At 61.1% G+C, this 203,385-nt stretch overlaps 26 protein-coding genes and 3 long non-coding RNA genes across 36 annotated transcripts; 12 read left to right on the top strand and 17 right to left on the bottom strand.

Annotated features, from left to right (window-relative positions):
• Positions 1–5,220: 5,220 nt before the first annotated feature.
• Positions 5,221–18,810, top strand: CDHR5 (cadherin related family member 5). The gene is made up of 14 exons (XM_063158390.1): positions 5,221–5,941; positions 6,124–6,299; positions 7,254–7,304; positions 7,625–7,717; positions 7,845–7,943; positions 9,079–9,189; positions 9,551–9,733; positions 10,060–10,150; positions 11,333–11,430; positions 11,763–11,969; positions 12,483–12,599; positions 13,111–13,183; positions 15,115–15,275; positions 16,130–18,810. The coding sequence occupies exons 1-14, from the start codon at positions 5,863–5,865 to the stop codon at positions 16,709–16,711; spliced, it is 2,121 nt and encodes a 706-aa protein (XP_063014460.1). The 5' UTR covers positions 5,221–5,862; the 3' UTR covers positions 16,712–18,810.
• A 2,057-nt stretch (positions 18,811–20,867) lies between these two features.
• LOC134419318 (uncharacterized) lies at positions 20,868–29,535 on the bottom strand. Of its 3 annotated transcripts, XR_010028009.1 has the most exons (5): positions 29,434–29,535; positions 25,968–26,080; positions 25,305–25,383; positions 22,800–24,424; positions 21,589–22,194 (listed from the first exon to the last, which is right to left on the bottom strand). It is a non-coding gene; the product is annotated as an uncharacterized LOC134419318 (long non-coding RNA). The 3 variants fall into 3 exon arrangements; XR_010028008.1 differs by lacking the exon at positions 29,434–29,535 and having other exon boundaries at positions 25,968–26,429; XR_010028010.1 differs by lacking the exons at positions 21,589–22,194; positions 22,800–24,424; positions 29,434–29,535 and adding an exon at positions 20,868–21,056 and having other exon boundaries at positions 25,968–26,429.
• Positions 22,058–24,760, top strand: LOC134419319 (uncharacterized). Its single transcript, XR_010028012.1, has 3 exons — positions 22,058–22,159; positions 23,769–23,885; positions 24,652–24,760. It is a non-coding gene; the product is annotated as an uncharacterized LOC134419319 (long non-coding RNA).
• Positions 29,536–33,549: 4,014 nt separating the features above from the next.
• On the bottom strand, positions 33,550–37,142 carry LOC134419317 (uncharacterized). The gene is made up of 6 exons (XR_010028007.1): positions 37,109–37,142; positions 36,049–36,141; positions 35,617–35,777; positions 35,076–35,290; positions 34,851–34,938; positions 33,550–34,442 (listed from the first exon to the last, which is right to left on the bottom strand). It is a non-coding gene; the product is annotated as an uncharacterized LOC134419317 (long non-coding RNA).
• A 3,263-nt stretch (positions 37,143–40,405) lies between these two features.
• Positions 40,406–42,840, top strand: MPEG1 (macrophage expressed 1). Its single transcript, XM_063158388.1, has one exon. The coding sequence runs from the start codon at positions 40,569–40,571 to the stop codon at positions 42,726–42,728; it is 2,160 nt and encodes a 719-aa protein (XP_063014458.1). The 5' UTR covers positions 40,406–40,568; the 3' UTR covers positions 42,729–42,840.
• A 40-nt stretch (positions 42,841–42,880) lies between these two features.
• DTX4 (deltex E3 ubiquitin ligase 4) lies at positions 42,881–51,359 on the bottom strand. Its single transcript, XM_063158389.1, has 9 exons — positions 51,149–51,359; positions 48,118–48,844; positions 47,235–47,296; positions 46,941–47,102; positions 46,772–46,833; positions 46,420–46,572; positions 45,565–45,726; positions 45,199–45,288; positions 42,881–44,950 (listed from the first exon to the last, which is right to left on the bottom strand). Exons 1-9 carry the CDS (start codon positions 51,357–51,359, stop codon positions 44,717–44,719), a joined length of 1,863 nt encoding a protein of 620 aa, XP_063014459.1. The 3' UTR covers positions 42,881–44,716.
• A 3,942-nt stretch (positions 51,360–55,301) lies between these two features.
• On the bottom strand, positions 55,302–56,666 carry CNTF (ciliary neurotrophic factor). The gene is made up of 2 exons (XM_063158387.1): positions 56,552–56,666; positions 55,302–56,304 (listed from the first exon to the last, which is right to left on the bottom strand). The coding sequence occupies exons 1-2, from the start codon at positions 56,663–56,665 to the stop codon at positions 55,816–55,818; spliced, it is 603 nt and encodes a 200-aa protein (XP_063014457.1). The 5' UTR covers position 56,666; the 3' UTR covers positions 55,302–55,815.
• A 1,007-nt stretch (positions 56,667–57,673) lies between these two features.
• ZFP91 (ZFP91 zinc finger protein, atypical E3 ubiquitin ligase) lies at positions 57,674–72,303 on the bottom strand. Its single transcript, XM_063158386.1, has 11 exons — positions 71,957–72,303; positions 71,275–71,300; positions 65,714–65,929; positions 65,475–65,511; positions 64,946–65,035; positions 64,493–64,615; positions 62,908–62,958; positions 62,297–62,375; positions 61,909–62,023; positions 61,309–61,408; positions 57,674–60,988 (listed from the first exon to the last, which is right to left on the bottom strand). Exons 1-11 carry the CDS (start codon positions 72,301–72,303, stop codon positions 60,478–60,480), a joined length of 1,695 nt encoding a protein of 564 aa, XP_063014456.1. The 3' UTR covers positions 57,674–60,477.
• A 2,859-nt stretch (positions 72,304–75,162) lies between these two features.
• LPXN (leupaxin) lies at positions 75,163–78,805 on the top strand. Its single transcript, XM_063158385.1, has 9 exons — positions 75,163–75,263; positions 75,999–76,102; positions 76,216–76,271; positions 76,478–76,583; positions 76,658–76,807; positions 76,887–77,060; positions 77,797–77,878; positions 78,066–78,214; positions 78,294–78,805. The coding sequence occupies exons 1-9, from the start codon at positions 75,251–75,253 to the stop codon at positions 78,558–78,560; spliced, it is 1,101 nt and encodes a 366-aa protein (XP_063014455.1). The 5' UTR covers positions 75,163–75,250; the 3' UTR covers positions 78,561–78,805.
• A 178-nt stretch (positions 78,806–78,983) lies between these two features.
• CTNND1 (catenin delta 1) lies at positions 78,984–105,775 on the bottom strand. Of its 6 annotated transcripts, XM_063158379.1 has the most exons (21): positions 105,696–105,775; positions 92,346–92,464; positions 91,298–91,611; positions 90,242–90,313; positions 89,834–89,992; positions 89,112–89,644; positions 85,734–86,197; positions 85,447–85,630; positions 85,075–85,192; positions 84,620–84,773; positions 84,219–84,236; positions 83,922–83,990; positions 83,162–83,289; positions 82,895–83,045; positions 82,489–82,681; positions 82,284–82,398; positions 81,659–81,746; positions 81,276–81,323; positions 81,059–81,156; positions 80,828–80,908; positions 78,984–80,642 (listed from the first exon to the last, which is right to left on the bottom strand). In XM_063158379.1, exons 3-21 carry the CDS (start codon positions 91,490–91,492, stop codon positions 80,634–80,636), a joined length of 2,877 nt encoding a protein of 958 aa, XP_063014449.1. In that variant the 5' UTR covers positions 91,493–91,611; positions 92,346–92,464; positions 105,696–105,775; the 3' UTR covers positions 78,984–80,633. The 6 variants fall into 6 exon arrangements, with proteins under 6 accessions (XP_063014449.1, XP_063014451.1, XP_063014452.1 ...); XM_063158381.1 differs by lacking the exon at positions 80,828–80,908 and having other exon boundaries at positions 78,984–80,645; XM_063158382.1 differs by lacking the exon at positions 80,828–80,908.
• A 6,183-nt stretch (positions 105,776–111,958) lies between these two features.
• Positions 111,959–113,203, bottom strand: SELENOH (selenoprotein H). The gene is made up of 5 exons (XM_063158377.1): positions 113,131–113,203; positions 112,608–112,822; positions 112,387–112,532; positions 112,201–112,314; positions 111,959–112,132 (listed from the first exon to the last, which is right to left on the bottom strand). The coding sequence occupies exons 2-4, from the start codon at positions 112,757–112,759 to the stop codon at positions 112,214–112,216; spliced, it is 399 nt and encodes a 132-aa protein (XP_063014447.1). The 5' UTR covers positions 112,760–112,822; positions 113,131–113,203; the 3' UTR covers positions 111,959–112,132; positions 112,201–112,213.
• Positions 113,204–113,318: 115 nt separating this feature from the next.
• On the bottom strand, positions 113,319–115,492 carry TMX2 (thioredoxin related transmembrane protein 2). Its single transcript, XM_063158376.1, has 8 exons — positions 115,283–115,492; positions 114,836–114,896; positions 114,562–114,675; positions 114,357–114,433; positions 114,176–114,282; positions 114,023–114,088; positions 113,784–113,913; positions 113,319–113,686 (listed from the first exon to the last, which is right to left on the bottom strand). Exons 1-8 carry the CDS (start codon positions 115,469–115,471, stop codon positions 113,555–113,557), a joined length of 876 nt encoding a protein of 291 aa, XP_063014446.1. The 5' UTR covers positions 115,472–115,492; the 3' UTR covers positions 113,319–113,554.
• A 205-nt stretch (positions 115,493–115,697) lies between these two features.
• MED19 (mediator complex subunit 19) lies at positions 115,698–117,811 on the top strand. The gene is made up of 5 exons (XM_063158375.1): positions 115,698–115,896; positions 116,182–116,438; positions 116,516–116,612; positions 116,693–116,787; positions 116,913–117,811. The coding sequence occupies exons 1-5, from the start codon at positions 115,698–115,700 to the stop codon at positions 116,973–116,975; spliced, it is 711 nt and encodes a 236-aa protein (XP_063014445.1). The 3' UTR covers positions 116,976–117,811.
• Positions 117,550–134,537, bottom strand: ZDHHC5 (zinc finger DHHC-type palmitoyltransferase 5). Its single transcript, XM_063158374.1, has 12 exons — positions 134,477–134,537; positions 128,391–129,647; positions 123,070–123,191; positions 122,567–122,724; positions 122,311–122,483; positions 122,109–122,211; positions 121,659–121,750; positions 121,448–121,580; positions 120,913–121,036; positions 120,099–120,211; positions 119,084–119,964; positions 117,550–118,780 (listed from the first exon to the last, which is right to left on the bottom strand). The coding sequence occupies exons 2-12, from the start codon at positions 128,492–128,494 to the stop codon at positions 118,615–118,617; spliced, it is 2,169 nt and encodes a 722-aa protein (XP_063014444.1). The 5' UTR covers positions 128,495–129,647; positions 134,477–134,537; the 3' UTR covers positions 117,550–118,614.
• A 312-nt stretch (positions 134,538–134,849) lies between these two features.
• Positions 134,850–137,164, bottom strand: CLP1 (cleavage factor polyribonucleotide kinase subunit 1). The gene is given in 6 exon segments (XM_063158373.1): positions 134,850–135,662; positions 136,366–136,425; positions 136,427–136,795; positions 136,797–137,009; positions 137,011–137,044; positions 137,046–137,164. Coding segments are annotated over 6 exon segments (1,467 nt in total). The 3' UTR covers positions 134,850–134,990.
• Positions 137,165–137,599: 435 nt separating this feature from the next.
• On the top strand, positions 137,600–140,060 carry YPEL4 (yippee like 4). The gene is made up of 5 exons (XM_063159525.1): positions 137,600–137,691; positions 138,260–138,548; positions 139,073–139,107; positions 139,196–139,304; positions 139,843–140,060. Exons 1-5 carry the CDS (start codon positions 137,600–137,602, stop codon positions 139,930–139,932), a joined length of 615 nt encoding a protein of 204 aa, XP_063015595.1. The 3' UTR covers positions 139,933–140,060.
• A 483-nt stretch (positions 140,061–140,543) lies between these two features.
• Positions 140,544–144,823, bottom strand: SERPING1 (serpin family G member 1). Its single transcript, XM_063159524.1, is given in 14 exon segments — positions 140,544–140,763; positions 140,765–140,866; positions 140,868–140,935; positions 141,423–141,504; positions 141,506–141,648; positions 141,928–142,000; positions 142,002–142,066; positions 142,369–142,572; positions 142,637–142,789; positions 142,875–143,159; positions 143,390–143,531; positions 143,636–143,705; positions 143,878–143,950; positions 144,679–144,823. Coding segments are annotated over 14 exon segments (1,683 nt in total). The 3' UTR covers positions 140,544–140,685.
• Positions 144,824–144,883: 60 nt separating this feature from the next.
• On the top strand, positions 144,884–145,993 carry LOC134419923 (ubiquitin-conjugating enzyme E2-18 kDa-like). Its single transcript, XM_063159522.1, has 3 exons — positions 144,884–145,030; positions 145,389–145,773; positions 145,845–145,993. The coding sequence occupies exons 1-3, from the start codon at positions 144,884–144,886 to the stop codon at positions 145,991–145,993; spliced, it is 681 nt and encodes a 226-aa protein (XP_063015592.1).
• A 171-nt stretch (positions 145,994–146,164) lies between these two features.
• Positions 146,165–149,740, bottom strand: SMTNL1 (smoothelin like 1). The gene is made up of 8 exons (XM_063159521.1): positions 149,301–149,740; positions 148,043–148,670; positions 147,651–147,846; positions 147,515–147,548; positions 147,280–147,420; positions 146,699–146,804; positions 146,476–146,627; positions 146,165–146,395 (listed from the first exon to the last, which is right to left on the bottom strand). The coding sequence occupies exons 1-8, from the start codon at positions 149,600–149,602 to the stop codon at positions 146,251–146,253; spliced, it is 1,704 nt and encodes a 567-aa protein (XP_063015591.1). The 5' UTR covers positions 149,603–149,740; the 3' UTR covers positions 146,165–146,250.
• A 235-nt stretch (positions 149,741–149,975) lies between these two features.
• On the top strand, positions 149,976–150,900 carry TIMM10 (translocase of inner mitochondrial membrane 10). The gene is made up of 2 exons (XM_063158371.1): positions 149,976–150,192; positions 150,642–150,900. Exons 1-2 carry the CDS (start codon positions 150,122–150,124, stop codon positions 150,841–150,843), a joined length of 273 nt encoding a protein of 90 aa, XP_063014441.1. The 5' UTR covers positions 149,976–150,121; the 3' UTR covers positions 150,844–150,900.
• A 990-nt stretch (positions 150,901–151,890) lies between these two features.
• Positions 151,891–155,949, bottom strand: RTN4RL2 (reticulon 4 receptor like 2). Its single transcript, XM_063158370.1, has 3 exons — positions 155,852–155,949; positions 153,214–153,701; positions 151,891–152,838 (listed from the first exon to the last, which is right to left on the bottom strand). Exons 1-3 carry the CDS (start codon positions 155,883–155,885, stop codon positions 152,095–152,097), a joined length of 1,266 nt encoding a protein of 421 aa, XP_063014440.1. The 5' UTR covers positions 155,886–155,949; the 3' UTR covers positions 151,891–152,094.
• Positions 155,950–157,650: 1,701 nt separating this feature from the next.
• SLC43A3 (solute carrier family 43 member 3) lies at positions 157,651–164,450 on the top strand. The gene is made up of 13 exons (XM_063158369.1): positions 157,651–157,784; positions 160,424–160,666; positions 161,011–161,140; positions 161,259–161,305; positions 161,406–161,482; positions 161,594–161,686; positions 161,872–162,011; positions 162,166–162,272; positions 162,700–162,858; positions 162,933–163,046; positions 163,263–163,449; positions 163,713–163,836; positions 164,210–164,450. Exons 1-13 carry the CDS (start codon positions 157,682–157,684, stop codon positions 164,363–164,365), a joined length of 1,680 nt encoding a protein of 559 aa, XP_063014439.1. The 5' UTR covers positions 157,651–157,681; the 3' UTR covers positions 164,366–164,450.
• Positions 164,451–164,572: 122 nt separating this feature from the next.
• Positions 164,573–165,815, bottom strand: LOC134419921 (bone marrow proteoglycan-like). The gene is made up of 5 exons (XM_063159520.1): positions 165,697–165,815; positions 165,437–165,540; positions 165,120–165,311; positions 164,852–164,966; positions 164,573–164,631 (listed from the first exon to the last, which is right to left on the bottom strand). The coding sequence occupies exons 1-5, from the start codon at positions 165,755–165,757 to the stop codon at positions 164,573–164,575; spliced, it is 531 nt and encodes a 176-aa protein (XP_063015590.1). The 5' UTR covers positions 165,758–165,815.
• Positions 165,816–167,622: 1,807 nt separating this feature from the next.
• LOC134419838 (bone marrow proteoglycan-like) lies at positions 167,623–169,018 on the top strand. Its single transcript, XM_063159445.1, has 5 exons — positions 167,623–167,818; positions 167,904–168,082; positions 168,162–168,296; positions 168,596–168,707; positions 168,866–169,018. The coding sequence occupies exons 1-5, from the start codon at positions 167,758–167,760 to the stop codon at positions 168,922–168,924; spliced, it is 546 nt and encodes a 181-aa protein (XP_063015515.1). The 5' UTR covers positions 167,623–167,757; the 3' UTR covers positions 168,925–169,018.
• Positions 169,019–169,198: 180 nt separating this feature from the next.
• Positions 169,199–177,632, bottom strand: TNKS1BP1 (tankyrase 1 binding protein 1). The gene is given in 13 exon segments (XM_063158368.1): positions 169,199–169,503; positions 169,680–169,745; positions 169,867–170,033; positions 170,185–170,321; positions 170,405–170,534; positions 170,744–170,820; positions 170,823–171,058; positions 171,181–173,039; positions 173,408–174,643; positions 175,422–175,494; positions 176,162–176,786; positions 176,912–177,046; positions 177,526–177,632. Coding segments are annotated over 11 exon segments (4,695 nt in total). The 5' UTR covers positions 177,006–177,046; positions 177,526–177,632; the 3' UTR covers positions 169,199–169,503; positions 169,680–169,684.
• A 1,287-nt stretch (positions 177,633–178,919) lies between these two features.
• Positions 178,920–185,312, bottom strand: SSRP1 (structure specific recognition protein 1). The gene is made up of 17 exons (XM_063158366.1): positions 185,264–185,312; positions 184,611–184,769; positions 184,218–184,403; positions 183,944–184,049; positions 183,286–183,476; positions 182,988–183,218; positions 182,795–182,898; positions 182,568–182,696; positions 182,183–182,404; positions 182,028–182,100; positions 181,489–181,627; positions 181,351–181,396; positions 180,743–180,866; positions 180,188–180,358; positions 179,854–179,945; positions 179,561–179,741; positions 178,920–179,306 (listed from the first exon to the last, which is right to left on the bottom strand). The coding sequence occupies exons 2-17, from the start codon at positions 184,662–184,664 to the stop codon at positions 179,238–179,240; spliced, it is 2,118 nt and encodes a 705-aa protein (XP_063014436.1). The 5' UTR covers positions 184,665–184,769; positions 185,264–185,312; the 3' UTR covers positions 178,920–179,237.
• An 844-nt stretch (positions 185,313–186,156) lies between these two features.
• P2RX3 (purinergic receptor P2X 3) lies at positions 186,157–190,463 on the top strand. Its single transcript, XM_063158367.1, has 12 exons — positions 186,157–186,317; positions 187,096–187,231; positions 187,324–187,395; positions 187,468–187,534; positions 188,113–188,206; positions 188,288–188,365; positions 188,560–188,701; positions 189,266–189,396; positions 189,484–189,577; positions 189,653–189,718; positions 189,899–189,976; positions 190,086–190,463. Exons 1-12 carry the CDS (start codon positions 186,178–186,180, stop codon positions 190,197–190,199), a joined length of 1,212 nt encoding a protein of 403 aa, XP_063014437.1. The 5' UTR covers positions 186,157–186,177; the 3' UTR covers positions 190,200–190,463.
• A 2,552-nt stretch (positions 190,464–193,015) lies between these two features.
• Positions 193,016–194,430, top strand: APLNR (apelin receptor). Its single transcript, XM_063159444.1, has one exon. It carries the CDS (start codon positions 193,064–193,066, stop codon positions 194,183–194,185), a length of 1,122 nt encoding a protein of 373 aa, XP_063015514.1. The 5' UTR covers positions 193,016–193,063; the 3' UTR covers positions 194,186–194,430.
• Positions 194,431–200,176: 5,746 nt separating this feature from the next.
• On the bottom strand, positions 200,177–201,129 carry LRRC55 (leucine rich repeat containing 55). The gene is made up of 2 exons (XM_063159443.1): positions 200,520–201,129; positions 200,177–200,434 (listed from the first exon to the last, which is right to left on the bottom strand). The coding sequence occupies exons 1-2, from the start codon at positions 201,127–201,129 to the stop codon at positions 200,199–200,201; spliced, it is 846 nt and encodes a 281-aa protein (XP_063015513.1). The 3' UTR covers positions 200,177–200,198.
• Between the last annotated feature and the right edge of the window lie 2,256 nt (positions 201,130–203,385).

Here is a 203,385-nt window from a genome sequence, read left to right as displayed (position 1 = left end):
GAGCAGGCAGTGGAGCATCAGCTGTGAGCCCAAAGCAACCCAGGTCGGTGAGTCCTGCTGGGGTGAGTGTGCTGCACGGGCTGCCTTCCCTTCTCTCTCACTTTTGGGTGCATTTCAGACCTTTGTGGTGCCTCACTGAGCCATTGCCATGAGGCCATCCATGTCCTGAGCAGCAGTGCTGGAATATGGGGGTTTCCCTCCTCAGGGCTCCCAGCCTGGCTCAGGGTGTATGTAGTTCTTTCAGCTAAAGGTCCCAGCTGGCCAAAAAGTTTGCAGTCATTTAAAACCAGCATCAGTGGGGAGGAAATTAAAAGCTTGGAAGTGTCCTACTAAGGTTAAACAGCCCTTCAGTGATGACACTGGAGATCTACCTGCTTCTTGGGATGTGACTAATTTTAAAAATCATTATTGATAGGAAGGAAAAGTTCCCCAACAGCTATCACTGTTCTTGGGAACTTCAGCAAGCAAATGGTCTACCCAGGGGACACAAAATTACATCCAGAAAGAGAAAGAGAAGTTGATCACCAGATTAGCAGCTAGAAAGGTTATGAAGAGAGGGGAGACTCTGGAGCCAGGAATGGGGTTTTAAATGGTCTCTTAAATATGGTGTCCCAGAGAAATGCAAGCCCATGAGAGGCCAAATGCTGAGGTGAAATCTTGGGGTCAAGGGATTGTGTGACAGCTGTTGGGCAGATAGAAGGACAGGCTCAGGATTCAGGTGCCCCTTGCCCAAGGATGCTGTGGTTTTGGTGGCTGTTTTCACCTCCTCCTGCATCCCAGGACTGTGGAGTTTGCCTTGTTTGGATTCCAGTAAGATGCTGATCTTTGAAATGTCCCTCCTGCTTTACTATTCCACCCTCTCACAGCTGGATCAGGCAGGAAAACACAACACTAAAGCTCAAAGTGTGTGTGAGATTAAGCTTATGGTTCCTTCATCCTCTCATATGTTTGCTTTGCAGCCCCCATGAAATATTTGCCCTGTGGTTTACAGTGAATAAATTTCTGTACAAATCCCTCACTCTTGTCCTTTCTCCTTGTGCCTCTTCTCATCTTGCAGCACCTCCAGAGCAGCAAACAGTCCCAGAAGGGAGGGCTAGAAAATATTCTGAATTCTTGGACATTCTCTTTCATGTTCTTTGTACTGTAGCTTCAGAATAAAGTAAAAACCAAGTGGGAGGATTTGATTTGGAGTTAGCAAGCACCATCTTGAGAGACTGCAGGACGGTGATGAAGGTTTGTTTCTTTGCAGGAAGAAGGTAAAAGAGAGAGGAGTGTATTATAAATTACAGGTAGAGCTGCTGCGTGATCCTTGAGGAAGGATGAGCACCTGGGAATAAAAGGGGAAACAATCTGGGCATAAAGGGGAGAAACATGCCATAGCTTGTGATGAACAAAATGTACTTTTCTTTTTATTTCAGTGAGAAAACAAAACAGGAGGTCCTGCTGTGACTGCAAATCTGTGTTATTTCATTTTACCTTCTTGAAATGTTAGAGGATAGGTGGATATGGGCACACATGAGCCCTTCCTCTATATGTGAACAAATTTTATTTATCATATGTAATTTTTTTTGTCTGAAAACCCTTTGCAGATGTCTCCAGGTGTTTATCTCTGCTGGCAGGAACTCCTGCTTTATTTAGTTACAGTGGTGGTGCTTCCACAGCCCTGTCTCTGTAGGGAATGTGAACTGCACCAGACACACACCAAGGCCACTTGTCCTGCTGCTCACAAAACTTCATGCTTTATTTCAGGAGAGAACATGGTTTCCATGATGACAACTCTGTGGCAAGTAATTATTCCCATGATTGTCCTGTCCCACTTCTCAGCATCTCTGCCATCCTGGGAGAGGTAAGCCTTTCTTGGGACTCTGCTTTCTTTTTCTCATGGTTTTTGTTCAAAGAGCCTGCTAGCTGAAAACCCAGCCTTTTAGCTGCCTTCTTGAACTTGCTTCTGCTTGCTTGTGGATCTTCTCCCCTAAACAGATTTAGTTAAATGAGTGCAAATACTGTAAATGTTTTTCTTGCTTAAGGATGGGAAAGTTAATTTTATTTAATTCAGAAGAAAATTTGTGACCCCAAAACAAAACACAGTTACAAGGACACTTTTGAGTCTGTTTTTCTCCTGTGCACTTACATAGCCTGATAAAGGTGAGATTTTCTGTTTCCAACAGCCTGGTCCCATGAAAACATAACCAGAAATAGCCAACCCTGTAAATTCACCAAGTTCACCAAGGGAGTCGCCTGCAAGGGCTGGTCTTTGCTGCTCTTTCCTAAGTGCTCTTGAGCTTTGTGTCTCTGGGTATTTGTTTATTACTTCTTCAGCCTCTTGTCCCACTCTTTTGTGCTGAATCATCAATAACACCACATTCCCACATCCTTGTGGCAAGGTGATTACATCAGTAAAAGCAAGAACAGGTTGTTTTCCTGTGTGATGTTTAACAAAGGTATTTTTAAAACTCCCCTTTTTTCCCCTTTTTTTGTGAAACTTTGCCAAAGTGGTACGAATTCTTGCCCATCTGTGTTTGGGACTCTCATGCCTTGAGGCAGCAGTGTTTAATGCCTGCTCTTGCCTGTTCTTGTGTGTTTTTAAACCATTTTAAACCTTTTGACCCCCCTTTTCCCTGTTCCAACACACAGGGTGGAGCGCCACGCAGACGGGCTCTTCCACAGCGAGCTCAGCAAGATGAACGGCAACGCCTACGTGCAGCAGCTGGTCAAGCACCTGGTGGGCCTCAAGGACAGGTGAGCACCAGCCACACCCACCGTCCTGGGGCAGGGAAGTCTCCAGGAGGATGTGGGATCCCTGCCCTGAGGGGCTGCCCATGGAGCTGAGCTGTCCAGCTGCAGAGCCAGCCCTGGCTGCCCAGGATGAAGAGGGGAAGGGGAGGAGTACAGGGCCCTGTAGTGGTGGGAGGAGGGCTGTGCCTCATGGGGAGTCCCGCGTGGCTGGGAGGTGCAGCTGCTCTCCCATGTTGTCCCCACACAGGTCCCTGAGGCACTCGGATGGGCTGTTCACCAGTGAGTACAGCAAGATGAGAGGCAACGCCCAGGTTCAGAAATTCATCCAAAACCTCATGGGCCGCAAGCGCAGGTGAGAGGGAACCTCTGGTGTCCCAGTCCCCACCCAGGCTCTCACTGCCACACTGGGCCAGCAGCCCCCACTGAGGCCATGTCTGTGAGCACAGCAGCAGACACAACACAAGCTGCAAGTGCTGCTCTGCAGTGGTGGTGTTACATAATTGGTGGTTTGGGGTTTTTAATTATTACTAATTTTCTTTATCTAAACCAGCTCTCCTGGCCCAGTCAACACAGACATGCAGGGGAGAGAGGGAGTAAACAAACCTGAGGAACTTTGCTTTCTCTGGTTGTACCAGAGCTTTCTGAACACCAGGTAGGTGGGAGGGATTGGTCACCTCTGTGACTTCGAGCCCCACAATACTGAAGCCAAAAGGCTTTTATGAACAGCCATAGAAAAGTCAGTTGTTAAAATAGTAAAACCCAGGGAAGCAAAATAATATCTTTTCTTAATAATTTCCTAAGAGTTGTCATTCTGGATTGAAGCAATTATTCATCTCATTAGGAAATGTGATATAATGGTTAAAATTGAAAGAAAGCCTTTGCTGCACGGTCTGGTTTCAGCTGCTGATTGGAACACACACCTCAGGATGGGTTGTCCCAGCACCTGGACATTGTCTTTTCCTAATGCCCAACAGCTTTCCCTTAGACATCTCACTCTTAAATCACTGTAATTAGGAGGAATAAACTGGCCCTTAGTACCTCTTGTGCCATAATGGAGGAAAAACACCACTGTGCATTTATAGAGGGCCTGGCAGCAGGCAGCCATGATTCCTCTATGGGGACCATGACCTGCTCTTTGGAGTCATCCTGGAATGTCACAAGGTGGCCTTGTCACACTTCCTGCAGTTCATGCTTCCAGAAATAATTTTTTTTTCTTTTTTTTTTTCTTTTTTTTTTCCTTTTTCTTTTTTTGTCCCTGATTTTTCCCTTTCCACAGCCACTCGGACAGAGATGCCAGGGAGGCTGCTGCCATTACCAGCCAGTACATTTGTCCCTTCTCTAAGCAGCTGGTTGCAGACATGAAGGAAGATACAGATGATTCTGAATGAAGGTTAAAAGAAAGAAACAGCCAAGGAGACAGCTTTGCACATGTATGGCCTTGAAAATAAACAGGGAAGCTCTTGCTTAGGAACGATTCTTGAGATAGGCAAATAAATAAAAATAATCCTGTAAAGCAGTCAAAAACCAATGAAATCTTTGAGATTATCCAAAGTGAAATGCATGTGGGTGTGTACTGCTGTCAGTAGATGGAGCCTGGGTGAAGCACATCCCTTCCACTCTGTGTTGGCATCTGGCTGCCTGCTGCTGTTCCCAAATAAAAACGGTTAGCTGTGCCTGTGCCTTGGCTGCTCTTTGGGAAACTGGAATAAGGATGGTTCCATTACAAGGTCTTGGATTATTAGGAATGCAGGGGAGGACCATTTTGCCAGGATTCCCCACATGAAGCATGATGGGACACATGGCTGGGACTGGGGAGTGCCTACAGTGCAGCTGTGCACAGAGGTCAGAATCAGGGCTCCATGTAGCAGGAACAAAGCCAGATGTTAGGCCTTATGGCAAAGAAATGTTCTGAGAGCTACACAACAGAGATACTCACTGTAAAGGTTATTTCCTCTCCATTCTGCCCCTGGAGTTGATGGCCCAGTTTTGTCACAGCCACTGAAGACAAAGCTCCACGAGGAGTAATTTGTTCCCACCACTTAATGAAGTTCATGTACTGTCCCTCTGCCACACAGGCAGATTGCTCCCCTTTGATGGAACAGCCACACCATCTTTCCTGTAAAACCAATGGGTTTTGGAGAGCAGCTCTAAAATAAGGATCTTCAGCTGCAATCCTGTGCTGTGCAGGCATGCCCAACCCATCCTGCTCCAGCACTTTTCAGAATCTGTGATGGACCTGACACCTGCAAAAGGAGCTGTTCTGACTCAAATGCACACCTAAGCACCATTCCCTTACTGAGGAGCTGAACAAGCCTTGGCAGTTGTTCATTTTAGTCCATAGGAAGTCTCTGCTAGGAAATATTCCCTTTGGAATACTTTTAGAAGGTGTTGACAGCCTGGATTTCAGTAAGCTGCTAATAACCACCTGGCTGAGGCACAGCATCTGAGAACTTCCTGAAATCAGAATGAATTTTAAAAGATCAGTGAGAGCAGAGGTTCCCTGAAAACTTCAGGAAGCTGCTGAGATTCAAATAGTTGAAGATCTCCTGGTGTGGAATGTCCTGGAAGGAGATTCTGGGAAGCATCTCTACAAGGAGCAGCCATCAGTAAAAGGAGATCTGTTTTCCCTACAAAGTTGCTGGGCATTCCCTGGACTGCAGGTGAGCCTTTGTCACTGCTGGGATCCACTTGCTCACCTTGTGGGATACAGATCCCACCTCTGGCACATCAGAAACCAAATGTTCCCCCTTTTCTGTGGGAGAGACTGGAGTAAAGAGGCAGTTTCCCAAGTACCAGCCCTTGTCCTGCATGCTCAGCTGGGCAAGGGCTTGGCTCTGTGTTCTGAACTGCTTCAAATATATCCTTGTTGCCACACAGAGTTTAGGATAGGAAAGATCCAGAGAAAAAAGAAGCAGCAAGGATTTATGTATCATCATGTTCCATGACTGGTAAATCCTTCAATAAGTCATCCAATGGGGCAAAAAGGCAAAGGTTGAACCACAGCAATCCACAGCCAGCTGGTGTTTCTTGGTGCCATAAAGTGGTGAACACAAACAAGGGCACAGGGCAGAACAGGGAGATCAGCTTAGCTGGAAAAAGGGATTTTTCAGCAACTGGCAGCTCACCATGGCTGTTCCTCAGTGGCTTCTCATGTCTGCACTCTTCCTGCTGCCCCTCTTGGCGCAGATTCCGGCACAGGAGCCAGGTAAGCTCTTTCACATTTCTTTGAGGAATGTCTCCCATGGGAGGGGGTGGCCCTGTTACAGGTGGGAGGTTGCTACGCTGCAAGACCCCTTTGCTCTACAGCTTGTGACCACAGCTCTCACCCAGCTCCTTCACAATGTGAATCCTTGGGCAATTTTGCATCTTATTTGTGTGTTTTTCCAGGATGTTCTATCAGTAACAGCAACCCAAGTGTTCCTGAAAATAAGTGTCCTCTTGTGGTGGCTACCATCCACGTGCAGCCAGGTTTCACCCTAACAATTGATCCCAGTTACCCCGATGGCCAATTCTTCACCATTGAGGGTTCCGAGCTGCAGCTGACAAAGTGTGTGGACTATGAGGTAAGCCTTCAGCTGGCAGGCTGTAAGGGTGGGATAGATAATGCTGGGATGCAATGAGTTTCAGTCTGGAGTCTTGGGCTTCCAGGGATTCTTAACCTGCTTCTAGAGGAAATAAGTTATTTCAGTTGTGTGAATTTGGGAGCCTACAAAAAAGATGGAGAGAGACCATTTTAAAGGGCCTAGAATGACAGGATAAAGGGGACTGACTTCAAACTGCCAGAGGGCAGGGTTAGATGGAATACTGGGAAGAAATTCTTCCCTGTAAGGGGGCTGAGGACCTGGCACAGGTTTCCCAGAGAAGCTGTGGCTGTTCCATCCCTGGAAGTGTCCGAGGCCAGGCTAGATGGGGCTTGGAGAAGCCTGGGCTAGTGAAAGCTGTCCCTGCCCATGGCAGGGGTTGGAATGAGATGAGCTTTAAGTTCCTTTCCAACCCAAATCATTCTGGGATTCTGTCATCTTGTGTGAAGAAGAAAGGCAGTATAAAAGGTCATTGTGTACACTTAGGTGGCTGCTACATTATTTTAGCTCCCTGGAGTGCTCTGTATACAGCCACAGGCATCCTTAAGTTCCCTTTCAATATAAAAACCCACTTTTACTTGAGTGAAGAGCAACAACCTGAGTTAACACCCTGCAGGTGCCACTGTACTTGCCGCATAGAATGTTTCTGATTTATTAAATTTTAAAAGAAATCTGTTTGAATTCACCTGAGGTGAGAGAGAATGGTAGATTAGCTCTGCCAACATCTTACAGGAATTGAAGGGAGTGTGCCTGGCAGATGGGGCTGCTTTGATATCATCATAAACAAGATCCCAGCATTAAGGAAAGAAAGGAGAAAATAAGATAAAGCACAGCAGCGTTTCTGATTCAGCAAAGGATAAATTTGGCTCATTTGCTTTAGCCAGAGGTTGTACTCTTGGGCTGTTTCTACAGTGAGGGGATTTGTTTTTCATGCAGGAAGACCCCCTGCTGCTGCTGTCCCTGACCTGCCAGGACCCTGCTGGCCAGGTGAGTGCTCTCCCATGGCTGAGTCCTGCAGGCACTGCAGGCAGCACCTGCTTCCCTCTGCTCTTCCTAATCCTCACACTGGGATGGGCAGATGTCCTTCTCTTTGTGGGCAGACACACTGTTCTCAGAGCCACAGAGGGCACCAAGGCTGTGCCAGTGGGGAGGAGGTGGCAGCAAGCCCACAATCCTGCCCAAGGATGTGGGCTGGCTGCAAACCCCAGCCCCATCTGGCCCCATCCTTACACCATCCCCTCTGGTCACTCTGCAAAGCAGGATCAGCCCCAACATGTCTTTGATTCTTTGATTTGCCCATTCTGCAGAGCGATTCCTTGCAAATCCTAGTCACCATTCTGAACGAGAACGACAACTCCCCCGTGTTTCCACAGCCAAATGTCACCAGGCAAATCCCAGAGGTAAGGGGTTTTGGGAAGGGAAGAGAGCACTGCTCATTGAGTGCTGTGGGACTGAGGAAGGGTCAGCAGGGAGAGGACTTCAATCCATTTCACACAGACAATAACTACAACAATGTGTTTTTTTCAGGATACAGAAGTGGACACAGTCATTGTAGCCCGTGAAGAAGTAACTGCTGCTGATGCTGACCTGGACACCATCTACTATGAACTCACCACTACAGCGCAGGTGAGCAGCTCTGGGGACAAACAGTAGCTCTGAAGAAAAGCCCCAGCTTTGAGGAGAAGGTCACTACATTTAACTCACTCAACCTTTACAAAACTCAAACATTGATTTGGTTAGCAGAACAGAGCCATCAATGTTGCAGGTATTGAATTCTCTTATGGCTCACACTTTTAATGCACTGTACAGATTAAACTTTCATCTAGGATGTTCAGAGCTGTAATGATTCAGGGAAGTCTTGTTGGCATGATCTGTAAACATATCAAGAGACCTTTGTACCTCAGGGAGCTCAGAATTGCACTGAGTCTGATGGGGAAAGCAGTCCTTGCCCCAGCTGCTAACAGCAGCACAGGAAATGCATTGTGCACACAGTTAAACCAATGCCAGCCTGGAGAGCAAGGGCTGGCTGTAAACTAAAATCAAGAGAAAATTCAAGAGAAAAACCAAATGTATGTTTGCATTTTTGAAAAGTGTTGTGGAGAGAGCAGACCATTCCTCTGTTACCTCTATATCCCCTATCCCCAGGCAATTTAAGTTTCTGTGAACAGAAACCGCCAGTTTTTCAGCTCAGGGATCAGACTTTGCATTCACATTGGTGTAAATTCAGAGGGATTTAGAAATTCAGAGGCGTAAGATTAAAGGAGAACCAAAGCAAGTGCAGAAGGTTATAGAGTAAAATGCAACGCATGACACTTCAACTCAGCTTTACAGTTTCTTTCAGTCCAGCTCTATTAGGCTAAGGCAGGTGATCCTGCCAGCTCTCAAAGAGCCATCTTTGACCTTTTTTGTGCATGGAAGTGAGATTGTTGGCTATTAGGGACCTAAAACCAAGGATTGTTGGCAACTTGCTAAATATAGGAAATAAATGAGGTGATAGATTTAATCCAGAAGCTGCTGAGCAGGTGGGCAGTCAAAGCAGGTGTTCTGTGAGAGGAAATTCACAAGAACAAACCTTTCTGACAATCCAGGCAACTCCAGAGTGCAGTGCCAAAAATTAAGTGGATCAGACATTCCTACAGTGCCCCTCATCCAGGTCCCCAGGATTAAAGGTCCAGTTGGGATGACAAAGACAGCAATGAGCAGGATTTGGAACATGTCTGTAATTGAGTCTGCTATAGGATTTTTCCTTTTCCCTTGCCAGAACACAGACGGTTATTTTGCCATAAGAGGAGTTAATAACCCGGAAATTTATTTACAAACAGCATTGGACTATGACAAATTTAATTCGACAACGTTGCTCTTGTATGCAAGGGTAAGTGGCTTGGGAAGAACAGAATGCCTTGTTTGCATGGTCCCTCTTACCTGAAGGAGGAGTCTGGATGGGACATCTCTGGGATAACAGCAGGGAGGGTGGAGACTGGAGGGGGTGCATTTGGAGCAGTCTTTCCCTCTCCATAGTTCCAGTGACAGACCTGCAGTCAGCAGAACAACATAACCCACTTTTGTCAGCAGAACAAGATAACCTACTCCTTTAGTTACTCTCACATAAATTTCTAATTAAACAGAATGGAGTGACAAAGGCTAAAGGGCCCCAGTCCACTGCTTTTGGCAGATGGGCCCTTGTTGTGGCAGTGAAACTTGTGTCTCACGAGTGTGCTTTGCCTTGGGGGCAGGACAAGCCTGTGACCAGCCCTGAGCCCAACGGAACCAACACGGCCACTGCAACAATAACCATCACCATCAAGCAGAGTGACACCCGGGCACCCTGGTTCCTGCCCTGCACCCAGCTCCACAACGACAGCAGCGTCTGCATCAGCAGCCCCTACTCCGGCAGAGTGAACATCTCCGAGATGTCGGTGAGCAGAAGGGCTCAGACAGTGCCCCTGAACCATTTCCATGAACCTGTGCTGGTCTCCAGTATAATGCAGATGATTCAGCAGGACAGGGAGCCTTCATCATCCCCCACCCCAAGCAGCACTGCTTGTCTCTGCTCCTACAGCAGAGGAGAGGCAAGAGCTGGAACACCAGCTCAAGGCTGTCTCACCTCCACCCTGTCACAGACACCTCCCAGCAATAAATCCCATTCTGTCCAGGCAGAGCCATGGGATCTGCTCTGGGCTGGGAGAGCTCCAGTTGCTGATCTGGTCCTTGTGGTGTGTGATTGTTTGCCTTGCTGTTGCAGACAGACCCGCTCCTCCTGGAGCCAGGACCCATCTATGCTGTCGACCCTGACTACACCATCAGCGACAGGATCGTGTACAGGATTGTTGGGGGTGAGTAGACCTTGTCACCTTCCACAAGGAACATTGCTCATGTCTCCTTGGTACCTGCCAAGAGAGAGGGCCTGGGATTTGCCCCTCTGTTTCTGCCACAGAAATACAACTAGAGCCACAGAACGCTGTTGATAAATAGAAGAAACAGACTCTACAGAGAGGAAGGAAAAAAAGAATTACAGTCCCACAAATCAATCTCAATGAAATCTGTTTCAAAAAGATTTTGGTTTTTTGTGAGATGAGACGTGTTTTATGTTTAAGCTTTTAGCTGTCATTTTGTCAATCTGGTCATGCTACTCTCATGCTACTTTTATTACAGTCTTTGAGCTGTACCTAAAATTCCCACATTATGAGCCTAATTTCTATTCATTGCCCAGAATTATGTTTTTATTCCCCAGCACATTGTCACATTCTCATCTGCCCTGTTTTAGTCTTGATTCCAAAAGAATCAAGGCAAAGGTCATATTGGTCAAATGAAGTTCCTCTCCCTTTTACCTATTATGCCTTATGGCAGCACAGTTGTGAATATCCTCCTGGTGCCAAATGTATTAAAGAACATTAAATTCCACTGGCTTTTGGATGGAGTGTGGCCTCCCTCCCCACAGTCAGTGAATCAGATCCCTGTCAACAGAGAGCCCACAGTGTCCCAGGGTGAGGAAGAGAACTAAAAATTCTGCTTATCTTACAACATGTATCTAACATAGGTACTTTTATGATTCCCACACAGATGTAGGAATCTGCTTTCTACCTGTACATAAATCCAAGGTTTGTGTCTAGACTCCCTTTGTAACCAGTAGAGAGAAATAAGCATTCCCAGAGCAGACTGGGAACTGGATGGAGATTTTCAGTCCTCAAATTGCACCAGAGGCTCTGGGCATTTATCATACTTTAGACAGACAGTCTGTGGGCCTAGCTACTGGAAAAGCAAAGCTTTGTTGTTCTGCCTCATTTAATTGGGTTCACACATATCTAATGTGTCCCTCTGCATGCCTGGCCATCACTCCCAGTCTTTGGAGCAGCCAGGCAGGCAAGGAAAACAGCATTTTAACTTGGGTAAATGGTATTTATCCAAGGAAAATTCCTTGAGGGTGTTTTTACTAAGATGTGGAAGAATGAGTCTGTGAGCTCCAGGTCACTTTATGAAGGAATCTGATGGTTGAATTGTCTTTGCATTTTCTCTAGGGAATACAAATGAAGTGTTCTTAGTGGATGCAGACACAGGGAATCTAACCATGAACAAAATAGTGACTTCCCCAGATTCCTTTCTGTTGCAAGTTATGGTAAGTGATGACATTACAGCCACCCACCCAGCACAGCTAGATTTCCAGGAAGCAGCAGCCTGGCTGTGACAGGAGTCAGTGACCTCAAAAATAACTCAGTTACTCCCTTTCTTTTGAAGGGCCCAGTGTTTGACCTGTTGGTTGGTCCTGCACCAACCCACAAGCAAGTCTCCTGCAGCAGTTGAGAGTTTCCCCTCAGGTGTGGGTGGTGACAGCAAAGGAAATTCACCCTGGGCACATTCTGCTGAGTTGATGAAGGCTTCAGATTGAGCCTGTCCTTTCATGTTTCATCGGGGCAGAAGTCTGGCATATCTCTCTCTCTCTCTTTCCAGGCCACCCAGGTCAGCAATGTAAGGAAATACTCTGTAGCCACTGTGGAGATCAAGGTCATCACTAAAAGCAACTTTCCACCCTACTTTGAGAAAGGGGTCTACAGTGGGACGGTGTTTGTTGGGCTGCCCCAGAGAAGCTTCGTCTACCAAGATGGAGATCCTTCCACCCCCCTGGTGATAACAGCAATGGATCAGGATTTCCCTGATGTAAGAAACTGCTCTGTGTTCTGTCTCGCTGCTTCAGGCTTAAAGCAGAATCAGAAAACACGAGGGAGGGGAGGAGTGGAGAGGCAAACACATGTTGTCCTCTAGTGTTCCATGTTATATTCCCTTGGAAATTGCACAGATACCAGAACCACTTATGGTGTGATGTCATGGGAAGAAGCTGCTGGACTCCCCTCTTCCAAAGCCAGTCCCACACACATCACTTGCATAGGCGTGTTCTGCTTGGGCAAGTACTAAAATTGCCAACATAAATGGGATTAAGACTTGGGATTTTTACTTTTTTTAATGTTTTTGTGATTTGTTCTTGGCCTCTGAGCAACACAGTGAATGCAGTTGAGTTCAGCCTTTCTCACCTGCTCAGCCCAGGTTTATTTGTTACTCTCCAGACCTGCGCGTACCTCAGGTGTTTTGGACAGATCCTGCCAAGGGGTTGTTGGGAAGATGCATGTGAGGCACAGCTTGGTTTGATCACCCACTCTCTCTCTGGCCTTTCAGAAAGTCAACCCCAACATCGAGTACTACCTCAAAAACAGCACCGATTTCATCGCAACCAGGGATGGGCTCATCCTGACCAACAAGGTGCTGGAGTCCCCAGGAACTGTGACCATCCAGGTAGGGCACCTTTCTTGGGTATTTTGTCAGGAGTGTGGAAAGGAGGAATCCAAATCCTCTTTTTGCTTGGGTCAAAGAAGCAGTCAATAACTTTAGACTTGTAAGAAGCTGGATGTTTCCTTTGTCCACGTGGCTGCCTAAGGCTTGCCTGGCACTGTGCCATGTCCTGTGGGGCTGTCTGAACCAGCCTGGCCCCAGCATTGCTAGGTTTCACAGGCAGGCACAGAGAGGTGCCAGTACCTACTGCTCCTGCCGCACACTGCCTCAGAACCTGTGCTCTGCACTGTGCTGGAGCTGAACACAGAGCAGGGACATGGTTCAGCTCATCCACTCCCAGGGCAGGGAATCTTCAGAGCTCTTGTTCCCCTGTGACCAGGCTGTCCAGCCACAGTGAACAGCTGTGGTGGCAACAGGGACAATGTACTTTTCCCTTAAAGGACCCCCTACAGACCTTGAGAGTGAGCTGGAGATCTGGAAGTCCCTAAGCCATCTCTTTCCCATGTTCCCATAGGCTGTTGGAAAAGATGTGTTGAGCCTGCAGGAGGCAAGCACCATAATTGTGGTGGAGGTCATCCTTGCCACAGGTAGGCTGAGGGGAGGGTCTCTGGTTTTTACTCTGTGGAGTCTTCTATTTCTGTGGCAAATTGGCCATGGTGGGTCACCTTCTGAGGTCTGTGGGCCAGGGCTAGGCCAACACCAACCCTATGGGAGGTTCTGTGGTGTCTTTAAGAGGGAAAACACCCCAACAACATTCTCACAGCATAGTCACCACATGCCTTGAAAAGCCTCCTGAGACTTTAGTGGTGCTGTATATTGGAGTGTCTTTTCTTGTTGTTCCAAATCTAAAACTGGGATTGGTTCATGCTGGGAAATAACCCAGGATGTCTTTTTAACCACACAGAGAAAACTGCAATGTTCTTGCCTGTCTGAGGCAGAACAGAAGGCAGCTGGCACACCCCAAAGCCAGGCTTGCCCATGAGCCAAGGCTTTTCTACTCAGGTCAGGGTCTTTTATACCAGAATTTTATGGTCTTACAGGAGAAACAGCCTATGAGTAATAAGAGAGACATGAGGGTTCATAGATAACCCTCTGGCTACTGTTTAACCTTGTCAATGTGAAAACAGCTCACACTTCCATACTGCTGAGAAATGACTATTACATTGGTCTTATAAATAAATTAGGATTGCAGTTCATGAAACTTCTTATGCTCTGAGTTAAGCTGAACCAATTGCAATGAATTTTTTATCTCAGAATAGGCAGACAATGCCCAGACTCCACTGGATTCTTCACACTGATGTGTGAGTGAAGTTCTATCACTTCACCCTCTGATCACCACCATTGTGGGGTGGGAAAAACAAGTGGGTTCCTGGGTGTAAGTTTGGATTCCCTAAAGGCAGTGCTGTGTCACAGCTAAAAACCACTGAGTCCCCATTTAAGGGCACAGCCCAGCATAAAACTAATCCATGTGTGAGCTCACAGAGTTACAAATGCTCCAAGCATGCACCAACACTTCAGAGCAACTTTGAAATTTTGCCCTTGCTGCTTATGCCACACCAAGCAATAGTGCTGTTGAATATGCAGAATTACACAGCTCTGAGACTCTCTGTGGGCTGCATCTCCCCAGGAGACAGGACTAAGCAGCAAAAATTCCCTGAAGTCCTAAATCCTAAGGTGTTAATGATAAACTGAGGGTGGAATCACATGCAGAAGGAATACTCCAGTTCCATTATAATAAACAGGTCAGCAGGAGAACAAAACCTTGTTTCATTAATCATTAATGAGAGTCCTTTACACTACAAAATGAAACTGGAAAATTTAAAGAATCCCACCACCAGCAAGCAAAGCTGAGAATGGTACTGTCTTTCCACTCTGGTGTCAATCTCTGTACAAACATCTGACACTGACCAGTGGCTGGAAGCAGAAGCTGCTCCTGAGCAGACTGGGCAATATTGCTACAGCTACAAAAGGGCAAGAAAGGTTTTATTGTCCTGGGGACATTCTAATGCTTTTACTGTTTTTTGTTTCTTATTTTGATGTGCTCATCTGTATTGGAGAGGATGTTCCAGATGAAAGGAGGCTTTGCATTTTCACACACAGACATACAGTCAAACCTCATTTTTGCATTCTGGTGTAAAAGGGCGAAGTGGGAAAGTCAAAGAACTAAATAACTACTCCATGTAGCATCAGCTTGCCTGATGCAGTCAGGTATTTATTAACTTAGTTAAATCACAGGGTAAAAGTCACTGTCTTGTAAATGGCTGCTATTTCCACTTCATGGAATTTATTGGAAATGACAATATTCTGTGTAATTAAGAAAGAAGCCCCCTGCTGTTAGGACAACAAAAAAAGATTTTCTGTGGTCAGAAATCAGATATATGATTGTCACATTCTGAAGCACAGGATGCTTCCTTGCCTTTCAAAAATTGATTGGAGCTTCTCCCACAGTGAAGGGTTTTGTTGGAAAATGCTGCCTGCTAGTTTTAGGCTTTGTAACACTGCTTTGTTTTCCTCGCAGCTGTAACCCCCTCTGACAAGATGTACTCTGCTCAGGACATGGCTATCTTGGGGGGCACATTAGCAGCACTGCTGTTAATTGCCTTGGTCTTCCTTGGAGTGCTGATATGGAAATCCAGTAGATGGCACAGAAAACCTTTCAAATACCTGGTGAAGGAAAAGGTAAGTGCCTTGTTTGTACCTGAACTTCTGAGAGTTAGGAAGTGGGATCTGAGGAAGCTTTGAAGTATGGATGGGCTGCCCAAGTACCACACATTTGTGTGAAGGTGGTGAATCACTCCCAAGACAGTCTGCAGAGGTAGCACCACTTTGGTGGTGTTTGCTGCTATTCCTTCTGCCTCTGAGGCAGGAGCTGTGTGGGGGATGATTAGCAGACATGGTAAGGAGAGCACCACAGCTCCATGGAGCACAAAATCTAGAGTAAAAGTGGCACACATCAGGGGTGGTCTCTGAAAAACCCCTGTCTGAGGTATAAACCACAGTTCATCCTCCATAGTCAAAGGAGAGGAGAGTCCCTTCATATCTGATCTCAAAGCCTGAGCTCAGACACTTGTCTGCCCCTGAGGTATTTAATTTTGGACCTCTCAGGTCTCTGGCAGGTTGGTCACTGCAAGTTTAGAGTGTAGTTTGTCTGACCAGCTGTTGGTCTGTGCCATAGGCTGGGCCTGCCAGGAGCCTAGGCCTGAGTGCAGAACACATAGCTCAAGTGGGTAACAAAAGTCCTTCACCCTGAGTGAGGGAAATCCCACTGCAGAATGGGCTGGGTACAAACCACCACGTGTGTGGTGCTGGTGCTCAGCCCTCCTGGAGAGCTTATCTGAGAAAACTCCAGAAATGGAGCCAATAAAAAATGTCTCTTCCAGGGATCTGCAGCTTTCCCTGGCTTCAAATAGGTCTAACTACAAACCAAGATGAACTTTCTTGAGCAGGAGCTCAGTCACTGCAATCACCCCTTCCCTCCTGCCTCCCATTTCTTTTCCTGTCCCTACAGTCACAATTTGTCTCTCCTCCTGTAGCTTTCCAAGGAAATCTCTGAGGGTCACCAGAACAACTATTACCAGGAAGATGAACAGCCATATGTGAACACTAAGCAGCGTGAGACATCAGAAAGCAGCAGTGTCCAGACAGAGAGTCCTGTGCCAGAGCTGCCAGCACTTGCCTCACACTTCTCCAGTGCAGAGGAAACAGAGAGTCTCCCAAAGGGCTCCATAGCTTCCACTGTCATCTTGGAAGAGGAAGAGGAAGAGGAAGAAAAGGAAGAAGAGGCTGGACAGGAGAAAGAAGTGAAGTCAATCCTCAAAACAGACAGGCACGTGCCAGATGATGGCTACAAAGCTGTGTGGTTTAAGACTGATGTGGACCCTGAGGCTGGAGAGAGGGTTGAAGTGATTGAGGACAATGCAGCAGATGATGATAATGATGATGATGACAGTGACCAAGGTGTGCAGAAGAATAAAGAGGAAGAAGGTACTGGCACAGATGGTCACCACCAAGGGCTAGGAGTGTCCTTTTCCTCAGAGAACTCGTCACTCCCAGCAGTAGAGGGGACAGTCAGCATGTCTCACACAGGTGCAGGGACAGATGACACTGAGATGTAAAGGAAATAGGGTACACACCCCCAAAAATGGGACAATTTCAGCTCCTTTGCTGACATAAAGCCCATCTTTCTGCTCAGGCGGAAAACTGGAATGCAGAGGGGTGAGGTTATCTGTCCTGCTTGTCTGAATGCAGCAAATAAGGCCAGAAGAGATTACAGTTAATTTAACCCTTTAGTGAGAGCTTGGAATATCACTTAGGATTTTCAGGGGAAGCAATTCATCTTTCCACCTTCCTGCCTGTTCCCCCTGGGTCCCTTGGCACAGCCTTCCCTAAACTGGCTGCAGGTTCAGCAGAGCTGAGCTGACCTGGCTTGGCAGCAGCCAGCCCAGCTCACAGGAGCAGTCAAGTTGCACAGTCCAGTGTTGTTTGGCTCTTCTCTTTAGGGTGGTGCAGCAGGGTGTCAGCAAGTCCCTCCAAGCCTGCAGGTGCTCCTGTTACTATGCAGGAGCTGACTTCAGGGCTTGGCTCTGCTCTGTTCTCCCAGCACAAACATCTGGAATGTGCCACCAGGCCCTTGTCCTGCCAGCAGGAGGTTCCACGCCCAGGACCTGCTGTTTCCTTTGTCACTGGTAAACATGGACTGATCACATGAAGGACTTTGTCATCAATTTTCTATGTCATAAACCCACTAATTGTGCAGTACTTTAGCTGTCTATCTGTTATCTGTCAGCCAAAGAGCTCCTGAGATATTGTCTTCAAGTGCCAAGTCAGCACTCTGCTTCCAGCTATCAGAAGGAAGGAAATATTTGATGCTCTTGTCTAGGTTTGCATCTCCCATCAAACAATCTCTTCCCCAGCTGGCAGCCAAAAGCTGGACTGGTTTCCACCAGCTCATAGCATGGCTGTGTGCATTTGCATCTTCTGATCATCAGCACAAGATTTATGCTGCTCCTGGAGAAAGAAACAAAAGAGTGACTGCTGGGATCTGCAGGAACATCAGAGCACATGTGATCCCAAGGGAGGCTTTTATCCTCTTGGGCCAAACATGTCCCTGTCCCAGTGTTTCCATGCTCACTCCTGCTCTCCTCTCTCTGAGGAATGCTGCCCTGGCCTCCTGGACACTGTGTTTGTGCTGCAGATCAAGCCCAGGACCTGGGAAGCTTTCCTTCTTCCTGCAGCAAAGCTGTTTGCCCAGGAATTGCTATGTGGTAATTGAGGGTGGGGAGTGCAGCCAGTGTTTGCCATATGAAGAATCCCTCCAGCAGCTTTGGGATATCTCCAGGAAGCATTTTCCACAGGATTATGAGAACTCTCTGGCAGCTGCTCACTGCTAACCCAACACCTCTGGCCACCAGCAAGGCTGAGGAGGAGCCTGCCCCCCTGTGGGAGGGTTGTTGATGTGAGGAGAAGCTGTAGTGCTTCTCCCCTGCTCCGTTTCCTTGGTGGCTTTGCTGTGTGTGGTCCATTCCTGTCAGTGCTCTACTGTCTGTCTGCATTCCCTCTGCTGTTGTGTACTCTGTATTTCTGCTGGCACACTGATTTATGAGCTCCCTACGACTGCAATCTGTGTTCAGCTCTTGGTGCTTTCCTTCCCCTCACCAGTGTGCTTCCCATGCTGTTGGAATGGGACTGGTCCCATCAAAACAGTCTTTGTTTTCTCTCAGGGCTCATCAGTGCATACAGCCACAGGTTTTAGTGTTTTTCAGGGTTATGGGTCCTTAATTTCAAAGGAGATGATGTTTGGTAAATATTGTGTCTGTGGAAGTGGTGGTTGTTGTGAGGAGAAGCACAAAACACAATAATAAAACTTGGCAGCAGGCAGAGCTCAGCTGCTTCCAGCCATTGCCTGTCAAAGCCTCCAGATCCTATGTTCTTGACTCCTGTCTTTTTGGAAAGAAATTAAGAAAACTGTGTAAGGAACAAGAACAAAATTTAACCTTTTAAGTTCAAGTCCATGTGAGCTTGAACTCCATCTGTATGGGTTGGTTTGTCTGCTGAGGCTGGGAAGGGTGACAGAGTTTTTGCATCCTTGTAAAGCGATCATGTTCATTTATAAACATCTGCTTAAGAAAGGAAAATGTACTGATAGAAATGTTTTTAGAAAATTGGATCAGCTTAAGTGGTTTTTGATGGCAAATAAATATCTACATACCTTGAAGGTCTCATCCTTGCACTCCAAAGATATTCAAGTGCTTTTGGAAGTTTAACTCTACAGGCAGATACAAGAAATCTCTTTCATCCCGTCCTCAGTCAAGCTCTGTTTTTATTTCTGTACCAGCTTAGAATGATACTTTTTTAATACTTGTGATGAAGAGCTATAAAAAAACTGGTGAGCAAATCTGCATGGGGAGAAAGAGCAGTTTTAGTGTGGCTGTTGTAAGTGTGGATTTGAGGTTTTACACCTGGGAGTGGCACAGATGCCAAGGGAGAGGATCCTCACAATTGCCAGCTTTGAGCACCCTCTCCTGATGTAACACAGACCTGGCATGTGCCTGTTTCACCTTCATTTTAGCCTCTGGAAGGAAAATAAGCCTCTCAGCTGCCAGGGAAACTCTAAAACCAAATTGAAATCAGCAGGTGCAAGCAGGGAATTGGAAAAATCGAGTAAATACAGGCATTTTACCTGCAGGGAGTAACAGAAACAGACTGAAAAATTCCCAGGTGTCTGAAAATTAATTTCTGCTCAAATTCTGTCTCCATTTACAACTGAATAACCTTACAGATTTCATCAAGTGTCATTGGTATGACTGACAGCAAATGTATCCTTTTGCTTTTTTTGCTTCTGAGAGAAAAATACTTCTGGCACATGGCTTGCCAGTGTAGGGAGGACACTTTGTTTAGTTTTGAGGGGATGGACGAGAACTGGAGACCCTTCTCTTTGTATGTAGGATAGCAGAATGATCTAGCATCTATAAACTTCCAAATGACAAATAGTCAGAGATAAAAGACCTGTTTTAACTTGATTCCCCTTAAATATTAAGCAGCCTTAGCTCCAAAAGGGGTTCCTTTTCCTTCAAAAAAGAAAGTAAATTAGATTTTATTCCAGTTTGTGTGATATATTTTTTCATGAGTTGGTTGCTGAGTCCTCATGGAAATAAAGCTGACATAAGCAGTAAATGGAATTTTAAAGAAAGAGGATCAACTCCATCAAACAAGTTTTAAGCAAATTATGGCCTTTCCTTTTTATAAATACATATTTTATCCAATTAACAATATCAGCAGTTCACCATCAAATTCCAAGGAACAAATTTTGAGTTATAACAACAACTGAGGCTGCAGAAATGACCCAGTAGCAGTACTGGGGCAGAAATTGTATTCCTTTTTGCACAGAGAGGTTGCCGTAATGAAGGACAGAGATGGGAGTGCCGGGTTTCCCCTTGGTTTGTGTACGTTGAGATAAACACTTATATGATAAGCCTTAATGAAATAGCTGAAAGATGTAAGACACCACATTATACTTGTGTTCTGCTTGGATTTATACATCTTTATGGAGGTGTTAAGGGTTTTACAGTACGAGAAGTACCCTAACTGTTCAGGTGTAAAAGTAACAGATTTCTTAGGGAGATACAAGGCCATGTATCCATCCCTTCTAGGTCCCGCCTGAGTTTCTTGCCCATGTGATGGAGAAACAACCACGCATCAACACCGCGGTCCCGGGCGGTACCGAGCGGGTCCGGCTCAGGTGCGCGGGGCGGGCCCGCTCAGGTGCGGGGTCCCAGCAGCGCTGCGCGGGGCGGGGCCGAGGTGATTTAATCCCTGGAAATCGCCTCCAGCGCCATTTGCCCACCCGGAGGGCAGGGAGGCTGCTGCTGGCTTGGGCTCTCCCGGCGGGGCCCGGGTGAGGCCCCCCCACGTCCTGTACCCCTCTCCTTTTCCCCCCTCTTTCTCCTGCCCTTATCCTCCTCCTTCGATTACCCCTTATCTCTGCTTTCCCACCCCCTCCAGTTTCTTTCTCCCTCCCACCCTGCCCTTCCTCTCCCCCTTCGCCAGCCTTCTGCACCCTCTCTCCCTGCTCCCCTGCACATCCCCGACCCTCCCCACCCCACTCCCCAACCCGACTCCCCTCTCTTGCCCCTCTACCGCTTTTACCGTCCATCATCCCGCTCCCTCACCCATCCCTATCCCCTCCTCCCCCCATCCTCCGTCCCTCTCCCTCCTTCCCCGTAGCCGGGGCTCGGGCACCGGAGAATAAAGCCCAGAGAGCCGGAGCCGGCGCCCCCCGCTGGCCCTGGAGCCCCGCACGGCGCCGGACCCGCTCATACCATGGGCTCGTGGGGTGACTTGCGAGGGACGACGAAAACTCTCTGGACTCGGTTGTCCCATCTCACGGCAAAGAACACGTCCAAAACTGCCTCCTCAGCCTCATGGAATGGCAGTGGCTGTGTGGAGCTCTGGCAGGAGTGCCTGGAGACCAGGTAAGAACAGAAATGAGATTGTTTTGGCTGCTGCTGGATGTGGTTTTCTCTTTTCAAGGTATTTCTCTGATTGATGTTTTCACAGTTGTTTTCTAGGTGTCATGTGAGGGTAATTCCAAAAGTTTGGAAGTGGTTGGGAAACAGTGGGGCAAAATATGAACCTGATTTATTTCTAGTAATTCCAAACTTCTCCCACAACACCATTCTGGGGGAAAGCTGGTTATAGGATAAAGATACAGAGGAACAAGGGTTGTGAACCCCCCTTGCTATCTGACAGAGCAAACCTTCCAGTAATCCCAGTACATCTCTCTGAGGGACTCTGGGATCATAAGGACTTCCAGGAAAGCAAAACAAGCACAGAGACGAGGGAATAGTCTACTGGTTGTTAATGATTTGATGGGTGTAGGAATGATTCTTGTATGTTTCACACTCCTCTTTTAACTCCTGGAATATTTTTAAAGTTATTCCTTTAACAAAATGAATTTGAAAGGAAATGGTGCACAATAAATGCATGGAGAGATCATGGAGTCCTCAAATGGTTTGAGTGGGAAGGGACCTTAAGGATCATTTAATTCCATCCCCTGCCATTCCATCCACAGCCCAGGGTGCTCCAAGCCCCATCCAGCCCGGCCTTGGACACTTCCAGGGATGGAGCAGCCAGGATTTCCCTGGGTTTATGGGCACAGGAGGGAGTTTCCAGCAGGAGCTGAGGCGTTTCCTTTGCTGTGCCAGCCCCAGCAGGGCTGTGGGAGGCAGAGGATGTGGGAGCAGGAGCTTTGCCCCCTGCCCCGGGGGAGTCTCTGCTGTGCCAGCCCCAGCAGAGCAAACGTTTGTGGTTTCACATCCCGTTCCAAGGAGCTGCCGGGGCAGGAACGGGGATGGGCACGGAGCAGGGACGGTGCCAGGCACAGGGTGACATCCAGAGGGTGCCACCAGCCTGTCCCTGCTGCCCAGGCCGGGCTGAGCAGGCTGGTGACCGTCCCTGTGTTTGCTCTGCAGGGTGAGGAAGCCAGCCCTGGCGAGGAGGAGGATGAGGAGGTGTGGGAGGATGGAGACAGCGGCCACCAAAGGCTGGGGAAGGCCCAGCTCCAGGTAGGAGATGCTGCCTTCCAAGGAGAGGGACTTGTCTGTCCCTATTGGAAAAAAAGGCTCCCAATATTACCAGTTAGATTGTGCCTGGGCCAGTCTGACCCTCGCTGCCGGGCCAAAGGCAGCAACTGCGGTGTGTCACCCCAGAGATACCTTGGCTTGCTGTTGGTTGCAGCCGGGCACTGAACAAGTCCAGGCTTGTAAGGAACCCCGTTACCCAGGAGGAGAGCTTCAGGCGATGGTGAAGAGAAAAAGGAGAGGATTCCGCTGGAGGGTTTAATGTCCAGAGGTTTATTCCATGGTTACAGAGGTCTGAACGTGAGGAACTGCTCCAACAGAACTCCGGCCGCATGGCTCGATTCACCTTTTAAGCTCAGGGACAGGGGGAGGGGAGGTACAGGTGAGCCACCAACCAGGTGAGAGGGGCAGGGTCTCAGGGGAAGATGACACCCAGAAAGGCCAATGACCTCTGGGCATAGGGGCATCCTTTGAACTTGACCAACCACACGAAGCCTTGCTGGAATGTTAAGCCTGATTGACAGGACTCACTCAGCATGGGGGCAAGGGGGAAGGGAGAGACGTATAGGCACACCTGGGAAAGTGACCTGGAAGGCCAAAATGGGACATTACAGCACACCACAACATGTCCCACTGGAATTCGGGGTGTGAGGCCAATGGAACAAAGGGTTGATTCCATTTTCTTACATGGGTCAGGCTGTGTTTGAAACAGCCCAAGGTAGCAGAGAGCTGGGGTCATTTCCTAGCAGGGAGCTTGACTTGGAAGCTGCATTCCAAACTCTTGTCCACATTTATTTTATCTCCCACGTGGAGATGCCTGAGGAAGGTGGGGTGTTCCTAACAAAAGAACATCCCAATTCATCTGTGGTAGTGGGCTAAAAATTAAAGTGTGAGTGGAGGTGCCTTTAGGACTCTTCCAATCCCTTAGTATATGAATGGAATTGAAATTAAATATCCAGATCCTGACAAGCTTGTGTGAACTCCAAAGCCTCTGCAAGTGTTTTACAGCCAGGGAGGGAGACAAGAGTCTGGAGTCTCTCCCCAAAAACTGGCTGCTGTTTGTTTGAGCAGGCATAGGAATGACTGTGGATTCCCTGGGGCTGTCCGTATGGAGAAAGGTTTATTTATGTGCCCTGGGTTTATTCAGGGTCTCTTCACAATGATGGAAACTGATTTCATTGAAATGCCAGAGGTGCCCAATGCTTTCCCCAGGCAGAGCTCAGAGCCAGCCCTGTGGGAAGGGGTTTAATGCCCATTTTCCCCATCCCTCCAGGCAGCAGCACTGGAGCACTTGAGCCAGACATGGCCAAGGTGCCCAGTGCTGGCAGGAGGCAAATCCAGGGATTGGCCAGTGGGAGTTTGCACTGCTCCTGGAATCCCAGGCCTGGAGCTGTGCTTCAGAGAGACCAGGAGACGCTGCCTCACTCAAACCTTGTTTAAAGCTCAGCATCCTCCCTGCTCCCTTGGCATTATTGTTGCTCCCTTTGCTGCTCTTCCTTATTATTATTATTATTAATTATTCATGTCATTGTTACTATTGTTACTGTTATTACTATTACTGTTATTGTAAACTCCCACTCCATGTCTTGCACAGCCCTTTCCTTCCCAGAGGTGCTGCTTCAGGAAAGCCCCTCCAGCCTGGGAAGGAGCTCCTGGCTCCAGACACGTTCCCAGTGCCCAGGAGCAGCAGGACCTGTGCTGTTCCCAGCAGGTGAGGCAGAGGTGCCTTTCCTTCCTTCCCTGCTGCACTTTGGCTTTTTGAGGGGTCTCTGGGGGTCTGAGGGAGAAGTTCTTTGTCACTCCAGGGCAGAATTAGCCCTGGTCCCACTGAAAGCAGGAGGAATCATTTTATCGCTGTTTTTGGATACACATTTTGTGTTTTCTCTCTGTTGCTGACACCGTGTGGTGAAGCAGCAGCTCCCAAATTTTCAGTGCTGCTCCCTGGAAGTTTTCATTTGTAGAACCATGAATTCCCTGCTGGAATCCAGTCACAGCCCCCAGATCAATGTGCACTTTAAGGTCTTAAACCCTGACCAGGACAAGTTCCTGTTTCTAGACATGGAAAATGGGGGAAAACTCAGACTGGAGTGGAGCCAGGATGCAGAATGGGGCAGTGAGGCAGCGTGCTCAGCCCAGGCTGGGGCTGGCACAGGGGCTGTTCCCTGCTGGATGACACCTGTGTGGAACAGATCCTTCTCTTCCTTTGTCCAAAGTCCAATGGCAAAAGATTCAGGAACTCACAAGTGGGGCCTGGAATGAAAATGTTCTGTTAAAATTAGGCAAAGAATGTGATAAGAAAAAATAGGCATCTTTTTTTATGTATTAGAACAGTAGGGAATAAAATGTTGACAAGGGGCACTTTTATTCAGTGTCACCTTTCATTTTTTTATGGAGTGAGCAGTCAGAACAGAATTAGGAAAGCCAGGAGCCTTTGATTTCCAGAGTGGACCTAATTTCCATTTTCTCCTCTCTTTCAGGACAGGAAAAACCACTTAACTCATCCCATTTTTGCCCAGAGCTTTGGAGTTTGAGCAGCCAAACCCAACGGGCTCCAGCTGCACTGGAGGGTCCCTGGCTCTGCCGTGGTGTGGGGTGAGTCCCCAGCTGTCCCCAGAGTGTCACAAACCCAGAGGGATCTGCCCTGGTTTCAGGCTGTCCCTGCAGTCCCCAACACCCGAGACCCAGAGAGAGCCCTGTCCAAAGGGGCTCTGTCACCTTTGTCCCCTTGCCAGGCATGGTGGCAGCCCCGGGAGCAGCTGGGAGCTGGGGCAGTGTCTGGGGCTGATCCAGGGCAGGGCAGGGCTGACCCTGGGGGGTTGGCCCCCCACGCTGAGCTCAGGCAGGATCAGGGGCACAGGTGCTGCATTTTGTGCACCCTGAGAGTTTCTGTTCCCCCTGGGCATTTCCTGCGGGGCTGGGGCAGCGCAGGGAGCAGAATTAACCCTGCAGCTGCCGTGGCCATTGCTGGCCTTGGTCTCTCTGCTGTGCCATCCCACCGTGGCCATTTGCTGCTGTCACTGCCACTGCCACCCCTGGGGCTGTGTCCTCCTGGCAGCCCTTCCCAGCCCCTACAGGAGCTCCGGTGGTGCCTCTGGGCCTGTTGGGAGGGTTTGCTGGGAATGGGCCTCACCCCTGGGAGGATCCTTTTGTTCCAGAGCAGACTCAGAGCTTTCGGGCTGCTCAGCTTCAGGGTTGGATTGCAGAAGTGCCTGAAAGGAAGAAGAACAATGAGGTTTGTGCAAGCGGTGCATTCAGACCCCACCTGGCAGTCTGTGCTTTGTGTGGGAGGTTGTTGTGCACTGGCACTGCAGGGAATGAATGTCCCCTTCCCAGTTCAGCCCAGCAGATCCCAAAGGCTCTTACAGGAATATTTACCCTTTCCTTCCCTGGGTGATAATTTCATCTCCACCTGCTGTGAGCCATTCCTTGAGTTCTCCTGGAGAAAACCTCACAGCAGAGGAGTTTGCAAAGAGCCCAGAGCTGTGTTTGGAGCAGAGAGGGCTGAGAGCTGCATCTCCCTGTGCTGCCCCAGCCTGGCAACATCCCCATGGAACAGCCTGGGCAGAGGGGATTGGATGGAGCCAAATCCCTTCATGCAAGAGGGTTTCTCCTGTGCAGATCAGGCATGGGGCAGGCAGTGAACTTTGGAAATCAGCTGATTTCCCCAGAAAGCATCACTCCCATCAGCATGAGTGACAGGACCTGTGCCCACTGCTCAGGAGTCACCAGAATCAAGGGCAAAGGTTGGTTTGGGTCTGAGAACTTGAAATAACTTTGAAAGAGAAGAAATCACCTTTTTCTTCTTGCTTTTTCTTTCAGATGCTGGAATTGCCTCTGTGGATGTGCACTGAGGTCTCATTCAGGGAACTGCCAGGCCTTAATGGTGGTGAATTCATGTTCTTCTCACTGGGAATTGGAAATGATTATTAATTAGTAATTGCAGAAATGTTTTCTGAAACCTTTCCCCTTTGCTGGTAGATGTTCTCTCTCTGGCTTTGAATTTACAGAATTCCCTGCTGTCCTTTGCCCTGCCCGAATTCCTTGCAGCTCCTAACAGGGAAAACCTGGGGTAACTCAGAGGGGACAGAAGTGACATTTTTAGCTGAAAACCTGGGACAGTTGAGAGGGGACACAAGAACTGTTTGTGTAGGAAAACGTGAGGATGTCAAGGGGAGCAAGGTGACATTTCTGAGGGAAAAGCTGAGGTGATGTTTAGGGGAGAGAATGCAAATTTTTGGAGCAGAAAAGAGCTAATCAATATTGTACAGGAAGGAAAATTTTGGGGGTAAAACTCAATGCAGTCTGTAGGGGACAGAATGAATGTATTGGAGTAAAAATTAGGTACTCAGTAGTAGACAAGGAAAATTTTGGAGGCAAAACTTGACAAAATATCAGGGGTAGAGAATTAACACACTGAGGGAAAAATAAGGTGATGAGTACTGAGCATGTAGGGACAATTTGGGGGCTAAATCTGAGATAATTTCTAGGGGAGAGCATGAACATGCTGAGGTAATGTGAGGGAATGAGTTGTGGGCAGATAGGGAAATTTTGAGGGGCAAAAATAATATTAAATAATCTGTAGGGCAGAGAAAGAACATTTTAAGGTAAAAATTAGATCATCAGTAATAGATGGAGAATTTGGGGGGTAAATCTTGAGAGAAGTTACATAATCGAAAATAAATATATTGAAGGAAAATGAGGGAATCACTAGTGGATGAGAATTTTAGGGGGTAAAACTTGAAATAATCTTAAGGTTGATAATTACTATTTTCAGGTAAAAATGAGGTAATAAGTTATGGACAGGTAAGGAAAATTTTGGAAGTAAAACTGGAGTCATCTCAAGGGAGAGAGTGAACACTGACATAAACTGAGGCAGTCACTGGGGGCAGGCAAGGAAATTTTGGGGGTAAAACTTGGGAAGATCTGTAGGGCAGAGAATGAACATCTTGAGGTAGAAATGATCAGTGATCAACATTAGGTAGAATTTGGGGGGCAAACCCTGCGGTAATTATGTAGGAACAATAAGTGGTTTTGGGAAAAAATCTGACATAATTTGCAGGGGACAGAATGAACATTTTGGGGATAAGAGACATAACCTGTGTGGTTTTGGTTGTAAAATCTAGTTGGTAAATAGGGGACAAAATGGATATTTTGTAATAAAATCTGAGTTAATCTGTAGAGGAAACAATGGATATTTTGAGGTGAAAAGGAGGTTATCAGTACTGGGCAGGTAGGGAAAACTGGGGGCTAAAATGTGAGATTATCTCTAGGAGAGAGCAGGAATATCCTGAGGGAATTGCTGTGGACAGGTGGGTGAATCTGGGGATAAAACTTGAGGGACTTGCCATGGCAGAAAATGAGCATTTTGAGGTAAAAATGAGGTACTCACTCAGTGGTGGAGAGGTAGGGGAAATTTCAGGGGTAAAATCTGGGGTGATCTGTAGCAGAGAGGATGCACTTGATGGGGTAAACTGAGGTAACCAGTTATGGACAGGTAAGGAAATTACTGGGGGGTAAAAACTGTAGGGTAAAGAAAAAAAATAGGGGAGTGCACAGGTAGAGAAGATTTTTAGGGTAAGTCTTGCAGTAATCTCCAGAGTAGAAAAAGAATGCTTTCTTGCAAAAATAAAAATTGGCTGCTGAAATTTCCCAGCCCAGGGGCTTTGGCTGACAGGGCACAGAGATTGTTCCCTGTGTGGTGCCTAATTTGGGGTTCAGTATCAGCTTTGCTAGTTTAGAGGAACTATATCTGTGGCCCCCCCATTCCCTGCTGAATTGCTACTGGAATAACCTCCCAGTGCCTCCTGCAGCATGGATATCCATGGATATCCTCATGCAGCATGGATATTCCCACACAGAGCTGCCTATTGAACACCAGCTGTGCCAGGAGCCAGCAGAGGCTCCAAGGAAGCTCAGTGGGATCAGGACAAGAACAGGTTGATATTCCATAGCATTTGCTATTTATCACCCTTTGCTATTTATTCATCCCCCAGCCCCACCCATGTCCCCGGAGGCATTGACAGAGTTCCCTGGAATTCCATGGGCTCCACCCCTGGGCTCGGGCTCCCGCTGATGTTTTACAGCAGCCCAGGGCAGGAGTGGCCTCTGGGAGTTCTTTTCCCTGAGGAAAGGATGCACATCCCTGCCTTCAGGGCACCTGCAGCGTGACCCACCTGTGCAAGCTTCCCAGCAGTTCTGCAGTTCCAGCTGGCTCCCTAAAAACTCCAAACTTCGTCCAAACAAAACTTCATCTAACTCTAACCTTTTATTTTAGGGCACCTCCGAGGGCCTTGCTTGGGACTGAATTTCTGTGAGGGGAATTCCCTTGGCTTTAAGGCTGCTGCTGGAGGATGTCCCCAGGCTGGAAGGGAAGGGACTGGAGTGGCTGGGACACCCCTGGTGGCTGTGTGGGAGCTCCAGGAGGTGGCACCGGGAATTGCTGTCTGGGCTCTCTGCAGACCCAGCGTGCAGCACTCCCGGGCAATGGCAGCTGTTCCTGGGGTGTTTTTGGGGTGTCAGGGGGCTCTGTCCGGGCTGCAGCAGCTCCGGGGCCCGTTCAGAGCAGCCCCTGGCCCAGGAGCCGCGGGCAGCCCTTGGTCCGTGCCCATCCCAGCGCTGCCCGGGCATCCCAGTGCCCGCCCCGGGTGTGCCTGGCACGCTGCCCGCACGGGCAGGACACTGAGGCGCAGCTCCTGCCCTGCCCGCACCGAGGACAGGAGGGGCCGGTTCCCTCCCAGGGCTCGGCCTCCTCCCGCCCCGCGTTCCCGGCCGGCCGGGACACACGGAGGGAGCGCCGAGGGACATTCCTGGCAGGGAGCAGCAGGGCCCGAGGGCTCCGGGCAGCGCCGGGCCTGAGAAGCAGCGCCGGGCTCAGCCCCGCCGCGATTCGGGGCTGTGAGCGCTCACCTGCAGGAAACGCCCCTCGGCAGGCGGGACCAGCCCTGACACTGCAGGAGAGCTTCGGCCTGGGACCAAGGGAGCCCTCAGGACTGGCCTTGCTCGTTTCTCCCTGGAAAGGAACACGGCATCAGCACCTTTACAGCTATTTAGGAAATGCTGGGAAGGGCAGGAAATCAGGATTACACAGCAGAGTTTTGTGCTGTCACACAACAGTTCACCTATGTTGTTCCATGGTCAGGTGCTGTCTATGAAGCTGTGCCCTACGGACGCTCCAAGGGCTGGTGTGTAAAGCAGCATTGGCAAAGCAATTCCCCTGCTGGCATTTGGCATTCCTGTCCCAGGCAGGACGTTGCCATTACCTGAGATTGGCTTGGTTGGAGCAGGGTACTGAAAATGCCCAGATGGTGGGTTCAATCCCCAGCTGAACCCTTCACATAAGGGTTCAACCTGGTGCTCCTGGTGTGTCCCTTCCCACTCAGGATATCTGATGACATGAAAATAAAGAATAAACAGTTTTCACTGGCTTTTTAAACCCAGAGGCTTTTTTTGCTTTGGAGAGTGTGACCCACAGTGAAAGTGGGGGAAAGGAGGGAGAGCATCAGGTCTCACCTGGCAGGTGTCGGGTGAGCGGCCCGAGCGGAACCGAGCCCGGGCAGGGCCCCGTCCCGCACCGGGCACAGTCGGAGCACGAGCAGCAGCGCCCGGCCCGGAGCGGCTCCTCCGGCCCGCTGTGATGCGGCCCCGCTCGTTCCGCGGGGACGCGGCGGGCGAGAGCCCCGGGGGTGCGGGCACGGGGGTCCGGGTCCCGCTCTGCGCACGGTGGCCTTGGGGGTACCGGGGCTGAGGGGGCTCCGCATCCCCGCGGGGACCGGGCCGGGAGCGCCCCGGGGGCCGCCGCGCTCGCAGCGCCGCTCCGGGCCCGCCAGGGGGCGCCGCGCGGGGCGGCGGCGCTGAGGGAGCGGCGGGGCCGGAGGGGTCCCGGGGCCGGCTCGGGCGGGCCCCGCGCCCCGCCCGATTCCAGCCGCGATCCAGCGCCTGCTCCGGGAATGCGCCGCCCTCCTGCCGGGCCCGGCACCGGCACAGCCCCGGCTCCCCACGGCAGCAGCGGGACCTGCCCGGAGCCGCAGCGGGACCGCAGCCCCGCAGCAGCCGCGGTGCAAGCGGGAACGACAGCACCGGGCTCGGTCCGGGCCCGTCCCGGAGCGGCTCTTCCTTCCCGCGGCGATCCTGATCCCGGTCCCGGTCCCAGCACCAATCCCGCCTCGGTTCTGCGGCCCCGCGACGGAGAAGCGGTTCAACCCAGGACCCCCAGCAGACACCGGCAGGACCCGGAGCCGAATCCCCAGGCCTGGGTCCCGTTCCCGGCCCCACCTCAGCGTCTCGAGCCCCGCGCAGCACCGGGAGCAGCCCCCGGTCCAGGGCTCCGCACAGCGCTCCAGCGACGGCCTCGCCGCATCCCGGGATGAGCATCCCGCGCACAAAGCAGAGCGGGCGCGGATCCGCCGGGATTTACGGGCGCGGGCGGGACGGGGCCGGCTCAGGTGTGAGGGGCGGGGCCGGCTCAGGTGCGCGGGGCCCCAGCGCGGCTGCGCGGGGCGGGGCCGAGAGGATTTAAACCCCGGGAATGACCGGCGCCGCCATTTGCCCCCTCGACGCTCGGAGGGGAAGGTTGCGTCTGCGCGGACTCCATATCGTTTTATTTGTTTGTTTTCTTTTACGCTTATCTTTACCTCTTTTTCTCAATACCTACTCTCTCTCACTCCCTTCCTCTCCTCCCCTACCCCCCCCTCCCTCTTCCCCCTAACCCTCCCCTCCCTCCCCCCCAAACCGCTCCCTCCCGGGCCGGTCCCCCCTACCCTTCCTATCCCCCTGCACACCCCAACCCTGCCCTACCCCTCCTTCCTCCACGCTTCCTTCCCTTCCTAGCCCGGCTCCCACCTGCCCCTTCATCCTCCTTCCCTTCCCCCCAGTTCCTCCTTCCTCTCCTTCCTTTACCCATCCTCCTCCTCCACCTCCCCCTGTTTTCCTTCTTCACCTTGACCCCCCCCACCTGTGCTCCATCCTCATCCTCCATCCTGCGCCCGTCCTACCCCCGCCACCCCTCTGCCCCCCTCCCTGCTCCCCTGCACACCCCGAGCCCCCCACCTGCCCTCCATCCTTGACCCACCCCGACCAGCCCCTCTGTCCCCCTGTTCCCGTCCTCTGTCCCCTCTCCTTCTTTCCCCCGCAGCCGCGGGGCTCGGGGCGCCGCACAATAAAGCCCAGAGGGCCGGAGCGGCGCCCCCGCTGTCCCTGGAGCCCCCACACGGGGCCGGACCCGCTCGGCGGGACCCCCCATTGCAGTGCAAAGCACGGCCCGACAGCGCCGGGGTTCCGGCTGTTCCTACATCACACGGGTGGGGCGGGGGGGGGCAGAATGGGAGGGGCCGTTTGTCTGTCCGGTGATCTCTATGTGTGTTCACGCTGCAGAGTGACGGGACCCCCCACTGCTTCCCCCCCACCACACCCGCCCCCCTCCCTCCCCCCGGGCCCCGGTCCGCAGGAGGGGGTCCCGGGGAGGGGGCCGGGCCTGGTGGGGGGAGTGCCCCCTCCGCCCCGCCTCTTTCCCCGGACTCCCCCCTCCGGAGGGGGCCCTACCCCCCCCACCCCAACCCCCCCTCCCCCCCGGGACCCCCTCCTGAGGAGGGGGCCCTGCCTAACACCCACCACCCCCCCAACCTCCCCCCCGGGGCCCCCCAGTGTGATGTAGGGACAGCCGGAGCCCCGGCGCTGTCGGGCCGTGCTTTGCACTGCAATGGGGGGTCCCGCCGAGCGGGTCCGGCCCCGTGTGGGGGCTCCAGGGACAGCGGGGGCGCCGCTCCGGCCCTCTGGGCTTTATTGTGCGGCGCCCCGAGCCCCGCGGCTGCGGGGGAAAGAGGGAGAGGGGACAGAGGACGGGAACACGGGGACAGAGGAGGGGAATAAGAGAAAAGAGGACGGGAATAGGGAGGGATGAGGTGGGGAACGGAGAGGGGCTGGGGAGAAGTGGGGGGAAGAGAAAGGCCGGGTCCGGGGAGAAATGATGGACAGAGGAGCGGTACAGGGGGAAGAGAGGGGGGTCGGGCTGGGCAGAGAGTAGGGAGAGGGGTGAAAGGAACGGGGGGTCGGGGATGTGCAAGGGAACAGCGAGAGAGGGCAGGGGAGGCTGGGGAGCGGGGAGAGGACAGGGGGAGCTGGGAGGGAGAGGGGATGGCGGGGGAAGGAGAAAGAAGCTGGAGAGGTAGAAAAGAGGAGATAAGGGGGAGGAAGAAGGAGGAGGATAAGGGCAGGAAAAAGAGGGGGAAGAAAGAGAGGAATCGCGGCCGGGAGAGCCCAGCGCGGCCGCAGCCTCACCGAGCTCCGAGTGAGCAAATGGCGCCGGCGGCGATTTCCGGGCATTAAATCACCTCGGCCCCGCCCCGCGCAGCCGCACTGAGGCCCCGCACACCTGAGCCGGGCTCGTCCCGCACACCTGAGCCGGGCCCGGCCCCGCCCGGCACCGCCCCCGAGCCCGGGACCGCCCCTGAGCCCCGGGGCCCCGCCCTGCCCGCGATGGCGGCGGGACCGTCGCTGCCCGGCCCCGCCCCTCTCACCTGGGCCGGGCCGGGGCTGCGAGCGGCACCGGGACCGGGGTCTCGGCTCCGGGTCCCGCCGGTGTCTCTGGGGCTCCGGGCGGTGCCGCCTCTCCCCCGCCGGGCGGGCTGCGGGTCCCGGCCCCGCAGCACTGAGGGCGCTTGGGGCCGGCACCGGCACCGGCAGGAGCCGCTCCGGGACGGGCGCTGGGGCCGGGCCCGGGCGGTCCCGGGATGCCGCGCTCAGCCCGACGCGCCGGCTCCGTTCGCAGCCCCGAACCCCTCCCGGCCGCCCGCGCCGAGCCCCGAACGCGGCCCCGGGGCTCCGCCGCCTGCCCCGCCCGCGGCGCTCGGCCCCTGCCCCGGAGCTCCGCTGCGGCCCAGGCAGCCCGGCTTTGGGCCGTGCCCGGGGCTCGGAGCCCGGAGGCACGGACTGGCCCTGGCCGAAAGAGCCGCCCGGAGCAGGAAAACGCGGCCTTTGGCCTTTCACTCGAGCCCCCGAGGTGCAGCATTAAATCTCTCTTGGTGAAGCCCAAACACTGAGTGACCCCGGTTTCAGGACCTCCCACACACGGGCCACGGTCTCTGCTCCACGGCTCTAAAATGCAGAACTTGTTCTCTCTGAGATCCCAAATGCTGTCTGAGGCACCTTGGTTTCAAGCCCCCCCAAACCAGTCCTGGGTGTCTCTTTCTGTACCTGGCCAAATGAGCCCAGTTTTGAGCCCCCAAATCGCAGCACTGGGTGTCTCTCTGTGAGCCCCAAAACTGCCCCAGTCCTTCTGTTCGGAACCCCCAGAAGTGCCCCGGGCCAGGGGCAGACCCAGCTGGGCCCCAGCAGCAGCTCCCTCACCCCCAGTGCGATGGAGAAGAGACCAGAGACAAAAATCCAGCTCAGAACACTTTAATAATGGAAACCAAGACAAATATAATAATTTAATAGTCATGACAGCACATAACAGTGATAGCAACAAGAGCAGTGAGAACAATAGCAATAAAAAGGAGAGAAGCCATTCCACAGCCCCCCTTTAACATTATAAATCCAAAAGTCATTCAGAGCACCACAAAATCCCAGTGTGGGGCATTTCTATATTCCTGTTATTTTCTCTGTGGTCCATCCTGGGGATATGAGGCACTTGCTGCTCCTCTGGGGCAAGGGAAAGGCTCCTGTGCTATTCCCAAAAACAGAATCCCTGGAATTAGTGCCATGGGAGCCCAATCCAGTCTTTCCAGTGACTGGGGGTCACCCAGAGGGTCTTTACCAGCATCAAATGAAATGACATCCCGGTCCAGGGCATTTCCAGCAGGATTGGACACTCCTGGCCGTGGTGACCAGTTCATGAAAATTGGACCAGTGACAATCCAAAGAGGACTTTAAGGTTGGAGACTTAAAATCAGAAACTCCAATTCTTTTCAGCACCTCTTGCTTAAATGTTTCCCTGCTGGAAGAGCTCAATTAGTATTTTTGCTGACCAGATTGCCAAAGGGAGGGAAAAACAATCAGCATTCCCTGGATGCCTCCATCACTTCCACAGCCATCTGCAGCCAGTGGCCGATGGGCAGGAGCTCAAGGGGTGGTATTAACTACATTACTCCCAAGGTTTGAATGATTCTGGCATTATCCCATGTGCCTGAGTGTGCCAGAAACCCCAGAGCTCCAGGAGCTGCAGCCAGCTGCAGGCAGGCATTCTTCTTTCTCATCTTTTTGGGAGTGTGGGTGAAGGTCCCCTTCCAAGTGATCTTGGGCCCTGCTGGAGTCAATTCATGTCACAGCCCATATCCTACAGGAAAACAGGAAAGTGCCCTGTTGGCCCCAGTTCCAGTCAGGAATGTCTCAAACAACATTGTGGGGTGTTCTTCCAGCTCTGGAAGGAAAGTTAGGGTGAGCCCAATGCCCAGGCTCCCTGTAGAACAGCACTTCAGGTTTTTAGGTCAGGGGCTTTTCCTGGTGCCCTGAGGTACAGGATGATCCATAGATTTGTCCCTCCCTTATTTCTCACACACTCACAGACTGAGGTCCTGCTCCTTTTGCCCTCCCTCAAGGGCTGCAATTGCCAGTGGGGTTTTCCCACTTTTCAGCAGACCAGGGATCATTCTCCAGTGTCTCCAGGAAATTTCCAGAGCTGACCCATTCCCAGGTACAGAGGCCAAGTACAGAGGTCAGGATGAACAAAGGTTTTAGCACTTACCATCTTTAATCTTCCTTCCCCACAACAACTTGCTCTGGCTCGTTCCATCTCAGAAGGTTCCTTGTCTTTGTTTCAGCCTCAGAGGATTCTGTGAGGAGATTTCACAGCCACAAATCAAGATCCCAGACCCTCAGGGTTGCCCATGAAGGCGGAGCAGTGTTGGCTGCCTCAGTGAATTTCCTCCATGTACACAACTTAAAAACCATTACACCACTTCATAATTACCTGGAGCTGGTGCTGTAACAATGAAAAACTGATTTTCCATGTCCAGAGGCAGGAGATTGTCCTGGTCAGGCTGTGAGACCTTAAAGTGCACATTGATCTGGGGGCTGTGACTGGATTCCAGCAGGGATGGAGCCTCCTGTGTGTGCAAACCCAGCATGGGACTGGGAAGGTTTTCACCAAGGAAAGCTCTTCCTTTCTTCCTTGGCAGCTTTTCTCTGGAATATTAAACAAAGAGGGAAGCCTTGTCCTTAATTCAATCACCACAGGGCAGCAAAATACTGTTTCTTGTTTACCAGCTATGAACAAAACTGGGAGCAGCACTGAAAATTTGGGAGCTGCTGCTTCACCACACGGTGTCAGCAACAGAGAGAAAACACAAAATGTGTATCCAAAAACAGCGATAAAATGATTCCTCCTGCTTTCAGTGGGACCAGGGCTAATTCTGCCCTGGAGTGACAAAGAACTTCTCCCTCAGATCCCCAGAGACCCCTCAAAAAACCAAAGTGCAGCAGGGAAGGAAGGAAAGGCACCTCTGCCTCACCTGCTGGGAACAGCACAGGTCCTGCTGCTCCTGGGCACTGGGAACGTGTCTGGAGCCAGGAGCTCCTTCCCAGGCTGGAGGGGCTTTCCTGAAGCAGCACCTCTGGTTCACATCCTGCTGGCTTTCCCCTCCCTTGGGAAAGGAAGGATTTCATCCAGAGCCTGGAGAAGGAGGAAACAAGGAGGCCCAGCCCATGGACTGTTCAGACGAGCCATGGCAGGACACAGAAGCTGTGCAGGGATTTCTGCTCCAGGGGTCACATTCTCTCAAACCCAGTACAAACTCACTAAAATGACCTTCCCACAAATACCTCCTAAGGCACATGAGAACCTGAATAAGTAAATGGAATCAACCCCTTTGTTCCATTGGCCTCACACCCCAAATTCCAGTGGGACAGACAAGTCCCTCTCCTTGGAAGGCAGCATCTCCTACCTGGAGCTGGGCCTTCCCCAGCCTTTGGTGGCCGCTGTCTCCATCCTCTCACACCTCCTCATCCTCCTCCTCGCCAGGGCTGGCTTCCTCACCCTGCAGAGCAAACACAGGGACGGTCACCAGCCTGCTCAGCCCAGCCTGGGCAGCAGGGACGGGCTGGTGGCACCCTCTGGATGTCACCCTGTGCCTGGCACCGTCCCTGCTCCGTGCCCATCCCCGTTCCTGCCCCGGCAGCTCCTTGGAACGGGATGTGAAACCACAAACGTTTGCTCTGCTGGGGCTGGCACAGCAGAGACTCCCCCGGGGCAGGGGCAAAGCTCCTGCTCCCACATCCTCTGCCTCCCACAGCCCTGCTGGGGCTGGCACAGCAAAGGAAACGCCTCAGCTCCTGCTGGAAACTCCCTCCTGTGCCCATAAACCCAGGGAAATCCTGGCTGCTCCATCCCTGGAAGTGTCCAAGGCCGGGCTGGATGGGGCTTGGAGCACCCTGGGCTGTGGATGGAATGGCAGGGGATGGAATGAGGCGATCCTTCCCACTCAAACCATTTGGGGATTCCATAATCTCTCCATGCATTTACTATGCACCATTTCCTCTCAGATTTAAATTCTCAAATTCATTTTGTTAAAGGAATAACTTTAAAAATATTCCAGGAGTTAAAAGAGGAGTGTGAAACATACAAGAATCATTCCTACACGCATCAAATCATTAACAACCAGTAGACTATTCCCTCGTCTCTGAGCTTGTTTTGCTTTCCTGGAAGTCCTTATGATCCCAGAGTCCCTCAGAGAGATGTACTGGGATTACTGGAAGGTTTGCTCTGTCAGATAGCAAGGGGGGTTCACAACACTTGTTCCTCTGTATCTTTGCCCTTTAACCAGCTTTCCCTCCCCTGACACACCGAGCCCTCCCCGGCAACTCGGATCCAATCATCGGGACACCGACTCCCCCATTTGCCCCGGTCGCTCCGGCCCGTCCCCGTTCCCCGCCCGGGGCTGTTCCCGTTCCCCGCTCAGGGCTGTCCCCGTTCCCCGCCCGGGGCTGTCCCCGTTCCCCGCTCACCTCCGAGCCCGCCGCAGCCGCCCCCGGTGCCCCCGGCCCGGCCCCGCCGCTCCCCGGGCTCCGCCATTGCCGCTCCCGGCTCCGCGCCTGCGCTCCTGGCACAACAACTGCGGTTCCTGCCGGGAGCGGCCCTGGCCAAGGGCCCCGCGGCATCTCACTGCCTTCCCCATCGTTGTCCCGGTCTCGGTCCCGGCCCAGCTCCATGTCCCGGTCCCGGCCCAGCTCCATGTCCCGGTCCCGGTGCCGGCGGAGCCGCGGGAAGGGCCCGGCGCACTCGGAGCTGCAGTACCGAGTGTGTCCACAAGACGGCAGCACTGAGGCTGTAGCTGCCACCGCGCATGCGCAGCTGTTTTAGGGGTGCCCATAAATCCCAGTTTCAGTCAATCCCAGATCCCGGATTTCGCCTTTCCAGCGGGAGCAGGGAGAAAGAGCTCCGCGTACACAGAGCTGTTTGTAGTTCCTTCATACAGATAATCTTCTCTAACTTTTTCAAGCCCTTTATTGTTTCATTTATATACCTAAAACATTGTATTTTTATTTTCAAGCCCTATGGATCCATAGTCAGAATTCTTTACAGTCTTGAGAGGAATGGCAGATTTATCTTTAAAAACAAGCTGTGGGTCTGCTGGTAGATAAAACTAGCTCTGGAAGATAAAAGAAACAATGGGAAGGATTATACTGATTGATGAATGGAAAAAGATATTTTCTTTTACAAATAAGCCTTAGGTTTGCTGATAAACGAAATTAGACATTGAGAGATGAAAGAAAGAATGGGGAAGAAAAGCCCCTAAATTCCCTAAGAATTAAAAATTAAAAGGGAGGGTTATACATTAGAGGGAAGTCTTTGGTATCAGGTGTATTGGGAAGTCTGTACCTCCCAAGTACCTCAGCCAATGGGGAAAGAGAGAAGGGAAATGCAGCCGGGAAATTAGGATAAAAAGGGAGGCTCTGTCCTCCAAAAATTTGAGAGATCCCAGGGGAATGCCCCATGGCCTCACCCTTTATTCAAATAAAGCCAGAAAGGACTCCTCTGTCTCCTTTTGGACATAAACCTCTGATGTTTGTGGATTTTCTTAACAGTCTGAAATCCAATCTATAACACAGCAGATTTATCTTGAAATAAATAGTGGTTTTTTCTATATATAAAAAAGACTCTATATTTTCTACTGTTCTACACACAAATGAATTTTCAGGCATTTTGGGGCTATAACCTCCCTTTTTGGGGATATCCCACCTGTTTCCCCCTCATCCCCACTCACCAGCTCCCCCACCACAGACATTGAGGTGCCCCAAATGACACCATCACCCCACAGACTCACACACTTCTCTTTTTCCTCACCCCCAGAGACGGCACAAAACCAGTGCAAGTGCCCTGGCCAGCAGCTCAGTGCTTCCATAAGAAGCACACGGACATTACCCAAAAAAGGGGGGGAATCGAGGGCAGGGCAGCCCCCCAAAGTGTTGGAAGCCCCCCAGATCCTGTCCCACAGGCTGGCAGCCGCCCCCTGGCACAGGAAGTGTCCCCAAGGGTGGTGTCTCCTCTTCCCCCTCAGCCCCCACCACGTTCCCCCTCCACTCCAGGCAGAGGATTCCTCATTCCAGGAGACGTCTGATCCCTTCCCTAGGCCTTCCCAGACACGGCTGGGCCGTGATGGAATCTGTGCTCCCAGAGCCACCCGGCAGCTCCAGCCCCTGCACTGCTTCTGCACATCAGTTCTCACTTCTCCTTTCCCTTTCATGAATTCCCCCAGCCAGGGAAGCAGAAATAAAACCTAGAAATTTAAAAAGTAAAGTGGGAACACAGCCCCACACCTCACTTACTTGATGGTTAAAAGGTGTCTCTGTTTACACATACCCAGGAAAACCAGTCCCTCTAGAGAAGTCTTGGGTTTCCTTTTGCATCAATTGAGTGGCACAGCTGCCAGCTGATGCCATTAAACTCTCCATCCCCAAAACCCCTGGTCACCCTGGGCTGTGGGGTTTTTGGTGTCACACTGCTAGCAGGGCCCTCTGCCAGCTGCCCTGCCCAGGAGAGAATCCATGGGACTGATGGGAACCTCACCACTGGAAGCCAGGCAGGAATTGGTTAACCCAGAGCAGCACCTCAGAGTGTTGGGGGGAAGCTGTGACATTCCCCTGCCTCCATGGCACCGTGGGCAGGGTTTAGGTGAGGTGCCCACACAGGCTGCACATCCTCGTGCAGATGAGAATCCCTGCACAAGGGTTCTCCAGCTACTCCAGGGGCTGGAGACAGCAAGAACATCCCTGGAGGAGCGTCAGGGGAGTAGGACAGACAGTCAGGATGGACGGACATGAGAGATCTCTGCAGCCAGGGCGTGGAATTTGGGGTTTATTGCAAAGGGCCAAGTGCAGGGCCCTGCTGGGAGCTGCCAGCCACAGCTCGGAGCAGGCCCGAGAGAAGAGAGGGGGAGAGAGGATGAGAGAGAGAGAGAGCGAGGTGCCTGTTACAATACAATAAATCTTCTTCTGTGTTGAATATTCTAATTCTCACTAACCAATCTAGTACAATATACAAATCCTACAGCATTTACATCCAGCCTATAAGAATCAATACATTACCATACTGTGTTACATTTAAAACCCTAAAAACTACTCTTTTAAACCCTAAAAACTCCCCTTTGGGCCCCTTCTGCCAAGCTGCAGGGTCTGCTCTGACCCTTGGAGCTGTCTGCAAGCAGAGGGTATTGTTTCATCAAAAGGGGATTAGCTTCAGATGGCCATACCATTGTTTTCCAGTTGTTTAGTAACTAAGGTACCTCAAAGCTTGCTTTCATTTCAATCTCACCTGAAGTTTCTATATTCTCAAAATCTTTTGCCAGGCAATCATATTAATAAAGCTTTCCTGTTTGATCTTCCCCAACACAATGGCATTCCTGTTATCTCTTCACCCCCCAGTCCTGGCATTATCCTGCCAAAAAAACACAGGCACTTACAGGCCCTGTGCCTCCATCATGCAGAAGTGTCCTGCAAAGAGGAACTCAGGAGCAAAACCAAGGGAAGTGAATCTGTCTGTATGGAAAGAGTCACCGTTTCCACAGCAGAAACTTTACTGTTTATTCCCCAAAACTTGCACCACCTGCCCTGTGCTGCTGAATCTGCAGCCCAGCCAGGCAGCAGCTGGGCAGAGCTGGATCCGAGCCCTCAGCACCTGTGGCTCAGCATTCCCGAGCAGGAGGTGCTGTCCCCGGCTGGTGACACTGCAGACCCTGGGGGAAGGACGGGAGTGGGGCAGAGGAGGCTGCAGAGAGTCCCTGGTGGGGCAGAGGGAGGGACAGACACCTTCCTGCTCCCCACCCCCTGGTCTCAGTTTCCCCTCTGTCATTTCTCACATGCCTCAGTTCTCACTTCTCCTTTCCCTTTCGTCAATTCCCTCAGCCAGCTCGTTTTCCCAGCTCCGGTCCCTCCGCTCTGACTGGTGAGTGCCCAGAGCGGCTCGGCCATGGGCTGGGGGCTCGGGGGGGCCTCGCTCACCTGGGCACTACTGGCGTGGGTGACAGGGGCTGAGCAGCCCCAGGAACTCTCGTCCTCTTCGGGGTTTGGGGTGTGCAGAAAGACCTTAAACCTCTCACGTCTGGAAGTTCTGCCGGGGGGCGGCTGGGATAACCTCAGGAATTTGGATATGGGCAGAGTCATCAACCTGGGCTACTCACAGTGCAAGACCACAGAAGATGGATCTTACCTCATCCCAGACGAGATCTTCACCATCCCCCGCAAGCAGAGCAACCTGGACACCAACTCCGAAATTATCGAATCCTGGAAGGATTACCAGAGCATCACCTCTGCCTCCATCAACCTGGAGCTGTCCCTCTTCTCCTCCATCAACGGCAAATTCTCCAACGACTTCCACCGCACCAAGACCCACCAGGTGAGAGACAAGGCTGTCACCACCCGGGTGCAGGTCAGGAACCTGGTTTACACGGCCAAGATCGACCCCGAGGCGGCCCTGGACAGGGCCTTCAAGAAGCAGCTGCTGACCATCGCCAGCCACCTGGAGAACAACCAGACCCAGATGGCCGATTTCTTGGCCGAGGTGCTGGTGCTCAACTACGGCACCCACACCATCACTTCCGTGGATGCAGGAGCCACCCTGGTGCAGGAGGACCAGATCAAAGCTACCTTCCTGAAGGACAGCTGGGCCACACGGAGCTCTGTCACTGCCTCGGCCGGCGTGGCCTTCCACAGCATCGTCAATGTGGGAACCAAGGAATCCCTGGACGTCAGCTCGGGCTTCACCAAGCAGTACCTGGACAACCGCACCAACTCCAGGGTGGAGAGCATCGGTGGGGCCCCCTTTTACCCAGGCATCACCCTGAAGACCTGGCAGGAGAGGATTCAAAACCAGCTGGTTGCCCTGGACCGCTCGGGGCTGCCCCTGTACTTTTTCATCAAGCCGAGCACGTTGCCGGAGCTGCCGGCGCCCACGGTGCGGAGGCTGGCCCGGCGCGTGGAGCTCGCCATCCGCCGCTACTACACCTTCAACACCGCCCCGGGCTGCACCGACCCCTCCTCGCCCAACTTCAACTTCCACGCCAACACCGACGACGGCTCCTGCAAGGGCACCATGGCCAACTTCACCTTCGGGGGAGTCTTCCAGGAGTGCGTGGGCCTGGGCGGTCCCGACACCGGCGCGCTGTGCCAGGCGCTGGAGCAGAGGAACCCCCTCACCGGGGCCTTCTCCTGCCCCGCCGCCTACACCCCGGTGCTGCTGGGCGTGCAGGAGCGGGAGGAGGGTCACAGCCACCTGGAGTGCCACAACAAGTGCACCCTGGGCATCTTCTGCCACCGCGAGTGCCAGGATGTCTTCTGGCTCTCCCGGGTGCAGTTCAGTGCCTACTGGTGCTCCGCGAGCGGGCAGGTGCCTCCGAACTCGGGGTACCTCTTTGGGGGGCTGTTCAGCACCCACGGCGCCAACCCCATCACGGGAGCCCTGTCCTGTCCCTCGGGGTTCTTCCCACTGAAGCTCTTCGGCGAGCTCAGTGTGTGCGTGAGCCAGGATTACGAGGCGGGCGCCGCGTACGCGGTGCCCTTCGGGGGCTTCTTCAGCTGTCAGGCCGGGAACCCCCTGGCCGGGCAGCCCCGGGGCACGGCTGAGGACACCCACGCCAAGGGCTGTCCCCCGGGCTTCAGCCAGCACCTGGCACTCATCAGCGACAGCTGCCAGGTGCAGTTCTGCGTCCAGGCCGGGCTCCTCACCGGGGGCTCGCTGCCGCCCGCCCGCCTGCCCCCCTTCAGCCGGCCCCCCGCCAACCTGCCGGCCGTGGACACGCTGCTGGTGCGGGACGGGGACAGCGCCTGGGTGAGGGACGGCCAGAGCCACGTGTGGCGGCTGGCACGGCCCGAGGAGGCGCGGCACGCGGCCGACATGGTCGGGGCCCGGGGGCTGTCAGGGGGAGAGGTGGCCGGAGTCACCGTGGCCGTGCTGGCCGGGCTGGCCACCGGCCTGGGGACAGCCTGGTACGGCCACCGGCGCTACAGGGCCAGGGGGTATCGCGAGCTGGGCACGGGGGACAGCCCGGCCCCCGGCAGCCCCGAGCACAGCACGGTGCTGAGTGTGGGCGAGGGGTACCAGCAGGAGGAGATGGAGGGGACGGTGCCCTGAGTGCCCCCTCCCCTGGGGCCCAAATCCCCAAACCCACAGGAAAAGGCAGGTGCGGAGGGGCCCCGGGGAGGGCTGTCTCCCAAATCCTGCATGCTGCAAGCTGCAACCCCTATCTCCATGTATATCTATCGGGATAGATATACACACGCATGCAGAGAGGCACGGAGCAGTTTTATTTCAGCCAGCAACTCATTGTGTAGTCAACAGAGCATTAAAAAAAGGAAAAAAAGTCACGTTGTGTAAAGACTTACTCACAGTAAGAGCCATCGGGCTGGCATCGCGGAGGTGGGGGACCCTCCCCCCTGTCGCCCAGAGGGTTTTGCATAGCTCCAGACAGGCTTTGTCTGCACTGGGGAAAACCCAGGGCATGCAGTGGAGGAGAAATCACACGGCTGAGAGCCACCCAAACAGGGGCGTGTGCCTGGGGAAAGAGGGTTTCTCCCTTGAGGTAGAAGATAACAACCCACGCTGAGGGTGGCTGGGCACAGATGGGTGCAAAGGGAAATCAGGGGGACTCGGGGTGCCTGGCCCTGCCCACAGCGCCCCTGGCTCGCCTGGCCACACAGATGACTGACAGAAGACAACAGAGAGGCCAGGCCGTGCAGGGACCGCCAGAGTCCCCTGCCATCCGCTTTATTGACCCCCAGCCCCTCCTGGGGTGGCCGCGGGGCTGACGGACCCTCCAGGCCACGGAGAGGAAAACAGAAACGACAACAGAACGATGCACAGCAGGATGGGCCCCCTCCCACCAGCACAGGGGGCCAGGGAGCCCCCAGCACCCGGCACAGGTGGCTCTGAGAGGCCCCGTGAATCCTGGTTTGGGATGGAAGGGACCCCACAGACTCCCATTCCTAAGCCCTGCCCTGGGCAGGGACACCTTCCACCTGGGCTCTCCAAGGCCCAGTCACCCAGGGGGCCGACAGGGACCCCCGGAGCCTTGGAACACACTTCCCCCATCACCCACACTCCTACCCACACCACCCTCCTGGCCCAGCCCACGCCAACCCCTCAGCAAGCACCTTCCCCTGCAGACCTCCCCAAGGGCAGGAAGGGGGACACTTCTTACCCCACCTGCACCTGGCCCCATGGGGACCCACAAGTGACAGCCCTCCCATGGAGCAGAGCCCTGTCGGGGTGGGGGGCCCCACAGCCCCTGTCCCAACCCCAAGCACCACTGTGCCCAGCCCCAGCTCGGCTGCAGCACCACGTTCTCCCAGGCTGCCTCCCCAGATGCCCCCCTATATGTACATATATACGACAAAACCCCAAAACACGAGGTATATAGAAATTCCAACGTGGGGACGCCCCCATACGAACAGTTCAAGGAACCCACTGCGGGGGGTGGCATGTCACTGTCCCCTCCCACACACACTTCCTACCACCCACCAGCCCCTCCCTGGCATGCAGAGGGACACGGGGACCCTGCAGGGCACAGCTCAGACACAGCCAAGAGGAGCAGGGGGCAGGGCTGGGGGCAGCTGAGGCAGCCCAGGCCCCCCAGCCTCCACAGACACAGGAGACCAGTGGGGAGGTACCGGACAGAACAAACGGACAGACAAACGTCAGAGGGACGAGGCAGAGCAAGGGGGACTCCTGTGGCCCCAGCTCCCCAAGCCAGGTGCCAGCCCCAGGTGGGTGGCAGGGGTGTTGGGTCAGGCTGGGACTGGCACAGATGAGGAGAGAGAGGGGAGCCTGGCACTCCCCAAGCCCTCAGCACAGTGACAGCAAGGACACCATCCAGAGGGGCGGCCAAGCCAGCCTGAAGCCCCACAGCTGTGTATGGGGATGTTCCCGCCCTGCAGGAGTGAAGGGGACGGCCAAAAGGACCTTCTCCCACATTCCCAGCCAGCCTGGGGCACTGCGTGGCTGCCACTGGGAGCAGGGGGCTCCAGGTGTGCCCTGAAAAGCCCCCAGGCGGATATCTCCAGCAGCTTTATCCTGGTGGGTGCCGGCACAGGCAACCCTTTCCTTGCCTCCTCGCCACAGTCTCAGTCCTTCTCCTGTGCCAGGCTCTCCTCAGTGATGCCCTGGGCTGCCAGCTCAGCCAGGACATTGTCCAGGTAGTTGATGTCGGGGTAGCCGTGGCCGGTGAGGTTGGAGCCAAACTCTGTCTTGTGGTGGATCTCGTTCCAGATCACCGTGTCCGACTCGCCCGTGGTGCTGGAGGTGCCGATGGCGAAGATCAGGCGCCGGTCCCAGGCCACCAGCAGCAACTTCAGTACCTGTGGAGGCCAGGAATGGGGCAGGCAGCAAAGCAGGCACGGCCACATGGGCAGCCCACAGGCAAGGCCTCCTGGAGCACCCCAGCACAGCCTCCTGCCCCAGCCAGAACAGAGGGACTGGGCTGCCGAGCCTGCAGGGGAAGGTCACGGGGCTCCTGCAGAGCCTGCTGGATGGGCTGTGGGCTAAGCCTCCACCCACATTCCCCTGCTTAAGCCATGTTTGCTTTTCCCACCCGGGCACGCCTCACCTTCCTGCCCTTCTCGCTGTCTGGCAGGTAGCAGTGCCGGGGGAAGCCACGGGCTGTGAAGCTCTTCCCAGGGTTTGGATGCTCTGGTCCCTGCGATGTGGAGGGGAAAAGAAAACCCTTCTGGAGCTCAAAAGCAATCTCTGGGCACAGGGCAACTCCCCAAGCCTTGGTGGGCACTGATGGCCACCATTCCTCTGCCACCAAGCAGACAGGGACAGCACTTTCATGCAGGTACACCCCAGACCTCCCACAACACCCTTACGGACAAGCAGCTCCTGAGCCAAGGCACGAGCTGCAGCGGGACCTGGGGGTGACACAGCTGTGACAGGGGCTGCCAGCCCCCCCAGGTGGCCCCCCCAGACCCACCTGCACCCCCGGGGGGATGTTGTAGATGATGCGGATGGTTTTGCAGTCGGCGTGGCCGGGCAGCGCGTGGGGGATGATGTGATATTCCATCTTCCCGGGAGGCTGCGTCCCTGTCTTCACCCCATAGATGGTTTTGCAGGTGGGACACTGCAGACTCCCATCCTGAGAGTGGAAAAAGGGGGACATGCTGAAACCAGAATCTCCAGCACTGAGCCACGCCAGGCACTGAGTCCCTGAGCAGCACTGAACATTGTTTTAATTGAGAAAAACATAATTTCAAAAACTCTCAAGAACCTGGGGTAGGGCTGGGAGAATACACTATCCAACTTCAGCCAAAAACCTGAGGTCTGCATTTCTCTTCCCCCTCAGTTTTCCAGTCCTCATTGCTTTCCCTAGCTCTGAATTGGTGCTTTGTTTTGCTTTGTTTTTTCAAAGAGGGAAATATAAAAAATATTGAAAATCTCCAAACAAGGCATTTTCCAGGGAATGTCAAGCACGAGGGGTATTTGCAAAAACTCTCCCGTAGCTGGAGAAGCACTGCCTGGCACCAAATTCCAGGTAGCTCTGCTCAAACATGCAGGGATCAAAGTCCACCTTGGCAAGGAAAACAAGCACAAAAATCTGGGCATAGTGGGGGGAAACACACCCACACAACCCTGAGTTCTGATTTAGCAGTCCCCAAGTGCTTGCTGCTGATAAAAATTAAACTCTGAGTCAGGGTGGGAGCTCAGGAGCTCAGGAGCACAGGGCCCTGGGTGACAGCAGGGCAGCCAGGCTGGAGCTCTGTCCCACGGAGAGCTCGTGGAGCTCAGCAGAGGTGGCTGAGCTGGGGTCCCCGGGGCTGCAGGCTCTCACCTTGTTGCCGTTGTTGTACATGGCCACCAGGCAGTGGAGGTGGAAGACGTGGCTGCACTTGACCAGCTTCCCCACGAGGTCAGGTTTGATGGCCGGCTGGGGCCCCTTGTAGCCAGAGGGGGCAGAGAGGCGCTCCATGCAGATGGTGCAGTCCTGTGCCAGGGGGAGGACAGGGATCAGAGGGATGGGCGCTGATGGCTGCCCTGCTGTCACCCAGGTCACCCTGCAGGGGCCGTGCACGCAGCACACAGCCCCCTCCGGGGACAGGGCAGAGCCATACAGTGTGGCACTGTGTGTATCCCTAGCCCCTCATCCCAGGGCAAAGCCCCTGGCACAGCCCTGCTGCTCGCACCTCATCGGGCGGATGCCGCACCTTCTGCAGGTATTTCTTCAGCACCTCCTCCGGGGTTTTACCTGTGGGACAGCGAGGGTCAAAGGATGGGAGAAACCCACTGCCAGGGGCAGCAGAAGGGATGGGGGCACAGGGGAACCAAGAAGGGGAGGAGGGACATCTCTCTCACCCTTCTTGGCCTGTTTCTTGGTGGTCTTGCGGCAGGAGTGGGAGATGCCGGGGATGGACTGGATCTCGCTCTTGCTGACGGGCGGGGGGTGCAGCACCAGCTTGGGGGGCCGGGTCAGGCACACGGGCAGCCCGGCCGCGCTCATGAGGATCCCCGTGATCCCTGCGCAAGGAGGGAGCGAATGGCACTGAGGAAAACACCCTGAAACCCAGAGGCTCCCCAAAACCTGTCCCACGGCGGCTGTTTGTCCTCCCACCCTGGGGGAAGCAGCACCTGCTGTGGTCCCATCCTCACCTGCCAGTGCTGGGTTGACGGGGCTGGAGCCAGTGAGGTTCTTCACAGGGACAGTGGGGACCCTGAGGGAAGCCAGCACAGACCACATCAGGACAGGCAGGAGGCACCCACGTCCCCACAGGGCCCAGGGGCCACACAACAGTTGCCTGAGCAACTGCACAGGCCCTGGCTGGAAAAAGAGAATCCCCCCGACAGGGCAACGTGCCCCTCCCTGCCCCACCACCGCCTTTTCTCTGGCGCTTTAGAAACCCTGACTGCATCTCCATTCATGGCCCCTTTTTGTCACAGCTCCCCGGGCCAGTCTGTTGTTTCTTTTCCTCTTTTCTCCTACAGCCACGTCACTGCCACAGCTCTTTCCCCCTCCCCTTGGGGCTTTCTTCCATGGGAAAGTTTCCCGGCAGGTCAGGAGCAGAGGGAAGGGGGAGAATGGAGAGGGAAAGGAAAGGGGCCAGGCTGTGACAGAAGGCTGATGGCAGAGCCAGACAAAGGGGAGAAACAGGCCCATTAAATGTCCACCCCATCACAAAAAAATGTCTTTGGAGGGTGGGGGTCTGGAGGGACCCCTTCTCATGGGGCCTGAATGGCTTTTCTTTGGGCCTTTCGCAGTCCCCCACCCAACCCCTGACTCCAAGAGAAAGAGCAGCCTCAGCCTGTTCATTGAGATGCAGGAGCCAACCCATCCCTGCTCTGGTCCCCAGGCACCTGTGGGGAAGGCGAGGGGCCCAGCAGAACCCACTACCCTCCACGGGAGGCTGGGCACCACCGAGGGTCTCCCACCACGCTCAGCGGTGACAGACCCCTGCAGTGAAGGCTGCAGCCTGCCCTGGGAGGGAGAAAAGTCTGTGCCGTCCCTTTCTGCAGCCCGGCACCCCGCGGGACTCACCCGGAGGCGATGAGCACGCGGGACTGGGCGATGGCGAGGCGCTGCAGGTGGCTGCGGTTCAGGGTGCCCAGGCTGGCCCGGGAGCCTTTGCCGCCGCCCGCGCTGCCGGGGGGGCTGCCCGAGGCGCCGGCCGAGCTCAGGGCGGGCGTGCTGGCCGCCTGCCGCCGGCCCCCCTGCGCCGCCAGCGGCTTCAGCGAGCCGCGCACCGCGGCCACGCCGTCCGGGGGCTTGGGCCCCGCCGCGGGCACCGCGGGCTTGGGGGCGGGCGGCGGCTTGGCGGGGGCGGCCTTGCGGGGCTGCAGCGTGGAGGCGCCGGGGCCGGCGGCGGCGGCGGCTTTGACGCTCATGACCAGCAGGCACTGGGGACACGTGCAGGCGGGCACCGGCGGGGCCGCCGCCGCCCCGGGGCTGGCCGGCCACGACTGCGACTTGGGCAGCGTGCCCGACACCAGCGGGTAGACCATGTCGAGGCGGCGGCGGACGCGGCGCTTGCGCTGGGTCTGCCGGTTGATCTGGCCCATGGTGGCGAAGTCGATGACGTAGCAGAAGCCGATGGCGCTCAGGTCCACCCAGGGGTGCTGCTTCTCATAGGCGCGCTGGATGGTGATGCCCACGTCCATGTCGTAGGGTGTCCACGTGCCGCTGTCGTTCTCCCACTCCCAGACGACGCCCTTGCCCGGCGCCGAGGACGGGTCGTAGTAGCTGCGCCGGACGGGCCGGATGGTGCCTGAGGGAGGGCGACAGATGCCATCAGACCCTGGCGCCAGCAGCCACTCGTGGGCAGGCAGCGAAACCACCCCGACCTGCCCCGCCGGTGCCATTCTACGCGGGGACAGCACGGCTTTCCGGCTCTGCTGCTGTCCCCACCCTGCCAGGAGACCCGTGTGCCTCAGTTTCCCCAGAGGGCAGGGAGCTTCTACACCCCACAGCCTGGGGGTGCACCCTAGTGCAACTGGGCTGAAGGGAAGGGCAGATTTCACTCCCACTGGCCCACAGGCCAAGCACGGAGCCACTCAGCTCTGATGGGGAAACACAGAACCACAAGCTTGGCTGCTCCAGCCTGCTCCTGGGGACCTCCCATGGGAGCCTGACGAAACCAGGCATTAGGGCACCCGAGCCCGGCAGTGCCTGTCTCCCTCCCAGCTCTGGGCTGGAACAGGTGAATAAAAGATTAGAGGGGCAGCTCCGAGCCCCAAGCAGTGACACACACAGGTCCTCACGCACGCAGGGGAGCGGGGCTCGTGCCAGCCCCACCATCTGCAGCTGCCAAACCGGCCCCAGTGAAAACCCCAACTGTGGCAACTGATTTTCCTCACAGGGAAAATCCCTGTGAGACCAAGCTAAGGAGTTTGAGTGGGGCCCTGTGCCCAACTCCCGCTGCCCCATCAGCAAACATCAGGAGTGGGACGAGAGCACAAAGCACCAAGGCTTTGTGCCTTGCATGCTTATTTTGGCTAAGCGTTTCCTTTCCCACCACTCCCAATCAACAAGGATGCATTCGAAGCATGGACACAAATTTTGGGAACTCCTACAATGAGGAGAAAGGCTTCCTCTTTGGGATGTCTCACAGCAGGGCAGGGCTGGGTGTGCATGGTACTGGGGTCCCATCCTGAGCGTGTCACTGATGCCCAGAGGTGTCTGGTAACAGGTGGGACAAGCACCACTGCCTTCAGGTCCCTCTGCAGATCCCCATGGCTCAGCCCAGCGTGAGGAACAAGAAAGCACTCAAAGAGAAGCAATAACAAGTCTGCTGCTTCGGCTTTTCACCACGTGTCCTGCAAAGCCTCCAAGAATTTCAGTCCCTTCGCACCCCCACCTCTCGGCGGAGAACAGCCGCCACCGCAGGTCCCGCAGGGACACGAGTGGGATAAGAAGGAAAAGGTGTTTATCAGCACCCTGCCAAAGGGACACGGGGTGCAGCTACACCCCAGCCAAGCCAAGCCACCCGCCCTGTCCTGCCAAGGGGCACCCGGGGCAGAAAAGCCGAGGGGAGCGGGGCAGTGATTTATCCTAATCTGGCGGCAGCATGCGGCATCTGGCGGTCCCCAGGCAGCAGTGTGGGAATGCTGTGTGTTCCCCCAGCCCCTCGCCGCCAGCCGGCCTCCCATTCAACAGGGGAAGAAAGGGAACAATAGCTATTCAGGGCCTGCCAGGGTCGCGACCCCCCCAAATCAGAGCTGTTTAATGACCCAAAATACCAACATCCCCAGCAACCCAGGGAGAGACAGAACAATCTCCCTTTCAGTCCTCCACCCTGGGCAACAATAGCCCTCAGAAGCTGGCCCCCAGCCACCCTGCTCGCAGAGGTCCCTTGTCCCTACACCCACGGGCAGGGGAGGGTCGCCGCCAGCCCCCAGGGCTGCTGGGGAAAGAGGGACAAAGGAGGGTGTCTGGCGCTCTGCTGCACCCCAGGGACAAAGCACGCTGGCCATCACGGGGGTGTTGGGGATCACAACCCCCCATTCTAACGCCCTGCCGTGGGTGCTTGTGCCCCACATCCCAGACAAGCCCAGGAGGTGGGGGACAGACAGCTGGGACCCGCCCACCTGCCCGTGCCCTCCCCGAGCATCCCTGCACCTGCTTGTGTCCCTGCCCTGGGGCTGCCATCCCCCCGAGATGCAGGATCTGTCACCCAAGTGCCATCCAGCTCTAGGTCGATGGCGGCTCAGATCTAGCACAGAGGGAGCCGGGCACGGCCCTGGAAGGGTGTGCAGGAGACGAGCTCTCCTGAAGGGAGAAGGATGGGGTGGGTGCAACAGGGCCCTGCAGCAGCGAGCAGGGCGGGCAGCACGACCCCGGGGGGGACCAGGGACGCGCGGGCAGGACGGGCAGCGAGGGCAGGGCGAGGACCTGCGGATCGGGTGTGAGGACACGGGCGAGCTGGCATCGCGGCGGGATCGGGCACGGCGGGGCCCGGCAGCGCCGCTCGGTGCAGCCCCGCACGGCGCCGGAGCGGGGACACCGGGACCCCCCTCCCGCCCGCCGGGCCGGCCGTGCCGCCGCGCGTTACCGGGCCGCGGGGCCGACTCACCGGTGTCCTGGCGGAACTGGTGCATGGACTGCAGGTCGATGATGTAGGGCGCCAGGCGGCTGTCGGCCTGGCCCAGCACCACGCTGCCGCCCGCCCGCGGCCCGGCGCGGGCCACCGCCTCGATGTGGTGGCTGACGGCCGGGCTGTAGGGCCGCCAGCGCCCGTGCTCGTTCAGCCATTCCCACACCACCACGGCCGAGGCCAGCAGCATGGCTCCGCCGCCCCGGCCGCGGCCCCGGCTGGCTGCGCCGCTGCCGCCCGCCCCGGCGGCTCTCGCATGCTCGGCGCGGCGCAGGGCTCTGCCCGCCCCCGCCCGGGGCCGGAGCCGCGCACGGCCGGGCCGCCCCTCGCTCTCCCCTGCGCGCACCCGCGGCGCCGCTCCCGGCCCGCTCCGCCCGGCCCCGCCCGCACCGAGCGCCCCGGGCCGGGGGCGGCACCGCGCCACGTCAGCGCGCCCCGCCCCGGTGGCACCGAGCGACCCGCGGGGGGCGAGGGACCCATCCCGCGTCTGTCCCGGTACCCCCATCCCGCACCCCGGCACCTCCCACTGTCCCGGTATCCCTGTGCTGCATCCCGCTTCCCCACTGTCCCCGTACCCCCGTCCTGCATCCCGTGTCCGCACTGTCCCCATATCCCTGTCCTGCATCCCGTGTCTCCACTCTCCCCATACCCCCACCCTGCTCCCCTGGGAACCCTCCCAATGTCCTCGTACCCCCACCCTGCAGCCCCCCCGTACCCCTAACCAGGTGTGCAGCCCGGGGAGCCCCTGGTGTCACATCCTTGTGGGGACCCCCCAGTCGCTGCCTGCCAGTGAGAGACTCAGGGTGCTGGTGGGTCACAGGGAAACTGCTCCATGTGCTGTGTCATAGAAATGTGGCCCAAGAGCTTCTTCAGGAAGTGGCCCCCTGGGCTGCTCTTGCCCGTGACCCATGACACACAAAAATTGTTTCAAAGCCCAAAATTGCCTCATGTCTGAGGGCACGTGGGCTGTAACCCCATCTCCTGCACCCCAGCTCTCCCAGCTGCCTGGCTGCCCCTGCTGTGACGTGCACAACCCTGTGCAACCCTCAGACTGGAGCAGCCAGTGCTGGCCCTTCCCAGCAGGCCAGAAAAACATTCCTGAGCATGTTCTCCCACAGAGCCCCATAAACAGCTTCCCAGGACAGCCCTGAATGGCAGGATATTGGTGACAGACTGGTCTCATCCCTTTTGTGCTCCTGTGCTCAGACACACCTAACACTAATTTCCTTGTATATGAAACACCCGGACTTTCCTGGTTCTGGAGAAATGTACAAATTGCCCCTGTGCCCCAGGTTTGGCAGCGCAGGAAATCCCCCAGTCCATGGTCCACCTCAGCCTGCAGGCAGCTCATCCCCGGGCAGGTGGTGGAGCTCCTCTCTGGACAAACCTGTTTCCCAGGCACTGCCCATCCTGCTGAGTGCCTGCCAGAGGCGCTTGTGGTGAGAAACCATTAGACAAGATCCAAAAGAGAGGAAAAAACGAAGGGAAGGAAAAGAGGGAACAGGTGGGGACTGACTGCGGTGATGCCAGCTGGCGGGCGCTGCGGTGAGAGAGGATGAGGTGAACCACAAAAGTTCTCCTTTTTCCAGCTCACACTTGGATATACACATGGGGCTACGCTTCAGGCACATTTTCCTGCAAGAAGGGAGGTCTCCTGGCCCTTCCCAGGAAAGCAGCACAGCCACAGAGAGCCACTCCTCTGGGTTTTCACCTGCTCCTTTGAGGCAGACAAGTGCAGCCAAGGCTACAATGGGGGAAACCCGGGGAAATCCTTTCCACTGACTCAGACAGGAGGAAAAGCCTTCCTGCTATTAAAAAAGGAAAGTGTTGGTGAATATCCACCCACCTCTGCTCCAGCTCAGGATCAAGAAGTCAGAAGCCAGCGCTGCAACACTGGTTTGGGCCCGTGGGTGAAGCAGCGGGACCAGCACAGCGGAATCCCACTGGCCTCTGCGCAAGGAGCAAATCCATTCTCACCCAGCACCAAGGCCTGAGGTCAGGGAGCAGCCTCAGCCAGCTCAAAGCCTTTCCAACCCCACAAAGTGTGCCCAGCCACACATTAAGCCCTAAAACCATTTATTAGTTTGAAATTAAACACATCCATGGGTTGCTTTTGGTGGCTGCATCCCTGCTGCAATTTGGGAGTGCACCCCTCCCTCCCTCCTTCCCCCTACTCCCAGTTCCCTGTTCCCACCAGCACTACAAATCCCTTCTCTCTTCCCAAAGCACAAAGCTGGATGGTTGTGGTGGGTTCTCAGTTTGCAGGAGGCCATTGCAGGGGTCCTCAGCAGCATCAACCACACGGGTACAACTGTCCTCCCCTAAAACTCCTAATTTCTGATTCCAAAATGAACAGCTTCATTTGCCTTCAGCCACTAGGATCAACTTCACTTCAATCCATGGCAGAGCAAATCCAAGGGCCTCCTGGCATCGCGGGAGCTCAGCTGTCGGGCACCCTTGTCCTCGCCAAATCACTTCACTGGTGATTCCCTCAGGGCTGCAGCTGAAAAATAGCATTAAACCCCAGCCAGCTCAGACGTCACCGCCTCTGCACGGCACGGCGGGGGCTGGCTGGCAGGGAAAGGCCCAGAGCTGGAGCCTCTAACCCAGCCAAAGCCTGGAGGTTTGGATTAATGGATTGCTTTTCCCATTGTTTCTGGGTAGGGTGGCCATTCCTGAGCGTGGTGGCTGCTCCACAAATGCAGGTGCACCCAGCTGGCAAGGTAACAGGGAAGGAGTAAGGAAGGTTGCAAAAGCCCAGGGAAATCCCTGGGGCAACACCACCGTCCACCTTGGGTCTCCATTGCTGCTTTCGGCCTGGAGTGCAAGTGCAGCCCCGAGCTGAGCTCTCTGCCAGCAGCTGAGGTGGGAGGATCGGGTTGCAGCCTTGGCCGGCTCCCTGGGATCTGAAGGTCACCTCGTACCCGGCCTGTGCTGCCAGAGAAAAGAGGTCTGTTCCCACCTGGCTGGGTGGTGAGGTTCAAGGACATGATGCAGATGTCCTTGGCCACCCCTGGGAAGGTGAGGAGAGTGTGAGCACCCGGCCACTGCTGAGCTGGAGCGTGCAAGAGCAGAAGAGCATAGGGCTTCAAGCACACAGCAGCAGGGAAGAAAAACACTTGTCAGGAAAGACTTGCTTTGACTAATCCTGAAAAAAATAATGGCCATAAATTGTTATTCCCCAGTGCAGGGAAGCATAAAGATTGAAATAATCCAGTCTGAGCTGCAGGCAGCTGAGGGCAGGCAGCAAGTGGCAATGAAGAAGGTGCAGGTTCTTCCTCTCAGGCTTCACTGATAAAAAAATCATCAAAAGACCCCATCAAACCACCCTTGCCCCAACCCTGCAGCCCTGTGGGGTCGGTGGGGTGGGCAGGATGGCACTGGGGGTTCAGCCTGGGGCTGCTCTTTGTCTCGCAGAGGCCCCGTGCCCATGCAGGCGCTGCTGGTGCTGGGGCAGGCGCTGTGCCCGGCGCTGTCCCAGCCTGCCACCACAAAGCCGCTTTGTGCAGGGCCAGCCGGGCACGTCCCCAGCCTCCTCCCTGCTCTGTGGCCCCGGGCTCCCCCCATGCTGCCTGTCCTCTCACAGGCCAGGGAAGAAGGCAGGGCCACACCAGGACAGGGCACAACCCCGGTGACCCACCATCTCCTCCTCATCCTCCCACCATCTCCTTCATCCCCAGCTCCTTCGTCTCCCCCATGACCTCCCAGTGGGTCGCATTCCCCCAAACCTCTCACCCCACAGGGATGGACCCTTCCCTGGAGTGGGAACTGGGCAGCCCAGCCTCCCTGGTGAGCTGCCCCACCTCCCCCAAGAAGTACATCACCCTGGTAGATCTCCCAGCCCTTTTATTCACACGGCAGCCATCACATCCAGTCGGCAGGAGAACCGTGGCCCAGGAAGCTGTGGAACATCCCAGCCCTCCACAGGATGAACAATGTGGTTGGGGGTCTTAGGTTCTCCCATGCCATTCCCAGTCCTAAAATAAGCCCTGCAGGCACTAACCCCCTTGCAGAGAGAAGGCTTCTGAGTCACAGCTAAAAGATCTCCCTTCAGTTAAAAGATCCTCTCCATTATCATGTCCAAGCAATTAAGAATTCCCCCTCCTGATTGCTCCCCCCCCCTCCCCAAAAAGCCCCAAGCAGTTAGAGCAGAAATTCAATGAGCAGCCAACCAAGCTAGGCAGAAGGAGAGTCCACGTGCAAGAGGCCAAGCCTTGTGCCTTGTAGCTGGGGGCAGGTCCCAAGACTCCTTTCACCCGGTGATGCTTTTCTGTCCCTTGGCTCCTGCCCTGCATCCACAAGAGCCCCAAGGCAGCATCTGCATGCCATAGCAGTGTGCAAATTCCAAAGAGAAGGGCAGTGCTGCTTTTCATGCCTCTAGGCCCTGGGGTGAGCAGCAAAGCTGCTTCCTGAGGGTAATTCAAGTGCCCAGCAGGAAGAGCCCAAGGACCCCTGAGGATCCCTGCTCCCTCCAGGCTAGACTGCAGCCTGTGCCTCAGTTTCCCCACGGGGAGCAGCATTAAAAGCATGGGGATTAATGGCACAGTCCCTCCCCTCCACGTCCCCTCCTTCGCTCTCAGCTGCCCTCTGAGAGGGTGGGCGAGGAGCCACAGGGGCACCCAAGCCCCCCCACCCCGTGCTCGCCCTCAGGGGCTCTCGGCCAGGCCAGGGGCTGCGCCGGTGGCCGGGCTGGGCTTGGCGAGCTGCCGCAGGTCCCGCACGGACCTCACGGCCCACTGGGCCAGCTCCCGCAGCACGCCCAGGCCCCGCAGCTTCTGCTCGAAGAGGCTGAGGCGTGGCGGGGGCGGCGGCCCGTCCTCCTCCTCCTCATCCCCCTCCTCGCCGGGGACCCCGCGGCTCTCCAGCCGCAGCAGCTCCTCGAGGTGGTAGGCGAAGGCCGAGACCTGGAGCAGGACAGCCGCCAGCGCCCGGCCTAGGCCCGCGTCGGCCTCGCCCAGCTGCTCCCGCTGCTCCTCCAGCATCTGGGCCAGCAGGGTGCGGAAGGCCCGGTAGGCCGCCAGGTTCTCCAGCAGCCGCTGCGTGCCCGTCTGCTCGTCCCAGCGCTCCACCGCCGCCAGCGGCACCCCCTCCACTGCCGCCGCACTGGCCGAGGCGTCCAAGCCCTGCTGCTCCACCTGCAGGGTGAGACCCGCCGGGGATCAGAGAGGCAGGACAGACGTGGGGGGATCCCCAGCCTCGAGCCCTGCGGGTGTCGGGGCAGCGCAAGTTGCTTTAGTCCTGCCCAGGTGTGAGCAGGCCGGGATCCGGCAGGACTCCGTGCCCCATCCCTGCCGCGGGTCAGTCCTCGCACCCCAGCACAGCTCCCAGATCCCAGCAGTGCTCCCAGCCCCAGAGCAGCCAGAAGGAGCAGGGCAAACTCACGTAGGCGTCCAGGAGGTCGACGACATCCGCGCGCATCTTGCCAGCCAGGCGGATGCCGCGGCTGCAGAGGTCGCGGCGCCGGAGGGCAGCGGAGGGGCTCTCTGCGGCCGCCATGCTCCGGGCAGCTGTCACGGCCACCAGGCTCCGGGCACGGCAGCAGCCGCCCGGCCCGCCGAGGACAATCCCTTGCTGAGCTGGTGCATTCCAGCCGGGAGCTCCGCTCACACGTCCGCTGGCCTGGTTCTCCCCCTCTTCCGTGCCTGGGGCCTGGCACCACGCTGCAAATTCCCGCCTCTGGGATCAACAGCGACAGATTATTTCCCTAATTCCCCCACGCATCGCTACTCCGAGTGCCTTGCCCAGAACTGTCTGGCGCAGCAGCAACAGGCTCCCAGCCCCGGCTGACCCACTCCTCCCTCCCAGGCACACAGCGAGATTAGCAGCACGCTAAGCCCTCGGCTCATTCCAGAGCGCGGGAAACCACTGCCGGGAAGAGGTGAGCAAAGCCTGGACATTGCTCAACACCTCAGCCTGGCAGCCTGGAGCCTGAGCAGGACCAAGCAATGCTGGAGGGCAGCCCCCAGGCTGGAGATCCCGCAGCAGCCCCAAGCCAAACTGCAACCCCAACCCTGGCAGAAGGATCTGTGCCAGATGCTTTTAACCCCCCTTTCCCCAGGAGTCCTGCCCTAAAGAGGGGCTGCAGATAAGGAAAGACATCCCAACCACCCCAGAACAACACCAGCCACGCCACAGGTGAGCTGCACACACCAAGACAAAAACAGCCCTTCGGGTTGGGTTGGTATTTCCTCAGTATGTTTATTTTGGTTATGCATTACCCAGATCAAGAGTGAGAAAAACCCCAGGAGTTGAAAAGCAGCTTCCCATGAATACCACAGTGTGTCTGGCTGGGGGTCCCAGGGCTGGGGTGTCCCCATATGCCCAGCAGCCCCCTTGCCACCCTGTGGCTACTGCAGAAGCTGCTGAGCTTGGGGAGCCCCTGGCCACGGCAGCCCCCAGCCCCAGCCCAGTGGCCCAGGGCCTCTCAAGTGCTGCCCGTGCCAAAGGGCCTCATGCCCCCTCCAATCCCTCCCCGGGAGGAGAAAAAAAAATAAATACAGGGGAAAAAAATACAAAAAAGTTTATTGCAAACTACTACAATAATTTATTGAAGCAAACTGCATGCGAGTGAAGGAGAGACATCGAGGGGAGGAGGAGCTGCAGGAAGGCTGTATCAGTTTTAGGGCTTCAGAGGGGCATGGGAGGGGAGCTACACATCTCTCCTGCATCAGGGGCAAGCAGGCTGTGGTTAGAGGACAGACAGGCACCTGGCCACAGCCAGAAAAAGAAAAGGGAGAGCTACAAGAGGTGTCATGGAAGGACAAGGCAGGGAGCGGCAGGGATCAGAGGTGTCCAGGCCGGGAAGCAAAGGAAATATTTGATTTTGCATCCCAGAAGTGTCACCAGGGGCAAACCCTGCTCCACTGGGGCGGACGTAGGATGAGGCAGCCTCCCCCAGCCTGGTGCCAAGTGCTGGGTCACCAGAGGTGAGCAAGCCCTTGACCCAAAGGCCTTTTAGTGCCATCCCTTGACCAACAAACCCCCAAGCTCTCCTTTAGTGTTCTGAGCAAGGCTCTGCCCAGCCTGCACCTCCCACAGGCACAGGGGCCAGCAGAGACACAGCTCCAGCAGCACCATGTCAGAAGGACAAAGCCAACCTGCCCCGAGGGCCTACCAAGTGTCCCCAGAGTGCTGCCCCTCTCTAGCCTGCAAGGGGAGGGGACCAGCTGCCACCCGGAAAGTTTCCTGCTGGAAACCACAGTAAAGCAATCCAAGCAAGACACTGGATCATCTCAACTGAAGGAACTGATTTAGTTTAACACCATTCTACCACCAACCTGCCACCAGGTGTGCTGGGCCCTCCCGTGAGCCAGGCTGCTGCCACAGCGTGACCACGGGATGCCCACGCCCAGGGCACGGGACTGCTCAGCCTCGAGCCGCCCCTACACCAGGAAGTGCTTGACTTGCTCTGACAAAGGTATCAGTGCGAGGGGGAGGAGGAGGGGAGAGAGGGAGGGGGCAAACCAGGACAAACAGCCTGAGAAAAGCCAGCATGTTTGGGCCACAGCTGGATTTCTAGGTGTCACAGGGGACAGAGTGGGTGTTCAGAGTCAGTTTCCTGTTAATCCAATTAAATTCCACATTTTATTGCGGTTTTCCAGACCCCCAGGTACCCGATTTCAACAAGCTGCTGTGTGCTACAGACCAACTCAGCTGATCTTGTGCTCAGACAAGATACTTCAGCTCTGCTCCCAACCCCAGAAACCCAACCAAAAAACAAGCAAATAAACAAAAAACAGGTTATTCTTCACCTCTTCCAAAACCGCTATGAATTCAAGGCCACTGAATCTCCACACAAAGTTTCAGAGAAGAGCAAAAAAAAAAATCCAAGTCTCCATAGCAGACACATCTTATCCTATGTAAACTTTTCCAAGGGCTCAAAGCTGCCCTAACTACACCAGCAGGCAACACCTGACCCGCCACGTTTCAGGGAAAGCTGGGGTGTCTGTGCAGAAAAGAGAAGCTTTCAGAACATGGCTACACAATCCCCCCTCAAAATGAGGGCAGGGAGAAAAGCTGACAGCCCATAGTCCCACATCAATCTATTGCCTTGGATAAACAAGCCTGAGAAAACCATATCCAGTCCCTGCTAACTGTGTCTTTATCTAGACCTGGAAAGGAGAGGCAGAGTTGGATGAGGAGCACCACATCCCCCAGCAGCAAGTAGCTCAGGTCTGTCCCAAAAGTTACAAGTCACAAGAACAAGTTCCTGGCTAACAACGTCCTTCCCCAAAAGGCTGGAGGCAAAACAGGCATTGAATGCAAGGAGCTCACCCGGAGCTGGGAGGGAGGGAGAGACAGCCCATCACTCACCTCATCCTCCTGCTAACACGCTGCTGCAGAGACTCCCACTGCACACAGGCTCTTCTCCAGGGGCTCTCCCTCTACTCTGCAAAAGCTGCAAGACACATCTGACTCCAGAGCGCTGCCTTCACCTCAGCTCTCCCAGCTGCTGGCACAATGGCACTGGAGCTCCCTGCACTGGAGCCTACTGGGAAACAGCCTGAACCCCTTCCACCCCCGCCCCTAAGAACAGAACTAAAAAATACCGACCCTTTTAAACAATAAATAAGGAATCTTGTTACCACAACACAAAAACGAAGCATGTTCAAAGTGCAAATTACTGTCGTCAAACTGGGATGCTCCTCCTTGCCTCTCCCACGCAGGGCTCCTGTAGCCCCCGGGCCTCTCCAAGCAAACATGATCTACGAGCCAGGGCGTTCCCTCCCTCCACTTCCTGCCAGGGCTGGAGCAGGGGAGCGTGGTGGGAGCGGGATGTGCACTGCTGCTTCACAGCTCACCCTGCTGAGGGGCTAAAGTGCCAAACTCCCAGCCCCGGCCAGGAAGGAGGAGACTGCAAGGACCAGAGTGCAGTGGTGCATAGAAGTCGGGACCAGGGGCAGAGGGAGTCCTAAGGAACTTCTCCAGAGCACGTCCAACGCTTTTTAGTTTGCCAGTGGGGCCATGCCAAGGAGCCAGAAAGGCAACAACTGCTTTGGGGTAGAGCGAGGGGTTTCGGCAGTGCCCCCTCCCTTGGAGAAATCCGCCGCTCAATCCAACTTGCTCTGGCAATGGCAGCACGTGCCCCTTTCCACAGAGGGGCCGTGGGAGAGAGAGAAGTGGTTGGGAGAAAGAGGATGTGCTGTGATCCGCGCTGGAGGGGAGCAGACCCTTCAGTTATTTACTAGTATTGTAAGTTTTGTTTAACTTTCCTCTCTTTCAGTAAGTGCCTCCTCCTTTTTTTTTTTTTCCTTTTCCTTTTAAATACAGAGTCCCAACTGTCCCAGCACCCAGGTGCTCCCCTGCCACTAGGGTCCAGTGGAGTCTGAATCTTCAATGAGCACCTCCGTGCTGGCTCCCAGCATCTCTGTGTTCATGACCAGCCCCTCCGGGTTCGCGCTGCTGCCGCTGCCCACGAAGAGCTTGCCATCAGCCACCAGGCTCACCCGCTCTGCCCCGCCACAGTAGGGCTTTGGCATCCCCTCTGGGCTCAGCAGCAGGCAATCTGCTGGGGGAGCACTGCCCAGGGGGTCGGGGAGCAGCGGGAGGCCCTGGCCATCTGTGGGTGGCACAATGGCCTCGGGATTAGTGCCCAGGATATCGGTGCTGGTGATCAGGGCACCCGCGTTGGCAGCCAGTGCTTCAGCAATGAGCACTTCGGGGTGACTCTTGGCTTTGTGGGCCACCACGCTGTCCTTCTTCTCGAATTTCTTGCCACAAATATTGCAGGAGAATTGGTAGAAGGAGTCTGCATCATGCTTCTTCATGTGCCAGTTGAGGGAAGCCTTCTGCCGGCAGGTGAATCCGCAGATCTCACATCTGGGAGGGGACAACGAGGAGGTCACAACAAAGGGACATCCACACACACCCATAAGGACAATAGTAGTGAGGTGGCAGCTCAGGAGAACAGCAGGGGCTCGCTAATGTCACTGCAGCTCCAGCTCTGATTTTATTTATTGAGGGCTTACGTTCCCCAGATCCACACCAAGACACAGCCCCGAGGAGCCAGTGACATAAGTGTGAGTTCAGAGAGCAGGGACACCAGGAGCAGGCTCCAGGCTGACTTCAGAGCTGCTCTGAAATGGGTGTTTTGGAGGTCCCTCAGAGCAGGAGGGCGAGGCACAGGCAGAGGTACTCACTGCAAGGGCTTCTCGCCCGTGTGGATCATGCGGTGCACTGCCAAGTTGTGGGAGCTCTTGAAGGCCCGGGCGCAGTACTCGCAGATGTAATCCCTTTGATCTGAAAGACAACACCAGTTGCAGCACTGCTCTCCCACAGACCTGCCCTCTTTCCCAACTCTCAGGCGGTGCAGGTAAAGCTGCCCAAGAAGGAGCAGAGCTACAAGTTCTGGGAGGAGGAGGTGTCCCACAACACACCACAGCTGCTGATCTGGAGAGGCGAGGCACGATTACGACTCTCCTAAGAGCTAATTATCCACTCCAACCAAAACTGAAAGACTGGCAAATTGGGATAAATCAGACTTTATCTGTTGAGGCTTATTCCTCTACAGAGCTCCTGAGTGATGCCTGCCAGAAGGAGAATTAAAACCTCTATAGTCTATTTCTTTCATTTGCTTAAAAGATGGTAATCCAGAAGACAGTAATACCCTGCTGCTGCTGCAAATCTATGCCACCTGACTTGACTTCACTCTCTGCAGAAGTCCCAGAGGCTTTTCCATTTTCCCTCTATCTGTTCACTGACCTGAAGAGGAGTTTGCATCTATTTCCCACCCCCTGTACCTGTGTGATGTTTGGCATGCCGCAGGAGCTGCTTCTGCAGCCGGAAGAGCCGACCGCAGGAGGGATGAGGACACACGTATTTTTTCTTCAGTAAGTGCTGATATTTTATGTGATGCTGGAAAGAAAGAGTGGAAGTCTGCAGACTGTTCATGGCTGAGTGAACAGCTGAGGTTCACTCAAATTTAGATCCCCACTGGAAAATAAAACACACATGGACACGCAGCAACCTGACAGACAGACACACACACGGCTACTGGCCACAATGAAGCCTTCCAAAATGACAGCATCAGGAAGGGGTGTGAGTGCCAGTGGAGGCTTAGCTGCCTGTTCCAAGCACCCCCTCCCTGCCCTCCCAGGTGCCACAGAGGGAGTGAAGAGCCCCACCAACCTGCAGGTACCGCGGGTGAGCCAGGACCGTGCCGCAGCCTTCCATCTCACAGCGCACATACTGGATCGGGGGCTTCTTCCTGGGAAATCAGCAAGGAGAGGGGCAGAGTGCTTGGCTGCTTCTATGGTCAGCTGATTCTATAGATAAAGACTCTATATATATTCTATTTAGAATAATAATTCTCTGTGTCTGTGAGGGGCTGATGTGTCTCATGCCACAAATAACAAGTGCAAGCACAGCAAAGCACCACTGCTCCAAAATCCCTGCCTGGGCTGTGACACAGCTGCTGTCCAAGAGCCACCTCTTCTCCTGCCACTCCTTGAGTGCTCTCCCTAAAGCTGGGAAAACCTCAGGAGACCCAGAATTCCCAAAGCAACTCCTTATTGCCAGGCAATGCCACAGGAGGGATCAACTGAGAAATGGGCAGGGGGCTGGTTCACTTGGAAGAAATTAAAACAACACCGACAGGGGAAGGAGAAGAGGGAAGACAAGGCATGCTGCTGTTTTTTGTTTTTATTCCCTTTAAGGCAGAGAGATGGCTTTGGGAAAATCCTTGTCTGCATGTAGAAATCAAGTCTGCAGAGCAGAACTAGGTTGAGAGGATCACTTACCTTCTCTTGGGCAGTCTTGGGCTCTTGTCATCCTTTCTCCTCCTTCCCCTCCTGTAACAGGGATATAGAAACAGAACTGAGAGAAGCTTCTTTACATTAGCAGTGGGCAGAGACTTTGAACTGTATGCTGTATTGCCTCATTAACTGCATGGTCTAGAAAAAAAACTGAGTGCAAGTTGGAGACAGATTTGAAAGATGGAGAATTCCAGAGAAATAAATGTTTCACGTGGTTTGCTCTCTCAGTATTTCCCATTTCCTACTGCATTTTTCATAAACATGTATTTTGCCAACACCGTCTAGAACCGACAGTGCACCCTGTTTCCTCTGCTCTGCTGGGGAACATTCCACACCATGGGAAAACATCCATCTGCCTGATCAGGAAGAACAGGATTAATGATCCAGTAGCTATTTTACAGGGCTCTGAATTAGCCACAGCAGCTTCTGTACCTGTCAAGACAAAAATCTAGGCTCTGTCTGAGCAGACCTGTGCTCACATGTAAACTGCAGCCTCCCAAGCCACAGCTCTACCCAGCTCTGCCTGCCTGATCCTATTGCTGCAGAGACACTTGGAGCAGATTGATGGAAGTATTTTCTAGACTCTACTGAGACATCTGTATTGATGGCAAGCCAGGAACACGCTGAACACACACTCAGCATTCAAGCCAAGCCCTCAGAACAGCCACAGGTTTTATTACGCACAGAAAGTAGTGTCTGATTCAAACAACAAAACCTCAAGCCTCAGAAAGCAGTCTCCAACAGACAAAAATGTTCTCAAAATATCAGCCTCCTCACTCCCCTCACTCCCCTCCACTGTGAATCAGCAGCAGCTCAGGCACAGCAAGAGGAATTACACCACCAGTGTGCAGCAGGTCAGCAGAGGGAGCCCAGGCTGTTCCAACCACTCAGAGAGGAGCTAAGGTACAAAACCAGCTCCTTTTTCTTTTTTTCCCCTCACATTATGCCAAAGAATGGCTTTGACACAGCCACATAAACCCATCTCCCTGTGTTGCCAGGAGGATTGCTTCAGCCAGGAGTTCCAGGGACAGCACACACCAGAAGGTGTCAGCCACTGGTGACTGACTGGGTGGCAAAAGTTTGTTGTTTTACTTCTCAAAAGCAAAGGGAAAACAGCTGATTTTCCTGACCTCTGGTAAAGTCCTAACTACAAAAAGGGCACTTACCACACATACAAGATATTCCAGTAACAAGACATCCCAGTGTCTGCCCCCAGCACACAGCAGGAATGCTGCCCTCTCCCACTGGCTTTCAGGATCCACTTGAGGCATCACAAGGAACCCATTGTAAAGACACACTGAAGTATTTCCCACTGTGTGGTCACACCCAGGGAGGCTGACTAACCACAGCATGATGAAAAACCCCTCCACTTAAGCGAAACTCTGATTTTTTTGTGGCTGAAGACAGGCAAGATGTGAGGGCACAGGATAAACAGTGCTGCCCCATCAGCTGTCAGGCCCAGAGGGGGAGGGGGATGGGGGGAGCCAACAACAATTAAACATTGTTGTACACCAGCGAGAATGCAAAACACACAGCACACACTGGCATTGTAACTGCAGAGTTTACTTACTTCCTTGGTGGTTCTTCATCCTCCTGAAACTCATTCTCTTCTTTCACTTCCACTTTAATCTCTTTCTGCCTTTCCTTTTCCTCCTTCCCCTTGCTAGCTTTTCTCCTTTGCTTTGGTGCTTCCCTACAAAGACACAAATACAACCCATTACTCCAACACTCGTCCCACTGCCTGCTTTTTACAAAGATTTCAACAAAAACTGGACCCAAGTTTAGGACTGTCCTTCAAGTCCCACTTTCAAGCAGAAGTAAGAACCAGGCTTAGGGAAGCAGCCAGCAGGGCTCTAAAGGCTTCAGTCCCTGAGAGAAGAACAGTTCTGGCCAATGCAGGCAATGTTTAGAACCATTCCAGCAGATCAACTAGCACAGGTGCTTTGGAGCATTTATGCTAATTCAGGTAACATGCCCATATTTTTTTGGTCTAAACCCCCAGTAAGTACACAATCCAATATACTTCTCTAGGTGGGGCTTGTAAGTCTCATCTCTGGGATCATCTTTGAAGGGAACTTCTTCCTCACTGATGAGCATCTCCTCATCATCATCGCTGTTGGGAGAAAAGGAGAAGAGAGGACTTTGGCAGCAACAGCTTGGCCACTACTGCAAGAATATCTGTGCATCTTTTCCCAGCATGGGAAGGACACTATTACACTGCACTTCCTCATCCAGCATGACTGGGGAATGGTAACAGCTTGCACTGACCAAAGAGCACAGTGACAACCAGAACAGGCCAGGCAGAGCTGTGTCCTCACCCACCCACAGCAAAAAAGCTACCAGGTGGAATGCCAAGATCAAATCTTACTATCCATTTCTCCAAACTATCTCCTGACATCTGTGGACACTGGAACTGCAACAGCAAGGGGCCAAAGGAGACAGAGCTACTGTCAGTCCCATGGATCATTTCACACTAACAGTTATTTTCAAGTGACTCAGGCCCACCTTGAGACACCGACTAGGAAGAAACACCACAAAATAACATGTCCTACCTGACTCCATCTGGAGACTGATGCTCATCTGTGACCACTGAAAGGAAAAGTCACCATTAGGTTTCAAAGTGTGTTCGCTGCAGTGAGCTCATCTGTCTCACGGTACCTCCGTCGACATTCAGAGCCGGGAGTGCTGGTGGCAGAAGGCACCCGTGACAAGCAGCACCACGCCAGCACAGCCACACGCCCAGAGTGACACCCGCAGCCCTGACTGTCCCCGGGCCTTGCGTGGCACGTACCGTACTCCAGCTGGTCGGCGTTGGGCTCTGACTTGCAGATGAGCTGCAGGGAGGCAGCCTTGGCCCGGGAGGCGCGGGAGCTGTCGGGGTCGCGCTGGCGGGCGGCCGCCGCGGTCCGGCTGCTGCGCCAGCTCCGGCTGGGCCGCGCTGTGCCCACGGGAGAGCCATGGCTGAGCGTGCCAGACACCTCCTCCTCTTCCTTCTCTTCTTTGGGAGCTGCAACAGCCAGAGCAGTGTGTTTCATCAGAGCACAAAATGCCTAAATCCCCTCATTAAATCACACCTTAAATCGCAGCAGCCCCTGCTGATGCCTAGAAAGGCTGATCTGGAACAGACACTAGACAGAGCAAAATGGGACAAAACCTTGGGCAGCACAAGAGCCTGGCCAAGGCTACACCCAGGATGAATCCAAGAATGGTTCCTGGTCATGCATTTTTACACTTTTCTAAGTTTTGGTTCATCAACATATTGGGTTCAATTGTCCAGTTACCGCTCCAGGTAGTCTCACCCCCCCTGGCTTGCCCCCTTCTCTTCACTGTTGTTTGTGCTCTTTGGGTAATGTCTGTCCTTGATTCTCTAGCTGGGAAGGGATTGTTTTGTCAAACTACCCTGTGAAGAGAACTTACTAACACCTAATATGAAGTTTCAGAGTTACATACCAGGTAGCAGAGAATCTGAAAAATATAAAAGCTAAAACCCGAGGTGTCACTGCCAGCTGTGGGAACCTGCTCAGCCCTCTATGCTGAGCCAGGACACTCCCCAGGCCCTCACCTCAGCAGACCTTCCCTTAAAACTCTCCTCACATTTCCTACAAAGAAAGACACTAATATTTAAAAGCAGCTTCTATTTCCCTTGGATAAAGGCTTCTAAGACAGTGATTTGCTGGCTTGCTGGCTCTAAGCACAACAAGAGACACTCATAAAGCTCAGCAAGTGCTTTATGAAAGGCCAGCTTCAAAGTTGGGCCATGAGAAAAGTCATGTTTAGAGAATTCCCCAAACATATACTTCACTGGAATTGTACACCTGGCAATATCCATGGGGGATCTGGATGTTTCTGGTGCTGTGCTAGAGCAAAAAGCATCACAGATGCTTTAGCCTGAGGCCTCCACACTTATTTACAGCTTGTACAGGTGGTTTCCTTTTGCCTTATGGCTGGTCTCCAAACATGCTTTGGCAAGATAACAGAACTGACTGAAATGTCTTGTGAGCAAGTTAATCCCTTAAAAACTAAAATTCCCGAGTACAGTTCATTTGATCTCACTTTTTGGCACTTGCTGTGACACTGGGCCTTCATGAACTCAACGCCCTTTGAAATGTTACAGCTGGTCACAGAATGGTGTGGGTTGGAAGGGGCCTTAAATCTCAGCTCATTCCAACCCCTGCCATGGGCACCAACACCTTCCCCTAGCTCAGGCTGCTCCAAGCCCTGTCCAGCCTGACCTTGGATACTTCCAGGGATGAGCAATCCACAACCTCTCTGATTACTCCTAGCCTGCAATCTCTTTTGCATCAAGCCTTCTGAACCAAATGATCCTTTTTCTCCTAGCATGTAGTTTGCTCTGCATTACTCACTGTCTGATCCTTGATTAACAGGGTGGGAATAAGCAACATTTGGCTGGAAAAGCCTGACTGGAATCCCGGATGTGAGGCATCTCAGTGTTGTAAACCATCAAGCTGCTGTCTTGCACGTATAAACCTCACCATCAGAGCGTGAACTGCACCCTCCTGGCTCTCTTTGGCAGATCTCAAGGTGACTGCTGCATGTTCTCAGTCCTTGTGGTGAACATCTCATTTCTGAATGCCAAACCAAACCCAAAGACACTGAAACCATCCTCTATATAAATTCCCCCCTCAGCCACTACCGTGTTGCCAGGGATAGCACACGATAGCAGGGATGCTGCTCTGGAAGAGCTGTATTCCCTTGGAAGATCAGGCATTCAGCTGATAATACTTATCATTTTAAAAATCAGGCTTGCAGAGCTGAAGCAGATCTGCCTCAGAACACACCTGGACAGAGCACACCCCTCACCCAGCAGCTCTGCTTCCCTCCTCTCAAGTGAAGGTCTGGGATAAACCTTTTCCCAGGATTTCTCCTTCTACTTCCTCTGCTTCAGCTGTCTAACATATTGAGGGCATTTTTACATGCTGAGAATACCCAGGTACCTCCCAAACCCCATCCTTAGGAGAGGTATCAATTATTTACCTTGCCACAGAGCTCACAGTGATACAGAGCTGGGAGCTGCAAAACCTTCTGACTCCAGACCCTCCCAACATGGTCCCTGGACCCTATCCAAGGAAACTTCTGTCTGTCAAGTGTTCAGCTGCAGGAACAGCTGGAATCAGCCATCACCAAAGCCCTTGCCCAAAATATGGGAAGTCTTAGATTTGGAATAAGCTTTTGTCTCTTTTTTCTTCATCAAAAATAGATTAAAAATTGCGACCGAATGCCAGTCCCTGGGAGAAGGGACAAGAAAAGGAAACTTGGAAGGACACAGTGAAGTTGTGGCTTTGTTTAGACAACCAAAGACAAGATTCTGGGCACTGCTCTGCTTTTCAAGAGAGCTGAACTTTGATTTATAAGGCATTTGGAAGCTTCTTACTGACCCTGCAGACAATTTCAGAAAATACATGTGTGCAATTAGGTGAAAAGAAAATAAACTATTAATTGCTAAGTTAAAAAGCTGCTATAAAAATAAATGCACCACAACAAATGCACACCTCTGGGATTGAAGGAAGCAACCACACAGTGGGTAAGGCACCAAACACCTGGTTTCATAACAGCATGGACAAAAATGAAACTCAGGAAAAATATCCAAGTGCAGAGCTCCATCCAAAGGGCTCCTCCCCACCAGAGCAGTGTGGAACTGTACAGATGGGATACAGGAAAATCCTTGGAGGGTTTGGGCAGTCTGAGCTATTTAAATTCAGTGCATTTTTATAAGGTTTGGTTTTAAATAATGACATTACTTTTTCCAAACACTGACAAAGCCTTAAGGGAAAGCAATGATCCCAAAAGGAGTATGAAGCATTAAGAATGAAACTCTTAGGTATAATGTGAGTCCTTTCTGTGCAAACCCATTCACCATTTCCTGAGTCCCAAAGTTTTCCATCTTTTTTAAAATTTGCCAAACCTCACTGTTTTCTTAGCAAAACCCCTGGATTTGAGAACAGGCTTCCAAGGAGGTGACTCTCCTGACTAAAATGAAAATTATTCCCACAAGGATACAGAGCGCTGTGGGAAGGCAGATGTGAATTCTGCTACACAGCGACTGCAGCTACACAAATTCATTTGTAAGCTGAGATTAAACGTTCTACTTATGCATCTAATATTCCTGCAGGCACACATTGGGGAAATCCTGCAACTGCATGACTAAGCAGGCAACAGGGAATAGCCAGGGAGCACAGGCTGACACTGCAGCTGCCCCGTGGTGACAGTCACACTCGGGCTGTGACACAACACAACACACACACCTTGGCTCTCATCTCCTTCCAAACTCCCTGTCAGACCTGCACAGCCAGCACTGCCCAGGGGATGCAGGAAAAGCCTGATCCCATGGCTCTGAACCATGGTTGTCTCAGGGAATATTCCCAAGTGGATTTAGCAGTTGACAGTACAGGCTAATACTGCAATGCAAAAAAAAAAAAAAAAAAAAAAATCAATTCTGTATCAGGGAACACAAGCACATAATTTTAAACCTTCCCCTGAACCACTCAGCACCTTATCCCAGCTTCATGCAGGGGGAAAGGACAAATGCGATTTTGCCTTCCAGGCTCACAGGGGGCTCCTGGCTACCAAAAACCCTGTTGTGCAAGGAAAGCTGCTGCTTGCTCACACTGGTCTGGCTCCTTCAAACACCTCTGCTAAAGCCCAACAGGAGGAGGAGGAGGGAGAAGCCCCTCCTGCTCCTGCACAACCTGTCCAAGGAAGGAGGAAGAGGAGGAAGAGACTCCTCAGCCCGTTTCCAGGTCCTCCCCAAACAGCACAAGGTGCACAAGGGCTCCATCCAGCGTGCAGCCAAGACACAGGAGTGCAGCTTCCTCACTTCTGTGCTCCTGTGGACTAAAAACAAACCAGAAACAAACAACGCCCACCCCCCACGGCACAGATTTCCTCTGGCCCAGAATCAGCACTTCCTGGCGCCAATTTCCACGCAACTATCCCTACCATCACTTTGGCTGCAAATCTAATTGGGAAAAAAAAAGAGCCCCAGAAGTTTAACAAACACTTTCCCACTCTCACCTTGAAGCACAGCTGAAACTCTCAGAGGCCAAGTTAAAGGCTAAAATGGCTCGAGTGCAGAGAGCTCCCAAACCCAAGAATTTCAGTCTGACAACTTTCACTTCCTGGAGTAAAAATGGGAATATTCTGCCCATTTTCTACCACTGCCAATAAATATTTCTCCTTAAACCAAAAACCATGCAAGTCTTAACTCTATAAACATACAAAGCCAAACTTTTTTAGACATTTCAGCAACTGTGCTTTGACATAAAAGCCTGAAGCTCTGACATTATGCTGCCCACCCTGTACACAGTGAGGGGTAAATACACACAAGATCTGGACTCAACACACAGTGGTTAATTCTGCTCCAGACTGTAAAAACACACCTTGCCAGCTGGAACTGCGATGGACTTCCACACCCAGATGGAATAAAGACTTGTAGGAGGAAAGCTAAAGAGTTACCAAAACACGAGAATAACAGCAGCCTCCGACAGAGAGCTGCTGGCAAACAAACCCAGACAGCTCCAGCCGAAAGGGGAATTCATGGGCACAGGTGTGTGACCTCCTTTCCTCAGGGCTTCATTCTGCCACAATTCTCTGGTGCCAGATCAAAAACAACACTACACAAAGCCCTCTACTTGGACCTGTTTCAGAAGTCATCACCAGGTAAGGAGAAAAGCCCTCTAATGTTCTTTTTTTTTGCTTTTTGGGCCTTTTTTTTTTAACAAGAAGTTGTTAAATAAGTGCACAAAGTTCACAGTGTGCACCAGAAAACAAAAGTTCTGCTCCAGGTTGCAGATTCCCACAGCTGGGGCTTTTGTGTTCAGACTCTACTCACGCCCCCAGTTATAAATAATCTTCTCTTTCCCCTCTGAAGACATCAGCCTCAAAACTCCATAATCCACTAAATTAGAAAATAACAAGTGTGAATATCTGAATATTCTGATTTCCACACAACTATCCCAGGTCTCTTGAGGATATGCTCCTATATTTCTGAGCACAGAATAAAAGTGAACCCAGGATTTGCCAATTACTTGGGACTGCTGTGCAACAAGAGCTGTCAAACCATGGAGCAGCTCAGCCTCATGCTCCAAGAGCCATGGAAACCCGAGTGCTTTTTGGGACAGTGAGATTTTGCAGGTTGGGCACATGCCAACAGCAGCAGCAGCAGCTTATCACAGTTCCACAGTCTTTACAGAGACTCAGAAAGAAACTGCACATCACCCAGCACTAAAACATTCTTTGAAAGGAAGATCCAAAAAGAGGATTGGGCTAACCCATGGGACAACCCAGACTTTCTAGATGGAACACAACACCAGGAGTGAATATTTCAACTCTTACCTTTACCAGCAACTTTATCTGCGGACCTGAAAAAAAGCACAAAAGCAAGTGTAAGAGCCAGACTCGATGGGATGGGCAGCAACAAGGAACTCAATGGCGTGAAGATGAGCCCCAATTCCCCAAAGTCGCGGTGCCTCTCTATCGGATCATTGCTTTCAACCCCTCATGCCGAGGTGGATTGTTTGAGCCGCAGGAAGCTGAGGGGAACTACAGGAATATCCAACAGCAAAGGCCCAGGTCAGTTATGACTGATCCAGGGGGTTCTGTGCTTAGCACAGGGCAGAGCAGCTGCACTTCCGAAGGCTCCGCTGTCCCGCTCAGGACCGAAGGTGCAGCGAACGCAGCCTCTGCTCCCGGGCAGGTGGATCCCACCGCCTCCCTCACCCGGCCCTTTGGCAGAGAGCCGGACCGCGCTGGCGCCGCGGGGCACCGGGACAGCGGCCGCTGCCCGAGGGCGCTGCGCAGCCAGCGATTCCCGGGACACGGCCCTTCCTGGGAAGGGACCGGCGGGGCCGGCCCAGCCCGGCCGGAACAAAGGGGCGGCGGCACGGGGCACCTCGCGGCCGGAGGCGGCCCCAGGGCCTGGGCCCGTTCGCGCGGGTCGGGCAGAGGCCGCATACCCCCGCCACCGCGGCCGCGACCCCCGGAAGGCGCGGGCGGAGCCGGCGCTGCAGGGACTCACCCGGCCCGGGGGGCCTTCCTGGCCGCGGGCGGCGTCTCGGCGGCGGGCTGCTCGGCGGCGGGCCGCGCCCCGGGGCTGCTCCGCCGGCGTCGGGGATACTCGGCCTTACGGCGGCGGGACGCGGCGGCGGCGGCTGCAGCTCCCCCCGCGGCCGAAGCGGCGCGGCCGCGCTCCCGGCCGCCCCTCAGCACCCGGCTGCCGCCGGACTCCTCCCCCTGATCGGCGGCGGGCGGCGGCGGCGGACGGCGGCGGCCCGAAGCCGGCGGTCGGTCTGCGGCGGGCGGCGGTCCTGGGGCGGGCGGCGGCTCGGCGGCGGCGCCCCCCGGCTGCTCGGTGCCCGCCGGCATCGGGGCGGCGGCGGCGGCGGCGGGGCCGGGACGGCCGCGCTCCACCCTCGGCCGGGCACGCCCGCCCCCGCCGCCCACGGCCAATCAGCGGCCGCCGCCCGCCTTCACGCGCGGCCCCTGCGCCCCGCCCCTTGCCCGCGACCACCAATCCGCGGGCGGGACTCGGGGGACGGCCCTGCCCCTCAGGCCCGAGTGCCCCCGCCCGCCGCGCTCACTCCTTTCCCCGCCGCTCTCGCGCCGCCTGGCCAATGGGCGACCCGGTCGGGGCGGGGCCCGCCCCCCCACCGCTGAGCGACCAATCAGCGCGCTGCTCCCGCGCGCGCCCCGGACTCGCGCCGCCTCTCGCGCAGGCGCTGCCACGGCCGCTGCGCTCGCGCTCCCTCTCCCCCCCCGGCCGGCCCCGCTCGGCGCCCACTCGAGCGCGGCCCCCGCGGCCGCCGCCCCGCACGCCCTTCCGCCCGGACCGCCCGTCCGCCGCGCGGCCGCCGCCCAGGCCCCGGCTCCGCAGGGCTCCCTACCGCCGCCGCTGCCTGCGCCCCCTCCGCCTGCCCCCGGGCCCCTTTGCCCCTCGGGCGAGGCCTGGCAGGGGAAGCCGTTCGCCGCCTCGCCCCACGCGGCTGCTCCGTGCCGCGGGGCTGCGGCGCCACCCGTAGTACCGGCGGGGCCTGGCGGCCGGGCCGCTTTTAGCTACCGCTTCTCCTTTAAGAAAAAAAAAAACGCCCCGTCGGGCGGCGGGTGAAAGTCGGTGACAAAATGGTGGCCGGCGCAAGGGGGGCGGGGCACACAGCCCTGGCCCCGCCCGCTTCCGTCCCGCGGCCGCGCATGCGCGGGGCCTGCCGGGAGTTGTAGTTCCACCGGAGCTGAGGGAGCGCCCGTTCCCCGTTCCCGGCTGCGTCCCCGCCGCGAACGGCGCCTGGGCAGGAGCCCCGGGAGCGGCTGTGCGGGGGAACCCGCTCCCCTGTGGTATCAAAGGCCCGAGTCCCTCCCCAAAACAACTCCAGTAACGCCTGACTGTCCCATAGGAACTGCACTAACGCATTGAACCCACGCAAAACCCGAAAACTTCGCCCCCGCTGACGCTGAAGGCGCCACCCGGGAGCGGGTTTGCTCACGGTCGCCACTCTGTCACCTTCCCTGCCGTCCCAGCCGCCTCGGTGGCTTTTGGACCGAGCAAGATGTGACACCAGGCCAGGACCTTGGGGAGCAGGACTGGGGTGTGCTCTGGAGAGGAGGGTTTGGCTAATCTTACCCAGTGCTTTATGACAGGAGAACAAAGGGTGACACTTCCCAAGAACAATGTGCTCCTCATCCTCCCTCGGGAGACAAAAAGCAAAAATCACCGGGGTTCAAAGAGCCCACAGCGTTGAGCAGGAAAATCCTGTTTGCTGATCTGGTTCCCAGCAGCAAGAGGGCTCCGAGCGCCTGCTGCTCCCTTCTGCTTCTGCATTTCAAATCCTTTCTGCTTCTGCATTTCAAGTCCTGAGCTCTGCCATGTTCCTAGAAAACAAAAAGTGTGTCCAACAGTTCCTGAGAGTGTGCTAATAACCCCCCCCCTCACTGTGGAGAGCCATGTTCCCCTGAGCCAGACACTGGGAAGGAAGAGAATGTCCTTGCATTAAAGAAAACCTTGGGATCTTTGCACAGGGATTCCTCCTGTGTCCCTGCTTTTTGTCAGCCCCGTGCCAACCTGTCCCTGCCATTGTCATGACTGATTTCCCCTCTGTAGGCAAGGCTGGGGTCACTTCATTCCTGTTGGAAAGGGGAGCAGAGCTCAGGGCACGGCACAGCTCAGCCTCTGGCCTCTGGGTTCTGTAAGGACAAGTTTTAAGTTATTCCAGCTCCAGATGTTCACGTGCACTCGGGCTCACACATCACTAAATCACTGAGAAAGCTAAAAATAGCCCAAAACCTTCTGCAGGCAGGAAGGTTCTGTGGAGTGCAGAAAGGAAAGGCCTGACACCGGGATCCATGGCCAGGCAGCCCCAGCAGTGACAGCAGCAGCGCCTCCTCTGGGCTTTGGGGGGCTCTCAGCATTCCTGGCCTGGACACAGCCCGGACACTGCGGGTTGTTGGCCCCGGGCCTTTTCCTGAGGTGGGGCTGGCCTGGATGTCCTTGCTGTGAGCAGGTGACAAAATGGAGTCAGGAATGAAGTGACCCTGAGGTGGCAGCTGAGGGGCTCAGCAGTGCCCAGGAGCAGGGCAGGACAGGGCCAGCCTGACCCCTGTGTGTGCTGGATGGAGGCTGTGGCTCTCAGCCTTGGCTCCCGAGGTTTTTCTTGCTGGGCTAAAGAGGAGCCAAGCCAGGACCTGGTGACGCTTTGTCAGGGCTGGTGGCCAAGGTGACAGAGGTGTTGTTGGTCACCCACCAGGGGCTGCCTCCTCCAAACAGCCAAACAAAAGCCTAAAGCACACACCAAGCTGTGTGCACCCACCTCTGGCATTAACATCCCCCAGTCCCTTGGACCTGTTTCCACATCCACTGCCTGCTCCCAGCAGTGCCAGGAGATTTCTCTGCCAAAAAGGGATTTGCTGTTACCTGGGAATCGATGACGAGGCTCCAGAAGCGTCCCCCAAAGGCAAGGCTCCATCATGCTGCCACAAATCCATTTCCACCCAGCACAGGGACACCATCTCTTGTCACATGTGGCTGGTGGCTTCTGCACAGGGCCTGGCTCAGCAGGACATCCACGTCCTGGCTCCTGGAGCTCCTTGGGCAGCCCGTAGGCCAGTTTCTCCCCCCTGCAGCCCCAGCGTGGGCTGTTTGTGGCTGCCTGTGCCCCAGCTGTGCCCGTCACACGTGGTGTGTGCAGCCCACAGAGGAAACCCTGGGTGACAAACCCCGGCGCGGGGGGCGGAGGCGAGACCGGAACAGAGCCAGCGCAGCCTCCGCTGCCATCGCAGCACCTCGGGGAGCTGCCCCTGACCTGGGACCCCACACTGAGGCAGGATGGAGGATTTGGGTAAGTTGGGCCTCTCCAGAGCTCATTCTGCAGCCAGGCTTGGCTTGGGGTCACATTTTTGGCAACTCCGGGGAGCCTCTTCCTTCCTGTACCTCAGGGCTGGGAGGGGATGACGCTGAGGGGCAGCCCTGGAGCCCTGCTCCCTCCTGTGCCTCCCCCACCCCAAGGGAACAATGGGGCTGGTGGTCGAGCAAGCACTTGGCCAAAAATGGAGCCATCCTGAGAGCAGGAAATGGGCTGAGGCAGCGCCACAACCCTGGCTGCACCCAGCGGGAGCCATCCCTGGCCTGGGTGGGGAGCTGGGCTCAGGGGAGCAGCCACACTGCTGGGGGCATCCCCTGTTCCCAGCATCAGGGACAGCCAGGGCAGGGGGGTGAAAGAGGAAAGGGAAAGTGCTCGGCCCACCTTGGGGGAAGTGATGCTCTGGACACGCAGTTTGGGCCCGGGGTGAGCTTTTCCTGCCAGGGCTTATGCTGGGTCAAGCTGAGGACTGGCAGAGGTTTCTTTGCTGGCCGGGGATGGTGTGTGGGGACAGGAGTCTGCCCCATTCTCACTCCTTGGGAAGGTGGGCACATCCTGCACTGGGATGGGGGCCTCAGGGAGGCTGCTGAGGGCTGGCAGCTGGCCAGCAGGACCCTCTGACCCTCCTTTTGCTCCCGAGATTTTGGGAGTGGTACAAGAGCAGAGGGTGGGCAGCTGGTGGCAGTGGGGCCTGACCTGGGTGTCTCTGTGCAGATGCTTTGCTGGAAGAGCTGGAGCAGAGCTCCTGCCTGGCCTCCAAGGACCATGCACTGAAGGGACCAAGCTCCTGCCAGGATGCCCAGCATGGTGCCACAAAGGTAATGCCTGGGCACAGAGACCCCTCAGCTCATGATGGGGTGGTGGAGCTGGGCAGGGGAAGCTGCCAGGGGAGCACCCCTGAGGGCTCTGCCATAAGGGTTTGTCCTTTCAGGTGCCACTGCCACCTCGAGCTCAGCCTCCAGGAGAAGGTTTGGATTCAGTGTACAGGTAAAAACAGCCGTGGGAGGGCAAAGCCACCTGGGGCTGTCTGTTCCTTGCTGGGATCTGCCATGCAGGGTCACCTGGGACAGACTGTATCCTGCATACCTGCACTGTTCCCTGTGGTGGCCTGTGGGAAAGGGCTGTGTTCGCAGGGGTGGAGGGTCCTGACTTTGGGGTGGACACACAGCACCTCCCCTCTCTGCCATGCCCAGCACCCCTGCGCCGGTCCCAAAGCCGCTGCTCCCCTCAGCCCCGCACACGGAGGCCGCCCGGCAGCTGGACGAGCTCCTGGCCGACCTGGGCCACACGCAGAGCAAGGTGAGCCTTGGCCCTGGGGCACCAGGCTGGGGCTTTGGCCTTCACCCAGACCTCACCATGCTCCTTCCCAACAGCTGGCAGCTGCAGGGCAGGGAGCCAGGGTGCCCACGGAGTCCTCGCTGGACAACATGTTGGACAGCCTCACGCGGGACCTGCAGGAGCTGGGAATCACGGCTGCGCCCGCCGGCATCTGCGCCTCCTGCCGCAAGCCCATCGCTGGCAAGGTGAGCCCTCACTGCCAGCCTGGCACCCCTGGGCATCCCCTGGAAACGCCCTCACAGCCTCTGTGCCTCCTCCTCGCAGGTGCTCACAGCCCTGGGCAAAACCTGGCACCCCGAGCACTTCACCTGTGCCCGCTGCGGGCAGGAGCTGGACAAGGGGCCCTTCTTCGAGCATGGTGGGCGGGCGTTCTGCGAGGAGGATTATCACCAGGCCTTCTCCCCGCGCTGCGCCTACTGCGCCGGCCCCATCCGCGAGGTGAGGGAGGGAGGGAGGGACCCGGACCCACCTCCAACCTGAACTGATCTCCGGTATCCCCATATGCAAGTACAGTTTCAACCAAAACATTAGACCGTGACTCTAAAGATAGAAGTTAAACCCTTCTTACCTGCTGAGGAGAGGTAAAACCAGCGAGAACTGCTAACGCTTGTATCTGAGTATAAAACCTCAGTCTCCTTACTTTCAAAGGATAAGAGTAATCCAATGGTCTTAGGAGCCACTCATCTTGGTGCAAGTCCAAGTGAAAGTAATGGACCTCTCACTAGTCCTAAACACATTCATACTCTTAACCCTAGTAACCCTCTCCACCCCCATCCTATTTCCACTTCTATCCAACAACCTCAAGAACACCCTCAACACAATTACAAACACAGTCAAAATCTCCTTCTTAATCAGCCTAATCCCAATAACAATCTACATCCACTCCAGAACAGAAAGCCTCACCTCTTTCTGAGAATGAAAATTCATTATAAACTTCAAAATCCCCATCAGTTAAAACCAGTTTTCTACTCCCTTACCTTCTTCCCCATCACACTGTTCATATCATGATCTATCCTACAATTTGCAACATGATATATGGCCTCAGACCCCTACGTTACAAAATTTTTCACCTACCATTCTTCCTAATCGCCATATTCATCCTAATCATTGCCAGCAACCTGTTTGTCCTGTGCCCCGCCTCCCCCCAGCCCCCTCACCTCGGCTTTTCCTGCAGAAAGTCCTCACGGCCCTGGACCAGACCTGGCACCCTGAGCACTTCTTCTGTGCCCACTGCGGGAAGGTGTTTGGAGATGAGGGTATGTGCCAAGGAACAGGGGTGGGGATCCTGCCCCCATCCCAGGTATCCCTGCTCTTGCACTTATCACCCCATCTGAGAGCTCCCCACGGTCTTTCCCTTGCCTCCTGTCCTGGGTACCACCATGTCCCACTGTCCCCAGTGTGAGTCATCCCCACGTGGGTGCCCATCCCAATCCCTCCCCGCAGGGTTCCTGGAGCGCAATGGGAAGCCGTACTGCCACCAGGACTTCCTGGCCATGTTTGCCCCCAAATGCCAGGGCTGTGAGCGCCCTGTCATTGACAACTACCTGTCAGCCCTGCAGGGTGTCTGGCACACCGAGTGCTTCGTGTGCACGGTGAGTGGGACTGCGGGACGGATGCACGTACTGGGGGTGTTCCCAGGGCCACGCCAGCCTTCCCCTCTCCTTCCCCCAGGAGTGCCTGACTGGCTTCACCGGCGGCTCCTTCTTCGAGCTGGAGGGGAGGCCCTACTGCGAGCTGCACTTCCACCAGCGGCAGGGCACCATCTGCCACGGCTGTGGCCGCCCTGTCAGCGGGCGCTGCATCACGGCCGCGGGGCGCAGGTACCACCCCGAGCACTTCATCTGCTCCTACTGCCTGGGCCGGCTGCACAAGGGCACCTTCTGCGAGCGCGGCGACAAGATGTACTGCCAGCCCTGCCACGACAAGCTCTTCCTCTGAGCCCCAGGTGCCCAGCACAGCCCCCCTGCATCGTCCCCAGCATCAACATGCCTGGCACTGTCCCTGCAGACCCAAACGCACCTCACATCCCACCCATCAACATGCCCGGCGCTGGTCTCACTCAGCCAACTGTCCCCCAAGCCTTGTGTCTGCCAAGCCAGGCATCATTCCTTGCCCCCCTCCCTGCAAGACATCCCTGGCACTGCTCCCTGGACCTGACGCAATAAAATACCCAGTACTGCCTTCTCTCTGCTTACTGGTGGCTTTGGGGACAAGGGTGCAAGGCAAGGTGGGAGGGCTGGGAAATACCACAGGGTTTGTCACAAAGTGACACCTCTAGGAGCCATGGAGATCAGCACCACTCCTGGAAAGAGCTGCTGGGTCCAGCAGCAAAGCCAGAAACACCAAAGGGGCAGGCACACATCACACTTTAAAAACTTTATTTATATAAAAAAATCATTTTGTTTTAAAAGCGTTACAAGAGTGTGCACAGGAATCAGACAAGGAACGGCTTGGCGCTTCCCCCTCCCCACCTCCTTGGCCCCCCTCCCCACCAGGGCCAAGGAGGAGAGAAGGGGGATGCTGTTTTTTTGGTTCATTTGGAATTAAAAATTAAAAAAGAATTAGTGTTTTACATATTTAAAGGAAAAGAGAAGAGTTAGATCCCAGAACAAAACCCAACTGAGCTGAGGTGGGGCTGGAAGCAGGGCAGGCCCAGCCAGAGCTGGGGGGGAAGTGGGGCAGGAGCAAGGCACCAGCTCTGCCCCTGCCACCTCCCCGTGCCCCGAGAGCCCACCCTGGGGGAGCCCCGGGCTGGGAGGGCTCCTACTCCAGTTTGCAGCCTCCTACAGAGACTTCCAGTTGCACAGGGAGCCCCAGGGCTCCCTAAAAGATCACAGCACATGGATGTGCCCCAGCACCACAGCCAGAGGAGGAGGAGGAGGAGCACATCCCAATTCCCGTGGCAGCCCAGGCCAGGATGCAGATGAGCACCCTGCACCCTCTCAGCGAGGGCAGGGGGGGTGGGCTCCCCCCAGAAGAGGCTCCCAGCCCCACTGCAGACAGATAAGGCTCCCAGCGGGGAAGGGAAGAGCTCAGCCCTGCCGGAAGGCCAGGAAACTCCCCTTTCCCAGGGAAGCAGCTGGACAGTACGATTCAAAGAGCTATTTCACAGTGGCAAAAGAAAGGCACGTGTCAAGATAAAGTCAGCGGGGCAGCGCTGCGGGATCCCGGCTCCAGGTGCCTGGCACAGTGAGCCCCGAGCCGCCTGCTCTCCCCAAAACCCTGCCGGCATCTCCTCCCTCCGCGGGGACCCTGGCCCATGCCCCAGCACTGACCTCCTTCCTCACAGAACGATCCTCCTCACACAGGCACTGGGCGGGAGCCAGGGCCCCATCCAGACCCCTCTGCAGGATCCAGAGCTGGATCTCCCTTCCCATGCCCCCAAAGCCTCATCTAGAGCAAAGCAAGAGACGTTATTGCTGGTTTTCCTTCCCCTGGCCCCTGTGCCTCCAGACCCTGGCCCCTGGTCCTGCATCCCTCAGGGAGGAGGGATGCTCCTGCTGTCCCCATGGCGCTGGTTGAAGAGTGATCCCACACGAAAAAATATATCCTATAGGCAACAAAACCAAACCAAAAACAAGGCGGTGGCAAGTGAGGTCCCAGTCCTTGTCCCTGCAAGACGCCTCGGAGCAGGGGGAAGGCGTGGGAGAGAAGGCAGCTCCTGGTCAAGGCAGAGATCCGAGTCCTTGTGCAGCATCCACGCCGGCTGATCCGGCAGAGTCAGGCAGGAAGGTTTAACTCGCAGGAGGAAGGAGGTGGTGGAGGACGGGAAGAGGAGTTCTCAGGGGTGGTGTCCCAGAACAGGGAGGTGCAGCGGCCCGGAGGAGACCGAGTGGCCCAGGCTGCCCTGGGGACCCGGCCCAGGCGTTTGGCTGGATGGTTGGCACAGAAAGTCCAGCAAAATTCCAACAATAAGACAAGGTAAAAGTCAGTCCATTCCATCATGAAGAGTTATATATTTATATATATAATATATTATCAACCCAAATGGAACAGAGGCAGGGAGGCCAGCTAGATCTTCTGCTGTAGAGAGATAGAGAGGGACAAGTGTTAAGGCTGGAGTAGGGGTGAGGGTGGAGGCAGGATCACAGCACCAGTGATTGCAGCAGCAGTGATTGGAGCAGGATTTGGCTGGCCAAGCACCCCTAAGAGCACAGCAGGATCTGTCACCACTGTCAGATTGGGCAGGACACCGTGGGACATACCGACACGGGGGAGGGCACAGCAGCATCTTCCTCCTCCTCCTCCTCCTCTACCTCAGGCTGCGACTCCTGCCCCTCCTCCTGCTGCAGACACATGCGGTTAGTAGGGGCCATGGCATGGGGGGTGTTAGTTGTGGGAGCCCAGCTCTCCCCTCCTCTGGCAGACAAGACAGTGATGTGGCATTTCCTGCACCCATCCATCCCACAGGTCCCGAGTTAAAGAGGGCTGCTCACCATCAGCGGCGCTGCCTTCACCGGATCCATCTCCCCGAGGTCACCGGATCGGTCCAGCGTCCTGCTGTGGTCCCTCTCATTGAGTGTGGAATAGTTGTCTGGAGCAGGAGAGGGGACACTCAGTCAGTCGTGTCACCTCCATGGGGGACTGCACCAGCCCCACAGGATATGTGCACTCTGCCCTGCCCCCCCCATACCGAGAGAGTCCCTCTCCTACCTGGTCCCATGTTGCTCATCTGGATCTCCTCCCGGGAGGATTTCTTGTCTACAAGCACAGGAGAGCACATCAGGAACAGTTCCTGCAGCAGGAGCTGCAGAGGAACTGCTCCCTGCCCCACCTGGGGGAGCCCAGGCCCAGCTGCAGCTCTGTGACCCAGGGACCTACAGTGCCAGTCCCAAGAAGCCATCTAAGGCCCAAACTGATGGCCAGAAAAGCCACCCAAGGCCCATACTAATCATACTAATGGCCCTGTGTGAGCAGCTGAGGCTGCCAGGGAAGCCACAGCTGAAGAGCAAGGGAGAGGACAAACAGCAGCTGCCCCAAGTACCCACAAGGCAGAGGGATGATGGCAGGCACTGGTGCTGAAGGCAAGCACATACCTGTTTTTTGGTTCCTGTCGATGAGAGGCAAGGTGCTGTCATCAAAGGAGTTGCCTCCCTGGGTCCGAGAGGCATTGCTCAGGTTCACCTACAGCAACAGACAGTGACCACTCAGATCCTGGGCCCAGAGGTTCCTTCCTCATCAGGACATTCCAGCCCTCCAGCACCAGCACAAACTCACAAACCCTCCCACAGCCCTTGAGTGGGGAGCCCAAAATAACCAGAAGGTGCTGAAGCCCCCACTGCACTCCCAACAGAGTGGGAGGGCCTGCCTGGACTGGGGCAGTGCCTGGCCCTCCAGCAGCAAGGGCAATCCCTGCTTTTGGGAAGGAAACTGAGCCTGGGAGAATCCTATTCTTCAACACTGTCACAGCAGCACTTAGAGTGACAGAATCCCTGCCTCATGCTCATGTGGGACACAGGGCATGACACTTTACAGTGTGTTCCTAGCAGAGACTTCCTGCTGGCCATTGGCTGAAAAACAGTACAGGGACACCTCCGTGGGTGCCCAGTGCCACCAGCAAGGTGAAGAGCCACAGGCCAGTACTGCCAAGCTCCAGGAACAGCCTTCCCCCTACTGCAGGATCCCACCTACTACCCTGGCCACCACAGGGCATCCCCACACCTGGAAATCTGACTTCTTCCAGCCTTCCTTCTCAAGGGGCTTCCGCAGCTCTTTATAGCCCCAGACTGTCTGCAAGACAAGGGCAGCTGCCCGGACTTCTCTCTCGGAGCGGTTCCTAGAAAGAGGTGAAGGAAGAGATGTTTGGAAACCTGGAGAAAGTGAGGCCCCTCTCCACCCCTGGCATCATCCTTTGAGCAGAGCTTACCCAGACTTGTTGATCAGCACAAGCTTCTCAATCCCCTGTGTTTCCCGGAGCTTTTTGGCCGCCTCGAGGTTGTCCACGATCACTTCATTGATGGTGTTGAGGATTGACACCACTGTGTCCTCAGAGAGGTTTTTGGCAGGGCTCTGCTGGCCTCCAGGCAGGTTCTTCACTAGGTTGGGGATGGCATGTTTGCCTGGGAAGGATAAAGAGCTGGGTGTGAGCAAGCAGGGAACAGGTCTGAAGGGAAAACCACTGACAGGGGACCCGTTTTGCTGTTCTCTCTCTGTGGAGCTCAGTGGACAGAGGCTGGGCTGCTGCTGTGCCCACACACGTCCCCAGGAGCCAAGAGGAGGAGGAGGAAGCTCCTGCCCAGCCTGCATGGATACAGGGAGCGTGCCATCCTCACCGATGAGCTCCTTGTTGCGCAGGTCCACGGCCAGGTTGCGCAGGGCGCCGGACGCCGCTTTCACCACGCGCTCGCTGTCGTGGGGCAGGAGGTCGGCGATGGCGGAGAGCCCCTTCTCCTGGCGCAGGGCTGAGCGGATGTACCGGCCATACTGCGGGGAGGCACAGGGCCACCGTGTCACCCGGGGCTGGGGACACCGCTGCCAGCCCCACAGTGGTGTTCCCAGCTCCCCTTCCCTGTCACATCCCCAGCTCTGCTGGCACTCACCGTCCAGCTGCCAGCGCACAGGTTCTGGATGGCTCCTGCTGAAGCCTCCAGGATGGCGGGAGTCTTGCTTTCCTTCAGCAGGGAGATGTATATCCGCACCACTTCTGGCTGGAAGAGGAGCTCGTAGCCTGCCAGGAGGACATGGGTAGGGAGGCTTTATCCAAGGGCTCTGCTAGTGTCTGCCTAATCCAAAGGGGTACTGCTGGCCAGATGAAGCTGGAAGCTTCTACCCAGGCTCCTAGGGGGTGGGATCCTTGGCACAGGCTGCCCCAGAGTACCAGAAACCCCAGCCACTGCTTGGTCAGGGGCTGTGATTCACACTTGTCCCCAGAGGCTTCTGGGAATGACCCTTCCTCATCCTCATGACTTGGGGAACAATTTAAGACAGAGATTTTAGCTTTAACTCATGCCTGCTCTTCATGCCCAGGAGTGAAGAGCAGGCACGAAGACAACTGCGCTGGCAGGTCTGAGACCACCACAGAGGGCTGTGTCACTGTGTTGTCCCTCAGCCCCTGGGGCAGTATTTCCCTCTGGAGCCTGTCCTGAGCCTGCTGACCTCATCCATGCACAAGATTTTCACAAGTACTGGCAGAGCTCATGTTAACAGGGCCTTGGGCATTCCTGCTCCAAACCCTACTTCTGCCCACTGGAGAGGCTCACTTCAATGGGAAACAACTCCTCTCTTTTACTCATCTCCCAGGCTGCTGTAGCAAAAGCTGCCCTGACACTCAGGTCCTGCATAATCACTCAAGGAGCATACCTTTGGCTGGAGTTGTTCTTTTGGGAAAATCCACTGTGTCGGCACCAGGGTCTTCTGGGAGCTTTTTACCTTCAAAGGGCAAGTGGAGAGGTGTGAGACTCCTCCCCACCTGCCTCGGCCCAACAGCTCTTTGCCACTTGCAGGAGCAAGCCCAGAGGCGAGCTGAAGCCAAGCGACCAGCGTGTGGCAGGAGGGGACATTGGGGACATTAGCCACACTGCAGGCAGAATGTGCCCAGAGAGCTGGAGAAAGCACCCAATTAAACCATAGAAAAAGTAAAACCAAGAGTGCACTCACCTCTGGAGAACCACTCGTCTATTGGTGAGGCGGACAGAAGGACAGGAGAGAGGGGAGGCAGGAGGAGAGAAGCACCGACAGCGTCATGGGGCAGATCATTTGGCAAGAAAGCAAAGGGAAGGGGAAGGGGCAACACAGGAGAAAAGGGAGGGCGTGGAATTAGTGGACATGTACCCGTCACCATCCCGCCACCACAGACACCCACCACAGCTTGAGTCAAACGCTTTGGGCAAGGCAAGCAACAGCTCCCAGAGCCAGGGAAGCAGGGATCACTGCGCCTTCAGAAAAAGTTCCCCTCAGGCTTCACATGAAATGCCCGAGTGCAAGCACAAAGGCCCCAGACCACCCTCAACACCTGTCTCTGCTCCCCTCCCTCCCTTCCCTGCTGCTGGCACACAAACCTTTGCCCTTCTTGGCCCCGAAGCAGCTGGCATTGTGGGGCCCAGCGTTGTTGGCAGGGACAAGGGGCGTCTCCTGGTAGCGCTCGGCGTGAGGGATCTCACGGTGGACTTGGTAGGACAGGTTCCTCAGCAGGCACACACAGTTCTCCACCAGCTGGGGAGAGAACCAGAGTGCCTGAATCAGAGACAGGCAGCAGCACTCCAGGTCTGTGAGCGAGGGCCTGGCCCAGCCTTCAGCTCAAGGAAAATTCAAGCCAAGACCTTATCCAGGCTGATCAGGAAGCCCTGAGTCAGGTGACAGTGGTGTGGGGATGAGTGACACAATCAGGCCCCTGTTGGAGGGCCAGCATTCCAACCCCAACTGCAGGCTGAGTGCCAGACACCTCCTGGTCCAAGAGTGCCAGGTGCACCCCACGCAGGCTCTCCCTTTCCCAACACCAATCCTACTGTGGTACCTTGCTGTCCGAGTCCTTCTGGCCAATCTCAGACTGCACAATGTAGATCAGGGCGTCCACCAACCCGTCACATTCCCGCAGCTTCCGACGGGCCTCGCTCCGCTCTGAGCTCACGTTCCTGGCAGGCAGAAGAGAGCCCTCATGGGAGAGACAGCTGAGGACAGGCAAGGGACAGCCCACACCCCACACAGCTCAAGAGAAAACAGCTCCTGTAGCTCCTCTCACTGAGGGTACATGCCTCCAAACTCAAGGCCTGCACCACCAGCAGCTGTCTTATGAGAGCAGCTGCTCCACAGTCCCCTGCAAGTGCCAGAACAGCCCAGAAGGAGTGTTGCAGCCCAAACCCAGGCCAGTGCTCTGCCAGACCCATACCTAAGGCAGCCAGCGGTGTTGGTGAGCACCGACTCCCACTCTATATGGCGGGGTTTGGAATCCTCGTTGGGCTCCCGCTCCCAGCCGGAGCGGGGAATGACCACCTCATCGGTCAGGGCATGCAGTGCGTGATCCACGATGGCCATCTTGATGGAGTCGTGCGAGGACAGGTTCCACAGCGTCCCTGCAATGCCACAAGTGGAAGGTGAGCACTTGGCCCCTGACCACAGACCCCACCCCAGACGCCAGCCTGTGCTGCCCTCCCTGGAGCCACTCCTGTGGCTCACCTGTGATGACCTCGGTGAGGTCCATGTCGTGGGCCTTGCGCAGCAGGCGCACCAGCGCGGGCACCCCGTCGCAGTTCTTGATGGCGATCTTGTTGTCCTGGTCCTTGCCGAAGGAGATGTTCTTGAGAGCCCCGCAGGCGCCGTAGTGCACCTCCTTCTTGGGGTGGTCCAGCAGCCCCACGAGCACGGGGATGCCCTTCAGCCGCCGCACCTCCGTCTTCACCTTGTCGTTGCGGTAGCACAAGTGCTGCAGGTAGGCGGCCGCGTTGGACTTGACGGCGTCCAGGCGGAAGCTCAGCATGGCGATGACCTCCGGCAGCTCCGGCTGGCGCCAGTTCCCCGGGGCTGGGCCCCCTTTCCGCAGGCTGTCCAGGCTGGCCAGGCTGCCCCGCTCGTGCTGCGCCAGCGGGGCCCAGTAGTACCGGTCGGGGGCCACCTCATCCACCAGCATGTCTTCATAACTCCTAGGAGAGAGGGCAGAGGGCGTCTGAGCGCAGTCCTGGAGCTGGGGGAGGCAGTGCCCCTTCCAGCCCACCAGAAGGGATGAAGCTGGATCTTGGTCTCTGACTCCTGCACAGGCAAGAGCCAGCCCCACAGGCAAGGAGTGAGTGCTGCTGTCCTGGGGACAGGCTGAGTTGGGCACCAAGAGCCACACAGGCTCCAGGGATCAACTATGTGGCTCCCAGGGCAGGCCAGGGAAGAGCCACGGTGGTCCCAGACCCTGCCCAGGCCAGGAACAGCTCACCCAGGGACTGGCAGCACTGGGAATGAGCCCAAACAAGCACACAGAAGTTTAAAGTGTAACTACTGGCCTGCATGCCAAAGTAACATCTCCCACCCCCAGAACATACACCTCTCAAATCCCAGATTCTCCCATTTTTGCAGTCACTGGCACTATAATCCTTCCCCCACCCAGGCAGAGGAATCCAGTAGATTTCCAGCAGAAAGGGATGGGAGGGGACAGCTCGGTCATCCCTGCTGTGCCAGGGCACGGAGGACATTCAAGCAAGACCCAAGGAGAGGCTTGTACCTCCACTCCAGCTCACACCTGCCCGAGGAGCTGCTCATGCACCTCCAGCGCTCCTGCATCAGGCACAGGCAGCTCCTGCCCCCGAGTATCCTGACAAGGATGGTGGCATGGTCCTGCTGCTGCCATCACTTCCCTTCCTACAGCCTCTGGTACAGGACTTGCCCGAGCCACCAGCTTTAGAGTCACTTCCACAGTCACACAATCCTGGGCACTGTAGCACAGCAGTGGTGTGCCAGCAGGCTGCCAGGCTGGCTTCCAGAGGTCCCAGTGGGGACATGACCCATGCCTGGCTGCTCAGAGGTGCCAAGGAGCAGCAGCACGAGGCTGGAGCGAGACACAGCCACCAACACCTTCCAACACAACTGGCAGCTGATCCCACTCCTGTGCCAAAACTTGCGCTCCCCAAAAGGAGCTCCCGGCCCACTGTGGTATTGGATCCCACCCTGCAATTGTGCTGGATCCCTTCCAGGCAAGATGGGGCAGGCAGGGAATAGGAAGGACCCTCTTCCCTGCGGAGAGGGAGCTCTGACAGAGCCCCAGAGCAGGGGCTGTTGCTCTCTGCAGCCGGTGGCAGCCAGCACGCACAGCATCCCGGGCTGGAGGCGCTCCCTGGGCTCCGCGTGCCTGGCGAGCTGCCTCCCCAGAGGAAGTCGTTAACAGCCAGGCTCCTGCTCAAGACAAACATCTCTGAGGCGGGGGGACGCTGCTCTCCCTGTTCCCATTCCTGTGAGCTGGGCAGCCAGTGTGGACAGTAACTGAGAAGGTGGGGGACAAGCCAAGTTCAACAGCACATGGATTCCACAGATTGCTGTGATCTTTATCACTCTGCCCGGGGAGAGGGAGAGCTGGCTCAGGGGCCCCCCAACCCATCTTTCATACCCTGAGCCATTCCTACAACTCCAACAGAGCTGACCTTCTCCCTCTCTGTGACCCACATACTCCAGTCTCCCACCTGGCTGCAGTTCCTGCACTTGACTCCTGTAACCCCCTTCCTCCAGGACATGGAGGAGCAGGAGCACAGACACCTTCCTGTGCAGCAGAGAGGGCTCATGGTCTCAAAGGCCACCCAGGACACAGCCCAGGGAAAGCCAGAGTCTCTGTCTGGACAAGCAGCCAGGGGTTACTTGTGTAACCCCTTCCGCCCAACATGCTCTCTGATGGCCATGTGCTCAAAACTGCCAACTCTGGCTTGTCCTGGGCTGCCCAAGGAGGAAGAGGCCTGGAGCAGCCCTGCCTGCCCTCCTCCAGCCAGCACAAGTTGCACAAAGCGAGGAGGCCAAGCAAATCCATCTGGGTGAGCAACTGCCCTGACTGGTTCGCCACAGCCCAGAGCACTTGTGCTGGCACCAGCCACAAGGACAGACAAAGCTGCTCCTTCAGTCCCTCCAGCAGTTAGCATGGATTTATAGTATGCACCTGGATCAGGCAGATCTCCACAGGGGCTGGCAAGAGCCTCCTTTCCCCAGCTCTCTCCCTGTTGCCTCTGCTTTACGTCCCAGCATCTTAGGCTGCCTGTGCTAAGCCTTACCTGTCTGCCTGGGCCCACTCTGGGGCACTCAGGAGGTGCTGGCACAGTCCCTTCTCCATCTCCAGGACTCTGTCTCAGCCCCTTGCTCCATGTCACTTCACCACCCCCAGCACCTGCCCAAAGCCCTGCTGACAGCCCAGCCAGAAGCCAAGCAGGAAGCAGTGCTTGTACAGGGACAGCCGGCACAAGAGACCAATGGGCAGGAGTCATGGCCTCAGGCAGGTGACATCCTGAATGCCTGGCAGGGCAGGAAAGACCAACAGGACCCTGCTCTGGCCTCTGAAGGCAGCATGGCCCAGCAAGCTGGAGGAGCAGCCATCACCACAGACACACAAGGGGGAGAAGCTGCTGCTGCCAAACAGGTTGAGCAGCTTCTCCCGCCCTGCCCTGCAGCAGGGTCGGGCTGTGCAGGAACCGAGCCCTGCTAACCCCAGCCTGGGCCAGGCTCCCCTTCCCGGGGCTGCTCTTGGCTTAGGGAGAGCACAATCATGGGAGTGCAGCTGCTCCCGACACACAACCCACACAGGCACGGGTCCCAGAGGAATGTGCCACGCTGGGCACACACAGCCCTGGTGGCACAGAGGGAAGGGCCTGGAGCTACATCCAGCTGCCCACTGGAACTCCTGGCTGCAGGACGACCGGCTCAATTAGCACCCAGGTCTAACCACCAATTAAGCAGACAATTAGAAGCGGATGCAAGTTTTCTCCTGTGTGAGCCACGTCTGACTCAGCTCACAGTGCTGTGTCCATGGTCCTCCTTCCTCCAAGGATGGTAAAGTTCAAGGAACCCCAGAGCACCCCAGGGACTCCTGCCACATACCTGAGCCGCCGCCGAGCATCAGACGGGGTGCCTGCCCTCCTGGCCGTGCCATAGTCAGACATGAGCCCGTAGTCCACATCTTCGAAGCCCACGCTGCGCTGGTCATCCTCCAGGCCGTAGGGCTCGGGGTGGAAGTGGTTGAGGTCCATGTTGCTGCCCCCGACACGCACCTGGGGCTGGGGGCCGTAGATGTCCTGGCGGCTGGGGGCGCGGTAGGCGTCTACGGAGGGGCGGTAGCGCTCGTCGATGCGGGTGACGCGGGACAGGCTGCCGTAGCTGTGGTCGCTGCCCGGGTAGCCGTCCTCGTAGGGGCGGCCGTAGCCGTCGGGGTAGTGGTAGTTGCGAGGGAGGGTGGCCGTGCCCGCCTGGCCCAGGTAGCTGCCGGGGCCCCCGTTGCCGTTCTTGCGGAAGTTCCTGTCCATGGTCTGGACGTAGTTGCTGGTGACGGGGGACGTTTCCAAAGGCAGCCCGTCGGGCCCCACTGGCACCTGCTGCACCGTCCGGGTGGTCACGGTCTTCACCACCTTCTTCACCTGCAAGGGGTGACACATGCGCAAGGCATGCTCACATCAGGAAACCCATCATGTGTTCCCAAATCCCCCTTCCAGCCCCGCATTTTACTTCAGATACATTTCCCACCCTGTTTCAGCTCATGGCAGAGCACCCAGCCACCAGGGTCCCTCACCATGCCCTGTCCCTCCATGATGTCCCCAGGCCCATACCGTGGTCTCTGTACGCCGAGTTGTCCCATCATCTGATGTCTCCACAGACACGACTGACATGGCCCCTTCCGGGTCCTCCTCCATGGTGTATGTCTCCTCCACGATCTGGCCTGGGTCCTGCATCCTGGGGATTGTGCTGTACAAGAGGTGGCTGTGGTCCTGAGGGGAGAAAACGACAGGCAGTCAGGTCCTGTCACCAACCTGGGCCTTCCTGGTGTCAGCTGGATGGGAGATCTTTCTTCACAGGGAGCCCTGATACCTTTTGGAAAAAGGTACCTTCAAGCCAGGGTGGCCACACGAGGAGCCCAAATCACCCTCTCCCAGTTGGAATAGGGACACTGGGGCACTGTCCTGCACCTTCCCACAGCAAGCAGGCTGCCCACAGCCAGAGGGCTGAGCTCCCCCTACCTGTGGCCCGTTGAGCTTCAGATCTGAATATTTCTGCCTTTCCAGGTCAGCATCGCCCAGGAAACGTCCGTTCTGAAACACAGCAGGGCAGCAGGCCCATTACTACACTGATCTCCATCCTCACTTCTCTGCAGGGCTGAGCAGCCATCTCATGCATCTGACAGAAACACCCACCATGCACCCCACGGGACCCCCAGCAGAGGAACAGCCTCCTCAGGGGTCTGTGCCACATGCAGCAAATCTCCTCTAGGTCAGCCTGGGCAAGAGTCGGAAGGCAGACAAACCAGCTCTCCCACACAATCCTGATGGAATGGCCACAACCCTTCCCTGCTCCTGGCAGGGCCCTGGACACCTTCCACAGCTCCTGACACAGGAGTCACCAGTGACCCCAGAGGCCCCCACAGGCCTGAGAGAACCACATGGTGAGCAATCACAGAGTGGTGCTGTTTGACACTTGAACTCTGTCCACCCTGCCCTGCCCCACAGATCCCTCCTGGCACCACCACCTTCCACAGCCAGAAAGGCACCTGGCTCCTGCACACCACCATGCACCAGCCCTCCAAACACCCCTCTCCAAGACTGAGCCTGAGAAAGTGAGGAGACGCCTCAAGCCAAGGCAGATGAAACCACATTTCCAGCCCTGTAGAGAAGATCTCTCCCCACCCTGGTTTGGCCATGTGGGGACAGAGAGAATCCAGGGATTTGCCCTTTGTCACACACAGAGGGAGACGCAGACCCCAGCCTCAGCATCTCAGCTGCCCTCCAAGCAGCCGAGAGATGTCCTGGAACTGAGCACAGCCAACCTCTGACCTTCCCAAAACCAGAGCAGAGCCGACCTGGCAGCAAGACCCTCCAGACTGGCACCTCCTCTCCTGAAACCTCTGTCTGCGAAAGGAGGTCTGCACACCCCCAGACCGACTCCAGTACACACCAGTGCCACGAGAACAGCCGGGCCCTCCTCCACCACCTCCCGTACCCAAGGAGGGCTCCAGGAGGGGAGGCAGCTCCGGGGCTCCAGCAGCCTGTGCACGCCCCTGTGCCAAGGGGGTGTTTTACCTGGTGCCGCCGGGTGAGCGTGCCGTTGGCCAAGCCCGGGCCGGCGTCCTGTGGGGAGACCCGGACTCGCTCCAGCTGGGCCGAGACATGGCGCCGTTCCTCCTCCAGGGCCCGGGTCAGCTTCTCGAACTGTGCCTCCTGCTCCTTGACAGAGGCAAGGATGCTGGCGGTCGACTCCACCTCCGAGTCGTCCATGGGTGACAGGTGCCCAGGGTGGGCAGGGCAGGGGGCACGGGGAGGCACAAGCAGAGGCGGCTCGGTGTCAAGGTGAGGGTGGGAAAAATGAGCCAGAAGGGCAGGAGCCCCTCTCTTCACTGCACATGATTTTGGGGGAGGAAAGGAGGAGAGAAGAGCGGTCAGAAGAGACTGATTTCATTAAGGCAGATTTTTTCAGAACAGGAAAAAAAAAAATCTTATGGCATTAACACCCGCTCCCACCCATCACCAGAGAGCTGGCAAGAGGGTCCTGGAGCAGGACTCAGCTGCAAGCTGCCCCAGCATTAAAGCTTGGAAAAGTGGCACTGTGGGAACAGAAGGTCCCCCCAGCACAGCAAACAGCTGGGGCTGAGCCAGGTTTAGAAAAGCTGCTGTGGGCTGAGGGAACACCTCATGGGCAAGGAAAAGCTGCGGGCAGACAGTGCAGGAGGGGAGCGCATGTCCCCAGGGTGGGGCAGGGGACACTCCTGAAGAATGAGAAGTGACCCACATCCTACTGCTTCCTCCAGGGAAGGGCAGAGGGAGTGGGCCATGCTACTTATCTGCTCCCTCCTCCCTAGTACGGTAAGAGATGGGGAGACAACCCTGGCTCCACAACTCCTTCCCTAGCCAGGAATGAGTCCTTTAGGGGGATCACATAAGCCCCTTTGACTGCTGCCAAACTCACCACCCTCCAGGTATCCACCAGGGCTCTCCCTCCAAGGATCCTCAGCCCACAGACCTGGGGATGGGCTTTGGCCTGGACCCCTCCAACACCCCCGCCCAAAGGTGAACAGCAAGTGAGGCATAATCAACATTTTGGTACAGAAAAGCAATTTTCTTCCATACAGACCTGTCAGAGGAGGAAGCTCAGGTTTGATTGGCAAAGGCACGGGACAGCCAGGTCTAGACGCAGAGAGTCATGGGAGAAACAGCCCAGCCACCACAGTGAGGAAGCAGGAGGGAAGAGAGCTGCAGGGACAGCGGGAGCAGGTCAAAATCACACACAAGAAGCCCTAAACAGGAGGCAGGGTGGGCACGGAACTGGAAAAGAGGCGCCTCTCTCCCACCCCCTCCCCTCTGAGGGATGGGTCTGGAAGGGCTGGTGGGGTGGCAAACGCAGCACTGCTCCCACAACAGCCCCCCAAGCTCCACGGAGACTCCAGCAGCCCCCACTGTTCCCTGTGTTCCCACCGACGGAGAAACGGCAGAGGCGGAGAGGAGTGGCCAGGGCTGAGCCTCCACCCCTCCCGCGCAGCCCGGCCGAGTCCCTGCAAGCCCGAGAGGTTTTCCCAAAGCTGTGCAGTCATGGCAGGCATGTGGGGACTCGCTCGAGCCGGGCAGGCAGCACAGAGGCTGCTTTCCCACGGTCTCCAGCAGCGGCTCTGCCCTCTCCCCTCCCCGGTGCCACCGCCCCAGAGGGCCGATAAGGACGACCCAGCGCTGAGAGCTCGCTCAGGCACCATCCCTGCTCCCACAACCTCCTGCAGCCCCTCCAGACCCGTCCTGCAGCACCTGCTGGTGCACGGCAGAGCTCAGTAAAGTCTTCTGGTCTGTCAAACCCCTCCCCAGTCCTCCCGTGGCTCTGCTCCCCAAAGCCTGTCTCGTGTCAGCCAAGGTGGCACTGCCGCAGCGGAGCCCAGCCATGCAGGGTGGATGTTTTCCAAGTGCTTTGGAGGGTGCCCACAGCACGTTCCACCATCTGGTCACTGCCACTCTGTCATCTGCCCTCATCAACAAAAAAATCCAGCTGCTCTACTTGCGCCCACGTGGTGCCCAGCAGCAGAAGGAGTGGTGGCACACCCAGCACACCCACCCCAGGGAGAACGCAGCCCACCACTCTCCAGAGCCCAAACAAGCTTTTGGAGGCTCCCAAACATTACTCCTGGTTCATGCATGCAGCTTTCCACCCCTCCCACCTTGCAACAGGTACTCCCTGAGGTTTTTCCAACAGATCAGCTCCCCAAGCCTTGTACGGAAATGCAGGGACAGCTCTGACCCTTCCTTGCTGCTCCCCTGCCCTGTGGATTTGCAGGATCCTCCAAAGGAGAAGGTTGGTGCCCCCAGAACAGTGCTGATACATCCCAGCTCTCATCCACGAGTAACATTCCCTATCTCTCGTGGGCAACCACCCACTTTAAGCAGGGGCACAGATACTCAGCCTTTCCAGGACCAACTGATGGAAAGGGAGAGGATCCTTGCCATATCCCAGTGCTGCCCAGCAGGACACAGAGCAGTCCTACCACCCTGAACACCCTATGCAACTGCAGCATCCAAAATCCCAGCCAGCAGTCCCCCTGGCTTGCTGGGATTTGTTTCCAGAGTATTTCAGCAAACCCTTTAAAAGAGGGGAACTGTGGGGAAGCGATCCTCCACAACATGGCCTTGTCAAAGCAGCTGGGCTCCCTGGCCAGCCCTCAACTGTCCCAATGCAGAAGAGGCAGATTTTTAGGGGACAGAAGGGCAGAGGCTCCCTGAGTGCAAGGAGAGCTTGGCTAGTCTGGTCTCCTGAAGAGGATCATGCCTGCAGCAAGGGTAGACAGCAGGGTCTGGATCCGTGGGAAGCATGGACAGGAGATACGGGAGCCCCAGAAGATCCCCTTAGTCCCACATAGCCCACAGGGACACCCCAGCCCCAAATCCCCACCTCTGCACATTCCCTGGGAATGGGGCTGGGAAACATGGACACTAACAATGAAACTTGCAGGGCTGTTAGGGCCCCAGATAAGGGGCCAGAGCAGCTGTGAGGCTGTTTCCTTCCCGTCCCTTCCACAGGGAGTAAACACAACAGCAAGGGAAGGAACAGGACAGGTCCCGCACCCTGCGGATCCAGTGGATGCTCCAGGAGGGGCCACCTGAGGGTCTCCCAGCAGGATCAGACCGTGTTAAACAGAGAGACTCAGGGCCAGGGGGCTGCACTGCCTACACAGCTGTCATTCCTGCCCTGAGCACGGGACACAGCTCCATGATGGGCAAGAAGTGCCAGCAGAACGGGGTCTCTCCCAGTTTTCCTCCACCACCAGGACAGACCAGCTCTCTCTAGTCTCGTTCCAGCCATTGTCTTCATTGATCTGGGATTAAAGACATAATTACAGAGAGGCAGAGCCAGGTCCAGAGAGGTCAGCAAGAGCTGTCTCCTCACACACAGCCAGCACCATCCCAGCTGGAGCACGGCCATTCCCGGGGTTTGGCACACAAACCCCAAACTTCACCCTATATCCCCCAGCTGTGAGGAACCTGCCCCACACACAGGGATAGGGCCCCTTGATACGTCCCAATGCTGTCCCGGGTTCTCAGTGGCCATCTCTGGAATGAGACAGGGAGGGCAGGAAGGGGAGAGCCTCAGCTATGCATCCTGCTCCCTTCCAGCCAGTGAGCTACTCGTGACAGTGCAAAGCCAAGTACACAGGAACCCGCAAGGGTGAAATTCCAGGGATCGCTTTGCGCCCATTCCCCTCCTCCTCCCCCCCCGGCCTCTGAAGATCCAACTACAGAGCATTCTTCAGAGCCAGACCCTGACCGGCTCTGAGGATGGCTCATGAAAGCCTTTTCATCATGAGAGAGGCACTTGCTGACACACCCGTTACTTAAAAACCCCAGCAAGCCAAAAATATTTCAGCTGGCTCAGTTCAGGGCAAACCAAAAAGCCCAAGGACAGAGCACACCCTGAGCAGCTTCACCCCAGGGGCAGAATCCTCTCTGTCCCCCCAGTAATCAGTAGGAGAGGACCAGGGAACAATGCAGAGACCCAGGAAGTTTCACACCTCAATCGCCCTGGCTTTATCTCCCAACTTCCTGGCACCAACCCCACCCTGTGCTGTGCCCACAGGTCCCAAAGCCAGAGCGGGTCCACTGGAGAGATGTCACAGTGTCCCCTTGCTGGCCAGGAAGCAGCTGCCAGCCCACCTACCTGTGTGCATGGAACTTCCCCACCACAATTTTCCCATCTAAATAAAAGCTTGGATACGGTCAGACAGGCACCCCAAACCCTGAGCCCTCCACAGCTCTTCTGCTGCAGCCAGCTGTGCCACAGCAGGTTCTTCCAAAACCTCTCACCCCAGCTTCTCCAGCACAAGTGCCTTCCCACAGAATAAATCCTTTGCCTGGAAAAATAAATTTCCAGGGCCAAACCACAGACATACCCACCTAGAGTTCACCTGCACTCTCCTCTGCCAGAGGATGGAGTTCAGGCCTTGAAGGCTCCCAACCAGGAGTGTTTTTCTGGAGTCTGCCACAGAAAGATTAACTCCGGGGCCCAGACTGAGCCAGCAGATGGGGAATTGTACTCCACAGGCCAGGGAAAATGGACGAGATCCAGCAGATAAGACCCAGACTGGAAGCTTGACAGGCAGCACCGCTGCAGCACAGGGGGATCTCTGGCACAGTCCTCTACGTGGATTTTTCCAACAATCTGCTCCAACCCTGCCCCATGCCCTGAGTCCCTGGAGAGCTGTCACCCAAAGGTCTTGGGATCCCTGGGGCTAAGGCTGCTGCCTCAGCACAGAACACTTTGGGCAAAGTCCAACTCAAGCACCTACAAAGTCAGAATCTCCTCTGCCACATCATCCCCGCCCCAGCACCCCGCTAAGGGACACACCACGTGCTCACGGCCATCGTCCTGCTGCCACCATGAAGGGGGAACAGAGCTGCATCAGCTCAGTCTGCCACATCCCAGCCCTTCACACAGCTTCACTGCTTGTCTGTGACCCCCAGAGACCTGTCCAGCACATGGCAAGGTTTGTCACCATGGCCAGACACCCTTGGCAGCCCCCTACACCATGAAGCACGAGGACAGCCCTTCTCCAGCTCCAGAGCAAGGATGGACACAGCCCCTCATCCAGGCTGGCTGAGCCCCTGTGGGGCTCCTGGGCCAGACCCACCTGCCAGGCTGACAAAGAGGGATGCTCTTCCTGAGGAATTCTGCAATACAGTCCCCAGCTCCACTCCAATAACTGGCCTTTCTCTCTCAGCCTGAGGGCCTGAGGAGAGCCAGCTGGCTGCCCACTCTCTGAAAGCTCTCAGCACCAGATCCCATCCGAGAGCAAAAGAGGAAGCAACAAATTCTCCTGGTTCCAGCTGCCTATCGTGATGCACTTACGAAAAACAGAAACTCCATCAATAATTCAGGCCTGCAATTGTCCAAGCGCTTGCAGTGCACTTGCTCTGCACAGGCTCACAGCCCTGCTAATTCACTACAGGCTTCTGGTCAGTCTCAATTACCTAAAAAATAAATGAGCCAGCATCCTTGGCATCTTTCCCCATGCCAAGCACAAGGTCCAGGCTCACACATCAACCCTCAGACTTCAGCCTGGCTGAAGCAGCAGGGCATGGGAGGGGAGACCACAGACTCAGGCTCACCTGCTCCTGTGTTCAGCTCAGAACAACTATTGCCCTCAGGCCACTGGGGGAAGTAGAACAGCTGATGGTGGGCTCTAGATCTCATATCCCGGTGCAGGTGAAGGAGAGTTTTGGCTGTTTCTCTCCCAAGCCCAGGGGCAGGAAGGTGCCCACAGCCATCACCTCAGAGCGGCCCACCCTTGAGGGATCCCTGCCCAGGCTGACACATCCTTGCTGCCAGGTTGAGTGAGGCCCCTTGCTCCCACTCCCCAGCCCACCCTGGCCCTGCCAGAGCCTTCATCAGGGGAGAGGTTTCCCCACCTCCTGCCCTGGCCCCCAGGAGGGCTCTTCCTCCTGGCAGGTCACAGAGCACAGTGGACTTTGGGCAGGCTGGCAGGTGGCCAGCAAAGGGCAGCTCTGCAGCAGGTTGGACACCGCCTTGGGCGCTGCCTGCTCCGGCCCAGCCACACCTTCCCCGGGGGAGCTGTGCCCCAGGTGCCGGTCACGGCAGGAGCCCGGCGGGTGAACACCCAGCAGTGGCGCCGCGGGCAGGGACAGGCACGGAGCCGCTCCTCCTCCGCCCTTCACACCCAACTGGTTGGACTGGCAGCGGGATCGCCACCTGGCCTACCTCACCTGCCGCCCCCAGTGCCAGGGATGGCGGCCACGTAGCCGGGATGGGTTGGGAAAGCCTCCCTTAGGAGAGAGGAGTCACCTGAAGATGCAAGCCAGGCGTAGATCGCACCTTATAAGGGAGCGGGCCGGCAGCCAGGGAGCAGGATGAGGAGGGAGCGATAAGGACAGGGTGGGGCTGCAGGGGAGGAAGCAGGAGCGTGGGTCGTTCCCTGAGCCAGGGCAGGGGGCTGAGAACGGAGATACCCATCGGGTCAGCAGGACGGGTCTGGACACAGCCGATGGCGGTTGTGAAACACGGGCAATCCCCTGGGGAAGGGATCTGTCCCTGGCTGCGCTGAGGTCACCGGACCGGTGCCACCCCAGCAGGGCGCAGAGTGAGGCAGCCGAGCAGGGCAGGGTCGGCTGTGGAGAGCTGGGATTGTTCTGCTGGAATGCCAGCAATCCTGCGGCGGGGCAGCTGTCCCTCCCAGGCACGCCGGGGGCCACTCGCCCCCGCTGTGAGCACAGCCCAGGACACAGCATGCCAAGAGCTCCTTCCCTCCAGGAGAGCCGGGAAGCTGCCGACCCTCTGCACCGGCTGGATGGAACACCATGGCGAGAGGAAGGGAGACGAGATTCCCTGGGCATTTGCAGGGAGGAGAGTGGCACAGGAGGGCAGCCAAGCCGCTGGGCTCCAGGCAGAGACTCTGTCCACCCACAGCCCCCAAGCGGGATGGCCACAGGGCCGGAGCCTTCCTGCCAGCAGCATCCTGCTGCATCCCAGTGCCCACGGACACCTCAGCAGCCCTGCTGCCACGGGGCTCTGCTGAGAGGGTCCCCACCCTGGGGACAGTAGCAAGCAGGGTCCCTGCCACCTCTCAGCACCAGCCCCTCGGCTCACACCCCCAGGCCCAGGAGATTCACATGTCGGGAGCCCTGCAGCAGCACAAAGGCGGCTCTCTCCTCGCTGTGGGAATTCGCAGCTGAGCGCTCGGCAGGGACAAAGGGATTTCACAGGCACATCCCCAGCCGGCGGCCGGCCTCCCTCCCCCCGGCGTCCCCGCTTCCTGTCACAGTAGCACCAGACCTCGGGGGCGCAGCAGCAAACAAACACCCAGCGCTGGATTCTGGGAATGGGGCCAGCGCATTCCCGGGGCAGGCCACGCTCCGGCAAGCCAGCGGACTCCTGCTTCACCCAGCGGCTCCCGGGCAGGGGGAGGCAGCAGCCCCCGGCTCTGCCACCGCGACCCGAGGCGAGCAGGTGAGCTGAGGGTACTGCAGGGCAGCCTCTTGCTCCATCCAAGGAACAGCGGCCACCTCGACGGGGGACATGAGCTGTCCCCACGGCCACAAGGCTCAGTGGACGCTGGTGCTGAGCTGAAGGTCAACGCGGCCCCCCAGGCTCCAGCCATGCCAATGTCCCTGCCCTTCACCCGTCCCCCCACCCTCTGCCGGGCTCAACTTTCCCATTCAGCTGCCTCTCTCCCGCAGGGAAAACAAACACACCAGAGATAAGGGCCATATTGGCAGAGGCCAGGGAGCAAAGTCCCTCAGTGAGACACGAGGCTGCCTGCCCAGGCCGAGGGCACGGCAGATGGGGGAAACTGCTCTCTCTAGCTCCCCATCCCAGGGGCACAGGAGCTAATCCAGAGCGCACAAGTGCTGCTGGCTGTGCCCAAGCAGAGAGGCTTCAGGCTGGTGGCCAGCATTCCCAGCAGGATTAGGGGCAGCCCCCTTTCATCAGGCCTTAGGCACAAGCACCTACAGCTACCTGCGCCAGCCCAGCACCCAGACACATGGATCTGGCACCTTTCTTGGGCACAGAGCCCTTCGCCACAGCCCTCTTCCCAAGGAAGTCACTTGAGATCATTTCCTGTCCCGCACCTGCAGCCCCAGGAACCGGTCCTGGCTTCCAGGCCCTGCTCCAACCAATGGACAAAGGAGCAGGGCCTGGGAGGGAGGACAGGGGACTCTCATTGGCACCAGCACAGGACCTGCACCACTGGGGGCAGTCAGCACTATCTGCCTTTACAGCAAGTCACCATAGAACTGTGACCAGGAGTGGGGAGAAGGGTAGGAGACAGGGCCCCCCAGCCTTCCCAGCAACCCTACCGGGGATCTCGCCACCCAAAGGGTACCTGGGCACCCCTGAGGCAGATAGTGCACCCTTCCCTCCTGCAAAGGAGACACCCTCCCCTGCCCACACTGAGCAAACAGGTGAAGTAGCGTTTGGTGAGGGAGTGGCCAGGAGGGAATTGCCGAGATTAAGACGAGCCGGCCTGAGGGAGCGGCCCAGGAGTGGGACCCCCTGCCCCCCCTTGCCCAGCCGGCCCGGACTCCCCGAGCAGGTAGGGCGGCCGCGGGCTGAGTCAGAGCACAAACCGCGCGGGGCTGGGCCGAATGCCCCGGCTCGGCATGACCTCATCAGGTACCCAGCTCCTGCTGGAGAGGGCTCCGAGGGCCCTGCCAAGAGCTGTAATGAATGGGTGAAGGAAAGCCACTGGAGAGGCATCAGGCAGCAGCCAGGGAGTGAATCACGGCTGGAGGTGGGGACAGGGGGTGCTGCAGCAGGGTGACAGCATGCCCCCCAGAGCGCTCCAAGGCCCCACAAGGTGCACACACAGGCTAGCAGGAGCCAGCGCTCACACAGAGCAGCAAGGGACAAACAGGACAGCAGGCCAGCAGGACTCCATCCTACCCAGCCCCCTCTCCCCAAACTGTTTGCACCCCCAGCTCTCACTGAGAAGCACCTTCCCAGGCTCCTGTGCGAGCCAAAGGGAAGGAAACCTGCTTCCTGGTCAGACGGGAGATGACATCGTGGCTTCCCTTTCCTGCAAGTTTCTAAACACGACGTCCTGCCAAGGGCCACTCCCCACTGCCCCTGGCCTGCATGCAGAGGATCTGGAACCAGCTGGGAATGCCAGGCATGGGCACCACCACCAGCCCAGCCTCAGCCAGCTGGGCCAGCCAGGAGACCAGCATGGCTCGACCACGAGACCAGATGCCTGGCCTTCCAGGTTGCTGGAGGCAGTCTGCCTCCAGGGAACACATCCGAGGGTTCCTAACCCACAGTGCTATCACATTCCTGTCCAGGGCTGGGAGCATCCTATGATGACAGGGTGGAAGATGTTTTCCAACCCCTCGAGGCTCTGGCTTGTGCCTGCCATGCCCCAGAGATGGGTTGGTTACCTGCAGAGCTAGGGCAGCACCAACACCACAACCCCAGCACAAGCCAGCTCCCCAGCCTCCCTCACACCCTTCATCATCTCCTTGTCTGCACAACTCCCTCAGAGCTCCCTGACACTGCAGGGCTGCCAAGGCTCCTGAAGACAGAACAGGGCACCCCGAGAAGCCAAGCATGTGTCTCCTCAGAGCTCTCGTTGCTGCCAGAGCTTTGCTCTGCAGGCCCATCCACCTGCCCTTCACAGGGTGGCTCCTCTTGCTGCCAAAAGGACAACGGAGAAGGGAAGTGAGTGGTTTTCCACTGCAGCCAGCTGGGGACAGACCCTGGGCAGAGATCAGGGGAGAGCAGGTGACTCTGCCACACCAGTGTGCTCTGGAGGTGAAAGCAGGCAAAAAAAAGAGAAGAGAGAGTAAGGATGGCACAAAGCCAACCTGGATAAGCAGGCCCCCCACATCAGAGGATTTCTCCCAGAAACACCCTGGGCTCTCCACCTCCTCCCCCTTAGACCCCAGTGAGCAGGAGGGGGACAACATCTCTCCCCCTGGAGCAAGCCGGCCTGCCCGCAGCCAAGCCAAGCATGGCAAGCAGCAGCCCTGCATGCAGCAACACGTTCGCAGGAATGTGTTACTCCACTGGGCAAGGGGCCTGCCAGCAGCATGCAAACACCCCCGGTGACCCACCCTTCCAGGTCGGAAAAACTCGTCTTTGCAGTTCCACACACTCCCTCCCACCCACAGCAGATACCCACACGCAGCCCAGCAGCACCGCCTCCCCTTCCCGCCCGGGCCGCCCTGGGAGCACCGGGAAGAAGCCGAGAGAGCCAGGGGCTCTTCTCGGAACGGACCGGCCCCAGCGCCACACGAGATGGGGCTGAGAGGAAAAGGGATTGTCTGGGGACAGCCAGACGCCTTCCTCCTTCTGCATGGGCGGGAACCAGTTCCCCACATTCATCCAGTCCAAGGCCATCCAACTCACACATGGGGCCACCTTGCTCCCTCCCCCAGGTAACCGCTCTCCTGTGCAGGAGGTGTTTTCACAGCTGTGTGAGACCAGGGGAGAAGAGAGAGCTGCCCTCTCATTGCCCACTCTGGCTGCCTTTTCCCCATGCCTGGTGCCCATAGCCCAGCCCTCGGGCACCCAGCAGTGGCAGGTACAGCTCAGGTGTGCCCAGGAGGGCCACTGAACTTTGAGCAGCATTTGCTGTGACCAGGGCCAACGCCCAGAGGAACGGGAGCAGTCAGGGCGAGGATGGAGGTACGGGAACAGCTCCTGCCCTCACACACACAGGAGCCCAGCACGCTGCTGCCACCAACCCCAGCCCATCCAGGGGCATCTCATACAAGCCCTGGAGCTGCAGATGTTTCCAGAGCACCACCACCCTGGCCAGGCTATGGGAGTGCTCTTCCCAGGGCTTGGCCCTTACCCCAATTTGCCTGAACCCTTCCCTGTTTGTGCTGGAAGCTTGGCACACCTGGGCAAGCACCCCACCAAGACTGGTACCACAGCAGAAATTCCCCATCCCATCAGCACAAATACCTGGGCACAGACCTGCTCAAATCAAACACAGGGTAAGCCTGGCTCAGGTCCTCAGGCCTGCACTGGCACAAGCACTCTTGCAGTGGGTAAAAGTTCTGCAGTGAAAGTCACCACGGACCTGCAGCGTGAGGTGAGGTGAGGGAAACTGGCACAAGCTCCTGGGCACCCACACTCCTATGAGCAGCCCCTGGCAGGGAAGCACATCTTTCTCAAGGCAGCAGGAGCTGGCATGGAGGGCTGGGCAGCAGGGACCAGCTGTTCCCACCTCAGTCCAAGGTCCGTACTTGGACCCATGACAGACGTCCCACTGCAACCTCCGACCAGCAGCTGCTCCGGGCTGGGAAGAGCAGAGGAAAGCAAAGGTGACTGGCACCCTGGTTAAGGGTTGGCACATCCTGGCACCACGCCTGGTAGATTATGCTCCTTAGTCACTGGTTTGCCCCCCACACCCAGCAGAGCCAACTCATCTCACCCCTCCTTGCACAGGCCACCACAAGGAAGGAGTATTTCTCACAGGGAAAAGTTGCTTCCTCCACAGGCAAAGGAAACAGGAGGATCACACTGCACCCACTGCCACCCCAACAGGCTGAAGGCACACAGGAACACCACAGAGCACATTAATCCAGAGGTCAGGCTCCGCAGGCAGCAGTCACTGGACAGGGCAGAGGGACAGGCACTCCTGTGCCAAACCAACACCAGCAGCCTTCCTGGAGGGAAGGAAGGCGGATTAGCAACAAGCACAAGACAGGCAGGAGCTGGACAGACTCATCAGCCTGCTGCTGGGGGTTTCCAGCACAAGAACTGGCTCTAAGAAACCATTTCCTCCCCCAAAGAGCCTCCTCAGATAATATAAAGCAAAGAAAAGGTTGTGGCCACCTTGGAGAACTCGAGGACTTTAGTCAAGAGCCCGTAAATCCAACTCCTTTCTGACAGCCTAGCACTGAGGCACATTCCTGAACTCCGTGCCAGAGGACAACCTCCTCTGCTGGCCAAGCCCTGTGTCACACACAGAGGAGTGCCTGAATTGCCCGGGTTCGGCTTTTGTCATCACATCCAGGCAACACCTGCTGTCTTCTATTGCCCCAAAGCAGCTCCGGGTTCTGCTTCTCCCTGTCAGCAAGGCGGGGACAGGACACAAGCACGGTGCTGCAGAGACACGAGTGTTCAGAACCAGGAGAGCGCTGTACTTCCCTGGAGACAGCATCACCACAGTCTTGGGAAAGGGCTCTGTCCTTGCCAGCAGTAAATGAGAGACAGTTTTGAGGGGTTGTTGGGAAGGAAAACCAAGAGCTTTACCCAGCACTTTCCCCCTTAGGCCACAGACACTGGTAAGCTATTTTGAGAAGCCAACAGCCTTCCAGGCATGATCCAAGCCACACTATTATTTTCTGGGTGTCCTAAAGCCACCTCCACTGCAGATACAATAGGCCAAGGTCTTATCTCCGTGCCAGAGGCTGGAGGAGGGAAGAAATGAGAGGCAATCCAGGGACAGACGCCGGCTCCGCGGTCTGGGCTGGACCATTCATCTGACTCCCAGCCCATCTTTAGGGAAGGGATGGCCTCAAGGGCTCCTGAACCACAATGATCAGGCCCTGACCTCTGTGTCGGAAGGGAGGAGGCTCACCCCTCTGCAGCAGCCCAGGCAAGCCCAGCATGCTCCACTGAGCGAGCGCTTTCATCCTCCCACCGCTTCCAGGAAGGTTCCGCACGAGATTCCAGCAACGCTGCACACGGCGAAGGACAGTCATCTGCACACTCAAGAGTCCAGCCAAACTCAGCCAAGTGGAAGAGCAGATCCTTAAAAACTGCCTTTATGCTGTTGACAGAGCATGAGCAAACACCAGCAGGTAAAGCACCTGCCTCAAGAAAGCCCTGGGAGCAGGATGGAGCAGACCTTGGAGAAGACAACTAATAGTTTTCCTGCCTAGGCTCTTGCCACTGACCTGGAGGACACGGCCCCGCTCCATTGGAGCCTGGGAGTCACCAGCCAGCTGCTGACCCCACCTTCCCACAGCCAGGAGAGAGGGCATGGAAGTTGGAACTTCAAACAGAAGCTGTGAGCATGGCTTACAGGAACCCAGCACGCCTGCAAAGCTGAGGACAAGCTCAATTCTCTGCACCAAAAGCCTGGACAGCCAATTCCAAAAGCATCTGTGCAGTGCAGGGAGGGCATCATGAAACTACAGGTAGCTGCAGTTCAATATCATCACAAGGCTCCACGCACCCAGATGCTTCTCTCTGCCTCACGGGGAGCTGGGTGCCACAACCCTGGGAGAGGAACCTCCAGCTCCTGCTGGTCACAGGACAGCCCAGGCCCCCAGATAACGCCCTGTGAGCCCCATTGTCACTGGCTCCCTGGAAGGGCAAGGGCACCGAGCCCTTGGAGAGAGAGGGAGGCACTCCAGGAGGTCCACCCCTCTCTCCAACAATCAGAGGAAGCTTTGTTGTGCAGGCTCCCTCGCCCAAAGCCCAGGGCCATAACGGAGGTGCCCCACCTCTCTTTTGCCAGACCGCGGGTGGCTCGCAGATGCCAGCAGCCCTCATGACTGAGAGGCACCCAAACTTTCTCAGCCCAAGCTAAGTCTCCTCTCTGCAACGCTTCGAGGAGGCGTAGGAATGCCCCCCGTGCAGGGCAAAGCGATGTCGGGGACGGTCACCGGAGAAGGCACGAAGAGCGCTGGGAAGGGGGAAGCAGCCGGGCTGTCGCTAAATGACAGTGTGGCCAAGGGAGACTCAGAACGAACCAGCGGCTGAGCAGACCCCCGAGGCCGGCTCCGGCACCGTCCTGCCTCCTCGGGAAGCGTGTCGGTGTCGCCTGTGAGCTCGGGCGGACGGGCCTGTTGGGCTGTTTTGAAGCTCAGAGCGATTCCATTAGGAGGAGCCGCAGCCCCACCCGCACACTTGACCCCCCCCGGGCACACCGGCCCCTTCCCCGGCAGAACAAAGGCGCAGGCGAACGACACACCGGGCGAGGAGCCGCTGCGCACACCGGCAGAGCCGAACCGGGAGGCCGGACGCAGAGTCGGAGAACCGGACCGTGCCCCGGCCGAGACCTCACGGAGGGACCCAGCCCCGATCGCCGCCCGAGGGCGGGGGGGCCCGCCGGTGCCGGCCGCGGGAAGCTGGCACACGGGCCGCCTTTGTTCCGGGCAGGGCGAGCGGCGGCGGCCCCGGGCGGGGAGCGGGGCGGCCGCCCGGCCCAGCCGCCTTTGTGTCGCTCCCCGCGGGCTCCCGGGCGCCTCCAGCGCCCCCGCCAGGGCCGGGCCCCGCCGCCCCACCGGTCCCGCGGGGCGCGGCCGCGCCTGGCACGGGTTCCCGGGCAGGACGGGACTCCCGGGGCCCGGTACCGACCGGCTCCGGCAGGAGAGCGCGGCCGAACCCCGATCCGGCCCCGCCGGGCGAGGACCGGCCCGTCCCGCCCCGCCGCCGCCGCGGGGGCGTGCGGCGCCCGGCAGGCGCCGGCCCGCACCGGCTCCGCTCCCTCCCCTCTGCCCCCTGAGCGGCGGCACGGACGCCGCGATCGGGACTCACCGTGGCCGGGCTCCTCGGCGGACGGGCGAGGGGGGGCGGTCCCGCCCCTCGGCGGCGGCACGGCCGCCCGGCCCGCTCCGCTCCGCGGGTCCCGCCGCGGCGGCGAGGCGAGAGGCGAGACGGGCGCCCGGTGCGGCGGCGGCGCGGGTCAGGCCGGGTCCCGCCGGGCGGCGCGGGGCGGTGTGTGCGGAGCGCGGGGTCGGTCGGGTCCCGCCGTGCGCCCGCGCCGCTCCCGCACCTAAAATGGAAGTTGGTCCGGCGGGCGGGGCGGGGCGGGAGCGGGGCCGCCCCCGGCGTCAGCAGCGCGACAAGGACGGGCGGGACCGAGGCGGGGCCGGGGCGGATGTCCCGGTGGGGTCTGGCCCGGGGACGGTGTGTTCTCCGCGTGCTCCAGCCCAATGGAATGAGCCCCAGCGGTGCATGTGCTCCAAACCCGGGTCTACCCTCAGATGGGCTCCACGTCGGGGCCATGGCTCCCGGGAGCAGACCAGCTCCTCCTCAAGGTCCGGTCTGACCCGGCATGGTGCGGCAAGGGGCTCTATGGGACACCCCCGGAGTAGAGCCTCCTCCGGCCGGTCCCTCTGGAGCGGCGGGAAAACAGGCTACCCTGTCCAGGGTGGAACTTGCCCAGGAGCAAGATTCCGTGGCAGGATGGGCTGCAGTACGTCCCTGGGAGGTTACTGATCCCCTCTGGCTCTAGGGAGCAGGTGGGACCCCAGCCACAGCTCATCCTCAATGGTGGAAGGGTTCCTGTTCCCTGGGAGGCAAGGAAGTAACGCCGGGCCAGCCCCAGCGCGTGTTCCCGGCTGCTCACCTGGGAGAAGTCCAGGTCCCCCGAAGGTTTTCTGCCTCGTCCCTGGTCAGGCAGCGGGGAGAGCTCTGCCTGCTGCTGCCTGCCAAACTCTTAGTGAGATAATGATAGAGGAAAAGAGCTGGGGACGGTTTTGGGTGGGACAGGCGATTCCTGGGGTAAATATGCACTGGGATGCAGGGAGGATGTGATAACAGCCTGAGGATGGAGGTGTGAAGGGGCTCAGTGGGGATTGGTAAAGGTGGTGCAGAAAGGTGCAATGAGGCGAAATGGGATTTCATGCATACAAAGGGCACATCTAGGGAGATGATCTGGGCGTGGGACCCCCAAACCCTTTCTGCTGTTTGGTTTGTAAAATAGACCATCCAAGCAGCTGGCAGGAGAGGGAGAGCTGGTCCACATCACCCAGGGAGGAGAGGATCTCTCCATTCCACAGCAGGCGAGTGAGACCTTCTCTCTGCATCCCTTCATCTTCGTTGTCACCCAAAACGAGCAAGTTGGGCCCCCTGTCAGCCTTGTGTCTTGAGCGAGAACAGCTCCCAGATTAGAAATAATCCCTGTCTGCCCTCCCTTCCTCTTGGCCCACACAAAGAGGAAGGTGAGTCTCAGGGACAAGGAGGGAGAAGAAGTGCTCTCAAAATTCCTTCTGGGAGGAAGACTCCTCGCTCACCTGACACCTCCCAAGGGACAGCTCTCCCTAAGGAAAAAAGCATCAGAAACACGTTGCTCCTCCATCCCAGCACCAATGACACATCCTTCAAGGCCTCTGCCTGGGCAGTTGGGGCAGCAGGGTCTCGGAGGTTCATGCATGGTCCCAGCACAGTCACACCCTCCCTCTGCCCTCCTCAAAGACTCAAGGTGCTCTTACAAACACTGCTCTGATGCTGGGAGAGTGCCTCCTGTCCCCAGGACAGAGCTGCACGGGGTTTATCCAGGCACTGGCCCTGCCCCAGCCCTGCCCTGACAGCTGGAACACCCGGCAGCACATGCTGACTTTGGAAGGCAGGCTGGACCCTGATCCTGCAGCTTCAGCTCACTCTGCAGCAGATCACACTCTTGTTTCACTATAACTCCTGGGGCAGAGGAGCCTGTCCCACTGCATTCTGGGAAGAAGAGAGATGTGTTCCTAGCATGGGAAAGCTTCCCCTCTTTTACAGTAATTGCTTGTAATAACATCTTGCACATCCCCTTTCATCCTACAGCTGATGCCTTTCCCAGATGAGACGCCCAGAAGTGCAGCTGCCACCGGAACAGAGCAAGACAATTTGTTTACAAGGCAGGCCCGAGCTCCCGGCGGCTGAGGGCAGCAGGAAGGGGAGGCTGCCGTCTCCAGGTCCACGGAGGCAGCTCAGGGGATGGCCTGCATTGTTTCAGGTCAGGATAACAAGGCCCTTCCGCAGCCCCTTTCCTATGGGAATCCTGACAGGTCGCTGTCCCTCCCTGCAGGAGGGGAAGTGCGGCACCAGGGGGGTGAAGGCACTCATGAAGGGGGAGAAGGAGGGAAGCGGGGCCTGAAGGAGCTTTCCAGCTCCAACTGGAAGATGCCAGGCCACAAAGCAAGCCCAGAGCCCACTCTGACACCTTCCCAGTGCAGCTCCATGTGCTTGGTGTTGTCCCTCCTTCCCACCAGCTCCCCACTGTGTTGGGCTCTCCCATGCCCACAGACCATCCTGCTTTCAGCCTGGCTGCATCGTATCGTGCCCTCAGACTGTCAAATTCCTGGTACATCTTTTGCCCAAATGTACACTTGACTGAAGCATGCACAGAAATCTCCCTCCCTCCCATCCCCACAAGGATCTATTGCCACTTACCGTCTCTCCTTCCTCTCCTTTCCCAGGCTCATATCTTGCCTTCATCCATCCCTTTTGCCGCTGCACAGGGTCCAAGGTCCCTCTGGAGAGCAGGGACTCAGAGGCAGGTCCTGTCCTGCAACACAGGCAAAGGCAACATAGCTGAAAATGATCCTGGCTATGAGACTTGAGATGGGAATTTCCCTTCTCTTACAGAAACTGGCTCAGAAACTGCTGATTTGAGGGCTTAGGAGACACTGGAAAGACAAGATTTGTCCTGTGAGGAGGCCTCTCCTCCTATCAATATCAGAAGGAGCTTGAACAGCCAGCACAGTTTAGGCCTTGCCTTCCCCTCTGCAGTGAATCCCACCAGGAGATAAGCCCTGCTGGACATTCCCAACCCTCTGAGTCATCCAGGGTTGTGCCCAGCCATGAGCCAATGGCCAAGGACACCAGGTGTGCTGCAGGTCTGCAGCCTCTGAGCACCTGAAGGTGGACAGAAGGATTCAGGGTCTGACAGGTTTTGCAGTGAAAACTGCAATCCCATACTTTTTTCCAGGAAAATCTGGTAGCATAAATGGAGTTTAGAGAGAGGGAACAAAAGCTGCTGGTGAATTTTCCACTCTACATTATTTGGCTTTGGATAGTAGTGAAAATGACACTCATAAAAGGCCTCTTTTGTGTACCTACAATGGGAGTGGTTGCTCGGTTGCCAGTTTGAGTATCAGTGAATTTTAAGGGCAGACAAGGCCACTGGTGGGGAGGGGAAGCAGCGCTGCAAATGTTGGGGTATAGTGGAGTGGGGGCTTTGCCTGGCAGGGTTTAGTGCTGGAACATTGAAACCCCAGCACCCCAGCCCTGCTCGCTGGAATGTGGGTGCCCCTGTCCCACTGTGGTCCCACTCACTGTCACAGGGCACTGCATGGCATCTGCATCCAGGCACTCCCAGTGAGGTCAGGCTTTCCAGGCGACAGCTCCGATCATTGTAATTCCAAAGGATTGCAAGGAGTGGGGGAGGAAACATCTCTATTTTCCTTCTATTTTTATGAGCATATGATAGCACTTTGATATGAAATTACTTGTTTTGCTGCATCCCTTGGTATTCCGGGCTGGGCTCCAAGCCACCCGGGGGCAGTGACAGACTGCCAGTGACCTCAAAGGCTGCTGGCCCAGGCCTGGCACCAACCACTTTCCTCCTTGGTTTGTGTCCATTTTGCAAAAACAGAGAAGAAAAACCACCCTCACATGTCCAACCAGATGAAAATCCCTCTGCAAGACCACATTTGAAGACTTTGTAGATTTAAACTCTATGGCGACATTTAGGCTCCTGTCCTTCTGCAGCTCCTGAAACTTCCACCCACTTGGGTTGTTTGTAGGAACAGCCACTGTCTCCAGGCGATGGGGATGGATTATAATCTTTGTTCGTGTATGTGGAGTGACTGACGCAGATGTTTGTACAATGGGTGCTTTATAAAGTGACAAAATACTTTCAATCTAAGTGGGCAGCATTGCCTGCTTGAAGGATGCCTTCCAAAGGCCTTCCAAAGGGCCACCAATCCTCCCCTTCAGGAGCCTGGGGCACGAAAACACCGATCCTCACACGAGAGGGCACAGTGGAGCCTGAAAATCCAAACCAAGGTGCATAGCGGGGCTCTGAGCCCTCGAAACCGGAGCTGCTCCAGACAGCACCTTCCCCATTATCGACCTCGTGTTCTTCGGTGCCACCACTGTAGTGACCACAAGCAGCCCTGGCCTGGCTGTCGTGTCCGTGGCCCGATGAGGATGAGGGAGGGATGAGGGGCACCCAGGCTGCCCTCAGCGCAGCCGCCATCACACGGCAAAACCCGAGCGGTGCCTCCAGCGCCTGGGCACAGCGGGGGCACCGCGGCTGCGGCAGGGCTGCGGGAAGGAGTCGGTCACAGCAGGCGGGTCTGCGCCGAGCAGCGCTCCCGGTGCCCTCCGGTGCCGCCCCAGCGCGCTCCCCGCCACCGCCGCCACACCGTTCCCGCCGCGCCGCCATTGGCTGCCGGGGCGCCATTGCCGGCGGGCGGGACAATGGGTGGGCCGAGGCCGCCGCGCCACGTGAGGCCGCGGGCGCGAAGCGAGGGCGCGCAGGGCCCCGATCCCGGTCACCGCCCCCCGCGTCCGCGCCGTGAGCTCGGCACTCACCCTCGGGGCGATTCGGCGGCGGCCCGCGCCCCCCTCGGCAGGTACGGGCGGGCCCGGGGCGGCGGCGGGGCCGGGCCGGGGGCGCCTCAGGCCGCGGCGGCCTCACGGCGCCCGCTGTGGCGCCCCCTGGCGGACGCGTGGAGGTGGGGGCGGCGGGGCCGGGGCGGACACCGGGACAGTGCGGGAACAGCGCGGGGACAGGGCATGGGCACACGGGGCTCTGCAAACATCGGCCCCGCCACATTCCAGCCCCAAACCATTGTGACAGCCCAAAGAGGGCAGGCAGGCGCTGGTCCCCGCGTCCCCAGCACGGCGCTGTGTGTCCCTGCAGGACGGCCATGGGGTCTCCCACAGCCTCGCCGCAGCTGCTGTACCGCAGCACCCGCCTGCTGCGCACCGCCTTCCAGCACCTCCACCAGCAGCAGCAGCGAGCTGATGTCTTCTGCGATGTGGTCCTGTGGGCTGAAGGTGAGCGGGCAGCATCGCCGAGGGAGCTGCGGGCAGGGTCTCTGCAACCCTCCTAGGAAACACTGGCGTGAGCAGGAAGGGCTGCAGGGCAGTAACAGCCGCTGTTGCTTTGCAGGCGAGGCAGTGGTGGCCCACTGCAGTGTTCTCTCCGTCTGCAGCCCCTTCTTCATGGAGCAACTGGGCCGGGAGCTGCCCCCACAGGGTTGCAGGGTGGTGCTGGAGCTGGCGGGGCTGAAGATCGGGGTGCTGCGCAAGCTGGTGCGCTTCTTCTACACTGCCGAGCTGGAGGTCACGCAGGAGGAGGTGCACGAGGTGCTGGCGGCCGCCCGCCGCCTCCGTGTCACCGAGCTCGAGTCACTGCAGCTCTGGGGAGGACGCCTGGTGAGGCTGGTACCCCAGCGGCAGCTCGACCGCTCCTGCCTGCACTCCACTCAGGAAGTTTCCCCTGTGGTGGCACCTAACACAGCTGAGCCTGGCAGTGCCAGCTCTGGGGTGTCCCCCCAGAGACAGCCACAGTCTGTGGGGCCCTCACAGCCCAGCCCCATCGGACGCATGAGGCTGCGGAAGGTGGAGCGCTGGGGGTGCTGGGAGGTGGTGCGGGAGGTGCAGCCCCCCCCTGTGCCTCCACCAGTGCTGGCAGGGGATGTGGGGGGGACAGAAGCACAGCCCCCCCAGGATGAGGATGCACGGGAGCAGGTGAGCGAGCGCTCCCCACCCCGGCAGCCCCCCAGTACAAACGGGACGCAGCAGCGTGGGGACTCCCCTGTGTCCCCACAGGGCTGCCAGCAGTCAGCACCCCCAGGGACCCCAGGAAGTGACACCAAGGAGGAGGAGGAGGTGGATGTGGGGACAGGGGAGCTGTTCCTGCCCCCTGGCACAGTCTGCCTCTGGCCCAGTCCCTCATCTGAGTCAGAAGAGGAGGTGGATGTCCTCACCTAGGAGGGGTGGCACTGCCTCTCCCACCACCCACCAGTGCCTGCACCCCTTGGGCTGTATGTCCTCGGAATAAAGTGCTGGAGCTATGCTTTGGAGTACTGAACTTTATTGAAGACTGGGGGGACAACGGGGTGTGGAGGGAGCCAGGGGTCTGGCAGTGGCAGAGCTGCAGCATCAGGGACGGGACTGGGGCTGGCGGGTGCCCCCCACTTGGTCTCGCCTCTTCATGGATGCTCATGCCGCCTGCACTGGTCCTGGCTCGGCTGTGGAGAGAAGGAAGTTGGTCCCTGCTGTCCCATCCCAAGCCAATCCCAATCCCATCCCCGCTCACCTGGCCAATGTCTCTACGCAATGTTGCTCTTCAGGGCTTCCACCACGGTCTCTGGCTGGGGAAACTTCAGCTTGCGGGGGGGCCCCTTCCCGATACCACTCCACAGCTCCACGGCTGCAGAGACAAAGGAGATTTATGGGATCAGGGGTGCCGGGGAGCCCCCGCCGCCCCCAGCCCAGCACTTACTGCTGCCGTCCTCCTTCACCAGGGACACCTCGAAGCTGTTCCTGCGCGGCGGCCGGGGGTTGATGTCCACGGGCAGCTGGGCCATGGCCCCGCGCAGGGCCGCGCTCACCGCCGCCGCGTTCCGCCCGAACACGCGTCAGCTCTTGCTGCGGGGACACGGCGCTCAGCGACCCGGGGGCACCCCAGGGCCCCGCACCACCCTCGGCACCGCGGCCGCTCACCAGTGCTCGATCACCACACGGGGGCCGGTGTCCCCGGGGCTGCCCTCATCTTGGGCCTGGGCCCGCGCCCGCTTCTGCGGGGCTCCCACCATCTCCGGTGCCTCGGCCGCCGCCGGCTGCCGGGCTCCGCGCTTCCTCCCGCGGGGAGCCATCCTGGGAGAGCCGAGGCGGTGGAGCCTACGCCGGAGCAGGAAGGGGGCTCCAGGAACGCCGCTCTGGGGTGGGAAGAGATCTCATGTACCCCGCTGTCAGGGGAGTGAAAGCTGGGTCCCTGTGGGGACACTGCTGTGGGAGAGGGCCAGGAAGCGCCAGTCCCCGGCCGTGCGCCACTGGGGGCAATGGGGGATCCTGCTGGGGAGGGCGGGAAGCGGCTCCGCAGGGATGGCGGGGCCGTGTGGGGCTGAGGAGAGTGGGGAAGCGGGGCCCCGGGGAAGGTGGGGGAACAGCCGCCGGGTCCCGGGGAAGGGGGCGGGATGGGGGGGGGGAACAGACGCGGGGCTGGGGCGGCCGCGCCGTCTCCTACCTGCCGCTGGCCGCGTGCCGGGAGCGCGCGCCGCCGCCGGAGGCGGGGCCGGAAAGGGCGGGGCCGGGAAGGGCCCCAGAGCCCCCCGGTGGGCTCCGGTTCCGCCCGCGCCGCCCCAGCCAATCAGAGAGCGCGGGTCCCGCCCCCATGCGCGGCCCGGGACCGGCGACACCGACACGGACACGGGACACAGGCACGGCACGGACCGTTTATTGTCAGCGATGGATGAGAGCGCGCGTTAACCGAGGCGGGGCCCCTCCTACCGCCCTGCCCGCACGGGCCCGGGGGGCACCGCTGCTTTCCCGGGGCTCAGCCGGGACAAGTCGCCTCGGAGAGCGGCTCCGGGCAGGGCTGGGCAGGCCCGCGGGGCCGCTGCCACCAGGCTGATGGTGACACAGTGATGGGCGACAGTACAGGGCAGCTTCTACTTGTCCTTCTTGGTCTCCTGAGGCGCCGGCACGGCTGGGGGCTCCTCAGGCCCCTCCTCACGCGGCTTCTGCTGCTTCTTGGCCTTCTGGTAGAGCTCGTTGAGGTTGAACTCCCGGATCACATTCTCCTGTGGCCAAGAGGTAGCATTAGCACCCCTGGGACCTCCCCCTTCTTCCCAGGCACAGGCTGGGTAAGGAAGCAGAGGGCTGGAGGGTCCCACGCACCTCAGAGAAGGTCCAGGAGACAGCCCGGCCCTTCTTGTCGATCTGCGGCCGCCGCATGATCTCTGTCCCACCCTGGAAGAGGATGAGGGTGGGCAGCTGCTTGGTGAGAGGTGAGGTGCTGACCTTGTACCTGTGTGAGGACAAGCCCACAGTGACCCTCGGGCAGCCTGAGGGTGCTGGGGGGGTCACAGGAACTGCCCCAGAGCGAGCCCTGCTCGCCCAGGCTGCACTCCCCACACCTGGTGCTGACGTCCGTGTACCGGCCAACATCCACCTTCCCAAACTGGAGTCCTGAGCAGTTGTACCTGGGCAGGATGGGGACACATGGCTGTGAGGGACGCAGGGGACCACAGGCCCCGCTACCCACCAAGATTCCAGTGGGTGCCACTCACTTGAGAGAGAGGTCGGCGAAGATGGGGGCAAAGGACTGGCACTCACTGGACCAGTTGGCAAAGAACTCAACGATCCACGTCACCCGCTTGTCCTTCTCCAGCTCCTCCTGCCACAGGGGCAGGGGCTTAGGGGGGGGTGGGCAGAGCCCCCCAAAAGCCCCAGGGCTGGGGAGATACTCACATCGATGGTCTTGTCACTGAAGTACTTGATGTACTCAGGGCCCATGTAAAGGGGTGGCTTGCAGGTCATCAGGAACACTGGAAAGACAGCAGTCATTCCTGAGCCCCCCAGTGCCAGGAGGGCCAGGCTGGGCCTGGGACAGAGCTCCTCCAGCCCAGAGCAGCGAGGGGGAGCCAGGACAAGGCAGGAAGACGTGCAGGCTCACCTATGCAGAGCGTGAGGTAGAGCAGCCCCATGCGGATGTCGAGGCGGAAGAACAGGATGGCGTTGGCCACTTTGCTGAACATGAAGATGTTCCCGATGTGCTGCTCCACGGTGACTGTGATGTGGAGACAGGAATAAGGGATGGGGCCAGATGCCCCCAGAAGGTTGGGGGTAACTTCAGGAAGGGCTGGATCTGGTCCTCCAGACACCACCCCACTCAGCTCGTTGCAGGAGACCTCACAAGCAGCCCCAGCCCCCCAAGTCCCCTGACTCACTGGAGCGCCGGTTCTTCATCATGACAATGGCGCTGAGGAACATGAGGATCTCCACCTCCCTCTGGCACAGAGAAGGGACAGCATGAGCTGGAAGCGCCCAGGACACCTTGGAGCCATGCCTGGCCTGGCATCACACAGGGAACTGTGGCCATGCCAGGCCCTACTGGCCCCAAGGCCCTGCCCGAGCCCAGAGCCCCCATCCCTCCCGGGGGAGACCAGCGAGCAGACGGGCTGCCCTGCGGCAATGGGATCGACCATTGCCTGGAGGCTCTCGGCTGCAGGGGAACACCGCAGAGCAACGCCAGGGGCTACCGGGCATCTCCTCCCAGAGGCTGGGGTGCTGTGAGAGCAGGAGGGGAGCCAAACCAGGGCCGGGGGTGTGGGGACAAGGCCGGGGACAGCCCAGGGATGCGGGGACAGGCCCGAGGACAGGCCGCGCCGCCTCACCCAGTCAAAGTCACACGGGTTACCATCCTCCCGCTGCGAGGGCAGCCCACGGCAGAGCGGCGGGACCTTGCGCACGAGCAGGAAAGCGGCAGCGAGCAGCGCGGAGAGCGGGTAGTAGGGCTGGGCGAGCCATCGGCAGAGCCCGGGCAGCCCCCACAGCAGCGCCAGCAGCGGCGCCACCACCGCCATCTTCCCTCCGCCCCTCTCACTGCCGGGGGCGGGACCTCCCAGGCCGGCCAATGGCGAGCTGCGAGGCAGCCGCTCCTGTGCGGCGCAGGCCAATGAGAGGAGAGATAGAAGCGGCCAATCAGAAGGCTGGGACGAGTCTCCCTTAGCAACGGGAGGCAGGCCGGTGTAGGGGCGGTGCTCGGCCAATGGCGGGGCGGGGCTGCCCCGCGCGGGGCACGCCGGGAATATGGAGAACTTCTCGGCGCTGTTCGGCGCGGCGGAGCCGCCGCCCGCCGCCGCCGCCGCGCTCGGATTCGGGCCCGCCAAGGCTCCCGGCGCCGGAGCCGCACCGCCGCCCGCTGCCTCAGCCGCCGCGCCGCCGCCGGGCGAGGACGCGGCCCGAAAGGCCGCCGCCGGCCCCTTCTACCTGCTGCGGGAGCTGCCAGGTGCGGGCGGGCCGCGGGGCGGGGCGGATGCCGCGCTCGGCCAATCAGCGCGGCGAATCGCGGTCCTGGAGGGAACTGACAGCGCCAGGAGCCAATGAGGCTGCGGGGGCGGGGTCACGCAACGCGCGGTCCGGTGGGGAAGTGGGCGGCGGGGGGGACCCCGGGACCGGGATCGCGGTGCTCGGGGGGTGCAGGGGGTCCCGGAGCCCAGGCTCGGCCGGGCAGAGGGGCCAGGGGTGTCGTCGGGGCGTTTCCCCCTTCCCAACTGTTCCCGCGGCCGCACAGGCACGACGGAGCTGACGGGCAGCACGAACCTGATCACACACTATAACCTGGAGCACGCCTACAACAAGTTCTGCGGGAAGAAGGTGAAGGAGAAGCTCAGCAACTTCCTCCCCGACCTGCCCGGCATGATCGACCTGCCCGGCTCCCACGACAGCAGCAGCCTGCGCTCGCTCATCGAGAAGCCGCCCATCTGTGGCAGCTCCTTCACCCCGCTCACGGGGGCCATGCTGACCGGCTTCCGCCTGCACGCCGGCCCGGTGAGCCCCGGGGCCTGGAAGCACCCGGGGGGGTGGGAGGCACCCGGCGTGGCCTGACCAGCCCCTTTTCTCCACAGCTGCCCGAGCAGTGCCGGCTGATGCACATCCAGCCGCCTAAGAAGAAGAACAAGCACAAGCACAAACAGAGCCGCACACAGGACCCCGTCCCCCCAGGTAAGGCTGCCACAGCTGCCCCCCTGCACCCCTTCAGCACCAGCAGAGCATCAGCTCATCCGGCGCTTCTGCTTCTCCAGAAACCCCCTCGGACTCCGACCACAAGAAGAAAAAGAAGAAAAAAGAGGAGGATCCAGAGCGGAAGAGGAAGAAGAAAGAGAAGAAGAAAAAGAAGGTGAGTGTCAAGGCTGGGGTGCGGTGCCCAGTCCCTGGACCTCTGAGGGGCTCTGTTAGTGTGAGTGGCCATCCCCAAGGGGCTGCTGGCCAGCAGCTCTCACAGGCTCTGTCATTCCTCCACAGAACCGGCACAGCCCGGAGCACCCGGCGGTGGGCAGCTCCCAGGCCAGCAGCAGCTTACGGTGAGGCCACGCCGGCGTCACCCTGGGGATCCCCCGGCCCATGGGAACAGCCCCAGCTGACCCCAGGGACACTGGGGCTGGCCTGTCCCCCCTGGCTAAGAGGACACCCCTCAGCCCCCCAGGACCAGGGGCACGGACTCTGTGGGTGCTGACCTCGGGCTTTTGTACCTGAAGAACCTGGAGCATCAAAGCCTCTTTTTTAGTCACCTTTCAAAGTCTGCTCTGAGGAGGGGCTGGTGGCCGTGGCTGCTGTGACCCTCAGCTGCCACAGTGGAGCCCAAACCAAAGTGTCCCTGGAGCGTGCAGGGTGCCCTCCTTTGGATCCCAAACCTCACCAGCACCCAGGACACCTCCCCTGGAGCCTCTTTTCCCATGCCTGGAAAATCCTTACCTTCTGTGGGAGCAGAGTTTGCCTCAAGTCGGAACCTCCCTAAAAGTGAGCCAGGCTCAGCTCTTACCAGACCCCCTTCTCTCTCTCCCTCGGGATGGGGGGGAAGGCCGAGACCCTGAGGATCAGGAGCCCTGGAGGGGCTGCTCCATCCCTGGATACCAAACAAAGCACACGCACGGCCCCGGGGTGGCTCATTAAATATCCTTTTATTCCTTGTTTTTAAAATGGCTGATAATAATAAAAAACCCTGGCGTGGCTGTGCGGGGCCACGGGAGCTATTGCCGTAGAGAAAGAGTCCGGTAGTGCCGGCAGGGCTTTGGGGACAGGGAGCACGGGGCTCCTTGGCTGCGTTTTTTTGGCATGTGATGAGAAAATATTGCTTTCTGGGGATGCACCTGCCTCTCCCCCGAGCGAGCGGAAATAAAAACAACCCTTGCGACAGTGAGAAACCTCCTCGGAATCATTAACAGAAATAAAAAAAGGCAATGAAACCAACAACCCCCCGATCACAGCCCCTGGGCAAAGAGAACAAAGAGCGAAAACTGTGGGTGGGGGATGCTGGGGCCTTTGTGCCAGCTCGGGCTGGGGGTGTGGGGGTGCTGCCCCCACCCTGGGCCCCCCAAGGGGGCTGGAGGCTGCAGACACCATGGATCAGGGAGGGGAGTGTCCAAGGGTGGGTGCCTGGCACCCCTGGCCCCCTCAGGGAGGGAACAGTGACACCCAGCACCTACCACAGCTCCTTCCATGGGTGCAGGAGGCAGCCCCACGTCCCTCCTTTGGGGACAGGGACAAGGTGGGGGGGCGGCCCAGGCCCTGAGCAGGGTAGTTTCTTCCTCTCTCTGGGTAAGATATATAATTTCTGCTTCTTTTTTTTTTTAATATTTATATTTATATATATAGATATTTATATATACACACACCTGGTAACTCGGAAAGAGAAAAAAAATAGAATCCGTAACAATAATAATAAAAAAAAGTATTCTGGTTTAAAAACAATCCGTTCCTACCACGCCAGGCGAGCGGGTGATTGCACAAGGCCCACAAGTGGCTGGCGCAGCCGAGGCGGTGCCGGGGCTGCGGCCCCCCCATCCCCCGAGCCCTCCCCGAGCTCCCCGCGGGTGTGTGCGGCCCCCGTGGCGCACAGGGAGGAGCAGGGGGGACCCGCCCGGCTCTCCCGGGAGTCCACAAGCGTCTGGGCACGGCGGGTCCCTGGGGCCGCTGGGGAGCAGGGGAGGGGCGGCGGCTCTGCCCCTCATACCGAGATCTCGTAGGTGGTGCCCCCCACACCCGAGACCTTCTTGACACCGCCGCGGGTGGGGCTGCTGAGGGGCACCGGCCCCGAGCCCGGTGGGGCCGAGCCCAGGCTCTTGGGCTGCCCGTTGGACTTGCTGTAGGCTGTTCTCATCTGCACCTCGTCCCTGCGGGAAGGAAGCATGGACACGGGGTCAGGAGAGGGAACGGGTTGCTGGCACCCAGCATTGCCACAGCCCTGCCCACCCCAGGGACCACCAGCACCCACTCCAGATTCCGAGGGGCCCATGGCATGACTGAGGAGGTGTGGGGAGCATCAGCTCTGTTCTGGGAGAGCAGGAAGATTTCTCTTGCTCTTCCCAGCATCTCTCCGCAGGGAAGGGTGTTCTGCTGCCCCAGGGGCTTGGAGGGACACAGGGCAAGGGTCCCCCCACAGGCCAGACAGGCCCCTGTGCCACCACAGTACTCACTTTGGTGCCAGTAAGGGCTGCAAGGCCACCTCCTCGGTCTCGGGGCCGCCGGCCTGAGAGGCTGTTTTTTGGCTGCTGTAAGACACGGATTTGCCCAGGTGGGGGGCGGCGGGCTGCTCGGGGGAGCCCAGCGAGCGCACCCGCAGCGCCGGTGGGGGCTCGGGCTTGCCGAAGCGGGGCAGGGCCGGGCGGGTGAGCGGGTTCTTGCCCAGGGGCGAGCGCTTCGAATCGTCCGAGGAGGAGCTGGTGCGGGGGGCGTTGCTGGAGCCCGGCGTCGACTGGATGCCCGAGTCCGCCAGCCCCGCGTCCTCCTCCCGGCCCGGGGCCGGCGGCTGCTGCAGCAGCTTCTCCCGCTCCTGGATGGAGGCCACGATGTGGCGGGACAGATTGTCATAGCGCACGGGCGAGGGCTCGCGGGGCACCGCGTGCTTGGGGGAGGCGGCGCTGGCGAAGCGGCCGTGCAGGTCGGTCTCTCGCTGCTGGGCGATGCGCGCCGACAGGAAGGGCGAGGTGTAGCCCACGGGCGGCTCGGGCTCCGGGCCCGCCTGCACCGACTCGAAGTCGGGGCTGTCGGAGGGCGTGAGCAGGCTGTCGTACGAGAGGCTGCCGTTGCGCGTCTGGTTCACCAGGCTCTTGTAGGAGGTGGAGGTGGTGCCCTCCGAGCGGATGGACTGCAGGTGGCCCGTCTCAAAGCCCGTGCCCTGGGCCGACTTGAGGCTGGAGGAGCGGGAGCCACTGGAGAGAGGGTCAAAGTGGAAGCTCTTGCCAAAGGTGGGAGAGCGGAAGCTCTCGGGTTCCAGGCTCGGCTCTGAGCGGTAGCTGGGCTTGTGGCCGCTGTCACAGATGGAGTTGGGCTCCTTCAGGCTGTTCACTCGGCTCAGCTGAGGGGCAGAGGGGCAGCAGTCACCCACAGAATGACCATGGGGCCCCCGCGGAGCTCCCAATGCACGCCCTAAACCCTTCCCACATCACGAATGGGGTGGCATCCCCCGTGCCACACAAGGCTCAGCCTTACCTTGGCACTGGTGGAGTGCGGCAGGGCTGCCGAGCTGCTGCTGCTGCTGTAACCGGGCCGGTACTTGTACATGGTGGGAGTCGGGGGGCTGTCCTTGCCTAGCAAGCTGCTGTCTGCACCGGGAGAGAGGGGCACGCTCAGGGCGGCTGCGGGCAGGGAACGCGCCGAGCCCCGCCCTCCCTGCCTCAGAACCGACTGCGAGCCTGGGGCGGACAGACCAGGGTCAGGAACGGGCTGCAGGGGAGGTGCACCGGGGTGGGAGAGACAGACCGGGAGGAAGGGATGTCCCCACAGCCACGTGTGTGGGGCTGGCACTTCCGTGCCCCTGCGGCAGCCCCGGCTGGGTGACACCCTGGGGGTGCACGGCACGGGGGTGTCAGGGAGATCCATGGGAAGCACACACAGCACAGCCCTCAGCGGGCAGCAGACCCAGGCAGGGCCGGGAGAGCTGTGGGGTCTCCAGCTGCTGCAGAAAGCAGCTGCCACAGGCTCTGCCCATCACATCCCACCTCTGGCCAGGCCCACACGGAGCCGGCCCCAGACGCTCTGTGCCGCTGAGCCAGGCCCGCCATCACTTCGCCTCCTCTGTCCTGGCAGCGCGGCGGCTGCAAGGCACAGCTCCTGGTGGCTCCAGACAGCGCCATGTTGGCTCTGAGCATCCCCCGCGGGCTTCTCCAAGTGCAATGGGCCATATATACCAGCCCAGGAATGCTGATGTGCTCCAGGTCTGCCCTACGGCCCTGGCTCCTGGCCTGCCTGGTGCAGCCCTGGGCTCCCCTCCCAGCGGCTGCCAGGGCCCTGGTGCCCTCCTTACCCTCAGTGGTGGCCAGGGTTAAGTGTGTCCTCAGGCCCGTGTAGCGGCTGAGGTCGGGCTTAGGTGGGGGTGGTGGCTCGGCGTCAGCAGACTGGCTCTCCGTCACCTCCAGGCTCCCCTTGGACTGCAGAGACAAAGCGCAGGCAGGGTCAGGAGGGGCCAGGGCCTCAGCCCCCCCGGGCTGGCAGGGCACAGACAGCGGCGCCGGGGGCTCCCGCTGCCTCTGGGGCATCCGACAGAACAGGGGGCACCGCGTGCCCCAGGTGGGTGCTGGAAGTGCCAAGGAAAAGGAACCTCCAGAGGGTGGGGAAGGATGGGAGCAGTAAGGGCAATGGAGGGGGCAAGGCCTCATGTGGTCACTGCCACATGGGAGGGGGACAGTTTCCAACCCATGGGGACATAGAACAAGACGACACGGACTGGGACAGGGAACGTGACCAGGCTCTCTCGGTTCTCTACTCACGGATGCAGGCTTGCACCCCTGGGATCCGTGGAGGGCCCCAGCGCAGGCAGCGCTGGTCCCCACCTTCCTCACCTTCGTCCTTTTCAGCTCTGTCTGGATACCATTGTCCATGATCTTGACAGTGATCTGACCGTCTGACACCTCGGGCCGCAGGAACGGGGGTCTCACCAGCACCGTCTGCTCGGCCTTCGGGCGCCCGAGGTACCTGGGGAGGGGGGAGGAAGGTCATGGCCTGGAGCCCAGGATGGGGCAGTTTTCCAAGGGATGCAGAGGCCAGGCTCACCTGGGCGCCGGGGAGCTGCAGAGGACCCGGCTGACGTTCTTACAGCAACCGTTGGTGAAGGGGTTGACGCCCCCGCGGAACTTGCCCGTCACCTGTGGGACAAAGGAGTGTCACAGCCAGCCACGCCAGCTCCCTCAGGACACCCCCTCAGGACCAGGACAGAGATACTCCGAGATCCTGCTCCTTTTCCTAGTGCCTGTTTCAGTGCTCAGACACCCTTGAGGGGGTCAGGTCTCCTCAATTTCACCTCCTGCGCCCCAGAAGTGCCTGCCTGGCTCCATCCTCTGACTGCACCCCCATGAATGCAACTGCCTCTCAGTCACCCCGTGCTCTACCTCTGCAGCTCAGGGGCCTCCCCCAGCTTTAATCCAACCCGTCCCAGGAAATCCCAAACTGTGTCCCTAGGTGGCCTGGCCAGCAGGCAGTCCCCCCATAGTCCCTTGGACGTACCTGTTCATTGGTAGTGCGGCCCCTGGCCACGAGCACCACGTGGAAGCCTGTCAGGCCAGCGACGGGAATGAAGAAGAGCCCAGCCACGCACATCACCACCATGCTGCCACAGCCAGCTAAGGAGCAGCCACAGCCCCGCTGGGCACCGCGCCGCGCCCAGAGCCCAGCCCGCCCTGCCCACCCGCGCTGCCCAGGAGGATACGTGACCGCCATGCGGACGCCGGAGAGCTCCTCCACCTGGTACAGGACGTAGAGCAGCCCGAAGCCGAAGACGCCCATGATGTGCGTGGTGAGCGACAGCAGGAACAGGAAGAAGTAGCGGTAGTTGCGCCGCCCGATGCAGTTGTTGACCCAGGGGCAGTGGTGGTCGAACTCCTGCCGGGGAGGGGGCTCGGTGAGGGGGTGCTGGGGGGCTCCCTGCCCCGTGGGGGGCTGGTGGAGGCCCTGCAGCTCCTCACCTCCACGCAGTTGTCGCAGACGCTGCAGTGGGAGCAGCGCGGCGGGCGGTAGAAGCGGCAGGTCGCGCACCACTTCATGCGCACCTGGATGCCCTTGATCTCCACCGTCTTGTACAGCGGCGCCCGGAAATCATCCTCTTTGTCCTCGTCCTCCTCAGCTGATGGGGACACCCCAGCATGGCATCAGGGCCCAGGCAGCCCCTTCTGCCCGAGCCAAAGGCTCCCAGCATCACCTTGCTGTCACCTGGCACAGGGACAGCCAGGGACCTCCAAACACAGGCTGGGGGGGGCTCTGCAAGGCCTTGTCCCAGAATCCTGACACTGCCTGCATCCCAAGGACCCAACAGGGGATGCTGAACCCGTCCCTGTAGCGCTTGTCACTGCCTGATCCCACCAGGCAGGGCGAGGAAGGCTCCTCACCAGCCTTCTGGGACCCAGAAATCCCCTTTACCTCAGAGGAAGGGTGCAAGGAGGCAGCTCCTCCCAGCCAGAGCCAGACTTACCTCGTGGGAATATGCCTGGGTCCATGAAGGTGGCCATGCTGAAGTTGGCCAGCACGAAGAGGAAGACGACGGCATTGTAGGCGGGGATGATGGGGGACACGTAGATACTGAGCCCTGGGCACCTGCAGGCACAGCAGCTGTGAAACCCTCGGACCCTCACTTGTGTCACTCCCATCACCTCCCAGCAGTGCATCCCACACCCACACTGCAGCCACTTCCACAGCACAGCCTGGGGAGCACCTGCGGGCCACAGTGGGACGTGCTCCAGGCATCCTTCAGGGAGCAAAATTCCCATTTGGGACCCCACTGGAGGGTACCACAGAGCAGTAGTGCTGGCAATAGGAAAAACCAGGCCAATGGCATGGGGGGCACCCAGGGGACCTGCCAGAAAGCAGGATGTCATCCTCCCTGTGCCCCACCAGCTGCTCAGGGCACAGGGGACCCTGTGAGAGAGGGGACACGAAACCAGCACCAGTTCTGGTCCCTCCACAGCCACTCATGCTCCTCACATCCCAGGGACAGCTCCTGCAGGACACGGGGACCCCAGCGAGCATCCAGCTCCTCCAAAAAGGCCGTGGGAGCGCAGTGAGGGAATCACCCTGCTCCCTCCTGTCCCAGCAGGAGGGCTCAGGACAGCGGGCTTCCCCCTTGCAGGCGCCAGCGTAATTCCCTAATCTGCTTTGCTGCTGGGATTAAATCCCACAGATCTAGGGCAGCATCTGTCCCTCTCTTCCCCCCACTGGGCTAAGTGCCGATGGATTTAGGTGGCCGGAGCAGCGTGGGGCTGGGCGGGCAGGGTGACATATGGTGCCAGGGCTGTAATCCCCCCAGGCTGGGGTGAAGGGGCAGGCGCTGGCCCCGTCCCCTCCTCCACCACCACCCACAGAGACAGGTCCCATCGCCAGCCCCGTCCTTGTCACAGCAGCTCCCAGAGCCATGCCAAGGCTCCAGCTGGTGCAGGGCTCTGTCCCAGTTCAGGGCCCTGAGGAGGGCAGGGGGCACCCCCGGGTGGGGAGCAGCAGCTGTGCCAGGGGCAGGGCAGGAGAAGCGGGCACGCCCTTCCAGCACACACCTGGCAGCACAGAGGGTGAGGCGGGCAGGGCGCTCCCAGCACCGGGCACCGCTCCGTGCCCCAGGGAGGCTGGGACCTGCTCTCACAGGCCAAGGCTGAGGCTGTCCCCGTCCAGGCCCAAGGGTGAGACAGCAGGAGGGCAGACTTTTGGTTGGAAGACATCCCTGGCAAGGAGGACAGCATGGCCAAGCCACCCAGCACACTTATCTTCTTCCTCCTCCTCCTCCTCTCTGGCCCCCCAGGCCCCACACACCACCTTCCCCAAAGCCTCTTCCCCCTCATTCCTGAAGAGCCACCTTGCTGGGCACCCTGGCTGCTGCCTCCCTGCTCCATATCAGGCTGGCATCTCCCGGGATGGCATTTCCCGAATGGCATCTCCTGGCCCAGCCCCCCGAGCTGTGCCCCGGGCTGGGGAGCGGCTCCTGAGCCGCACCGGCCATGCCTGCCCTGCTGCCTGCACTGGAAGCCAGCCAGGCAGATTCTCCCAGCTGGGATGGGCTGCAGAGGAGGAGTTCCCTCCAATCTGTGCCTCAAAACCCTCAGAGAGCAGTGCTGGAGGCACAGGACCTAAGTGACAGTGCCAGGCCACAACCCAAGCAAGGGACAAATCATGGAGTCATGGAATCACAGAATTGTTCAGGTTGGAAAGACCCTCCAAGATCACCAATTCCAACTGCTTCCCCAGCACTATCAGGGCCACCACTGAACTGTGTCCCCAGGTGCCACATCCACATGTTTTTTGATGACTCCACCACTGCCCTGGGCAGCGCTAGTCACCAAACAACCCTTTCCATGAGGAAATTTTCTCTAACATCCAAACTAAAACTCTCCTGGCACCACCTGAGGCTGCTTCCTCTTGTCCCATCACTTGTTCCTTGGGAGAAGAGCCCAACCTCACCTGGCCACACCCTCCTGTCAGGGGATTGTCGAGTGTGAGGACACACCAGAACCAAGGATCCCATGTCCCTGAGCTGAACTCCTACTCCACTTGAGAGAAGCCTCCCTGGCTCTGCTCTCTGCTGTACAGAGAGGGCCAGGGAGCTCACAGGAGCCCTCAAAGTAGGAAATGCCCTTCCAGAAACCTTGTGGAAGGAGCTCCTCTTTCCAGGAAGGGAAATCCCAGCCCAAACCTTTGCTTGAAAGAGATGGAGGGGAGCCAGGAAGACCCATGCCCGGGCAGTCATCCCACACAGGGCACAGCCAACAGGCAGGCTGAGCCAAGGACACAGCCTGGATCCTGAGAGACAGAGCCCAGGGAGGCAGGGAAGGATCCAGCTGCCTCGGAAAGCTCCAGGGCACACAGAGAGGGAGGGACCAGGGGAAGGGAACACCTCTGTGCTGTCCCAGCAGCCAGCCCTTCCTGGAGGGACACACACAGCTCCTGGGGCAGGACATTGCCCAGCAGGTCCCTGGGCTCAGACACACTGATGAGACCCCCTGGGTGGGATTCACGGGCCAGGGCAAGCAGAACACCCTCCATAGGGAACACCAGGACCTGCTGCCTTCCTGACTCCCTGTGCCATGGGAATCCCCACAGAGCTGGTGGCACCATGCTGGTGACCCCACAACCAGGAAGTCACCTCCTGGGACCACCCCCACCCACTGGAGGGATCAGGGGTTCTCCACAGAGAGCAAAGGTGGTGCCCATCCCAAGGAAACCTCCTTATCAGGGGAGTGATGTGTTCCTGCCTTTTGCTCTCCTGAACAGAGAGTGCAGGGCTGCAGGCCCTGCCTCGAGCCCGGGGCACACGGGGCAGGAGCAGCAGGAGCAGCAGGGAGGCTCCTCCCCATCACCAGCCATGCAGGTCCCGCAGCACCCATCGGGCTGCCCCTCAGGATCGGCATGCAACACGCTCGTGGCCAGAGGAGCTGTTGGTACTTGTCCCTGGCAGCACATGAGAGGACTCGGGGAACCTCGGGCACCATGAGTCACAGCAGGATGAGACACGGGCTTCTTGCTACCAGTCACGCCCGGGAGAAGCCTGTCCCTCCCTCCCTGCTGGCATCCCCTCCCCAGCCCCTCAGCCCCTGCACTCTCCCAGGCACAGCCTTCCCTCCCTCCTGTTCCCTGGGCTCTGACCCATGGGCTCTCCAAAGGCCCTGGCACAAACACAATCCCTGCTCACCCTCACACAGGTTTGGATCTGACTGGGAGTGGGCATGGCGCTGTGTCCCAGTGGCACTGCCAGCCCCAGGGAGGGGACAGGGAACCTGAGAGCCAGCTGCACCAGGAACTGAGACCAGCCAGTGAGGAGGTGCAGGAATGGACAAATGGACCCCAAGGGGCAATTTCCATCCTAAATCAGCACCTGTCTGAGAGCCCAGCAAGCCTGAGACCCCCACTCATCCCAGGGTGAGGCAGGAACATCCCCTCTCCTGCTCCCCTCCCTCCAGGGCAACCGGCCTCATTTCCACCGCCACGTGCTCAGCAGCAGCAGCAGCAGCTCCTAATTAAATTAATCAATTAAAGAGAGTTCTTGGCCCAGAGACACAAATCCTGGATAGACCAAAAGGCATCCAGTGGATAGACTGGAAGCAACACAACTGGAGCCTTGAGAGCTGTGCTGACCCCTGGCTGCTCCCTGTTTTGGGGATGTCTCCCAGAGCCTGTCCCCACAGCTTCCATCGCACTTCCCAAAGGACCAGCCTTAGGTCGGATGCTGACAGGGGGAAGGGGCACAGTGGCCCCCAGGACCACGCAGGAGGCAAACCTGGAGCCCCACATCCCTGCCAACCTGCTCCAGCACCAGGCAGACCCTGTCCCAAAGGATCCATCCCACAGGGAGCGTGTGAACGCCGTGCCCGGGCTTTAATGGGATGTTCTGCAGTCGGATAAACAACATTGCTGACCTGCAATTACAGCGACCTGCCCAGGAGCTCCTGCCCCGGACAAACCTGCTCCTCCACGGCGCCGGCGCTGCCTCTCACCGCCCGCTGATAAGCGGCTGCTCCCGGCGCTGCTGGCACCCGTGGCTGGGATGGGCCCGGGGTCCAGCTGTCCGGCAGCCACCGTGCCAAACCAGAGCCAGCCTGTCCCCTAAGGTCACACACGGGGTGGCACACGCAGCTCGGAGGGCACCGCCCGCTCCCTCTGCCTCTCCTTCATCCCCTGGCGCAGCAGCAAGAGGCAGCGACTTCCACAGGCATCAGGCAGTCTGGAGCAGCCAAACCCCGAGCCTGGGAGCCTGGTGACTGCCCGGTGTCCCAGCTGAGTGACACTGCCAGCTGCACCGGGCGCTGGATGGGGCGAACCAACCCGCTCCCGTCTTTGGTTGTCAAGTTCCCCCGTCCCTGCCCAGTTGTCATGTTCCCCTGTCACCAAAGCCACGGTGACCTTCCTGCCACCAATGGCAGGGAGTGGCAGCAGCCATGGCACCTGTCCCTTTGGCCTCCCACAGCTCCAGCTGATTCCTGCGGCCCCAGCAGGAAAAGCCCAGGCAGTGGGAGAGGCTCCCTGAAGCAGAGGGTGCACCTCGTTCCCGCAGCCTGCCAGGACCCCAAACACATCCCCGCTGAGACCCCGGGGATGCCCTGCAGGATCTGGTGGCCATTCCAGCTGCCATGCTCTGGCTTTCCTCCTGGCACACTGTGCCATGGTGCCAGCCCAGCCGAGCCACCCTCTGCTGGGCTCCCTCAGCACCTTGAGGTTCTGCTCCCCCGCCTGTCACCCCCCGAGCACGTCACTAGGGCACGTGTCACCGGGCAGGGAAGGGCAGCAGCCCACGGATGTCACCACGCCTCTGCAGCACCCAGCACCATCTCCCAGCCCGGTGCCCTCCCAGGCCCCAGTGACCTGCTGGCCACTTCCCTGGGACCCTCTCCAGGGACACGGACCCCTTGTTGCCCCAGGGCAGGGGACAGAACACAGCGAGCGATCCGCACACAGGGGTCAGAGTTCTCCTCCCTGAACTTTCCTTTGTGGCTCACAAATCGATTACGAAACTAAAAATAACACGTGTCCTGCCCCAGCCCACCAATCCACCTCGCCTGGCTCCAAAGGAGAAAGTGATCCATGCCTTTTCCACCCACAGGTCACAAACCAGTTCCGAACCCAGCGGACCTGGAGCTGAGTGGTGCCTCACCACCAGGACTGCCAGCAAGCAGCTTCCCCTGGGAAAACTCATGGAGTGAAATGGCTCCCGGTGTGGCTGCAGCACCCAGAGCACCTCTTCCCTCTGGGAGGAAATCCCAGCTCCTGTCCCCTGTCCTTGCCGGCCCTCCCCGCTCCGGCCCAGCCGCCGGGACTCACGTGAAGGCGAAGAAGAGGGTGGTGGCTCCCACTAGGAAGATGGCAGCAGCGGAGACCGGCACGTACTTGCTGGGTTTGAATCTCTTTCCAGAGGCTGCTGGCATGTTGGAGCTGTGGTGGGGGGTCCGCCCCGCAGCATAGCCCAGGCCCCAGGGGACTCAGAGCAGGATGAGAAGGGGAGGGGGACAGGGGCTGACCCCTACCCTGCCCCCACGCCTGCTCCTGGGGCGAGCTCCGACCGGGGCGCAGAGTCCGGAGAAGGGTCTGGAGCAGGAGGCCCAGGAGAGGAGCCCACTCTAAGCTCTGCCCTGTGAGAGCTCCTGGGCACGGGGAAGGAGGGTTAAAAACATTAAAAATTCACAACAGATAAGGGGATTTGGGTTTAGGACAACCGTTGGAGTGGGAATGCTGAGAGCCCTTGCAAGCCTCAGTCCAGGCAGCAGCCCACAGGCAGGCTCAGCAGGGAGGGAATTCCCCAGGCTGGGGCAGGCTGCTTCCCACCCAGCCAGCACCCCGAGAAGAGCACAGGATCAGCAAAGTGCTTGCAAAAAAGCCACTCCGGGAGCCTCAGGGCAGCCACTTCTCCTTTTTAATCCGCCTCTGCTGTGCGCAGCCCCCGGTGCTGCACGGGAGGAGGGGGTGGTCTCCAAGCAATCCCAGCTTCCTCACAGAGCTGCCATGCCTCCTCCTCCTCCCCTCGCTGGAGGGGTCACGGAAACACTCTCCCTGATTTCACCGGGATCTGGGGCTGGCTGGCGGTGGCCGTTTAATTTTATTTATTTCTCTCTTGTCTGTTAAAGCCGAGGAACAGCTGGTGCAAGGTTGAGCTGTAAATCCTTTCTTTCGAGGGGGGCGGAGGGGAAGGTCTGGTGGATTGTGGGTTTTCCTACTTGCTCCTTTCTCCTGACCCCCCAGGCCCTTCCATGGGCTCAGGATCCACTCGGCGGTTGGGGAGCGACAGGAATTTCATTAAATCTTCTCTGCAGCAACCATTTCCCAGCAGGTGAACGGGAAGGGGGTGTTCAGGGAGCGCCTTTACAACCCCAGCAGACACCAAAGGGTGGAAGGGGTGCTGAGCAGCTCTGTCTCACCCATGGCCCGGGCAGTGCAGGGAGAAACCTCAGTTTGTTCCAAACAGCTCCATTTTTCCCGTCCCCTTCCTTCGTTAAAATCCTTCTTCACTCATCCATCCATCAGTCTTTTAAAAAATACTACATAAAACCATTAAAACTCGAGGTCTGGTGTGCCACAGCTCACCTGGAAAAAACAGCAACAGAAATTAGCATGGCAGAGAAGGGAAGGAGCCGGCTGTCATTAGCCACAGCAGCCTGGCCACAGCGTCTCCCGTCCCAGCCCAGGGGCATTGGCTGCTGCAGGAACTCCAAGCTACTCCCTCTATCCCTGAGAAACCCACCCTGAGTCCTGGAAGGACTGGAGGGACACCATGAATTCCTTCCTGCAGCTCCAGCTCAGATCCCAGCACCAGCGAGTGCTGGCTCCCTGAGGGGCAGGGGCTGAGCAGAGACTCCAGGACTTAACATAAGGGTGGAGACCACAGCAGGAAAAAACACCCAGGAATCTCATCCCCTTCCCTGGAGGGCAGGAGACAGGAGAGGCCCATGGAAAACACCAATCCCATGATCATAAGTGGCTTTTGCAGCTCTGGATTCATCAGGAACTGCAGTGCCAGGACATGGAAGAGTAGATTTGAAATGACAGAGCTCAGGGTTGGATGGGATATTGGGAAGGAATTCTTCCCTGGGAAGGTGGTGAGGCCCTGGCACAGGTTTGCTAGAGGAGTTGCGGATGCCATATTCCTAGAAGTGTCCAAGGCCAGGCTGGATGGGGCTTGGAGCAGCCTGGGATAGTGGAAGGCGTCCCTGCCCCAAGCAGCCACCAGCCCATCACCCATCATATCCCACCAGTTCCTGCTGCCACAGCCACCGCTCCTCACCTTGTCACCGTCTGTCACCTGCCCTCCCCTTGCTGCCTCCATGTGCAGGTCCAAGCACAGCCCACAGCTCACTCCTTTCTCCCTTCCAGCTTTCTCTGCCTCCCCAGCTTGTCCTTCGGGGTGGGCAGGGAACTCTCCAGCGCTGACTAAACGCGAGTGAAGGTTGGGAGAGCCGCGGCGCCCAATTAAAGGCGGCTTTAATGACAAGGATGTGTTACCACCAAGTGGGCTCAGCCCCAGCTCACGGCCACTCCGCCTGACTCACCCAGCAACAGCTCCTGCCACTCGGCCTCTGCAGGACCAAAGCTCAACTTCCCACCCCGACGTTTCCCTGCCCTTGGGAGTGAGAGGAAACGTGGGGCTGAGGCTCTGCCCGGCAGGGAATGTGCAGGTTTCACCTGGCAGCAGCTCCTGAGCGGAGCAAACTGAACAGTAACACCAGGGAAAGCTGCTTTCCTTAGCAGGGACAGAGTTCCCTGGAGAGCAGCAGTTTCCCAGCCCCGCTCTGCCTGCTCGGGGAAGAGCCCAACACCCCACAGAGCCGAGCCCAACAGCAATTCCAGGGATGGGCTATCGGAAGTGCGGGCCTGACATCACGGCTGATTGCTTTAGCAGGAGCAATCTGCTCCCTGAGCACCCGGCCCTTTGAACGCTCCGCCATGGAGGCACGGCCACACCTCGGCCTCAAACAGGCGCTGCCAGGCAGAAGGAGCTGTTCCCTGATAATTCCTGCTCCGGAGATCCCCACCCTGCCCTCGCAGGGCGCCGCGGGCATGCGCCTCGTGGCCCTGCTCTGCCTCAGCCCTCCCAGCCAGAGATCCAGGAGCCCTTCACAGGGTGATCCCTGCGGAGCTGTGCGTGCCAGAGCCAGCTCCCCATGGAATCCGGCACCCCTGAGCAGGGGGAGAGCCCCAGCGCTGTCACTAGTGACACCCCAGCGAGAGGCGATGCAAGTGCATCCCTGCTCCAGCTGCCTGTGCCCAGAGTAACTCCACAACTGATCAAACAGGAGCCCATCCCGGCTCCCAGAGCCACCTCACTGCTCCCCAGAATGCCTTCCTGATCCCCAGGTGTGCTGAGACCCCACAGCACTCCCCAGCCCTGCTGCAGAGGCCCAGAGAAAAAGCTGTCAACATGTGGGATCTCTGCTCTGCAATCCTTAAGGGGTCCAGGAGAAACACAAGGAAAACTCACTGCAGATTTCCACAGATTCCACAAATTCAGGCCTCAATTCTCCCAAACACACATACTCCTTCCCAGCCCTACAACCTCCTCACCTCTGGTCAACCAACCCTTCCTTTCCCTCCACTTTTGCCCCAAATCCTCTGTCTCACTGGCCACTTTGTCCCTATCCACAGACCTCCCTGCTCCAAAGAGCCCCCAGCTCATCTTGCCTACCTGTGGCCTGCATGGGCTCTGCTCTTGCCTCCCATTCCTCTCCCTCTGCCAATTCCAGCCCAGCAACTCCTCCTCTCCCGCTTCTCCTCCAGACCTGCCCTGCTCCTTCCTCCCCCAGCGCCTGTGTCACTGCTCACTCCCCCATCCCTCTCCCTCAGAAATTCCACCTGGTTTTCCCATCCCAGCACTGCCTTTCTGGAGCACTTTCCCAGCTCTGCTCAGCTCAGCCACCTCTGGAGCAGTCACCTCCACTCTCCAGGGTTTCTCTGCACTCATACAGGGGAGCTGCTCCTGTTTCTTTCACCTCCATTTCTGGGGATTTCTTCTCATTCCAAATTCCCTCCCTCGGGATATGTGCAAGCACGGCTGCTGTCACCTTCCATTTCTCTGAGCCTGCACCTCCTTTCCTCGGTTCAAGGCCCTGTAAAGCCTCACTGATTTCCTCCCTTTACTCCCCTCCCAGCCCTGTTCTCCTCCTTCCCCACTCTGCTCATCTGCTCCAGCCCCTCTCCAGCCTTCCCACACGCAGCCAGGTGCTCCATGCCTTGTCCCTTCTGGAGCAGGAGGTGCTCCCCACCTCTACTGGGATGGGGACACACGTGTCCCCAGCTCCCAACATTCCCTCCTCCCTCACTCTGCTCCTGCCCGGGAAGGAGGAAATGCACCTTGGCATCAACCACATGGCCCCTGCCACCCCTGGGATCCATGGCACAGGCAGGACAGACAGAGCTCCCTCCTGGTCACCAGCTCCCAAACCTCCCAAACCCACAGCTCCCAGGGACCTGCCCCGATCCAGCAGAGTTCCCATGGCACAGGGCGAACACACAAACAATTCCTTCCACGTGAGGCAACTCCCAGACAGGGCAGATCCCGGCTGCAGGGAGACAGACGGGATGTGCTTCACCTGTTCCCACTGTGTTTGGATCAGCTGCAGCCCAGAGTTCCACAGAGCCCTTCCAGAGCTCCCTGCCTGGCACAGTGAGTGAGGGGCGCCCATGGAACAAGGAACTCCCTCCTCCCTCTGCTCACCCTGTCCCTGCACAGCCAGCTAACAATTCACACCCCAAAATCCATCAGAGAAAGTGCAAATTTTCCCAAACCTGGCACTATGGCTGGAGCAATGCCAGCGTGAGATGCCCACTGGTCACTGCCCTGTGTCCAAACCGGAGCACCCGCCCCAACAGGACACTTTGGGGACACCTCCCTGCTCTTAATTCCAAAGGAGGATGCACAGCAATGTCTGTCTGGCTGCTCCTCAGCTCCAGGTGCACCCTGCACACCTGCCTTTCTCCCAGGTGGATGTACAGAAGGATCATCACAGAACATGGAGAAATACTCCACTGCAGACAGCCAGAAGGCTGGAATCACTCCCTGCTTATCTCCTGCCCAGGGCTTACACTGCTCCCATCCTCCTTCCGCAGCCCATCCCGCTGCTTTACACGGGATTAGCCCCATTTTATGGCCAAAGCAGGAGGAACAATGCCTCATCCATCGAGGCCGCGTCCCAACGGGCCCCACAGCGAGCAAGGACAGCGCCAGCCTCTTGTCACTGTGTCAGGAGACACCGGGCACAGCGACAGGTGGGAATGTCCCCGGACAGGCCCCTCACAGGGGAGTTCAAGGTCTCCCCTTGGACCCAACCAACCACCGCCCTCTCCATTCCCAGATGGGGCTGCTGGCCTGGGAACCAGCGGGAATAAACGCCTGCTAAAGCAGCACTCGGGCCCGGCCGAGGGCCGGGGGTGACTGGGTTAAGCTCAGGAAGAGGCTCCAAGATAACTCTGGCTTTGATCGGAACAAGGCTCCGGTTGTACTTCACACACCCCAAAAATCCCGAGCAGCCCCCGGTGCAGGGGATCCCTGAGGCCCAAACCCAGCTCTGTGCCGGGGCGGGAGCGGCAAATCCGGGGAAACCACTCCCGGAGCCACGGGGAGCACGGGGCAGCCGATCCCCTCCGAACAGGCGCGGTGGGGGGACACAGCTCAGGCGTTCGGGAATGCGGGAATTCCCTTTGAGGGGAGGCCGGGCTGGAGCCGTTCCAGTGCCCCGCACCGGGAGCAGGGACGGTGCCGTGAGGGGAGGCCGTGCTGTAAACACGGGTCCCCATGGGCCGCGGCACAGAGGCCGCGCTCCGGTGCCCCACAACAGCGCGGTGGCGGCGTTCCCGGGGGCACCGGGGACAGGCCGGGCGCGGGACAGTCCCCCGGGGCTCTCTGCGGCCGCTCCCGGGCCCCGGGCGGTTTCCAGGCGGGGAACGAGCCCCGTTCCGGAGCGCTCACCCCGCACCGTGCGCAGGGGCGGCCCCAGCCCGCGGGGCACCGCTCCCCGCCGGCCCCGCACCGCCGCTCCCGCAGCCCCCGCGGCACAGGAGAAGGTCCCGGTGGCGGCGGGTCCGCGGGCACGGCAGCCGGGGCAGGAGGAAGCGGCGCTCCCGGGCAGAGGCACCGCGACCATCGGGCAGGCGGCCGTGCGGAACGGGGCCGCGGCCAGAGGGGCGGGCGGGGCAGGGGTCGGTGCCCGCTAGGGCGCCGGGCAGGAGGGTCCGCGGCGCGGTGAGGGGGCACCGAGGCACAGCCCGAGCCGCGCGCGGGGGGAGCCGCGGGGGCAGCGGCGGGGCGGGGGCGGCCGCGGCCGGGCCCCGGCGAAAGGCGCGAGGGAGCGGCGGGCCGGGGAGGCGGCGGCGGTGCCGGAGCGGCGGGGACCCGGCGGGGTCGCGCGGCCCACGTGACTCACCGGCAGGAGGCCGCGCGCGGCGGCGGCTCCGGGCACGGACGGCGGCGGCTGCGGCGGGCGGGACGTCACGCGCGCGCGTGCGCACCGCGCCCCCCCGCGCGCCTCCATTGGCCGCCTTCCGCCGGCCCGCCCCGGCAGCCGCGGCGCGCATGCGCAAGGCCGCGGAGCGGGCGTGCGCGTTCACGCCGCGGTGGGCGGGGCCACGGCCGGAGGCTCGGCGCCTGCGCGGGCCGTACCACACCGGGCGCCGCAGGGGGCGGACGGAGGGCGGCCGGGACCGGGCGCCGCGCACTCCGGCGCGGGGGGAGCCCGGGGCCGGCAATCCCCGCTCCCCTCGGGGACCCACCACCCTCAGCAAACGCTCACCAGCGGCAAAGGCTTCCAGATTTAATAGCAAATTGTACAAAAAGTATAAAACCGAAGGGCGGGTGCTGCAGCAGGGTCACACCGCGCTGGGGGGACAAGGGGGGAGCACAGGGAGGAGGAGGCAGGGGAGGAAAATCCCGCCCCTCCCCTACTTGAGGTCCATGAAGCGAATGTCCATGATGAGCAGGAAGTTCTTGGGGAGGGGCCGCGGGGCCGGGGACAGCACGGTGAAGACCTGGCGCTCCAGGTCCACGCCGGTGACCACGATGAAGCCGGCCACGCTGGTCTCGGAGATGTTGTCGTCTGGGCTGTCGGCGGTGCTGACGCTCAGCAGGTGGTGCACCATGTCCCGCCCCGGCGTCACCGGCACCAGCTTCAGCTGGTTGTCCTCCTGCGACATTCCCAGCGGCAGGCACGAGTCCGGGATGGTGGGCGCGCCCACCTTGTAGATCTTGACGTCGGAGAACTTGACGTCGAAGGCGTGCGGGTAGAAGCAGCCGCGGAAGCCGTAGAAGTACTCGCGGATGCGCTCGTCCCGGCACTCGCGGCGGAAGTCCTTGGAGCGCTCCACCACGCCGCCCGACTTGGGCAGCAGCACGGTGCGCACAAAGTGCGGCAGGTCCCGCTTGAGCTCGTTGTAGAGGCGCTCCTGGTCCAGCACCACCACCACGTCCACCTCGAAGGCGGAGGCGGCGTGCACCAGCGCCTGGTAGCCCGAGCTCTTGACCCAGCCGCAGGTGTTGATGACGCAGCCGCTGACGGACGCCCGCCGGTTCACCTCGCAGCGCTGGTTGAAGACGTCGGCCAGGCACGACGTGATCTGCGGGAGGAGGGGTCACACCCACGCACCCGTGTCCCCACGCTGTCCCCACACCATCCCCACACCATCTCTAGCTCCTTCAGAACTCTGAAGGCCTCCATTCCGAAATCATGGAATTGTGGAATGTTCTGGCTTGGAATAGATGTCCCTGCCCACCCAGTTCCCTATGGCAGGGACTCCTTCCACCAGCCCAGCTTCCTCCAAGCCCCATCCAGCCTGGCCTGGGGCACTTCCAGAGATGGAGCAGTCACAGCCTCTTTAGGCGACCCTGAAGGGCCTCACTGTCCTCACACTAAAAGAATTTCTCTCCACTATCGAGCCTAAACTTCTCTTCTCACTGTGAACCCATTCCACCCCACCCTATCACTCCAGATCCTGACAAGAATCCCTCTCCAGCTTCCCCGTAGGCCCTCAGGATGGAAAAGGCTGCTCTGAGGTCAGGGCACAAACTTTCCTCCTTCGGGCTGAACTGCCCCACCTCTCCCAGCCCGTCTCCATAGGGGAGGTGTTCTGTCTCCCTCCATCAACTTCGTGTCCTCCTGTCTCATCCCACAGCTGGGAAGGGGTGACTGGCAGTGCACGAGGCTGTTTTTAAAACACGTTCTGCTGTCCCCAAACAGCACCCGGGATTCAGACACCCCGCAGGGAAATCCCGGGGAACTCCGGGGCCAGACCCGAGCCGGGCCAAGCCCTCCACGCTCACCTTGTTGTAGAGCTTGATGTTGGTGCCGGGCGTGGTGGAGCCGAAGTGGTAGACGAGGGGGGGCCTGCAGGGAGAAGCCCTCCTCCACGTCGGCCGGGCGCTCGATGTACAGCGCGCCCATGGTGCCGGGGATGGACACCGAGCCCTGCCCCACGTCCAGCTCCACGAAGGTGGGCCGGCGGCCCAGGCGCACGGCGTAGTTGAGCAGCAGGCGGCACACGGTGGTCTTGCCCACGTCGGTGGGCCCCACCACCATGACGCGGGGCCCGCGCTCGTCCTCCCGCTCGGCCTGGCGCCGCATCTGCTCCAGCGCCGTGTGCGTGTTCAGGTACAGCAGCATCGGCGTGTCCCGCGACACGTAGGCCACCTCGGTGCGGCCGCTGAGCTGCACGGTGCAGCCGTGCCACGTGAACACGGCCACCTTGGCGCCCCGCGTCGAACGTGAACTTCTTGTTGCGGGTGAGCTCGGTGCCGAACACCTCGGCCATGCCGGTCAGCAGCTCCAGCTGCACCGTCTGCCCCGCCTCCACCTCGAAGCGCAGCTCCGTCTCCCGCTCCAGCTCGAACTTGGCCACCTGCTTCTTCTCCTCGCCGCCGTCGTCCGCCATGACGGCGACGCGGGGGTCCCGGGCCCGGTGTCCCCCGGCCGGCCGCCGCCGCGACGGAAGTGACGTCAGAGAGGCGCGCCGGGAGCGCGAGTGACTCGGGTCACGTGGGGAGGGGGAGTGTCCTGTCCCTGTCCTGCGGCTCGTTTGCATCTCATTTGCATATCGCCCGAGGCCCCGCCCCGAGTTTGCATCTCATCACAGTGGGGCTCCCCCTCTCCCACACCCCCCCCGATCCCTCGGGATGAGTCCCGGGATCCTTTGCATGACGTTCGCACGACATTTACACAGTCCCGCCCCCCGCCTGATTTACATCTCACAGGGGAACACGAGGGGACAGGGACACACGGAGGGACACTGGGGACAAGGCGAGACATGGGGACACGGGGGGACAGGGACACGCGGAGGGACACTGGGGACAAGGCAGAACACGGGGACACGGGGGGACACGGGGTCTGGAGGGACGGGGTATCCATGGGAATGTGGGGGGCCATGAGGGAGCGGGAGGTGCCCCGGGGGTCGCAGCGCATCCCCGGCGGCCGGGCTGACGTCGGAGGGCCGTGAGGTGACGTCACGGCGGCGGTGTCGGGCGGTGACGTCACGGCCGCGGGATGAGTCACGGTGCCGTGATGCGGCTCCCGGGCACGCAGGGCCCCCCCGCGCCCCGCCCCGGGGACAGCGGCGACATCAGCGGCAGCGGCGGCGGGGACAGCGGCGGGCGGTGAGCGGCTCCCGGGAAGCCACGGAACCCGGTACCCCCCCCCCTATCGTGTCCCGCGAGTCCCCACAGCCCCACCGAGCCCCCGTCGTGTCCGCAGCGCTCCTGACATTCCTCCCCCCCACGCCCCACGGCGACATCCCTGTCCTCCTTCACCGCCATCGCAAACATCCCCCCGGCACCCTCCTGCCTCCCGGGGATCCCCGGCATCCCCCCCGGGACCCCCAACGGCCCCTTGGGACCCCATCATCATCACCCCGTGAGGACCCCCACCATCTCCCGGCGGGACTCCCACCATCCTTCCCCGGTTCCACATTCCCTCCGCTCGGTACCCGCAGGTTTCCCCCTCAGGACCTCCATCACTCCCTGGGGACTCCCGGGGACTCCCCCACGCTTCGAGAAGAGACCCCAGACCCATCCTGGACGGCCCCCGTTGTCCCCCCCGGCTGTCCCGGTGTCCCCGCTGTCCCGGTGTCACTCCGCCCGTTCTCTAGCCGGTTCCATTCGCGGAGCGCCCACCCCTGGGAGGCTGCGGAGGGGTCCCCCCTCACCGCCCCCATTCCCCTCGCAGGCCGCCCCCCTTTTCCGCCTCCTCTGCCGGGCGGGACGGCGGCTCTGGGCGCGCTGCTGCGCTGCTTCCCGTGCGAGCGGCTGTGCGGGGGCTGCGCGGTGCCCCCGGGGCGCTGCCCGCCGCCGCCATGCCGCCCCCGGGCCCGGCCCGCCGCCGCCTGCCGCCCGCCGCCCGCCTGCCGCCGCGCACCTTCCGCAGCTACCTGCCGCGCTCGCACCGCACCTACAGCTGCGTGCACTGCCGGGCGCACCTGGCCCGCCACGAGGAGCTCATCTCCAAGGTGCCACCAGCCACCCCGGCCCGGGCTGGCACTGTCCCTTGCGTGCTGGGACAGCTGGTGTCCCCCTGCCGTGTCCCCGGGGTGTCCTAGGACAGCGGGTGTCCCCCTGCCGTGTCCCCGGGGTGTCCTAGGACAGCGGGTGTCCCCTTGCCGTGTCCCCGGGGTGTCCTAGGACAGCGGGTGTCCCCTCACCGCGTCCCCGGGGTGTCCTAGGACAGCGGGTGTCCCCCTGCCGTGTCCCGGGGTGTCCTAGGACAGCGGGTGTCCCCTTGCCGTGTCCCCAGAGTGCTGAGTTTGAAGCATCCCCCCTACCCCCCCGCCACGGGCGCGGTGTGCTGGCGGTGGCATGTGACCCGTATGGCTCCCACGGAGGTAGCCGTGTCCCCTGAGTGTCCCCGGGCTGGCAGGTGTCCCCCACGGTGTCCCCAGCCGGTGGCAGTGCGGCGCAATGGGAGCAGGACATGGAGGGAGGGGTGCGGGGGACGTGGGGGCCGCACCGGTGACACTCGCCGTGTCCCCACAGTCCTGTCCAGGGCAGCCACGGCCGTGCCTACCTGTTCAACTCCGTGTGAGTACCGGGGCACCGGGGCTGGCGGCGGGAGGGGAGCCCCGGGGGGTGCCGGGCGGTGGTGGGAGCCCCGCTGTGCTCGGTGCAGGGTGAACGTGGGCTGCGGGCCGGCCGAGCAGCGCCTGCTGCTCACGGGGCTGCACTCGGTGGCCGACATCTTCTGCCAGAGCTGCAAGACCACCCTGGGCTGGAAATACGTGAGTGCCACCCCCAGCTGGACCTCCTCCTGCTGCGGGCACTGCCCGGGGGCCACAACCCCTGTCTGGGGGCCACGACCCTTTCCATGGGCATTCCTGGGCACCCCAAACCTTGCTCTGGGCACCCCAGTCCCTGCCCTGGGCACCCCAACCCTTTCCACAGGTATCCCCAGGCACCCCAAACCTTGTCCTGGGACCCCAAACCCTTCCATGGTTATCCTCGGGCACCCCAATCCCTGCTCTGGGCACCCCAAAGCCTTCCATGGTTATCCTCGGGTCCCCAATCCCTGCCCTGAGCACTCCAACCCTTTCCATGGGCGTCCCAAGGCACCCCAAACTCTGCCCCGGGCACCCAAACCCTTTCCATGGGCATCCCTGGGCACCCAAACCTGCCTGGGCACCGAAATCCCCACCCTGGGCACCCCAATCCCTGCTCTGGGCACAGCAATCCTTTGCTGAGGACACCCCCATGGCCCGGGGAAGGCAGTGCCCGTGGGACACGGGGGTGACACTGTGTGTGTCCCGTCCCCCCCCACAGGAGCAGGCGTTCGAGAGCAGCCAGAAGTACAAGGAGGGGAAGTTCATCATCGAGATGTCGCACATGGTGAAGGAGAACGGCTGGGACTGAGCCGGGCTGGCACTGGGGGACACCTGGGGGGGCGCTGGGTCACCCCCTCCTTGGCACCTTCGCTGTGCCCCCGGCGCCCCCCGTGTGGCACCGGCCGCGGGGGTCGCGGGGCTTTTCTAGGGCAATAAAGGCGCTTTTTTTAGGAAGGTGCTGATTGTCACCTGCCCCCGCGCTGCCACCACCCCTGGCACACAGCCTGGCACAGAACGGGGGTCCCCGGTGCCCCCAGCCTGTCCCTTCCCCTCCTCACACGCAGGCGGCAAGAGGTGGATGGTGCATTTATTGGGACCCCGAGCTGGCGGGGAAACTGAGGCACGGGAGGGGAAGGGGATCTCCTGGTGCCCTGGGGAGTGAGGAGGGAGGAGAGGAGAGGAGAGGAGAGGAGAGGAGAGGAGAGGAGAGGAGAGGAGAGGAGAGGAGAGGAGAGGAGAGGAGAGGAGAGGAGAGGAGAGGAGAGGAGAGGAGAGGAGAGGAGAGGAGAGGAGAGGAGAGGAGAGGAGAGGAGAGGAGAGGAGAGGAGAGGAGAGGAGAGGAGAGGAGAGGAGAGGAGAGGAGAGGAGAGGAGAGAGGAGAGGAGAAGGGATGAAGGAAGGGAGGGAGGAGGGACGAGGGAAGGATGGGACGAGAGGGGTAAAGGAGAGAGGGAAGGAGGGAAGCAGGGAGAGGAGGAGGCAGGGATGGAGGGAGGAGGGGGCGGGAGGGAAGGATGGAGGGGGGGTGGGAGGAGGGAGGACAGGCACAGGAGGAGCAGAGTCAGGGCTGCGGGTCGCTGAGACGGCCCATGAAGACGGGGAAGTCGCCGCTGTTGTGCCACAGGACGAAGAGGAAGGGGGCGCAGGGCCTCCAGCACCAGGGCCGAGCGCGCCACCGAGGTGGCCATGGCCGCCGCCGCCTCCACGCCGGCCTCGTCCAGCGCCAGCACCGCCCGGTGCCGCGGCCGTGTCCACCGCGGCCGGGCCCCGCGCCAGCCCGCACAGCTCCGCGTCCAGGAACAGCCCGAAATCTGCGGCACTGGCCTCAGCGACACTCCCGCCCAACGCGGGGGCAAGCGGGGGCCGAGGGGACACCGAGGGGAGCCGGGGGCGCGGGGGGGTCCGGAGAAAAACCGGAGGGACGAGGATATGGAGACGCGGGGACACGGGGACACAGCGGGGACACTGGGGGGCGCCAGGGGACGCTCAGGGATATGAGGGGGACACCGGGGAGATGGGGGATGCTCGGGCCGCTGGGGATAATTTGGGGACACTGGGATGTAAGGGGACATTTAGGGGCGCCGGGAGGAGCGGAGCACATCCGGGGCACTGGGGACATGGGGGACACCAGGGACACGGGAGGGTGGGGGGGACTCAGGGGATACCGGGGACATTGTGGCCTTTGGGGACCTTGGGGGAAAGTGACCCCCCAGGGGAGGGGAGGGGCCCGTGTAAGGTGACCGTACCGGGAGCGATGTGACCAGCCAGCCCCTGCGGTGCCACCAGAGGCGTCCTTACCCATGTCGTGGAGCAGAGGCACCACGTCCAGGGCGAGGTCGAGGCGCAGGCGGGGCAGGGACAGCGCGGTGGCCCGGGGCGGGGGTGCGGGCCGCCCGCCGCAGCAGCGCCAGGAAGGTGGCGGGGTCCAGAGCCCGCTCCAGGCTCTCCAGGGGCTCCAGCGGCTCCCGCGGCATCAGCACCACGAGGCTCAGCCCCCCGTGCAGCTCCAGCCGCCCCACCTGTGGGGCAGAACCCCCCTAAGGGCCACTGCGGGACCCCACGACCGGCACCCCCACGGTGCCACCAGAGAGGTGCCAGCCTGGCGTCCCCACAAAGCCCCAGGGGAGCGAGGGCACAGCCTGTGCCCCTTTCAGTGCCAGGGCAGTGACATCAGCCTGGCACCCTCCCCGAGTGCCGCAGGAGCTGTATCACAGCCCGGCACTCCTCCTTAGTGCCGCTGCAGTGACATCATGCCACCATCCCCCCAGCAGTGACCCCCAGCACGTGGCGGGGCTACCTGGACCCCGCAGGCGGGAGTCGCTGAAGGAGGCCACGGGGTACTTGGCGCTGGTCATGGTGGGCACCTTGCGGGGGGCGCTGCCCGGGCCGCAGGAAGGGCAGCAGCACCGTCTTCTTGCGGTCCAGCGGCGTGCGCCAGGCGGCTGCGGGGACACGGCACCGCGGCTGGGGCACCGGGGCACCGGGGGATGCCCGGGGGATGGTGGGGGGATGGCCAGGGATGCTCAGGGGGATGCCCGGGAGATGCCCGAAGGATGCCCGAGGGATGCCCGGGAGATGCACGGGGGATGGCCGGGGGCATACCCGGGAGATGCCCGGGGGGATGCTCGGGGTATGCACGGGGGAATGGCGGGGGGATGCCCAGGGGATACCCAGGGGATGCCCGGAGGATGCTCAGGGAGATGCCCGGGGGATGCCCGGGGGATGCCCGGTGGCGGGGCCGTACCGCGCAGATGGACGGCGCTGAGCAGCAGCAGGCTGGGCTCGGGGGGCAGCGCGGAGAGCAGCGAGGGCAGCAGCCCCTTGCTGGCCTCCCGCACCCAGGCGTTGATGCGCTGCAGGTCCAGGCTCTCGTTGCCGCTCAGGGCGTGCGGGCGGGCGCCGTAGAAGCGCAGGGAGTCGTTGAGGAAGCGGGGCCGGAGCTGCAGCTCTGCGCGGCGGCACGGCCCGCTGTCAGCCCCGGGGCCCGGCGGAGAGCGGCGCCCCACCGGCACCCGGTGCCCGCCTCACCTGGGTTGGGAAGATCTGGGCGGCCGAGAAGAGGCCTGGCGTGCTGGCCAGCTGCTGCAGGGCGCCGTGCACGCAGTGCAGCCCCGGCGGGTACGCCAGCAGGGCGGCCAGACGCTCCTGGGTTTCTCCGCGGGCGCCTGCGGGCACAGAGGAGGCTCGGCTCGGTGCCCGGCTGGGACAGCGGTGACACGGCGGCGCCGGTGCCCGCGGGCAGCCCCTCACCCAGCAGCAGGTGCGAGAGCCCCGTGGCGACGGTGATGGGGGAGAAGAGCAGGTTGGCGTCGGGCCCGGCCTCCTCTGCCATGCGCTGGTAGAAGCGGAGGGCGAAGGTGCCCAGAGCCTCGGCCACGGCAGCCCGCTGCTCCCCCGTGGGCTCCCCGCAGGCGTCGGGCGGCTCCTCGTCCCCAGGGCACGGCGGGGCGCTGGTGCCGGGCGGGGGCACTGCCGTGGTGCCAATGGGGTCCAGCTCCTCCAGTGCCCCCTCTGTCGCTGTGGGGCTGGGGGCATCTGTGATACCCCAGCCATTGGCTGCGGTGTCCAGCTCCTCCAGTGGCCCCTCCGGCGCTGCGGGGCTGGGGCTGGGGCATCTGTGACACCCCAGCCATTGGCTGCGGTGTCCAGCTCCTCAGTGCCCCCTCTGTCACTGTGGGGCTGGGGGCATCTGTGAGACCCCAGCCATGGTCTGCAGTGTCCAGCCCCTCCAGTGTCCCCCGCCGGCGCTGTCACATCTGTGACACCCCAGCCCGGCAGCCCCTCGGGGTGAGCGCTGGGGGTCCCCACGTCCTGCGAGGGAGCGGGGGTGCGAGCAGGGGGCACAGGAGGTGTTGGGGGCTCCCCAAACAGTGGCGTCCAGCTGGAAGGGGCCTCCAGAGCGAGCACCTGGGCACAGGGAAATGTGTGAGGGAGGCATGGGGCACCCGCGTGGGGGCTCGGATGAGGAGGAGTGTCGGGCACAGGGAGCCGTGTCCCTGAGCCGCACTTACCGGGGTGACAGTGACCGTGGCTGTGGCCACCAGCCAGGCCAGAGGCAGCCAGAGTGTCTTGATGGCCATGCTGGCGGGAAGGCACAGGTCAAGGACAGGACGGACACCAGCATCCCGCACCCCGACACCCCGCACCCTGCACCACCCGCACCCCCACCCGTACCCCCATCCCGGGGTGCCCCCGCTCTGTCCCCCCGTTGGACGGCTGTGAGGGGCGGGGGGCGGCAGCGCCCCGGGCCCACCTGGGTGCCCGGCGGGTCGGTCCCTGCGTGTCCAGCGGCGCGGGAGATCTGGCCGGCTCTGACCCGACCCCGCCTAGTTAAAAATTAAGGAGCTTCCCGTAAATCAGCCGGGACACGGCCGGTAATGCGGGGGCGGGCACGGCGGTGCGGAGGCAGCCGGATGCGGCCCCGCGTCCGTTTCGCTCCCGTCAGCCGCCCGTCTGCCCGGGGTGCCGGCTCTGTGTCACCCCTGGCACACCCCGCGGTGACGGGGGTCGCCGGCCGCCCCCGGCCCGTCCGTGTCCACCCACCCGTGCCGGGGGCGCGGCCGCAGAACCGCGTCCCGCCCGCCCGGAGGCGTGACCCCACGGAGCCCGTCCCGTGGCACCGGGCACCGATCACCATGGCCGGGCGGATCGCCAAGGTGGGCACCGGGGGCACCGGGACGGGAGCAGGACTCCGGTGCCGCTGCGGTACCGGCGCGGGGATCCTGGTGTCCGTACCGGAGCGGGGACCGGGGGCAGCCGAGCTCGCCGTGCGCGGGTCCCGGTACCGGGGTGCGAAAGGGGGTTCTGGGGAGTGTTAGTGCCAATGCGGGGATAGCGGTACCGAGGCGGTGCTGGGGGTGCCAGTGCCCGGTGAGGGGGTCCCGGTACCGGGGAGAGGCAGTGCTGGGGGTGTCAGTGCCCGGTAAGGGGGTCCCGGTACCGGGGAGAGGCAGTGCTGGGGGTGTCAGTGCCGGGGGTCCCGGTGCCGGGGAGAGGCGGTGCTGGAGGTGTCAGTGCCGGGGGTCCCGGTGGCGGGGTGCGAGAGAAGCAGTACCGGGGTGCAGGGTCTCCGGTGCGGGGTGACAAACACCCCGGCACGTTTCAGTTTCGTTTCCCCGGCGGGGCGGCCCCGCCCAGGGGTGTGTCCAGAATTCCGGCCCCGTCCCTAAGAGTGTGCCCGGTAAATAAACCCTGCCCATTCAGGCGGGGTCTGCAGGCGGCCCCGCCCAGAGGGGGTGTCCCGGAGGGAGGATTACCCTATGGAGGGGTCTCTGGGGACACACCTCCGCCCACACCTGCCCCACCCCTTCCCGCAGGAGCTGGAGGAGGCGCGGAGCTGGGAGGGGGCCCGCGACGTGCGGCCGCTGGACGGGAACGTGCGGCACTGGACGGGACTCCTGCTGCCCGTGCGTGGGGAGAGCACGGGGGGCACGGGGGGCTGCGGGGAGTCCTGGGGAGCGGGGCCGGGGGGTCCCCTGCGCATGAGGAACATGCAGGCTTGAGGAGGGATGTGCCCCTGAGGGCATGGGAGGGACGGGGGTGACCCTTGGGACGGGGGCGGTGTCACGAGTGAGGGTCCCCCTTGGGACGGGGCGGTGTCACTGAGTGAGGGTCCCCCTTGGGACGGGGCGGTGTCACTGAGGTGAGGGTCCCCCTTGGACGGGGCGGTGTCACTGAGTGAGGGTCCCCCTTGGACGGGGCGGTGTCACTGAGTGAGGGTCCCCCTTGGACGGGGCGGTGTCACTGAGTGAGGGTCCCCTGCAGGACGGAACTGGGGACGGCCCCTCTGAGGACGCTGCAGGTCCTGGGCTGGGAACACTGAGTGGAGATTCCCCTCCTGAGGGGCTCGGGCTGGCACAGGGAGTTTCTATGAGGGGCACAGGGTATCAGGGCTGGACAGACCCCCCCCTCCCGCGATGGACGCTGCGGCAGAGGGGGCTGAGGTGCCCCCCATACCCCGGCAGAACAACCCCCATACACGCTGGCGCCTTCCGCTTCGAGCTGACCTTCTCCCCGAACCACCCGCATGAGCCGCCCCGCGCCACCCTCCGCACGCCCATCTACCACCCCAGCGTGGACCTCGAGGGCCGCGTGTGCCAGCCCCTCACCAGCCACGGGCACTGGGAGCCCGCCACCCGCGCCATCCAAGGTGGGCACGGCGGGGACAGGGGCACGGCGCAGGGGCTGGGCGCCCCCCTGACATCCCCCGTGCCCCTGCAGTGCTCCAGGACCTGCTGCTGCAGCTGGACAGCCCGGACCCCCGGCGGCTGCTGCGGCCCGACGTGGCCCGGGAGCTGCAGGAGCGCCCCGAGGAGTTCCTGCTCCGGGCGGAGGAGCACACCCGGCTCCACGCCGAGCCGCGCCCCTAGCCCCGCGCATAGGGCAGTAAATTCTCTGCATCACCTGCTCCGGCTCCGTGGGGCCTCACTGGGAGGGTGGGGGGCTCCGGGAGCCCTGGGGGATATGTCACCATCCTGGTGGCTGTGCCCCAACCTGGTGACAGTGCCCAGACACTGGGCAGAGACGAGGCCACCACCGCCTGGAAGCACGGCCTTTACTGCTGGGGGACAGAGCAGGGGACGAGGAGGGGGTGGCACATCTGGGGGGCTGTGGGGGACCCTCCCTCTCAGCGCTTCTTGGTCTTGACGAGCCCCTTGGCCACCAGGCAGCGGTAGAGCTCCTGCACGTACGTGTACACGCACTTGGCGTCGGGCACCGGCAGCCGCACCATGTCCTCCACCTCCAGCAGCGGGGCACAGCCCGCCCGCTCCCTGCGGCAAGGGACACGGCGGTCACCGGCGCCGCCCGGGGTGTCCGGGGGCACCGAGGGGCCGGCGCTGCGCTCACGCACTCGGCGGTGGCGAAGGCCAGGGCGAAGTTGTCCCGGCGGGCGCTGGGCTCCAGCGCGGCGAAGTCGAAGGCGTCGGGGAAGAAGCTGTGCAGGAGGGCGCAGAAAGCCAGGCCGCTGCCCCAGCTCCCCGAGAAGTTCTGCACGTCCACGTTCTGCGCAGACACGGGGGTCAGGCCACCCCCGGGCCCCCCGGACCCTCCCGCCGCCCCCCTCCGGTGCTCACCGGGTACCCGCGGTGTGCGGGCAGCGGCACCACTCCAGCAGCATCGTCTTGACCGTGGCGGCCCCCCCCCGAGCGCCGCAGGTGCGGGGCTGGGCCCTTGGCAGCCCTGGGGGGACCTGGCATGTGGGATCCCCACCCCACGGTCCCTCACAGGGACCCCAGCCCCTCCGTGACCCCCATTGCCCCGTGGCTCTGGGCCCCCAATGCCCCACGGTCGCACAGGCCCCCCTGCATCACCCCCCTACTGCTCTGTGGACCTCCATTCCTCCCTGTACCCCTCATTGCCCCATGCCCCCAATACCCCCTCTGTCCCAAACCCTCCCTCCCTGCCCCACGTCCCCCTGCACCACCACTGCCCCACAGAGCCCCAGTTCCCCAGTGACCCCATTGCCCAGAGCCCCCAACAGCCCCCCTGTCCCATGCCCCCCAATTTCCCCTGTCCCTCCCTTTGCCTTCCAGCACCCCCACTGCTCCACAGCTCATCCATCCCACTGTCCCTGGCTAACCTACAGCCCCCAAAAACTCCGGGTCCCCCATTCCCTCAATGCCCCTCCTGCCCCCGCGGGGCCAGGCCCCCTCACCCTCCGAACTTCTCCAGGATGGCGCTGCGCCCCTGTGCCCGGGTCCCCACTCGTGGCCGTCCCCCGGCCCCCTCCAGCCTCAGCCTCTGTCCCGCCGAGCCGGGGGCTGCCTTGTCCCGTGTCCCCCCCGCTGGAGCAGCCCTGCAGGCACACACGGGTGGGACAGCCATGAGCAGGGTGCTGTGGGGTGCCATCCCTGCCGTGGGGGACCGGGCTGCCACCCGTGGGGACACACCTCGAGCTGCCCCCCGTGTCCTCGGCGGTGCCAGCTGCAAGGAGAGAGGAGAGAGGGGTCAGAGCGCTGGAAGAGGGCACTGTGGGGCAGCAGTGACCCCAGGACACTCAGGTGCTGTTGCCCAAATGGCTCTTACCTGTGGGGGACACTGGGGATGCTGGGGACATAGGGGACGTAGGGGACGTGGGACATGTAGGGGACATGGGGGACGTAGGGGACATAGGGGACGTAGGGGACATGGGGGACGTGGGGCTGGTTGTCCCCTCTGGGGACGAGCAGGGAGGGAACTCAGGCCACAGCTCGTCGTCCTCGTCCTGAAGCCAAGAGGGTTCCTGTAAGGCACAGGCAGGGTGGCACTGCCAGCACGGTCAGTGTCACTCACACAATGTCCCTGGCACTGTCATGCTGGCCCTGGCACTCTCACCCTGCCCCAGTAAAGCCACCCCTGTCCCCATCCGTACCGCAGCTGCCCTCCCCACCTCCTCCTGCCCTGGCTGTGCCGCCGCCTCCCTCCCGACCCCTCCTCACCTGTCGGCGCTGGGAGCTGCCCGCTGCCGCCGGCGCCGCTTTTCCCTCGGTGCCCTCCTCGGTACCGCCCTCGGTGCCCCCTCCGGTGCCCCCGGCTGTCCCTGCCCCGGCATCGGCACCACCATCCCCAGCATCGCCCCCGGCACCCCGGGGCGCTTCTGCCCCGCCATCCCCGGCAGCCTCTCCCCCCGTACCCTCCCCTGAGTCTCCCGTGCCCTCCCCTGAGCCCCCCGTATCCTTCCCTTCACCCCCCGTGTCCCCCGCATCGCCCCCCGTGTCCCCCCCATCGCCCCCCGCTTCCTGAGCCTCCTCCCCAGCCCCGGGAATCGTCGCCTCCCCGCTGCCCTCCCCGGGCCCCGCGGCGGGGTCAGAGGGGGTGTCCCGGGTGGGGGTGCCGGCGGTCGGGGTGTCCGACGTGGGGGTGCCGGGGGTCGGGGTGCTCGCAGTGGGGGTGTCCTGGGTGGGGGTGCCGGGGGTCGGGGTGTCCTGGGTGGGGGTGCCGGGGGTCGGGGTGCTCGCAGTGGGGGTGTCCGAGGCGGGGGTGTCCGAGGTGAGGGTTGTCGAAATGGGGGTGTCCGAGGTGGGGGTTTCAGCGTCTCCCAGAGCCTCCATGTTGCTGCGGTCACTGCTGCAGGGGCACAGGGCTGTCACTGGGGTGCCCCCCGATGACGCCGTGAGCCTGCCCGTGCCCCCCATAGCCCCTCAGCCCGGCTAAGCCCCCTCCTGTCCCTGTCCCTGTCCCCATGCCCTCCCCCAGCCCTGCCACTCCCACGCTGTGCACTCCAGTTGTCCCTCTCCGGCCCCCCCGTGCCCCATCCCGGCACCCCAACAGCACAGCCCGGCCCCTCACGTCTTCCAGCAGCCCCCCGAGCCGCAAACCAACCCTCCCATTGCCCTCATGCCCCATGTCAGCCCCCCCGTGCCCCCTCCTGCCCCCCTGTCCCCTCCCGAGCGCCCAGATCCCATCCCGGCCCCGCCATGTCCCCCTCCCGGCCCCACATGTCTTCTCGCTGCCCTCCCGTTCCCACTGCCCATTCCCGGTCTCCCTAGCTGCCCTCCGGTGCTTCTCCCCGGTGCCCCCCAGCCCGCACCCTCCCGGCCGCTCCCGTAGCCCCGGTGCTCCCGGATCCCCCCGGAGCCCCCCGAGCCCCTCGGCCCGTACCCTGCGGCTGCTCCCGCTCCGCCGGCCCCGCTGCGCCCCGGCCCCCCCGCCCGGCGCTATTTTTACCCGGCGGGGGCAGGTGCCGCCTTCACTCACCGCCCACCCGCGGGGCACGCGTGGGGCCGGGCCGGACACCGGGCACGGCTGCGAAGGGGGAACGCGCCGACAGCCCCTCCCGGACAGCGGCGACACCGCACGGGGAGGGGACCGAACCGTGCCGTGCGACCCGGGGGGCACAGGGGACACGGACACCCTGGGCAGGGACAGGGAGACTTGGGGGTCACGGGCACACGGGCGAGGTGGGGAACATGGACATGCGGGGGTGGTCGGGGGACACAGCGGGGACATGGGGAGCGCGGGAGGAACAGACTCCCGGGGACAATGGGGGACAAAGACATGTGGGGACACAGGGCACACGGGGACAGCCCGAACAGCACGGCGGGACACAGGAGGACCCGGGGACACGAGGAACAGGGGACACCCAGGGAGGGACTCGAAGCCCCCCGGCCATGCCCGGGTGAGGTCCCGGCGATGGCCACGCCCTCCCCGGCCTGGACACGCCCCCTTGCCGTGACCCCGCCCCCTGCGGGGCAAAGGCCGGGCCGAGCGCGCGCTCCGCCGCTCCCCTCCCGCCGCTCGACCGCGGCCGCCGCCACGCCCCTTCCGCGGAACCAATCAGCGACAGAGGCGCACCCCTGGTCCCGCCTCCTCCTGCACGCGATTGGCCGGTGCCGGCGGTGGGGCGGGGCCGCTGCGCGGGTGGGCGGAAGCGCGGCGCCCACGTGGTTCCTGCAGGAGCCGCCGCCGGGTCCCGAACCGAGCGGGACCGTGCGGGTCCAGCGGGGCGCATCCAGCGGGGTCGGGCCCAGAGGGACCGTGATCGGGACCGGGACCGAGCGGGGCCGGTACTGGCCGCCATGGATCCGCTGCGGGCTCAGCAGCTGGCGGCCGAGCTGGAGGTTGAGATGATGGCCGACATGTACAACCGGTGAGGCCCGCCGGGAGAGAGCACTGGCGGCGCTGGGATACCGGGGGTGTCAGTGGCTTGGGGGACGCTAGCGGGTGTCAGAGGCACTGGGGGACCCTGGGGCTGTAGGGGAGACAGCCGGGAAATGGGGAGGGGAACCGGAGATGCCTGAGGATGGGGACGGCGAGGGGTCCTAGGGGTGCCCGAGTGGCGATGACGGGGGATGCTGGGCTGGTTGGGGTGCAGGGGCCGGGGTCCCGCTGGGTGATGATGTGGGTGCAGGAGGTGTTGGGGTGCAAGGGCTGGGGGCGCCGGGGATGGCGATAACGGGGGGTGCTGAGGTGCGGGGCTGGGTGCCGGGGTGGCGATGGCGGGGCACAGGAGATGTTGGGGTGCGGGGTCGGGGTGTGCTGGGCTGCGGGCCCGGGTCCCGGCCGGCGCGGGGCTCAGGCGCGGTGCGCTCCGTGCAGGATGACCCAGGCGTGCCACCGCAAGTGCGTCCCACCGTTCTACAAGGAGTCGGAGCTGTCCAAAGGGGAATGCGTGTGCCTGGACCGCTGCGTGGCCAAGTACCTGGAGGTGCACGAGCGGATGGGCAAGAAGCTGACGGAGCTGTCGCTGCAGGACGAGGAGCTGCTCAAGCGCATGCAGCAGGGCAGCGGCACCGCCTGAGCCCCCACCCATCACCAAATAAACCTGGGCGTCTGCTGCGCTCCCCTCGCCCCCAAACCCACCCTGTGGCCGTCTGTTGGGGTACGTGGTGCCCGTGGTTGCTGCTGGGAGCCCCCCTTGTTGTCCCCAGCTGCCACGTGCTGTGTCCTTGTGGGGGGTACCCCTGGGTGCCCCCCCCGGCTGGGCCCAGCCCGTGTAATCCCCCGGATTAGGCAGAGCTGGGCTGAGCCCCTTGTAATCCCCAGTGGGGTGGGACAGGGCTCAGCCCCTCCCTGTCTGTCTGTGCTGGGGGTCACCAGAGGGGACAGCAGGGGGCCCTGCACAGGGACACAGCCCTCGAGGGGCAGGGCACAGGGACACCCCCAGAACACCCAGCCCTGTTTGAGGATACACAGATGGGACCACGTGGGGACAACCCAGGGACACCTCTGCCTAGGCAAGGACCATGTGGGGACAGCCAGAGACCACGGGGAGGGGGCATGGGGACAGTCCCACATACGGGGACACGAGCACACCCACGTGGGGACAGTGTGCACACACACAGACACCCCACACACCCCTGGGGACACCTGGAGGGGATGAGGGACCGGGAGACACGGACACCTAGCGAGTTACACCTGCTGAGGGACACCCCACGCTGTGTGAGGGACACCCACCGAGGGGCAGGATGTGACACACACCCAGAGGGGGTGGGCGCTGTCCCTGTGCCCGCAGCCCGGCAGCGTGTGCTCTATCCGTGTGCCTGCGGGAAGTGGGTCAGGCAGTGCAGGGCGCGGGGGTGGCTCTGCTCTGCGCCCGCGGCTCCCGTGACACCCGCCAGCACTGCCCGGGGTGCGGGGTGGCGCCGTCACGGCAGCCTGCGTGTCACCGGCCCCGCGGTGGGGTGTGTGTCCTGCAGGGGGTGTCCGTCCGTCCGTCCGTCCGTCCCCCCCGCAGCGCCCTGCACGCCTCGCTGCCCTGCCACCCGCCGCTCCCATCAATATTTCAGGAGCGGCAGGCGGTGACCTGGATCGACAGTGGCCCACCCACAGCAGCCAGGCCCCGCTCTCCCAAAATAAGACCATTTTTAATAAATAATTTCCCATCTTTTGGTTCCTGTTGGGGGTTTTTCCCGCTCAGGATGGGAGGGGACCCCCTTCTGCATCCTGCGGCCCCCCCCCCCCCGCCGGCTGTTCCCCACAGTTCTTGAGGCCTCCCCTGGGGAGAAGGGGGGCGCTGTTGCCCCGAGGAGCCGGGACCCCCGAGGGGGGCTCAGAGTCGGGGCAGGATTAGAGCCAGGAGGGGCAGGAGGGCGGGGGCCCGGCGGGGCGCGGCGGCGGCCATGGGGGCGCAGGGGTCGTGGGGGCAGCTGGCGTCCTCGGGGGGCCCGCGGGAGTCACGGGACGGGGGCGGCGGCCGGGGCTGGGGTCCCCGCAGGTCGTGGGGGGGCAGCCCGTCGCGGTAGAAGGCGGAGGGCGGCGCGGCCGGGAGGGTGCCGGGGCGTCCCAGCGCCCGCCCCGGGGTGCCCATCACCGCCACCCCGTTGCTGCCGTTGCCGTCTTCCATCTCCTCGTCGTCGTCGTCGTCGTCGTCCTCGGGGCAGGCGTCGAAGTCGCGGGGGCGCAGGTGGCGCAGGTCGGTGCCGCGGCGCTGAGGGGGGCTCGCGCACGGCACGGGCGAGCTGGAGACGCGCGTGCGCCGGAACCAGGCCCAGAGCGGGCGCGCGCGGCAGTCGCAGGCCCAGGGGTTGGCGTTGAGGCGCAGGAACTGCAGCGAGGGCAGCGCGGCCAGCGGGTCCCCGGGCAGGGCCACCAGGCTGTTGTTGAACAGGTAGAGGATGGTGAGGCGCGCCAGCCCGCCGAAGGCGCGGCGGTGGATGGCTGCCAGCCGGTTGGCGTGCAGCAGCAGGCGGTCCAGGCTCGAGAGCCCGCGGAAGACGCCCTCGGACAGCGCCCGCAGCCGGTTGCCGTGCAGGAAGAGGTGGCTCAGGTTGGCCAGGTCGGCAAAGAGATCGTCCTGCGGGGAACGGGAGAGGGGTGGGTGTGGGGTGAGGGCTCACTGTGCTGCTCTGTGGCCCTGCCTGGTGGGCATCGGCTGCAGAGACACTGGTGTGTGCCCCACAGAGCCCTGCCATGGGGCCCAGTCCTGCCAGCATTGCCCATCGCCCTTTCCTGTGTCCCTGCTCTGTAAGCATCGTGCAAGACCTTGTCCTATGTCGCTGCCATGCTGGTGTTACCCACGGTCCTGCCCCACGGCCTTCACCCTGCTCCCTCAGCATCTCCTGCCCCGCATTATGGCCGTGCCAGCACCAGCCTTGTCCCACATCCTGTCTTCATGGCTTGTCACCATCACCCTGCCCAGTCCCACCTCTGTGCCCCGCTGCTCACCCACCTGGAGGTAGAGCAGCCCGTTCTCCTGCAGGTAGAGGTACTGGAGGCTGCGGAGGCCGCGGAAGATGCCGCTGGGCAGGTTGGCCAGCCGGCACCGGTACAGGTGCAGGGCCTGGAGGCGGTGGAGGCCGTGGAAGGTGTCGGGGGCCAGGACGCGGAGGTGCGGGTTGTCACCCAGGTCGAGCTCCTCCAGGGCGGGCAGGTGGCGGAAGGTGCCCGGCTGGATGGAGGAGATGTTGTTGGAGTAGAGCCAGAGGGTGACGGTGCTGGGCCCGAAGGTGCCCGCCCGCAGCGCCCCGATGACGTTGTTCTGCAGGAAGAGGCGGCGGGCGCCGGGCGGGAGCCCCGCGGGCACCGAGGAGAAGTTGTTGGCCTGGCAGCTGACGGTGGGCGGCGAGACGTAGCAGGTGCAGAGCGCGGGGCAGGCGGGAGCCCCGCCGGGCACCCACACCAGCGCCGCCAGCAGCAGCAGGGCCGCCGGGCGCCCGCCTGAGGGCACAGCGGGGCGTCAGCGCGGGGCACCCGCGTCCCCGACCCCCGCGCCGCCACCGCCCGCCCCCCGCCGCCCCCCGGAGCCCGCAGAGCCGTGCCCTCCCCGGGCCGTGCCCACCAGGAACATCCCGGGGCCACGGACGGCTCTGGGAGCCCCCAGGGGCCGTGCCCACCCCATCCTTAGGGAGAGTCCCAAGGTCCTGATCCTGGGCACCCCAAGGAGGCCCCCAGGACTGAACCCACCCTTAGGGCCGTGGTTACCCAGGAGAACCCCAAGGTCATGACAACCCCATAGGGCTGGGCACTCTTAGAAGCCCTCCAAAGCCACGCCAGCTCCATAGGGCCACGGTTCCCCAGGAGAATGCCAAGGTCATCACCACCCTGTAGGGCTGGACACCCCGAGGCAGGGGACTGTGCCCACCCACAGGGCCACGGCCCCCAGGAGGCCCCTGAGGGCCATGTCTCCCCCCCAGGGACCCCCCAAGGCCATGCCCACCCACAGCCATGGCCCCGAGAAGATCCTTAGGACCACAGAGCCCTAGAGAATCCCAAGGTCATGACGCCCCATAGCACTGAGCGCCCCTTGCAGCCCCCAGACCCACATCAGCCCATAGGACCGTGATCTCCAGAGATCTCCCCAGGGCAGTGCTGCTGCACAGCACCAAGGCTGGGCACCCCAAAACGTGGCCGTCCACCTGCGACCTTCTGGGGCTGCCCCTGCCACTGGGGCCACGCTCCCCAGGGACTCCCAAAGCTCCCTGACCCCCCCTGCCGTGCCCACATTCCCGCAGGACCGTGCCCGCCCCACGGTCCACCGGAACCCCTCACGGGGTCACGGACCCCTGGGACCCCCCTCACCCCACTCTGGGGGGGGGTCCGAGCCCCCTCCCCAAACGGGGCGGTGCCACGTGCGCGCGTGCCGCGGCCACGTGTGGGGCGGGGCACGCGTGGGCGCGGGCTGACGACACGCGCCGCCGCTCCGGGTGTTCAGCATCCCCCCCTTTCCCCCCCCCCCCACCCGTGTCCATCCCCCCCTCAGGCTGCAACCCGAGAGCTTCATCCATAATTCAGCCCGGCGGCCTGGATCCACGCCCGGGGATGCGTGGATGCGCCCAGTCGCCGCTACCGGGGGAGGGGAGAGGAAGGAGGGGGGCGGTGGGACCCTCCGGTGCACCGGAGGTCACACCGGAGATGCACCGAGGGGTCCCGCCGCCCCCTTCCCTCCCTTCCCCTCTGCCGGTGCTCCGCGAGCTGGGGGGGGTGCCCACCCCCCAGCCACCCACGGAGGCGTCCGGCGCATCTGCTCAGCGCCGCCCCCCTCCCCCGGCGCCCCGTGCCGGCGTGCGCCCCCCACCCGCGTCCCATCTGTCACTCCCCCACGCCGCGGGCTGACTCAGTTGGGAGCTGAAGTCACCGGTTCTCAGCTTCCCCCCCCGGGTGCCAACCCCCCCCCACCCCGGTAGTTGCGGGTACCCCACGGACCCGCGGCACCCACCCGCGGCGTGACCCGGGCGCTCCCGGCTCCCCGCCGTGCCACTCGGGGAACCGCGGGGCGTCTCCGCGCCGCGCTGGGGGTCCGGGGGTGGCACCGCGTACCCCGTGAGTCGCGGGGCACACCCCGCTGGGCATCGTGGGGTACCCACACTCCGCGCTGGGGCTCTCGGGGTGCCACCGGGTACCCCGTGGATCGTGGAGCGCCAGCAGCCGGGCTGTGCACGCCGGTGCTGCACAGGGCGTGCCGGGGTTCGTGGGGCACCCCCACGGTGCCCCGGGATGGCAGCGGGTACCCACGTGTCACGGGGCACTGCCACGCCGGGCTGGGGGTCCCGGGCCGGCACCGGCCCCTCCGCGGGTCGGGAGACAGCCACACCTCGGGCTGGGCTGGCAGCAGCGCCTCGTGGGTCGGGGGCACCCTCGCGCCGGGGGTCGCGGGGGGACTCAGCCTGGGGTGCCCCGGGACTGCGCCCCCGCGCCGGGCCGCGCCTTCGGGGCGGCCGCGGGGTCGCCGCGCACCGGGGGCTCCCCGCTCACCCCGGGGCGCCCGCACCCCGAGCGCCGCGGGGCGCCCCGAGCCGGGACCGAGGTCTCCGGGGGGCACCCCCGGGTCCGCCCGACCCCCGCGGGACCCCGCCCGACCCCGCGCCTACCTGGGGGCAGGTCCCGAGCCGTGGGGGGCCGCATGGCGGGGCGGCCGCTCAGGCGCTGCCCACCCGCGGGGTCATGGCCGGTGCCGGGGGGGGCCGCTCGCCCCCTTCGCCCCCGCCGCGCCGCCGGGAGCAGCAGCCGCCGCCGCCCCGGGGCATGGCACGGGTGGGCTCGGGCTCGGGCACGGGTGGGCTCGGCGCGGCGCTGCCCGCGGCTCCGTGGGGCTGAGCCCTCCCCGCGCCGCGCCTTATCCCGGGGCGGCCGCTCCGCCCCCCTCGCCGGCCCCGCCGTTTAACCCTTCCCGGGCTGGCCCGCCCCAGGCGGGACAGGGGTGGGCACAGGGACTCCCGGCGGGGACAGCGGGGACAGGAGGGACAGCAGGGACAGGGGGGGACGCGCTGCGGGCGCCCGCGGGGGCCACGCCCTGCGGGACTCAGGAGGGGAACCCCAACGGGGACACGGGGTGTGATGCGCTCCCCCCACGGGGAAAGGGCGCGGGGGAGCGTGGGCAGCTGTGACCGCGGGACACGGAGGGTGGTCTCCGTCCATCCGTCCGTCCGTCTGTCCGTCCGTCCCTCCCTCTGTCCCACGATTCCCGGCCCGGCGCCGGGCTTTGGTGCCCCCGTGGACGGCGGGACCCGGCGGGGGCTGTCCCCGGGGCGGGTGCGGCGGGACCGGGAGCCCCGCACCCAGCGAGCCGCCGGGAGGGCGCGGGGGGCGGTGTCCGCACCCACGCGGGACCGCGGCGCTGTTCGCGGTGCCGGACCGGCGCTGTCCGTGGTGCCGCCGCGGCGGTGCCGGCCCGGGGCCGAGCGGGTGGCGGCGGTGCGGGACGCGCGGGCCCCGCGGCGGTGCCGCGCGTGGGGGGACACGCGTGGCCGCGCGGGCTGCGGCGGCACCGGCACCGGCTGGCACCGGCGCGTGTTTGCGGCGCCGTCTCCGGCGAGCGAAATGCCACAAGCTGGTGCGGCGGCAGCCGTGGGAGGGGGCGTGGGCGGCGCGGGGCTGAGTCAGGGGCCGCCATCCGCTCCCCCCGCCCGTGCCCCCGGCCCGGTGCCGAGCCCCCGGCCGGACAGCGCCGGTCTGGAACCGGGACGGGGAGCCCGTCCGGGGGGGCTGCTCTGGGTGCTGGAGCTGGGACACGGTGGGCAGGGAGGGGATGGACGGATGGACGGACGGACGGTGGAGGATGGATGGATGGAAGGAGGGGACAGATGGGTGGACAGAGAGGTGGAGGATGGATTGATGGACAGGTGGACATAAGGAGAGGAGGACAGATGGACAGACATGCACGGAGAACATCTGGAGTTTGGGTGGACGAATGGAGAGATGGGTGAAGGATGGGGAGGACAGACAGATGGACAGGTGGAGGGAAGGGCAGGTAACGGGCAGGTGGATGGTTGTGGGACAGATGGGTGGGATGGATGGAGTTGTGATTGGAGGGGGACAGATGAACAGGTGACAGACAGACCGATGATGGACAGATGGATGGGTGACAGACAGATGGATGGGTGATGGACAGATGGACGGGTGATGAACAGACAGAAGGGCAGCTGGCAGAGCAGATGAGAGGCTGCAGCAGTGGGGACAGGTGGGGACAGACCGGGTGCCTGCAAGCACTGGTGGATGGACAGAGGGACAGAGGAGAGGATGTGGAGGAGAGGGTGACAGGAGGGACAGCAGTGTCCTGGGCGGGGCGAAGGCAGGGGGTGGGGGACCAGGGACAGCCAGGGGACACAGCACAGCGCGGCGGGGCGGCATGGGCATGGCTCTGGGATGGCACAGCGGGAGGGGCCCAGGATGGCCCAAGGGTGGCCCTGGGGTGTCCGGGAATGGCCCGAGGGGTGACCCAAGCATCACTGAGAACCGGCCCGAGAGTGAGCAGCAGGGCGAGCCGAGGGTGGCGCCGCCGGGAGCGCACCTTGGGGGCGGCAGGTGAGCTGCCACACCTGCACACGCCGAGGGGCGCGCGGGCGGCGCCGGGGACGGGCTCCGTGCCGGGCCGGCCCCTCCTGGGCGGACCCGCGGGTGCCGGGGCCGCTGCACCGAGGCCGCCTCCCGCGCCCCCCCAACCGCGGGCCCGGGGGCGGGGCCCGGCCAGGCCCGGCAGCTCCGCTCTGCTCCGCCCGCGGTGAGGGGCCGCGGCACCGGGGGCACCGGGAGCGCCGGGAGCGCCGGGAGCGCCGGGCGGGGAGAGCCCGGTCCCCTCCCCGCCGGGCCGGGCGGGAGGCGGGTGAGCGGCGCGGGGATGCGGCGGGAGGAGCCGGAGGGGCCCGGATGGACACGGAGCGGCGGCGGGAGGGGGTTGTGACCGGGACGGGAGGATGCGGAAGGACCGAGGGCCTTGGCCCCGTGGCCTGCGGGACTGGGCTCGGCGCGGGCGCGGTGCGGGTGCCCGGGGTGCCCGGAGTGTCCAGGGTGTCCGGGGTGTCCGGGGCGGTGTCGGGGTACGCGTGGCGGAGCCGCCTCGGCCCCGGGGCCGTTGGGAGGCTCGGGGGGCCGGCACGGCCGAGCCGCACGGCTGCCCACTCCCGGGACACGCGTGTGTCCCCCCGCCACACGAGTGCGGGCAGATCCCCGCGGCCGGGGCTGCTCCGCTCCGGGGGCCGCGGGCAGTGCCCGCCCCGGGACACCGCGTCCCGCCGGGGCAGCGGGGCGGGGAGGGGCGCCCAGCCCTTGGGCAGCCCCCAGGGGTCCTGTGACACCCCCTGCCCCTTCACGGCCCGGGGGGAGCTTGGGGGACACGGCAGGGACAACGGGGACAGAGCCACTGATGCTGACCCGAGCTGGAGCCTCCTGCTCCCTCGTGGAGGGCTCACCAGTGCAGGGGGCCTCTCACCAGTATGGGGGAGCTCTCACCAGTATGGGGGGGTCACTGCTGAGGGACACACCCGTGTGGCTGGCAGGGACAGCGTGTCCAGGACACCCCAGCGAGGCCCAGTGGCTGGCACCCATAGTGAGTGGCTCGGGGTGCCCCCCACATGTCAGGGAGCCCCAGTGCCCCCCAGCTGCTGTCACAGCCCCTGCCTGTGCTATTTTTAACCACCTGAGTGGCTAAGCACAGCGCAGGTCCCCCCGGGCCCCCCCGCCCCGGCTCTGTGCAGGTTAATCTTTAGCTGCTGGTCACTGTAATGAGGCTCATTACCCTCATTACCGCGGGACAGCCACAGGCCCTGGGCAGTGACACGGGGACAGGGGCAGCAGAGCCAGGCTCTGTGTGGCTGAGGGAGCTGGGGCTGACGTGGCCTCGGTGCCTTTGGCACCCGGCTGTGGGTCACAGGAGAGTCCCAGCTGCTTTGTGGGGTGACCTGTGGTCAGCCCCAGCACGGTGACAGCCCCAGTGCAGTGCAGTGCTTGGGGCAGCAGCGTCCCCAGGAGACCTGTCACGGTCCTCAGCAGTGTGAGGGGATCCCTGGGGACATGACAGGATCCCCCAGGGGGTGGCAGGGTTCCAGAGGTGTGACAGTGTCCCCGAGGGCTGTGCCAGGGTCCCCAAGGGAGGGTCTCAGGGGCTGTGCTGGCGCCCTGGGGGTGTGTCACTGTCCCCTGCAGCGTGCCTGCGTCCCTGTGCCAGCATCTCCAGGGATTGTCCCAGATTCCCAAGCACTGTGCCAGGCCCTAGGGGGGAGGGTGTGTTGGTGTCCCTGAGGGGGTGCCAATGTCCCCAGGGGCTGTGCCAGCATCACTAGGAAGAGTGCCAGTTTCCCAAGGGCCGTGCCAGGTCCCCAGCAGGGTGCTGGTGTCCCTGGGGTGAGCTGTGTTGTTGTGGCGTCCCCAGTGCTCACACCAGGGTGCCCAGCGGTGTGCCAGTGTCCCTGTGGCTGTGCCAGGACCTGGGCCAGGCTGGCTCGGGGCCAGAGGGACAGCACAGGGGGCTCCTGGCACAGCGAGGGGACCGAGCCCCCATCGGGAGGCCCGAGGTGCTATCAGGGGGCCCGAGGCACTATCGGGGACCGGCAGCCTGGGGGACCCGAGTGTGCTCCCAAGAGATTATGGGGGAGTCACTGGGGTGGGGAGGTGTGACCCAGCCATGCTGCCGGGGGTCAGGCTGCAGGGCAGCGGTGAAGGTGACAGTGACAGCAGCAGGGCCTGGCCTCATGCAGGTGGGTGAGGGGTGCAGGACAGGAGTCAGCAGGCACGGTGCAGGTGTGCACACCTGCAAACCTGTGTGAGTGCCTGTGAACAGCTGTTTGTGCTTACAATTGTGTGTGCCCATAAATCTGTGTGTGCCCCTGCAAACCTGTGAGTGCCTGTGAACAGCTGTGTGTGTGTGCCCATAAATCTGTGTGTGCCCCTGCAAACCTGTGTGTGTGCCCATAAATCTATGTGTGTGTCTGTCAATGGCCATGTGCCACATGTCACCAGCTGTCCCCACATGTGCAAGCCCTGGCTGCTGCAGGCCCTGCCCTGCACCCCGGCACATGGGGGGACACTGGTGCCAGCCGCTGTGGCCAGGGACAAGGGGCAGAGCTGGGGTGACAGTGCCCTATGCCCATGTGCCCCTGTGCACCCCGGTGTCCCCGTGCCCCGGTGGGTGCCAGCACGGCGTGACACCTGCCCTTTGTGACCCCCAGGTTTGGTGAAGACGCCCCAGGCTGGTGCCAGGCCCGTGGGTGCCTGGGCAGGTGCCATGGCAGGGGGAGCAGGGCTGGCCAAGCGCCTGGGGACGCTCCTGTCGGGGCTGCTGGAGTGCGGCGCCTTCTGCGGCATCATCTTCGGCTGGGCCTCCCTCGTCTTCGTCCTCAAGGACCTGGGCTACTTCGAGGGGCTGTGCCAGCCCTCCGCCACCCCCGGCCCCAACCTCACCCTGGGGTCTGGTATGGACCCCCCCCCGTGTCCCTATGGTCCCCTGACTCGTGACCCCGCTGTCCCAATGCCCCGAGCTGTCCCATGTCCCCACTGTGCCTGTGTCTTTGCTGTCTGCGGTGTCCTGATGCCCTGCAGTGCTCTGTGTCCCCGCTGTCCCCACGCCCATGTGCCTGCTGTCCCCCAGTCCACGTCTCCACTACCATCACGTCCGTGGTGTCCCCACATGCCCGGTGTCCCCTGCATCTCCGCTGACCCGTGTCCCCGGGTGCCTGCGTCCCCACACCCGTGGTATTCCCGGTGTCCCCATGCCCCTGTCTCCGTGTCCCCATGCCCCACTTGTGGCCGTTCCCAGACTGCAGTGGGCAGGATGAGCAGTTCTCCCTGGTCTTCACCATCGGCTCCTTCATGAACAACTTCATGACCTTCCCCATGGGTGTCGTCTTCGACCGCTTCGGCACCACGGCCGCACGCCTCATCGCCATGTGAGTGATGGGGGACACGGGGGACACGGCTGGGGCTGCCGGGAATGGGGGTCATTGGAGTGGGGGAGGGGAATCTCCTTTGATTCCTGTCCCCACATGTCACCGCTGTCCCCTTTAGCTCCCTCTACACTGGCGGGACGCTGCTCGTCGCCTTCTCCACACCAGGTGAGATCCTGTGGCCAGGGTGTCCCAGCCCTGGGGGGACCTCTTTGGTAACCCCTGTCCCCACTGACCCCTGTGTCCCCACTGACCCCTGTGTCCCCAGAGCTGGCGGTGCTGCTCTTCCCGGCCATGTCCATGCTGTCGGTGGGTGGCATCCTCCTCATCCTCACCAACATGCAGGTGGGTTCCCCCTGCACCCTGACACCCATATGGTGGTGGGACACCTGTCCAACACCCACCCTGTGTGGCACATGAGGGCTCTGATGGCACACAGGGGTCTCTCGGTGCCAGGTGGGGAACCTGTTCGGGAACTACCGCTCCATCATCATCACCCTCTACAACGGGGCCTTCGACTCCTCCTCCGCCATCTTCCTCATCGTCAAGGTGGGTGTGAGGGACGTGGCAGTGGTGGCAGGGGAGGGCAGAGCTGGGAACAGCTGGGTCACATCCACGGACACATTGGGGACACAGTCTGGGACACACTGAGTCACATATGGGGACACACCTAAGGCTTGAGCAGGTGGCCGCTGGCAGCCTGTCCCTGTCCCTGACTCCGTCCTTGTCCCCAGCTGCTGTACGAGCAGGGGCTGTCCCTGCGGGCCATGTTCCTGTTCCTGGCAGCCTGCAGTGCCTGGCACCTCCTGCGCACCCTCTTCCTGATGCCACGCAGCCGCATCCCCTACCCGCTGCCCCCCGACTACGACTACGGGTATGGGGGTGCCTGTGCCCCGCCTCTGGGGGCTCTGGGGAGAAGGGGATGGTCCCACCCGGGGCTGGGTGCCACCCTGCGGGCAGCGGGTCCTGTCCCCTGGGCAGGTCCAGCCCCGGCAGGTGGGCACGAGGTGACACAGGCGCTGCCGCAGGCTGCAGTGCCGGGGCCGTTCCCGCTCCTACCGAGCCCACAAGGACAAGCAAACGCCGGGAGAGGCCGGACCCGAGGAGACACCCCTGGAACCCCCCATAGCTCGAGGTGCCGGAGTGGGGATCTGCTCGCTGGGGTGGGGCTTATATTTGGGGAGGGGCTTGAGTGGGTGGGCGTGAGCACAGCTGGATGTGGGCTGCCTACGTAATTAAGGAGTGTCACCTGGGGGTGTGGCTGTGCATGGCCGGGTTGGAGGGAACAATGCGTATGCAAATAGATGGGTGTGGCCTTCTGATGGGTGGGCGTGGCTGTTGATGGGTGCGGCTGGAGGACAGCAAGGATATGCAAATGAGGGAGTGCTGGGTGTGGCAGTGTGTGGGCGTGGTCAAAGGGTGGCCACGGTGACATATCTGAATGGGCAGGGTCATACCCTGGCCGTGAGGCCCCAGTGGGTGGCCGGGACAAGGTGTGGGTGTGACCTGGGGGGTGTGACCTGGGGTGTGTCTGTACGTGCCCGACCCTGACGCCTGCACAGGTGGGGACACCCCTGGGACGCCGTTCTGGGCCTGCGCCTGCTCTTGGCTGTTCGCCTGGCACGTGGCCTGGCTCTCGGTGATGCAGCTGCGCCATTACCTGTTCATCGGCACCCTCAATCCGCAGCTGGAGCACCTGGCGCACGGGGACCACGCCCTGGGTATGGCACGGCGGCGGGGGGACACGGCAGGGACCCCCGGGCTGGCCCTGCCGCCTGACGCTGTCCCCCCACAGTGAGCACATACACCAACGCCTTCGCCTGCACCCAGCTCTGCGGGGTGCTCTGCGCCCCCTGGAACGGCCTCATCCTCGACCGGCACAAGCGGGGAAAGGGCGCCCGCCCCGAGGGTAACTGAGCCCCCAGCCCATGCCCGCGGGTGATTGACCCCCACGGCCCTTCACCCCACGCAGAACCCCTCCCTGACCCACACTAGGGGGGTAACACCCCTCCCAGTCCTGTCCTGTGCTCCCTGTCCCCTGTGTCCTCATTGCTGCCACCACCACGTGCCCGAGCCCGCGGTCCCTGGGGGCGGTGTCCCCATGGCGTGACCCCCCTGCCCACAGGGACGCTGGCCGCGCTGGCAGACCTGCGCTCGGCGGTGCTGTCGCTGGCGGTGACGGTGGCGCTGTGCCTGCTGTTCTCCGTGCTGGCCGCCGTGCCTGTCCTGCCCGCCCAGTTCGGCACCTTCGTGCTGCAGGTCATCAGCCGCTCCTTCCTGTACGGCGGCAACGCCGCTTTCCTGGCCATCGCGTGAGTGACTGGGGACAGCCTCGGGGGGCGCAGGGCTCAGCGGGACAGGGCATGGTGGCACTGTCGTTGTGGGTGTGGCAGGGGACAGCCAGGGCGGCACGGTCAGCATGCGGTGGGAGGGGATGGCGGTGGCACTGGAAGGTGGCAGGGGATGGCAGTGGCGCTGGAGGGTGGCAGGTGACACAGTGGAGGTGTCAGGGCTCAGGAGGGTGCCAGAGTAGGGGTGCCAGGAGGTGCCCATTGGTGACATGGGTGCCTGGCAGGTTTCCCCCGCAGCATTTCGGGAAGCTCTACGGGTTGGCCATGGCACTGTCGGCGCTGGTGGCCCTGCTGCAGTACCCCTGTGTCGCCCTGGTGCAGGGGCCGCTCCAGGGGGACCCCTTCTATGTGAGTGTGCCCCCAGAGTGAGGGCTGGGGGGCTGCTCCACGGGGAAATGGGGTCCTGCTCTGGGAGGGAAGGGGGCTTGCCAGATGGGGAAATGGGGGTCTCAGCCCTTGGGACAATGGGGATCCTGGTCCTGCCCATATGAAAATGGGGTCCTGCCACATGGGGAAATGGGGATGCTGCCCCGGGAGGGATGGAGTCCTTCCCCCAGGAATGGTGGGGTCTTATGCCATGAGAAATGGGGTTCCTGCACCAGAGAGGGATGGGTGTCCTGCTCCTGGGGAAATGGAGGTGCTGCCACAAGGGTCCTGGCCTAACACAGGGGATGGGGGACGGCCCCCCAGACCCCTGCCCTGACACTCTTCCCCTCTGCAGATGAACTTGGGGCTCATCACCGTGGTGCTGGTGGCTTTTGTCAGCCCCGTGGTGGTGGCCCGCGAGTGCCAGCGGCGAGCCAAGGAGCTGGGCATGGCTGGCACCCCCCTGGCAGCGCCCCCCAGCACTGAGATCCACGCCGAGACCCCGCACTGAGCCCCACGCCCAAACACCATTTTTGTACCGGCCTGGGGGCGCTATGCCAGCGGGGTGGGGATAATAAACATCACTGCCCCCTCTGCTCACTGTGCTGCCCCTCGAACCCCCAGCCCCGTCCCCAGGCCCCTGGTGCACACAGACACGGCTCAGGGCTTCTCTGCTTTACTGGGAAAGGAACTGGGCTGCCATGGCAGCGCCGGGGGCTCAGTACTGGCAGATGAAAGGACGCAGCTCGAAGCAGAAGTGGCTTCGCCAGAGCCCATCTGGGGACAAGGACAGTGTCAGGGCCATGGCTGGTTCCCAGGGCCCCTCAGTACCATGCAACCACTTCCAGTGCCCCCTCTACCCCCCACCCTTGCCTCCTCCAGTGCCCTGTGCTCGCCTCCCCACAGTGCCCTCCCAATGTCCCTCCAATGCCCCAGCAGCCTGTGCTCCCCTCCCCAGCACCCCCCAAGCCTGGACACGGTGGCTGGGTGAGCTTACCTCGGACGCTGAGGGTGGTGCAGGTGGTGACGATGTGGAAGGGGTGAGTGGGCGCCCAGTTTGCGTAGTTCCAGGGGCTGGAGTCCTCCCAGTAGGACTCCCACTGCCCTGCCTGCTGTGCTAACACCTCAGTCCCCAGGGAGAGCCCCCACCACCCTCCCCAGCCTCTCAACCCCAAAAACCAGCAACCAGCAGCCAGCCCCTCACGCCTCAAAACCCAGCCTCGAGCCCCAGGCTCGTCCCACACAAAGCAGCCCCAGCCCCTCACCCCCCAAAGCAGCTCCCAGCACCCCTTGGCAGCCCCTTGTCCCCAGAGTGCCCTCACCCTGCAGCTGGTGACAGCTCCAATCCAGGGTGCGATGATGATGCGGTAGGTTTGTGCCAGTTTCTGCAGCTCCTGGTTGCGGGCAGCGCTGTGCACGGAGGCCAGCCGGCCCCGGTACACGTCCTGGCAGTAGCGCTGTGGGACGGGCACGGGCTGGCACCAGGCACTCACCTGTGCCCACGGGCACCTCCCAGCCGTGCTGCCGTGGCACGGGCATGGCCTGGCATCCCGGAGCACCCCCTGTGCCCACGTCCCCTCACCTGGGCGCCCGAGTAGGTGCGCAGCTTCGTCACCACGGCGTAGTACAGCTGGGTGGTGTCACCAGCGGGGACCCCCTGGGGCTGCCGGGGGGCTGCGGGCACAGCTGGGGGAGGGTCGGTACTGGGGGGGGCTCCCTCTGCCACCCACCGCCAGCCCCAGGCATGTGGCACCGGCGGTGTGGGCATGGCACTGGGGTGGCAGGGACTGAGGGTGTCCCCAGATGTCCCTGGGGGCGGGCAGGGGTGTGGGGGACACTCACCATGGTGGCTGGCAGGGACAGTGCCCAGCAGGGCAAGAGCGAGCAGCAGGCACGGCCACATGGCAGTGGGACACGCAGGGACACGCAGGGACAGCACCAGCACCCTCTGGAGATGCCACAGCCCTGTCACCCTATCACCCTGCACCACAGTCCAGAGCCCCTCTGCCACCCTTGGTAACAATCTGTTCTCTCTGTGGCCCTTCTGCCATCCCCCATGTCCCCACTGTCCTACTGCCACCCTCAGTTCCACCTTGTGTCCCTCACCCCATCCTGCCCCTCTGTGCCCCATCATCCCCTGTGCCACTTCCATGTACTCCCGGAATCCCAGAGACCCCCGTGTCCCCCAACACCCTTGTCGCAGCCTCAGGGATGCCCACCCCTGGTCCCCTCCCCAGCAGCCAGGGGCTGAGCCCACTCCCATGTCCTCCTCCATGTCCCTGTCCCTATCCCTGCTCCTCACCTGGGGTCTGGGGGGCCCTGCCCGTTGTCCCCTTTATAGGGGGCACAAAGCCACATGTCACCACCACAGCCTTGCGCCACCCAGCCTGGCCCTGGGGACACCATGGGGACATTGGGGTGGCACTGGGGGGAAGGGAGTCCTTGGCCCCCAGGGAGGGGGGGCTGCAGGTTGGGGGGTGCCAAGGCAGAGGGTGGGTGCAGAGGTGGTGGCTGCTCCAGTTTGAGGGGTGCAAGGTGGGTGTTTGGGGTGCAGCACAGGCTGGGCTGGGGGTGCTGGGGGTGCAGAGGGGATGTTGGGGTGCTGATAGCATCTCCCGCCGGCCACGCTTGCCCAAGGGCCATTTCCTTTCCAACGGCCGCGGCCCCCTGGTCCGGCCTGGCCGTTTGCCCACAGACCCCACTGAGCCCCCCTAAATCTCCCATCGCCATGACCAGCCCCCCGGCCTGCAGCTGAGCATCCACAGCCCCCCCGAGGACTCTGCACCCCAATCCTTATCTCCATGCCCTGTGCACGCCTGCACCCCAACGCCTCCAGCCCCTGCACCCCAATTTCCCTGAGCCCCTGCACTGTCAACCTGCACCCCAAACTCTCACAGCCCCCTCCCCACACACTGTGCGCCCCTGCACCCCAATTTCCCTGAGCCCCTGCACTGTCAACCTGCACCCCAAACTCTCACAGCCCCCTCCCCACACCTTGTGCACCTCTGCACCCCAACCCCTCCAGCCACTGTACCCCAACCTCCCTGAGCCCCTGTACTACCAACCTGCACCCCCAACACCCACAGCCCCCTCCCCACACCCTGCACCCCAAACCCCATAGCCCCCTCCCCACACCCTGCACCCCAAATGCCCACAGCCCCCTCCCCACACCCTGCACCCCAAACCCCACAGCCCCTCCCCTGGACCAAGCCCACCCCAGGCTGTGGCACTGGCTGGGCAGGGCGCTGACAGAGCCCTCCTGGGGTGTCCCCCACCATGTCCCCAACAGTTGGTGGTTGGGGATGTCACAAGGCTGTGGTTGGGGGCACGTGTCCCTGTCACCAATATAAGGGTGGCACTGGGCACAGCCCCACAAGACCCAGGTGAGGAGCGGAGAGAGGAACACGGGGGTGGGCTCAGCCCTCAGCTGCCAGGGCTGGGGGGTTCCTCAGTCTGTCACTGGGGTGCCCAGGGTGGGGGGGGCATGGTGGGGGACAGAATGGCACAGGATAGCCAGGGGAGGGAGTGACCCAAGGGTGGGAAGTGAGGAACTGGGCAGATGGTGGACACAGGAGGGCTGGGGTCTCTGGGGGTGGCAGAGGGGACGGGGCATGGGGTGGCAATGGGGATGGAGGAGGGACAGTGGGGATATGGGGGGTTTCCGAGGGGACATGGGGAGGACAGGGTGATGCTGGGGGTGGCACTGGGGGTGGCAGAGGGGATGGGGCATGGAGTGGCACTGGGGATGGCAGAGGGACAGTGGGGATATGAAGGGTTTCTGAGGGGACATGGGGAGGACAGGGTGACGCTGGGGGTGGCAGGGGATGTTCCCAGGGTGGCTGAGTGTGATGGCACTCTGGGATCTCCCAAGGGTGCTAGTGGTGTCCCCAGTGTCCCTGTGCCATGCGGCCCTGCCTGCTGATTGCTCTGGCCCTGCTGGGCACAGTTCCTGTCAGCCACTCCGGTGAGTGTCCCCCACATCCCCACCTGCTCCCGGGGACATCTTGGGGACACCCCTGATCCCAGGGTGACCCAGCCAGTGTCCCCAGCTCTTGCCAGCCCTGCGGTGGAGGATGAGGAGGACATGACGGAGTTGGAGATGCCTGAGGAGTTCAGCGGGTGCCGGGGGGGCAGTGACAAGCAGGCACCCGGTGTCCCCAGCATGCCGGGCACCGCCACCTGCCGCTACGTCATCATCCCCCGCTGCCGGAGCTTCCGCCATGCCCAGGTGGGATGGGGTGGGCTGGGCTGGGAGGGGGCTCAGCCTGGGGGCATCGGTGCCCACCCTGACAGCCGTGTCTCTGCAGCGCATCTGTGCCCGGCGCTACTGTGGGCGCCTGGCCTCGATCCACGATTCCCGCACCAACACCTTCCTGCTGCTCCTGGCGCGCCGGCACACCAATGCCGGCCTGGTCTGGATCGGTGCCGTCAGCAAGCCCGCAGTAAGGACCCCGCCTCGCGCCCCCCACCCTGCCCTCGGGGCACCCTGTCTCCTCCCAGTGACCCCAGTGCCCACCCCGGGTGTCCCAGCCCCGTGCCACGACTCCCAGTGCACAACCTGGGTTCCCCGATCCCATTCCCAGTGCTCTCCGTGCCCACCAAGAGAGCCACAACTCCACCTCAGTGCCCACCTGGCTGCAACAGCCTTGTCCCAGTGTCCCTATGGCCCACCCTGCATGTCCCGTTCCCATCCCACTGTCCCCCAGTGCTGGCAGTCCCCACACCCTTTCTCCCCTGGCAGGTGCCATACCCGAACTGCCACTGGACTGACCGGAGCCCCTGGAACTACAGCCGGTGGGTGCGGGGGCACCCCCTGCCCGGCCGCCGCTTCTGCACCGCCCTCTGCACCAACAGTCAGTGGGGGCTCCGGGGGGCCAGGGGGGCGCTGGGGGGCTCGGGATGGGGAGGTGACACTGGGGGGCTGGTGTAAGGTATCTGGGGCTGCAGGGGTCCCTGGGGGTGGGGGTGTGGTGGGCAGGCCATGGGCTGATCCCCCCTCTTCTCTCCCCAGATGGGCTCTGGAGGAGCGTGCGCTGCAAGAGGCAGCTGCCCTTCATCTGCGAGATATGAGGGGCTCAGTCCCCCCGAGTCCTCCCCTACTGCTGTTCCCCTACAGGGGGCTGCACCCCCTCCCTCAGAGTACAATAAAGTCTTGCTGTCAGCACGCACTTGGTGTTTGGGCAGGGCCAGGCTGGGTGCACCCAGGGCGGGCACAGAGGGGTTTTGGAGGTGTCGCTTCTTTCCTGCACAGCTCCTGTGTGGGCAATGGCAGTGGCAGGGTCCCCTCTTCAAGGATCTCCCTGATCCTTGCCCACAGCCCAGGAGAAGAGTCAGGACTCTGAACTGAACAGCAAGGTTTTATTGTCTGTGGCAGTGGCACCACGAGCTGGACCCGTTGCCCTGTGTCCGGGGCCATACACGAGCAGGGCGGAGGGGCAGGGGGGGCTTGTACCCACCCCCAGGCCCTGGGGGACCAAGGGGATGGGGTACAATGGGGGGTTGGGGAGATAGGGACCCTGCAAGCTCGTACAAAGTGCATAGGTGTGTGTGTGTGTGTGTGTGTGTGTGTGTGTGTGTGTGTGTGTGTGTGTCCCCAAGGGAGGGGACAGCCCTGGTCCAGGGACAGCGGGCTTCAGCGTCGGAGTGAGCCTGGAAGTGACACAAGGGGAAGGAGTGAGGACCCTGCAGGGCCCCCCCAGGGATGACCCAGCCCGGGAGGACCCAGCCAGAGCACAGAGGAGGGAAGGGGCTACCGCCAGCAGTGCAGACATGGGGAAGCCTGAGCTGGGGGCTGTCCCCAGCACTGCATGAAATCCCACACTCACCCTGCTCAAGGCTTCTTCCTTTTCAGCTTCAGGGCCTGCAGCCAGTGGGGGGGAGAGGCCTCGGATCTGGTGTATTGGCAGAGTTTCTGCATGAGCCCCCCAAAACCAGTCCTGGGAGCCAGACTGACCCCTCAGCCCCCCCTTTCCCCTTCTGCCTCCATGAGGAGGATCCTGGCCCCACACTCACCCTGAGGATTTCTCTGGCTTGGGGGGCAGGGCTGGGGGTTTCCCACTCACACCAGGGATCTTGCAGGACTTGGAGCGCTGCACATGGGGGTCTTTAGGAGGGGTCCCCTTGCTGTCCCCTGATGATGCCCCCTCCTCGGCTGAGCGGTTGCGACCCCTCAGCTTGGCCTGGGGGCAGAGAGAGAGGTCAGGGAGAAGCACAGTGCTCTGTCCCCCAAATCCCGCCACTGCCTTCTCCCTGTCTTTAGCCAGGCCCCAGCTCCACCCTGCCCTAGTCTCCCTGTGTTCCACCCTGCAGCCACGAGTCCAAGGGACTCACCTTGATGGCAGAGGCACTGAGGCCAGGAAAAAGCGGCACCTTAACCCCCCTGCCCGAGGATGAGCCGCGCATCCGCCGGCTCCGGGGCTCCTCCGCTGCCTCCTCGTCGGAGGACACTGCTGGGGCTGGCCGGGGCTCTGTGGGGACATAGGGACAGTGTCACCACGACACTGTGCCAGGACAGACACCCTGCTCCCACCCCCATCCCCACTGGGCTCACCTGTGGAGTCCTGGAAGATCCAGCTCTCCCCCTCGCTGGTGGTGGGGCGCAGGGATGGTGCCCGGTGCTGGCGCTTGCGGCCCAGGCTGGCCTTGCAGCGGAACACGCTGCTGTCCAGGAGCTCCGTGTCCTGCTGAGCCCAGGGGACAGGTCACAGCTGGCACAGGGAGCCCAGAGACCCCCCACCCCAGCCAGCACACCCACAGCCCCCACAGCAGTGCTGGGGGCCCCCAATCCATGGCTGTCCCTGGAGGCAGCAGGGTCTGAGAGCCCCATCCACAGACATATGCTGTGTCCCAGGCCATACAGGGTGACTGGAATGACCCCACTTCCACTCACCTCCAGAAGAGGAAATTCCTGCCCCTGCTCCACGGACCCCTCGGGCTGGGGGGTAGTCAGTGAGAGCCGCTGCTCCCCCAGCTCAAGGAGCTCTCTTCATCTGGGTGGTCCGAGGGCTGTTCCTCACTTCCTGTGTCCATTGGGATCCCACTGACAGCCTCTGGCAGCAGAAGGGGGACCGTGGGGCTCTGTGAGGCAGTGGCTGGTTCAGAGGGATGCCTCTCCTCCTCAGAGTGGCTGGGTGACTCACTCCAGGGGGGCTCCACAGCCAAGCAATCAGCTGGAACGTCACCCATCAAAGGGCTGGGGGCTAACCTGCTTGGGGAACAAAATCCCAGAGTTGCTCTAGCCCCAGGTAACATAAGCCCTGCCCCAAACCCCTCAGTCTGACACAGGGGAAGCTGCTCCCTCTCTGCCACCGCCGGTGCCCTCCTTACCCGTGCTCTGCGCCAGTGTCCCCTCCCACGCTCCGCTCCCCCGCACCAAGGTCCCGGCTGCGGGCGGCACAGCGGGCGCTGAAGGCACTCGCCCACTCCTGGCGCCTGGCCTCAGCATCCTGTGGCTCCACACTCCAGCTGTCCAGGTCCTGGCTCCAGCGGGCATTGCCCATGTCCAGAGAGAGATCCCTGTGCAAGCGTGCCCGGGGCTGTGGCAGGACCCCGGACATGGAGCCATCCAAGGCTCCGGCACTGCAGGGATCTGGCACCCGCTCTGTGCCAATGACACCGAACTGGCTCTGGCACTCAGCTGCTCCAAGCTCCCCAGCCCAGTCCCTGCTGCCAGAGCTGCGACGCTCCTGCTGGTGGGCACTGCTCCAGGTGGGCTCCTGGGCTGGGGGCTCGGGGCGGTGGGAGCTGGGCATGTCCTGCTCACCAACCCTGCCCAGCCCGCTCTGTCCGATGCTGCCCTCACTGGGCCAGCTCAGCCGGGCTGGGACCCGCTCCCGCTCTTCCTCCCTGGGGGTCACAGAGCTGTGCTGCCCATCCTGGGCTGCTCCACTGGGGCTCAACTCTCTGTCCTGCGCCTCCATATCCCTGGTGCTGGATGTGTCATCCCAGACACTTCTGCTGGGGCTGAACTCCCCGTTCTGGGTCTCCGTGTCTCCAGTGCTGTGCCTGCCATCCCTGGCTGCTCTGCTGGATGTGAATTCACTGTCCTGGGTCTCCATGTCCTTGCTGCTGGATCTGTCACCCCAGGCTGCTCCGCTGGGACTGAACTCATGGGTTTCCAAAGCCCTGGTACTGCATTCACTGGCTTCAGCCAGCCTACTGGGGCTGAACTCCCGGTCCTGGCTCTCCATCTCCTTGCTGCTGGATCTGTCATCCCAGGCTGGCCTACTGGGGCTGAACTCCTGGTCCTGGCTCTCCATCTCCTTGGTGCTGGATCTGTCATCCCAGGGTGGTCTGCTGGGGCTGAACTCTTGGTCCTGGCTCTCCATGTCCCTGCTGCTGGATCTGTCACCCCAGGCTGGTCTGCTGGGGCTGAACTCCTGGTCCTGGCTTTTTGTTTCCCTGTATTCACCAGTCCAGGCTGGTCTCCTGGGGCTGAACTCCCTGTCCTGGCTTTCCATGTCCCTGATTTCACCAGTCCAGGCCGGCCGGCTGGGGCTGAACTCCCTGTCCTGGCTCTCCATGTCCCTGGGGTTATACCTCCTATCCCAGGCTGGCCGGCTGGGGCTGAGCTCCTTATCTGGGCTGTCCCCAGTGCTGGATCTGCCAGCCCAGCCCAGTGTTAAATTCTCCTCCTTGCTCCCAGCATCCTGGCTGCTGTATTTACTGGCCCAGTCTGGGGTGAGCTCCCTGTCCTTCATCTCCGTGTCCCTGTCGCTGTACCTGTCTGCCCAGGTAGGCTGCCCGGAGCGTGGCTCCTTGTCCAGCTGCCGGACGTGTCCCGTGCCAAGGCCACTGCCCCAGTTGGCCTGTCTGGAGCCAAGCTCCTCCGTGCTGCCATAGCCCTGGCCCCACTCAGCTGTGCTGGCACTGAAGTCTGGATCCTGTGGGGAGCTCTTTGCAGTGCCAAGGGACCGGGACCAGTCGCTGCAGCCCAGTTTCGTGTCCCCCATCAGCTCCGCTGCTCTGTAGTCACTGCTCCAGCTCTCACAGGCAGTGCTGTCCTTGTTGCTGTGGTTGCTGTCCCAGCTGGATTTGGTCCCAAATTCCTGGTCCTGCTTGGTCTCAACAGGCCAGTCTCTCTCCCTGGATGCACCTGGGTGGATCCAGTCAAAGGTGCTGTCCTGGCGAGGGTGGCCAATGCCGAACTCACTGCACAGGTCCTTCCGTGACCAGCCCAGCAGGTTCTGGTGGAATAAAGGGGACAGGAGTCAGAGGGGGAAAAGAGGTTAGAAAGGAGAGGAGTTTGAAGGGAGTGCAGCTCTGGCTCCCACAGCAGCGGAGCTGGGGAGGAGGGGAACACCTCAGGGGCACAGTGGAGGTCATCCCAGGGAAGGGGCAGACCCCACCCCCTGTCCCTGAGGAACACCTCAGAGACACAGCACTGCGGGGCTCATCCCAGGGAGGGGGCAGACCCCACCCCCTGCCCCTCAGCACACAGTCCTGCTCAGCCTCCACCGACCCCCACCCATCCTGTTTCATCCCACTGCTCCAGGGAGGGCAGGGAGGAGAAGCCCAGCCCACACCAACCCCACAGAGCCCCCACACCCCTCACCTCTGGAGAGCTGTGGACCCCAGGTGACTCCAACAGCTCTGTCAGCCAGCCCGGGTCAGTGTGGGGGTCAGGCTCCTGCGAGGGTTTTTCAGCCTGGCCTGGGCCCCCAGGACCCTGCAGGCTCTTGGGGCCATCACCTGCCCAGGCTGAGTCAGCTGGAGCAGCTGGATCTGGTGGGGCTGGATCCAGGGGGGCAGCTATGGTAAGGCTGGGCTGGGTGGGGGACTCAGGCTCAGCTGGCTGCTGGCCAGGCTCTGTCACATGAAGTGGGGAGTGGGGCATGGGAGCATCCTGCTCTGCCTCCCTTTCCTCCTCCTCTGCTGAGTGCTCAGCCTCTTGCTGTGCCACGGGACCCCCTGGGCATGGAGCCCCTTCTGCCTGCTGGCTGCCAGGTCCTTCAGCCCTGCTGTCCCTTGGAGGGCTGGGGGCTGCAGCCTCCCCATCGGACTCCCCCTCTTCGGAGAGCCCTGAGTCGGGCGTCTCCCGGATGGGGGAGCGGGGAGGGAAGGCTGGCAAGCGTGCCCCCCGCGATGGGAACGTCCACTCAAAGGACTGGGAAAGGCTCCAGCCCGACTCGCTGCCCAGGGAGGGCTCTGACTGGAGGTCTCCAGCCCGGTGCAGGGCACTCAGTGAGCCCCCCAGCTCCCCCAGGCCCTGCCCCGTGGGTGGGGGCCGCAGCACTCCCTCTGAGGAGCGCCGGAGCCCCACATCCCGGGGAGGGGGGTTGAAATCAGGACCCTCATAGAGCCGTGGGGACACTGTGGAGTCATCAGGTCCCTCTGGGGAGCCTGGGGGACGAGAGGCTTTGGCAAGGGGTGGGCTGGGGGGGCCCAGGTACTCAGCAGCAGCCTCGGGAGAGCCGGGGGGGCAGGTGACTCGTGGGGGCAGTTCAGGAGTGCCAGGGGGGCTGGCAGTGCCAGGGGATCCCTCCCCTGGAGTGTGTGGGGAGCCAGGGGAACGAGAGATGCTGAGCTGGGGATCGGTGGCCGAGGGAGCGCCCGGGGCCTGGATGGAGGTGACAGGGACCTCGACTGGAGGCCGAGTGGGGGATTCAGGGGAGCCAGGGGGCAGTGTGGGAGAGTCAGGGACCAGGAGCTCAGGGGGGGCATCAGGGGAGCCAGGGGCTGGGGCAGAGGGCTCAGCAGGCTGGAAAGGAGCTCCTGGGGCTGGAGCTGGGCAGTTGGGGGGCCTTGGGGAGCCTGGAGGTCCGAGGGCACCCAGCTGTAGAGTGGAAAGCTGTGGAAAAAAGCCAGCAGGGGGTCATGTCACTCAAGAGGCACGTCCAACCATCATCCATCCAAAAGCCAGCCCCCCAAAGCTCTGGAGGGTCCCTCCCTGCAGCCCTGCTCTCCTCCCTGCACCCGGGGCAGGAAGTGCCCATGCTGCGTGCCAGAACCAGGCTGCTCCCGTGTGACTCAGCCAGGGCGGCGCCCGGCGCCCCAGCCCTGCTCCCTGCCCGGCCCCCTGCAGCCCCCAGAGCACCTGGACAGACGGAGACAAGAAATGAAGCAGGAAGAAGTCAGAACCCCCAGCACAGCCCCCTGCCCTGCCTGTGGCTGGCACCCCCCTGCCCAGCAGTGTGAGGTTTGCCCCCTTGCTGGGGTGACCTGGTGCCGCTGCCCAGGCTGCCACCCGCAGTGTCACCACGGCCCGGTGTCCCGGTCACCGCCCTGAGTGAGCGCGGCACAGGGAAAGGGGCTGGCGAGGTGCCCGTGGGGCCTGCCCTGCCACATACCTGCCGGGTCACCGAACCCCAGCTGGTGACTCACGGCTGCTCCCTGCCCACGCCTGGCACTGCTGCTGGCACACGCCACCCCCACAGCCCCGGGCCCCACAGCGGGCTTTCGGCACAGGGGGCCCTGGCCCCCATCAGGAAGGGACAGCCAGCACCCCAAGGAGAAAGGAGAGACACGCACCCCGCAGAGAGGGAGCCCCGGAGGAGACAGGAGAGCCCCGAAGGAGAGAGCCCAGGAGCGGAGCCGCCATGGCGCCGGAGGGCGAGGCCAGCACTCACGTCAGGAGGGGATGGCGGCCTCCGGCGTCCACAGGGGTCCCCGGCACAGCTCGGCCCGGCTGGGGGGGAGCTGCTGTGGAGAGAGAAGGGGAAGGGGGGTAAATCCCACTGTGTGCTTCAGTGCTATTCGCCCACCACCCTTCACGGATGCAGGGTACAAGGGGTCAGGCCCTGCCACAGCTGCACAGTCTCCAGCTTGGGCTGCGAGGGGAAGGAGGCAAAGCGGCCCCGGCTCCCCTTCCGGAAAGTTTTCGGTCCTTTGGGAGCGAGTTTCTCACACTGTGGCTCACAGCAGCCCCCGCCCAGCTCTCCCTGAGGTGCCCGGCTCTCGGGATCGTGGCCAAGCCCTGGCCCTAGCCCAGGACATCCTGCAGCTGGGAGTCCTGCCGATCTGACTGCTCCCTGTGCCCTGCCATGGCCCAGCAGGGAAAAAATAGCAAGGCTGGAAAATCAGGAGCATTTCCTGGGGGACCGACCCTGTCTGTAACTCCCAGCCCAGGGGCTGGCTCAGAGCCCGCCCACAGGCTGCTCCTGGCCCGGGACAGCCCATTCTGTGGTTGGCACCAGCCACCCCGGCCTTCCCACGGAGGCAGCTCGAGGCACTGCGGCTCGGGAGGAACCTGGGCCCCGTGCCGGCGACCAGACCTCAGCTCCGTTACATTCACAAGCCTGGGATGGCTCGGAGCGATATCCCCTGTTCCCACTGCCACTCCTCCCGGCGTCGGTCCCTGTGCCCTCACCTCATCTCAGCCACAGGGTGTCCATCATCCCCCATTCCCAGCTCGCCTGCCGTAGGTCGGGGCATCTGCGGGGCTTCGCCGGCAGGGTCTCCGTCTGCCTCCCCGCTGGGACGCTTCCGGAACGCAACAAAGGTCTTGGAGCCGAAGCGGGAGGAGGGGTCGGTGCAGAAGGGCGACAGCCAGGCCCGGTCCGGGCTGCCCGGGCCCTCCCTGCTGTCCATCTTGGCCAGGATCTCCTCCACGGTGGTGCCCGGGAACCGCTCCGGCCTGGCAGCCACCGGCACCGGCGTCACCTTGAAGGGCGCCGGGCCCTTGCGCGAGGGGGTTGGCGGGGCTGGCGGCACCTCCTCCTCGGTGCCCGTGACCGAGGGCGACGAGGGCCCATTCCCGTTGGGGGTCTCGGGTGATCTGACAGTGAAGGAGGGGCGCCGGAGGGGCCCCCCCGCGCCGGCCCCGCTGTAGGGCTGGGGCCCGGCCAGGCGGTTCATCTTCTCGGCCGAGGGCAGCTCGGGCCGGGGGTGCCGCGGGCCCGGCGTGGCGGGCGGCACCGGGGGCTTGGCGGGCACGGCCGGCTTGGGCAGCACGCGGGGCTTGGGCCGCACCGGGGGCTTGGGGCGTGCGCTGCCTGCAGAGAGCAAGGGAGGGGGACGGGGTCAGCGGAGTGCTGCGGCCCCCCAAACCAGGAACAGCCCTCGGGGGGCCGCCCCAGCAGCCCCCCCGCCGCGGTGTCCCCCAGCCCGGGGTACTGACCTTTATCGGGGCTGCCAGCCAGCCCGGCCCCCGCGGTGCCGGCAGGGGAGGCGCAGGGCACGGCGGGGGGCAGGGGCTGCGGCTGGGAGGCCATGGTGACGCAGGGAAGTGGGGGGCTCAGCACGGGGTCAGCCCCTGGTGAGAGAGGGAGAACGGTTTTGGGGAGCGCTCCGAGCCTGGGGGAACCCAACCACCCTGTGAGGCCCCGTGCCAAGCCCTGTCCAGCTGTGCCAAACGGTGATCACACCGCGGTGCCACCCTTAGTACATTGGCCCCGGCTCACCTGAGCCAGCCTGGCCCCAGCAGCAGAGCCAGACACGGTCCCAACCCCCCCGTAACCACAGGGACCCCACACGACACCCCCTAACGCCGCGGGGCCGCTCCTGTATCTGTGTGACCCTGCGCTAACCTGTCCCAGCACACACGTGTCACTCTCACCGACCTTCGCCAAACCCCCAGCGCCGAGCTGGCCCCCACTTTGCCCCGATCCCCATCTGAGCTCCCTGCCCAGGTCACTCCCGGTCCCTCCGAGCCCCCGGCAGCCCAGGAGGCACCGCCCGGTCCCCCGAGACCCTCGGCCAGCCCCTCTCAGGGGCCGCGGGTGCCCCACTCACCTTCCCCACCGCGGCCTCATGGTCGGGGGCGGGCCGGGGACACACGTGGGGGGCGCAGAGCGGGCGGGGAGGAGGGGTTACTGTCCCCGCGGGTCTCACGCTGCCGCCGCCGCCTCTCCCGTGACTCACCGGGGCTGCGGGGACAGGAAAAACCCGCTCGGTGCCTCCTCCCGGCCCTGCCCTCTCTCCCCTGCCCTCCCCCCCGCCGCCCTCCTCTCCCCGCCTCGCTCCCTCCTGCCCCACCGGGGTCCACCCTCCCCACGACCCCCCCTCCTCTCGCCTTCCACGGGGGAACCGCCGCCACAGCCCACATCTGGCGACCATCCGGCCCGTTTCCCAGCCCGGGATGGTGGCGAGGCCCCGGGATGCGGGTCCAGCCCCCCGGGGTCCTCCGCCAGCGCGGCCTAGCCTCGTTGCCACGGCAACGAAGCCTCCGATCGAGTGGCTGAGTAGGCCGCGACCGCGGCCTAGCGCCGTCCCCATGACAACGAAGCCCCCCACTCAATTCGGGGGTCCCGGGCCCATGTTGCCCGCCGGGGCCGAAGCCGTGTGATCCCCCGGGCGGGCGCCACGGGCCCGGGGGGAATGCCGGTTACCCGTAGCCCCATGCCGGCGGAGAGACCCCCACTCACCCTCCACCGCCGCTGCTCATGCATATTCATGACGGCTTGGCCACGCCCCGGCGGCGGAGCGGGGCGGGGCAGAGCGGCGCCGCGTGGCGGGCGGACCATAGAGAGGGGCGGGCGGAGAGTCCTCCGAAATGGGGGTGGGGGACACGCTGAGAACGTCCAGCACTGTCCCAGTCACCCTCGGGGGCCCAAACAGCCGAGCAGGACCCCTGAACCTCCCCCCGACTGTAAATTATCCCATTCCCGGGGTCCTCCAGGCGCGGGGCGGTAACACGTATTCAGGCGGAGGTTGCTGTGACAATAGAGCCCCCCAGCATGGACCCCACCATCCAGAGTCCCTTGTGCCCACCGGGGACACGCGGCTGGCTCCCGCCCCGGGAGACTCCTGCTTCCCCGTAGCCCCATCCCAGCGGTGCCGGTAAAGGCAGTGGAAGGAGGAGGGAACGGGCAGCCATGGGGTCCCCCAGGGGCTGGTTCCAGACCGGGAATCGGCTGCAATCAACACCGGAGGGTTAACAGGCCTTAATCGGATCAACCCCCTCACGAGGGAGGTAGAAAAACCCCCAAATGGCATCAGGATCGAGCGAGGGGCTGTAATTAGGAGCCCTGATGGCTGAGCAGGGGCTGGGGGCCGCTAATGGAGGGTGGGGAGAGAGTGAAGTCAGCCCTGGAAGCGGTTCAAGGAGGGGAATGAGCTCCCGGATGGCTGCAGGAAGGAAGAAGGGAAGGGGGAGCCAGCCCCACACCCACACAAACACCATCAGTGGGGTTTTTTTTTTTATTCAACCCGAGTTGCCATGTGAACAGACCCAAAATACAAAAAAACAACACCAAAAAAAAACCAACGAGGGAAGGAAAGGAAAGGAGAGAAAGCCAAGTGTTTAGAAAAAATAAATTGATGGAATACAACGTTGAGGGACTGAGGAGGCACCTCCTGCCACCACGGGGTGCTGGGGGGACAGGGGAACCTGGCCCTGCTCCCGGCTGGGAGCCATCCAGAGCCCGGAACCCTGGTCCCTGCCGTGGGGCTGGCCTGCCCAGTCCTCTCCTCTGGGATCCAGCCTGGAGCCAGCTGGGATGGAGCTAATCTGAGCCCGAGGCAGAGTCCTCTGAGCTGGGGGCCGGGCTGGCAGCTCCCTCCTCCTCCGAGTCCTGCAGGCGGGGGACAGAGAGGTCAGCAGGGGACAGTGAAGGCAGGGCAGTATCCCCCACTACAGTGGGGACAGGGTGATGGTGGTGACATGGGGACACACCTAGGGATGTCCCCAAGGACATGAAGTACCACAAGGACCCAGCCTCTCCAGCAGAAACCACCAGGGTGTTCCCCAAGGAAGAGGGGCTGGGGCCCTCCCAGACAGTTGTTCCCCACGGAAAAGGGACCAGGACCTCCCCAGTTGTGACCCCACCTCCTTCTTGCTCTCTGCAGAGGAGCTCTCGTCGCTGGACACAAATTCCTTGCTCTTGAAGCTGTCACTCATGCCCTTAGCCGGGGACTTGGAGGATGAAGACTTGGAGGTGGCACCTTTCTTGTCCCCTTTCCCCTTCACCTGCTTCTCCTGCTTCTTTTTCTTCTTCTTCGACCTCTCCCTGTGTGGGGTTGGGTGAGCAGAGGGCAGAGGAGCCACGTTACCCGGCTGGCCCTGGGAACACCCCGATTTTGGGGGGCCAAGCCCTGGCAGCCCCTTGGCAGCACACTCACCCCCTGTGGCTGTCGGCCTTGCTGCCCACACTGTATTCCTTCATGGCCTTCTCGTAGTCCCGCCTGGCATCTTCCGCCTTCCGATCCCACTCCTGCAGCCAGAGCACATTGTCAGCGAGGCCACCCCTCCTCCTAAACCATCCTCCAGCACCCACCTGCATCCCACCCTGCTCCCACTCCTGATCACCCAGCTCACTAGCCCGAGGATGTCCCCACCCCTACCCAACTCGCCATCTGTTCAACTCCCAGCTCCCAGGAGCAAGGAAGGGCCTTCCACTGCCAGCCTCCCCTCCTGTACCAGGCCCAGCTATACCCTGGGCCTCCCATCCCTCACCTCCTTCTTCTCCTTGGACATGGCCTTCCAGAGCTCCCCAGCCTTCTTGGACAGATCGGTGATGCTGATGCCAGGGTGGTCCGACTTGATCTTCTCCCGGCTGGCATTCAGCCAGAGCATGTAGGCCGACATCGGGCGCTTGGGAGCGTTGGGGTCCTTCCCCTTCTTGCTCTGGGAGGTGGAGAACACCCGTGGAAACCCAATGCACCCCTCACCCAACACCTCAGGAGCAGGCTCTGCTTGCCTCTGCAGCCCCCAGCAATCCAGCTGGGGAGTGGGGCTGAAGGGCCACAGCTGGGGGTCAGGCTGCTAGAGAACAGCCCAACAACAACCAGATAGGCTGGGCATGGCAACAACGTGCCCTTGGGAGAGGCTCGGCCTGGAGCCAGCTGGAGGCAGCAACACCAGGCCAGACACCAGCTCTGGCCAGGGCACTGGTGAGTGCTGCAGAGGCTGAGGTCAGGCAACTCAGGTGGGGCTGTGACCGGCCTGACCCCGCTCCAGGAGCTGGTCCTGTTCCTGCAGGAGCTGGTCCTGCTCCCACAGCAGCCTCACCTCGGGCTGTTTCTTGCGGGGCTTGCGCTCCTTGACGATCTTGGCCTTCTTGGCCGGTTTCTTGTCGTCGCGGTCGCTGTCGCCGTCGCCGCTGGAGGAACTGGCTGAGGCATTGCTGTCAAACCTGCATGGGGGCACCAGCCTCAGAGCTGCCCCCAGACACCAGAGCCCTGAGGCTGCCTGGGCCAGAGCTGCCCTGCTCCCGTTAGCAGCCCTCAGGGGAGTGGCCTTCCACGAACACAGCTCATTGTGTTCTGCTTCCTGCACATTCAGAGCTCTCGTGGCGCCAGGGCTCAGCTTCACAACTCTCACCCATCCTCACCCCAGCCTGGGGCTTTAACCCTCCTCCCAACTGTTCTCTTTCCCAAAAAGTGCAGCCAAGACTTCCCCTGGAGCCCTTCCAGAACTTTCTCATACTGCCTGATGCCATCACAATGAAGTGAGCCCAGAACTGCCCCAGCTGCCCAATATTCCCAAACCCAGGGCTGTACATTCCCAAATCCAGGTGATCCCAGTCATGCTGTGAGCATCTCTCAGTGCTCACACAGCCCTAGAACAGCACCTTCCCATGGGGCTTTTGGATAAAGCCCTGCCTGGCCTCTACTCACTCTTCTGCCACATCATCATCCTCTTCTCCAGGGTTGAAGGATGAGTCTAGAGGACAAAGTGAGGGTTCAGTGTTACAGATCATCATGGGGAGCAGGAGCTGGAGCACCATGGCACTCCCTCACAGCCCCAGCCCTCACCTGTCTCCTCCCCAGAGCCATCACTGCTGTCATTGGCATTCTCCTCCCGGATCTTGCCCTCCTCTTTCATCCTCTCCAAGTAGGCATCGTGCTGGTCCTCATCAGAGTCAGCATATTCATCATAACTCTGCTTCATTCCCTGCAGAGAGGCAGGATGGGAGCTGCTCCCTGTGCTCACCCAGGAACACAGCCCTGGGTGAGCACAGCCTGGGCATGCACAGGCCAGGGCACAGACACAACCATGTTCCCTCCTTCCCCCCTCAGGGCCCCGGAGAGAGAGGGGCAGAGCAGTTATGGGGGTTAGGGGGGCCCCTGCACACCACACTAGGGTTACTGGGTTAGTCAGAGACCACCACAGCCATGCACAGGAAACCTGCACCAGGAGGAGGAGGAGGAGAAAGAGGAAGGGATATCGCACGGACCTTTTTCCTCTACAAGGGCAAGGAGAGAAAAGAGAGGTGAAAAAAGGAGGGAAAAGCAGCTGGATTCTGGGAGAGGGCAGCACCAGTGGGCGTGAGCCCAGCCCTGTGTGCTGATACCTCCTTCAGGCCCCGGTTCTTGATGTTCAGCTTCTTGGCATTGACGAAGTCGAAGAGCTTCCCATATTCCTCCCTGGGGGAGAGGGCACAGTCAGGCTGGGGGTGCCAGGGAGCCCCGGTGGGCACAGCCAGGCTGGCCCACAGCCCACACCCACCTCTCGATGCTGCTGAAGGTGTACTGGGTGCCCTGCTTGGTCTCGATCTCGAAGTCGAAGGAGCGGGTGGTGGTGGTGCCGCGGGCGAAGTTGACAAAGGAGATCTCGTCAAAGCGAATGTGCACGGGGGGCTTGTGCACGTAGATGAAGCCTCTCTCCAGCGGGTACAGCAGCCCTGAGCTGGCCTTGTAGGAGCAGGTGATGCACTGGGCTCCAGAGTGTCTGCAGGACAAACAGTGCTATCCATGGGGACAAACATCCTCCCTGTGCCCAGCCCTGGCAGACAGGCCCTGCTCCCCAGCATCAATCACACACAGAACCCCTTCCCCCAGCCATGGGAACGAGGTGGAAAGGGAAGGACTTTCCCTTCCCTGCAGCTGCTCACCCCTGGAAATTTCCAGGCACGGTGATCTTGCGGTTCACCAGTGCCTTCATCACCCGGCTGACCATCTCATAGAGGGAGCCTGACATGTTCTTGGTGAGCCGCCCCTCAAAGCGCTTCTCCACCTCCTCCCTGTGTGGAGGGAAGGAGGGCAGAGGTGAGAACAGGGTCTGGGGTGTAAGGAGCTCCCTCAGGATCCAGGGAGGGCAGCATGGCATCAGGGAGCTCACTCATTCATGTTGAGGGTCAGGGAGATGTCCTCATCCTTGGAGAAGAGCAGGATCAGGAAGTGGTATCGGGTCTGGCCTTGCTTTATCGGGGGGTCCAGGCTGATCTGGAAAGACAAGAGGAGGTGAAAACACAAAACCCCCCCAGAGCACCCTCAATGCCCTTCCAGGGGAGGGCTGAGCCATTCCCGCTCACCACGAAGAACATCTGGCGCTGGTCCTTGTGCGGGAGCAGGAAGAGGCGCAGCACGGTGGTGTAGGGGATCTTGTAGTCGAAGGTCTTGCCGTGCAGGTGCAGGAAGGTGGGGTAGATGCGGATGTCGTAGCGCCCGCGCGGCGTCAGGCACTGCAGCTCCCGGAAGATGCAGATGGCATCTCCGGTGGCCTGGATCACGTCCGCCTTGGATAGCACGTTCTGGGCGAAGGCCTGCCGGGGGAGTGGTCACAAAGGGTCCCTCGCCGCCAGCCCCCACCCTCCTGCCGGCCCCACGCACCTCCACGGGGTCCACGCCGTCTTCTTGGGTGGGGGGCACGTAGAACCGGACCTCCATGAGGGAGACCTCGGCGTCATCATTCTGGTGGAACTCCAGCGTCACCTCGTTCTTGCCCGTGGTGCACTGGGACACGTTGCTGAGCGGGATCTCGAACACTGGCTGCTCCCCAATGTCGAAGGACAGCAGCTGCCCTGCGGGGACACCACAGCCAGCTGGAGCTGCACCCCACAAATCCCATCTCCAGCCACAGTCTCGCTCCTCTCCTAAAATCCAGCAGTGCCTCTGCTCTCATCACTACATTCCCACCCTCCAAAATCCCCAGGCTTTCTCCCTTCCGGCTGCATCACTGGAAATTGACACTGATCAGAAACAGACAAAAAGGAACTATCTGACCCCATGTGTCCCCGTCCCTGAGCTGAAGGCACATCCACCAGCTTCCCTGGCTCCCTGAAAAATGCCACACATGTGCACATTCCACATCAAGCACAGCCCCCTGGGATTCAGGGCCCTCCTGCTCTCCTGAGATGGCAAATGTCCTCACTGTCTCTGAGGACATCCCAAGAAAACAGCTGCTCCTAAGGGAATGGCTGTGGCAGCAGAACAGCCACACTGGTGGGAACATCCCACCCCAAGGCCTCAGGCTGCCACTGGAACTCACCTCCAAACCTCACTGTGCCCCAGTTCCAGCCCTTCACACACAGATCCTTCTCTGCAAGCTCCAGGCAATAGTGGGCCTTGAAGAAATCTGAGAGCTTGTCAAACTCCTGGGTTGGGAAAGAGAGAGGCAACACCATCAGGAACCAGTAGTGCCCAGAGCCCTGGGTGACACACAGCCCTGGGCATGGAGATGCAGGGGGCAGAACTGCTCTGGGGCTGGCAGGGAGCACAGCCGGATCTGGGACAGGGCCAAGGCAGCGGGAGCAGGGACTCACCGACTCCCGGAACCCGTCATACTTGTAGACGTGGCCGTTCTTGGTGAGCAGCTTGAGGCCGTGCCCCAGCGCCACGCGCCGCCACACGCCCTCGGCCAGCTCCGAGGCCTGGATGTTGTCCACCTTCCCCGTCTTGCTGTTCTTGAAGATGACGCCCTGCCGGCTCAGCCGCAGCCGCCCATCGTTCTGTGGGACAGCTGGGCATGAGGGGACTCGGCCCCATGGAGGAACCACGGCCTCGTTGGGTGCTCCAGGCACCCACACCACCAACTCCCCTCAAATCAGCCACAGCTTCATCCCCCACACCCTCCTCACCGCACAGCATTCGCTCCCCTCATCCACACCCCAACGCTGGGAGTGCCCCTGGGGCCATCCCCGTGTCCCCTCGCTCACCATGGACCCCTTCACCTCCTGGTAGATCTCGTTGAACTCCAGCGTGTCGGCCATGGCGGCTGCGGGGTGTGGGAGGGGACGGGGACGATCTCAGGGGGGTTCAGCAGCCTCCCCAGCCCGGCATGCCCGGGGCAGCGGCACGGGAGTCACTCACGGCAGCTGTGGGAGGACAGCGGGTGAGCCGGGCTGGCGACAGGCTCCTGGCGCTCCCCAGCGCCCCCAAAACCAAACCCCACTCCCCAGGCTGCCCCCGCCCCGGACGCTGCCTCTGACTCACTGACGGGGGCGACCCCCAGCCCACCTCGCCCCTTCCCCAGCCGGGCCGTGGCCCCAGGGCCGCCCCTTCCTGCAGCCCTCGGCCGCCGCTGTGTCATCGCACCTCTCGACTGCCCCCATCCCTGCCCTTCCCGTCCTTCCTGCGGCCTCTCCGCACCCCAAACCATCCACCGCACCCCCGAATTCCTTCCGAGCCCGAGCTCCCAAGCGCCCCCCAGGCTTCCCCCCAAACCCGGGCCTGCCCACCCGCTCCGAGCCCACTTCTATCTCAGGCCCGTTCCCCCATCCCAGCCCGGCCTGCCCTGACTCTGGGTTCTCCCTGCGAGATCCAGACACCCCCCTCCCATCCCCCGGTAAGCCCGCCGGCCCCCCCGCACCGCTGCCGCCGCTTTTCCCGCCTGCGCAGCGCGAACCGCGCGGAGCCGCCGCCGCCGGAAGTCGCTCGGACTTCCGCCATGGCGCCGGTTCCGCGCGTGCGCCACCTGGCGGTTGGGCGGGCCCGTGCAGCGCTCTCCGCCGCACCGGGGGAGGGCCCGCAGTGCCATGGAGGCCCCGCCCACCGAGCGGCCGGGGCGGGGTCAGAGCGGCCGGGACTCCGCCCCCCACCCGCCGCTCTGCCCCGCCCAGAACAATAGAGACAAGGGGGAGAGACCCCATTGGCCAGCACGGGGCGAGCCCCGTGACGTCACCTCTTCTGGGGACACCCCCCTCCCCCAAACCCGGGGCGCCCCAAAGTGTTGGAACGGGACCATGGGGTGACCCAGAGCGGGGCACCCCGGAAACCGCGCGCACGGGGCTCCCTCACCGTCCTCCCCTGCAGGGGTGTCCCCCCAAACCAGGCATCCCCAGTCTGGGGCGCACCCGCCACGTGCATCCCAATGCGGGGCTCCCCGGTGCCCGAATGGGTTCCCCCTTTAGGGGGTAACCCCGGCGAAGGAGCCCGCCTGCACCCCTCCATCCTTCCAGGAATGGGGGGGCCATCTCTCCCGTCCCCCCGGGCCGTGCCCCCGCCCCCGGCCCCCGCCCTGCCCCCGCCTCCGCCCGCCCGCCCGCACCGCCCTCGCTGCCCGCACCCCTGCGGGTGCTGCCCACACCCTCCGGTACCCGCACGCTGTCCGTGCCCCTGCCGGTACCGCTGACTGCACCCGCGCCCGCCCTGCTCTGCCCTGCCCTGCCCGCATCCCCGCTCACTGCCCGCACCCCTGCCCTGCCCTTCCCGCATCCTCCTCGGTTCCCGCAGCCCTGTCTTGCCCTGCCCGCAGCCCGGTCTCCGGCCGCCCCCGCGCTGTCCATGTCCCTCCCGAGCTCCCGCACCCGCTGGGTGAGCGACTTCTTCTCCTACGAGACCACCAAGTCGGTGGTGGTGAAGAGCTGGGTGGTGGGCGTCGTCAACCGCGGCGTCCAGCTCCTCATCCTCGCCTACTTCGTCGGGTGAGCCCCCCCGGCAGCCGCCGCAACACCCTCGGGCATCTCCGGGACAGCCCGCCCCGGGACATCCCCCGGGACACACCCCCGAACCCTTCCCGGCACCGCGACAGCGCGGTGACAGCCACTCGCTGCTGCAGGTGACACCCGGGGGTGACGGCGTGTGGCGTGGGGTCACAGCGAGGGGACGCCGGGCGGTACGCGGGGTGAGGGGGTGGCCAGGCCGGGAGCAGAGGAAGGATGGGAGAGCGGGTGACAATGTGTCAGTGCCGGGAATTCAGGTGTGCCGGAGCGGGTGACACGATGGGGACAGCCAGAGAGCGTGCTGGTTGACAAGACGGGACGGAGGAAGTCGGTACGGGTGACACAAGGGGGACAGCCGGAGTGTGTGCCGGTGCGGGTGACAGGAGGGTGGCAGCGCAGGTGACACGATGGGGACAGCAAGGTGTCGGTACGGGTGACACAAGGGGGACATCCAGGAGAGCACCTCGGGTGGATGACGGGAAGGGGACAGCGTGGGTGACACCGAGGGGCAGAGAAGCCGCTTGGCCCCAGGGGGTGACAGAAGGGGATGAGCCGCGCTGGGGTCCCTGTCCCCGAGTGCTCCTGGGGGTGACAGCAGCCACCGGCGGGGGGATGACAAGCGGCAGTCGGGGACCCGCAGCCGCTGGCGCTGACAGCTCCGGGGGTCACGGGCAGGTCCGGGAGAGGCAGGAGGGGCCAGGGGGGTGCCGGTGGTGTCCGAGGGTGGCTGTCCCCAGCGTCACCCGCGGTGCTGTCCCAGCTGGGTGTTCCTCCATGAGAAAGCGTACCAGGTGCGGGACACCGCCATCGAGTCCTCCGTGGTCACCAAGGTGAAGGGCGTGGGGCGCTACGCGGGGCAGGTGATGGACACGGCCGACTACGTCACGCCCCCCCAGGTGAGCACCGGGGACCGGAGGGGTCGCTGAGGGGCGCGGGGCCACTCCCGCCTCAGTTCCGGACGGGGTTGTGTGACAGCGACGTCCCGCAGGGCACCTCGGTGTTCGTGGTGGTCACCAAGCAGATCCGGACCGAGGAGCAGGCGCAGGGCGTGTGCCCGGAGGTGCGGGGGGGCAGGGGGCGCTCGGGGGGAACCCCTCGGTGAGCCCCCCGTCCGCTGACCCCCGCCCCGCAGAGCGAAGCCGCGTTCCACTGCTCGGCGGACCGGGACTGCCGGGAGCTGAGCCCGGGCACGAGCAACGGTGAGGAACCCGCTGGCAACGGGGCTCAGGGCACCGAGGGACCGCGGGAGCCACCGCAGGCGGGAGTGAGGGACCCTCGGTGGGCTCGGCGGGCTGGGGGGGGGCCGGGGCTCTGGAGCTGGAGGGCTGGGGGAGCGGGGGTTCAGGGTCCCAGGGGTGCCAAAGGGGGTATGGGGATCCCCGGGGTGCTGATGGGGGTCTGGGGCTGCAGGGGTGCTCCTGAGGGTACTGACGGAGGTATGAGGATCCCCGGGGTGTTGACAGAGATCTGGGGTCTCAGGGGTGCTCCCGGGGGTCTGACAGTGGTCCGGGGGTCCCAAGAGTGCTGAAGGGGGTCTGGGGTCTCAGCGCTGCTGGCAGAGGTGCTGACGGTGGTCCGGGGGTCCCAGGGGTGCCTATGGGGGTCTGGGGTCTCAGAGATGCCCCCGAGGGTACTGATGGGAGTAGAGGAGTCACAGGGGTGCTGACAGAGTTCAGGGGCCCAGGTGCCTGGTGTGCTGACAGGGTTGGGGGTCCCAGGGCTGCTGACAGTTCAGGGGCCGAGGTCCCATGGGTGCTGACAGGGTTGGGGGTCCCAGGGGTGCTGACAGGGCGCTGCGTCCCCTACAACGCGACCCTGCGCACCTGCGAGATCCAGGGCTGGTGCCCGCCCGAGGTGGACACCATTGACGTGTAAGTGGGGCTGGGAGGACACAGGGAGGAGCAGGGGACATGCCCCCTGCCATGTCCTCAGTGTCACCCCCCTTCCTCCAGCCCCGTGATGCTGGAAGCTGAGAACTTCACCCTCCTCATCAAGAACAGCATCCGCTTCCCACTCTTTGGCTTCGAGAAGTGAGTGGCACAAGCCACGGGCGGACACGGGGGGACATGAGGACAGGGTGTTGGGTAACACAGGGACATGGACAGGGGACATGGGGACGCAGGCACAAGATGGTGGGGAGATACTGGGATGGGGGTCCATGAACCCCAGACTGCTGCCTGATGGCACATCCCTCCGTGTCCCCCGTGTCCCCCTGTGTCCCCAGGACCAACCTGCCACCCCCTGGCAGTGGGGTGGAGCTGGGCCGGTGTCGCTTCCACCCACAGCTGCAGCCCCTGTGCCCCATCCTGCGCCTGGGGGACGTGGCACGTCTGGCTGGGCAGGACTTCTCTGCGCTGGCTGCCACCGTGAGCGGGGACACAGGGGACACGGGAGGCACGGGGGGACAATGGTGTGGGTGTGGGGACACAGGGGTACAAGTGCGTGGGGTGGAAAGGCATAGGGACACAGGACTTGGGGACACAGAGACATGGGATGTTGGACATGGGGACACAGAGACATGGGATGCAGGACATGGGGACATGGGACGTGGATGGGGGGATATGGGGTGGTGGGATGTGGACATGGAAGATGGGGACATGGGCTTGCATAACATGGGGACACGGGATGCAGGGATGAGGATGTTGGGAACAGAACATGGGGATACAGGAACACGGGACAGAGTGATGATGTGGGGCTTGACACTGGGACACGGATGGGGTTTGGGATGTGTGACACGGGGACATGGGGTGTACAGACATGGAGACTGGAGACATGGGGTGCAGGGGGATGTGGAACTTGGGGAGATGAGAATGTGGGCTGTGGGTTCATAGGACATGGAGCGCAGGGCCATGGGGATGCAGGACTGTGAAGCTGTGGGGACTTGGCACCATGGGGCCAGGGTCCGTGGTGCTGATGTGGGGCTGGGGCAGGGGGGGGTGCTGGGGATCAAGATCGGGTGGGTGTGTGACCTGGACCGGGCCTGGGAGCGCTGCCTGCCCCGCTACTCCTTCACCCGCCTGGACAGCCTGGCCCGGACCCCTGCCCCTGGATACAACTTCAGGTATGGCCAGGACACGCACGGCACAGGGGTGTGCACTGCCTGGCACAGCTCCTGTCATCATGTCCCCATGTCCCCGTGTCACCGCAGGCACGCCAGGTACTACCGCTGGCCCGACGGCTCCGAGCGCCGCACCCTCATCAAGGCCTTTGGGATCCGCTTCGATGTCCTGGTGTATGGCAGCGTACGTGTGGGGCCGGGGACTTGTGGGGTCACAGGGGGTTGGGGACTCTGGCCAACAAGGGCTCTGCTCCCCCAGGCCGGCAAATTCGGCATCGTGCCCACCCTCATCAACACGGTGGCTGCTTTCACCTCCATCGGTGTGGTGAGTTGGGGACGTTCTCATTCCCGCAGTGGTGACACCCCCCAGGGCACAAGGGGGAAATCCCGTGGCTAGAGGGCATGGGGACACAGCACAGCTGCAGGGTGACAGCGGCCTGGCTCTGTGGGGGTACGGGGGTGCTCCACAGCGCGGGGCCCCTCACCCCAACACTGCTGCTCCCAGGGCACGGTGCTGTGCGACATCATCCTGCTCAACTTCCTCAAGGGCGCTGAGCACTACAAGGCCCGCAAGTTCGAGGAGGTCAGACACGGGGCCGGGATTCCCTGGGGATGGGGACACCTCTGGGGGCTCGACCAGCGCCGCCCCGGCTGCAGTGACTCACCCAGTGCCTCTGTCCCCTGCCCCATAGGTGTCAGAGGCCGGCGTGCCTGCCACCCCCTCAGTGTGTCCCCCCGGGGCGCTGGGGACCTGCTCCCGGGACAAGCAATCCACCGACTCGGGTACCTTCTCCCTCGGCCTCTAGCCCGGGGGCCATGGGGCAGCTCCTGCCTGCCCACCACGCTGTGGGGCAGCCGAGACCCCCGTCGGGCTCCTATTGCCCCCCAGTCCCCAGTGCTCCCTCTGTGAGCCCCATCAGCATCAGACTGCCCCCAGTGCCCACCCCGGGTACATCCCAGTGTCTCCAGTGTCCATACGATCCCTGTCCCTTGCCCCCAGGGTGCCCCTCCGGCAGCACCTCCCTGTCCTTGCCACCCCATGCCCCCCAATAAACCCGTGGCTCGCAGCACCTACCCGTGTCCAGCCTTGGGGGGTCGCGGAGTGGTTTTTGGGGAACTGACGGGCAGGGTTGGGGTGCAGGAACAGAGGGAAGAGGGTCAAGGTGCTGTCCCTGGGACGGGGGGACGGGCAGGGTTGGGGTGCGGGAGCAGAGGGAAGAGGGGTCAGGATGCTGTCCCTGGGATGCGGGACACCGCGGGGGGAGCTGCCAACAGGAGGAGCGCCCGTGGAAGGGAAGGCGGCACAGAGGGACAGGAGCTGTGCCCTCGGGCTGTCACTTCCTCGGTCGGATGTGAGTAACTCTGTGGATTCGGAGGAAGCTCCCGAATGGCTCCTCATGCAGGGCCAAGCGCTGCCCTTCCTGCTCGGGATGGGGCGAGGGGGTGAGCTCTGGCTCCCAGGACGGGGTGAGGGGGGTGAGCTCTGGCTCCTCATCCTGCCCCGTGGGGGCTCCCACCCCAATCCCCCTGCAGAACCAGTGGGGGGGATGCTGTGAGCCTGGCTTGCTCCTAATGGAGCCGCTGGGGTTCATTCCTGGGAATGCCAAACGAGGGTCCCGCAGCCCCTCGCTGGTGCCCAGGGCAGCCCCTGCCCCGCAGGGAGAGCGGCTCCTGCCCTCCCCCCGCTGCAGATAGCGGGGCTCCTTATCAGCCCCACGGATTCCTTATCAGCCCAGCCCTGGCCGCCCACCCACCACCACAAACCCAGCCTGGGGGGCTCCGTCCCCGGCGCCGGGACCAAGGAAGCCCCAGGGTGGCACCGAGGGCGAGGCACCCCAGCTTCAGTACAGCGAGGGGGGGACAGGGACACTCAACCCGCAGCTTTTGGAAAGGGAAGAGACTGGAAACGGATTGGTGTGCGGCGGCTGGAAATGGATACTTGTGCCGCGCTCCAATTAGGACACAGAGAGCTGGGAGTGTTATTAATAGTCATTAATAGAACGGCTCATTAGCGGTCCTGCTCATTAACGGGGCTCCGGCCAGGGCGGGAGCGGCCCGGGGAGCCTCGCTGCGATCCCGGGGGGCTCATTAGCAGCGCCGGTGTTTCCCCGTTAATGCTGCTAATTAGCGGAAAGGCTCGAGCTGTGTCTGCGCTGGGGACTGCGGGGTTCCGGCCCTTCTTCATTCCAGCCTGGGATTTGAGCCGGAGCTGGGCACCTCGCGGTTCTGCCACCACTTTCAGCAGCTCCTGCCTTTCATACCTCTCTCCCCACGCATGCCGGCTGTCCCGGCACTGCATACCGGATCGCTCCTTATCTCCAGCCTGGTTTGCTCTCCCGGCTGATGCTGCAGCTCTGGGTGTCTGGTTTGGTGCCCCCACCCCCGGAGTCCCCTAACCTGCACCCCCATTTACAGAGCCCTTTCCCCCCTACACCACTCATTTTGGAGCTCCTGTGAGCTCTCCCCCGCTATTTCAGCCGCTGAATTCCCCCTACAGCCCCTCCTTCGCACCTCTTTGCTGGTAGAAGGGCCCCACTGAGCCGGTGGGGGGTCCCGGGGGCTCTGTGCCTCCCCACCAACCTCCGTCCCTGCACTGGGGTGTTAAACCTGCCCCTTCCCACAGCCTATCCCGCGCTCAACCCCCCCCTACAGCCCCAGCCCAGCCCCCCCTGCGTGTCCCGGGGGATTTGGGGCTCTTCAGACATCCCGCTCGGCTTCTTCGGTTCTTTTCCTCAGAGCTGGAACTGTGAGAGTTCAGTCCCAGTGGGACAATCGCAGACCACCTCGGGGGCCTTCCCTCCTCCCCCCAATGTTTATTTGTGGGGTGGGGGAAGTTTGTTCCCTCTTGGCTCAGCGTTGCCGCTCCATCAGCAACCCGCGGAGCTGGGACACACCGAGAGCTCCGGTGGCAGCCAGTCCTGCGGCAGCTGCTGCCCTAAAATGGTCATTTTACAGCGTGGGGGGTCCCAGAGCCCCCCTCCCCGCCCAGGATTTTTGCTAAATGTATAAATCTCCTCGGCACTTTGTACTCAAAGTGGAGCCCCGGCGCTGGGGGACCCCGCGGAGCCACCGCTGTGTGCAAAGCTGGCAGCAAAACGGGGAATCCTGAGTGCCAAACGCAAAATGCCAAACGCAAAATGCCAAATGCACACCCTGCCCCCCCCCCCCCCCCGCAGTGCCACTCCCTCCAGTGTGACACCAACCCCCAGCGCGACCCCCCCGCCGCCAAGTGCCCGATGTGAAACGCAGCCCCGATGTGTGACACCCCGGCGCCGCATGCGGCACCCCGAGGTGAAACCCCAAATGCTGCCCCCCGCAGCCCCCCCGTTCCTGAGCTCCCCAGAGCCGGATCCCAGCCCCACCGCCGCCGTGGTGGGCGCCCGAACCCGCGGGCGCGGCGAGGCCGGGGTTATCGCGGGGGTCGGCGCGTTGACACGCGGGTGAGAGCTCGCTAAAACCGCCCGGGCAGGAGCCAGATGGAGGTGGGGGGAGCTGTGAAGTTTCCCACGGGGGCTCCCCCCGGCCCTGCCTCCTGCCCTGTCCCGCCCGTCCCCTCCAGGAGGAGGGCGGGGAGGAGGAGGAAGGGGAGGTAACGCGGTGGGACTCGCGCCGGGGCCGCAGGAGCGGCTGAGCCCGGGATGAGCTGAGCGGAGCGGAGCCCAGCGCCGGGATGGAGGAGACGACGGGCGCCTACAGCTACGGCTTCGACAACGATACGGAGTACTCGTGCGAGTACGAGGAGTGGGGCCCCTCGCTGGCCCTGCTGCCCACCATCTACCTGCTGGTCTTCCTGCTGGGCACCACCGGCAACGGGCTCGTCCTCTGGACCGTCTTCAAGGGCGGCCGCGACCGCCGGCGCTCGGCCGACACCTTCATCGCCAACCTGGCCGTGGCCGACCTCACCTTCGTGGTCACGCTGCCGCTGTGGGCCGCCTACGCCTGGCTGGGCTACCACTGGCCCTTCGGCACGGCCGCCTGCAAGGTCAGCAGCTACCTGGTGTTCGTCAACATGTACGCCAGCGTCTTCTGCCTCACCGGCCTCAGCTTCGACCGCTACCTGGCCATCGTGCGGCCGCTGGCCACGGCCAAGCTGCGCTCGCGGGTCAGCGGGCTGGTGGCCACGGTGGCGCTGTGGCTGCTGGCCGCGCTGCTGGCGCTGCCCGCGCTGGTGCTGCGGCGGGCGGCCGCGCTCGACGGGGACACCAAGATCACCTGCTACATGGACTACGGGGACCTGGCGGCGCAGGGCACCGAGGGCGCCTGGGAGGTGGGGCTGGGGCTCTCCTCCACCGCCCTGGGCTTCGTAGCCCCGTTCGCCGTGATGCTGACCTGCTACTTCTTCATCGCCCGCACCGTGGCCACTCACTTCCGCCGGGAGCGGGCCGAGGGGCCCCGCAAGCGCAAGCGGCTGCTCACCATCATCACGGTGCTGGTGGCCGCCTTCGGGGGCTGCTGGCTGCCCTTCCACCTGGTCAAAACCCTCTACGTGCTGATGGACCTGGAGGTGCTGCCTTGGTCCTGCGCCCTCCACACCTTCCTCAACAACCTGCATCCCTACTGCACGGGCATCGCCTACATCAACAGCTGCCTCAACCCCTTCCTCTACGCCTTCTTCGACCCCCGGTTCCGCCACGCCTGCGCCGCCCTGCTCTGCTGCCGGACCCCCGGCCCCGGCCCCGAGCGCTCCGCCAGCTACTCCTCGGGGCACAGCCACCCCCCCGGCGGCAAGGGCGGCCCCGGCCCGGGCGGCAAGCTGGACCCCGCCACCCAGGAGACGCTCTTCCGCTCCTGAGCCCGTCCCCGACCGCCCCCGGCGCCCCCCGAGCTGGTCTCCTCGGGGGGAACACCCCCCTCGGCCTCGCCCCAAAGCCTGGCTTGCTTTGGGGATGCCCCGCTGGAAAGCCCTGCTCGCGGGAAGGGGAAACTGAGGCACAGCCGGGGAGGAGCCCCTGGGGGGCTCAGGCGGGGGCGGCTCCCCCGGCACCCCCAAGGCTTTGTGTTTTGTGACAAATAAATGAATTTTTGGTTAAAAAAGGAGCAGGGTGTACGCAGTTCCCTCGGGGGGCTGGGGGATGTGGTGGAAGGGAGGATGGAGGGGTGGGGGTGTGGAGGATGGAGGGTGTCCGTGAGCGAGGGCGCAGTGTGTGTGTGCACTATGGGGCATCTCTGCCTGGGACGGATTCTCCTGGTCTGTTCCTCAGCAACACTTTGGGAAACGCAGGAAAACCTCCATCCCAACCCTTCGGGGCACTGCAGCACCGGGGTGGGGGTGTTGGACCCCGTGGGGTGGGCACCTGCCTGCCACAGCCCCCCAGCCGTGATTGTATCAGGCGGCAGCACTGAAATCCCAAATCCCATTTTGGGGCTTTTTTCTTTATCTGAAGCTGGGACGAGCCCCGGGTGACTCACCGGGTGTGCAAACAGGAGCTGGTGGTGTGAAACACCCAAACCTGAGGGATGGGGACATGGGAGCCCCCGGGTGCAGATGGGGACACGGGACCCTCGGGCAATGAAGAGGGACACAGGACCCTCTGGGCATTGATGGGTGGTTTGGGCACCGGGCAGGACCCTGGCTCACCCCAACCAGGATTTGGATGAGCCAGCAAATGGCTCCTGTCCCATTTCCCCCCTCCCAGCCCCCGCCGTTTCCTGAGGCTCTGCTCGAAATAAATCTTCCCCGTATTTGCTATTTACATCCTTCATTTATCGGTGATGAACTATGCTATCTCCTCAGCCTTTGTTCTCTCTTGGAAAGGATGCGGCATCATTACTGGGTTCCTTGGGATGCTTCCCGTCGGGGGAGCTGCCTCCGCCTTCCTGCCGGCCCCCGCCGTGTTTGGGGGCCACCTCCCGGGGTCTCCCCGTGTGGGGACAGTCCTTTGTCCAGAGACAGGGAACAGAGGGGGTGGCCATGGGGCTGGGGACTGCACAACCCCCCAGCTGGAGGGGTGGGAGTCTCCTTGAGGGTTTTGGGGAGTTTCCAGATGGATCTGGTTTGGTCTAAGGGTTGGGGGGGGCTTGAGGAGTGGGAATGTTGCATCCAGGGACACGTCCCAAAGTGTGTTTACATTCCAGTGCCATCCAGGCTCCCTCAGCCTGGAGAGACCCCTGGATATCTCTCATCCATCTGTCAATCCAGCTGTACATCCATCAGTCCAATAGTCCCTCCTCCATCCATCCATCCATCCATCCATCCATCCATCCATCCATCCATCCATCCATCCATCCATCCATCCATCCATCCATCCATCCATCCGTGGGTTAATGGTTTTGGGGTTACAGGGGCGTTGCTGGGTTGATGGTTGGATCTGATCATAAAGGTCTTCCAACCTTGATGATCCTACGATTATTCCCTTCTCTCCCTCCCTTTGCCCATGCCTCCATCCCACCCTCCTCCTCTCCCTCCATCCCTCCACGACCCCCAAACCCCCCAGCCCTGTGGGGGTTTCGGCTTTGCTGCCTCCCCCCGTCCGGCTCAGCCGCCGGGCGCGGAAATGGCCGCAGGCGCCCGGCCAGCGGAGACGGAGCTGCCGACTTTCTATCCGCGTCTTGGAGATTTCCCTTTCCCTTCCAGGAGGGAAATGTTTGGTTGAGGAGTCCCTGGGGAGAAATGCAGGGACACTCCAGAAAATAACAAGGCCGGAGCTGGGGGTGAGGGGCAGCAGGGCCGGACCACCCGTCGGAAGAAGATAAGGAAGGTGTTGCCTTCCTGAGAGCGCCTGGGGAAGATGAGGAGGGAAGATAGAGGGGGACAGCAGGCACGGGGGGATGGGGAGCATCCTTGGAAAGGATGGCTGGGGAGTGTGGGGGGGTGTGATCCTCAGGGAGCCCTCAAACCCCGCAGTGCCATGCCTTGGGGACGCTGCAGGGCTGGGGGGCACGGCCAGGGTTCCCCCAAACCGTGGTTGTGGGAATGTGACACTGGGGAAACAGAGATTATTCTGCACACGGAGTAAAAGTGGGGTCCGGGGAGGATGGATGCACCAGGAATCGGGACAAGGATAGGGACAGGTCCCCCCCAATCACCGCAGCTCTTCCCCCGCTGCGCTTTTCCAAGCTGCCAAACGGGATGTTCAGCCCCCCGACCTCCCCCCGCCTCGCATCCCGCCCGGGGGTGCCGAAATAATCTGGTGGTGCTAAGGATGTCCCCGGGCGTCCCCTTTGAAGTGCCCTCCGTGTTTACAGCCCGGCTCGGGCTCCTTCACACCTCCCGCCCCACAGCAAACGGAGGGGGGGCCCGCGTGGGTGGGGGGGCTGCAGCTCCCGTTTGTGCCGGGAAAACTCGGATTTGCCAAAGCCGCGGGAAACCTTCGGCACCGCACCCTGAAACTTTTGTCGCTTTTGTGGGGTGGGAGCGGTGGCTGCCGAGGGGGCATTTCAGGAGGGTCCAACCCCTCTCCCCCCGCAATATGAGGGGACCCCCGACGGTCTGGTGGGCCCCGTGTGACCCTGCAGGATTGAGGAAGGGACAGAGAGAAGAAAAGGGGCAGAAAATATGGGGGACCAGTTTTGGTGGGTGGGGGAGGTTTGGGATGGGAGGTGGGATTGTATTATGCGGATGGATGGATAGATGGATGGATGGATGGATGGATGGATGGATGGATGGATGGATGGATGGATGGATGGATGGATGGATGGATGGGAGGAAGGGAAGGATGGGTGCATGGAAAGAGAGATGGCAGGGCAATGCCAGGATTGGGGGGTGCCACCGACGGCCGCTGTCCCCACGGCTCCCCCGACGCGGCCGGACGCGGCACAGCTGCTGCCCGACCTCTGCGCTCCGGCCGGGCGGGACGGGCCCGCGTCCCCCCGAGGGGCTCCCGGGGAGGGGGGGACGCGGAGGTGACCCGGCGGCCACAGCTGGGCCCCGCCGGGGCCGGGAGATGCTGCCGGAGGAATAACAGGAAGCGCTGGAGGGAAGAGCGCGGCTGATGCCTTCTGCAGGCTGCGGGACGCTGCTGTGCCCGCGGCACGCAGCCGGGTGTCTGCCACACACACAGTCCTGTCACACACACAGTGTCCCCACACACGGCACTGTCACACACACACACAGTGTCCCCACACACACACGGCACTGTCACACACACACAGTGTCCCCACACACGGCACTGTCACACACACACACAGTGTCCCCACACACACACACGGCCCTGTCCACACACACAGTGTCCCCACACACGGCACTGTGACAGACACACACAGTGTCCCCACACACGGCACTGTCACACACACACAGTGTCCCCACACACGGCCCTGTCACACACACACAGTGTCCCCACACACACACACATGGCCCTGTCACACACACAGTGTCCCCACACACACACATGGCTCTGTCACACACACACAGTGTCTCCGCACACACATGGCTCTGTCACACACACACAGTGTCCTCACACACAGTCCTGTCACACACACAGTGTCCCCACACACACACATGGCTCTGTCACACACACACAGTGTCTCCGCACACACATGGCTCTGTCACACACACACAGTGTCCCCGCACACACACACGGCCCTGTCACACACACACAGTGTCCCCACACACACATGGCTCTGTCACACACACACAGTGTCCCCGCACACACACGGCCCTGTCACACACACACAGTGTCCCCACACACACACATGGCCCTGTCACACACACACAGTGTCCCCACACACACACGGCTCTGTCACACACACGGCCCTGTCACACACACACAGTGTCCCCGCACACACACATGGCTCTGTCACACACACAGACAGTGTCCACACACATGGCCCTGTCACACACACAGTGTCCCCGCACACACACATGGCTCTGTCACACACACACAGTGTCCACACACACACACATGGCCCTGTCGCACACACACAGTGTCCCCACGCATGGCCCTGTCACACACACACACAGTGTTCCCACACATGGCCCTGTCACACACACGTGTCCCCCCGCCACACGCGTGCCCTGGCCCCGGCTGCGCTGACACTCTTTATTGTCAAGGTTTGGCGCTGAAAAAGTGCCCCGTGGTACAAAACCCGCGGTTACAAAACGTACAAAGAGCGGGGTCGGGGGAGAAGAGAGAAAAAGAAAATAAAGGAAAAAAGGGAAAGAAAAAGGGAAATAAAGGGAAAAAGGGAAAGAAAAAGGGAAATAAAGGAAAAAAAGAAAGGAGAAAAGAAAAGAAAAGAAAAGAAAAGAAAAGAAAAGAAAAGAAAAGAAAAGAAAAGAAAAGAAAAGAAAAGAAAAGAAAAGAAAAGAAAAGAAAAGAAAAGAAAAGAAAAGAGAAGAGAAGAGAAGAGAAGAGAAAAGAAAAGAAAAGAAAAGAAAAGAAAAGAAAAGAAAAGAAAAGAAAAGAAAAGAAAAGAAAAGAAAAGAAAAGAAAAGAAAAGAAAAGAAAAAAGAAATAGTAGACAAGGGGAGGAAAGGAAAGGAAAGGAAAGGAAAGGAAAGGAAAGGAAAGGAAAGGAAAGGAAAGGAAAGGAAAGGAAAGGAAAGGAAAGGAAAGGAAAGGAAAGGAAAGGAAAGGAAATCAAAAGACAAGGAGAAACAAAAGAGAAGGAGAAACAAAAGAGAAGGAAAGGAAAATAAAACATAAATATAAATACAAAAAGAAGAGGATGAGGTGAGGCAGGGGAAGGAGCTGGTGGGATGCAGGTGGATGCTCCATGCCCATGTGGCTGATCCTGGGATGCAGGAGTTGTGGGGGTGCAGGGGGTGTGGAGCAGGGAGGTTCTTGGACTCACTGAAAGGAAAATAATAAAACCCCAGACAAAACAGAGAAGGCAGAGGCCAAGTTCCCTTTCCTGGGGGCAGTGCTGAGGCTGGGGTGCAGCAGGAGCCCTTTTGGGGTGGGCTGGAGTTAAACCAAACCCCCCTCCCCATGCACTCAGCCTCCATGGGGGACAGGGGAAGGGACAAAGCAGCCCTCAGGTGACCCCAGCCCCGCTCCCCACTGATGTGCTCCCACAGTGACAGGGTGACACAGACACCAGGGACAGGTGACACAGGCACTGGGGACATGGCTGTCCCGGCTGGACAGAGGGTCGTTTGCTTTCTGCTTTTTGCTTTTTTTTTTCTTGTTTTGCCCTTTTTTAGAGCTCCTTCCGCCTCCCAAACCTCCCCCAGGGTGGGCAGTACTGGTGCCCGGGTTGGCCCCAAAGAGGAGGCGGATGTCATCTCTGGGAGATGCAGTCCCTGGAAGGTGCCATCCTTGGGAGATCCCATCCCTTGGAGATGTCAAAGCCCATCCCACTGCCAGGCTTGGTGGTCCCGGTGCTGTTCCAGCACATCCTGATGTTACCAGCAAGGTGCAGGCACGCCCTGGAACGGTGGTGACAAGCTGGGTGTCAGCAACGCTTCCTGGCCCCCTGGATTTTTGGGGAGGCTGGAGAGTATGTGCAGGATCTGGGGGGCTCCGGCGGTGCTGCTTTGGGGCTGAAAGCAGGGATTTCCTCGCTGCCCCCAGGAGAGTGGCCGTGGTTCCCAAGACACACACACTTTGTCCTCTGTTTCTCCCAGGCAGAGGTGAGGGGGTTCCCAGGGGATTCCCAAATCGCTGCCTCAACCAGTCCTGGGCAGTGGGAACAGCACAGGAGGGGGTCCAAGCTCACGGTGATGGGGGTGCAAAAACTCCCCACTTTGGGGCAGAAGGGAGCGGGGCTGTCCCCTGGTGTCCCCGGCGCCTCGAGGGCCACCCCGGCACGGGGGGTGGCAGGAGGGGACGCGGACAAGGCACAGTCTGGTGTCCCCGCGGGGGCGGCCGGGCCGGGGGGTGGCCGGGGCGGGGGTCAATCGGCGGCGGTGGCAGCGGCGGTCCCTAAACGTCCTCGTCCTCGCTGGCCTTGCTCCAGCGGTGGCAGCAGTTGGCCGTGATGCCCAGCAGGAAGTTGGTGGCCACCGAGGCGATGGAGACGACGAAGCCGACGAAGGCGATGAAGAGATAGTCGTCGAGGGTCAGCGTCAGGTGGCAGGCCTGGAAGCTCTCCTCCGTCAGCGACAGCAGCGGGGCCCCCGCCACCTCGGGGGGAGCCCAGCACTCGGCCTGCTGCGAATCTGCGGGATGGAAGGACGGGGATGGCGTCAGCCCGGCGGCCGGCCCCCGTGTGGGACGGGGCACGGGGGTCCCGGCGGCACGTACCCGAGGAGCAGCGCTGGATGCGGCCCCGCAGCCACTTGAGGAGCGGCTCCATGGCGCAGCCGCAGAGCCAGGGGTTGCCCCCCAGGCGCAGCCCCACGAGGCCGGGCAGCCCCTCCAGGGCGTCGAGGCTGAGGGCGGCCAGGCCGCCGTAGCTGAGGTCCAGCTCCCGCAGCTGGGCCAGGCCGCGGAAGGCCTGCGGGTGGACGCGGCGCAGCCCCGGGTTGTGGCTGAGGTCGAGGCGCAGCAGCGCGCTGGCCTCGCGGAACATGTCGGCGGGCACCAGGCTGAAGTTGTTGTAGCTCAGGTCCAGGTGCGCCAGGCGCCGGGCGCCGCGGAACAGCCCGGCCGGCAGCGCCGCCAGAGAGTTGTTGCGCAGGTCGAGGGCGCGCAGCTGCCCGTAGCAGCCCAGGTAGCCCGGCGGGATGCTGGCGATGCGGTTGTGGGCCAGGCTCAGGTTGCCGGTGTCCAGCGGCAGCTCGGGGGGCACGGAGAAGAGCCGCTGCCCGCTGCAGTCCACGGCCTGCCCGCGGCAGCTGCACAGCACCGGGCAGCCCGCGCCCGCCGCCGCCACCGCCGCCGCCGCCGCCAGCAGCCAGGGGCCCAGCAGCATGGCCTCGTGGCCGCGGCCCTCACGGGGCACCGCCGGGGGCCATCTCGCCCGCCCGCTCACGCCGAGGGCTGCCGGCGGCCGGCCGCGGGGCCGGGCTGGCGGCGGTCACGGCGACGTTCCCGGCATCCCGGCGGCATCCGGGGGGCAAGGCCAACCCCTCCGGGGGCACCGGCGGGGCCGGCGTCGGGCCGTCACCAGCCGCCTGCGAGGAAGAGCAGAGGGGAGCCGTGCCGGCCGCACGCCCCGCCGGGGGAGCGCCACTGCTGCAGCCCGGCGTGGCCTCCGGGGCACCCACAGCCTCCCCGGGCCAGGGTCGCTCCTCCAAGCATCCCCCCGGGATTCCAGGCAGAAAAGGCCCCCTCAGACCTGCTGACCTTGTCCAGCCCGTCTTGGCTGGTGGTGGGCAGAGCAGAGGTGCTGCTCCACGGCCCCCGGCAGCCCCCCGCCACCACGAGCTGAGCCCGGTGCCAGAGACACCCTCCCCGCCTCTCTCCCGAGGGAAGATCCCCATTCCCAGCACCCACCGGGGTCCCCCCCAGGCCTGCCCTCGCCCCCCGCCACCTGACCGTGTCTGCACCATCCTCCTCGCCCGCAGCCCCAGCTCCATCCTCTCCCACATGCCCACAGCGCCCCGAGCCCTCTGGTGAGGCCGAGCTGCCCCGGGGTACTCACTGGCCAGCGAGGGAGCAGGGCCTGGCTCCCTGCGGTGATGTGGGGGTCCGGAGGGGCGATGTGGGGGGCTCCAGATGGGGATGGCGGGGTCCCCGGTGGCCGGCCACACCCCGGAGGCCGCCAAGTCGGGAGCTGGGCTTCGGCAGCGGCGGCCAAGGCTGCTGCTAGCCCGGCGATGGGAGCAGGTCTTTCCCCACCTCCTTCCTCCCCTCCTCCTCCTCGTCCTCCCTTGTCTCTCTCTTTCTCTGTCTCTTTTTTTTTTTTTTTTCCTCTTTTTTTCCTTAGGGCCAGATACTGACGTGTCGGTGTCTCTTAGCAACTGCCTCCACATCTCTGAGCAACAGGAGAGCGGGATGCGGAGCCGCCGAGCCGGGGAGACAGCGGCGGGCGGAGGTGCCCCCGCCTCAGGGACCCCCTGCCCAGGCCGGGGGACCCGCACCCGCACGGCCCCGGCACCCGGCAGGGATGGAGCAGTCAGAGGGCTCCATCCTGCTCCCCTGCCCCGATCCCCAGCCATCCCACTCTCTCCCAGCCCCGGGAAGCATCCTCGTGGGATGGGGTGAATCAGGGGTTCCCAGGCACTGAAAACAGAAACAGATGACGTGGCGGCAGAGGGGAGAAACGAGGCAGCCGGGATCCAAGGGGAGCTCTAGGATCCGAAGGGACTGCTGGGATTCAAGGGGCACTGTCACCCTTCCATGCTCCTGCTGTGCTCACAGCCCTGGAAAATGCCTCAGGTTGACGTGGATTATTTTGCTTCACGCAAGCTGAAACATTCCCTTCTCCGTTTGGAGGGACACAGTGGGGTCAGCCACCTGCCCCCTCCCACCTGAGAAGGGCCCTTTGGGATCACAGGGATGCTCACAGTTTGCTCCTGGAATGGTGCAATACCATGGCTCCAGCATTTCTAGGAAGGAGGCACTTCCACATCCAGCCCGCCCACATTTAGGGGATCCCTGCTCGATTCTCTCCTGCTGATTTCATAGAGCTGCTCCTTTTTCCAGCTGGCACTGGAGCCCGATGCCGGTGCTGGGGGGCCTTTCGCTCCCCGCATCCCATGGGATGGATCCTCCCCGGTGCGGAGCTGGCAGACAGACGGCACTGCCGCCGCTCCTGGGGTGGCATTAACCAGCGCTGCTCTCAGCTCCCTGCAAGCTCCTGGGAGCTCCTGGAGCGTGGGGCCGGGCTCCCAGCGGGCTGCAGGAGCCGAGCAGAGCCAGCAGCAGCACAGACACCTCATTAGCGCTCAGCCCAGAGCCTGGCAGCGCAGCCCTGCCAGCAGCTGTTGGCGCCGAGGGTTTTTTCCACTCCCCTACTGTTCCGGGCTCCACTGACACCAAAGAAACTGGGAAATGGTCCTGACTGATGCTGGACTGCAGCAGAGCTTGTGTCCTCCTCACCCAATCCCCTGTGGAGGTGGCCATGGGGACAGCATCGCTGAGGAAGCTGGGGGACAGATGCTGTCCTCTGGGGTGGGAAGGAGCCTGGCTGTCCTCCCCAGCTTGCCTATGAACTCCATGCCTGATCCCATCCAAAATGCATTCCCGGGACAAAAGGGCCCTTGGGTGAGCACTGGCTCTGGAA

The sequence above is a fragment of the Melospiza melodia genome, chromosome 6 (assembly GCF_035770615.1).
Source record: "Melospiza melodia melodia isolate bMelMel2 chromosome 6, bMelMel2.pri, whole genome shotgun sequence".
Classification (NCBI taxonomy): Eukaryota; Metazoa; Chordata; class Aves; order Passeriformes; family Passerellidae; genus Melospiza; species Melospiza melodia.
Note: the sequence above shows the minus strand (reverse complement) of the source record. Positions and strands in the feature narration are given on the sequence as shown.

Coding starts and splice junctions, on each gene's coding strand:
- CDHR5 (XM_063158390.1), top strand. CDS start 5,863: ATGGCTGTTCCTCAGTGGCTTCTCATGTCTGCACTCTTCCTGCTGCCC. Junction 9,734..10,059: donor TGAACATCTCCGAGATGTCG/GTGAGCAGAAGG, acceptor TTGCTGTTGCAG/ACAGACCCGCTCCTCCTGGA. Junction 10,151..11,332: donor CGTGTACAGGATTGTTGGGG/GTGAGTAGACCT, acceptor CATTTTCTCTAG/GGAATACAAATGAAGTGTTC.
- MPEG1 (XM_063158388.1), top strand. CDS start 40,569: ATGGGCTGGGGGCTCGGGGGGGCCTCGCTCACCTGGGCACTACTGGCG.
- DTX4 (XM_063158389.1), bottom strand. CDS start 51,359: ATGCTGCTGGCCTCGGCCGTGGTGGTGTGGGAATGGCTGAACGAGCAC. Junction 46,834..46,940: donor CAAGAAACAGGCCAAGAAGG/GTGAGAGAGATG, acceptor GCTGTCCCACAG/GTAAAACCCCGGAGGAGGTG. Junction 45,727..46,419: donor TGTACAACAACGGCAACAAG/GTGAGAGCCTGC, acceptor TTCCACTCTCAG/GATGGGAGTCTGCAGTGTCC.
- CNTF (XM_063158387.1), bottom strand. CDS start 56,665: ATGGCGGCCGCAGAGAGCCCCTCCGCTGCCCTCCGGCGCCGCGACCTC. Junction 56,305..56,551: donor TCGACCTCCTGGACGCCTAC/GTGAGTTTGCCC, acceptor CTCACCCTGCAG/GTGGAGCAGCAGGGCTTGGA.
- ZFP91 (XM_063158386.1), bottom strand. CDS start 72,303: ATGCCGGCGGGCACCGAGCAGCCGGGGGGCGCCGCCGCCGAGCCGCCG. Junction 71,301..71,956: donor AGGAAGGCCCCCCGGGCCGG/GTGAGTCCCTGC, acceptor GCTTTTTTTCAG/GTCCGCAGATAAAGTTGCTG. Junction 65,036..65,474: donor CAGTCTCCAGATGGAGTCAG/GTAGGACATGTT, acceptor TTCTCCCAACAG/CGATGATGATGAGGAGATGC.
- LPXN (XM_063158385.1), top strand. Junction 76,584..76,657: donor TGGGCCACACGCAGAGCAAG/GTGAGCCTTGGC, acceptor CCTTCCCAACAG/CTGGCAGCTGCAGGGCAGGG. Junction 76,808..76,886: donor GCAAGCCCATCGCTGGCAAG/GTGAGCCCTCAC, acceptor TCCTCCTCGCAG/GTGCTCACAGCCCTGGGCAA.
- CTNND1 (XM_063158378.1), bottom strand. CDS start 91,492: ATGGACGACTCGGAGGTGGAGTCGACCGCCAGCATCCTTGCCTCTGTC. Junction 85,631..85,733: donor CCTCACCGAGGTCATCACAG/GTGAGCCACAGG, acceptor GTGGCATTGCAG/GGACGCTGTGGAACCTGTCC. Junction 82,682..82,894: donor GCGCAACAAGGAGCTCATCG/GTGAGGATGGCA, acceptor TATCCTTCCCAG/GCAAACATGCCATCCCCAAC.
- TMX2 (XM_063158376.1), bottom strand. CDS start 115,471: ATGGCGGTGGTGGCGCCGCTGCTGGCGCTGCTGTGGGGGCTGCCCGGG. Junction 114,434..114,561: donor CTACCTCACGCTCTGCATAG/GTGAGCCTGCAC, acceptor CTGTCTTTCCAG/TGTTCCTGATGACCTGCAAG. Junction 113,914..114,022: donor TACACGGACGTCAGCACCAG/GTGTGGGGAGTG, acceptor GTCCTCACACAG/GTACAAGGTCAGCACCTCAC.
- MED19 (XM_063158375.1), top strand. CDS start 115,698: ATGGAGAACTTCTCGGCGCTGTTCGGCGCGGCGGAGCCGCCGCCCGCC. Junction 116,439..116,515: donor TCCGCCTGCACGCCGGCCCG/GTGAGCCCCGGG, acceptor TTTTCTCCACAG/CTGCCCGAGCAGTGCCGGCT. Junction 116,788..116,912: donor AAGAGAAGAAGAAAAAGAAG/GTGAGTGTCAAG, acceptor ATTCCTCCACAG/AACCGGCACAGCCCGGAGCA.
- ZDHHC5 (XM_063158374.1), bottom strand. CDS start 128,494: ATGCCAGCAGCCTCTGGAAAGAGATTCAAACCCAGCAAGTACGTGCCG. Junction 121,751..122,108: donor GCCGCACTACCAATGAACAG/GTACGTCCAAGG, acceptor TTTGTCCCACAG/GTGACGGGCAAGTTCCGCGG. Junction 121,037..121,447: donor CAGAGCTGAAAAGGACGAAG/GTGAGGAAGGTG, acceptor TTGTCTCTGCAG/TCCAAGGGGAGCCTGGAGGT.
- YPEL4 (XM_063159525.1), top strand. CDS start 137,600: ATGCGGCTCCCGGGCACGCAGGGCCCCCCCGCGCCCCGCCCCGGGGAC. Junction 138,549..139,072: donor TCATCTCCAAGGTGCCACCA/GCCACCCCGGCC, acceptor AGTCCTGTCCAG/GGCAGCCACGGCCGTGCCTA. Junction 139,305..139,842: donor CCACCCTGGGCTGGAAATAC/GTGAGTGCCACC, acceptor CCCCCCCCACAG/GAGCAGGCGTTCGAGAGCAG.
- LOC134419923 (XM_063159522.1), top strand. CDS start 144,884: ATGGAGGGGTCTCTGGGGACACACCTCCGCCCACACCTGCCCCACCCC. Junction 145,031..145,388: donor GGACGGGACTCCTGCTGCCC/GTGCGTGGGGAG, acceptor GGTCCCCTGCAG/GACGGAACTGGGGACGGCCC. Junction 145,774..145,844: donor CGCCACCCGCGCCATCCAAG/GTGGGCACGGCG, acceptor GTGCCCCTGCAG/TGCTCCAGGACCTGCTGCTG.
- SMTNL1 (XM_063159521.1), bottom strand. CDS start 149,602: ATGTCTTTGTCCCCCATTGTCCCCGGGAGTCTGTTCCTCCCGCGCTCC. Junction 147,421..147,514: donor GACACGGGGGGCAGCTCGAG/GTGTGTCCCCAC, acceptor GTGTGCCTGCAG/GGCTGCTCCAGCGGGGGGGA. Junction 146,396..146,475: donor CTGGCCTTCGCCACCGCCGA/GTGCGTGAGCGC, acceptor CCCTTGCCGCAG/GGAGCGGGCGGGCTGTGCCC.
- TIMM10 (XM_063158371.1), top strand. CDS start 150,122: ATGGATCCGCTGCGGGCTCAGCAGCTGGCGGCCGAGCTGGAGGTTGAG. Junction 150,193..150,641: donor ATGGCCGACATGTACAACCG/GTGAGGCCCGCC, acceptor CGCTCCGTGCAG/GATGACCCAGGCGTGCCACC.
- RTN4RL2 (XM_063158370.1), bottom strand. CDS start 155,885: ATGCGGCCCCCCACGGCTCGGGACCTGCCCCCAG. Junction 153,702..155,851: donor GGCTCGGGACCTGCCCCCAG/GTAGGCGCGGGG, acceptor CTGTGCCCTCAG/GCGGGCGCCCGGCGGCCCTG. Junction 152,839..153,213: donor ACGGGCTGCTCTACCTCCAG/GTGGGTGAGCAG, acceptor CGTTCCCCGCAG/GACGATCTCTTTGCCGACCT.
- SLC43A3 (XM_063158369.1), top strand. CDS start 157,682: ATGGCCCGAGGGGTGACCCAAGCATCACTGAGAACCGGCCCGAGAGTG. Junction 161,306..161,405: donor CGTCGCCTTCTCCACACCAG/GTGAGATCCTGT, acceptor CTGTGTCCCCAG/AGCTGGCGGTGCTGCTCTTC. Junction 161,483..161,593: donor TCATCCTCACCAACATGCAG/GTGGGTTCCCCC, acceptor TCTCGGTGCCAG/GTGGGGAACCTGTTCGGGAA.
- LOC134419921 (XM_063159520.1), bottom strand. CDS start 165,757: ATGTGGCCGTGCCTGCTGCTCGCTCTTGCCCTGCTGGGCACTGTCCCT. Junction 165,541..165,696: donor TGTCCCTGCCAGCCACCATG/GTGAGTGTCCCC, acceptor ACCCTCCCCCAG/CTGTGCCCGCAGCCCCCCGG. Junction 164,967..165,119: donor GCTGGGAGCTGCTTTGGGGG/GTGAGGGGCTGG, acceptor GTGTTAGCACAG/CAGGCAGGGCAGTGGGAGTC.
- LOC134419838 (XM_063159445.1), top strand. CDS start 167,758: ATGCGGCCCTGCCTGCTGATTGCTCTGGCCCTGCTGGGCACAGTTCCT. Junction 167,819..167,903: donor AGTTCCTGTCAGCCACTCCG/GTGAGTGTCCCC, acceptor CAGTGTCCCCAG/CTCTTGCCAGCCCTGCGGTG. Junction 168,297..168,595: donor GTGCCGTCAGCAAGCCCGCA/GTAAGGACCCCG, acceptor CTCCCCTGGCAG/GTGCCATACCCGAACTGCCA.
- SSRP1 (XM_063158366.1), bottom strand. CDS start 184,664: ATGGCCGACACGCTGGAGTTCAACGAGATCTACCAGGAGGTGAAGGGG. Junction 182,101..182,182: donor ACCTTCAGCAGCATCGAGAG/GTGGGTGTGGGC, acceptor CCTCTCCCCCAG/GGAGGAATATGGGAAGCTCT. Junction 179,307..179,560: donor CTGCAGAGAGCAAGAAGGAG/GTGGGGTCACAA, acceptor CCCCGCCTGCAG/GACTCGGAGGAGGAGGGAGC.
- P2RX3 (XM_063158367.1), top strand. CDS start 186,178: ATGTCCCTCCCGAGCTCCCGCACCCGCTGGGTGAGCGACTTCTTCTCC. Junction 187,535..188,112: donor GAGCCCGGGCACGAGCAACG/GTGAGGAACCCG, acceptor TGGGGGTCCCAG/GGGTGCTGACAGGGCGCTGC. Junction 188,702..189,265: donor TCTCTGCGCTGGCTGCCACC/GTGAGCGGGGAC, acceptor GGGCTGGGGCAG/GGGGGGGTGCTGGGGATCAA.
- APLNR (XM_063159444.1), top strand. CDS start 193,064: ATGGAGGAGACGACGGGCGCCTACAGCTACGGCTTCGACAACGATACG.
- LRRC55 (XM_063159443.1), bottom strand. CDS start 201,129: ATGCTGCTGGGCCCCTGGCTGCTGGCGGCGGCGGCGGCGGTGGCGGCG. Junction 200,435..200,519: donor CATCCAGCGCTGCTCCTCGG/GTACGTGCCGCC, acceptor TCCATCCCGCAG/ATTCGCAGCAGGCCGAGTGC.